The sequence below is a fragment of the Meleagris gallopavo genome, chromosome 7 (genome assembly GCF_905368555.1).
Source record: "Meleagris gallopavo chromosome 7, MGAL_WU_HG_1.1, whole genome shotgun sequence".
Taxonomy (NCBI): domain Eukaryota; kingdom Metazoa; phylum Chordata; class Aves; order Galliformes; family Phasianidae; genus Meleagris; species Meleagris gallopavo.
The window spans coordinates 7,468,331-7,752,265 of NC_139410.1; the positions used below are offsets into that span (position 1 = coordinate 7,468,331).

Sequence of the window (283,935 nt, forward strand, 5' to 3'; positions counted from 1 at the left end):
TCACGATGTGATTTCAAGTCTTACCCAAGCATCTGTGCAGAACAGTGAGGTCCTATTTGCCTTGCAAAGACCCTCTGCCCTCCTCAGCTGGTCCCATGCACCCATCCAAAATGGTGCCAGCAGCTGTTTCCCATGGAAATAATGGTTATGCTTCCATCTGCCAGCTGACTGCTCAGGAACCTCCTCCTTCTTCTGTCCTATGTTGGAGCTGTAGCTAGGCCATCTACCGGCATGATCTCATTGCCACTGGTGAGCATTAGTGACCTGTGAAATACGAGGACATATTTGCAGGAGGGCACATACCTCAACCAGCTGCTTTGGAGGCTGCATTCTTGGCTGTGCCCTTGTGTGCTGCCAGCTCCTTCCATTAGCAGGGAAAGTGAAACATAAAATGAATGTACCTCTGGGGAGGAAGAGGTGGTGATTTGAGGGGGGAAACTGAGAGTGTTGAGACGAACCACATGTGAAAAGGAAAAGATAAGGAATTGGTTTGCAGTAATTGTTTTGTATAGGTACAGATGTTGAAACTGCAAGTCAGCTTCTAGGGTAGAGAAACTGCAATAGATTCTTTTGATTTTTAGACATATATTAATCTGTGAGGGTAATGGAAGTTGGCTTGGAAGATATATGGCATCTTTCTAGACTTACTGTCAAAAAGATTATTGAAATTACAGGTTCCCATTCACTGTTTTCCTTTACAATTTGATTTAAATCTATCAATTTTGTTCTCATCTCTCATTCGTTTGCTTTTTAAATTATTTTTCCCCAAATATATCAACGGTTCCCATGCTCAAATTCTGTGATTCTTATTGCTAGTGAGGAGGAGAGGCCTGAGCTATATGAATGCAATTATAATAGTGTGGAGTTGATTGTATATTCATGCTGACCTTAACTTGCTGTGTTCAGCAGCTGGGTGGTGGGATGGAGCCTTTCTTAACTATAGGTCAGGAGCTCAGGGTCTGTAAGTGCACCATTCTCATGTGGCATAAGAAGATTCAACAGGGCATCAAGGTGTACAAGCCCAGCCCTCGCTGCCAAAATCAGGTCATCTACTGTGCATTTATGTGCATATATTTCAAAGACACCTCTGATTTATTTCTTGTTGTATCTGGAAGAAAGCTGAGATCCAGCACTCATTTGTTGTACTATGTCCTTTGAAGATGGGTTTCCCAAGTCTTTCTCTTCTCCATTTTTTTTCTCCCTGCTCATGACTTTAACCCTTGGGCAGCTTCTGGCTCATTTGGCTGATGGAGAGCTGGGCGGTCTCTGATGCTTTTAATTGATCTGAGCTTTGGTCAAGCTGGTGGCTGTGAGGAGGGGGAGTCTCTGGGACAGTCCTCCTGCAGAGCAGATGAGGAAAAGTGCAGTGCAGTTAAATGAGCTATAATCCCTCTTGTGTACCACATTTAGAGGGAGTAAGGACTATGTCTCCATCCAAACACTTCCTAGATAGGCAAGTATGGCCTTCTTACAGCCATCACATTTCTCCCATGAGACTAAGAAGTGAAACCTCCATTTGCTGCTGTCTGTGTTAATTAGAAATCTTCCAAGCCTGAGCCCTCTTCAATAATTAAAGGAGGAAAAAGGAAAAAAAAAAAAAAAAGAAAAAAAAAAAAGACAAAAAACCTATTTTTATTGCTGGAGTGAGTTCCGTGCCAATATAAATCACATCAGAGATGAAGCTGCACAATTGGATGAATCTGGATGAAATAAATTTCCACAAGCTTGTTTTTCTGTCACTCTTTCTTTCCCTGATGTGATTTTTGCCACCACATTTCTGCCACTCCTCAGAGCTCCCATGAGGTGCTGGGCTCCCAGCACAAGGCTGCTTGAGGCACGCTTTGTCCCAGCACAGTTTAATATCTGAACGCTTGATGGTGCAATCTCATAACATTCTTTATACTGTATTGTTTCGTTTTTCTCTTCTGTTTTCTAGGAGTGGGATTACCTGATGGTAGTTGTGCCTCCTGCTGTAAAATGGGCTGTAAAATGAGTTGTTATGTAAAGAGGGGAACACAATTATTCACCTGCCTTTTTTTTCTCTTTAATAATGAGCATTTTGCACTATGAAACATTTTGCAGCGATGAGACACACCCATCACAGAAGAAGCACATCCCAGCATATCTTCATGTTTCCTGGAAACACAGGGGATGCATTAAAGCTGAGCACAGTGTTCAGTGGGGAAGAGATCACCTGTGACCCTCTAGCAGCCTCTCAGAGGACTGTGTCCTCATTGTGCACACCAGCATCTCTCTGGGATGTTGCTCTCCATCACTGCAGGGCCTTGTTGGTAGGAAGTAGCATGGGGAACACTTGCTGTGTAGGGTCAGGTCGGTCTAGGCCAGAATGCTCTACTGCAGGGTAACAGTCTGTTAAGGATTTGGTGTTGCAGGTAGGGTCTGGAGCCTTGTGCACCATAGTTGCTGTGAGTTTGTTCACCACAAATTTACCTACTCAGCAGTTTTTCAACATCCGTACTTTCCTGCACTCCAGACTGGAATTGCTCTGCTGGATGTGCAGTTAGAGTGACCCATCACTCCTATTCACTGCTCCCTACCAGCATTAATGCTGGTACCTTAATGGTGTCTCTCTCTTTGGCCTTTTCATACTTCTTGCAAAAATTGTCCCTGTACTGCCTGCCTGCTCAAGCAGAACAAGAGAGCTCCTTTCTTTTGGTCAGCTAAAAAATTATGCGCTTTCCTAGTTGAAAGAGTTTCCATTTTGCTTCATTTGCAGTATTTTCTTCCACTGTATCAAAGGTGTAACTTCTCCTTGTATCTGATCCAGCCACACACCTCTGCTGCTTCACACTGCTCTGCCCTTTCCTGTTGCAGGGGTTACCCCCATTACAGCAGGACCAAAGCAGCTCACTTCTTTCAGAAGTTCATAGGACTGTCTACCCATGGTCAGCAATGGGAGGTTTTTGCTGGAGGCCTATGCAAAGACCTGAACTTGGGGATGGCCTGTGGCTAACCCTACCTGCTCAGATGGGTACTGTTCTTGCTTTTCACCTGAAATCAGAGCTGCTTTATTTATGGTGTGATGACTAGCTCCCAGGCAGCCAGGCTTCAATGCATACTAATGAACAAAACAAATGTTTTCCCCTCAAAGTATCATGTGTTTTCCCAGACTTCCCTGCATTTCAACCAGCGAGATAACATCAAAGTGGTAAAATTTAATGAACCTGCTGCATTAGAGCACAACATGATTTATTGGCTGCTACACAGAGGAAACTCTGCTGCTGAGATTTTTCAGTATATTCTTCTGATTTTACTAGGTTAAAAATTATTGCAGCCCATTTGACAGGCAGCCATCCTTGGTGCTGCTCTGTAGCAGACAGACTGAAGGACAGCTGTGACTGCTGATCAGCAGCATGTGAATGCTCCTGTTTGAAGACAGTAGGCAATGAGCAGTGCCCTATCTTCTCTGAGATGGGCATATTTTTGAAACAGCCTGATTTCAAGAATAAACTGAGGACTTGCTTATTAAGTACAACAACAGAAAAATCCCACATGATGCAGCCCATCTACAGAACACATGAGAGTGGGAAGGGAGGGTTTAATTATGCAGCTGTTTCCATGACAACCTCTTCTATCAAATGGCCAAGCATAAGGGCTCTCTGCTCCTCTCCTCCTTGGTCTTGTTCACCTCTGGAACAACTACTCCAGGATAAGAGCCCAGCTGTACCTCAGTGCGTTTTATACAGTTCTGCAATAACAGGAGAAAAAAAACCCAAACCTAATGACTGTCCTTACACAGAGAGGGGTTGGAGGAGACTGGTTTTACTTCCATTGCAATTGCTTTCTCCTGCCTTGATGACAAATTCATCCAGGTGTTGTTGGTCAAGCCAAGGAGAGGCACTTTTCTCTGCATGAGTCTGTTGGAGTCTTGGGCAAGGTCGAAGGGATTCTCATTTGCTTCTTATTTTTGCTTCATGGGACGAGCATGAGTTTGGGTTATGGGAATACATTATAAATATGCACTCCTTCCTGCTCTCAGGAAAAACAGGAGCACTGCTCACTGAGTGGCAGGCAGCCTTCAACAATTGCTTGCTTAATCCGAAGAGACTGTGAGTCCTAAGATGACATTTCAGAGTAATAGGGGAGGAGGAGGAAGACATCAAGGTGTTGTCCAAATGGAGGAATTGTTCTGTTTTCTCTGAGACCATGTGAATGGCAAAACATTAATATTTGCTTTTCCATTTCCCTTTGGGCTCCATTGTTTGTGAGCTCAGCCCAGAGACAACTTTCCAGCTCACCTCTGTTTACACTGAGTGTCGGCGTTGCCGGCCTTGTACTGAGCCTTTCCCTTCCTTATATTGGCTGAGTGGGAAGGAAAGCTGTGCTAATTCTTCCTAACATGAGAAGACTCATTGTCCCTCTTGACTGCTGTTCAACAACAGCTGGTTTTGTTGTATTGTGGAGCTGTGTATTTTCTTTTTAATGGCTCAACACTACTTAAAAGCCAGGTCTGTCTCTAGCATGTCTGCCAAATCAAATGGTTGGCTTGCTGTGAAACTCAGCCTAAGACTTTAATTGGGAAGTGGTCCAACAATAGAGCAGGTCAAAAATCCGACTTGGCTCAGATTCCTGTTTCTCAGGTCAAGATTTCTGACAGTAAAAACACCATTTCAGTAGTGACAGCGTCAACTGTTAGTGTGTGCCCTCTTCAGAGAGCGCTGTATATTTTGCTTGCATTGAAATGAGCTAATCTCAATTTGAAACAGATATTTTGCTTTTAAAGAAGCCTTGCAAGACTTTTTTGGATGCATTAAGAGTGCCAGCAAGAGGTTTTTATCCATCCTCTTTCCTTTAAACTCCTCCAGCTTTGGTCTTTGTAGGTATTGCTCAAGGAGTTGATGGGAGCTTCTAGAGCAAGGCATATAGTGCTGTAACTTAACTTGCAAGTGAGATGATTTTTGCCTCCTAAATCACGGCAACCTGGTGGCTTTTACAGGCTTCTTAAGAATGGCTTTAATTCTATCTGAATCCAGTATAAATCCCAGTGTTGCTAATTTGTATGAGCACAGGCATGGCAAGAGATGCCAAAATGCAGCTGAAGACCTGTCTCTCGCTGAGCACCATTATGTGTCACTGCTGCCCCATGCCCCAGAAAGCAAGGATTTCCCCTCCATTGGAGGCATGAGAAGAAGAAGGCAGTGGTGCCGAGTGTCTTGCTTGGATTTGGGGTGGAATCCAAGCTCTAACTGCCTGCTTCCTGGTGGGGCACTGTGATGGCCAGGTAGGCTGCTTCTCACCCAGCACCACAGCTCACAGAATCACAGAATGGCCAGGGTTGGAAGGGACCTCAAGGATCATGAACCTCCACAGCCTGCCAAACAACTCGCTGCTTAGTAAAGAGCATGTCAGCGAGTGGATTAACCTCTGCATCAGCACAAGGTGTATTTGAGAGAGGCCTGGTTCTTAGTGCCTTGAAGCTTGGAGCTTGCTTGCATTTGGGAAATGCCATGCAGTTGTGCATACAGGGCTGTATGATTCTGAAGCTCACAGTGTACTGAGAGCAGTCTGGTGGAGAAGGACTTGGGGACCTTGATGGGTGAAAAGGTTGGCGTGAGCCAACAGCATGTGCTTGCAGCTCAGAAAACCAGCCATACTCTGGGTTGCCACAATGCAGTGTGACCAGCAGATCAGGGAGGTGGTTGTCCCTTCCTGCTCCATTCTTGTGAGACCCTCAGAAAGGACATGGAGCTGTTGGAGCAGGTTTAGGGGAGGCCACAGGGATGTCAGAGGGCTGGAGCACCTCTCCTATGGAAATAGGCTGAGGGAGCTGGGCTTCTTTAGCCTGCACAGGAGGAGGCTCCAAGGATGCCTCATAGTAGCCCTGCAATACCTAAAAACAACTGCCTCTCTTTCTGAAGCAACTAAAAGAGCTGGTGCTACTTGCTTCATTAGTGCTGTGTGCTTGGGATGGCTCGAGGGCCTAAAAGAGCTCCCATTCCAGCAGCAAGTAGCTCAGAGCTTCACATCCTGGGGGAAAACAGCCTTGGAGTTTGGGGCACATGTTTCTTCCCTGCGGAGCTGGTCATGCTGTGTGCTAGAGGAAGGCTGGCAAGACCTGAAGATCTCTGAGGAGTCAGGTGGTGAGGATGTTGTGTGTGAGGTGGATACCAAGGCACATCTTCATCTCTGCTGCCCTCCTGGAGCAGGAGGGGAGGTGAGTGGCAAGCTGGCAAGTAAACACTCTGGGCTGCAGTGAAAGGTTGCTGAAGTGAAAGAGAATCAAAGACAGCAGCTAATTGGGAGGCAAGAAAGTATAGAAACCTAAGGCTTAGAAAAGAAAGCAAATAAGGCTTTAATGCTTTGGCTTTGTAATGAGCATAATTATACTTAAGCTCGTTGCCTAATTTTGAAGCAGTCTGTGAGTGCTGAAAGCCCGGAGTTTACACCAGCAAGCAGCACTGACAAGCTGCAGAAATTGGCCTTCTGACTCCATGAGGATATTGAAGACGTTCTGGTAAATATTTACATTTTTTTAATCTCCATTGCTAATCAGAGCTGAGATTATTTAACTTGCAAGCGTTTATTAAAATAAACTTTGCACTGATTGCTGCTTCTGCTATTTTTCCCCCTTCTGTCCAAATGCTAGCAAAGAAGGGCTTTTTCTGAAGCACTGCAGTTGCTACTATACAGCACAGCATAGTTTGGAAGGCCCTTGGGGACAGACATTATTCCAAAATGAGCTGTCATTCTAATCTTGATGCTGCAATTAGTTAACAACAGGAATGTTGGAATAGTGATTCTGTGGGTTTTTTTTTCCTTCTTTGAATACCGCTCTTGGTGACTATGTTCACTATATTTATGTCAGCCCAGCTGGATCCTAGCTTGCATCTACTGTTCCTTCCATCTTTGGTCCTGGAGGAACTCAGAGCACACAGTGGTGGTTGGGTGGCTCCTGGGAGGAACGGTGCTTCCCATGGAGATGCTGCACATCCTGGTACTGCTGGCTAACAGGGAAAGCAGTTTGATGTCTGTGGCATTTTTCCCCATTAATGCTGGAAGGGTGGGAATGCTGGTGGAAAAGGATGGAGGGGAGAGCATCCGCTGTGTGGATGGGAAAAGAAAAAGCCACCAGAGCTGTGCAAATGCTTTCTGAAGGCTTGGGTTTCTGAGTGGAGCCAAGGGACTTTTGCAGCAGTTGTCTCTGCTGCCATGGCTCATTTCACCCTTTGCGCAGACAGATCTGTAAGAAGATAAAGCAAAGGTTGCATGCCTGAAGCTGGGCAGACCAAGGGCAAATAGTTGCAGAGCCTGGTGGTGAGATGGGAATAAATGAACTTTTTGAGAATCAGAGTAGGACTCTACACCAGTGTTGCCTGTGTTCCAGGGTGAGGGAGCTGTGGGCTCTTTGGTGCCTCGAGATATCTGTCTTTACTTTTTAATATCAGCCTTGCAAAGTTTGTAGCTTGTCTGGGTATATTCTTTCAGCCCTGTTGCATTCAGCCTCTGAGTAGAGTTGAGAAGCCCTCCATTCATCCTGAAGGAAAGGAGAGCATTGCACTTAGCTGTTTAACATGACTTTTCACAAACAAGTAAGGGTAACACCACCGAATGAACTGGTCTTTAATTGCTGCCACTGAACCCTCTGAATCTCTGAGCTAATGAGCAGGAGAGAGGAAACATCATCGGCATTACCCTCAATTAGGAATACCTAGGAAAGAAGCTATGTTTTGGTCTCTGATGTGTAAAAATCAAATTGCTGTTGTCATCTGTCCCCACTAGCATCTAGGCTGTCTTGCAGCGAATGCCTGCCCATCTTTTTAAGTCTGTCAGCTGGTTTTGACCTTGATATGAAACATCCTGGGTCTGGGTTTGTCACCAGGCAGGGTGAGAAATAAGTGTAGCAGAGGAGGTAGGAGATGTGAAGTGCAGCAGGAAGGAAGGCAGTGTGAAAAACAGAGGATAACTCTACTGTTGTGGGATAAGTAGATGGAGGCCTGTCTCCAAGGGAGAAATGTTGTTGCAAGATCTGTGGGCTCTGCTGCATTAATGATTCTGATAAGCAGTAAGGAATGTGGAATGAGTTAGATATAACTGATAGGGCAAACGGGGAATACCTGAGAATCATTCTGCCATCATCTTCCATGCAATACTTGGGCTGTGAGGTAATAATTTACAGCTCCTTTCAGCAGCAGCTTGCACAGGGACCCCAAGTCCCCACCAGTGATGTGGCCCTGTGCAACTTGAGGGTTAAAGGGCACTGGTGGTTCCAGGAAAAAAAAAAAAAATCAGGAGAATCAGAAATAAAGCAGATAAATTCTTCCATGATTTTTGGGTAGTGCTGTGTGGAGCCAGGAGCTTGATTTGATGATCCTCATGGGTCCCTTTCAACTCGAGATATTCTATGGTTCTATGATTCTATGCCAATGGAGAGGAACTTCCAGATGTAATTAAAAGCATTGTTACCTTTGTTATTCATAAGAATGTCTGCCATTGATGGGAGGCTGGGGCTGGTATCAGTGAAATGAAATAGAACCATGACAGTTAAATCAGCATGTCTGGCATCCAGGTGGTTTCTGTTTAGTGTAAGTTCTTAGCCTCGTTTGGCTTTCTGCTGTATTTAGCACTCCAAAAACTCTGCCCTGAACATCATCAGGATGTTGTTTCCTGCCGGTTTTTTGTCTGGCCATGTTATACCTCACCATACTTCTGTATCTTGCCATTCTACACTGGCCTTTGCCATGCAGCTCTCAGATCAGGCAGGTTCATTAATCCTGCTATCTCAGTGACAAACAGAGCTATTGCCAAGATGTGATATGTTTTGGCCTGATGATTTCAAGGTGTGAAAAGTCTGATGCAGCAAGGCAGAGGCTGCTGCAGCATCCCATTTCAAACCTCAGCAGTGTTGTGTGGCTTCCAGCCCCACCTCCCAGTACCAGTGCTGATATGGCCATGATTCTCCTGATGATCTCTGCAAGAATTGGGTTTGGAGACTTATCTAACACATAGTAGAACATCAGGGCAGCCTGGCCTGTGAGAGGCATCTGTGCCCAGAGCAGGGATTGGGACCAGGTGAGCTTTAGGCCCCGTTCCAACTCAAGTCATGCTGTGGTTCTGTGAAGATCTCGGGGACACCAACGTGGTGAGGATCAGAAACACATTGTTGTGGGAGCTGTATGAACACAGGTGAGAGTTATTAAAAAAGCAGCAGCAGCTGATTTGCACACTGTATCTAGTTACACACACCTGCACCAGCACACAAAGGGACAAGGCTGTTCATCCACAAGTATAAAGCAGGCACATTTCAGACTATGGACTAGCAATCACCCCCAACACACTGCCAGCCAAGTTATGTCCCTCATCACAGCTGCAAACACAGCATGGCCTGTATCCAGTGTCTTCTCTGCTTTCCTGTCTAACAACTCAATGCTCCTGCAGTATTGCCAACAGTCTATAGGGTGTGGAAGTCTGTTTTAAGGAGATATGAGCAGAACTTTGTTGTAGTTGTGGTCAAAACTGCTGGCTGGAGCGTTGTTCCAATTGCTGTGTTTTTGGCATTCCCATGTGCTTGCCTGAAACCTTCACCCTGTGCTTGGGTTGACTTAAGGTGAATGTTGGCTTGGGCCTGATGTGGTCATAGCATGACTCCTTCCTACTCTCAACTCCTTTATTTGGGAGTGCCCCTTTCCCTCATGCTTTCTGGTGGGCTTGTACCCAGACATTGCTGTCTCTGCACAGATCCTAAAGTGCACAGCATGTGGCTACGAGCATGCTTCTTATGTGTTGGAAGGGAACATCAAAGGCCATCTGATCCAATGCCCCTGTGATGAACAGGGGTACCCACAGCTCCATCAGGTGCTCAGACCCTATCCAGCCTGACACTGGATGTCTCCAGGGCATCCATCACCTCTCTGGGCAGTCAGTGCCACTGCTTCATTACCCTTATCATATAAAACCTTTTTCTTATATCCAGTCTAAATGTCCCTTCTTTTAATTTGAAAACACTTCTCCTTGACTTCTTGCAACAGACCCTGCTAAGGGTCTGTTGTTTGGTAGAGTGCACTTCTGCTCTCCATCTCGGGCCAACCTTGAGTAACATGGGTGGTTGGCAAACCTTGGTGCAATGGGATGAGCATGTGGGAGCTGTTTCTTTTGTCTGGGGCTTGTTTAATCAGGCAGGTCATTCAGTGAAAGTTGTGCCTTTTAATCTTCTGATCTCTGTCCCTGCCTTGAGCAGCTTTGCCATCTGTTCAGATGTTGTGTAAGGTGACCACACGTTTTTCTCCAAAGGCCCATGTTTCTCCAGAGCTCCTGTTCTCCCTATCCAGACCTACTGAGCAGCTCAGGGGAAGAAATTGTCTGGCCCTTGTGGCACTTGAATTACTTACCAGTTGCAAAATTATTTGGACTTGGCCTTCTGAGATAAGCCTACATGAAATGTAACTTTTTTTATCATGATTTCCCTGAAAAATTTGGTGCTCAGTTGGTTTTATCCTTCATTGTGGGTCACCTGGCATCTAGTTTTGCTCTTTGTTTAAGATGTAACTCCTCAAGCTTTCTTGAGATGCTTTCTGTTTGGTGCAGCTTGTTTGGAAGTATTACTGACTTGAGAGGAAGAAAGCTAAAGGTGCATTTCCATACAAACTCAAGCTGCATTGGTCCCAGATACATAAACAGAAAAATCCTTATCTACAGGATGTGCTGCTCTGAATAAGGCTAACTGCAGAAGCTCTCTTGGATTTGGGTTGTGACAACAGTGTGTGACTCTGATATTGCTTCTGCCATCAGCAGATCTCAAAGCACGTAGCAAATAAGTGTATTTTCCACTGATTGATGCATGAGAGAGTGCACACTATAAATCAGTGGAGAAGGGGGGCTTGATCCTGTCCCTGCTGTGTCTCCAGACTCGTGCTCCTTGTAAGACACAGCGTGGTGAGGATTTATGCCTTCCAGCTTTGCACCTCTGTATGTATGGTCATGTTTGTGCATGCTCGGCTGCCTGCTTGAGCTCCCAGAAGGGAGGACTCTGTATTTTGTCCCTGGAAACGTGTGGAAAGGTGCCCACCAGCAGTGCCAGTGAAGGTGATAGCTGGCCTTTTTGGTCCAAGGAATTCATCTTTTGGGGTTCAACAGCTTATTGTTGTGCTATTAATTTCAGACTCTCAGAGCTGGCAGCGATTGCTCAAGAGCAGATGATGTTTGAAATAGTGTCTATGCTGTCATTGTAACTGAATCTTCATTATTCAGAAAGCTTTGGCTGGCTGCTGGGTCTGTGCTGAACGAATCTTGCAGTACAAATATTTGCCTATGGAGAGATGCCTTATTATTAATTTAAAGCCTGACATAAATCACGAGCTCAAAAATGCAGACTTAAGCTTCCTGGACAAAAATAGATGTGGCCTCCTGCATGGGGAGCCGTTCCGTTTATGCTTCCATAATTGGATCATGCTGAAATGGATACCTTAAATTTAGTTACAAAAGGCTAACCAGAAAAAAATGCCAACAATTTATCACAGCCACGGTGCTATATTTAAAGCTGTCAGCGTTTCCAGGATATAAAGTGATTATAAATCCAAGCGATTTGTAGCCAGCTGTAAGAATCTGCCTTCATGCTGACATTTAACACTGAAGTTCTCCACACCAGAACCCCCTGATTCAGGAATATAATTAAGCCTTCACCTCTTATAATTTTAGGATAGCTTACTGCCAATACAGGCTTAAATGTAGGCATATACTTTAATGTACTGTTGAATCCATGTCCAAAAGCTTAATTATTTTTCTCAGTAATGAAGACCTTGCTGTGGATTTGAAATGAGAAGTACCAGAATACTGCTGGAACCAAGAGCCGATGCCATCTCTCCATCCCTACTTAATAAACACAGAAATGGAGCATTTGTGTCTCCTAAAAGGTCCTATTATTTGTTATTAAGTAATAGCTTCACTTTTGCTTGCTGTGACCTCAGGTGAATGAGATCTTTTAGCTGCTCAGGAGCTGTATAATTGAAAGACATTTGCTTGAATTATGTTTCGGATAATCCTGAAGGAGCCTGGCATTTGGAAAACTGGCCAAGAATGAGGCAGCTAGTAATACTTCTTCCTACGGCTCCGCTTTCCATTGTGTTTTCATTTCCTACCTTCGTTCCTTTTCCCTTAAGTGACATCAAGCTTGTGGAATGTACTCATTTATTAGCAGAGTAAAGGATAAGCAAAAAAATGCAATAAAAAAGAAATTACTTCTAAACCTCCCCTGCCAAGTATGTGAATCTTTCAGGAAACTAACACATGGCCCAGCTCTGCAAATCACTGAAGAATGTGAGTTGTTCCTATTGGAGTAAACAGCACTCAGCAAGTCTGCTGGGGTATTACACTGGGGAAGTGAGGCCTCAAGCCCTGCATCAGTACAGAAAATCTTCCTGGGCTTTGAAGGTGCTCCATGTGACTCATGGCTGCTGCTTTTGGGCCACGCTTCTGTCAGCTCCTACCACATCATTTGCACTGCACAGCCCCTGGGCCAGATCAGCATTCATCTTGTGGGTTTGGACTCTGAGCTGATGGAGGTGGGCTTTCATGGCTGAGGGTCAGCTTCTGTCCCCAAGTTTTAGCAGCTTCTAGGTATCCTATAGCTGTCATGCTTGCATGTTTACACAAATGCTGCCTGATGGGCAGAGGCAACCTCCTGTGCTCCAGTTTGTGCCCAGTGCCTCTTGGCCTCCACATGAAAATAGCATCTCTGAAAATAGCATCTCAGTGCTATTGCATTGCAGGAGGTCATGCAGAAGACTGCCTTATTCCACCAGCTGCGTTTTCATACGGAGTTTGAGAGAGGCATGTGAGAAGGGTGGTTAACAAAAGAAGCCTGAGTGAGAGGAAAGGTAATCATAAATGACTCCCATCTGTGTCCTCCTGTTACCTACTGCAGATACTAGATTGATGGAGGCTCTGTGTTAGCTGTGGCTTGTTATAAAGCCTGGTACCAGCAAGCCACTGGGGACATCACCAAGTGAATACCACTGCGTGACCAATGCTTGCTGAGAGGGCTTTGAGGGACCCCCCAGGAACACTCGCATACTGCCCTTAGTGGGACACAGAGCAGCAGGCAGCCCTTGGGAGAGCTACAGAAGGCACCACGAGGTCTTCACTTGACTTCATTGGCAGCCCGTCTTTATTACTCAGAGGGAGTTCTTTTCCAAGGAATGAATTCGGAGGGAAACGTTCAGCAATCAGTATTTCCAAAGCTGGGCTGGGTAACCAAGAGAAGGGAGATACATCTGAAAATGCCTGAATTTATTTATTTGCTGATGAGAACGATTTCACAGGGAGAAAGAGGCACGGCTGTGTGCAAAGGGTGAAACTTTGGGGCAGAAGATGTGCAGGGTGCTGGAGTGGGGGAAGACAACCTATGGGTGATGCTCTGCTCCTTGGGTCATGTATGTGCTGTGTTGCATTTCTCTGCTGCTTGCTTCTGACTGTAGGCAGAAGCAGGGGACCCAAGCAGAGTTTAGTTCTGAAGAAGCTGGTAGGTGAAAGCTCATCGAGAAGCCTGATTTCAGATGGAAAAATGGGGTCTCAGCTAAACCAAGCAAAAATTGAAAGTGTCTGGGAGGTTTTCGTCTGTCTAGCAACCAGTACAAGTATTAATGTAGTGGAAAGAGAGCCAAACCAGAAAATTGCAAGTGCCCTTAAGTAAAAATGTTCTCATTCCTCAGCCCAAACTTAAAACACATCAGCAGAAAAATGAATGCTATTATTTAATGGAATCTGTAGCCTTTTCTACTACATTTTCTACTTCCCTTACAGAACCCTTTCCTTACAGGCCCAAGCAGACCACATCTCCTGTGTCATGTCTAGACTGTGACTTGTGGGCAGTAAGGTTGTCTGCTACCATTGTATTCTGAACAAGTACTCACCAAGTACTTTTACCAAAGAAGATGCTTGGTCTCTGGAGAAATATAAGGTCACAGCGATTTGCAATTGGTAGATACACCATAGGGAAGATTTCTTTGATGTCTCTCTTACAAAATAACAGAAGCAACAGATTTTTTTTCCTCTACAATCATAACTTGCTGGCTTCTTTTGATATCTCAGATTGGCAGCATGCTGCATGCAAGATGCCAACAGCAAATGCAGGAAAGGGTTGGTTTGATACTTCAGTCACATTTATGTTCCTAATGACTGTTTCTTGGACAAAGTAAATAATACTTAGGCTGACATCCTAACTACAGAGTTAATAGCTGTAAGGAATGTTCTCTCTGCTAAAACACCAAATGAGATGTATGCCCCAAACCATCTAGACAATGCGTATCAGCTTGGCAGACAACTAAAGTGAGAGACGAAATGACTTCCATGTGGCTGATGCACTCCAGAGAGTTCATGAAACCTTTTTCTAGAAGGATCTTTGCACCATAAAAACAGCTTTCAGGATGCTGTTTAAAGGGAGGTTGCTTAGTGCTACTTTGGCTTTGTCCACATGGCTCTGTGGGCTTTGAAGTTGTCCATCCTCCTCCCATGTGCTTGCTCTCATTTTGACCTTCCTCATACAAAAATAGCTCTTTTTAGTCACAGAAAATATCAAAGGTGTCAGACAATGGCTGGGTTCTTGTTCCCATTGAAATGGGTGGGAACTTTGCCATGATCCTGGAGGGGAACGTGATTAGGGCACTGTAACAGACCTCAGCCCAAGGAGCAGTAGGATCTGATAAGCTGTGGTGGCTCAAGACACTACAAGAGGATGGAGAGGGAGGGGAGCTTTCTTCTTGGGAACACACGGGCAAATCCAGTGTCCATTTAGAGGCCTGTGGGGCAGGAGCAGTAAGCCAGACCTGAGGTCATGCAGGCTGCAGCAGAGGACAGGATCTCCAAAACGAGTGTTGTTGAGCTGGCCAGAGCCAAAGCAACAGTGTTGTCCCAACCTGTAGGCCCTATATAACTCAACCTACAGTTCCTACCTCCTCCTAACCCATGGATCCTACACCCTACCAACCTACGTGCCTTTCTTCATCCAGCCTACATGTCCTGCACCCACCATGGACTCACACCAGTGTTTTCATCTTGCCTCCTAATAACGAGGCAGATACTGTGAAGGCCCTACATGTCTAAAATGTTGAGTTTTGGGGTTTGAAGAGGTTTTTGGGAGGGGGCAGTTTTCTGGGTTAAAAGATTATCTCACCTCCCAGACCTTTCCTTACCCATGACCTTGGTCACAAAACAGCCACAGAAGTTTTTCCAATAGAAAAAAAAACTCTTTAGAGCCAGTGGCTGGAATTACCGCTCCCAACCTAACTGCCAATTTCTCTGCTGGAGTTCAGGCTCCATCAGAAGAAATTTGCTCTGCTGTTTCAATTCACGGCCCTCCCTACGTGTAGAACATTTCGACATTAGAGACGATGAGACAAAAATAAGTGGAGGAAGCTAAGCACGGGAACATAATCAAAGGCATCGAGCCTTTTAAGATAGCGTCTGTCCTAATATTTACAGAATCCCTCCAAAGCCAAGAGACTTCTGCTAGACTTCACAGACTCAATGCTGTTCTGTTCTTGTTTATGGCTCTGGTGCCAAAGTAAATTGAGGGGCTGATAAACACAGCACACCCTGCCACGTTCTGTCAATGGACATCTTCCTTGGAATGAAGTGCCTAAGCAACATAAAAGTGTTTTAACTTGTTTTATGTTCTCATCTAAACTGCTATTTTCAGATTTATTCTGGAACACCAACTCAGTGGGACTTGTTTTTTTCCCCTGCCTCTCCATCACACTGATAAGCTATCATGCCAACCCGTGTGCAAAGTATCTCACCATTCTCATGTGTTTGGCTTGCAAGTGTCCTTCATATGGAAATTTGCTCATATGAATTCAGAGCAAGCTGCAGGCCTAGGAATGGCTGCACTCAGAAATGTAGAGCTATTTAAAGGGAGCTTTCGCTGTAGCCCCTTGTCTTATTCTGTGTCTGGACCCTAATTGGAGAAAGGAATTGTGGACCAGGAGAAGGAATTTGGCAGGACTCAAAAACACAGGTTCGCCCCAGGGCTGTAACATTCTGGATTGCTGCTGCCTAAGCACAGCGATTAGTGGCTCTCATCCCACCCGTTGGCTAGAATACAATAGAAGCCCTCTAATTGTTAATTAGAGCTAATTGCTCACCAGGAAGGAACTCAGGTTTTAGCTAATGATCAGAGATAGCTCAAGGCTCCTGGATGGAGGCTGGTAGCCCCGAGGCAGGGTGCCTGCAAAAGGGCTGCCTTGCTCACCTTCCTTCTCCAGCATCTGGGCCGGGTCTAACCTAAGCTGTCCTCGGTCATTACCTCCCCCTGCATCAGACCTGCACCCCACAGGGGCGGCATTTGATGAGAAAATCCACCAAATCATTTTTCCTTGCAAGAATGTCATGCTAGAGGGAGCTCGGATATGTGGTGGGAAAAGAGGACAGAGGTGTGTCTAATGGGTGTCTGGCATTGCGTTTCACAAAGCTGGAGGTGAGTTGGGATGATGGGCTGACTTGCTGTGGAAGAGAAGGCATGCAGCAGAAGCCACAGCATGAAAGAAGGCTGGGGGTAAATGCACGGGGTCAGCCGGGTTGGCTCTTGTGGGTTTGTTGCTGCAGGGCGGAATGCAAGCAATTTCTTGGCACTATTTTTCCACAGGTTATTAGCATTATAAAAGGGAGCTGCCGAGAAGGAATAGTTAAGATAACTGCTGTTGACTCTGTTCATCATCTCCGTTGAGTCTCCTCTGTCCTTTTCCAGCCTGAGGAACACTGCATTCAGCGTGGCAAAACCTCTTGTTCCTTATGCCCTCCCTTCCAGCCCCTACTGTCTCAGGGCACAGGGGGCGTCTCCTTCTGTAGCAGTATGCTCCCTGCAGGAGGTGTGCCACCTCAAATCTGAAGGAAAGGGCTTCTTGGCAAGGACAAAACTACAGGTCGCTGCCTTCTTTCCTTCCCGGACATGTGGGAAAAGATCCCAAATGGGTCTTTGTGTTTGTTCTGGCTCTAGTTTGCTTTAGGTATTTAAGGTTTCAGCAGGCTAATGAGCTGTGGTATCCAGGGAATGCAGGCATGGACCGAAAATCAATGGAGGGATGCTGAAGGAGGGGAAATAGTGTGAATGTGCCCCTCCTTTCAGTCTCTCCTCAAAGCTATACTGTGGCTCCTTGGGGAGTTTGCTGTTTGGGAGGTTTTTGTCCTTCCTGCAGCAAGAAGAATTTGAATCTCTGCCCCACTTCATCCTTCATCCCTGCATTTAAATCATGACAGCTGGGTGGTTTTCTGGGGGTGGGAAAGCACCTCTGTGCCTTCTTTCACAGCAAGGTGAAAATCTTGCTGTTCATCGAGCCAATGTAGAACCTCTCCTTTCTGGGGGAAGGAGCTTTCTGTCATTAGGACAGATTCACCTAAACTTTGAGGCTCGAGTTACGTTTGGTACAAATTTATGCAACGCTTTGGAAGAGCCTTCTTGTTCCTCCCCTCAAGGTCATACACACAAGAGCTGCCCTGGGAAATCAAACCGAAGTCAAAAAATGAAGTTGGAAAAACAGCTGTTTATGATCTTCCTCTCCCACTTTGTCAGTATCAGATCCAAACCAGATTAGGTTAAATTGTACCAAAAAGTGTCCAGATTGCATGGTTGTATGGTGGCCAAGAATGAATGAGTTTTCTTCATCCCAGGTCCCCACTGCAATTTCTTCTGCATTCCTCTGGCCGCCCATGTACATTTAGCAATGAATGCATGCCATTTCCAGGACCACCAGGAGAAAAGTGAATGTTTACCAACTGAAAATTGCCCTTCAGTCTGTTGGAAAGGCATTTTGTCCTTGTTGGGATAAATGCTGCCATAGCAGAAATGAAAGATGGCAGCTCTCATCGTACCACAAAGACCCCTGCAAAGAGAGCAGGAATGCAGCAACTACGTCCTTCCCCAAGACTCAGCCTGTGGGGTAATCACCTATAGCTTGTCTCCTCATCATCATTGTGCTCAGGTCTCAGATATTTAGATATTATAAATGCAGATAAGATCCCTTATAAGATCTTATAATAAGATTGCAGCCTTTTCTTCTTCAGACTGAACAGCTGCATACAGCAACTGTTGTTCTCCAGGATGGAGTTGACCTCTATATGCCATGTTGCTCAGAGGTGTTGTATGAAAGTATTTGGGGTGAGATGACTGAAGACAAATTGCAGCTGAGAATCACAGGCTCCCTGTGATCTCTGGGACCTGACAGTGAGCACAGAAAGTAACACAGCGCTTGGTTCAGTTGTAGGAGGGTGAGATTCAAGTCTTTGCTCCAGTGCAGACTTCTTGCTCCATGCTACAATTTCCTGTCTGTGAGGTGATGTCACACTGTGCTGGAGGAAGGAGGCTTATTCTGGAGAAGCAACCATGTGATGAGGTCCAGGTTGGAATATAGGTATCCTTCCGCTGGTAGATACTGTGCAAGGGGGTAAAAAGGGCATAAATGAGATTTGAAATTCTGAGAGATTTAAAGTAATTTTAGAAAAGTCTGTCTGGTGTGGGAGCTCTTCATCATAACAGAGCAGGGCAGCTGCCCTGCCATGCCTGGTGTTGAGCTCTGCTGCAGGTATGCACTATGCACCCTGCTTGCTGGGCCTGCATCTTAACCTGGCTCCTGCACATGGGATGGCCATCTCATAATGTTCTTTTTTAATAGAGGAGTGTAAGGTAAATAAATAAATAAGATCTGTGCTCAGTAGTCCTTGGACATTACTTACTTCTACTGACATATGCCAGCTGTTGAGGTTGTTCCAAGTTACAGCTGCCTCATGATGTCTTTCCCTGTATGTTGTAAAATAAGCTGGGTTTTTTGGGTCCAGTGTCCTTCTGAAAGACTGGGAGAGGATGGGTGATATGCTGGAGCTTTGCAGTAGCTGCAGAAGCAAGACAAGAAGAGGGCAGTCTCAGTAACAGCATGCAGCTTGATGGAAACACTGCATGAACACTGCAAGGATAAAGCATTCCTCACCATAAAAAGGATGACTGCAGATTTGCCAGCAGATCAAATTGCTGCTGAGTTTTCGAAGTGGTGGCAAGTCAGGCTCCTCAGGCCACGCAACCAGTGTGGTGAGTGAAAACACACAACCCTTAGAAAGGAATGCTTTGGGTAAAAATCCGTGGTAAATCGATGGTACACAGATGGTAAATGAGATAACAGATTTGATCAACAGCCAGTAGTTTTATGGGTAGCGGATAGTGACGTGAGCACTGATGTCAGGTTAGTTCTCCATTGAAGCATGCTACTAATCAGCAGAGATGATTGAATCTATGCTTTAAAATATGTAATTGCCCCCAGATGACCTTAAGTTGCTGCTTGGCAATGGCTGGTGCAGCAGATGCAATAGCAGGAGGGAGGCTGCTTATTGCGAAGGGGATGTTTTGAGTTTGACAGCTCTGTCTCCTGAGACCATTCTACAAAACCTTGGGATTAATGAAAATACTGCTCAAACAAGATGCAGTGATCAGGAGTGTAAAATAAGGAGCTGAATTGGTTTTTTTAGAGCTGAGCAAAGATAAATGGTTTGAAAGCCATTGGTCCATACCTGATAAGGTGACCTGAAGGCACCTCGTGATATTTGCCAGGTCTCGAAGGGACATCCCATTCCTTCCTGTCCATGGAGGGTCATAGCTCCTTTCTGGAGCTGGGCAACCTCACTAGCAGACCTAGATTTGTGGTCCAACCTGTCCAGAGCTGTTGGACTTGCTGGCTGAGGTCCAATTTATATATATATATATATTACATTTATATAACCAATAACTATTTACATGTGTTTTAATGAGCATATTCAGAAAGCCCACGAGCCCTTACTCTAATTACAAAATGGTTCAGGTCTAAACCACCCTTGACCATTAACCATTTTCTTGTTCTGGATTCAAAGTAGGTCAGACTTGACTTTTCAAGCAGTCTAAAACAAATAAATAGCATAATAGTAAAACAAATCATGCCACTGATCTGTACGCAAACTGGCGAGCCTCAGGCCTTACAAATGATTTACTAGAAATTTCAATGAAGTCTGCATGGATGAATTATGGATGGCAAAAACTGGGAATGCAATTTAGCCTTGAAAAGGAGAAACAGGATAGAGTGTAACAGTTTTCCTACCATATTTATTCTTTTCAGAAGTTTTATGACACTGGGACATAACTCCTGATATACTTTTAAAGCGGTGTTTTTCTTCCAACATAAAATTGCACTGTAGAAACACTTGTGATAGCCTATTTTCATCACAGCTGCCACAGTAGCCACGTCAGCTTTTTCAGCAGCACATGCAAAGTTAAGCACCTCAGGTGGGAGATACAGGCACGGTGGACACGGGCTTTTCACATCAGTGGTTCAGTCCTACTTAACTTTTTTCACATTCTGATATGTCCAAAAAGGACCATCTGCCTCTGTTCAGTCAGCAGAGCCATCTGCAGAGAAACCAAATGTTTTAGTGCACATTTTTAATTCCTTTAAGTATCTCCTGCTAAATAATGAATGCATCTTGCAGGCACGGCACCTCTTTTTCCTGCTCAGCTGTCGCTTTTGTGAGGCATGAAGACGGGGCCATCAAGCCAAAGCAAGCATTTGGGCATGTAGAATCACAGAATTATAGAATGGTTTGGGTTGGAAGGTACCTTAAAGCCCATCCAAGTCCCAACCTCTGCTATGTATAGTGTTGCCCCCACCAGCTCAGCCTGCACAGGGCCCCATCCAGCCTTGCCCTGAGCACCTCCAGGGATGGGGCTCCACAGCTCTGGGCAGCAGTGCCAGCACCTCACTGTCCTCTGAGTGAAGAATTTCCTCTTTCAATTGTGCTAACAGCCTTAGGTTGAGGCTTTCATTGATTAGCATTGCCTGCTGCTGGGCTGGTCCTTGGTGCTTGATAGATTCCTTCATCTGCCATTTCTAGGTGTCATCATCAGTAGATTCTGTAGATTTGTGAGCACCTAAGTTCAACCCTTGCAGCACTTAACCAGGCTTGGAGACAGGGGAGCACAAGCAAAATGTATCCTTCCCCAGACTTGCAGCTTGGGTAAAAAGGGATTCTCTCCAGCAAAAGCCCTAGAAAGAGGACAGTCCTACTCAATTCCAGGTTGAACGGAGCAGATCTCCACACACAGCCATGGAGGAGCCCTGGCAGTAGCAGTGGCTGTTGCCTGGAGGAGGCAGCAGCCATGGAGAAGTCCTGCAGGTCCCAGGCAGGAGCTACTACCTGTGCCAAGTCTGGGTTGCCAGTGATGACAACTGGTGATCGATCTCACTGTCCTTACCCTCTTTTCACCATGTTTTCTACTCTTGTCCTTCAGAGGAGGGATGATAAGAGAGCAGCATGGCAGATCCAAGATGCCCATAGGTATGAAACCGCTGCAGCCAGCATGGTTTTCTGCCCAGACCTTCCATCTCCATTACAGTGATGGGATACTGTGCTGTGGGGCAGTCGGGCTCTTCCTTACTGCTGCCACTCTGTGCCTCCCCCAACTCCCAGCTCCAACCACTACAATGCTGCCTTCACTGCCCAAGAGTAAGGCACAGCCCTGTGTGTTAAAAACTACGATCAAAGCCGTTCAGTGTTCTGTGCTTTCCTGTTTGTCCCAGCAAGAGAGCTGCTCTGACCAGATAGGAATGGGGAACGTGCTCTCAGGGAGGTGAGAGCCCTTTGAACTGAGGACTGTGTGGCATAAAAAGCGCGTCGTTGTTTCTGCAGCCCTCCTTCCTCCAAACCCAGGAAGAAATAACTCTGACAGAAGCAGTGCTGCTGGTTGCACAGAAGCATTTGGAGCATGGCTGCCTTATGCTTATGGTTTTTCAGGCTGTGTTTCTGTGCCATTTGAAGCCCTGGAGGAGGGACAGCAGCTCCATGTGCTTACAGCCAGCCTGTCTGTCCTTCTGTTCCCTGCGTTACCCTCTAGGTTCCTGAGGGTGCTGTGGACAAAAACACTCCTTTCTGCTGAGAATAGTTCTGGATCCAAGTTATTCTGCTTCCAAGCTTTTCATTACTGGTTTGTATTTGGCCAGCCAGCACCAAATCCAGCCCCGCGGCATCTCTGCTGACCCCGGGGGTGAGTTTGTCCCGAGATGTTTCTATCACAAAGCCATCAAAACCAATTTCCTCTGATCTGACTGACTTGAAATCCCAGTGGAGGCAATTCATCTACTGCTGGATGTGCGATATTACAGCAAATAAACATCAGAGACAGGAATGCCTTGCTGGAGATGAGAAATCTGGTCCTGTGATGAGAGGTTATGAACCTTTCTTATCTGTTGAGTTTTGTAATGAGAAACCTGGCGCAGCAGCAGCAGCTCATGCTGAGCAGCCTGTTCCCAAGGCTCTTGGGCAGCACGGGGATGTCCAATGGGCAGCAGCTGGGATGGGGACATTGGCCCCATGCATGTGAGGCCACTTGGTGCAGCATGATGGGACTCATGTCTTCCAGGATCAAAGCTGTGTCACCGGGGCTGGCTGCTGGCACCACAGTACATGCCCTCAGCCTTGTTCCCTTCATCTTAGAGTCATAGACTCATAAAGGTTGGAAAAAACCTCTCAGATCCCCAAGTCCAACACCAACCCACCCCACCATGCCCACTGCCCACATCCCTCAGTGCCACATCCCCACAGTTATGGAACACCCTCAGGGACGGTGACCCCTGCACTCCCTGAGTAGCTGTGCCACTGCAGCACTGCTCTTCTGGAGAAAAAAAATTGTTCCTAATAGCCAACCTGAAATCTTCTGCTCATACTCTCCTTAACTTGTCAGAGCACCATGGCCCCTCTGAGGTGTCCATGACCAGCACACAGGGTATGGAGCTCATCTCCACGCCATAAGAGACCCCAGACAAGAAGGATATAAGTAGTTCTGTGATTGTCTTCTACATCTTCTTTCTGCTGATGGTAGCTACTGCTCTGCTATGTGTCTGCTGAGGAGGCTAACCCACGCAGATGAACTAATTTGGTAAGAATAAAAAGAAAACTGGTGGCAGAAGCAGGATGGGACCAGGTCCCCTGACACTGCACCACTTTGCTGGCAGCTGGATGTACAGCAGCAAGGAGGAAATGTGGGGGCTTAAGTGATTTAACTTCAAGAGCACAGCAGCAAGAGTGAAATCCACTTATACAGGCTAATTGATAGCGAATGATTCCTTAATTAGAAATTAAGACCTGTCCCCTAACTTAAGAGGAGGAACAGGACCAACCAATGAGCTGAGGGGTATATTTGTGACTGTGGGTTTTCCTTCGGAGATGCTCTCATCCATTAACTTTTCATGACATAAATTTGTTTGCCTTAATATATCCAGTTAGAAGCATTTTCAGATGCATTATTTAAGGCCTGAAAATAAATACTGGATGCTCAGGCTGTGCTTTGTGAAAGCTCAGCGCGCCTTGCCTTCTCACTCAATTATTGATTGTGTTTTCCACTGCATTTGAGACGCTCTGGCGTGCACAGGGGAACATCCTGCCTTGTTTACTTGCTCATTCTATCTCTCAAAGTCTCAAAAAACTCATTCAGCGATGGATTTGGGGGCTTTTATCCACACTCTATATTTCACCTGTGTCACAGCAGAGAATTTATTTCAGATGCTGCAGCCCCATCAGCAAGCTGCCAGCCTCAGGAATTTCTCACCACAGGTACTGATTGGGCAACAGAATGAGATCCACTTGTTATTAGGAAGGGAGATGATGCATTTCCACCGCCGGTGGCAAAGGTGAGCGTTGCACACTTGCTGGCTGGATGATCACAGGAAAGGTACCTCCAGTCCTGCAGCATCCGAGGTTGACTACAAGGCCAGACAGATGCTTTTCTCACATTAGGGACTTTTGTGTCTCTCTCTCTGTGGGCTTTCTGATGTTTAATAAGGCATGAGCTTCTCTTGCATTTTTTTTCCTCGCTGGGGCGTTTGTGGGATCCGTCTTCTCAAGACAGATGTCGTTTGATATAAATTGTTGCCGGGTTAGACTTATCTTTGGAATTGCCACACTTATGTTGGATTTGATTGGCATTAGCCTGGAGGCTCCTCAGGGAGGACAGCAGCCTGCCAGCCAGCTTGGTCCTCACTTTCTGTAGGAATTAGGCTGTGGGTTTAGAGAAATAGTGAAATAGTGAATAGTGGCAAGCCATGAGAGCCAAGTCAGTGAGATTTGTGGAGGGGAATGCATTTGCACAAACATCCCACCTGGAAGGCTGCAAACAGATTGGCAGGTGTATGTGGAGAATTTGGCTCCTGGCTCCTGGAAGATGCCATGCCCAAGAAGTCCTCACCCTCGGCTTGCTGTTAGGAGGTCTGCCTCAAATTTGCTGCTTGGCTGCAAAGCTGAGACTCAACACAAATGGCACGGCTATAGGAAAGGGTTCTGCTCCCCATTAAATGCTTCTGCCCATCAAAAGCTGCTTTGACAGATGCTTTTTGAGCAATGGGATGCTGCAGGACCTCCTCAGACAGGTCTGAGTAAGGGACGAGTGTTGTCAGAAGCAAAAATAGTGCAGAACTTGTTTCATTTAGTGGCATCGGGGAATTTCACATCCCAGCTCCTTCCAGCGTGGCAAATTGGAGCCACAGAGCTGGAAAATGCAGCGGGCTTGCAGCCCTAATTAATACTGCAAACAATTTGGGAACAAGACACCATCAGACAGGCTCCAGATAAGTCCTTAACCTGGCCTCCAGCACATTTTTTTTGCAAAATCCTGGGCTAAAGCCAGTGGGAAATTCACCGCTGACTTCAAATGGAGCAGCATTGCACCCAAAGGCCTCCTCCTCCAGCCTGCTGCTCCTGTGCCATGCCAGGAGGGCACACAGGGAACGCAGGAAGGGTCCTGCCATAGGGGGACCACATGCTGTCTTCAGGATGCTCTTTGGGATGCAACCAACACGTCCCATCTGCATCATAGCTGTCTGCTTTAGTAACCCCCAGGGTCAGCCTGGGATGCCTGAGACCCTGGCATTGCTTCACCTTAGGAAAGAAGTGCAAATTGTGGACTCATAAAACAGGGAAGAAAGAAAAATGTAAACCCGAGTGCTTCCTGTTCTCTTTTTCATGCTTACAAGAAAGCAATTCAGGCTTGGCACTTGCATTTATTAAACAAAAAATTCTTGTGACTTCATTTCTTTCCAGAGCAGTCAACCAAACTGCTTGATATGCTGTGACCTTGAAACATAATGAAGCATTGAAAAGCAAATCCGGTGGTACAGAAAGGAAGCATGTTTTACTACGCAAGAGGAGGTGCTGAGGTCCAAGTGAGAAACAACTGAACAGTTATCTCTGATGGCTTAAATCTCGTCCAGGCAGGGCTTGCACAAGACAACCTTTGTTAGGAGTGCTGTATGATGAGCAAAGTGTGGAGAGCTCAGCCAAGGAGCACCTGGCATTTGGCGTGCATCTGACATTTAGCATTGTTTTGCAATGGTCTAATTCATCATGTTACCCTTTGCCCTTGTTAGTGTGTGATAACCCCGAGGACATGGCCTTGCCTGGTGGCAGTGACCAGTGCCAAGCACCATCTGATCTGGCTAGCACTGCAGTGTTCTTGGGGTATGGGAAGAGAGGATGTCCTGCATAGGCAAGAGAGGGAGAGGTTTGCACGTGTTTGCACCTCCCTGGGGAGGGACCCTGCATCCCTACCTTGGAGATGGTAGGAGAAAACATCTCTTGATGGCTTTGCATTAATTGCTAATTAACTGTTAATTACAGCACAGAGTATCTGCGCAGCTCTGACATCTAGGAGATGCTATACAATGCAAAATCAGATCTCCAGCATCTCCTTTTGGGTAAGCAGCCATGTACCCCAAAATACGGACAAAATGACAAATTGTGTTGCCATGCTAGATGTACAAGATGGGGATAGTGTGACACAGCTGTGGTAAAGTGATCGTGAAGGTTTGAGCAAAACTGCCCAGGACATAGTGCTAACTGTCGTGGGCTGGATGCTGCCTGGTAGAGAGGACCCAGGGCTGCAGGTAGGAACAGGAGGGTGAGAAGTTGGGGGATGCCAGAGGGATGCGCAGCTTTGGCATCCAGCGTTAGCTTTGGGAAGAGAATGCAGCCATAAATTATCCTCACGTGTCCCTGACAGCTGCTGTGACACTGCTAAGTGGGCAGGTGCTTGGACAGGCCTTGCTCTCATTACCGTGTGATTTATGGGCCTAATGTCTCCTGAATTTCTATGCTAATTCCTCACTCCTGTTTGGAAGCACATTTGAAGGCCTGGGACTGCCATTTTGTTTGCATCTCTTGACACCTAAGCCCTCTGATAGGCAGACAGTAGAGAGCCAAAGGGGTTCACAGTTTTATCCTCTGCTTTTATCCAGCACAAGGAGACTTGCACCTGGTTTCCCTGGGATGAATTTGCAGAAAATGATGTTTCCTTCAGGTTTGTATCAGGTGCCTTCGTCCCTTGGGTTCAAATCTGAATTCCTATAGGAGAGACACGTGAACACAACAGCCAGCCTTCAGGCCAGAGCTTATCCAGAGGCAGCTGGGGCTCAGGGGCTGGAAAGGATGACATGAGCCGGTGAAGCTAGCTGGCTGTCACGCTGCTTGCACTGAGGTGGAAATAACTGTGGGCAGAAGATCTGGCAGATCATCACATTTATTGGTGCTGATGATGGGAAACAGCTGTTCCTAGCACAAATCAGTGCAATCACCGTTTCAATTAACCATATTGATTAATACAGCAGCTCAGCAAACATCCTAGATGAGGCTGCCTGCCACCAAAGATGTGAAATTACCGTGCACCACTCTGGCTCAATGAGGCTGAAACAGGCACCTGTTTTATCGTGCTATTACGTGAGAGGTGGAAAAGGTCTAGCAGGGATTGCAAATGAGTAGATGACAACATGTTGCTCCCCATGTCTCTGACCCAGAGAAAATGCAATTGTTAGTGTGGGGAATTAGGTAGAAAGGAGAAAGGATGGCTTTGAGCCTCCAAGGGCATCCTGAAGTCCTGTTTAGCTGTAAAGCAGGAATTTCCCATTAGCTGGGCACTTCTTCTCTAAAGATGATAAAGCAGATGCACCTCAGTGGTTAGCTGTAGATAGAGCTGTCACTGAACCCTGGCTTTTTTTGCAGCTTCCGTCATTCTGTTGCCAGGAGAATATCCATCATGAACAAAAGCTCTTTTGTTTTGTGCAGTTGGAGTCAGGGAGGAGGAGAAAGTCTGCACAGGAAACGGGTGCATTATTTTGGAGCTTGCCACCTCGCCATTGGGTTTGGCCTTACCAATGGGTTTGGCCAGTTGGGGCTGGGGCAATGAACAGGAATTACAAGGGATTGCCTGGCTCAGAGTGGAAGGATGAGGAAATCTGACAAGGAAAAGTGTGCTGCTTGCTGGAAATGGGTGATTAACACCAAAGGGTTTGCACAGCAGAGGCTGGGAAGCGCCTGCGGCACAAGGCTGGGCCTCCCTTATCTCCCACCTCTTTGCTTTCTGTTGTTCATTCATCCCAGCAGCCAAAGGATTTAAAGGCACATGGGAAGCCCTGTCATTTGCTTTGCATACTTCCTCACACAGCTTAAAAAAATAAGCTCTGTTGTTAGTAGGAAGCGATCACTACTTGGTTGGGTGTTCACCTTCACTCCACAAACAAGGGGCTGGGAAGGAGAGCAGGAAGCCACAAAAATGCATGCCTATGAGCCCCCCATGCTTCCCTCCCAGATTTACTAAGACAGGGGCACACATTGGTGGGTAATTGGTTTTGAAATGAGATCAAGCCTGCAGGAAAGTCATACATACAAAATAAATTTCATCTGAATCATTCATTGAGTTTATACTAGGTGTAAATCAGAGTCCCCTGACTGAACAGCATTCGGACACCTATAAGCACACACTGTTGGGGATTTCTGGAGCTCACCTCACTCCCTTCACCAGATGCAAAAGTCAAGGAGCTCTGCTCACCTGGCAGCTAGCAACAGCCTGCCTCCCATGGCCATAGGAGAAGATCCATTTTGCTACAGCATGATCCAAGAGGGACATCTGAATCTGCCAGCTGCCAAGGCTTCCTACTGCTTACCTACACCATCACTCATCAGTGTGTCTTTAATTTGCAGCAAGGGAGTGATTGGCCTGGAAGAGCCCACCCCAGGGAAGCTGCTGGGCTTGCAGCACTAACAGAGCACTATAAGGCACAGCTTAGAAGCAAAGCACTCCCTTGCACAGGTCCAGAAAGCAATTGATAGCATTGCACAGGCAGTGTGATTTGCTGGACAACTATCAACATTCACAAATAATGGAAAACATGCTCTCTCCAACACGCTCCAATGCAGAGCAATAGGATGCTGCAGATGGGGTGGTAGCAGGAGCCAAGATTGCATGGTGAGCTTGGAGCTTGAACTGGTGAGCACTCAGCATGCCCTCCCCTCTGCAAGGTATTGGTGGCATTGGGTCAGCAAGCCACCACTTCCCTCTAGAAGCTTCCTTCTGCCAGGGATTTCCAGCCCAGCTGCTGCTGGCACTGAGGCGTTCAGCCCCTATCTGCAATTTCAAAGGCAGCAACTGAGCAAAGGTGAGCCCTTCTCTTCCCAAAAGAGGCAGATGTGCTCTCGTGTCTGAGTCATGGGGATGCTATCCTGGATCAGCCCTTCTGTGCACTGCTTAGCCAAAATAAATCAGACAACCTCCCAGTTTGCCAGGTTTTGTGTACATGCTCAAGGAGAAAAATCATGGACAAATGGACAGAGAAAGTCTTATCTGAACTTTAAGCATGGAATTCCTCCTAGATTATTTCCAGCCCCATATAAAAGCCTGAGCTCATTAGGGCATCTTGTTCTGGTCTAACTGCTCATCACTACCGCTCCCTGTTGGAGGAAGTGTGAGTGGCACATTTCTAAAGGTGCGACAGCTCCACCACCAGGCAGGGAGCTCCAGTGTGCCAAGGCTGGACCCCAGCTGGATGAATGCCCAGGCTGGATGAGACCCTGGGCAACCTGACCTAGTGGATGGCAACCCTGCCCAAGGCAGGGGCTGGAACCGGCAGGGCTTTAAGGTCCCTTCCAACCCAAGCCATTCGATGATTCTGTGATTCTATGGTTCCACGAGTCCATGGTTCTATGATTCTAATGCCTGGGGACACAGTGTTGGTAGATGAGAGAAGAGCAACTGATGGCATCTACCTGGACTTTGTTCCACACTGTTCTACACAACATCCTTGTCTATAAATTGGAGAGATCTGGATTTGGTGGAAGGACCACTTGGTGACAAAGAATTGGCTGGATAGTTGCATTCCGAGGATTGTGGTCAACAGCTTGGTGTCCAGGTGGACACCAGTGATAAATGGAGCTTCTCAGGGTTTGGTATTGGGACAGGCTTGAGGAGTGAGCCCATGTGAACCTCATGACATTCAACAAGGCTAAGTTCAAGGTCCTGCACCTGGCATGGGGCAATCCAAAATAGACGCAGGCTGGGCAATGATGAGATTGAGAGCATCCCTGTGGAGAACGACTTGGGGGTTCTGGTGTGTTCACAGGGCCAATGGTATCCTGGGCTACATCAGCAGAGGGGTAGCAGCAGGGAGAGGGAGGGGATTGTCCCCCTCTACTCTGCCCTTATGAAGCCCCATCTGCAGTATCCATCTGCTGTATCCAAGCTTGGGGCCCCCAGTGCAGCAGGGATGTGAAGCTGTTGGAGTGGGTCCAGAGGAGGGTCACTAAATGATCAGAATATGCAATGTGGAAATTCCTAAGGTAAGAGGCAGTCCTTGTGCAAGGGGTGCTCATTGAGCAAAATGAGCATTTACACACCCATTTTGCACCACGACCACCCATTGCATTGAGAGGTGCCCACAACCCATTTTGCTCATTTCTCCTATGAGGAAAGACTGAGGGAGCTGGACTTGAGAAGAGAAGGCTCCAAGGAGACCTCTTTGTGGCTTTTCAGTACTTGGAGAGGGCCTGCAGAAAAGCTGGAGGGGACTCTTTGTCAGTGGGTGTAGGAGTAGAACAAGGGGTGATGGTTTTAAACTATAAGAGGGTGGGTTTAGAGCAAACATAAGGCTCAGCTGGACTTTCACCACCAGCAGTAAGTCCAATGTGCATCCTCAGAGAGAGGATGGGCAGCATCTAATCTGCATGAATCGCCCATTTTCATGTAAGCAGACAGTTCCAAGTGTGTTGAAGACTGACAAACACTTTGCTGCCTGGAGATGGGGTTTACCACAGAGAGATCACGGGGCTGCTGAGTGATGCACGTCCGCCTCCCCCATCCCAGAATCCAGCTCTTCTGAATGAGCACTTTTGCTCCCAGAGGCATCTTTTATCTCTGTCCTGAGATGATCCAGAGGTCTTCACAGCCACTTCTCAGGGTTCACAAATAATTCAGCTATTCAGGAAATCAGTAAAATGAGTGCAAATGAATGGAAGGCTCGGAAGGGAGACAGAATGGGTAAATTCAGCCTTTTAGGGACTGAAGAGGACAGTGTAATCTACCCCTGACACAGACTGACTCGCTTAAGGAGCGGCTGAAAAGCAGGGTGATAAATGGTGTGAAACACAGCAACTGTGAGACCCTGCAGCAGCAGGTGCCCTCTGAAAGGTTCCCACCAGCAAAAGAGATCAAACTGCTCCGCTGCAACCAGAGAACCAGGCAGTCCAGCTCTGGGAAGCTGTGCATTGATAAACCCCGGCCTCCCAAAGCCAGGTGAGAGAAATGAGCTCCTGTGGTCACTTTGAAGTGGTTTTGCAGCTTGCTGGGTTCACTGCCGAAACGCGTCCTGGAAGCGCGGGCGCAGGAGGAGCCAAGTCCAGGAAGAGGAAATTTACTCATTGCAACAAGCAGGGCCCTGGTCCTGCCCAGGAATGAAACAAGGGTGAGCAGAAGGAGGGCCTCACACCCTGTTCTGACCTCCTCTGCTCCAAGGCTTTGCTCCCTACTTCTGCAGTGTTTCAACCAAGCTGCCCACAGTGGTTTCAGCAGCCACCACTGCTTTGCTGCAAATTTCATCCCCACACTGCATCCACCCAACACTGCATCCACCCAACACCATGCTGCACCCTTCCCAAACCCATTGCTCTTCCCTCCCAACACCACCGTTCCCCAACACAGCCCTCTCTGTAGCCAGACAAGGCCCAGTGCTGGCAGTGAGCACTCGGTTAGCCCGCCCTATTCAGGCTTTGGCTCCCTGCCTCGAGGCTGGAGCCATGTCAGCTCAGAATCCTGAGCTGTACTTAACTCCAGAAAGCCTCAGTGGAAATGCTCCATTAAGAAGAGAAAAAAAGCAGGCGGTGACACAACTTGTTGCTTTATTAAAAATGAAGGTTGCATTTTCCTCCCATCCCTTGCCTGGTGCAGAAATCCAGACTGCAGCACCGTGACTCCAGGTGCAGTGCCACCATCCTCCTTTGAATCCTTGTATTCACTGCCCTGGTTATCACCCCACTGGATGAGGGCTCTGTCAAAAAGTCCTTGCACGCATGCTTGCTTTGCACAAGGACTGCCCCTTGCACGAAGGATCCCCTCACCCTCTATGCATGCCCACTTTGCACGAGACTGCATCATGCAGGTGCCCTACCCCTTGCACAAGGAGCTCCTGTACCTCCAGTGCACACCCAGTTTGCACAAGGTTCTCCCTAGCACAAGGGTTTCCCACAACCCATTTGCACACCTGTTTTGCAAGAGGAGTGGCACTGCACAAGGATGATTCCTTGCACAAAGGACTCCCACAACCCACTTGTACACCTGTTTTGCACAAGGAGCACCTCTTGCAAGAGGGCAGCCCCTTGTACAGGTGTTCCCACAAGCCATTTGCACATCCATTTTGCACCACGACCACCCATTGCACGAGAGGTGCCCACAACCCATTTTGCTCAATGAACACCCCTTGCACAAGGACTGCCCCTTACATTAAGGGTTCCGCAACCCATTTGCACACTCATTTTATACGAGAACCACCCTTTGTACGAGGGGTTCCCACTGTCCATTTGCACACTCATTTTGCACCATTAGCACCCTTGCACAAAGGCTGCTGCTTGCACGAAGGCTTCCCATTACCCATTTGCATACCTGTTTTGCATGATGAGTACCCCTTACACAAGGATTGTTCCTTGCACAAGGGGTTCCCACAACCCATTTGCACACTCATTTCACACGAGGGCTACCCCTTGCACGAGGGGTTTCCACAACCCGTTTGCACACTCATTTTGCATGATGAACACCCTTGCACGAGGGCTCCCCCTTGCACGGGGGGTTCCCAGTACCCATTTGCACACCTGTTTTGCACGATGAGCACCCATTACACGAGGATTTCTCGCACGAGGGGTTCCCACAGCCCATTAGCACACTCATTTTGCACGATGAACACCCTTGCACGAGGGCTGCCCCTTGCACGACGGGTTCCCACAGCCCACCTGCACACCCGTTTTACACGAGGGCCGCCCCTTGCACGAGGGTCCCCAACACCTCCGCGCAACCATCGCGCACAAGGATCCCACAGCACACACTCATCGTGCAAACCCCCCTCAGCCCCCCCCTCTCCGGGCCCCGCTCCTGCAGCCCCTCCCCCTGACGTCAGGGTTGCGCGGGGCGGGCGGTGAGCGCTGTCCGGTGCCGGGCGGGGAAACGCGAACCGAGAGCGGCGGTGGCGACAGTGGAGGTTCGGTTCCGCCGCCCGCAGGTGAGCGCCGTGCGGAGAGCGGCTCCGCGGGTCCGGAGTTTGCGGGTGAGCGACCCCCGTGAGTCCGGCGGCGGTGCGCGGAGTGCCGTGTGAGTGTGCGCGTTGTGTACGCGGGTGTGCTTGCGCTCTGTGTGTGCAAATGCACGTGAGATGCGTCTATCCGGCGTGCATGGGTGCAGGGTGCGGGTGATGCGCAGCGCGGAGTGCGGGTCCCGTGCAGATCTGTGCTGGAGAAAGTTTTGCTGCCGCTCGGTGCGCTGGGCGATGCCCACCTGCGCGCTGCTTCCCCTCCTGCAGTCCTACTGCTCTGCTGCTCTCCGGATTCGTTCCAGCAGCGCTGAGCTCTGCGAATGCCACCTTCAGAGGTGGCTTTGATGGTACCATGTGTGGGATTGTAGTAATACCCGAGGCCCTGTGCCGGGCTGCTGGCTTCATTCAGAGTGCTGTAGAATATCCCGAGTTGGAAAGGACGTCTTGCAGAGATGCAAGGACCGCCCTGCTGCTCAGTGCCACGCTGTGAGGTTTCTTCAGCTGTGAACTGCAGCCTGAGCTCACTCTGTGGCCATGAGTTGTGCTTGAAGTTTCTGTAGCCACGAGCACATCCCAGCAGCGCCTTTCCTTCCAGCACACAGACTCGGCCTTCTGACCACGAGCCAGCAGTGTGCCCAGGTGGCCAAGAAGGCCAGTGCCATCCCGGCACTGGTGCAGCCAGCAGGAGGTGACCTCCCCTTGTACACAGCTCTGGGGAGACTGCACCTCAGTGCTGTGCTCAGTGTTGGGCCCCTCACTGCAAGAAGGACGCTGAGACCTGGAGTGTGTCCAGAGAAGGGCAACAAAGCTGTGATGGCAGAAGTCTGATGGGGAGCAGCTCAGGGAACTGATATTGTTCAGTGTGGAGGAGAGGAGGCTCAGGGGGTACTTTATTGCTCTCTACGACTGCCTGCAAAGAGGTTGTGGTGAGGTGGGATTGGCATCTTCTGCTGGATAACAGCAGTAGGACAAGAAGTAATGGCCTGAAGTGGCACCAGGGGAGGTTCAGATTGGATATTAGGAACAATTCTCAGAAAAAGTGGTCAGGCACTGGCACAGCTGCTCAGGGAGGTGGGAGTGTCACCGTCCCTAGAGGTATTCACGAAATGTGTACGTGTGGCACTGAGGGATGTGGGCAGTGGGCATGGTGGGGTGGGTTGGACTGAGTGACCTTTTCCAACTGGAGTGGTTGTGTGATCCATACCCATGGTGATAGGGAAGTGAAGGAGCACTGCTCCCTCCTCTGTCCTCTTCCCGTTTGTGTATGTGCTTCAGGGTTGCCTCTTGGCTTCGTCTGGCACAGGACTCGCTGGTGTTGGGAGGTTTTTGTTTTGGGTGTGTGGATCGGCTAGCTGTTGGTGAGTGCAACGCTGATAGAAGGTGAACTGGGAGCCCCAGGGCTCAGTGTTCCTGTGCTGTGCTGCCAGAACGGTGCAGCAGCTCCACCTGCCCCGTGGGGGTGATGCTTTGCATCCTTCAGCAGAAAGCACCATGCGGGGTGTGCTTGCTGCTGCAGAATCCCGTGCTGATGCTCCCTTGCAATGATGGATGTGGGAGCAACTTTGTAGCCTGGAAGCTGTACACATTATGACAAAGATTTGGAAAGAGGCTGAGTCATTGTTTTCACCTCCCATGTGTTAACCTCATTGCCCAGACACAACTGGGAAGATCAGAGGGATGGTGACACAGCGCTGTCAGACAGCAGGGGGAGAGGTCCAGCCCAGACCTGTACAGCCACAGCATTCTGCAGGACCTCTGCCTAGAGCCCAGCCAGATGTGTGGTACCTGGGTGGGTGCATGGTCGCTGTGCACAAGTTGTTGAGGGGACACAGCTTGAATTGGCACTGTGTGCGTGTGGCCCTATTTGAACGAGGTCGGCTGTTTCCTTAGGAACAGAAAAGCCTTTTTGGAGCTGAACAATGGCACGTCCCCTGGTGCGGTCAGCGAGCAAGTAAGGCAGGGGATATTTCACAGACCAGTTCCTGCTGCTGTGAGCTTGCCAGTGGGCTCTGAGCACCGAGCTGCTGGCCGCCAGCACCGCACGGCTCTGTGGGTTGGGTCTCCTGGGCGTGGGGTTACAGGAGCTGAACAAAGAGAAACTTTTTCTTTTCGTAATGGATCTGCCTGCCAGCAAATGGCAGCTAACTTCAGGGAGGAAAAACAAAACAAGGCTCTGCCCAGTCAGAAAAAGCGTCCTCACATCTGTGGCATTTCCTTTCTTTCTTTCCCACTCGCCAGTCCCTCGTGTCCTGGCCACAGCATTGAAAACCTGGGATCAGATTAGCAGTACTGGGGTGGGGCTGCTTTCAGCCTCAATAAGGAGCATTTTCCAACTGGAAAACCCAGCCCTAAAGCCCTCTGTGCTGGTTTTACCCCTTGCAAGAGCTGGTATCTTTTGGGGTGCGTGTGGCTGTACCTGTGGTGTAAATGAAGCCCTTGAAGTCTATAGGAACAGTTCTTAATGCACCTGGTCTGCAAGCAGCCGGTGCTTTGTGGTTCCTCAGGTTTCAAGGTTAGGAAAAAGAGGAGATGTTTGGGTGCATCTCCTTATCTATGGAGACTGTAAGGCTCCCTGTCCTGTGAACTTTGTTTGCTCAGATGGAGAAAAGTGGCTTTGAGAAAGGGGATGAATTCTCAGCCTCCAGGATGGGTGGGAAGAAGCTTTTTGGCCGGCAGACAGCCCAACCCTGCCCACTACAGGGTCCTGGCCCCGGTGCTTCCTGAGGTCTTCCCTTTAAGCCCTTCACTGGGCTTAAATGCACCTGTGGCCTGTCCACAGCATTCTCAGTGCTGGCCAGAGCTTTGCCACGTGGCCATTTTCCTGGCGGTCCCCTGCTGAGCAGCCCCCTCACAACCGTCATATGTGAGTATGCTTTTCTGATAGCTTAGACTGGAATGGACCTCAAAGCCCACCCAGCCCAACCCCTGCTGTTCCCAAGGGGCACCTCCCATAGCCCAGGTGCCCAAAGCTGCATGCAGCCTAGCTAGCACTACCTTGGGTAGGGTGGATTTTTCCCATCCCAGTGTCCCAAGTTGCAGCTCCTTCTCGGTGCTTTGCAGAGCTGAGAAAAACACAGCAGCCACAAAGCCTTTCTTTTGGCCATTGTGTGCGTTGCTTGGTTATCTCCAGGCAGGGGTTGCAGACAAAGTATTTACTGTCCTTGGGAGATGATTATTACCTCCGTCAGCAAAGCATCTCTGTGCAGGACAGCATGTTTGTTTGCACTGGCCTTGACCAGCTTATCGCCTTGTGAGTTGCAGGCAGCGCTGCTCATTCCTGGAGCTTTTTGCCCTGGAATGAGGGGAGGGTGCCCTGAGATTAGACATGGGTGATGGGTCTCTTTCCACATCTGCTGTGTCCTTTACTTTTCCATCCCCCAAATGGCTTGCTGGGCAGACCTTATGTAGCCTATGTATTCTCATGGCCTCTAGATGCAGTGTTGTTCCTTTCTATGTCCTGTTCAGCTTGGTGGTGAAAAACAAATGAAGGGTTTGGATTTTTTTTTTTTTTTTTTTTTTTTTTTTTTTTGAGTCTGAAAGCACTGGTGAGAAACAGCCGTATGCGATCAGTATGAGTTTCCAAGTCATTGTTCTCCTGTTTTGTGCTGCTGCTGAGGTGTGGCCCTGTGCTCCCTGGAGAGTGACCGAGCTGCTCAGAAGGAGCCTTTCCAAAACATACAACGTCGAGCCCTGTTCCTGAAAGTTAATCATGGCAGAAAACGCTTTAATTAACTCAATTAGCCAGACAGTCCATCTGGACTCTTGCAGTGCTTGGTTAAATCCCATGAAATGAGGTCACAGCTCTGGCTGGGGGACAGGGATGGATGCCTGAGAGCCCCTCAGGGATGTGCTGCGGTCTCCAATCCCTGGTGGTGCTGGTGGCATGGGCAGGGGGTTGTTGCTGGCAGCAGTGCTTTCCTAATGCTGCCATACTTGCAGAAAGAGGGAAGTTTTTCCAGGGAGCACATAGAGATGTGGGTGCGTTGTCATTGCAACTAGCGCAGTGCCACAGCCTAGCGGTGGATCTCGGGACTGGACTGATTGTCGTCTCTCCTCTGCCCCTAATTACTCAGCTCCTTTTGCAAGCCTGAGACTGAAATCCCTTCGACTTGAGGAGTTTGGAGGTCATTGAGAGCAATAGCCTCTGCTGCAGCTGGTGGGTGAGCAGCGCTTCTGCACTTGTTTCAGCAACTTGCCCACCAAATAGCTGGGGGACAGAGGAATTTGGGGGTGCAAACTCACCAAGCACAGAGGGATGGATGGATGGATGCTGTGTAGCTGCTCGGAAGCGCGACCAGCCAGAGCAGCTGGTGCTTCCCTAGCTCCTGCTTGGGCTATTAATAGGAGCTGTTAAAATGTGCACTGAGGCCAGGGTGTGGGACATGACCAGGCATGGAAACAGTGAGCAGGAACCTTTCTCCCAGCATGCTGCTGGAACAGAGGAATGCAGGGATCTGGGGACTCCAAGCGTTTAACCCCCTCTGTGTGATTTCCCTGCAGCAGGGGGTGACCTCTCTGTCGCAGCTTTACCCCGTGTTTTGACCTCTGTTTTAAATGTAAATGTGCTGGGGAGAGGAGTTAATCTCCTGTTACAGGAAAGCTGCTTGCCTTGCTGCTGCTGGCTGCCTGGCCATGGTGGGAAGCCCAGCGTGGTGAAGCAGAGATGCATCCTATGGGCAATGTGGGCTGTGGAGGTGGCATTTCCCTGCAGAGCTGCATGTCTTGAAGGCTTTTGCTACCAGCAGATAGCACTGTGCCCAGGGAGAAACTGAGGCACAGAGCACCAGCATCACCTGAGGTCATTGTGATCCCAGCATCAAACCATGGTCAGTGTATTTGTGGAGTCTGTATGTCCAAAAATGGGCTCCAGAATAAAGTGAGGAAAGTATTTGGGGGTGAGGAGGGAAATTGCGCCCAGTTTGCCCTGCAGTCAGGCAGGAGGAGATAAAAGGAATGAAAATATTTGCAGTTTGGCCTAATTTTTCATGGGTTGTGAATGGGAAGCAGTGATGCCAGCGCCTCATCAGATGGTCTGCTCACTTGTAGGGGGCAGGGAGATGTTTTGCTTCAGAAACAGGCAGGTGGTTCCTGCTTTAATGCTGCTTCAGGCAATCTAGCTCATGAAAGCAGAGCAGGAGGTAATTCCCTGCATGGAGGCAGAGATGGGCTGCGGCTGCCAGGTGCAAATGCTGCACGCTGAGGAGGGGCTGCTGTTCCTTTGTTTTTACACACTGTTGGACCCCATGAGGTTCAGCCTGGCCAGACCCTTCTCTCCCCTCAGTTTTGTCTCAACCATGGCTATGCACTGACCCATTGTCCAGCTCGCCAATGAAGCTGCCAAGCCCAGGATGGTGGGACCTGAGCAGAACTGCACAGTCTTGTGTCAGGGCAACCTCCGCTCCATTTCTGCCTTCTTTCAGGCTCAGCAGCAAAGGAAACCCGTGCTCTCTGGCAGAAGCCCAGGCCATTCTCTTTACAGGGCTCCTGGAGGCTGAAGCTATTCTTAGCAGTGCTGTAGATAAAGCTGGGCCTGGCCCCGCCATGGATGGGGCAGCACACAGGCCTACTCACCCACCTTGTGTCAGAAGCAGTGTGAGAGGAGCTGCTGGGCCCCAGCACAGCACTATTTGCCTGTCAGTTTCATGAAAAAGAAACCATATTTTTATCCCCTTCCCCTCTCCAAAGTGCAGGTAGTTTTAGAGAGATTTGAGATGAGCCCCAGCTCATCTGGCTAAGCAAGTGTTTGCTCCTAAATGAACCATGCAGCAAAAGAAATAGCTGATTTTGGAGGGCTGTATTTTACGTTGCAACACTACACTGGGTCTCTTGTTGCGTAGTGAAACTGCGGTCTGTAGAACTTGGAAATGGTTCTTTTCATCACCCCGGTGTATTTGTTTTACACTCCAGTATTAAAACCTTGTTAATTATCCTGTTGAAAACAGCTAACAGCAGTAAACACAAAATTAGAAAGAAGAAAGTCCCCCAAAAGCCGACTTCATTGTGAATGCATGCAGTGTGCTTTGGTCAATATTTGTCATACAGGATCTGTAAATGTTATTTACTGGGATCGTGCATGGGAAACCCCTCTGAATTCTGTGTAAAAGCAGAACTGGGGAGGTTGTAAATGCTGGGGGAAGTTGCCTTTCTTTTGTTTTTCTGGACCGTGTAAGAAGTTTCCATTTGTTTTCTGCTAATTGAGACCTTGTGTCATCCGTCTAAATATAAAACTATCCCAGTGCATCAGCTGTGCCTTGGCTTCCATTTCTCTTACAAGAAGGAAAAAGAAAAGATAAAGTCTGTCTGCATTTATGTGATATGTAGGCTCTGTTCTCCCGTCAGAAGCTTATCTGATTCCGCTTGTCCATGCAGAGGCTTGCAGGTGTCTGGGTGCTCTGATATGTGCCTGCACTGCTTGTCCCTGCGGAGCAGAATTTGTGCTTTGAGATCCTCTTCTGAAAGAAGAGAGGACAAGAAGCTGGTGTGCTACTGAATGATGCTCAGAAAAGGAGGGGTTGTGCTGGCAAGGATGACTGTGGGTGGTATGTTGGTCAGTTCTAGCCAAAACCTGGTTGCTAGAATCAGGCTGCTTTTAGAGCCCAACCCACGCCTTAGATAGGGAGTTACAATTGAAATATGAATATAATGATGGGTATTAAAGCAGCTGTGAAGCGGAATGAGCACTGCGTTGCTCGGATGGAAGTTGCTTTCCATAAAAATCAATAAATGAAATAAGTTCTTTCTTGCAAAAGGCCACTGCTCTGGTTCCTGTCCCTAAGTACAGTTGTGGTTTTTTCACCCATTTGTTTTTTTAACTGTCACTTTCTCAAATCAGGCATTTCTCCAGAGACAATGGACAAGATTTAGGTTTTTCTCTGTCCCACTGGATGGCTGTCATGAACAGCTTTGCCTTTTTTTTTCCTCTGTCATGGGTGCTTTTGTGTTGGCCTAAGACAACCCTATACCACGGCTGATGCTGTTAACTCTGCTTCACCCCTAATTCAAGCTGCAGTAATCTGAAATTCAGCAGTGTAGTCTGTTACCATAGAAATCTCAGCGGGGATAAATTTAGCACTCTGCTTTCAGGCTCGAGCAGGGAAAGCTGAGCAGCTTGCCCATGTTGCTCACAGGCTTGCATTTTGGGCAGCTTTCACTCGAACTGATGGGGAAGCAGCAGATGAGAGGTGAGGTCTGTCTCCTTCAGCCTTGCCTGGAACTGGCTTTATCGAGAAAGCAAAGAGGGAATTACTTCTTCTTGTGCCCTCTGCTCTCCATGGAGATTTGTCTGTTTTTCAAGGAAGGCTCCTGTGAAGAAGACCAGGAGACGACAGGGATCAGTCACTGTGATTTAATCTGCAATGGGAAGGTGTTTGGGTGCTGCAAGATAACAGTCTGGGAGAAAAAGTGCGGTGCAGAAAGTGGCAGAAACTGATTCCACTGAACCAGGGCAGCTCTGCTTTAAGTGAGGGAAAATCTTTTATTACTTTCAGTGTCTTTCAGGTGTTCTTTTAATTTTGCCTGTTGACCAATGCTGTAAAAACCGTGCCCAAGAGTGAGCCCTGCTTTGTCTGGGATTGGGGCCGATTTTGGGCAGATTTGGCCAAATTTTTGGAAGTGGCTATTTCTGTGCCCAAACGTCCTGCTAAGTAAAGGCTGCTTTCCCTGAAACGAAGGGGCTGGCAGCCTCCCAGCACAGAGAAGCAGTGTGTCTTTGACATTGTGTGCCGGGGAAGTCGCACAGAATCGGCTTGCGGTATCATTTCATACCACATTAATTTTGAGTGCTTTGAGAGCAGCCAGGCAAGAGCCTGGTGCCTTTTAACTAAAATAAAATTCGACAGTTCAAAGTATGTCGCTTTCTTTGCAGATAAACCCTTCCAAAAATGCTCTGGTCTTACAGTAATGAAATTGGTTTCTTATCAGCTATCTGACCCGCGATGATGAGATCAAATGGCTTTTACCTGATGCGGCTGAAGGAACGACCTCTGATGCACAGGGTTGGGTTGTATTATTTTGTTTTTTTTTTTTCCCCCCCTCTTGGCACTATTGATATTATGAAAGCAATTTGACCTGCTGATTGGATTGTGTCTGGCATCCCTGATCCCCCAGTTGTGTTCCCCGTAGTTAATTTGCAGGTTGCCTAAAGCCTGCATGCAGTTTTGCAAGGTTTTAATTTAAGGGATAACTGTAATTAAGTGATTTCAAGAAGGCACGGTATTTGCTCTTATGTTGCATAAACAGTGGGCTGTTTTGGTTTATCTTCCACCTCCTCCTGGCTGACAGACATCGTGTCTGCACCTGGGAAGCTACTTCTGTTCAAATCCTGTGTGTGGGATGAGCTGTGTTCTAAAAGGTGAGGACTTGGCTGCTGAAAACCATCTGAAGTTGGCCATGTAGCACGCTCTGAGTTGAACCAGAAGTGCTTTCCCATACAGGTATGCGACTCACAGTGTTTGCAGATGAGATCAAATTGGAAGCACAGAGGGCCAAGAGTGAAAGCAGGACTGGGAGGGGAGTTAGGCAGCTTCTGCTCTTCAGGAAGAAGAAGGGTGAGAAGAGAGCCTTCGTGGTGTGAACTTACTGCACAGTCCCTGAGAGGAGTCTGACCAAGCTGTGAGTTGGAACTGGATGAGGCCCCTTCCAACCCAAGCCTATGATTCTAAGTTAGCAGAGCATTGATTGCTTATGGCTTTTTGCAGCAAGTCCTAACCCATGCCCTGTGTTGGAGCAGATATCTGCCCTCACATCTCCCTCCTTCATCTCAGACTGCACACTTCTGCCGCTGAGGAATGGTGTAATGAGCTGCAGGTTTGCTCCATAGGCATTGTGCTGCTCTGAGTGAGCCTTTTAGCATGGATTCACAGACCAGGGTTGAGTCAAGCACAGGGGCATCCCCTTTAGGAAGTAACCAGCAGTCTGGTTTGAGCAGAGCATATTTCTTTCTTGCTTCTTAGGGACGTGGTTTAGTGGGCACAGTGACAATGGGTTGGCAGTAAGATCTCGGTGGTCTTTTCCAACCTTAGTGATTCTGTGGCTCTGATTTCACATGAGAGACTGTCAGCTCCAACAAACAGTTAAGCTGCTGAAAGCCAGGCACTGGAGGGGATCTGCTTTGGAAATGTTTATTGGGGCAGTGTGCTTAAAAATGCTGTCTTGAGGAATTTTGTTGCAGCGTGCTGATTGTGTTTGTTTCTGCCTAATTCAGGCTCGTGATAGGTTTTGGTTCTTGTCAGCATTTTCAGCATAGCTGAAAGCATCGTGTAATCCACCAACAGATCAGTACCTGGGCTAATCAGCAAGGTGTGTAAGAACATTAAATCAAGGTTAAGCTCTCGCATGAGCTCATCACCTGGATGAGTTCTCCTGTCTGGTAATCCAGAGAGGTTTTATTTGTTAGATAGAGAATCTGGCTGTAGACTGTGGCTGCAGAGAACACCCAGGCAGTGAGCTGGAAACAAACCCCTCTTTTTTCTTGAAGGAGGCTCCCAGCTGACTCTCCAAAATAGGTCAGCAGCGAGCTCAGCTGACTCGGGCTGCAACAGCATCCTGGCTACCTTCTCACAAAGCCGTTGAAGTGGGTGACCCAAGGGTGGCTGCCACGTCCCATCCTGACTGCAGCATCTGTGGGCTTGAGCAAAGCCTTCTCTTTTCCAGTGTTCTCCTGTTCAGCAGCTTGGGTGAGTCTAGAGGGCCAGGCAGGGCCTCTGCCATTCTACACACAAAGAGATGGCCAGTGTCAGGGAATGTGTCCTGGTTGAGTATGTGCTGGCTGGGGGGCAAGACGGAGTGAAAGTGGAGAGCTAGCTCAACTCTGGAGCTTCTTATTTTCCTCCCTCTGTATAAGGTTCGCTGCCAGCATCGCCAGCCTGAGTGACTTTCCTGTGCCTGCCCTCCTATACCATGCTAGCAAGACTGGTTTCCCAACATCACAGCAAGGAAAGCAAGCACGTGGTTGCACTAGCAGCTCATCACAGCTGGGGACAGATACGTCTTTCCATCAAAAAGAAAATTAGTGGAGGGTGATGGAAATGGGACTCTGAAGTGTTGATGCTGTGCAAGCTCTGTCATCGTTTCAGCTTGAGGTTTTCAGGGACTCGGTCACCTAGCGTTTGATGGCTCTTGAAGACCAAATTTACATCTAAATCTAAATTATCTGGGTAAGGAGATGCAGCTGGGACTGTGGCCCTGGGCATAGCAGTGGCAGTGAGTTCCTCCTGGTTTCCCATGGAAAGCTTTTCACAGTGCTTCAGATTCAGTTCATAGTATCCAATCTAAATCTCACCTGGTGCAACTTGAAGCCTTTTCCTATTCAATCATTAAGCTTGGAAAATACCCTCAAGGTCACTAACTCCAACCATCCCCTTCTTCCAAAGCAGAGGATAAAGGCTGATCTACAGAAGAGATAGACACTCCTAAGGAGGAGATAGAAGTCTGTGTCCATGGCTGGATTGTGGCACTGAAGATGCAGTGTTGTGGGTTTCTTTTCTCTCTTGTCACAGATTCCCTGTCTGAACTAGTGCTCTGAACTGGCTCATTCCCTTTTTTTGCAAGATCAATATATCCATGGTTTTGGCTCTGAGCATACCTTCAGAGGGACTGCAAGGGTTAGGAGGAAGAGCTAGGGTTATTACTGACCCCTGCAAAAGTTGCTTCCATCGCCACATTTAAAAGCAAGAAAATACTTTGTTGTGCACCAAACCACTCTGCTTCTGAGCTGATAGCAAGTTAATGAGGCTAATGCAGAGGGCAGGGAAAGTTGCCCGGATGCTTACAAAGGCAGTGCCTGCTGTGCTCCTGAAGTGCTGGCACTTCGCCCTCCTCAGCCCCAGCAAACATCCTCTGGGCACACACAGGCGTCAGGAGCCTGGGTGGGAAGGTGCTTGTGCTGAAGTTGCTGATATGTGCCTCGCAGCAGTGATTCCCAGATCAGCCTCTTCTTGTTAGCGTGCTGCTTGGCTCATCTCAGTGCATTTACAGACACCTGGTCTGATCTGTGCCCCACAAGAGCTGGCTTGCTGCGCTCCTGTTCCCTTCAGGGGTTTGAAACTCGGGTTTGTGCTTCTCTGCTTTGCTCCTGGGAGCCCTGCAGTGGGTGTGATTCTGAGATTTCATGCTTTTGCTGGTCCCAGCCGGAAGAAACTCCCTGCCTGGTGCAGGAGGCACCATCTGCAGCTGTGCAAGAACCTTAGGGCTTTAACACCTGAGCTAGGGAGTGCTTCTCTCTTAGAGGAGAATTGTGTGGACAGCAGAAAGAAGAGGGTTAATGGAAACTGAACTGTCTGCTCTGAAAGCAGGCCTGGTGAGCATCAAACAAAGCTGGTGAGAGCCTATCAGCACCTTCATACCTTTTCAGGTGTTCTGAACCTTCCTCACCATAGAATCATAGCATCATTTGAGTTGGAAGAGACCTTTATAGATCATCTTGTCCAACTCCACAAACCATCCCAGAATTTCTTTGCACAGAGGGTGATCCCATGTTGGGGTGGGCTGCCCAGGGAGGTGGTGGAGTCCTCATCGCTGGAGGTGTTCAAGAGGTGTGTGGACATGGCACATGGGTTAGTAGTGGGCCTTGATGCTGTTGGATGATGGGTAGTCTTAAGGGTCTTCTCCTGCCTGAAGGACTGTATGATGCGACCATACTGCTTTACACATGTTGCATCTCTTCATCCAAGAGTAGAACAAGACTCTGGCAGAAAAGCAAGGTTTCCAAGGTCTCCCTTTTGTCAGGATTTAGAGCTGCCAATTATTTTGGATCCCTTCCTGTAGGTAACCTGCCACTTGTCCCTATCTGCTCTCCTCCACCTTTGTCTGGCAGCTCTGATATAGGACATTCCCATTGTGTTGTGTAACCTGGACTTGGTGGCATGCTGTGTTCTTCAGGTGGGTGACAGTTCCCAGGCAGCTTGGCAGCAGCTGCTCTTACCCCAAAGATACCATATCTGTATTTAGTCACTTGCCTATCCATCTCCAGCATTGACTTTCAATGAGACTCGTGCTCCAAAGTCATTGCTATAAAAGGAAGCTTTCCCATCCTCCCTTCATTGCTCACAAAGGGTAGCTCACCCAGTGGGGAAGCTGTAATGGATACCCTGGCTGGAGGTGCCAGCAGACGCCAGGAACACGTGCTCAGCAATTATTACATTTTTTTCCCCTGCAGTGCTGCCGTGCCCCCAAGTGCTGCTAGCTGAGTTGCTCACATGTGCCAAGTTCCCAGCCTTGCATTGCCCAGCACTCTGGAGCCAGCAAAGAGCACCGTGCTTGTAGAGAGCCCTAAATGGGAGCAGCTTACAGCTCACTGCATGCCAGCATACTCAGGGGAGGATGAAGATGGGAGTGTGGAGCATCCTCCTGACATTCCTCTGGCTCCCCACTGCCCATCCCACCAACAGCAGTGTCCTTAAGTCCTTCAGGGACCTAAAATTTGATGAATTTGCGTAAACCTCATGGTCTCCCTGGGGTTTTGCTCACCTCCTGCTTTGCTCTTTCTTCATTTTTCCTCTCTTGAGATTCACCAGGCTGTGTGACCCAAAATGCTTGGTCCAGGCTTCTAGAGAGAAAGCGGTAGTGGGCAGCTCTTCCCTGCCTGACCTACGCTTGCTGAGAGAGTGGAAAAAGCAGGCACAAATCTGGATGGTCAGGGTGTTTTCTGCTATGTGTGTTTTGAGCAAATAAAGGACAGTGCCAGCTGCCCAAGGCTATGTCATATCCTGTAGTCATAGAATGGCTTGGATTGGAAGGGATCTCAAAGATCATCCAGTTCCAACCTCCTGCTTTGGGCAGGGTTGCCAACCACCAGATTAGACATTAGATCAGGTTGTACAGGGCCCTATCCAACCTGGTCTCGAACACCAGGAGGTGTTAGGATGAGGCAAGAAAATCCTGAGGAAGGACTTGAAGATGAAGAATCTATAGGGTGAAAACCAAGTTCTTAAATGAGATAGTGACATGGCTTAGTCTGTTTGCTAATATGGCACACTGCAATAACAAAATCTGGTTGATGTTGTAACTCAAACCACTTCTAATTTTTAAGGAGAGCCAAGAGATCTTAACTTTGGAGAAGTAAAAGGTAGATGAAAAATAATTAGCAGCAAGTGACTGGAGTTGCTCTTGGAGTTGTTTTTGGCTTTGGCATGGGAAGTTGAAGGAGTATGATGACTGATTGATGAGATAGTCTTTCTACACCTTCCACCTTACAGTCTGTGGCAAGATGCAGCCCTGATGTGCCTGATAGCTTGGGGTTGATAAGGAGAGGTGATCCCAGCCTGGAAGCTGCATCTTGTTAAAGGGTACATGCAGCTAGAGCAGGGAGATTTCCTCTGAACTCATCCTGCAGGCTTAGGGTTTGATGGGCTTTTTAAATAGTACCCAAGGAGAAGGTCATGCTGGGAGGTGTGGGATAGGGAGGGAAGAGCTTCCTCCTCCCTACCACCCTTTGCTGACATGAGTACTGCACCTATCACTCTTCTTTTGGATCCAGAAGGACCTGGCTCCATCTCCACCCCAGTACTTGGTACTAGCTGGCCCAGTGGGCCCTCCCAGGTCTTATCAGCAAAAACTCTTGGCAGCCACGGGATTTCCATCACCGGCTGTTGTATGAGCACAGGCTCACTGCTGCCATGCTTTTCTCTTCCACCTTGTTGGAAAGGAGCTGGTGCTGGTGGGATTTGCAGCCCTGGAGCTTTGGAAAGGATGGGACAGAGCAAGCCAAGGGTGTTTTCATGCAGCTGGTTTGGGAAGTGCAGGAGGGGCCTCTCAGAGCTCTTGTGCCACGCAGGAGAGTTGGCAAAGACAGAGATGACCTTTTCTTGCAGCATGTGGTGGAGGCAAGCACACAGATGCTGGTGGGTGATATCTTGTCCCAGTCTGTGTGCTGCTCACACTGCTTGGATTTTCCCCACGCACTGCAGTGAGCATTGGCCATGGTCAGCAGTGCTGATGGTGCTCTGTGGAGTTGTGCTTTTTGCCCCATGCCTGGGGCTGCTCCTAGGAAACCACCCCAGTGCTGGGAGCAAAGCCTTCCCCCTGCCCCCGGGGTTTTTTGATTCTACGTGTTTTCATGCTTTAGTTGTGTTCCTTTGCTCACAGACATGGAGCTTACCCTGCCAGTGGGTATTTCTCCTGAAATTGCTTTTCTCTACTAATCCAGTTTAGTGTGGCTGAGATGCCTGTGCTACATCTTTGATTTGTAATTCAGTGGTGATTAAATTCTCTAGATAAGATACGGGCCTTGTTGTTGATCCAGCATGAGAATTGGGCTCAAATAAAGGTGCACTGCCAGGGAGGCACAGCTGGTGGTGGTAATGGCCATTGTAAGCAGCCAGAGGTGGGTACATGCTTTGTCCCATGCTATGGCAATGGGACTGGCTCTGCCAATAGCTGGGAGCAGTGAGGAGGATGGGGCTTGCTGCTGTCCCCATAGGGCTGGGCTGGGCATGGTGACGGCTCTGCGGGGCTGAGCAGAGAGGAATGGAGTGCTGAGTGGTGGCAGCAGGCCAGGCTGCGTCTTGGTTTCCGGCCTGAGCCACCCCAGAGAGTTTGCTGAAGTTCCTTGTAACCCTTTCTGTGCCGTTTCATGTTCTGAGACAGAAGCTTGTTGGTTGCAGTGGGATGTGGTGGGTTGCCAGCAAGGCTGCTGTCCCTCCACCACATGACATAGTGCTGCTGGCCTCATTCCTAACCCCAGCTAACACAAAGCTGAATCCACTCTGTAAGTCACCGCTGCAGACGGTGGTGTGATTCCCTTATGGGTGAGTCACAGGATGTGAGTCCAGTGGCTCATGATGTCCCCTGGGGTGCAGAAATCCAGCAGATGGGGCAGGCAGGACAGCTCTCACCCTGTACAGTGCCAGCACAGGGAGAAAGTGAGCTCTTTTTGGTGCTACTGGCTGGGGGTTGGGATGAAACAGCCCCATGGTGCTCCTGTCCATAGCAATGCAATGCTGGGTGCTTCTGTGCCCTAGAAAGGTGGTGAGAAGGAATATGGTCCTGTCAGCAGCTGTCCTTGTCGATGCTTCCCTAAAGCTTTGCTGAGCCTTAACCTTTGTTCAGGGCTCTTCTCCTCATCCCCACGTCACCCCCAACATGGATGTGCAGGGGGGAGAGCTGTTTGCCCCCCTTATCCTTTCCTCCATTCAATAAGGATGCTGTTTATCACTGTGGGTAAACAGATGGAGGTAGGGTTTTTCCTATTCTGTATTTAAAGTGTTTTCTGATGAATTTACAGACCATTGTCTCAGCACTTTCTAAACAATTCTTGCCCTTGCAACCCATGTTTCTCCCCACCCAGCACTTGCCCGTCCGCTTTTATTCTCCCATAATCCAGGTTTGAAGCAGCAGGCTTGTTCTTTCTGAGCTTTTTGCCCTGGCTCTGCATTCAGAACCATTTAAGGTTCGCCCCTTGGAGCCACTAGCCCCAGAACACCGATACCTTTGCAGTTCCTCACATTCCCCCCCCCCACCGAAAACTGCAGTGGAGTGAATGCACACCCGTCCTCCCACATGTGTGATAGTGCTGCTACATCCAGAACAGGCTGAGATAGAAACAACAGAGGAAATAGCTTTCCCTAATCAGTCATTTTTAATGTACATTCTTGCTGTCTTTGGGGAATTTGGGATGTATGTAGGGTTTATTTTTCCAGCTGTTTCTCCACACGGTCACATCTGCCACAGATCTTTAACATAAAGCTTGCAATGTAGTGATGGAAGTACTGGAATGGGGAGCATCCCTGCTTGTGCCAGGCACAGCGAGGCTTATGGATACGTTGGTGCACAGCTCTAACTACTGATAGCAAAAATATTTGACACTGGACTTCCAGGCAGGTATTTGAAAATACATTCATGGCTTGAACTTTGATTCATAGGAAAGTTATTTGTCTGGTTTCTTTCTTGCTCAGAAAAAAACTGTGCAATGCTCACAAAGTGGGGGTGACCTTTGAGTTGTCGGAGTGTTTGTTTTGTCTGTGTTTTGGTTGTGTGCAATAATTGCTAATATTGGGAAACATTTACCACTTCAGCTGTTGCTGTGACAACAGTGCTGAACGCCCACATTGTGCCCAATTAGAGCTGCAGAGGGCTTTAATCGAGCAAAACTCCTGCAGGATCTTACCATGTTTCTGCACAGTTATGTCATGGCAGGCAGTGAGTCTTTGCACAAAATGTGCAATCCCAAGCAGTGGGTGATGGTGTTTAGCAGTATTGCTTGCTGTGTTGGTGCTGTGCAAAGATGTGAGCTGGACTGGCAGCACTTTTCTGAAACGTGCCAGCTGAATGGAGCATCTTTCCTCCCTTCCTTGCTTCCCACTGCACGTCTGCTTAGTGCCCTTTCTTACTGCTGTTCTCCAAGTTCCCTGTCTTACCCAGCTCCTCTGATAAGCCCAGTTCTCAGCACCTGTAGTGTCCTCTCCCTGCTGAGTTCCAGCAGAACCCAAAACAACGCACGTCTCAAAGGGAAAAGTGTTTGTGCAAAACTTCTCCCTTTCTTTTCTGTCTGCAGCCTCCTGCATCCTTACGGTGACTGCATTCCTGGCATACCAGACTTTAGATGGCTTGAGAAGCATCTCGAGCAGGCTGGAGTATCTCCTGCTTTGACTCTCCCTCCCTGGATGCAAATTTCCTCTTTCTACATTCCAGAAAAGGGTATTGATTCCTTCAGGGCCTGCTCCTCCTTGTCTCCAGACCTGCAGATTTAATAACAGCCAGCTGCAGCCCAGGCAGTTGGCGGCCAAACACTGTGCTTGTCTTCACATTCCCATTATCTCCATGTTCCCAGCAGAGCTCTGCCTTCTAAGGAATTTAGGTTTGGGGTTATTTTCCACTTGATCTGGTTTTGAAGCAGGGGAGAAGACTGCATGAAGCAAGGAGGAAGGGAGAGCAGCGATAGGAGAGGATTTAAAGTCATTTGGGTTGCTGAATTCAAGCAGGGAATTTGGATTGATATGGCTTTTGATTGCGCAGGGCTTTATTTGTGAGCCTCTCTTTGGTTCAAACCTGAAAAAGCAAAGTGGGGCTGAGGGTCTGTGCTGCAGCTTCAGCTAGCAGAGAGGCTGCAGACTTGCTTGCCTATGTGCTCCTGACCCTCCTGGCCACCCTCCAAGCTCCAGCACAGCTCAGTGACACCAGAGGAGCTACTACCAGCGCTTGCATCAGCCACTGTGCTGGTGGTCAGAGAGAAAGGGTAAGAGAGCAAGCATGGAAGAGGATAGCAATGCGAAGCCATGTAGCGGAGGAGAACATGCACCTGTGCTATGGCGGAGGAAGAGGTTTGCATCTGCAGGTGATGTCCCACCAGGCTGCATCTCTGGATGGTCCTTTTGGTGAGGTCTGGGAAAATGGCTGAAAGTGTGCATAGATTGAGTGTTGCCTTTGAGATCAGTTGTGCTGCTGGTGCCTTGAGAGAAGCTGGTGAAAGCAGAGAGAGCTGTTTGTATGAGGTGGAGATGTGCAGCAGAGTCATGCAAGGCCAGACTATCCTTGCTGACCAGACTTAGATTATTAGGAGTACCAAGGTAATCTATCATGATGCTTTAAGGAGAATATGGCAGTGTGACTCCTGCACATGGTCTTGGGCAGCCTGCTCCAGGTGTCCCCCCTTGAGCGGAAGGGTTGAGCCAATTGTCCTCCACAAGTCCCTTCCAACCATAATTATTCCATGGCTCTCTGACAGGAGGAAGTTTCCCTGAATCAGCATTGCAGGGCCAGCACACAGGTGCAGATGGCTTTTTATCTGGAGTGCTTCTTTGATAAGCAAATGGGAAAGGAAGGATGCAGCTGCCCTAAGTCAGCCTGAGGCTGAAGCAGTGACACGTGCTGAGCTCGCATCTTGCAGAGTACGCCGTGTGGGCGTCGTGCTGAGAGTAGGAGGCATTGCTAACATGCTGGCTTTTGTTTTTACCTGCAGGCGGGCTGCCCAGGGTGCTGTGGTATCTCCGGGGTGTGTGGAGGAGCCATGCCCACCTAGCACTGTCCAGGCTCTCGGCGAGCTCAAGATGGCAGCACAGAGGATCCGGGCAGCCAACTCCAGCGGCCTGCTGCGCTGCAAGTCGGAGGGGACACTCATCGACCTCAGTGAGGGCTTCTCAGAAAGCAGCCTGTGCGACGTCAAAGGTGGGGGGCCAGTGGGAGCCATAGCCACCAGGGGACAGGGCAGGTTAGCCAGGTGCCACCGTGTCACGTGCAGGAGAAGAGATGGATTTGCCAGGCTGGTGACAAGGCAGTTATAGGGTTGGTTCTCCATCCCCCAGAATAGATTCGAATGGAAGAGAATTCCCATTCCCTTGGTACAAATGGATCCCAAGGCGGAAGGAGAAGCTAGCATGTGTTGATGGTCTTTAAAAATAAACATGCAACAAAGCAATTGTTTTTGCACAAGGAGCAAGGAGAGTCCCGAACATCAAATGCTCTTGCTGTACATTAGATTGCTTTTAATGCAAAAATAGGGATTACTCACATCCTTGTGAGTAAAATTACTCATGCTCACATTCATGCAAGGGAAGGGACTGTCCTGCTCTGCTCACTCTGCACTGGTGCAGCCTCACCTTGAGCACTGGCTGCAGTTCTGGGGCACCGCAGCATGAGAAGGACTCAGAAGTATTAGAGAGCATCCGGAGGGCATTAGCTTCTCTCCAGCAAATGGCTTGGGCTGCAGAGCTGCATTAACGGCCGTTTCCTGCCCGGGTGGCAAAATAGGTTCAGTACAGAGTTTATATATAGTTTTTCACTGAGTAAATGTGCTCGCAACTTTCCCTACCTGCTGGCAGAGGCTGTGCAGAGGAAGTAGGTTAATGATGAATCACTTAGTGTGTACGAGCTCTTATTTTCCTAATACTTGAGCCCTGTGGTCCTTTTATATAAAACTTTTCTTTGCTCTTACTTGCTGTGTTTTTCAGTAGTGGTATCACAAGTTATGCCATGGCTGCACCACATCTTTTTTGTTAGCTTTCCCTGTTTTCTGTAGGGCTGACAGGCATCCTGACATCCTGTGTTTTTGTTCTTTCCTCTCCCCCTCCTCCCTCCCCCCCCCAAGGCATTGTTTTCTTAGGTCTGTCTCGCAAGATAACAAACATTTGAATGCTGATATAACATTATCTGCAGCTTATTTCTCTTGATCCTTAACAGAAGTAGGTCCTAAATGTGAAAGCAAAACCGTGATAGAGTGAACATGTGTAGTCTTAATTGAACTGTTTTGCTTGCAATTACGATCAGATAGTACTGGCTAAACAACTTGCAGCCAGCCCTGCTGCTCAACATTGCTGAAAGAGAGATGGGAGATGGTGTTTGGTCCATGGGAGGTCAGTATGGTGTTTGTGGTGGTTCAAGTAACCTGACTTTGTAAAAGGAGCTTAGTTTTGTTGAGGAAATACGGAGTGCCCTTAGTGAGTACTCTTAGCTGTCTCTTACTCTGAAACATAAGTGGAAAAAAAGCAGTGCTGAAGAGCTGATGGCCAAAGATATTGAGATACCACTGATCAAACGTTTATGATAATGGCATTGAAAAATCATTTGGGCCGTATAACTTCTTCCCGTGCAGCACACCTTTAGAGCCCTCCCAGAATTAACCTCTGTTGTTTTAAATGAAACATGAAAATTTAGGGGAGTGCCTGCTATTTACCCTTAAGAACTTAGATCCAGTAGTGCCAGCTAAAAGAGAAAGCTGATAAGATGGGGCTCTGGCTTCCTTGGAATCCCCTGCAACACAGCTTTGTGTGCATCATTCATCAGTGAGTTCAGAGGCTGTCTCTTAGAGAAGCAGTTGAGTGAAGTCCTAAATCAAGGGGAAGGCTTCTTGCTAAGACACTTTGCTGCATTGTTTACCCTCTTTCTCTCCACATGCCTTTCTACCATGGGATGATAACAAATTGCTGTGTCTCCTGTTTCAACTCCTGCTGTCCTTTCTTCCTAGTTGTTTTGATGCCCATCTCTTTCGAGAAGGCATTTTCTCTTCAACATAAATGTATCAGATGTAGTAAAGTGAATAGTTTTGTTTAAAAACGGTAGCAAAAAGAAATTACCTTTGGGTTGGAGATGCTTTGAAACTACTTTGGCTTCACTGCTTGACGTAGCGTGGATTGCTTGCCTGAAATAAATGATTTTAAGTAATTTGTGACTCTGTGGATTGCTTACAGTGTTTTTCTATTTCATTTCACAGTGCCTTCTCCTAGTGCCTTGCTGGTTGACAATCCCATGTCCTTTGGAAATGCAAAGGAAGTAATAGCAATCAAAGATTACTGTCCAACTAATTTCACCACTTTGAAGTTCTCTAAGGGGGACCATCTTTATGTCTTAGACACATCAGGAGGTGAGTGGTGGTATGCTCACAATACCACAGAAATGGGTTACATCCCTTCCTCCTACGTCCAGCCTGTAAACTACCGCAACTCTTCCTTAACGGACAGCGGGATGATAGACAATCTACTGGAGAGCCCTGACGAGGGTGTCAGGGAGCTAGATCTGCTTGGAGAATGGACTGATGTGAAAAGAAACTCTGTGAAAGCCCACAATAACAACCCTTTCTTGAACGGTGTCCAGACAAACCCATTTCTCAATGGGAATTTGCAGACGTTGACCAGCTCAGACAGAGAGCCCAACTCCAGAGCATCTGTTGACTTGCTGCTCTTTGACACGGGGCCTCCTGCTTCAGCGGTTCCTAGCTCAGCTGCTAATAGCAGCATAGGTAACATTTTTGATGAATTTCCATCCACAAACAGGCTGGACCTGGAAGAGTCTGTGAAAAGGGACAATCCCTTCTTCAGGAGCAAACGCTCTTACAGCTTGTCTGAGCTGTCTGTTCTGCAAGCAAAGTCGGACACTCCGGCACAGTCGGGTTTTTTCAACGGTTTAAAGTCTCCCACTCCTGAGCAATTCCAGAGCAGGGAAGATTTTAGGACCGCATGGTTGAACCATAGGAAGCTGGCCCGGTCTTGCCATGACTTGGATTTGCTTGGTCAAAATCCTGGCTGGGGTCAGACACAACCAGTGGAGACCAACATTGTCTGCAAACTGGATAGCTCTGGTGGAGCTGTTCAGCTTCCAGACACCAACATCAGCATCCATGTGCCAGAAGGTCACGTGTGCCCTGGGGAAACGCAGCAGATCTCCATGAAAGCTATGCTAGATCCACCACTGGAGCTCAACAATGATAAGTGCAGCACCATCAGCCCCGTCCTGCAGATCAAACTCAGCAACATGGAGGTGAAAACATTCATCATTTTGGAGATGAAGGTATCTGCAGAGGTTAAAAATGACATCATGAGCAAGAGTTTGGTAAGACTGCAGTGCCTACGGAGCGACATGAAAGAGGGGCCGTACACACCAATGCAGCTGAGCTATTCATATGGGGACACGATACAGGTGCAGCTGGAGAACCTAGAGCCTTGCATGTACATCGCTGCTGTAGCTCAAGGGCAGAACATCCTCTACCCTTACACTGTTTGGGATTATATCAGCAAGAAGATCACAGTTGGTGTTTATGGCCCAAAACATATTCACCCTTCCTTTAAAACAGTTGTGGCCGTGTTTGGGCATGAATGTGCACCCAAGACTCTCCTAGTGAACGAGGTCACGAGGCAGTCTCACAGCCCAGCTCCAGTTGCCCTTCAGCTCTGGGGTAAGCACCAGTTTACTCTGTCCCAGCCTCAGGACCTCAAGCTCTGCATGTTCTCCAACATGACCAACTATGAGGTGAAAGCTAGTGAGCAAGCCAAAATTGTGCGAGGCTTCCAGATGAAGCTGGGCAAGGTCAGTCGCCTTATCTTCCCCATTGCATCCCATGATCCCAACGAGCTGTCAGATTTCACGCTGAGGATACAGGTCAAGGATGACAAGGATGCCATTTTGACCCAGTTCTGTGTCCAGACGCCACAGCCGCCTCCTAAAAGTGCCATCAAACCGACAGGACAGAGGCGGTTCCTCAAGAAGAACGAGGTTGGAAAGATCATCCTTTCACCTCTGGCTGCCACTGCCAAGTATCCGGTTTTTCAGGACCGGCCGGTTTTGAGCTTGAAGTATGGCAAACTGCTGAAAACAGTGGTGCGGCAAAGCAAGAATCACTATTTGCTGGAGTACAAGAAAGGAGATGTCATAGCCCTCCTCAGTGAGGAGAAGATCAGATTGAAGGGACAACTGTGGACAAAGGAGTGGTATATTGGCTACTACCAGGGCAAAATAGGCCTTGTGCACACCAAAAATGTGCTGGTGGTTGGAAAGGTCAAGCCCAGCTACTTCTCTGGGCCTGGTCTCACCACCAGCCTGTTGCTCGAGCAAATCCTCAGACCCTGCAAATTCCTAACCTACATCTATGCCTCCGTGAGGACTCTTCTCATGGAGAACCTCAGCAGTTGGAGGTCCTTCGCAGATGCATTGGGGTATTTGAACTTACCGCTCACATTTTTCTGCCGATCGGAGTTGGACAGCGAGCCAGAGCGAGTGGCCTCTGTGCTGGAGAAGCTGAAGGAAGACTGCAACAACACAGAGAACAAGGACAGGAAATCTTTTCAGAAGGAGCTGATGATGGTGAGTCCAAGGTCTGATGAGGGCATCTTCCTTCTCTGTGGTACAGAGTGTTTGGGGTGAATGGGAGCTAAGCTTTCCTAACTCAGTCACTGAAAAATGAAGTGCAGTTTGCAGACTGAATGGGAATTCAGGCCTGCAGTGATGTATGTTGACAGGCTAATGGAATTGTGGCTGTAAGTGAGGAATGAAATGGGTTAAAAATTGTACGTGTTGTGTGAGTGAAGCAGGTGTGCTTGGAAGATGGCTAAGCTGAAGGCCTTCAAAGCAAGGTGATTTCAGTCCAGTGCTTTCCTAGCACTCAGCTGGACCTTGCTGCTGAAGGCTGTTTCAGCCTTCTGTGATAAATAGAGGATGTGCATGCATATCAAGGAGTTACCCAGGAGCTGCTGGTCTCCTCAGTCCAAGATCAAAGTGATGTCAGTGATGGAGGTCTTGGTTTTTGTGGCAGAAAACTGGAAAAAGGCAAAAAACATAAATGCTTTTCCTGTATGGTGTGTGATAGGCAAGCCACCTCTCAAGTAATGGAATCATAGAGTGGCTTGGGCTGGAAGGGACCTCAAGGATCAAGTTCCAACCCCCCCCACTGCAGGCAGGGACTTGCTTTTATATTGCCCCAGGTTTGTCAAAGGTGCAGGAGAGAGGTTTTATGGCTGCTGTGAAGTGCTACATCTTTACATTTATGAAACAACCCCAAATTGCTCTGTAACAATGTCTGTTTATGTCTAGTCCTTCTTTCCTTGAGTGACAGCTAAACCAAGGGCATCTCTGAATTAGGATGCTTTGTGTTCAGCTGTGGGTTGTCTTTGTAAATTGTCTGAAGTGCCTGGCTTGCCTCTGTCCTGAAGGGCTTCTGCAGGCATTTGGGGAAATGTTGTCTGCAGGTTTTTCTAGGATGTTCTTTGGAAGTCTCTAATGAGAAACAGTCTTCACGATAACAGCTTCTAGCATTTCATAGGAAGTGGGCCAAAGAAAATGCAGGACTTTGTGTTGAGAAGAGATTTGAGTTGCAGCAGTTCATGTGTCTTGAAATGCCAATTTAATTAAGAATAGCACAAGCTTTGCTTAGCAATGATGCAGGCAGGCAGTGGGGCAGGAACATGCAGCACACAGAAGGAAATTAGAAGTAGGCACATGGGTAAAGAGGACTGCAGCTAAATTAAGCACTCCATGTCTCAACCTCTCTTAATAAAAATGGGGAAATGTCAGGATTGAGCATTGGATGTAAGGCATTAAAGAGTATGGAGCCTTTCATTACTCATGGAAATTTTTTCAGGGGAGTTCATGGAAGATGTCTTGTGGATGTACTTCCTCTGCCTAACAGCATAGTACAATTAATAACTCTTTATAACAGGCCCTGTCTGAGTGTTGGTGTTATTGTGGAAAATGGGAAGATAGTTTCCAGAAGTCTGACTCATGCCTGCACTTAGGGTGAGCACCAGAGCTGCTCGCACAGGGCAAGGATGTCCAAATGCCATGCTGCAGTCCCCAGGGGAGCATCCAAGCTGAAGGCCAATGAGCTGCAGTTACTGGAGGATGCTGCTGCTTCCCTCTGCTCTTCCTCCCACCTCAGTCTTGCCTTCTCCAGATGCAACTGGGCTTCTGCCTGCTGATCTGAGGGAGCATTGTGATGAAGAGGTGTGATGGTGGGTTCCAGCAGTGTCTTCCAGCAGTCTCTAGCTTGGTGCAGGTGCTGGTTGGAATGAGCAACCGTTTGGGCAGCCCTAAATCACCTTGACTTTGAACCATGTAGGCTGGCACTGAGGTGAGAGGCCAAGGAGCTGCTGGGCTGCAAAATGTTTAGTTGGGTGGAGATGAGAGGAGAGCAGGGGTAACCTTGCTGCCTGGGTTTTTGATTTGTGGTCAGTGGGACAATGTTTTAGCTTTGTGTTTCTATAGAAGGCAAGCTGAAGGCCATGTCATCAACTCAGCTTCTCTTGAGGGGATCTTCTGGGCTTGTATGGGCTTGTTTTTTGAGCTTCTGGGAGGAAGCTGCTGCAGCTGCACTGGGCTCTGGGGTAAGACCTGACTTTCTGGCCGACATCTCCAAGCTACGCTTGGGACATTAGTTTGCATCTCCAGGCTATGGACCACTTGGGCTCATGATGCCTGGGGCGCAGCCATGTCTTGTGCCATGTTTTGCAACAGCTCATCCAGCCTCAGCAACCCCTCCTCTGCTCTGGGGCTTGGGCGGAGGTGCTAGCCAGGGCTGTGTCTGACCCTGTGGTTCCTCAGAAAGAGGCTTTACACCTTTAATCATTCTGTGAGTAATGGGGTGAACTGTGTTCTCCTCTTGCTGAATGCTTCCTAGGGCTTTGTCCTGTTTGCTTTACTGGCTTGCTTTTCTTTTATCTATTCTCTTTGTCTCCAGGGGACAAAGACAGCCTGTAGGTCATGGAGAGGCTGTGCCAAGCTAACTGTGGGGATGAAGAAAAGATGAGGCTCTCTGGGGGCTCACAGACCTACTAACTCAAGAGGAGGGCTATAAGCTGCTGGAAAACATACTGCTCCCAAAGGGATGCATCTCATACAGAGTCCCAGAGCAGGTTTTATTTTTCATGCTTGAATGGAGACTAATCCTGAATATTGGCTCTGTTTCCTATTCTTTGCCAGATCTTGCTGCATCTGAGCTTGTTGGTGAAGGATGAGTCCTTCTCCTGGTGGAAAACTGCTGCTTCTAAACCTCTTGTTGCTGTCAAATGGCCCTTAGCTTACAAAGAAATAAGAGTGAGATTGAGTTAAAAAAAAAAAAACAACACAACAACTGTGTTTGGGGAATGACAGTTGAAAAGTAATATATTTTGTTGCGTGTAAGGCTAATTTTATTTGCAACAAGTGGTCTTGCTTTCTGCTGGTGAGATCTGTGTATTTCATGTTAAAGTTGACTGTCCCATCCCAGAGGAACTGTGGAGAGGGAAATGGTAAGACTGCTTATCTCACATCAGTGTTGAGTACACAGGATTGCCATGGCAGAGCTATACACCAGTAGCCAAGCATGGAAAAGCCCTCTCATTGGTGACTAGTTAATAAATAATCTGTGATTACTTACTCTTTTCACCTAGCAAAAGCAGCAGTGTGTGAAGGTAACTGAGGGGAGCACTGCTCAGAAGTTAGTCATCACATCAGAGAGAGAAACTGAGCTCTCCCCTCCCTCTCTGCCCGTCAACTCAGGCAGCAAGCAGGTTGTCTCCTCAAAGCCTGTAGGCACTGCAGCCTGGATTTGCAATGATACACGAGCAGCCTAACACAGACCTCTTGCAGCTGGGCTCTCTGTGGCTGCTGCTGAGGGGAAGAAATGCGTTTACTCACTTCTCCATGGCAGGGCTTCAAGGTGACATGCTTCTCCCACACACGCAGGCAGCATCGCTGTGGTCCATGGCTGCAGCCCAGCATGCAGGTGCTAACTCCATCACATTTCCAAGCCTTTGGAGTCCCAGCAAACACTGGGTGTTTGGGTGGTTTTGAAAATGTGAAATCACATACCACAGTATAATCCAATGCGCTCAGGTTGCCACAGAGAGCCGTGCCAGGTTTCATTTGAGAAACTTGACCTAACTTGCCATACAATGGCTGCACTGCCTGGTCCTCTGGAGCCTGCCATGAAAGACATCACTTCTTTCACTCTGCGTTTTTGATATTTTGGTAGAACCTTGCTCTTATCAGCCTTTCCAATAAATGCTTCTTCTAGGAAGCAGCACCGGTCTGCTGAGAATATGACTACACTTGTTAGCAGAGTGCTGCAGATCCTATAAGCTTTTTCTTCTCCGGATAACTGGAGATGTAATTCTGCTTGCTGTATTTATTGTGACTGCAGATGTATGAATGCTGCCTCTTTTCTACCAAGGAGTGAAGAGACAATGCTGTGTCCTCATCCCTGCTGCTGGAGAGCCTGAGCAATGTGTTCCTGCTTGGATCTCGTGCTGCCGTGCCCGGGGCACACGAGCCCAACGTGCTCTTCTTCCTTCCCCCTAGCTCCTGCATCCTGAATTGGGCTGCTGGCAGTACTGCTCTGAATTTGGGTCCTTGGTGAAAACCAGATCCCTCAAACAGAGGGCAGTGCTCCCACCGAGGCTCTGCCAAGCAGGCTGCTCAGAGCAGGGTGATGGTAGAGCAGTGGCACAGGGCTGGCTGTGAACTTCCCTGCAAGCTCCTCGCTCTGCAGACAACATAAGATGAGCTGTTTTTATTTGCTGGGGCTGAAAAGAAATCGTTGATGCCTTCCTGTTCCTCGGTGCAGGTATTTCAGAGTGCTGTACCTGATGCATTCCCGTGCTTGGTTAATGGAACTCTGAATGTTGCTCCTGCTGTAACCACATCTTTGCCTCCCCAGCAGCTACCTTCGGCCCTTTCAGGCAGTGATTAATGCCTGATAACGCTTGGACCCTCCAGGGTGCTTTCTAATTTAAATGCTGTTTAAAAAATCATTAACTAATTTAAAAACTCCATTTCCATCACCACTTCCTTCTGGATCTCACGCTTGGCAGGCACGAGTGAACTTGGTGACGCTTCCCACCTCTGGGGCAAAGGAGAAAGGCTTCACTCCCTGGTTTGAACAAATCTAGGGAGGGGACGACACATCCACAGCTCACATGGCTGCTTATCCCATCTTGGCTTTATTATTGAACTGGGGGAAGGAGGCAAAAAGGGGTGCACAGGAATCACACACAGCTTTTCAACTCTGTTGTTTGCTCCTTCCCTGTCTGTGTGCTGCGCTCCCCCAAGGGCTCCCTGCTGCCTGTTTGCTTTGGTGCTTTTTGCTGTGATTAGAGGACTGGAAATGGGCTTCTGCATTTCAGAGCCGGGATGCAAATTCAGACTCCCCTGGATGCGTTTTAAAGTGGAGGCTCTTCTGCTTTGAACTGGAATTTGAATATCAAACCATCTCCTTTGCTGTGCCACTGCTCTGCTGGTGGAGCGGGCTTGGGGCCTCTCCGAGGTTAATAAATGCACCCGAGGAGGATGGAGGGAAGCTGTAGCATAATCCCAGAAGCGCCTGCTGGAGGATTACATCTGCTGAGAGCCCTGCTAATCCCAGCTGGGCAGCAAGGGCTTGCAGGGAGCCCAGTGCCTGCTATAATGTATGCTTTGGCTGCTTATTCCATCACCTCCTCGCTACCCCATGTTTCCCTCAGCTCACCTGGGGCTCCCTTTGCAGATTGAACCTTCCCTGGAGGCAAAGTGAAGACACCTGCTTATTAGTAGATTTCAGAGTGGACGTGCTGAGCCGAGGGGAGCAGAATTATCTCTTTCAAGGCTGTGGCTTCAAGTGATTGTTCCAGTCATAGCACGGGACTCTCTGCTAAATAATGCCTCCCTTTTCATCCCCTGCTGTTACTCCTGTGTTCATTGGGAAGCAGGGTGTGTTTCTCCCAAGTGCTCTTATCCCTGGGAAATAGATCAGCTAATATGTGACCAGGAAAGGACAAAGTGCCTCTGCACCGTCCGCCTGATTCAGAACAGTTCACACTTGCTGACTGCTGTCTCAGGGAGAAGACCTTGGGCTGTAATCCTAAATCTGTGCTTCTTAGGACCACCTGAAGCCTTCGCTTCAAGAGCAAAGGGCCCTGAGCCTGTTGACTGCATGGTGAGATGACATTGCTGAGAGCTGGATGTCAAGTGCTCTGCACAGTTATGAATACAGCACAGATGCAGGATCTGAACGCTTCTCAATGCCCAAGAAAAATATAATGCTTTTTTAAAAATGTATTTTGCTTGCTTAACAAGAGGGTTTATTATTTCTACTTCTAATGCAGGAAACCAGTGTAAGCACTTTGTAGAAGCAAATACTGGTCCGAAGCAGTAATTAGATTCAAGCCCAGCTTTGCTTTGTGTAAGCTGGGAACAGATAAGGGAATCAACATATATTTGCTTTGCAAATTGCTGGAGTGGTTTCAGATGTTACTGTCTTCCCCAGCTGTTTGTTACTGTCCCCTTGATAAACAGTCTCCAAGAGGATTTAACCCCTCTTCTTCTTCAGAGCTGCGTGTGTGCAGAGCCCTGGGTCAGGACAGGACGTGATGACCCACAGCCCTGCTGCAGGGATGGCAGCAGAAGGACAGGGAGGAACTTGGAGGGCAATGGTTCCATCCTCCTGCTTGCCAGCTGAGCATCCTTATGCCTGAAAACCATTCCTGACAGTCTTGCTCAAGCGTGTGTGCTCTCAATATGTTGGGAATTAGTAGGAGGGAGCAGGTGGTTCTGGCCCTTTTTGGACCACTGAGGGCTTTTCTCCAGGTGCCTGATTGCTCCCCATGCTGCTGTGGTGTTGGTGTTGTTTCCAATGGGAATGCTGAAGCCAGCACAGCATGCTCCTTGGAAATTCACAGCAGCATGGATGGGGGTTGTCCTCTTTATCACCAAGCTGTGGTTTGCATTTGCTCAAGTGAGCTCCCCTGCTGAGATGCTGAGCGGTGCCCTTGGTGCTCAGCTGTCCTGGAGCTGCAGTCCTCATTCTGCTGTCCTTGCAGCTCTGACAGTAAGCAAACAAGAGGGTGCTCAACAAAAAAAGAAAGGCAGCAGCTAGCAAATCTGTCTCCTTGTTGGTAGTGCGTGATGAACCTGCTGAGCTGCTGCTGCTGCAGTCCACGTTAGGGCGGGCAGCATGGAGGGAGATGGATGATTAAGTGATGATTAAACCTTTCTGGGTGGTAAACTGCCCTTCAGGGCATCTTGGGATTGTTTGCATTGTTTCAGTGTTGCTTCAAAAAACCCATAAAAATAAAAGGGTTCTTGTTCCATAACACGGAACTTGTTTCCATAAACACTGGAGGTCTGCAGAGGGGTTTGTCCAGGGACAGGGCTTGTTCCTGAGGTTCTCATTATGCTTTCTACTTGGCTGTGGCACATGGTGAGGGATGCCTCGTCCTTCCTGCTTCGCTGTGGAGGGATGCTGATTCTGTTGATCCTCTGATAATCACCATTTAAATGGTTCCTTTCCATGGGTTTTCCCTGTTGCGACTTGCTTTGTGTTTTGAACAGAGTTTTACCTGCTCTGTCCTTTATTCCTGGCTGAATTATTGCTAGGTAGAAAACACACTGCTATCAGCCTCCCTTACAAGCATTTTCTCTTCTCCATCTCCTTGTTCTGAGGCTGCTCTCCAGGTCTTGTCCCCAAATGTCCTCCTGGTCTGTGCCCACCAGGTGCTCGGTGCAGGTCATGGATGCTCATGCTGGTTGTGCCACTGGACAGTGCTCCTCTGGGCTGGGGGTACAAGCAGCACAGAGTACACTGGGTTTATTGTCTTGATTAAAGGCCTTAAGATGCTTTATTATGTGGCTCATGAACATCTTGAGCCTACAATATACGGCTGTGGTGGGCAACCCCAGCTGCATGCCTGGTTGAACAGGGGTAGGGCACTCGGTTTACTCAGTGGGATGACTCTTCTGTCCTGCCTGCTGGCCTGATTTCACCAGCTGTTGCCAGAAAGGAGGCAGGAGGATTTTGTGGTGGTGTTTTAGGGACATCCCCACCTGATTCGGGCCCACCCTGACTCCATCTTCTTGGTTTTTCCTAATGATCCTGCAGGCCTTGCTGAAGATGGACTGCCAAGGGCTGGTGGTCAGGCTTATCCAGGACTTTGTGCTGCTCACCACGGCTGTGGAGGTGGCCCAGCGCTGGAGGGAGCTCGCTGAGAAGCTTGTCAAGGTCTCCAAGCAGCAGATGGATGCCTACGAGGCCCCGCACCGTGACAAAAGCGGGGTGGTGGACAGTGAGGTGAGGGCAGACCAGCCTTCATCCTTTGGGATTTTCCCAAGCTTTTTTTTGCTTGTGCAAACCTGTGCTCTTAGGGAATGAGGAGTTGGGTGTGATGGGGGGGAAATTTTCACCCACAGCGCGTTTGTTCTGGGATCAAAATGCATTGAGGATGTTAGTAACTTGTTGGATGCTGAATGCTGGGCACGGGGTGAGCTTCATATTCAGCTCTTCTCTTCCACCCTCTGTCCCACAGGCCATGTGGAAGCCCGCATATGACTTCCTCCTCACTTGGAGCAGCCAAATGGGCGACAGCTACCGGGACGTGATTCAGGAGCTGCACACAGGGCTGGACAAGATGAAGAACCCCATCACCAAGCGTTGGAAGCATCTCACCGGCACCCTCATCCTCGTCAACTCCTTGGACATGCTCCGGGCAGCTGCATTCAGCCCACAAGACCATGAGGATTTTGCCATCTAGTGCAGCTCCTTGCAGTGATGTTTTCATCCACATCTCACTTATTGGTGGTATCCGTATTTTTCTGTGTTTTTCCCTTTTTTTTTTTTTTAAACAGTCAATTATAAAAAGAAGAAGCGGAGATTGCTCTCCCCGGGTTTAAAGAGGCCAAAGTTTGCAAGTTCTCAGCAGGACTGGAAATCAGCAGGAGATGACCCTCCTCTTGGTGAGAAGGCATCCAGAAGGGATGGCTTTTCATATGGAATTGATACCACTTCAACTATTTCTTACTCAGACACTTAAAAGGAGCCAGAGGGGCAGGGAGGGATCGCAAAAGAGAACACGTTTTTTTTTTAGGCATTTACAAATAAAAAATCTGATTTTTGTAACGAGCAGTAAAGGTTGTAACCACTTTGGGGGGAAGCTGTTGCTGTTTTGTATGTCATAGAGACTGCTTTTAAATTATCATTTTTGAGATGAACGCGAGCAATGTAAATACGTATTTAAGACGAAGCACAGCAATGTCCCAATGGTTTTGATAAATTCCCACAGTGTAGACTGACTGTAGAGCACCGTGTGAATTTGGGGTATCTTCAGCCCTGCACACAACTTAAATCAGAAGGCAGCTTTTTTGCCCCCCATCTTACAGAAAATATCACCTGTTCAGTTGTTTTGTTTTTTTTTCTATTTTAAATGTATCTGCAAATGTGCATTTTGTCATCTGTGGGTAGGGAGGTGCTCATGCATGTTTGCAGATGCACGGGTACCATTTCTAACCATGGGAAAGGATGCTGCCCCTGGCTCTTGGAGCTGGGTGCTGCCCACCATGTCTGGAAGAAGCTGGAAGTTAGGGGCTCAGTACAGCCCTGCTCCTTGCTGCCCGTGGTGGTGAGAGTGGATCACTCTGCCATTGCAGCAAAGTGCTTGGGTGTGTTCCTCCTACTTTGAAATCCATTCCAGAGCTCAGCAGAGATGCTTGGGGCGTGTCTGGTGTCCTCATATTCATTGCCATTGATTCCTGAGGGCTTTGAATGGGGCTGTTTGAGGCTCCCAAACTCCAGCTGAACTTGTAAATATCTTTTGCAATGACACTGGTGCCACTGAGCTGAATATTTGTGGTACCAAGTGCCCCGTTCTTTCCCCTCATGTTTTATAGCTGCCTTTTTTGGATTACCTCCCCTCTTCCTTCTGCTCCTCAGCTTTGAAATATTTTACACGGGAGGGGAATATTTTTGCACAGAAACGTTATTTTAGATGCAAAGTCTCTTTATAGCGAGGAAGATGGATTGTTAAGGTTGATTTTGTTTTGTGGCCAACAGGCTGGGATCTCAGCAGCCAGGAGCAGGAGGTGGTGACACTTGGGCTTGATTTCTTCTCCTAGGAGGCTGCAGGTGATAGGAGCTCCCTGGAAGAGCCAAGAGTGGGGCACTGCCCATGGGTTTGCAGGTGCAGGCAGTGAGCGGGCATCTGATGGTGCTGACAGCCTCGGGAGGGAATGTCTTCCCACAGCTTCATTGCTTTACATCCTCTATTCAAAATGACAACCCCAGAAGCAGTCTCTCCTTACAGGACCCCACCAGAAATAATTAGCACCTTAATTTCTCCTCAGGGGCTTTAAGGAGTTACCTATGCAATGCGGCGTAGCCCAGAAATAAATGTGTCTGCCAGCACCTGAGCCCATGATGCATTTGCTTTCTCTTTACAAGAGCAGGGCACTGTAAGAGCACATTTTCCTCACACCAAGCAAAAACAAATCTCCAGTGCAATAAGGAGCAGCTCCTGCAAGAGAGATCCAGCCTGTGCCAGCATGGCTTTGGGCTGTTCAGAGCAGGCAAGGGCAGCCCCAGCCCTCGTAGGAAGTTTTGCTCTCTGGGGACATCCCTAAAGAATTTCAGCTTTTTTTTTGCCCTCCCCTTGGTTTTTCTAACTACCTCAGGTACTCTATACCCAGCTTAACATTTCAGCAGCAGCATGAAGCTTGCTGTGCTCAGCTCCCTGACTGCTGTGAGCTGCGGTGAAACGCTCAGCACATTTCAGGGGGACCACTGTGTTGCTTTGTCCCTCCCTCGGTCAGAAATCCCAGCTCTCCTCACCTGCTGGGGCTGGGCTACGTCCTTCAGATGCCTTCTGCCCGCTGTACTGAGAGCCCGTCTGGAACTGCGTCTGGGCTTTGCATTATTACCGCAGTTGGTGCAGTATCTGGTTATTGTACTTACATTTAATGTTCCTTTTTAAAAAAAAATAATAATTTTTTTGGAGAAAAATATTACTATTAAAGCTGTTGCTATTGCAGTGCTACCGAGTGGATTTCGTATGCTGGTGGATGGGGTTAAGGCAGTGGGCATCAGGAGGCTTTTGTCAATCCCACAGGCTGATGCCCAGGCCATGTGGCCTTGGGCTCGCAGCACAGACCATCAGTTGTGGTGCTCTCAGTATGAACTGAATTCAGATTTCGGACCATGAAAGTGAGTTATTCAGACATCTGGCTCTGGCTGTGGCTTCAGCTTGCCAAGGGTGAAAAAAAAGACGCGTTCATTTGATTTAATCCCTGGCAAAACATATCCATGTGGTGCAGCACAGGGTGGCACGGCTGGATTGCTGGGCCAGGGCCACTAGGGAGCCTGGTTATGAATGATCATTCTTAAGTAGCCTGGACTTATCTAATAGGAGCAATTCTCTATTAGTTGCTTCTCTAATGTCTGATTCTCTCTAATATTTTATTTTCAAGTAAATGATTGGTCTTTTTTTTCTGTGTCCAATCAAGGGAATGACCTCCTTCAGCACAGTCCCCTTGGCAATGCATTTGCAGCATTTCAAGCCATCAGAATAGGATGATATCTCACATCAGCTCAGCTCAGCTCACCATTAAATGGCTGAAAGAGATATGTCACAGAATGGGGAGGGAGAGAGGTCACCCCTGGGTTATCAGTGTCTGGACAGAAATCTGCAGTATCAGTGATCCTCGCTTTGTCCTCCCCAGCTCTCAGTGTCTGGACACCCAGTGCAGTCTGCAATGAAAATGAGAGACTGTGATGAAAGAGCCAGGAGGTCTCTGGACATCTGTTTTTATCCCTGGAAATCCCTGCTGAAAATCAATTGTTCTGCTTCCTTCTTAGCTCTCAGCTGAATGCTGGTGGTGGATTATCGGCTGTCAGGACACCCAAATCTTGCAATATGAGGTCACAAGTGGTTAAAGAAATTGATTAAGGGATGACTCCTAGGTGTTTGCCTTGCTGGCTTGTTTCTTTTGGCACCAGAAAACCATAATTCCTGGTGGGTTTGCCCTCCTCTGAGAGACAGACCCCCCTCACCAAGTGGAGGTTGTGTAGAGCCGTACCATGACAGGAGAACCAGCAAACAACTATGAGGACCTCATTGCTGTGCACCACCTGGAATTCTGCCCTTGGTGCTCAGCTTTGGGAGCATCCCAGGCACAGCCAGCACGTGAATCTTCTGGGTGTGGGTCTTCTGGTCCTTTGGGTCTTTGGGGATGCGCTTAGTGAGCGTAGTGGTGGCGAGTTGGTGATTGGACTACATGACCTTGGAGGTCTTTTCCAACCTCAATGAATCTATGACTCTTATAATCTCTTCACCTTAATAACCCAAGTCAGCTTCATCAGGCCTGAGCCCGCATAGAACATGAGCAAGCTGGCTGCAAGAGGAGGTCGTTGTCCATGGACACAGCTCCCAGCACACATCTGTGGCATCACCACTCACACCTTTTGGCACAAAAGCCCTTTATTTGGTAATGCTCTTTTCACAATGTCTTTCTTGGGCTGGGATCACAGACTTCCAGCAATAAATGGTACTTTTAGACTCTTTTATTATGTTTTCCCAAAGGCCACGTGCAAGGGAGTCAGGCCCAAAGAGAGCCAATCTCCATGGACTGACTGACAGTTCTGCACTAGATGGTAGATGGCTGATTTTGGGTAGGGATACCCTGCCATCCGTGGTGAGAAGGAAGGAGCCTCTGGCTGGAGGGATGAACAAGTTATTTTTTCACAATAAGGGCAGTGAGGTGCTGGCATAGGTTACTCATAGGGGTGGTGGAAGCCCCATCCCTGGAGACATGCAAGGTTAGGCTGGATGGGGCTCTGAACACCTGATCCAGATGTAGTTGTCCCTGCATTGTATAGGGACACCTGCAATGATTGTACAGTTTACGAAGCCTGCATTAGGAGCACAGCTGGTTTTGATTTCCCCTTCTTTCTCCCTGCCATGACCAAATGCTTCCCACTCCCAGCATCCTTCCTGATAAGATGAAATCATCTCAGACCAACCGTTCGCAGCTGAAGCTCACAGGGCAGCCCCATCATATCGTCAGCAGCCTCCAGGGGATAATTAAACTTGGGTTTCTTCCCTGCTTTAAACACCCCCTGCTGAACCTTAATTAAACCTCACAGCCATCACTTCACAAGGTCTTGTCTGGTTGAAGTGAGTTGCTGGGATGTGGTTGGGTCCCTACTGGGAGGGCTGCTGGGTGACAGACATGGCGTGCTTTGATCTACCGCAAAAAGCAGACTGTGCCCATGACAGCCTAGACTGGAGGTATTCTGGGGAAGGATCTGCCAGTTCTGTTTGTTCGGTCCGGCTTGTGAAGAAGGTTATGCAGGAAGTGAGTCAGCCAATATCTGCTGAGAGATTTGAGATTTGATGATGCCCGTGCTGATGGCTTGCTTTTATCATCCTAAGCAACCAGATCTGGCACACGAAACCGTTCTTCTGTCCTTAATGGAAGTGGAATTGATGCTGGGAGCGCCTCCTGCCGCCTATCAAAGCCAAATCCCATGCCAGCAACTCTTACTACCTGGTGGGTGTGAGCTGCGCCTGGCCTCTGACACCCCCCTGTGGGCAGAGGGAGTGGGGTCTGCGAAAGAGGGGCGTCCTTCTGGAAATACTGGTGTCGTGGCTAGCTCTGGCAGCAGGGAAAAGCCTGGGGATGGGATTTCATCTCGTAAAGCTGGGGTGGGATGGCATCCTCCCACTGCAAGCTGCTGTGACCCTCAGAGCCCTGCCATGCGCAAGGCAAAGAGGCTCTCACCCACGTTTTCAGCAGGTCCCTTCCACCTCAAACGATTCTGTGATCCTACACTGCACCCAGTTAAAGGGCAGCAAGCTCATCCTGGTGCAGCTCTTCTCTGGAGGAGCAACGGGAGAGCCGCAGCATCCCTGCCTCCCTGCCCCGCCCCGGAGTCTCCCGTACCGGCAGCGATGCGGTGGCGCCCTCTGCTGGACACAGCCGGAACAGCCCGCGGTGCGGCACCGCCGCTGGGTCCCCAGTAGCACCGCCTGCCATCTCCCTCTCTCCCTTCTTCATAGCGGCCTGCCAGGCTGCCAACCGAAAAAAACCCAGCTCCCTAGAGCTGAGTGGGATTTTTAGCTTGATTTGTTTGTTTTTGCGTTTGAGGCTTTGATCCTTTTTCTCTCCTTATTTCTCCATTGGCCAAAGGTGGTGCCCAGCAGTACATCCAGGTGGGTCTGGAGATCTCCAAGGAGACGACCTCACAGCCTTGCCCATCCATTTCTTGCTGTTGTAGTTCATATTTTGTGCTGGTGGGCAGTGCCAGGTGTCTCTGGACCTCACGTCACTGAGTAGCACTGCACAGAAGTGCTGCTGTCACCCAGGGCTGCAGGGACAGCCAGAGCTGTCACTTCATGGACATAGGGAGCTGTGGAAGCTGTGAGTGGGAAGCAAGCCAGCTCTCGTGCCCTGTTGGAACTCCCTTCCTATGTCCCAAGGAAAAGATTCCTTGGATTCACTGAGTGATGAAATGATAATACTGAGAAGCAGCTTTTGAGCACTCCATTTTTGCTGCCCAGAGGGATAACAGAATTGCAGGGGTTGAAAGGGACCTCTAGAGATGATTCAGTCCAACACCAATCAAGTTGGCTTGGCTATAGACTATCCATCTTTTTGCCCAGTTCCAAATGCATCAACCACAGAGCACTTTTATGCTCATGGCACATTTATATAATGAAGTGTTCATAAAGCAACTGTACTCCCCCAGCTGATGAGAGGCTAAAGTGATAAAGGATAATAAAAAAGGCTTCTTCAAGTATGTTAACAGCAAAAGGAAAGCTAGAGAGAATGTGGGCCCCTTACTAAGTGAGGGGGGGGGTTCTGGTAACGGGGGATGCTGAGAAGGCAGAGATACTGAATGCCTTCTTTACTTCCGTCTTCAGTGAAAAGGCTCTCCTGCAGGAATCCCACACCCTGGAGGTTAGGGAGAGGGTCTGGGGAATGGGAGACTTCCCTTTAGTCAGGAAAGAGGACGTGCGTGAGCGCCTAGGCAGTACTAAGGTCCACAAGTCCATGGGACCTGATGGGGTGCATCCACGTGTGCTGAGGGAGCTGGCGGAGGTCATTGCCAAACCGCTCTCCATCATTTTTGAGAGGTCTTGGATAACAGGGGAGGTCCCTGAAGACTGGAGGATAGCCAGTGTCACTCCGGTCTTCAAAAAGGGCAAGAAGGAAGATCCAGGTAATTATAGGCCTGTCAGCCTCACCTCTGTCCCTGGAAAGGTGATGGAACAGCTTGTGCTGGATACCATCTCCAGACAACTGGGAGAAAAGGAAGTTATCAGGAGTAGTCAGCATGGGTTCACCAAGGGGAGGTCGTGCTCGACCAACTTGGTGGCCTTCTATGATGCTGTCACATGCTGGGTGGATGGGGGAAGAGCGGTAGATGTAATCTACCTTGATTTCAGCAAGACATTTGATACTGTCTCCCACGACATCCTTATAACAAAGCTGAGGAAGTGTGGGATAGACGAGTGGACAGTGAGGTGGGTTGAGAACTGGCTGACTGGCAGAGCGCAGAGGGTCGTCGTTGGTGGTGCAGAGTCTGGCTGGAGACCTGTAACCAGTGGTGTCCCCCAGGGGTCTGTGCTGGGTCCGGTCTTGTTCAACATCTTCATCAATGACCTTGATGAGGGGATAGTGGCCACCCTCAGCAAGTTTGCTGATGATAGGAAGTTGGGAGGATTGGCTGACACGCCTGAAGGCTGTGCTGCCATTCAGCGAGACCTGGACAGGCTGGAGAGCTGGGCAGTAAGAAACCGGATGAGGTTCAACAAAAGCAAGTGTAGGGTCTTACACCTAGGGAGGAATAATTGCATGCACCAATACAGGCTGAGGGATGAGCTGCTGGAGAGGAGCTCTGCAGAGAGGGACCTGGGCGTCCTGGTGGACGACAGGTTGGCCATGAGCCAGCAGTGTGCCGTCGTGGCCAAAAAGGCCAATGGCATTCTGGGGTGCATTAAGAAGAGCGTGTCCAGCAGGTTGAGGGAGGTGATCCTCCCCCTCTACTCTGCCCTGGTAAGGCCTCATCTGGAGTACTGTGTCCAGTTCTGGGCTCCCCAGTACAAAAAAGACAGGGATCTCTTGGAAAGAGTCCAGCGGAGGGCCACAAAGATGGTGAAGGACCTGGAGCATCTCCCCTATGAAGAAAGGCTAAGTGAACTGGGTCTGTTTAGCCTTGAGAAAAGACGACTGAGAGGGGACCTGATCCAGGTTTATAAATATCTGAGGTGTGGCGGCCATAGTGGTGAGGCCAGTCTCTTTTCAGTGGTACGTGGAGACAGGACGAGGGGAAACGGACATAAGCTGCAGCACAGGAAGTTTCGCACGAATGTGCGTAAGAACTTCTTCACGGTGAGGTGACGGAGCACTGGAACAGGCTGCCCAGGGAGGTTGTGGAGTCTCCTTCTCTGGAGATATTCAAGTCTCGCCTGGACGCCTATCTGTGGGACCTGGTGTAGGGAACCTGCTTTGGCAGGGGGGTTGGTCTCGATGATCTCTAGAGGTCCCTTCCAACCCCTACAGTTCTGTGATTCTGTGTGATTCTGTGAGAGAGGGCAGCCAAACCCAGCATCCTTTGGACCCAAGAAGGCAGGCTGTCCCCAAACTGGGAGGCTATCCCCAGCATGACTCCAGCGCCTTTCACTGAATACACTGTTGCACTGAATCATTCCTTCCTCCAGCTCTCTCCATGTGTGATGAGTGTCCCCACCTCCCTCAAGTCAGAAAACACAAGAGCCATTACTGTACTGGGGATTTATTTGAAGGACTGGGGTGGGGTTTTTACCTTAACGTCATTTACAGAGAATAAATCAGATAGTTTTTAAAAACTGCTTCCAAAGATCACACTGCCCAACTGGTGAGCTCCAGAAACGGAACTCTGCCCGATGGGGAACTTGGTGAGACACCAGTGGCTTTACAACCACTTCCATGCTGAAGTCTGGATCGAGCTCAGGGTATTGTAAACACACACAAAGACTACATAAAATGTGCAGCTAGCTTGGCTTATGTGACATACAATGTCAGATTATAACATTTACCTCTTCTATAACAATAGCTGTGCAAAGATTTCAAAGTGCTTGATGAACCTGACAATCTTACACGATAGAGCAAATGGTCCTCACAGAGCCCTCAGAGCAAAGTCATATGAAATCCCATATTTCTCCATTACATAAAGAGGTTAAAAAAAAATGTGACCACGAGTCCTCTGTACATCAAGAAGTGGAAGCCAGGCACCTTGGACTTCACACTGATATCTTCCCAAGTGACTGAAGCACTACTGTACAAATTATTTTAACAACTAATTCTTAATTAAAGACAAAAAATATCAATGAAACAACACTTGGTGTTAGTCTAAAGGAATTAAATTATTTCTTGATTGAAAGCTAGTAATTATTTTAGTGAAATTTAAGATGTTTTCTGATCCTTGAGGTCTGGAACAGAGATCTTGCCTCCCATCAGTGTTTTCATCTGCTAGTGGGTCTTTGATTTCCCTGACTTGCTTTTTCTCCCCTTCTTAAAGCAGCACCTGCGGCAGCAGAACATGCAGCACTTCACAGAAATGAAGAGGATGAGGAGCACCACAGCCAGGAGGAAGGCAAAGACGTCCAGGGAGTGATACTGGATCCAGTTCAGGTCATGGGCAGCAGGGCGCAGATGTGGGGCCCCTTTGTGTCTCATGACAAACTCTACCCAGTGCACAGCCAGGTCCAGAGGGTGGATGGGCCTGTCAAGGTGAAGTTCTGAGAGACGCTGGATGTTCTCTTTGTACCTGCCAAGACAAGGCATTGGGTGTGTTCAGTGACTTGCATTGCTGAGACTCACTCCCCAGAGAAAAAAGGATCATAGAATCATTAAGGCTGGAGAAGGCCACAAATATCACTAACCCATGCCCACCATGCCTGCTGAGCATTTCCCTCAGTGCCACATTTCCAGTTCTTTAACACCCACAGGGATGGTGACCCCATCACCTCTGTGGGCAGCTGTGCCACTGCATCACCACTCCTCCTGAGAAGCAATGTTTCCTAATACCACGGAATCATAGAATTGCTTAGGTTGGAAAAGATCTTAAAGATCATCAAGTCCAACCACAACCTAACCATACTACCCTAAATCTAAGAACTCAAAAACTTCCTTTGGAAGGATGCAATGTCAGTTATCTGAGAGCCCGCTAGGGGCTCCTCCACATTTTTCCTGCCACCTCCACCATGAGAGAAGTAAAATAGTAAAGTTATGAGCCCTGAAAAGTGCTGTTTTCAATGCTAAACAATGGAGAAAAGGTAACAGAAAAAGAAGTAGAAAAGCTTAGTTTCAGCTGTCAGCAAAATCTCCTGATATCTTTTGTCAGTTTTATTTCTTCCATTACACTTGTACTCCGTCTACTCTGACACCTGCATCCTCTCAGATCAGGCTGTTCTCATCACCTAATGATTGCAATCTCAGACTGCGAGAAGGATGGTGCTGGTACAGGGGTGGGACAAGATTAATCCAGGGCAAGCGATGCCTTCTCAGCAATGGAGTTGATGTAAGAAGGGATATAAGAACAGATTAGTATTGTGTTAAACTGGAAGTCAGAGTGCTGGTCTTATGCAACAGTAGAAAGAAAAAGAGTGTATATTAATTACTGACTTTTTATCATTAATAACTGCTTTCAGGGCATCGGATATGTCTTTCGAAGTCATTTCTAGTATATTCAGTGTCAATCCTGCTCCCCGTGACTCCACTCGTTTCGCATTGTCCATCTGGTCTCCAAATAAAGGCATTATCACCATTGGCACTGCATTGCATATGCCCTCATAAACACCGTGTGAGCCTCCATGGGTAATAAAGGCACGAGTCTTAGGGTGAGCTGTGGAAGAAAGAGAGATCTGTTATGTCATGGTAACTCACACCTGGGAAAAATATATTAAAAAAACATGCCACTAATAGGCATACATCAAGAACTTTGGACTGTCATAAGCATTGTTACTTATGGGCAAACTTAATATAGCAGAGAATGGGACATTATGAAACTATGGATTGTAGAGCTCCATCTTGGTTGGGTAATCTCTGAAAAGCCCCTATGATCCTCCACAGCTTCTCAGGTGTCAGGATAAAATCACAACCCAGTGAAACCAAATTTAAAAAGCAAAGTCGTTGCTTTCTCTTTTACTACATCTTCCATTTGCAAGTCTCCCACAGCAGAGCCATATTGTCACACCAAGTATAGCAGAAATGCTAAGTCACAGCTTAAAGCAGTGATTGAACACCTGGTGGAAGGCAAGGCCAACCCAGGTGCGCTCAGGTGCGAAAAATGTACCTGAGTGACTGGAAAGGATAGAGCCAGGATCCACCCCTTCCCAGACTTCATTTAAAGGCTGGAAGTGGAAGAAAGGGGATCTTGTTGGAGATCCCTGCCTACTGGAGGTCTCCCAAAGGTGAGCAGTTTTTCTTCCTTTTGTTTCTGTATCCATGGCTGTTGCATTTGAGTTTGCTCTCATTTGCTGCAGCCTAGGATTGTCCCACTCTGCTATTATTGCTGTTCTTCCCATTGCATTACACCAAAAAATGCACTCCTGGCAATAGCACACACAATATGACCCCTTTAAAAGTGTGAGAAGCTGTCTGGAAGTGCTTGCTTGAGAAACTTAAACTCCCTCTTCAGTCCAGCAGACAACAACAGGACAGAAAAGCATAGTTGAGTGTTGAGACTGGATAATCAGAGACAAAACCTCCCATACTTTACAATACCATAATTGAGAGTTGCAACATCTTTCCAAACAGTAAGGTGATCTCGAAATTGTAGTTAGAGAAGTTTCTAAAGGGCAAACTCTCTTTCAGATAGCAAGGGTTGTAATGAAGACCTGTGACCTGCAGTGATACATACATTCAGCAGAGATGATGGTAATGGGGCCTTGAAACTATGTAATGGAATTGAAAGTAATAAGATAGCATAATCCCCAGGCATCTCAGACCTACCTAGGAGGTCATTCTGTGGCAGCCACTTGACAAGCTTCACATTCTTTGGCAGGTTGGGGGGCACCTCTCCTGTGTATCGCCACAAAACCTTTGGAGGGAAATAAACACAGTGTCAGTTCTCAACAACCACGCTTTTGCTGCTCCTCTGCTGGTTCAGAAAGCACAGCTAACAGCATCTCTGATGCGCAAAACCTCTTTTGCCAACAGCAGTGCAGAACAACAGGGATGATGTTCTCTCTGACACTTGGGGAGCAGGAGAAAGAAGGGAGGGCTGAGCAATCTGGAAGCCAAAGATAATGTACTATATCTGAATACAGCGTTGAATTGCTGTGCTGGAAGGAGGATAGGGATACTGTACCGTTTGAGGGACTGATCCCAAGGCATCTGCAATTTCCATGGCTTTCTTCATGGGGATCTCGGAGACCATGGAGCCCAGTGAGAAGACAACAATACCATGTTCTCCAGAAGCATTTACAATGGCTTCGAATTCCTGCCAACACAAAGCACATCCTCAGTCAAAATCCCTATTATGTCACAGGCGGTAACTTCTGTCACGTTTCCACTGAGGTTTGGAGGAAAAAAAAGGGTGGAGGTGGTTGAATGAAGGTATGCAGGGGTGTGAATGTTTGCAGAAATGGAGTCCGAACCAAGCTTTGGGATGGATATGGGGGGGGGGGAAAAGACTTTAAAACACTTATGCAGCTCAGAGATACCAGTTCCTGTGCAATAAGAAAGATAATGTACCCATTAAGTAGGTCAGTTAATCACCATGATTTTCCTGCCAACCAATCCTTAAGTGAATACTCTTTGTTTTGTTCTTATGCTTATGGAATTTCAGATGAGCTTGATTTAGAGTCGATGTTCTTCTTCTCAGACCATGCAGCTGCAAGAGAGACTTAAGATTTTGAAGTGCTCTCTAAGAAGATAGCTTTGACTTCTAGTATCTGAAATGTTTTGTCCATCTTTACTATGGTAATACTCATCAGCTGCCAACTTCCTCTGTTTTGCTTCTTTGATTTTTGATAAAAGAAAAACTAGAAGATCTGCCACTGGAATGAAAGCACAAAAGGATTCTTATCTAAAAACAAACAGCCAAAGGCTGAAGTGAAAACTCAGTGCCATAAAAAAATACTTGGTAAAGCCAAGGAAGGAGAGACAAAGTTGGGGGGAGTTGCTATGAACATCAGAATGGAATAAAATGAATGAAGTCTGGCATGGAAATGTAATCTTAAGGGCCTGAGTGGATAACAGAGACTGACTCCCTTGGTTTTTGCTCTGTTGTGTATTTTGGTGGCTGACCAGAATGCCGTAACCCACAGCCCTTTACTTCAGACTGAATCAAAATGGAAGGACCTTTCTGAAGGCTTGCTGATAGGTGGCATCTGAACAGCAGACTTGAATCTCTCCTGCAGGCAAACAAGGTGAAATGTGATTCGGATTTGGCCCCGTCACAAAAGATGTCTCTGAAGACAAATTCTTCACTAGGTCATTGCAGATAGCTAATGGACAACTCGGAGCTCCGTTGTGTATGTACTCATGGACATCTGGGAACTGCAAAGTCCTCCTCAGGTTTTGGGTGTTTTGGGCATGCATTTCTATGGCCATAGGCTGACTTCCCTTCCTTACTTCCTATTGCAGTAGAACAGATGCAGCTGTTTCAGGGCATATTTATCCCTTTTGTTTTCCATGGGATCAATCACTTGGTTTTTTTAATCTTCTTCAAATATTCTTCAAATATTCTTGTCCAAAGTTGCCAAAGTCCAACTTTATGTCACAACCTTTACAAATCTTCTGGCAGTCCTGCTTTGAGAAACGGGCCATGCAGTGGACATTTGCTCAAAAATAAGAAAAGCTATGATAGGTTTTATGGATTTGGATAACCCACATTTATGAAATTCAGCATTGTCCAAACAAAATACACTTCCAGACCAGGTCTGGGACAAAGAATTTTATTTAAAATAAGCAGACCTCTTGCTGCTACACCAGAGAAGCAGAGTTTTAATTCATGTCTGCTACAGTCTCCAAAATTCCTGCAGAACTGCTTATCTGCTCCAGGGAAGGGAATGAGCATTACTTGGTCTGCAGAAGTCTTGTAGACAGATATTAAAAAATGAAATAACTTGAAAGAGGCATCTGGAAGGTACTTAGAAATAAAACGGAAAGCACAGCTTTTCACGCACACTTGTCTGGTAATCTTGGAGGACTTCCAGAAAGCAATTTCCTCCTCATCGCACAAGGGATGAAGAAGTGCAAAGTGCTTTTCTTAGCTACTTCCACATTCATTTTGTCTGTTATTCTTTCCTATTGATAGGAGCACCATCTAATGGTACAAGCAAGCAGTGCAGGCATATGAAAGTGGGTGGGGGAAGATAACTAAAAGATGCATGGTAAATGATTAATCACTGGTTAAATAAAAGGCTGGATAATCAGCACTAGAGTTCAGCCAAATCTGTGTGTGGATGGTGCTATTGTACCCACTATCTGTTCCTTTCAGTGAAAGAGTAGCAAAGCATTTTTTCACAAAAAGTTGCCTAGCTCATACTAAATAGGAATAAAATATCTATCAGATATACAAAATTATGTTTTTATGACCACAGAAATCTATCAGAACAAGTAGGAAAAACTGAGTATGACCCACCTGAGAGAGCTGCTTGTGAGCACAGTTTATTCCTCCAACTACAATTATGTTGGGCATCAATGGTCTTGGATAATCTAACACAAAGTCATACCTCGTGAGCCAAATGGAAGCCTTGCGTAAGAGAGCTAACACAGTCACATCTCGCTGAAGGAACTCAGAAGCCAGTTTTTCATATGGTTGGAAAAAAAAATTGCAGAGAAAAAGATTGGAGGTGTCAAAGATGATGTTCTTCACACGCTGGAGGAAGTTCATGTGATCTGTATTGTCTGTAAATGTCCTAGGGATGTAAGAAGGGGGATTGGGACACTGGGTGGCCTCAAAATCTAATCCACATGGCATTCCCCTCATGAAATACACAGAAGGGATGGAAAGATGCTCGGCCAGTATCGCTCCACAAGGAAACACGGGATCCGTAAAGAGAGCATCGAAGTTACTCTCCTCAAGATATCTGATGAGTTCTTTGTTGTACAGTAACTCTTCACAGGATATGAAACTTAACTCAAAGAGTCTTTTTACTTTTTCTTGCAGTCTATGAAATCTTTCCAGAAACGATCCTTTTTCAAGTGCATCCTTAAAAAATGTGTGGAAATTGCCATCCATCTCTTCCTCTGTGAAAGGGACTGGGTAGCTTTTCAGGAGAAAATTCTCTGATGGCTTTATGTTTAAATTGACTTCAGGTGCAACGACGACTATTTCATGTCCTTTCTGCTTCAGAATTTCTAACATTTCCAGCACACTGAACCAAGGGCTCCCATCTACAAACACCACCAGCAGTTTCCCACCTGCAGCCAAACTGAGCACGGACAACAGCAGAAGCAGCGACACTGAGACTTGTGGATGAGAAGGAAGGACCAGGGCCATTCCTGTAGAAATGTGGGGAGAGCTGCACAGGAAGAGAACTCCGGGCACCTCTGAAGCAATAGCAACAGCCCTGTGCTCTTTAAGCTATCTGCTCTACGCCATAGATTTTGATCGTTCAATAACGTAACTGCTGTGTGGTAAATGTTTAATCATTGGTTTGATAAAAGGCTGGATAGCCAGCACTAGAGTTCAGCCAAGTCCGTATATGGATGGTGCCATTGCATCTACAGGCTACGCCCCATCTGTTCCTTTTAGAGGAAGAGTGGTGTGTGACCCTGGAAGGAGGCAGGAGTGGCTGTGTGTGGTTCTGTGCTTCTAATAGCCTCCCTCAGGATGAAGCTTTTGTATCTACAAGAGATCTTTCATGCTCACATCACCACTGCACCTACCAGTGGCTGCTCGCTTTCCTCTGGGCATGGCCTCTCCCTCTGAACATTCATCTCTAGAGGGCATATGGACCAGCACCTGATGTGAAAGAACTGTTCAAGATGCTGTCTGGAATGAAGAGGCTGATGAAGACTGAAGCACAATCCCAGGTTTGTTTGCAGGACGCATCACCCACACAGTGCGGTACTTCCAGTGCCTCAGAACAGTCTCAAAGCAGAGAGAGACGGGTTAGCTTTGTCCTCTTTTGCCCACATCTGCTTGCAAGTCCCATCATACACCCACAAATGGTAGAATCACAGAATGGTTGCGTTGGAAGGGACTGTAAATCTCACCCAGTTCCAAACTCCCTGCCACAGGCAGGGTAGCCATTCAATGGATCATTTTTCCCAGAGATCTATAAATAAACGGCCTTCAACAACTCCAGGGATGGGGCAACCACATGTTCTCTGGGCAGCACATTGCAGTGCCTGGCCACAGTCTGAGTAGAGAAGTCAGGTAATTGAGCACCTTGTCCTACGTTCCACAGTATCTGGCAGTGCTTTTGGATAGTGGGTATAAAGCTGCACCTCAGACCTTCAGTAGAAGAGCAAAGAATTTCTCTTCAACTGAGAACTGCCCTGGAAGAAATTCAAGGTGAAAAACATAGAAAAAGAAAAATGCTTTCGCAGCAATCATGCAATTCACCAGGATCCACCATGCCACCATACCTTCTTCAGGCTCACAACATTGACAGCATCTCAGATATCACATGGTCATTACCAAGGAATGTTTGACTGTGGTCTGCCTGTTATTTAAACACAGGTGCTGCTTCCTAGATTAAGTGTACTTGACAAATAATAGCCCTGTAGAATTCTGGCTTGGGAAATACCCTCATGTTTAGCAGACAATCTCACTGACAAAGAGAACAGTGGTAAGGCAGCAATGGTGCCCCAGGACAGAAGCCTTGTCTGTGTTTCTCAATAAATAATAGACACTTCACCCGATAGTTGCCAAGTTGAATGATTACATCTGACTGTGAGGCTTTTGACAGTCTCTCAGATTCTCAACTACCTTTCTATCACTTTCTATGAGATCCTTATGAGAGTAACAAAGTTACTCTACTGCATACAATTCCTATATGAAGAAGACCTAATGAAAAGTAGTCTATTAAAAATCCAGTGTTCACAGATAAATTTACCTCAGATATGATTGCTTTCTAAAGAAGTTGAAGCTTTCAAGATGGACACTACCCTACACTTGCCACAGTCAATTGCCTGTACTTAGCCAACTGGAGAATGATGTCTTAAAAAGGAAAAGAAAGCCAGTCAAAAACAACTTGCTAACACTCATTTGAGCATATTTTGCAAATGGAAAGATGGAGCTGCCTACACAGAAAAAACAGAAGCGAAGAAGAAGAAGAATTAAAAACAGAGCATGACCCACCTGAGGTAACTGCTTGTGAGCACAGTTTGCTCCTCCAACTACAATCATGTTGGGCATCAATGGTCTTGGATAATCTAACACAAAGTCATACCTCAGAAGCCATATGGAAGCCTTACGAAAGAGATCTAACATGGTCACATCTCGCTGAAGGAACTCAGAAGCCAGTTTTTCATATGGTTTCAAAATAAAGTCACAAAGAAGAAGATTGGAGGTGTCAAAGATAACATTCTTCACACGCTGGAGGAAGTTCATGTGATCTGTATTGTCTGTAAATGCCCTGGGGATATAAGAAGGGGGACTGGGACATTGAGTGGCCTCAAAATCTAATCCACATGGTATTAACCTCATGAAATACACAGAAGGGATGGAAAGATGCTCGGCCAGTATCACTCCACATGATATTACAGGGTCCGTAAATAGAGCATCAAAGTTACTCTCCTCGAGATATCTGATAAGTTCCTTGTTGTACAGTAAATGTTCACACTCTTTGGCAGTTGACTCAGTTAATTTTTTCATATTTTCACGTTCTCTAAAAAATCTTTCCAGAAATGATCCTTCTTCAAATATATCCTTTAAAAATGTCTGCAAACTATCAACCATCCCTTCCTCTGTGAAAGGGACTGGGTAGGTTTTCAGGAGAAAATTCTCTGATGGCTTTATGTTTAAATTGGCTTCAGGTGCAACGACGACTATTTCATGTCCTTTCTGCTTCAGAATTTCTAACATTTCCAGCGCGCTGAACCAGGGACTCCCATCCACAAACGCCACCAGCAGTTTCCCACCTGCAGCCAAACTGAGCACGGACAGCAGCAGAAGCAGCGACACTGAGACTTGTGGATGAGAAGGAAATACCAGGGCCATTCCTGCAGAAATGTGGGGAGAGCTGCACAGGAAGAGAACTCCGAGCACCTCTGAAGCAATAGCCTTCAGCAGCCCTGTGCTCTTTAAGCTATCTGCTCTATGCCATAGATTGTGATCCTTCAATAACGTAACTGCTGTGTGGTAAATGTTTAATCATTGGTTTGATAAAAGGCTGGATAGCCAGCACTAGAGTTCAGCCAAGTCCATATATGGATGGTGCTATTGCACCCACAGGCTATGCCCCATCTGTTCCTTTTAGAGGAAGAGAGGTGTGTGACCCTGGAAGGAGGCAGGAGTGGCTGTGTGTGGCTCTGTGCCTCAGAACAGTCTCAAAGCAGAGAGAGAGGGGTTAGCTTTGTACTCTTTTGCCCACATCTGCTTGGATCATCATACACCATCATACACCCACAAAATGGTAGAATTACTGAATAGTTGTGTTGGAAGGGACTGTAAATCTCACCCAGTACCCAGGCAGGGGATCCACTCACTGGATCACGTTTACCAGAGCTCTATAAAAAATGGTCTTCAGTAACTCCATGGTTGAGGCATCCTCAGGTTCCCTGGGCAACATGTTGCTGAAATGGCCAGTATCCTAGTAAAGAATTCAGGTAATAGAGCACTTTGTCCTACTTTCGACAGAACTTGGCAATTCCTCCCTATAGCGGGTGCAAAGTCCCGCCACAGACCTTCAGTAGAAGAGCAAGGAATTTCTATTCAGATGGTAGCGGCTCGGCAAGAAATCCAGGGAGGAAAACACTTTGACAACTCTTGTATAATTCACTAGGATCAATCATGCCACCAAACCTTCTTCAGCCTCACAACACTTATGGGATCTCATATATAACATGCACATCACCAAGGAAAGATTCTCTGATGTCTGCCTGTAAATACAGACGCTGCTTCTTAGCTTGAGTGTTCATCACCTCTGACACTCCTGTTCGTCCTGTCTTGGGAAATAACCTTGTGTATTGCAGACAATTTCACTGACAAAGAAAGCAGTGGTAAGGCAGGAAATGTGCCCCAGGACAGAAGCCTGATGGAAATATCTCAATAAATAACAGACACTACTCCCAACAGTGTTAATTTGCCAAGTTAAATGATTGTATCTGATTGTTTCACAGCCCCTCAGATTTTCTACCAACCTTCCTTCACTCACTGTGAGGTACTTATGAGACCAGCAAAGTTACTCGACTCCATACAAAAGGTAGTTCAATAACACATAATGAAAAGTAGTCTGCTACAAATCCAATGTTCACTTCCTGGATAAATTTCCTTCACATAGATTTCCTTCCTAATGAAGGTTGAAGCTTTCAAATGGAGCACCACTCCAGTGGCATACATAGATGGGAAACTTCCCTACACTCACCACACACACTTGCCTATCCTCAACCAACTGGGAGAATGATGTCTTAAAAACGAAAGAAAAGTAAGTAAGAAACAACTTGCTGACACTCATTTGAGCATACTTTGTAAATGAAAGATGGAGCTGCCTACACAGGAAAAAACAGAAGCATAGAACTGTATAAGACAAGTATTAAAAACAGAGCACAACCCACCTGAGGTAGCTGCTTATGAGCACAGTTTACTCCTCCAACTACAATCATGCTGGGCATCAATGGTGCTGGATATTCTAGCACAAAGTCAAACCTCAGAAGCCATACGGAAGCCTTGCCTAAGAGATCTAGTGTGATCACATCTCGCTGAAGGAACTCAGAAGCCAGTTTTTCATATGGTTTCAAAATAAAGTAACAAAGAAAAAGATTGGAGGTGTCAAAGATAACATTCTTCACACGCTGGAGGAAGTTCATGTGATCTGTATTGTCTGTAAATAGCCTGGGGACATATGAAGGGGGACTGGGACACTGGGTGGCCTCAATATCGAAGCCACATGGTATTAACCTCATGAAATACACAGAAGGGATGGAAAGATGCTCGGCCAGTATTGCTCCACAAGGGAATGCAGGATCTGTCAAGAGAGCATCAAAGTTACTCTCCTCAAGATATCTGATGAGTTCTTTGTTGTACAGTAACTGTTTACAGGATATGAAGCCTGTCTCAAAAACTTTTTTCACATTTTCACGTTCTCTAAAAAATTTTTCCAGAAATTACCCTTCTTCAAATATATCCTTTAGAAATGACTGCAAACTGTCAACCATCCCTTCCTCTGTGAAAGATATTCGGTAGGTTTTCAGAAGAAAATTCTCTGATGGCTGATGTTTAAACTGCCTTCAGATGCAACGATGACTATTTCATGTCCTTTCTGCTTCAGAATTTCAAACATTTCCAGCATGCTGAACCAGGGACTCTCATCCACAAACGCCACCAGCAGCTTCCCACCTGCAGCCAAGCTGAACACGGACAGCAGCAGAAACAGCAACACTGAGACTTGTGGATGAGAAGGAAGTACCAGGGCCATTCCTGCAGAAATGTTGGAGTGCGGCACAGGAAGAGAACTCCGGGCACCTCTGAAGCAATAGCAACAGCCCTGTGCTCTTTAAGCTATCTGCTCTATGCCATAGATTGTGATCGTTCAATAACGTAACTGCTGTGTGGTAAATGTTTAATCATTGGTTTGATAAAAGGCTGGATAACAAGCACTAGAGTTCAACCAAGTCCATGGGTAGATGGTCCTATTGAACCCACCAGCTACGCCCCATCTGTTCCTTTTAGAGGAAGAGAGGTGTGTGACCCTGGAAGGAGGCAGGAGTGGCTGTGTGTGGCTCTGTGCTTCTAATAGCCTCTCTCAGGATGAAACTTTTGCGTCCACAGGAGATCTGTCATGCCCACATCACCACTGCACCTACCAGTGGCTGCTCGCTTTCCTCTGGGCATGGCCTCTCCCTCTGAACATTCACCTCTAGAAGACCTACGGACCAACACTGGATGTGAAAGAGATGTTCAAGAAGCTGTCTGGAATGAGGAGGCTGATGATGACTGAAGCACCATTCCAGGTTCATCTTCAGGACACATCATCATCCACCAGTGCAGCACAGCAGAGAGAGAGGATTTACCTTTCCCTCCTCTCCCCTCATCTGATTGAAGGTGTTACTGTAGTCTATCAGTAATATGAAATTATTGAATGGTTGTGTTGGAAGGGATTTTAAAGCCCACCCAGTTCCAACCCCTTGGCACAGGCAGGGTTTCCACTCTCCAGATCGGATTTTCCAGAGCCCTATTCAAACTGGCCTTCAAGAACTGCAGGGACTGTGTATCTTCTAGAACATGTTACCCTGGGCAGCATGTTCTAGAGCATGCCCCCTTTCTGATATCACATGGTCATTGCCTAGGAAAATGGTGGAAGCAAACAGTGCAACCATAGGAAACTAAGGGGGAAAATAAAAAGGTAACTAACCTTTGATAACAGTTTTTCCCGAGTGCAGGTTATGCCTCCGATGAAGACCATGTTAGGCATTACTGGCCTGGGATACTCAAACACAAAGTCGTACTTCATTAGCCAAATAGATGCACGGCTTAAAAGTTCAAGCAATGTTGCCTCCTCTTGAAGGAATTCTTTGATCAAATGATCATATGGTGAATAAAGAAATCTACAGGTTAAGGTACTGCTCAGGCTAACTAGGAGATTGCCGAGGCGCTGGAAGAACCCCATGCGATCCGTGTAGTGCGTGAAGAACCTGGGAATGTAGGAGGGAGGATTTGGGCAGAGGGTAGCATGGAAGTCCAGGCTGCACGGCAGTCCCCGTACGAGGTACACAGAAGGTACGGAGAGATGTTCAGCCACTATCTGTCCACAGGGAAAAAAAGGATCCATAAAGACACCATCAAACATGCTTTCTTCAAGATATTTCATCAGCTCTTTGTTGGAAAGAAGCCTTTTGCATGAATCAAAAAACATTGTTGTAATATTTGCTATTTTTGAGAATTTTTCCAAGAAAGGTTGAGGTATGAAACTCTTATAGCCAAGCTTTTTAAATTCTGCTTCCACAAACTCCCTGGTGTAAGACACGGGGTATGTTTTCATGGTATAATGCATCGACACACCTATTCGCAAATTTATCTCTGGAGCAACGACCACGATTTCGTGTCCTCTATGTCTGAGCCGCTCCACAACCAGGCGCATGCTGAGCCAGTGACTGCCATCAATAGGGATAACCAAAAGCTTCCCACCTTCAGAAAAGGTCCTCAGGAGTAGGAAAATCACAGCCCAGGAGGCAAGAAAATGAACTCCTGGATGCAAAGAGGCCATTTCCCTTCTGTAGAATGTCCGCAAGACTTTATGTGGATGCAGAGATCCCGAAAGCAAGAAAGAATGACTTGTACTTTGCTCTTCCATCTTTGCTAAGGTAAATGTTTAATTCCTAATGGTCCGTAAGCATAAATTAGGGTAATTTTTAACTTTAAGTAAAGGTTGAATTTATGATTTGCACACACAGCGAAGGCTTCAGACAAATGAGATACAGTTAGTTGAGCGTTGGCGTTAACATTAGAGCATTCAAGTGCTTGAGGGATAGCAACAGACAATGTGCTTAAGTGAAACACTGAACAAAGCCATGAATGGGAGGCAGTGCCTGACCCAGCAGCCACTGTCAGTGCCCAGTGATTAACATCCTGTGAATGCTGAACTCCCTGCTTCACGTCTGTTCAGCTTGTTGGTACAACGCTTGTCACAGAAATCTGACCTTTCCATAATTTTGTACCACTATAAACAAGAAGTAAAGATTGACAGAGATTTGATAGGCAGCAGGTTGATAAGGCTTATCTTCAGATTTGTTTCTATATGGTAGCAGTTATCAAAGTGAAAGCCTTTGGTCTACAGTAGAAAATGTGATGCAAATATAGCAATAACTTCTGCTGTTGCAACATCACAGTGGTGTGAAACAGTGAATAAATGACTGACATCTGCTCTTTTTACAAAGTTTACTATTTACAAAGTTCACTAGGGAGATTTGAATAAGTTATGGAGGAAGAGTAGATAGCTAAAAACCCAAAGTCTTCTTTTTCAAATCATCCTCTCATGTGCCATCTTACGCTGCTTCTTACAGAAATTCAGAGTCAAAGCAGCTCTCTTTATTGTGTGTGATTGCATACACTACCGAGTGTTGGGGTATTCATCCACAAAATCATTCTCTGTGGCACACCGTGAGCGTTGGGCTTTATACACAGAGTTAGTTTCCATCCTTTTTTCCACAACAGTGGTGTCACCAAAGTTTGGGCAACATATTAACCAAAGCTTTTTAATATAAGCCATGACAAAGCAGAATAAGCTGTCCTTGTTCACGAGGGATCATAGGAGTTCATAAGAGAGCAGCTGAGGGCAAACTTCTTTTTGAAAGAAATGATGCACCAGAAAAGGCAGTCCTTGATCAAGAGGGCATGTTAGTAGTAAATTTGTAAATTAGTAAATTTGAGGTTTGGGCCAAAATTTTTTGAGATTTCTTGAAAATAGCTAATTTCAAACAAAGTTAAGAAGACCTAGCTGTGGTATGAGACAGTGGGAATTTTCCACTTCTGTCCTCTGATTGCTGGAAGAAAGGGAGGACAAAGCTTTTGAGCTGCTTCTGCAGGTGCTGTGCTTAGACTTTTGAGGAGAAAAACTAAACAAAATGAAACAACAACATAAAATCACCATATTGGAAGTCCTGTTCTCTGTCACACTCTGCAGTAGCCTGCAACTGCTTTAGATGGATCAACAATGATGATGCAGTCAAACTTTTCTTGATAGCAATCATGGTATAAGGTCAAGTAATGGCTGCAAATGGCAGTTGGAGAGATTCAGCGGGGGAGTTGGACTAGATGGCCTATAAGGATCCCTTCCAACTCAAGCAATTCTATAGTTCTACTAAGATTTGGAAAACGTGTCAGTGCTTTTTACCCCTGAGGTTTAGACGGTCTGCCTGTATAACACCATGGCTGACTTGACCTAATGTTGAGGAGTTCCAGCCTGAGGACTTCCTTAAACATCCAGATCAGGTTGATTTGAGTGGGATTGAAGCGCTTTAATACTCCTGAGAAACTGGGCTGAAGCTGTGGCAACAAACAGAGTGGATGTCCAGGAAATACTAAGTGGATAAGTGAGTGAATGACTAAGTGTCTATTTAACAGCAGATAGGAAGAACATGCAAAAGCACATTAAACTTTCAAGATAAACCTAGAAGAGAGGCTATCTACAGTTTGTGCTTCAAAGAGGGGCCTGATCAAGCTGATCTCATCAAGCAGATTTCACAGAAAGGTTAAAGGTGGATGCCAAAAGTTTGCAGATTTACCAAAGCTCTCCAGGTGGAATGTTAAGTGTAAAGTGATTTTCATACTTCACTCTCTAGACAGAAAGAAGAACTCTGATACCGAGGGAACTGGTAAATTTGAGGTATGGTCAATTCTATGTAGTCTTTCAGCCCTGCTGACATTTCTGCCAAACATGTATCTATCTGCATAACACTAATAACATAATGCAATAAAGCAACATTAAAGAGATTAAACAAACAAACAAACAAACAAACAAACAGATAAAACCTTAAGGCTAACAGCACGTGCATAAGAGTTTAAAGGTTGTGCCACTGGATTTTAAGCAACACACAAACACCTTGCAACAGATTCAAGCTTACATGAGTCCAGAGATTGAAGTCCCCTGGCAGAACAGTAAGTTCAGCCTCTTCCAAAGGTGAAGGAAAAAAAGAGATATCTACCTGGAGAAAATAAAGCTGAAGTACAGAGTTGAGTGTCAAGGCTGTACACTGGGAAGAGCACAGTAAGTACCTCCATTTGGAGGAATCAGTGAATACCTATTCCTAATTCTACAAATTCCAGTAGTTACCATGTCTCTCTCATTAACCATTCTTTTAAAATTCATTTATAGGTTCTGTGTACAAAGAACCCCCAACATCCTTAGTGGTGTTGCTACTGGTGAGGTTTTTGGTGTGTGGTACGAAACACTACTCTCCTTTGTTTATTTAAGCTTGCTGCTTCCTCATTAGAGTGTTTGTTATAGGTCAAGTAGTGGAAGAAACAGTGCATATCAGTTCCCCTTTCACCTTCTCTACTCTTTCCAGGATTTGGAGACCGCTGTCACAGATTCTCTGTCATAGCTCTCTGTAAAAGTTTAACCACAGTTGATTCCATCTCTGCTTTTCTAGACTGACTGCCTACTGTGAACCCTCTTCAAAATGCTTCATTTTTACTATGTGTATCTTCCTTAAAAGAAAAAAAAATCAAAGAGGCAGAGATGTAGAGAAAATATGCAATGACAAAATGGATCAGAGGATGAACAAAGATCTCCTCAAACAAAACTCTCACGCAGAAGATGCTTAGAAACAGCAAACATCGCATCAACAGTCCTGAGTGAAGAAGCCACGAGAAACCTGCTCTAGTTTCAAAGCTGTCTTTTAGCAGAGAGTACACGACTAATAAAGGGTTACTCAGAGCCAATTACATCTAAAAGACTTTCTTCATTTCTTACTGAGATATCCAGATGTCTTCATTGAAACAATACTGACACCTCTCAATAAAGAAAAAGCAGCCTGAAATGCTTGGAGGCGGGGGTGGTTTTGGGTAGGACTGTGCTTCAGACACACATCAAGCATCAGAAGAATACTAGCAGCCCTTACACAGACACAACTGAAGGAGAAGTTTGATGACGTTTCCCTGAGAGACATGCGACAGCCTGAAGAGTTGGACTTAAGAATAACAGTATCCTTTACGGCTAGTGCACATGGCATGCTCTTTTGTTATACAACAAACTAGGCCTGTAGGCATGAGAGGTAGGGGAAATAGATTAAAAAAAAACCAACACTACTGGAGAGCATCCACAGGAGGGCAATGAAGATGGGGAAGGGTCTGCAAAGCGAGAAACATATGGAGCAGCTGAGGTCCCTTGGTTTGTACAGCCCAGAGAAGAGGAGGCTGAGGGGAGGCTCCTTGTGGTGGGCCGCAGCTTCTCACGGAGAGTGGAGGTGCAGAGCTGAGCTCTGCTCTCTGCTGACAGTGAAAGTCAGGGGATGGTCAGGGGGGGTGAGGAGAAGGCTGTGCCCCAGAGGGCGGTGGGCATGGAGCAGCTCCCGCACAGTACTTGCTGCAAATAAAACACAGATGGAACTGAAAGATGCTCAGCTACTATCTGCCCACAAGGTAGCAGTGGATCTGTAAAGACAGCATCAAACTTACTCTCCTGAAGATATCTGATTAACTCTTTGTTGTACAGTAATTGTTTACAAGTAGACAGGAACACAGAAGAACTATTTTTCAATAGGACTCCAGAGAGGGTCCTTTTGCAAATGCATCCTGACCAGTCCTCTGGAACATGTCATCCACCTCTTCCTGTGTGAAAGGGACTGGGTATATTTTCATAATAAAACTGTTTGTTGGATTTATATATAAACTGACTTCAGTGCTGCGATGATTATTTCATGTCTCTCACACTGAGCCAATGACTCCCATCTACAGGCACGATCAGCAGCTTCCCACCTGCAGCCAAGCTGAGCACGGACAGCAGCAGAAGCAGCGACACTGAGACTTGTGGATGAGAAGGAAGTACCAGGGCCATTCCTGCAGAAATGTGGGGAGAGTTGCACAGAAAGAGAACTCCCGGCACCTCTGAAGCAATAGCAACAGCCCTGTGCTCTTTCAGCTATCTGCTCTATGCCATAGATTGTGATCTTTCAATAACGTAACTGCTGTGTGGTAAATGTTTAATCATTGGTTTGATAAAAGGCTGGATAGCCAGCACTAGAGTTCAGCCAAGTCCGTGGGTAGGTGGTGCACCTACCAGTGGCTGCTCGCTTTCCTCTGGGCATGGCCTCTCCCTCTGAACATTCATCTCTAGAGGGCATATGGACCAGCACCTGATGTGAAAGAACTGTTCAAGATGCTGTCTGGAATGAAGAGGCTGATGAAGACTGAAGCACAATCCCAGGTTTGTTTGCAGAACGCATCACCCACACAGTGCGGTACTTCCAGTGCCTCAGAACAGTCTCAAAGCAGAGAGAGACGGGTTAGCTTTGTCCTCTTTTGCCCACATCTGCTTGGAGGCCCCATCATACACCCACAGAATGGCAGAATTACAGAGTGGTTGTGTTGGAAGGGACTGTAAATCTCACCCAGTTCCAAACTCCCTAACATAGGCAGGGTAGCCTCTCAATGCTCATTGCAATGCCTGGCCACAATCTGAGTAGAGAAGTCAGGTAACAGAGCACTTCGTCCTACTTTCGACAGAACTTGGCAATTCCTCCCTCTAGTGGGTACAAAGTCCCACCACAGACCTTCAGTAGAAGAGCAAAGAATTTCTCTTCAACTGAGAGCAGCCCCGGAAGAAATTCTAGGTGAAAAACTCAGAAAAACACTTTGGCAGTTCTTTTGCCATTCACCAGGATCCACCAACCCACTAAACGTTCTTCAGCCTCACAACACTTATGGGATCTCATATATAACATGCACATCACCAAGGAAAGATTCTCTGATGTCTGCCTGTAAATACAGACGCTGCTTGAGTGTTCATCACCTCTGACACTCCTGTTCGTCCTGTCTTGGGAAATAACCTTGTGTATTGCAGACAATTTCACTGACAAAGAAAGCAGTGGTAAGGCAGGAAATGTGCCCCAGGACAGAAGCCTGATGGAAATATCTCAATAAATAACAGACACTACTCCCAACAGTGTTAATTTGCCAAGTTAAATGATTGTATCTGATTGTTTCACAGCCCCTCAGATTTTCTACCAACCTTCCTTCACTCACTGTGAGGTACTTATGAGACCAGCAAAGTTACTCGACTCCATACAAAAGGTAGTTCAATAACACATAATGAAAAGTAGTCTGCTACAAATCCAATGTTCACTTCCTGGATAAATTTCCTTCACATAGATTTCCTTCCTAATGAAGGTTGAAGCTTTCAAATGGAGCACCACTCCAGTGGCATACATAGATGGGAAACTTCCCTACACTCACCACACACACTTGCCTATCCTCAACCAACTGGGAGAATGATGTCTTAAAAACGAAAGAAAAGTAAGTAAGAAACAACTTGCTGACACTCATTTGAGCATACTTTGTAAATGAAAGATGGAGCTGCCTACACAGGAAAAAACAGAAGCATAGAACTGTATAAGACAAGTATTAAAAACAGAGCACAACCCACCTGAGGTAGCTGCTTATGAGCACAGTTTACTCCTCCAACTACAATCATGTTCGGCATCATTGGTCTTGGATATTCTAGCACAAAGTCAAACCTCAGAAGCCATACGGAAGCCTTGCCTAAGAGATCTAGTATGGTCACATCTCGCTGAAGGAACTCAGAAGCCAGTTTTTCATATGGTTTCAAAATAAAATCACAAAGAAAAAGATTGGAGATATCAAAGATGACATTCTTCACACGCTGGAGGAAGTTCATGTGATCTGTATAATCTGTAAATGCCCTGGGGACATATGAAGGGGGACTGGGACACTGGGTGGCCTCAATATCGAAGCCACATGGTATTAACCTCATGAAATACACAGAAGGGATGGAAAGATGCTCGGCCAGTATCGCTCCACAGGGCAGTGCAGGATCTGTTAAGAGAGCATCAAAGTTACTCTCCTGAAGATATCTCATAAGTTCTTTGTTGTACAGTAAATGTTCACAGTCTATGATGGTTGATTCAGAGACTTTTTTTATATTTTCACGTACTTTAAAAAATCTTTCCAGAAATGATCCTTCTTTAAATATATCCCTTAAAAATGTGTCGAAACTGCTATCTGTCCCATCTTGTGGGAAGTCAACTTGGTAGGATTTCAGAAGAAAACTGTCTGATGGCTTTATGTTTAAACTGCCTTCAGATGCAACAACGACTATTTCATGTCCTTTCTGCTTCAGAACTTCAAACATTTCCAGCGCGCTGAACCAGGGACTCCCATCCACAAACACCACCAGCAGCTTCCCACCTGCAGCCAAGCTGAGCACAGACAGCAGCAGAAGCAGCGACACTGAGACTTGTGGATGAGAAGGAAATACCAGGGCCATTCCTGCAGAAATGTGGGGAGAGCTGCACAGGAAGAGAACTCCGGGCAGCTCTGAAAGAAAAGCATCAGCTCTGCACTTTTAAGCAACCTGAGCAGCTCAATAACTTGTGAACCTTGGATATATCCAATGTGTGGTAAATGTATAATCCTGGATTGGGTAAGAGGTCAGATAACAAGCACTAGAAATCAGAAAAGTACGTAGGTGGGTGCAAAAGAGGCGAATACAATGGATAAGCTGCAGAATATTCTACAGTATGAACAGTACAGTCTAACACAAAAGAAAGGAGGGAGTGTGTTGTATGGAACTGTGCTTCCGATAGCATGGGCTTCTTTCTAATGCCAGTTGAAGCTTTCAGTGCAGAGTACCACTCCATTGGCATACACAGAGGGGAAGTCACCTCTTCTCAGCCAAGTGGGAGAATGCCTTTTTGTACAGAAAAGGGAAACAAGACAGAGGCAGAAATGTTGGAGTGCGGCACAGGAGGAGAACTCCGGGCACCTCTGAAGCAATAGCAACAGCCCTGTGCTCTTTCAGCTATCTGCTCTATGCCATAGATTGTGATCCTTCAATAACGTAACTGCTGTATGGTAAATGTTTAATCATTGGTTTGATAAAAGGCTGGATAGCCAGCACTAGAGTTCAACCAAGTCCATGGGTGGATGGTCCTATTGAACCCACCAGCTACGCCCCATCTGTTCCTTTTAGAGGAAGAGAGGTGTGTGACCCTGGAAGGAGGCAGGAGTGGCTGTGTGTGGCTCTGTGCTTCTAATAGCCTCTCTCAGGATGAAACTTTTGCGTCCACAGGAGATCTGTCATGCCCACATCACCACTGCACCTACCAGTGGCTGCTCGCTTTCCTCTGGGCATGGCCTCTCCCTCTGAACATTCACCTCTAGGAGACCTACGGACCAACACTGGATGTGAAAGAGATGTTCAAGAAGCTGTCTGGAATGAGGAGGCTGATGATGACTTAAGCACCATTCCAGGTTCATCTTCAGGACACATCATCATCCACACAATGAGGTACTTCCAGTGCAGCACAGCAGAGAGAGAGGATTTACCTTTCCCTCCTCTCCCCTCATCTGATTGAAGGTGTTACTGTAGTCTATCAGTAATATGAAATTATTGAATGGTTGTGTTGGAAGGGATTTTAAAGCCCACCCAGTTCCAACCCCTTGGCACAGGCAGGGTTTCCACTCTCCAGATCGGATTTTCCAGAGCCCTATTCAAACTGGCCTTCAAGAACTGCAGGGACTGTGTATCTTCTAGAACATGTTACTCTGGGCAGCATGTTCTAGAGCATGCCCCCTTTCTGATATCCCATGGTCATTGCCTAGGAAAATGGTGGAAGCAAACAATGCAACCATAGGAAACTAAGGGGGAAAATAAAAAGGTAACTAACCTTTGATAACAGTTTTTCCCGAGTGCAGGTTATGCCTCCAATGAAGAACATTCCAGGCATTACAGGCCTGGAACACTCTAGCATATTTCAAAATTTAAAATACTTCTGAAAATGCAGAAGGGTCTGCAAAGCGTGAAATGTGGAGCAGCTGAAGTCCCTTGGTTTGTACAGCCCAGAGAAGAGGAGGCTGAGGGGAGGCTCCTTGTGGTGGGCCACAGCTTCTCATGGGGAGTGGAGGTGCAGAGCTGAGCTCTGCTCTCTGCTGACAGTGAAAGTCAGGGGATGGTCAGGGGGGGTGAGGAGAAGGCTGTGCCCCAGAGGGCGGTGGGCATGGAGCAGCTCCCAGGGCACGTCCCCGAGCTGCTGGAGCTCAGGGAGCGTTGGGACACCAACCTCAGCCATAGGGTTTGGGTTTGGGTGTTACTGTGTGAGGCTGGGAGTTGGACTCAATGACAGTTGTGATTCTTTTCTAACTCGGGATATTTTATGATTCTGTGATTCCCTGGCTTTTGTAACAGGCTTTTCCCTTCTAGAGGAATGCTGGGAAAGGAGTACTAGTGCAACTGGAATTCAAGGCTGAGACAACAGTAGCCACCTCATACACACTTTAAAATAGCTTTCTGTATAAGGGCAATTCACCCAAAGTAGAAACACACTATAAGAAGCAGCATTCATGAAATCAGCGAGAGGAGGAAGAGATTTGCAAAGCAAGAATTGTCACAAGTTCTTGCTGCTGCATAAAGTCAAGAGCAGAATCTGGCATAGGGTATTGGTCCTTCAACCATGAGACAGTAACAGAAGGATCATAAGCATAGGTTCAACCTCTAAGTAAAGACAAATCTGAAAGACCAAACTAGGAGTTTCACAAATAACCATAACAGTGCTCACATAGACAAAAAAAAATCATCTTGTACTGTTTTCACCACCTTTTATACTACCTACATCTATCAAAGAAGTTGAATTCTTCAGATTCAAAAGCAGAAGGTATTTTGCGTGTGCTTCTGAGCAACAAGAATAGATTCAGACCCTCTGCATATTTACATAGAGGTCAGCTGAGATATACCTCAGCTAAACACAATTTTTATATTGTGATATGCAAGTATTTTCACCAAAACAAGCACTGGCACCTCCTGTTAAATGAAAAACAGCTTGAACCTGTTTACACATTTAGAGAAACCTTTTTAACTAAATGATAAAAAATTCTATAGTGAAAATAATAGTTTAGGAGAAGAAAAAAAAGCAACCTAGAGCATCACTCATGTGAGATAGCTTTTCATGAGTGTAGGTTATTCTTTCAATTATGATCATGTTTGGCATCAGTGGTTTTGGATAGTGGAACAGTCTAATTGTAAAAGCCAAATAGATACCTTGTGTAAGAGATCTAATACAGTCACATATTTTAGAAGAGTTACCCAGAGCCAATTAAATTTGAAATACTTTATCTTTTTAATGAGATATGCAGTTATCATCATTGAGTCAATGTTAGCTCTTCATAAACAAAAAGCAGCTTGAAATCCTTTTGCCATCAACAGCTAAAAGAGACCTTCCAAAAAAATGTGTGTCACAACATCTCAGTGTACATCAAAGCCCACAAGAATGACAGTAAAAAAAAAACAGATGACCCACCTGAGTTAGCTTCTTGTGAGCACAATTTACTCCGCTAACCATAATCATGTTGGGCATCAGTGGTCTTGGATAGTGTAAAACAAAGTCTAATTTAATGAGCCAAATGGAAGCCTTGCTTAAGAGACCTGGCACAGTCACATCATGCTGAAGAAACTCAGAAGCCAGCTTTGCATATGGCTGAAACACGACATCACATAGAAAAAAATTTGATATTTCAAAGACGACATTCTTCACACGCTGGAGGAAGTTCATATGGTCTGTGTTTTCCGTAAATAGCCTGGGGACGTAAGAAGGGGGATTTGGACATTGAGTGGCTTCAAATTCCAAGCCACACGGCATTTGCTGCAAGTAAAACACAGATGGAACTGAAAGATGCTCAGCTACTATCTGCCCACAAGGTAGCAGTGGATCTGTAAAGACAGCATCAAACTTACTCTCCTGAAGATATCTGATAAGCTCTTTGTTGTATAGTAATTGTTCACAAATAGACAGGAACATAGCAGAACTATTTTTCAACCCTTGATATGCTATAATAAATCTTTCCAGGAAGGATCCTTCTGCAAATGCATCCTGACCAGTCCTCCAGAACATGCCATCCACCTCTTCCTGTGTGAAAGGGACTGGGTACATTTTCATAATAAAATTATTCGATGGCTTTATATATAAACTGACTTCAGGTGCAACGATGACTATTTCATGTCCTTTCTGCCTGAGCTTGTCCAACACTTCCTGCATGCTGAGCCAATGACTCCCATCTAGTGGCACCACCAGCAGCTTCCCACCTGCAGCCAAGCTGAGCACAGACAGCAGCAGAAGCAGCGACACTGAGACTTGTGGATGAGAAGGAAGTACCAGGGCCATTCCTGCAGAAATGTGGGGAGAGTTGCACAGGAAGAAAACTCCGGGCAGCACTGAAGCAATAGCAACAGCCCTGTGCTCTTAAAGCTATCTGTGCTATATCGTAACTTTTGATCCTTCAACAAGGTATTTGCTGCATAGTAAATGTATAACCTATGATTTCATAAAAGTCTTGATAACGAGTACTAAGTTCAGGCGTTCCACAGGAGACTGGTTAGTCTGATGAATACATCAGTGAAACATCATTTATTTCAATTGGAGGAACAGTGAAATGTGATCTTATAATGAGGAAGGGGTGGTTCTGTGTACAACTGTGCTCCAGGTTCATCAAGCATCAGGGGGGTACACTCCTTGCACAGACACAACTATTCCCTCAGGCCTCTTAAGACTTCTTCTAATATGATTTTTCGTGAGACCTGCTCATTAGGTAACGTCCATCCATGTCTTCCCTTCAGAACACTACTGCACCCATCTCCTTCCTTTCCTCTCTCTGATGTTTATTGGGAGATCTGTTCTTGCACCTTCAGGCCCAACTATTTCACATTTCTTCTGACTGCACTCATCTGCAAGCACACAGAGACACTGACGCCTACCTAGCAGAAGCACCAGCTGCTCTCATGAACAGTGCTCTCATACAAACATCTTAAGCTGTTCTCATCACCTTTTACATTTCCAACCTCTAGCAAAGAAGTTGAATTTCTCAGATGGTAACAGAAGGTATTATGGGCTTGGTTCTGAGCAACAAGGATAGATTCAGGCCTACAAATCTACATAGATGTCAGCTGAGATTTATCTGTTCTAAACGCAGTCTGAGCTACTCAGTTATTTGTGAACTGTGGATATATCCAAAGGTAAATGTATAATCCTGGATTAGGTAAGAGGTCAGATAACAAGCACTAGAAATCAGAAAAGTACGTAGGTGAGTGCAAAAGAGGCGGATACAATAGATAAGATGCAGAATATTCTACAGGATGAACAGTAGAGCGTAACACAGAAGAAAGGAGGGAGTGTGTTGTATGGAACTTCTGATATGTTCCATACTTGTTGTATGTGCTTCTGATAGCAGTGATCTTTGTCCTGGTTTCCACAGTACCTGGCAATGCTTAGTGGATAGTGGATGCAAAGCCCCTCCTCAGACCTTCACTAGAAGAGCAAAGATTTTCTCTTCAACTCAGAGCAGCCCTGGAAGAAATTCTAGATGAAGAACCTAGAAAAAGAAAAGTGCTTTGGCAGCTCTCATGCAATTAACCAGGATTCACCATGCCGCCATACCTCCTTCAGGCCCACAACATCGACTGCATCTCAGATATCGTGGTCATCACCAAGGAATATTTGTCTGAGGTCTGCCTATAAATACAGATGCTGCTTCTTAGTTTGCATGTCCATGACCTGAGATATTCCGGTTCATTCTGGCTTTGGAAATACCCTTGTGTATAGCAGACAACATCACTAAGAGAGAAAGAATTGCTAAGGCAGCAATGGTACGCACAGGCAGAAGCCTGATGTGCATTCCTCTATAAACAACAGACACTAGTCCCAACAGGTGCCAAGTTGATGATTATCTCTGACTGTGAGACTGTGGCAGACCTTCAGACTTTCCACTACCCTTCCATCACTCATTACAAGATCCATAGGCGAGCAAGAAAGTACCAAATTACTTAACACCACACAAAAAGTATTTCAATAACACATAACAAAAAAGTAGTCTGTAACAAATCCAGTGTTAATGTCACAGTTAAATTGACCTAAGATAGCTTTTCTTTCTAATGCCACTTGAAGGTTTCAGTGCAGGGCACCACTCCATTGGCATACACAGAGGGGAAGTCATCTTTTCTCAGCCAAGTGGGAGAATGCCTTCTTGTACAGCAATAACAAACAAGTCAGAAGCCCTTACTGCCTCTCAATTCACCATACTTCGTAAATGAAAAGATGAAGTCATCTATGCAGAAAAAGCAGAAAGTGAGGAAGAAATGACAGGAATACCATTGTTTTCACTAATACTTGCACAGCTCACTCCTATTGAGAACTAAATATATATCTGATATATAATACTACATTTTTAGGAGCATAGAAGTCTATCAGAATAAGAATTAAAAACAGAGCACAACCCACCTGAGGTAACTGCTTGTGAGCACAGTTTACTCCTCCAACCACAATCATGTTGGGCATCAATGGTCTTGGATAATCTAACACAAAGTCATACCTCAGAAGCCATATGGAAGCCTTACGAAAGAGATCTAACATGGTCACATCTCGCTGAAGGAACTCAGAAGCCAGTTTTTCATATGGTTTAAAAATAAAGTCACAAAGAAAAAGATTGGAGGTGTCAAAGATAACATTCTTCACACGCTGGAGGAAGTTCATGTGATCTGTATTGTCTGTAAAGAGCCTGGGGATATAAGAAGGGGGACTGGGACACTGAGTGGCCTCAAAATCTAATCCACATGGTATTAACATCATGAAATACACAGAAGGGATGGAAAGATGCTCGGCCAGTATTGCTCCACAAGGGAACACAGGGTCTGTAAAGAGAGCATCAAAGTTACTCTCCTGAAGATATCTCATAAGTTCTTTGTTGTACAGCAACTGTTCACAGGATATGAAACCTAAATCAAAACCTTTTTTCACATTTTCACGTAGTCTAAAAAATCTTTCCAGAAATGATCTTTCTTCAAATATATTCCTTAAAAATTTGTGGAAATTGTCATCCATCTCTTCCTGTGGGAAGGGGACTGGGTAGCTTTTCACGGTAACATTCCCTGATGGCTTTATGTTTAAATTGGCTTCAGGTGCAATGACGACTATTTCATGTCCTTTCTGCTTCAGAATTTCTAACATTTCCAGCACACTGAACCAGGGACTCCCATCCACAAACGCCACCAGCAGCTTCCCACCTGCAGCCAAGCTGAGCACAGACAGCAGCAGAAGCAGCGACACTGAGACTTGTGGATGAGAAGGAAGTACCAGGGCCATTCCTGCAGAAATGTGGGGAGAGTTGCACAGGAAGAAAACTCCGGGCAGCACTGAAGCAATAGCAACAGCCCTGTGCTCTTAAAGCTATCTGTGCTATATCGTAACTTTTGATCCTTCAACAAGGTATTTGCTGCATAGTAAATGTATAACCTATGATTTCATAAAAGTCTTGATAACGAGTACTAAGTTCAGGCGTTCCACAGGAGACTGGTTAGTCTGATGAATACATCAGTGAAACATCATTTATTTCAATTGGAGGAACAGTGAAATGTGATCTTATAATGAGGAAGGGGTGGTTCTGTGTACAACTGTGCTCCAGGTTCATCAAGCATCAGGGGGGTACACTCCTTGCACAGACACAACTATTCCCTCAGGCCTCTTAAGACTTCTTCTAATATGATTTTTCGTGAGACCTGCTCATTAGGTAACGTCCATCCATGTCTTCCCTTCAGAACACTACTGCACCCATCTCCTTCCTTTCCTCTCTCTGATGTTTATTGGGAGATCTGTTCTTGCACCTTCAGGCCCAACTATTTCACATTTCTTCTGACTGCACTCATCTGCAAGCACACAGAGACACTGACGCCTACCTAGCAGAAGCACCAGCTGCTCTCATGAACAGTGCTCTCATACAAACATCTTAAGCTGTTCTCATCACCTTTTACATTTCCAACCTCTAGCAAAGAAGTTGAATTTCTCAGATGGTAACAGAAGGTATTATGGGCTTGAATCTGAGCAACAAGGATAGATTCAGGCCTACAAATCTACATAGATGTCAGCTGAGATTTATCTGTTCTAAACACAATTTCTAAACTGTAATATGCAAGTGTCTTCATCTAACCAAGTACTGGCATCTCTTGGTAAGTGAAAAGCAGCTTGAACCTGTTTACACAGTTAAACCTTTCTAACTAAATGATACAAAGTTCTGTAGTGAAAATACTAGTTTAAGTGAAGAAAGAAACAAGGGCATCACCCACCTGAGATAACTTCTTATGAGTGCAGGTTATTCCTCCAATTATGATCATGTTCGGCATCAATGGTTTTGGATAATGGAAAACAAAGTCAAATCGTACAAGCCAAATAGATGCCTTGCGTAAGAGATCTAATACAGTCACATCTTGCTGAAGGAACTCGGAAGCCAGTTTTGTGTACGGTTGAAAGAGAAGATGACAAAGAAGAGAATGTGGGATGTCAAAAAAAATATTCTTTACACGCTGGAGAAAGTTCATGTGGTCTGAATTGCCACTGAAAATCCTAGGGATGTAAGAAGGGGGGTTGGGACATTGAGTGGCATCAATATCTAAGCCACATGGTATATGCTGTAAAAGAAACACAGAAGGGATTGAAAGATGCTCAGCCAGTATCTGCCCACAAGGTAAAAATGGGTCTGTAAAGAGAGCATCAAACTCAGACTCCTCAAGATATCTGATGAGCTCTTTGTTGTACAGTAAATGCTCACAAGTAGACAGGTATATGGCAGACATTCTTTGAACACGTTGATGAATTGTAGCAAGCCTTTCCAGAAAGGATCCTTCTGCAAATGCCTCCTTAGAAAATTCCCGGAAACTGCCATCCATCTCTTCCTGTGTGAAAGGGACTGAGTACATTTTCATAATAAAATTGTTTGTAGGCTTTATGTGTACACTGACTTCAGGTGCTACGACGACTATTTCATGTCCTTTCTGCCTAAGTCCGTCTAATACTTCCCGCATGCTGAGCCAATGACTCCCATCTACAGGCACCACCAGCAGCTTCCCACCTGCAGCCAAGCTGAGCACGGACAGCAGCAGAAGCAGCGACACTGAGACTTGTGGATGAGAAGGAAATACCAGGGCCATTCCTGCAAAATGTGGGGAGAGCTGCACAGAAAGAGAACTCCGGGCAGCTCTGAAAGAAAAGCATCAGCTCTGCACTTTTAAGCAACCTGAGCAGCTCAATAACTTGTGAACCTTGGATATATCCAATGTGTGGTAAATGTATAATCCTGGATTGGGTAAGAGGTCAGATAACAAGCACTAGAAATCAGAAAAGTACGTAGGTGGGTACAAAAGAGGCGATACAATGGATAAGATGCAGAATATTCTACAGGATGAACAGTACAGTCTAACACAAAAGAAAGGAGGGAGTGTGTTGTATGGAACTGTGCTTCCGATAGCATGGGCTTCTTTCTAATGCCAGTTGAAGCTTTCAGTGCAGAGTACCACTCCATTGGCATACACAGAGGGGAAGTCACCTCTTCTCAGCCAAGTGGGAGAATGCCGTCTTGTACAGAAAAGGGAAACAAGACAGAGGCCACTTATTGCCTCTCAATTCACCATACTTTGTAAATGAAAAGATGAAGTCATCTATGCAGAAGAAGCAGAAAGTAAGGAAGAAATGACAGAAATACCATTGTTTTTTCACTAATACTTGCACAGCTTACTCCTATTGAGAACTAAATATACATCTGATATATAATACTACATTTTTAGGAGCACAGAAGTCTATCAGAACAAGAATTAAAAACAGAGCACAACCCACCTGAGGTAACTGCTTGTGAGCACAGTTTACTCCTCCAACCACAATTATGTTGGGCATCAATGGTCGTGGATAATCTAACACAAAGTCATACCTCAGAAGCCATATGGAAGCCTTACGAAAGAGATCTAGCATGGTCACATCTCGCTGAAGGAACTGAGAAGCCAGTTTTTCATATGGTTTCAAAAGAAAGTCACAAAGAAAAAGATTGGAGGTGTCAAAGATAACATTCTTCACACGCTGGAGGAAGTTCATGTGATCTGTATTGTCTGTTAATAGCCTGGGGACATACGAAGGGGGACTGGGACACTGAGTGGCCTCAATATCTAAGCCACATGGTATTCCTCTCAGTAAGTACACAGAAGGGAGGGAAAGGTGCTCAGCCACTATCGCTCCACAGGGCAGTGCAGGATCCGTAAAGAGAGCATCAAAGTTACTCTCCTCGAGATATCTCATAAGTTCTTTGTTGTTCAGTAACTGTTCACAAGCTCTGCAGCCTAAATCAAAGAGTGTTTTCAATCTTTCTCGTACTGCATGAAATCTTTCCAGGAATGATCCTTCTCTAAATGCATCCTTAAAAAATGCTTGGAAATATCCATCCATCTCTTCCTGTGTGAAAGGGACTGCATAGCTTTTCATAATAAAATTCTCTGATGGTTTTATTTGTAAATTGATTTCAGGAGCAACGATGACTATTTCATGTCCTTTCTGCCTAAGTCCATCTAACACTTCCCGCATGCTGAGCCAATGACTCCCATCTACAGGCACCACCAGCAGCTTCCCACCTGCAGCCAAGCTGAGCACAGACAGCAGCAGAAGCAGCGACACTGAGACTTGTGGATGAGAAGGAAGTACCAGGGCCATTCCTGCAGAAATGTTGGAGTGCGGCACAGGAAGAGAACTCCGGGCACCTCCGAAGCAATAGCAACAGCCCTGTGCTCTTTAAGCTATCTGCTCTATGCCATAGATTGTGATCGTTCAATAACGTAACTGCTGTGTGGTAAATGTTTAATCATTGGTTTGATAAAAGGCTGGATAACAAGCACTAGAGTTCAACCAAGTCCATGGGTGGATGGTCCTATTGAACCCACCAGCTACGCCCCATCTGTTCCTTTTAGAGGAAGAGAGGTGTGTGACCCTGGAAGGAGGCAGGAGTGGCTGTGTGTGGCTCTGTGCTTCTAATAGCCTCTCTCAGGATGAAACTTTTGCGTCCACAGGAGATCTGTCATGCCCACATCACCACTGCACCTACCAGTGGCTGCTCGCTTTCCTCTGGGCATGGCCTCTCCCTCTGTACATTCACCTCTAGAAGGCCTATGGGCCAGCACTTGTGAAAGAGCTGTTCAAGATTCTGTTTAAAATGACAGCAGTTTGATTGCAGGACACATCATCCTGTACACAATGAGGTACATCCAGTGGCTCAGAACAGCTGGCCACTCACTGAGTAAAGAACTCAGGTAATAGAGCACCTTGTCCTACTTTCCACAGAACCTGGTAGTCCCTTTCAATAGTGGGTACAAAGTTCCACTACAGACCTTCACTAGAAGAGCAAAGAATTTTTCTTCTACTGAGAGCAGCCCTGGAAGAAATTCTAGGTGAAAAACACTGTGGCAGCTCTCATGCAATTCACCAGGATCCACCATGTCATCATATCTTCTTCAGGCTCTCAACATTGATGGAATCTCAGATATCACAAAGTCATCTCCAAGGAAAGATTGTCTGAGGTCTGCCTGTAAACACAGACTCTTTTTCATAGCTTGAGTGTCCAACATCTGTGACATTTCTGTTCATTTTGGCTTTGGAAATACTTTCTTATATAGCAGGCAATTTCACAGACAAAGAAAAAAGTGATAACTCAGAAAGGGTGCCTCTGGACAGAAGCCTGATGTGCATTTCTTTATAAATAACACACTACTCCCAGCAGGTGTCAATTTGAAAGATTTTATCTGACTGTGAGGCTGTGACAGTCTCTCAGACTTTCCAGCACCCTTCCATAGCTCACTATGAGATCCTTATGAGAGCAAGTAAGTCCCAGTTACTCAGCACCATAGATAATGTATTTCAATAATACAGAGCGAAAAAGTCATGTGTAAGAAATCCAGTGCTCATTTCACAGTTAAATTGGATGATAGAAACATAGAATAATATAATCACCAATGTTGGAAAAGACCTTCAAGATCATACAGCCAACCGCCTGCCTCTCACCAACAGTTCTCACTAAACCATGCCCCTCTATACAACATGTAAATGTTTCTTGAACATTTCCAGTGTCAGTGACTCCACCACCTCACTGAGCAGCCCATTCCAGCACCTGACCACTCTTTCACTGATGATTAACCTAAGGTGCCTTTTTTTTTTTCTAATGCCAGATGAAGCTTTCAATGCAGGCACCACTCCATTGGCGTACACACAAGGTACACATTCCTATACTTCTCATATACTCTTACCTATCCTCAGCCAAGTGGGACAATGTCTTCTTTTATAGGGAAAAAAACAAATCAGAAGCCACTTATTGCCTCTCAATTCACCATACTTTGTAAATGAAAAGATAAAGTTGTCTATACAGAAAAAAACAGAAAGAGAGGAAGAAATGACAGAAATACCATTGTTTTCACTAATACTTGCACAGCTCACTCCTATTGAGAACTAAATATATATCTGATATATAATACTACATTTTTAGGAGCACAGAAGTCTATCAGAACGAGAATTAAAAACAGAGCACAACCCACCTGAGGTAACTGCTTGTGAGCACAGTTTACTCCTCCAACCACAATTATGTTGGGCATCAATGGTCGTGGATAATCTAGCACAAAGTCATACCTCAGAAGCCATATGGAAGCCTTACGAAAGAGATCTAGCATGGTCACATCTCGCTGAAGGAACTCAGAAGCCAGTTTTTCATATGGTTTAAAAATAAAGTCACAAAGAAAAAGATTGGAGGTGTCAAAGATGATGTTCTTCACACGCTGGAGGAAGTTCATGTGATCTGTATTGTCTGTAAATAGCCTGGGAATATAAGAAGGGGGATTGGGACACTGAGTGGCCTCAATATCTAAGCCACATGGTATTCCTCTCAGTAAATACACAGAAGGGAGGGAAAGATGCTCAGCCACTATCGCTCCACAGGGCAGTACAGGGTCTGTAAAGAGAGCATCAAAGTTACTCTCCTCGAGATATCTCATAAGTTCTTTGTTGTTCAGTAACTGTTCACAGGCGATGAAGCCTAAATCATAGAGTCTTTTCACTCTTTCTCGTACTCTATGAAATCGTTCCAGGAATGATCCTTCTTCAAATGCCTCCTTTACAAATGCCTGGAAATCTCTGTTTATCTCTTCCTCTGGTATGGGGACTTGGTACAGCTTCATTGTAAAATTGTCTGATGGCTTTACATGTAAATCGATTTCAGGAGCAACGACAACTATTTCATATCCTTTCTGCCTGAGTCCAACTAACACTTCCTGCATGCTGAGCCAATGACTCCCACCTACGGGCACCACCAGCAGCTTCCCACCTGCAGCCAAACTGAGAATGGACAGCAGCAGAAGCAGCGACACTGAGACTTGTGGATGAGAAGGAAGGACCAGGGCCATTCCTGCAGAAATGTAGGAAGAGCTGTTCTATTGAACACGAGCATCTCTGGGCTTTTAAGCTAACTGTGCTGTGTTTTTCATGATGATCTTTAGACTTATTTGCTTTGTGGTGAATGTATAATCACTGATATGGACAAATTGAAGGTGTTAAAGTTCAGCCAATCTCTCTAGCAGTCATCTGATCCATAGCTAAACTGGATAATGCCCATCCATTTGTACTGAATTAATAGGGGGACTAAAGGGAATAACATTTTTTTTCAGCAAGTAATGCACTAATAATGCTGTGTAACAAATCATTAACTGAAAAAAACTATGTACATGCGTAAGAAAATAAGGAAACCATGCTGTGGAAGTATAAGACTAAACTGAAAGAGCAACCAGAATGTTAACTGCCAATTGACAGGAGTTACAAGAGAGTAAAGCCACTCAGATCCCTTGGTACCCAGTTAAAGCCTGGGCAGAAGTAACCAATAACGCTTTCAGAACAAGAACTGTTTTTAAGTGGCAGGTTATGGTGTTCTTATTTCAGAGGAAAGACTAAAACTAAAATACCCTGTCTGAGCAGTTAGCAAGCATTTTTGTTAGACATGTGCTAACCTGCAGGATTAAATTTTTCTTTTAGATATAACTGTGATACCTAGCTACATCTAGAAGATAACAAATAAAGGGCTGGAATGCCATTAAAGAATCAGTAATAAAACTATGCTGGACCCTGAACTTTTTAGCCCTTGCAAGACAAGGGTGAAAGTGAGCTCTGGTTTTAGAGGAGAGTCGAAATTTAAAGTGGAACTGCGTGCAGACAAACTGGTCTCGTCACTTTCCCAGAGGGCCTGTCCGGGTTTGTCCCTGAAGCAGCCTTTAAACAGGTCAGATGAACAGAACAGAGAAAAAAAAAGTACTACCCCAATAGAAGTGGCTATGGAGAGGGTTTATTGCAATTTGAAAGACATTTCTGTGAGTAAGCAGGACCTGAGCAATAGCTGGTCGACTGAAGTAAACAGTACTTACAATGGGCAGCATCAGATGAAGTAATGGGAGGAGTTAAGCACAGCCTGAGGGCAGATAAGGCTGGATCTGGGGAAGGTGTGCAAGCTTGTAAAATGCAAATCTATTTTACTATAAAGCATCCTTAATTCATATTCACAAAGGCATATGGATTTACAGGAAGAATAGAAGAGGTGACAGGCAGGAGGAATACATACACTATGTATGACACAGAGAAGTGAAAAACATTCAAGGGAAGAACAGAGAAATGCCTGTTTCTTTGTAAGGGGTATTTGTAAAGGACAAAAGTTTTATCTCTTTCAAGAAACAATGTGATTTACTGCTGACACTGCTGGATGACACTAACTAGAGATTCATCAGCTGCTGAGGAGTGCTATCTCCTCCTATCTATCCTTTCCTACTTAATGTCTACCTTCACAACATGAGACTGTTGTACTTATCACAATCAAGCAAGAAGCTGAGATACATGCAGCCACAAGCTAATGTAGTACATCATGAAGTTAATGTAGTACATCATGAACACCAGAAAGTCAACATGCATCACACACATGCAAGAAGTAATCAGCATTAAAGATCCCACAATATTTACAGGAAAGCATTTTCTATCTGAACTGGATGTCTTATAAATATAAGACAGCTGAGTATGCAGCTGCCTAGTTTTTGTGATGGAAACTGTTGCTTGACTGTAACTTTCCCCATAATAAAGGATTAGCCTTTCAACTCAAACCAAACACTGCTGTTAAAAAAAAGAGCAAATAATGCTATTGCACTTTACCCAGTGAGTTACTTTTCTGACTAGATAAGCAGCTAGTACTCTTGAAGAAATACACTATTGTGTCAGGGGGCAAAGAATTTTTGAAAGAACTGTTAAATCCACCTACACTTTTATGCATTAATTCCTGGACCAGGTGAAGTTTGTGTACATGACCAGCTGGAATTAAATATAGCATAGCATGTGATTTCCTTAGAGAACAAAATCCCTATGTTGGGCAAGTCCAAAAAAAGAAGATGGAATCATGTCTTCTTCTGCTGGTCAACGACACCACTGTTTTTCACATGCCTTGACTATACAGAAACAGTTACTCTAAATTACACCTTTAGGTTAAGTAATGTCTATATCAAATGCCATTAGGTCACACACAGACCGTGCAAGCGTATGACTACCAGAACTTTTCCCAGTCACTCACTAACCTGAGGTAATAGCTTCTTCCTTCTACAGTTTATGCCTCCAATGAAAACCATACTGGGCATCACAGGCATGGGATAGTCAAAGGCAAAGTCAGTTCTCTTCAGCCAAATAGATCCGTGACTTAGAAGCTGTGTCAATGTCATAGGCTTTTGGAGAAAGTCTGAGGCCAGCCTTTCAAATGGTGAAAAGATGATACTGCAGGTAAAATACTCTGAAATGCTTATCAGTAAGTTCTTCATTCTCTGAGGAAATGTCATATGATCTGTACTGAATGAAAACAATCGTGGGACATAGGATGGTGGGCTTGGGCTCTGAGCAGCATAAATGTCTATAGAACATGGAATACCTCGCAAGAAGAAAACGGTAGGAATAGACAAATGCAGAGCAACTATTTGTCCACAGGGTGTCAGAGGATCTGTAAAGACTGCATCAAATTTGCTTTCTTCCATAAATTTCATCAGTTCTTTTCTGTACAGTAAGGAACTGCAGGCAGTTTGAAACATAGCAGAAGTCTTTCTAAAATTTTCCCAAGTATCCAAAAATCTGGTAAGAAAAGGCCGTTCACTGAAACTGCTCATACCAAAAGTATGCAAAAGCTCTTCCATCTCTTCCTGCTTGTATGGTACAGGATACGTCTTCATCGTGAAATTCCCTGAAGAATCTATGAGGATATTGCTGTCTGGTGCTACAACAACTATTTCGTGCCCTTTCCTGCTCAGCTCAGCCAGCACTTCCTTCATACTGAGCCAGTGACTGCCGTCCATCGGGATCACCAGCAGCTTCCCAGCAGCAGCAGTACTCAAGGAGCACAAGAAGAGGAGAAGCATTGCCATCAGCATGTTGCAAGGTGGAAAGAAATCCAAGCAAGTGTGAGCTGGGGTGGTTTGAAAGCTTTTGAGGCTTCAATCCACCTACACAAATATGCCACTTCGCAATGATACTTTTGCCCTTTTGACTTACTGTTTCATATGTTTAGCAGTTTGCACGCAACTGGATTCATGTCAGGAGATTAATGATTAAAAAATGTTGAAATGGGTTTTGGACTTCAAAAGTAGGCTTGTACAAGCATGAGAAAGGTGTGTCTGCTGTCATAAACATGGCTCTCCCATACTGTGACTACAATTCAATGCCTCACCCTTCTCCTTTCCATACTAGTACCACAGACTGATGGCCTTCTTAGCATCAGCAGCCCATCAATGCAGACCCCACTTTGTCTTACCCAAACTGCAGCAGCCCCCACCTCTCCTATTCACCTTTCTTGCCTCTGGGAGATAGAGGACTGCTAGCTGCTGAGTGAGTTGGCTATGTTCAGCGTTGGCTGACTGATGTAACTATGCAAGCAACTACCGTTCTGAGATAAGCTGAGTCATTGGGCAAATGTTCATTGAAAGCACTAAGTGCAGGAATTTATCCTTGAACTCAGTCACTGTTTCACACGGGCAAGCATTAATAACTTTGCGTATGTGAACACAAGTCACGCAAGGAGCTGGGATTAACTCTTGCCTGTCTCCTGCACTTCACCTGGAAAAGTCTGGATTTGCTAGAACTACACATCCTAAAGCTGATTATTTTCCTCTCGTGTCCATCCGCTTGAAATAATCTCTAAAAAGACAAATCTCTGGAATCTCTTGCTGTTCTCATACAGCAACATTTATTCAATGCAGAATTACTGTAGCTCTGATGTAGAAAGGAGATAGAGACCCATTACTTGACTAGTGATCAGATCAGATGGTGATATCTGGGCACCTATCTAATCTGTTTGCTCCTTTCCCAGAGATGGTTTAAAGATAAGGTGCTGTGGGTGGCTGTTAAGTGAGCTAATGAACATGCAATAGCATCTGTCACTTAGACATGGTGAGTATTTATTGGTAATGCCAAGGTAAATGCAGGTTTCTGACTGCACTCATTTGTCAGAGAGCATTTCTCAGGTGCTCAGTCAGTGCTGGGTCACCTTCAGCTGATCATTTAAATGTGGGTCTGCAAATTGCAACCTTCATATTGGCAAATAAGTTATAAATAATCATGCCTAGGTTTTACTCATTCATGTAACTGAATTGAACTTGTATACTACCTAAAATCAGCTCATAGTTTATATCAGCATGACCCAAGGATGTTGGCTATTTCCAACACACTATGAAATAGGATGGCGCCATCCTAACCATCTCACAGCAACACAGTGCAAGGGAAAACAGAAAGATTGTGCACAGAAAATCTGTCACAGAGTGAAAAATTCTCTCACAAACATGTGTGATACTTTCACTCCCATTTAAGGCTTCCCATCACACACAAAATAGCTGCCTCAAATTCATGCACCTCCCACAGGATTTTCCCATTCTTGCTGTTCATTCAATAACTGAAGAGAAGGTGGGCTGTAACACGACTGGTATCTTGGCATCCAAATGGAGACGTTTGATAAAATGATGGTGGATGTACATCACATCACTCCAGACCTTAAACCAATGTCCAAGAACCCAATACAAACATCCTTACACAGCAGGCTGTCTGACATGTTAACAAGTGGGATGAGCACCCACATGCAGACTGCCATGTGGTTTGTGCAGCTGATGGAGCTCCTTGGGATAGAAGAAACTGGACTTGGACATTTACTGACAACATACTCCATTGTACCTGGGAACCAGTGACAGAAATGCATCCACAGAATGGTCGTCCAGAAACACTGTTTGGATTACGTGATATGGTGCTACTCGGTTTGTAAAGAGCACATCAGAATTCCTCTTAGCCATATAGAGTTGGACAGCTTTATCTCACTGAATTCTGTCGGAGTTGTTACAGTGTAATAACTTGGTATTTTTTAATAAGTATTTTTTTTCTAATAAAACACAGGCAAATTGTGCAGTGGGGTATAATAGAGATAAATATGAAAAATCAGTGTGGAAGTACCTCTATTGTTATTTAAAAAAAAAACAAACGAACTAGTTGGTAAAATTGCGAAAAACTGCGAAGTTTTTTTTCCCATTGAATCAAAATTGCATTTTTGAAGATAAGTACCCAACTGAAAATCTTTCCCCATTTAAACATAAAACTTCCATCTAACCTCTTATCCTATCAAGTATAAAACTATTGGAAAACAGAACCACTGACCCTCAGATAACATAAGCCAATGTGGTTCTAGCTCATGAGTCCAAGGTCTGTGTGAGTTCATTTCAGGGCTGACACAGATCATGAACTCTGTGGAGTCAGATCTTTTTCCTGGATCTAAACTGCTGAGTCATTGTTGGTAATAACCTGCTGCAGTAAAACTTTATATATATGTAGGTGACCAGGAAGGTGTTGTCTACAATGAAAAATCCTGTAGCAGCATTTGTTACTTCAGGCATCCAAGGTTCTACAACACTGGTGGGGCCCTCTTTCCTCTGCATTTTTTGCCTACTTATTTCCAAGCCTTGTGAGAAAGCTTTAACCTCAATGAGAACCTACCTTCAAAAAGAACAGATAGCTCTATCACCTGTACAATCCACATTCCATAGTGTGGAAGATAGTAGACAAAGATAGTAGATTAACGTGAATTTTCAAAGGATACACAGACAGACCTGTTACTCATAACCATAGCAAAGGCTGATGAACACTAGAAGATGAAATCAAGGTAGGCTCTGACACATGAAGACAGACAGCCACATGCTTCTTTTGTGGGGCTTTCACAGACATCTGCTTGAGTCTTTAATATCAGATCAGTGATCTTTCCTACTCATAATTTACATGTCCTTTTGAAAGACTGTACAAGCAATGGCTATTCTTTTTCCTTTTATTCAGACATATCTAACCAGATAGAGAGAACTAGGTGGTTTGCTTCATTCTGTGGCCCTAAAGACTCTTGTGGTAAGAAGATTGTCTCAGTCGCCTCCAACACAAGCACTTATCTAACATATCTAAACATACTTATCTAAACAAAAGAGAAGATATTAGGGCTTTGTTCTACACAATTCTGATTCAGGTGCACTTAGAAGATGTAATTTTTGAATACTTTTTTCTTGCTTTTTTTTTTCCCAAACTTGATTCAGAGATCTGACTCTCACCCAAAAACCTCTATGGGAATTTATAGAAGACATCCATGCCTAGAATCTAATTAAATAACTTTCAAAGAACAAGAGGACATATTTTTGAAAGGCTTTCTTTTGGGTTTAGGTTTGGCTGCAGCTTATATATTTGCTACTTTTTCCAAATTTTAACTGTCATGTGCATTTGATTTCTTTTTCAGTTTATATTAACATCTTGACATGAAGAAAAAGAGGTAATTCAATCTACCTGGCTGAATGAACAGAAAAACAATTGACAAATGGCTGAAATGTTAGTCCTATAACCTTCAAGAATGAAAAAGGAGAATGGGTATATAGATGTACATGCACAGAAACGTGAATGCCAATCTTCAACAACACTGAGGCCAAGGCTCCCTTCAACAACAGACTTGAGTCCCCTTTATCCTGCAAACTTCTCATGACAGTCACTACAGTCAGATAGCAACATCTAGAGCCCATAGCTCCCACAGCCACCAAAGCATCTGGATTGAATGCTCCTGGCATGACAGCAAGTGCCTGATGTGTCCAGATGGACAGTCCTGAACACCGTGGAGCAGATAAAGACCAGACAGTGTCTACGTATGTTCCTCAGGCTAATCTTTCAGAGCTATGTAGCAGTATGGTTGCGGTGCTTGCTCTTCTGGAGGTGGATGTAGCATTAGAAACTTAGATAAAATAGAAGCTACCAAGTTCTTTAGGGGAGAAATGTCTACCACTTGCCAAAATCCAGATGAGCTTCAATTCAAAAAAACAGTTCATCATTTGCATAATGTTTACATGTAACTTAAATTTTCTTATTTGATAAGACTTTAGGATTGCCAGGATATGATTTAATCAGAATGCTGAGTACTAGCAAATAATATTTATGAATCTTGCAGGATTTTTGATTAGCTTTCTATTTTTAAATATGAAGGTGTGAAGATTCAATGTAAGATACTTACATATTTCTGTTCTTGGTTTTCAATAAAAATAAAATAAAGTTCTATACCTGAGACAGCTTGTTCTTCTGAGCACAGTTTATCCCTCCAATAAAAACCATGTTTGGCATTGTTGGTCTTGGAAATTCAAATGCAAAATCATATCTCATGAGCCAGACAGATCCATGGCTTAGAAGGTCTGTAGCTGTCACTTTCTTTTGCAAAATCTCATATGCAAGTTCTTCAAACTGAGTGAATAAAGGCTGACAGTAAACAAGCTCCAGTATATTGACCAGCATGTTTTTCACACGTTGAGCAAATGTCATGCTATCTGAATTATTTAGGAAGAGCCTGGGAACATAAGAAGGAGGGCTTGGACACTGGGTAGCTTTTGAATCCATACCGCAAGGAAATCCTCGCAAGAAGTAGACAGAAGGAACTGAAAGATAATCAGCAAGTATTGGTCCACACATCAGAATTGGATCTGTGAAAACAACGTCAAATTTGCTCTTTCTCAAATACTGCATCATTTCTTCGTTGTGCAAGAGGCTCTGGCACGTGGTGAAAAAAAACCTGAAAATTTCCATAATGTTTTGATACATTGTAATAATTATTTTCAATGTAGATTGCTCAGTAAAATGTTCATTAACAAATGACTTGAGCACAACATGTAAATGCTCATCTGTATAAGGTATTGGATATACTTTCACTGTATAATTTTGATGCTCCTTTGTCTTCATAAACAAACTTGATGATGGTACAACCACAACAACATCATGTCCATTTTGCTGGAGTTTTCCTACTACTGGTCGCATACTGAGCCAATGACTTCCATCCTGAGGTATCACCAGGATCTTCCCACATTCCGCAAAGATTAAAGATGATAGAAGAAGAAAAAATATCCCAGTACGTTGGTAAAAACACAGAAATTGAAGAGCCATTTCACTGAAAGTAAGCTGTAGAGCTCTGTTCTGGAGACACCCAACACAGTCCTTTATATGAAGGTCTGTGTAAGCTTTAACTTATCCACAGGAAATTAATTATTGACTACAGAAAGAAATATTTAACTTACCAAAATTTTGAGGTAATTGTTCAACAATTGATGACAATTGTTTATATAAAAATTTATATAACAGTTTATATAACAAGGGAAAGGAGTACAGTGTTTTTGAAAAAAGCTGTCCCCCTTTGTGCTTTTAATTTATTTAATGATTAACCTTAGAAATAGGTCAGCATGCTCTTTCGTTGTGTAACTAACAAGACCTGGGACAGCAGTCTTTTCTATAAAATGAAAAGATGTGGATTTGATGGGTGAACCATTCAGCGGATAAGGTACTGGCTGGACAGTTACATTCAAAGAGTTGCATTCAATGGTTTGATGTCCAGGTGGAGACCAGTGACAAGTGCTGCCCTCAAGCATCTGTATTGGGACTGACATGCTGGAGGGAAAGGCTTGCCATGCAGAGGAACCTGGACAAGCTTGAGAGGTGGGCCCATGATAATGTCATGAAGTTCAGCAAGACCAGGTGCAAAGTCCTGCAACTGGCATGGGACAATCCAAACGTGAGTACAGGCTAGAGAGGGTTGGGCTTGTTCAACATAGAGAAAAAAGAGATCCAGCAAGGCTTCACTGCTTAAAGGGGGGCACAGAAAAGCTAGGGAGGGACTTCTTATCAGAGGGTGTAGTGTATGGGACGAGGACAATGGTTTTAAACTGTAAGAAAGTTGACTTAGATTAGATACAAGGAACAAATTCTTTACTATGAGAGTGGTGAGGTCCTGGCACAGGCTGCCCAGAGAAGCTGTGGAATACCCTATCCCTGGCAGTGCTCAAGGCCAGGCTGGATGGGGCTTTGGGCAGTCTGGTCTGTGGGAGGTGTCCTTTCCCCTAGCAGGGGTTCAAAGTGGATGGGCTTTAAGGTCCCTTCCAACTCAAACTATTTTGTAATTCTGCATCATCTCTTAATAACACTGGAGGCATCTACCACTATGAAAGCCTTTGTGCTTTCTAAAGGAAACCTTTAAAAGATGCTCATGAGAGAGAGTGGAAATACCAATTCCATTTCTTTTATGGGTTGGCCTAACTGAAAAGTGCCTAATCAGTATGTAGAAGGCTGATGTTTAATTCACAGCTCCTCCAAGTAGTCAAAACTATGTGTCTTTTGAAAATATCATGAGCACCAGAAAGTAGCACGCAATTCCAAATCTGAGGAGGAGAAGGAAAGAGAAGAAAAAAGCCATGCTACCAGACAGAAAAAATACCACAGCAACAACTAAATGATGGGTTCAGGGCAAGTGAACAGAAAGGAGGCTAGCGAATACCTTCATGGACACAACAAAGGAGTCTTGGATATCTTTTACTAGTCCCACTGATAACACACAGAGAAAACTTCAACAAGCAAACGAAGCCTCTGAGCTCCCTGCCACACACAGGCAGTAATGTAAGCAACTACATTATAAAGAACCAATTCCGACAGAGGGACGAATATGGGGTGTTGAGAGGTGGGAGTAAGTTTTCTGAAGCACACACTGAATGTGGGAATTCATAGATTTGCAGGGGTGATTCAGTCCCTCCACTAAGCACTAGTGAGGTCTCACCTGGAATACTGCATTCAGATGTGGAGTCCTCAGTTCATGAGAGACATAGAACCTGTTGGAGAGCATCCATAGAAGGGCCACAAAAATAATTCCAGGGATGGAACATCTCCCAGCAAGGACAGGCTGAAAGAGCTGGAGCAGTTCAGCACAGGGAAGAAAAGGCTCAGCAGAGACCTGAGAGAGGCCTTTCAGTATCTAAGGGGGTGCTATAAGAAGGAAGGGGACACACTCTTTTGCAGGGTCTATGGTATTAGAACAAGGAGAAATGGTTTCAAGTTGACAGAGGGGAGATTTAGGTTGGATATTAGGAAATAGTTGTTTACAGTGAAGGGTGGTGAGGCTCTGGAACAAGCTACCAAGAGATTTGGTAGAAGCACCACCCCTGGAAACTTTCAAGGTCAAGCTGGGGCTCTGAGCAAGCTGGATCTAACTGTGGATATCCCACATGCATCTCAGACCACAGGAAAAAATATGTCAAGGCTCAGTTACAAATTAAATCATTAGGAAAAAAAAAAAGAACAAAACCAAGAGCACTAAATATCCACTAGCCATGAAATTACATTGCTTTGGAAAATGTGCAATTTAGGAAAAAGAACATACCTTAGGCAGTGGTTTCTTCTCAGCACAGTTCATACCTCCAACGAAGACCATATTGGGCATCACCGGTCTGGGATACTCAAACACAAAGTCAAACCTCATTATTGAAATAGAAGCAGAGTTCAGGAGGTCCATCGGAGTTACATCTCTTTGAAGAACTTCAGAGGAAAGCTGTATTGCAGCTTTATAGTAACCATAACAGTAAAAGCGCTCCAGGAGGGAAATCAGTGTATTTTCCACTCTCTGGAAGAACGTCATGTGGTCTGAATTGAATGAAAATGTTCTGGGGACATATGACAGAGGGCTTGGGCACTGTGCTGCTTCAAAGTGTAGATTGCAAGGTAGTCCTCTCATGAAGAAAACAAATGGAAGTGAAAGGTAATTGGCAACTGTTGCTCCACACATAAAAAGAGGGTCTGTGAGGACTGCATCAAAGCCGCTTTGATTCAAGTACTGTAATGTTTCCATACTGCTGAACAGTTCTCTGCACTGAAGGTAGAAGGATTCAAAAAGGTATGTTGAAATGTTGTAGGCTGCAAAAGCATACAGTGGGAAAGGCAAGCCCTTTAGGTGAGTAGCAAGATAGAGCTGAAAGGCATTATCCAGATCTTCTAACTTGGTAGATACTGGGTATGTTTTCACAGTGTATGTGTGTTTCTGCGCCTCTCCCGTATGCCAGCTTACTTCTGGTTTAAGCACCACCACTTCATGTCCCCTCTCGGCAAGCTTCTGAACTACTTCCTTCATGCTTAGCCAGTGGCTTCCAATCATGGGCACCACCAGGAGTTTCCCTCCTTCGGAGAGGCCAGGAATGAGGAGGATAAAAGTCCAGGCAGCAAGTGGATAGCAAAGCCGCAATGTCATTTTCCTGTGGACAGAGTACTGATGGTGCAAAGCCGTCTCCTTCTCCTTCTCCTTCTCCTTCTCCTTCTCCTTCTCCTTCTCCTTCTCCTTCTCCTTCTCCTTCTCCTTCTCCTTCTCCTTCTCCTTCTCCTTCTCCTTCTCCTTCTCCTCCTCCTCCTCCTCCTCCTTTTCCTCCTCGTCCTTCTCCTTCTCCTTCTCCTTCTCCAGGCTGTAACTTGAATATGCTTTTGTAGGAAGGGGATGGATGTATCTGCTGAGTTGTACTGATCTGTGATTATCTTCTAGTTAATGATTTACTGACTTAATCACTGCACATGTACCAGGGAATACTGCTGCTGCTTTTTTTTTCAATACTTGTAAAGGAAAATACACTGAGCATTACAGAGTCACTGGAGTTGTTCATTGCTTAACATAGAATGAGCTCCTTGACATCCTGATTTCTACAGAATTCTCTCTTGAACTCTGATGTGTCTTCTCCCACCTCTTAGTCAGGACAAAGAAAGGCAAGTCTCGTGAAAACAATTCCTATAAGAGTACCAGTGCAATAGAACGCAGGAATTTTGGCCACATAAAATCTGCTACAGTGGAAAATTCTCTCACAAACATGTGTGATACTTTTACTCCCATTTAAGGCTTCCTCTCTCATCACACACAAAATAGCAGCCTCAAATTCATGCACCTCTCACAGGATTTTCCCATTCTTGCTGTTCATTCAATAACTGAAGAGAAGGTGGGCTGTAACACGACTGGTATCTTGGCATCCAAATGGAGACGTTTGATAAAATGATGGTGGATGCACATCACATCACTCCAGACCTTAAACCAATGTCCAAGAACCCAATACAAACATCCTTACACAGCAGGCTGTCTGACATATTAACAAGTGGGATGAGCACCCACATGCAGACTGCCATGTGGTTTGTGCAGCTGATGGAGCTCCTTGGGATAGAAGAAACTGGACTTGGACATTTACTGACAACATACTCCATTGTACCTGGGAACCAGTGACAGAAATGCATCCACAGCATGGATGTCAATAAACACTGCTAGGATTAATAAGCATTTTCTTTCATAACCATACTATGGCAAATTTGTCAGTGAAGTATATTTTCCAGTAAAGATAAATATGAAAAATCATTGTTGAACGACCTGTGTTGTTTTTTATATAACCAAAACCACTACTTGATACAATTGGGATTTTATTTCCCACTGAATTAAACCTGCATTTTTTGAAAGAAATAGCCGCCTGAAAATCTTTTCCTCTCATAAAATATACATACAACTTCCTTCTAACCTTTCATCCTATCAGGTATAAAGCTACATTGCAAAACAGAAGTTCAAAACTGAACCGCAGATAACATAACCCTGTCAACAATATGTTTCTAACTCATAAAGTGCTTGGTTCAAAGTCAGAATACAATTCAGGACTGACACTTTCTGAATACTGCTGGCTCATGTCAAGTTTCTTGTCCACCTCACTGAGTTTATATTAGGCAACCTACAAGCAGGATTAAGCCTGTGCCTATCACTGTAAGCATAAAAGCCTGCACTAGCTAAAGGTCAAAGTGACAATGCCTAGCCACGCACCAACAGCCTTCTCTTGTACCTACATGTAGTAATTAAAGAATAAGTAAGACAACCACCGTGTTCCACGTCTGTAGACCCCAAGAAAATCCCATTGAAAACTACTGAAGAAGTCAATTTGAAGAGCCTACCAGAAGTCAATTAATCCTTCACAGGTGTGGTTTCATTATCATTATCATTTATCATCAGAAGTCTGGGCACAGTGCTGAGGTTATTGATTAATCACATAAACGATTTCCAAATCTCATATTGGACCTCAAACTGGAATACACAGTGAATTCTCCAGTTCTTAGTTCAGTTCAGTAAGCAATAGGTCAGGTCGGTAGCATTCACCACAGCCCTCTCTCTGAGGAAAGCAAGCATGGAAGGAGGTGTACATTTTTATCATGTTCCTCATGTCTCTGCCTTTGGTTCCCAGTGTCACAGTCTCACACCTTCCACACAATGCAGCCCACAGACAGCTGATGGCTCTTGTCTTCCCCTCTTCCACACCACTTTTGGTAGGTACGACGGCACTGAATTACAGCAAATGCTCCTCTTATCCAGCACTGCCACAAGACATTGGGTAATGCCACAAGTAAGCAATAACAATCCATATACAGAATAGCCTCTCAGGCTCCTGCAAGACTGACTCCAAGATCTCCTGAACCTAACTCTGCATCTTTGTATTATACATCCCTTTAGGAGTTTATCTACACAGTCTTCTCCTGTAATTTATCAGCATCTATATCTATCATGACAGTCCAGAGAGAAACCAGAGAGAAAAAAAATCAGCTTTTTGTAGTTGTTCTGATATCAATAAGCCATTACTTGATTTTTCCCAGTATCTTCTTTCCTATTTTAGAAGTAGCACTGAACCGTTATTTTTTGGGAATCTTCTCCTATGTCATTAACAGTCTTTTTGTTAAGAATGTAGTTCTTGATTATGCATTTTACCACATGTGTCTTCTGCAACTATAACTTTTGCTGTTCTATAATACCTTTTTTTAGATGAGGGATTAGACAATATTTGGAATGAAGATATACCAAGAAATTATTCAGCAGCTTTCTTCTCTTTCCCTTTCCTAGTCATCCCAACGTTTTGTTCTCTTACCTTCTGCAGAACAGAATCCTGGATTTCATACAACTATCTATTCTCGCGTTATGTAATTTCTGAACTTCAACTCAGATTATCCCACTGCATATGGACTGATATTTTTCCTGAACATGACTTACTTTGCGTGTTTACACACTACTGCATTACTGCCTTGCTGCTGGGCGCCACTCCAAGCAAAACAGGACAAATTCTACAATTTTCTTTAGATATACTGGATGAATACACAAGGTTTTTAAACATGCAGAAAACACTATTTTCACTCAGTGACAAACATTGTTATGAAGATGGAAGACATTGGGAATAAAATACAGGGGGAATAGTTATAATCCTTTTAAAAGAAGTGAGCTACAAACTGTTGGCACCATGAGACCATCAGAAAAGTAAGTAAGTAAGTAAAACCATATAAAAGACTTCAGTCATGCAATCAGTGACAGCGTGTCATGGTGAGTTTTGAATCTGAAATAATTAATTACCACTCTCTTCAGTCAAACACAAGAAAACATTCGCAACCAGCCTACTTTGTATTTGCCTCAGTGAAGTTCAGCAGAATTAGAGTAAGATAATCAAAGAATATAAATGAAGAAAGAAAAGAAATTCAACTCATAGAAACTGTGGTGCAATTATGTATTGATACCATGTGACCACACTTCAGAAGTGAGGAGGAAATGTCACAGGAAAGAAGTGTATGTCCTCCACCATGACTAGTAAGAAACGTCCAAAGCTATAACCTGAATTAACAAGATAGACTGTACTTAGAGCTCCTGCAGAACTTTCCTGATAAAAGTAAATGTCAAGAAACACATACAAAAAATGATCAGCCACTTGGGAACCTTCCAGTATGAAAATAAAACAACATGAATAGTTTAAAGACTAATTTTTGAACCAATGAAATGCATGTCATCATTCCAATCAAAGAAATATATGCTACACTCCATGAAGATGAAACCAAAATTGCATCTGACAGGAGACCAATATGTGTTCATTGAGGACAGCATATAGAAGATGAAAACAAACACTGTTGGATTTCTCTGAAAATACTAATTCAAATAACAGTCACTTGCCTCCATTTCAGACATGGGAAAAAAATGTGCCAAGAATCAGATCTATTAAAATATTTAGGAAAGAAAAATAATATCAAGTTTGCTAACTGTCCATAAGCCACGAAATTACATTGCTTTGGAAAATGTGTAATTTGAGAAAATGAACATACCTTAGGCAATGGTTTCTTCTCAGCACAGTTTATACCTCCAATGAAGACCATATTGGGCATCACCGGTCTGGGATACTCAAACACAAAGTCAAACCTCATTAGTGAAACAGAAGCAGAGTTCAGGAGGTCAATCAGGGATACATCTCTTTGAAGAACTTCAGAGGAAAGCTGTATTGCAGCTTTGTAGTACCCATTACAATAAAAGAGCTCCAGGAGAGAAATCAGTGTATTTTCTACTCTCTGGAAGAACGTCATGTGGTCTGAATTGAATGAAAATGTTCTGGGGACATATGACAGAGGGCTTGGGCACTGTGCTGCTTCAAAGTGTAGATTGCAAGGTAATCCTCTCATGAAGAATGCAAATGGAAGTGAAAGGTAATTGGCAAGTGTAGCTCCACACATAAAAATAGGATCTGTGAGGACTGCATCAAAGCCGCTTTGATTCAAGTACTGCAGTGTTTCCGTGTTGCTGAACAGTTCTCTGCATTGAAGAAAGAAGGTGCCAAAAACATGCGTTGCGATGTTGTACAGTGCAAGAACATTCTCTGGGAAAGGCAAGCCCTTTAGGTGAGTAGCAAGATAGAGCTGAAAGGCATTATCCAGATCTTCTAACTTGGTAGATACTGGGTATGTTTTCACAGTGTATGCGTGTTTTTTTGTCTCTCCTGTATGCCAGCTTACTTCTGGTTTAAGCACCACCACTTCATGTCCCCTCTCAGCAAGCTTCTGAACTACTTCCTTCATGCTTAGCCAGTGGCTTCCAACCATGGGCACCACCAGGAGTTTCCCTCCTTCAGAGAGGCCAGGAATGAGGAGGATAAAAGTCCAGGTGGCAAGTGGATAGCAAAGCCACAATGTCATTTCCTGTGGACAGAGTACTGACTGCAAAACGGTCTCTTTCTCCTTCTCCTTCTCCTTCTCCTTCTCCTTCTCCTTCTCCTTCTCCTTCTCCTTCTCCTTCTCCTTCTCCTTCTCCTTCTCCTTCTCCTTCTCCTTCTCCTTCTCCTTCTCCTTCTCCTTCTCCTTCTCCTTCTCCAGACTGTAGCTATAATACACTTTTGTAGGAAGTGGACGGATTTATCTGCTGAGTTGTGTTGATTTGTGATTATCTCCTAGTTAAAGATTTACTGACTTAATCACTGTAAACCAACCAGTGAATAATGCTGTTGTTTGTTTTTTTTTTTGCTTTTTTTTCCCTAATTTTAATTACTAGCAATGCCAAATGCAATAAGGTTTATCTATGCCAAGTCAGTGGAGTTATTAAATACTTAACAGAGAAGGGGCTCCTCAACATCCTAATTAGATTTCTATAGACTTCTTTCTTGAACAGTCATGTGTCTTCAGTCTGCTCTTGGTCAGGACAAAGGAAGGCAAATCTTGTGAGAACAACTTCTAGACATTTCATAGGAGTACAATTGCAGTGGAATGCAGGAATTTTGGCCAAATAGAATCTGTCACAGAATAGAAAATTCTCTCACAAACATGTGTGATACTTTTACTCCCATTTAAGGCTTCCTCTCTCATCACACACAAAATAGCAGCCTCAAATTCATGCACCTCTCACAGGATTTTCCCATTCTTGCTGTTCATTCAATAACTGAAGAGAAGGTGGGCTGTAACACGACTGGTATCTTGGCATCCAAATGGAGACGTTTGATAAAATGATGGTGGATGCACATCACATCACTCCAGACCTTAAACCAATGTCCAAGAACCCAATACAAACATCCTTACACAGCAGGCTGTCTGACATATTAACAAGTGGGATGAGCACCCACATGCAGACTGCCATGTGGTTTGTGCAGCTGATGGAGCTCCTTGGGATAGAAGAAACTGGACTTGGACATTTACTGACAACATACTCCATTGTACCTGGGAACCAGTGACAGAAATGCATCCACAGCATGGATGTCAATAAACACTGCTAGGATTAATAAGCATTTTCTTTCATAACCATACTATGGCAAATTTTAGTGAAGTATATTTTCCAGTAAAGATAAATATGAAAAATCATTGTTGAACGACCTGTGTTGTTTTTTAAATAACTAAAACCACTACTTGCTACAATTCAGATCCTTTCTTTTCTACTGAGGGACACCTGCATTTTTTTAAAAATTAGCCGACTGAAAATCTTTCCCCATCTCTACATAAAACTTCCCCTTAACCTTTCATCCTCTCAGTTATAAAGCTATATTGCGAAATCAAACTTCACAACTGATCCCCAGATATCACAAGGCTGTTAACAACATGATTCTACGTCATATAACGATGAGTTCAAGGTCTCAGTGAGTTCAGTTGAGAATTGAGAACAGTTTGTGGAGCTGGAAACTTGTCAGTTGTAAATTTCTGAGTAATTAAATGACTACTAGTCACAATGAAAATTTATATGAGTACTTGATAATCTCCATGTGCACAAATGGCACCCACCGACTTTCATCAATGACGGATGAACATTTATGGAGGCCAAACTGTGGAAGTTAGGTCAGTGAGGCTGTGGGTGCTGCATTTCAGCAGTGGCAACAGCAACTTGAAAGGCGAGCCAATCAACCTCTTGATGGCCATGCACAGCTGCCACACCACAAAATGAGTAGTGTCTCAATCAGTCATGCATGTGAATCTGCCAGGGGTGGTGACTCTGCTGTGGAACAGTGTTTTGTAGCTGAGAATTTACTCTGACAAACAGTGCTATTGTGCTCTTTATATATGTTGTACTTTTCAATGAAATAAGTAGGAGGCATTACTTTCCAAGAAACCTATGTATATAGGTAGGTGACCAGACAGGTGCTATCTACAAACAAACATGTATCTCTCCTGCCTTGGGGCTTTGTTCCTCCAGCCATTCAAGGCTCTACATGACCAGTGTGGTTTTCCTCCCTCTGCACTTTTGACTTATTTTCACTTTACTTATTTTCAAGCCTTGCCAGGGAAATGGGAGATCCATGTCACTATCCAAGTCAACAAGGGGCTGTTTACAGAATCACAGTAGCACTCAGGGCAAAACCTGAGAGGGAGAACAGGGAAGCAAGGAAGCTGTTGGTGGCAGCACCATTGTTTAGATGTTTGCATTACCTGCCAAAACACATCTCCAGCCACAAAGAGGCTGACTGCAGATGCTGTAAATTTATGAGTGTTGGAATTCTGAAGAAACCTACTTACTGACCTTGAGGCTGACTGCAGGATATTGTAATATCATAGAAACACAGAATATCCTGTGTTGAAATGGAACACAATGATCATCTTGTTCCAACCTCCTGCTATGTGCAGGGTCGCCAACCACCAGACCAGGCTGCCCAGAACCACATCCAGCCTAGTCTTGAATGCCTCCAGGGATGGGGCATCCACAAACTCCTTGGGTAACCTGTTCCAGTGCGTCATCATCCTCTGTGTGAAAAGCTTCCTTGTAATATCTATCCTAAACCTCCCCGTCTCAGTTTAAAACCATTCCCCCTATCATTATCCACCCTCGTAAACAGCCGTTTCCCCTTCTGTTTATACCCTCCCTTCAAGTACTGGAAGGCCACAGTGAAGTCCCCCCGAAGAATAGCCTTCTCTTCTCCACGCTAAACAATCCCAGTTCCCTCAAACTTTCCTCATAGGAAAGGTACTCAGCCCTCTGACCATCTTAGTGCCCCCCTCTGGACCCTCTCCAAGAGCTCCACATCCTTTCTGTGCTGGGGGCCCTAGGCCTGGACACAGTACTGCAGATGGGGCCTCACAAGAGCCGAGTAGAGGGGGACAATCACCTCCGTCTCTCTGCTGGCCACCCCTTTTTTAATGCAGCCCAGAACACAGTTGGCTGTCCGAGCTGCAAGCGCACACTGCTGGCTCATGTCCAGCTTCTCGTCCATCTCACTGAGTTTATGTTGGGCCACCTACAAGCAGGATTAAGCCTGTGACTATCACTTCGACACTCTCCTGTAAGCATAGACGCCTGCACTAGCTAAAGGTCAGAGAAAATGCAATGTAATTAAAAATAATTTTTTAATAAATGAAATGCATTTCATATATCTGATTAAAAAAAATAAATTGTTGCAGTCCATGAAGATGTAACTAATACTGCATCTGACAGAAAAACAATATGTATTCACTGAGGACACCATACAGCAGATGAAGTCGAACTTTTCTTGAATTTCTCTGAAAATATTAATTCAAATAACAGCTACTTGCCTCCACTTCAGCCCATGGAAAAAAAATATGCCAAGAATCAGATCTATTAAAATATTTTGGAAAGAAAAATAATATCAAGTTCGCTAACCGTCCATAAGCCATGAAATTACACTGCTTTGAAAATGTGTAATTTGAGAAAATGAACATACCTTAGCCAATGGTTTCTTCTGAGCACAGTTCATACCTCCAATGAACACCATATTGGGCATCACTGGTCTGGGATACTCAAACGCAAAGTCATATCTTAATAGCCAAATAGAAGCAGAGTTCAGGAGGTCCAGTAGAGTTATGTCTCTTTGTAGAACTTCAGAGGAAAACTTTATTGCATCTTGATACATGGCGTTGCACTGAAAGCTCTCCAGGAGTGAAATCAATGTATTTTGCACTCTCTGGAAAAATGTCATGTGGTCTGAGTTCATCGAAGTTCCTCTCGGGACATATGACAGAGGGCTTGGGCACTGTGCTGCTTCATAATGCAGATTACAAGGAAATCCTCTCATGAAGAAAACAAAAGGAAGTGAAAGGTAATTAGCAACTGTTGCTCCACACATAAAAAAGGGATCTGTGAGGACTGCATCAAAACCACTTTGATTCAAGTACTGCAGTGTTTCCATACTGCTGAACAGTGCTCTGCACTCATGATAGAAGGTTTTGAAAAGGTGTACGGTGTTCTTGTAGGGTACTATAAGATTCTCTGGGAAAGGCAAACTCTTCAGGAAAGTACCAAGGAACAGTTTAAAAGCATTATCCAGATCTTCTAACTTGGTGGACACTGGGTATGTTTTCACAGTGTATGCATGTTTTTCTCTCTCTCCCATCTGCCAGCTTACTTCTGGTTTAAGCACCACCACTTCATGTCCCCTCTCGGCGAGCTTCTGAACTACTTCCTTCATGCTTAGCCAGTGGCTTCCAACCATGGGCACCACCAGGAGTTTCCCTCCTTCAGAGAGGCCAGGAATGAGGAGGATAAAAGTCCAGGCAGCAAGTGGATAGCAAAGCCGTAACATCATTTTCCTGTGGACAGTACTGACTGCGAAACCGTCTCCTTCCTCTTCTTCTCTTTCTCCAGGCTGTAGCTATAATACACTTTTGTAGGAAGTGGATGGATTTATCTGCTGAGTTGTGTTGAATTGTGATTATCTTCTAGTTAATGATTTACTGACTTAATCACTGCACACTTACCAGTGAATAATGCTGTTTTTAAATTACTTTTAAAGCCAAGCATGGTGACCTTTACCTATGCTGAGTCATTAAAATTCTTCAGTACTTAACAGAGAATGAGCTTCTCGACATCCTAGTTAGATTTCTACAGATTTCTCTTGAACACTGATGTGTCTTCTTCCACCTCTTTACTCACGACACAAGTTACGACAAAGGAAGACAAGTCTCGTGAAAACAACTCCTATACATTTTATAACAGTACCAATGCAGTGGAATGCAGGAAGTTTGGGCACATAAAATCTGTTACAAAGGAAAATTCTCTTACAAACATGTGCGATACTTTCACTCCCACTTAAGGCTTCCTGCACTTTCTTTCATAACCATACTATGGCAAATCTGTCAGTTAAGTATATCTTACAGTAAAGATAAATATGAAAAACTAGTGTTGAACGACCTGTGTTGTTTTTTAAATAACCAAAACCATTATTTGGTACAACTGAGATTTATCTTCTTCATTGAAGGATACCTGCATTTTTGAAAGAAGTAGCCAACTGAAAATCTTTTCCCCTCGTAAAATATATATAGAACTTCCTTCTAACCTTTCATCTTTTTAGGTATAAAGCTATGTTGCAAAAAGTCTACTATGGAGCCTCAGATAACACACGCCTGCTAAGAACATGATTCCAGGTCATAAAATGGTGAGTTCAAGGTCTCAGTGAGTACATTTCCAGTCTGAATGGTTCTTGAATACTGTGGGGACAGATATTTTGCAGTTGTAAATTTCTGAGTGATTAAATGACTACTAGTCACAATGAAAATTTATATGAGTACTTGATAATCTCCATGTGCACAAATGGCACCCACCGACTTTCATCAATGACGGATGAACATTTATGGAGGCCAAACTGTGGAAGTTAGGTCAGTGAGGCTGTGGGTGCTGCATTTCAGCAGTGGCAACAGCAACTTGAAAGGCGAGCCAATCAACCTCTTGATGGCCATGCACAGCTGCCACACCACAAAATGAGTAGTGTCTCAATCAGTCATGCATGTGAATCTGCCAGGGGTGGTGACTCTGCTGTGGAACAGTGTTTTGTAGCTGAGAATTTACTCTGACAAACAGTGCTATTGTGCTCTTTATATATGTTGTACTTTTCAATGAAATAAGTAGGAGGCATTACTTTCCAAGAAACCTACGTATATAGGTAGGTGACCAGACAGGTGCTATCTACAAACAAACATGTATCTCTCCTGCCTTGGGGCTTTGTTCCTCCAGCCATTCAAGGCTCTACATGACCAGTGTGGTTTTCCTCCCTCTGCACTTTTGACTTATTTTCACTTTACTTATTTTCAAGCCTTGCCAGGGAAATGGGAGATCCATGTCACTATCCAAGTCAACAAGGGGCTGTTTACAGAATCACAGTAGCACTCAGGGCAAAACCTGAGAGGGAGAACAGGGAAGCAAGGAAGCTGTTGGTGGCAGCACCATTGTTTAGATGTTTGCATTACCTGCCAAAACACATCTCCAGCCACAAAGAGGCTGACTGCAGACGCTGTAAATTTATGAATGTTGTATCCTAAAGAGACCTACTTACTGACCTTAAGGCTGACACAATATATGCAGCTTCCTAGCTCACTGAGTTAATGTCGGGCCACCTACGAGCAGGATTAAGCCTGTGACTATCACTACGATACACTCCTGTAAGTACAAAAGCCTGCACTAGCTAAAGGTCAAAGTGACAATGCCTAGCCAAGCACCAACAACCTTCTCTTGTATCCACAGGGCAACGCATCTATTGACTCTCCTGCACAAGGAGAAAGCAACAAGGAGAATGACACTTGCAAACCAGAACAATACAGCACTGATGAGTAACTCTTGGAGGTCATCTCCCAGAGAGCATGGATGGGAATGTAGCACAGTTAGCAACTGTGGCTCCACTCAGAAGCATCAAAAGAGGGCATCAAAGCCACAGTAAATGAGATATTCTGTCATTTCCTTGTTAACCACCAAGATGATCAGGGGACTGGAGCACCTCCCCTATGAAGACGGGCTGAGGGAACTGGGCTTGCTTAGCCTGGAGAAAAGAAGGCTGCAGGTTGACCTAATTGTAGCCTTTCAATACCTAAATGGAGCCTACAGAGGGGAGGGGAATCAACTCTGTGAAAGGGTTGATAACTGCAGGATAAGGGGAAATGGTTTTAAGTTGAGAGAGGGGAAATTTAGGTTGGATGTGAGGGGGAAGTTCTTTACAGTGAGAGTGGTGAAGTACTGGAACAGCTGCCTAGAGAGGCTGCGGATGCACCATTCCTGGAGGTTTTCAAGGCCAGGTTGGATGGGGCACCGGGCAGCCTGGTCTGGTATTAAATGGGGAGGTTGGTGGCCCTGCATGTGGCACGGGGGTTGGAGATTCATGATCCTTGAGGTCCCTTCCAACCCTGGCCATTCTGTGATTCTGTGATTAACAAACAGATTTCTAAGGATGAAAACATCACCATGGCAGTACGAATGGAGCCAATAGAACATGAAACTGGAAACACTGTGACCATGGAGCCTTACAGAAGCCCACCTGTCCTGTGTAAAGGACTGGACATGTCTCCAGTGTGTCCACTACATGCTTGAAGCTGGTTTGCAGATCATCAGCAGGCAGTTACTATCTGTTCTGCCTGAGCTTCCCCATTACTGGACTCATGCAAAACCTGTGGTTTTCACATTGGATAGTGCAAAAAGTTTCCCACCATCCTGGAAGATCATCTCTAAAAGCACCCATGTAGCAGTTAAAGAATAAGTAAGACAACCACCGTGTTCCACGTCTGTAGACCCCAAGAAAATCCCATTGAAAACTACTGAAGAAGTCAATTTGAAGAGCCTACCAGAAGTCAATTAATCCTTCACAGGTGTGGTTTCATTATCATTATCATTTATCATCAGAAGTCTGGGCACAGTGCTGAGGTTATTGATTAATCACATAAACGATTTCCAAATCTCATATTGGACCTCAAACTGGAATACACAGTGAATTCTCCAGTTCTTAGTTCAGTTCAGTAAGCAATAGGTCAGGTCGGTAGCATTCACCACAGCCCTCTCTCTGAGGAAAGCAAGCATGGAAGGAGGTGTACATTTTTATCATGTTCCTCATGTCTCTGCCTTTGGTTCCCAGTGTCACAGTCTCACACCTTCCACACAATGCAGCCCACAGACAGCTGATGGCTCTTGTCTTCCCCTCTTCCACACCACTTTTGGTAGGTACGACGGCACTGAATTACAGCAAATGCTCCTCTTATCCAGCACTGCCACAAGACATTGGGTAATGCCACAAGTAAGCAATAACAATCCATATACAGAATAGCCTCTCAGGCTCCTGCAAGACTGACTCCAAGATCTCCTGAACCTAACTCTGCATCTTTGTATTATACATCCCTTTAGGAGTTTATCTACACAGTCTTCTCCTGTAATTTATCAGCATCTATATCTATCATGACAGTCCAGAGAGAAACCAGAGAGAAAAAAAATCAGCTTTTTGTAGTTGTTCTGATATCAATAAGCCATTACTTGATTTTTCCCAGTATCTTCTTTCCTATTTTAGAAGTAGCACTGAACCGTTATTTTTTGGGAATCTTCTCCTATGTCATTAACAGTCTTTTTGTTAAGAATGTAGATCTTGATCATGCATTTTACTGTACCTCACTCCTCCCACTGTCATTTTTTTATTTTGCCAATTAGATTTTCAGTCATGCAATTAGTGATTACATGTAATGGTGGCTCTTCAAACTAAAATAATTATCACTCTCTCAAATCAAAAACAAGAAAATGTTTGCAATCAGCTTATTTTGTAATTGACACAGTGAAGTTCAATGCAATGACCATATGCCCATCAATGAAGAAAAATGAAGAAAAAAAAAATCAATTCATAGATACAGTAACACAAACACATTCTGATATCATGTGTACACACTTCAGAAGTGAGAAGGAAATATCTGAGGAAAGAAATATGTACCCTCCTCCACGACTAGAAGAAATGTCTGATGCTATAAATTGTTTAACAAGACAGACTGTCTTTAACACTCCTGCAGAACAATTCTAATAAAAGTCAGTATCAAGAAACACATAGAAAAAATGCTTAGCCAGTTAGGAAACATCATGTTATGAAAATAGAAACAATGCAAATTAATTAAAAAATAATTTTTGAATTAATGAAATGCATTTCAAATTTCTGATGGAATGTATATATGCTACACTCCATGAAGATGAAATTACTGCTGCATCTGACCGAAGAACAATATGTATTCACTGACAACATACAGAAGATGAAGTCAAACATTGGATTTCTCTGAAAATATTAATTCAAATAAAAGTCACCTGCCACCATTTTAGACCATGGAAAAAAAAGCCAAGTCTCAGAAATATTAAAAAAAAATTAGAAAAATAATATCAAATCCACTAAGTGTCCATTAGCTATGAAATTACATTGCTTTGGAAAATGTGCAATCTGAGAAAAAGAACATACCTTAGGCAGCGGTTTCTTCTCAGCACAGTTTATACCTCCAATGAAGACCATATTGGGCATCGCTGGTCTGGGATACTCAAACACAAAGTCATATCTCATAAGCCAAATAGAAGCAGAGTTCAGGAGGTCAATCAGGGATACATCTCTTTGAAGAACTTCAGAGGAAAGCTGTATTGCAGCTTGATAGTACCCATTACAATAAAAGAGCTCCAAGAATGAAATCAGTGTATTTTCTACTCTCTGGAAAAATGTCATGTGGTCTGAATTGAATGAAAATAGTCTAGGGACATATGACAGAGGGCTTGGGCACTGTGTAGCTTTGTAGTGTAGATTGCAAGGAAATCCTCTCATGAAGAACACAAATGGAAGTGAAAGGTAATTGGCAACTGTTGCTCCACACATCAAAATAGGGTCTGTGAGGACTGCATCAAAGCCGCTTTGATTCAAGTACTGCAGTGTTTCTGTGCTGCTGAATAGTTCTCTGCACTGAAGAAAGAACGTGCCAAAAACATCTACTGAGATGTTGTACAGAGCTAGAATATCCATTGGGAAAGGCATACTCTTCAGGTGAGTAGCAAGATAGAGCTGAAAGGCATTATCCAGATCTTCTAACTTGGTGGACACTGGGTATGTTTTCACAGTGTATGCATGTTTTTCCCTCTCTCCCATCTGCCAGCTTACTTCTGGTTTAAGCACCACCACTTCATGTCCCCTCTCGGCAAGCTTCTGAACTACTTCCTTCATGCTTAGCCAGTGGCTTCCAACCATGGGCACCACCAGGAGTTTCCCTCCTTCAGAGAGGCCAGGAATGAGGAGGATAAAAGTCCAGGCGGCAAGTGGATAGCAAAGCCGCAATGTCATTTCCTGTGGACAGAGTACTGACGGTGAAAATATCGCCTTCTCCTTCTCCTCCTCCTCCTCCTCCTCCTTTCTCTTCCTTCTCCTCCTCTTTCTCCTTCTCCTTCTCTTTCTCCAGGCTGTAGCTTGAATATGCTTTTGAAGGAAGGGGATGAATTTATATGCTGTGTTGTGTTGATCTGTGATTATCTTCTAGTTAATGATTTACTGCCCTCATCCTTGCTAACCTACGGGTGAATAAAGTTTTTGTTTTTTTTTTTTTAAGAACTTGTGAAGCCAAATATAGTGATCCTTACCTGTGCTGAGTCATTAGAATTCTTCAATACTTAACAGGAAAAAAGCTCCTTGACATCCTAATTAGATTTCTACAGACTTCTTTCTTGAACAGTCATGTGTCTTCGCTCTGCTCTTGGTCAGGACAAAGGAAGGCAAATCTCATGAAAACAACTCCTTGTTTTCCTATAAGAGTACTAGTGCAATGGAATGCAGGAATTTTGGCCACATAAAATCTGCTACAGTGGAAAATTCTCTCACAAATGTGTGTGATACTTTTACTCCCATTTAAGGCTTCCTCTCCCATCACACACAAAACAGCAGCCTGAAATTCATGGACCTTTCACAGGGTTTTCCCATTCTTGCATTTTATTCCCCAAGTGAAGAGAAGTGGGCTGTAACACGACTGGAATCTTGGTATCCAAATGGAGATCTTTGATAAAATGATGGTGGATGCACATCACATCACTCCAGACCTTAAACCAATGTCCAAGAACACAACACAAACATCTTTAGACAGCATGCTGTCTGACATGTTGACAAGTGGGATGAGCACCCACATGCAGACTGCCATGTGGTTTGTGCAGCTGATGGAGCTCCTTGGGATAGAAGAAACTGGACTTGGACATTTACTGACAACATACTCCAGGGTACCTGGGAACCAGTGACAGAAATGCATCCTCAGCATGATGTCCAGAAACACTGCTAGGATTACATGTCATGATGCCCCTCTGTTTGTAAAGAGTTGTATATAATAGCCAACTGCTAGCACTCTTATTCTTCAGGCTAAACAACAAGAAAAAAAATTTGCTCCAGGTCCTGAGTGGGTGGATATTAGGGCAAGAGATATAAGGAGCAGCTGAGCCCTCTTTGTAGAACTCAGAGAAGGGGAAATGAGGGGAAACCACATGGTAGCCTGCAGCTCCCCATGATGGCCCACAAGTCCCCGAGGCAGTGGACATGGCCCTGAGCTGCTGGGCTCAGGGAATGTTGGAACACTGCTTTCAGCCATAGGAGTTGGGTTTTGAAAGGTTTCTGTGGAGCCAGAAGTTGGACTCAATGATCCTTAAGGGTTCCTTCCCATTTGGGACATTCTAGAATTCTAATACATTTGATACCATAGGCTTCTACGTTGAGTCAGAAGGAATCATTCTGCAATTGAATCTGGTGTTTTTTGCTGCTAAAGTGTCACGCATAAGGATTACAGCAGGTTGGTAGATGCCAAAACAAACCTGGTTATCCAGCACTGACACTGGACACCAGGTAATGCTGTAAGAAAGCAATAACAATCCATATACATAATGGCCGCCCAGGCTCCAGTTAGAGTGACCCAGGGAGCTAGATCCAGGAAACTAAACCTTGTGACTTTGTATTACATATCCTTTTAAGTGTTTTGCTACACAAATTTCTCCTGTAACTAGGTCGTCCTAGCCTTCCATTCTCTTCTCTATGGGCAGCAGGTTACCGGGTTTCAGAGAACTATCTGTTCTTATCACATGATTCTATGTCTGAACAGTAGTGATCGACACAGAGCTTACATCTGTGTATAGATACACACCACTTATTTGCGTGTTTACACTCTAATGCATGTTGCTTTGCTGCAGGGTGCTATTTCAAGCAAAATAGGACAAATGCTAACATTTTCCATAGAAAATATAACCAGAGCGAGGGGAGGAGGAATACAGAAAGTTTTTAAAGGTGCAGAAAACATGATTTCCACACAGTGACAAAAGTCATTATGATGATAGCAGGCACCGGGTATAAAATACACGGAGAATAGTTACACTACTTTGGAAAACAGCAATCTACAACTGTTGGCAGATCTGAGACCTTCATAGTATCACATGGTGTACCATTATGGGAAAGACCTCCAAGATCACCTAGTCTGACCATTAGCTTCAGGATATAAAGACATGTAAAAGGATATAAAAGACTTCTGTCATGCAATCCTCATGTTCTTCAAGAACATGCCATTGTACATCCAAAATCTAAATCAGTAAATTATCACTCTCTTCAGTCAAACACAAGGAAATGTCTGCATTCAGCTTATTCTGTATTTGCCTTGCTGAAACTGAATAAACCCATGAAAGAGTATAACTGCAGAAAGAAAATAAATTTAACTCAAAGAAACTGGTACAAATATGTAATAATACCATATGAGCACACTTCAGAAATGAGAAGGAAATATCAGAGGAAAGAAATCCGTGTCCTCCTCCATGACTAGTAAGAAATATCTGATGCTACTAATTGTTTTAACTAGATAGGCTGTCTATAAAACTGCAGAACAATTCTGATAAAAGTCAATGTCAAAAAACACGTACAAAAAATTATTTGCCAGTTACAAAACATTCTTTTATGAAAATAGAGACAATGTAAATTAATTAAAATAATTTTTTAATTAATGAAATGCATTTTATCATTCAGATGAAATAAATACTTGTTACACTACATGAAGATGAAACTACTGCTGCATCTGACAGAATAATATGTATTCACTGACAACAGCATACAGAAGATGAAGTCAAACATTGGATTTCTCTAAAAATATTAATTCAAATAACAGCCATCTGCCACCATTTCAGACCATGGGAAAAAATGTCAAGAATCAGATCTATTGAAGCACTTCAGAAAGAAAAAGATTACCAAGAGCACTAAACATCCTCTAGCCATGAAATTACATTGCCTTGGAAAATGTGTAATTTGAGAAAATGAACATACCTTAGGCAGTGGTTTCTTCTCAGCACAGTTCATACCTCCAACGAAGACCATATTGGGCATCACCGGTCTGGGATACTCAAACACAAAGTCAAACCTCATTATTGAAATAGAAGCAGAGTTCAGGAGGTCCAGCAGGGTTACTTCTCTTTGAAGAATTTCAGAGGAAAACTTTATTGCATCTTGATAGATGGCATTACAGTAAAAGAGCTCCAGGAGAGAAATCAGTGTATTTTCTACTCTCTGGAAGAACGTCATGTGGTCTGAATTGAATGAAAGTGTTCTGGGGACATATGACAGAGGGCTCGTGCACTGTGCTGCTTCAAAGTGTAGATTGCAAGGTAATCCTCTCATGAAGAAAACAAATGGAAGTGAAAGGTAATTGGCAACTGTTGCTCCACACATAAAAAAGGGATCTGTGAGGACTGCATCGAAGCTGCTTTCATTCAAGTACTGCAGTGTTTCCATACTGCTGAACATTTCCTTGCACTGACTATAAAAGGATTCGAAAAGGCGTGTGAAGTCATTGAAAATTGCTATAACATTTTTTGGGAAAGGCATACTCTTCAGGTGAGTTTCAAGATACACTTTAAAGGTATTATCCAGATCTTCTAACTTGGTGGACACTGGGTATGTTTTCACAGTATATGCATGTCCGTGTTTGTCTCCCGTATTCCAGCTTACTTCTGGTTTAAGCACCACCACTTCATGTCCCCTCTCAGCAAGCTTGTGAGCTACTTCCTTCATGCTTAGCCAGTGGCTTCCAATCATGGGCACCACCAGGAGTTTCCCTCCTTCAGAGAGGCCAGGAATGAGGAGGATAAAAGTCCAGGCAGCAAGTGGATAGCAAAGCCGCAACGTCATTTTCCTGTGGACAGAGTACAGACTGAAACCGTCTCCTACTGCAGGCTCTAACTTGAATATGCTTTTATAGGATGTGAATGGATGTATTTGCTGAGCTGTGCTGCTTTCTGTTTATATTCTAGTTAATGTTTTACTCCTCAGATCTGTGCTCAGTTATGGGTGAGTGTTGTTGCTTTTTTTTTTTTTTTTGGTTACTTGTAATGCCAAACATAGTGATCCTTCACTGTGTTGACTCATTGGAGTTCTTCAGCGCTCAGTGAAGAACTAGCTCCTTGACATCCCAATTAGTTTTCTTAAAATATTTCTCTTGATCATTAATGTGTCCTAGTCAGGGTAAAGGAAGGCAAGTTTGGTAAAAAGAATTCACACAGTACAATGACAAATGAAAAGAGCCTCAACACATTAGATTATGGTTGGATACACAGATGTTCAGAAAATTTCTCTGAAAACAGAAAATGAGGATGTTATGTTACTGGCTAAAGTGAGATCAACAAAGTCTTTTGGGCTACCAGGAAGGGATTATCCCTGCAGCCTACAATATAGCACTAGGATGAGACATTTAGAGAGAGTAGTCTGGCATCTCGAAGCAGAGATCTGTTTATTTGAAGTCCAGCATCTTACTTTCAAGGAGCAATGCAGTTTTTTTCACAGTCTAGGAAATAGCCATGAAACTTCTGTTATGCAGCTAAAAACTCTTCACCAATATAGATATAAAGTAGAATCAGATATAACATGGTATACTTAATATGTTTACAGGTCTCACAAAAGAGACTCACATGTGGGCCCAGCTATCAGACCTGATTTTTAGCTAAAGACCAGAGAGCAGCTTGTGTTCTACCAGGGAAATGCCCTGCCCTCTTTTAGGCTTCCACTATTGACTCTCAGCTTGCAGCATGATGATTGGAAATTCCAAACTTGGAACACTGCTAATAGGGAAGGCAAAGGGTGCAGAGTCAAACTGAGGACAAGGGAAGTTAATCAGTACTTTAGGGGAGCTTCCATGCGTCTGCTAGTTTGCCAGAGTCTCACTTATTTTGCTTGATTATTCTGGCAAGGGTTTGTTTATGAGTTAATCTTTTCTTGGCTCAAGGCAACGTGGGATAACAGCTGGGTACCTCTGAAACTGATTTAACCACATAAGGAGATAGTTAGGAACTTCAGGCTTCAGTGGGAAGGGACACAGTTGGGGCACGATGAAGGAGGAATTGTCTTCTATCTGAAGATGCACTCTTTTGAGTGATAGGACAAGGGGGAATTGCTTTAAACTAAAAGAGGATAAATTTAGGCTAGATGTTAGGCTAGATGTTTACTCAGGGGCAGTAATGCACTGGTACAGGCTGCTGTGGTGCCCCATCCCTGGAGGCACTCAAGGGCAGCCTGAGCCGGTGGAGTGTAGCCCCGCCCAGAGCAGAGGGGTTGGAACTGGATGAACTTTAAGGTCCCTTCCAACCTCAGCCCTTCTATTATTCTCTACGGAGGAGCTTGTGGCTGTGCTGGTAAGGCACAGCAGGACGTAGAGCCATAGGCACAGAGCTGCCACAGCCCGTGTTAGCCAGCACAGCGGACTCCATGCCCCGGCAGGCCCGGTAGGGCCGGCCCCTCAGCGCGCTGTGCGTCGCGCCAAAACAAAAATGGCGGCAGCAGCGACAGAGAGGTGGCGGCTTTGGGCCGTCTGCTTGCTCTGAGCGGTGCGGATTCGGCCTCTTCCCGGCCGGAACCGAGGCAAGGCTGAGCGGAGAGTGGAGCGCTGCCGTGGCTGCCTGGCGGGGTGGAGCCGGAGCCGGAGCCGGAGCCGGAGCCGGGTGTTGGGCGGGGGTGCAGCCCGCGAGGGGAAGAGGCGGCTGAGGAGAGGTGGGAGGCTGGCGGCGGAGGTGAGGTGATGGGGGGGGGGTCTGGTTCCTTCGAAGGGAGCTTACAAGCAGGAGGGAGAGCGACTTCACATGGCCTATTAAGGGCAGAACAAGGGGGAATGGCTTTAAACTGAAAGAGGGGAGGTCTGGATTGCATGTTAGGAGGAAATTATTGACTCGTTGGGTGGTGAGGCGCTGGCACGGTCTGCCCAGTGAAGCTGTGGTGCCCTGAGGCATTGAAGGATGGGGGCTGGGCAACCATTTTTGCTGGCAAGCAGCCCCAAGCCCCACCTAGTTGGAACTAGATGGGCTGTAAGGTCCCTTCCAGCCGAAGCCGTGCTGTGATTTTACGTTTCTAATCCGTATTTTATGACTTTTAAGGGAAGGAAGGTGCTAGCAGTATGTTGTGGTTCAAGCCAGCAGATGGCTCAGCACCGCGCAGCCTTGCTCTCACTTCCCTCCTTCCCGGTGGGATGGGGGGGGGGAAGGGGAAACAAAGTAGATCTCATAGGCTGAGATAAAATTATTTTCCGAGAGAGAAAAGGAGAAAGATAATAGATAAAAGTAGTGCACAAGCAATTGCTCACCACCCCCTGAGAAATGTGCAGCTAACCCCTGAGCAGTGGAAGAGAGAGAGAGGAGCTCCCTCCTCCTTCAGAACGCCTTTTGCTTGATGCCATATGGTATGGAATATTGCTTTGGTCAGTTTAAGTCAGCTGTCCTAATTCTGTTCCCTCCCAGCTCCTTGGGCCCTTTGCTGCAAATGGCCTCGGCTCTCTACAGCACTGCTTAACAGCTGCTATAAACATCAGTGTATTACTAGCATTGTTTTTCTAGAACCAAAACACAGCATAGTACTAGGCACTTTGAAGAAAACAATTCCTTCCCAGCTGAAACTAAGACACAGTAATGCTTTGAGGGTCCTGAAGCAAGGAGTGAAGGAGGGTTTGGCACTGCCACACTTACCTGCTCCTCTGGAGTGGTGAGGGGTGCTCAAGTCAGCAGTGAGGTGATTGTTGCTTCCCAAGTGTGTGTGCTTTTATGGTGAGCAAACCTAGTAGGATCGAAGTATATGTTCACATGAGAACAATATGAATCATAATCTTTGTCTGGTTAAATGGTAAATATGACACACCCACTGTAAAATAGATGAAGGCTGAGAGCTTTTGAAGGGTGCTTAGCTTATCAATCATGTTCTTGAAGCAGGGGAGGTGAGGTCAAGGTTTTAGAGCTGCATTCAGAGTAGAAAAAGGTATTGCAAAGAAGGTATGTATTCGTTACTCCACCTGCATTTTTGAAGGAGTTTTTAAATGGATATGCATTGTTATAAGTGATAAAGAAGTGTTATAAAACAAACAAGAGCGAATGTTTCCATGCTGCTTCATAGTCAGCTTCTCAGAGCATAGCCTTTTGCATAAAAAGTAGGCAAAGAGACTAAAATTACTTAATGTAATGATGTTGTGGATGCCCCATCCTTGGAGGCATTCAAGGCCAGGCTGGATGTAGCTCTGGGCAGCCTGGTCTGGTGGTTGGTGACACTGCACATAGCAGGGGGGGGGTTGAAACTGGTTGGTCGTTGTGGTCCTTTTCAACGCAGACCATTCTATGATTTTATAAAAAGAGATTTGTCAGATACCTGAAGAACTAGCAGCTGGTTGAGTGGGGAGCTCTGGACTACTTTTGGCATTTAAAAAGATATTCAGTAAGGTTTGCCAATGAAGGCTCCCTAGGAAAGTAAGCTGGCACAGGAGAAGAAGAAAGTTTTTGCTTGATTGAATTAATTAATTAAAAGATGGGAAATTGAAGATGAACCCTCACAGAAGGGAGTAAGATGTAGTTTCTTTCTCTTTTTTCTAGGGCTCTTTTGTGGTTCAGCATGTAATCTGTTGGTTAAAAAAAAAAAAAAGTGAATTCTGAAGCGGGTATTTTTTCTTGTGATATCTGTTGATACGTAGCAATAAAAATGAGCACTGTTAGTGAAGATTTAAAGTCTTCAAGCTACTCAGAAGCTGAATGATGGAATAGCTGATAATGCTGATTGTAGGTAAATTCACATGTAAACTATGTGTATAGTCACTGAGTTTGAAGTGAATGTACAGCAGAGAGACCCTGGCATGATTTAAAAGCAACAACAACAAAACTAAACATTTCTTAGAAAGATGAACTGCTTGAACGAGAACCAAACAATGCTTGTTTAGCTATAGCAACCCATGGTTTTGCACACCTGTAGAACTTTATAAGGTTGTAAGAATGGATCATAGAATCCTAGAATGGCCTGGGTTGAAAAAAAAACTAGATGAGCATTGTGGTCCAACTCCTTGCTATGTGTAGGGTCACCAGCCACCAGACCAGGCTTCCCAGCGCCACATCCAGCCTGGCCTTAAATGCCTCCAGGGATGGGTCATCCACAGTAGAGGCTTTTGAATTAATGTGATAAAAAACCATAAAATTGCAAGTGGTGTTAAGGTAGATAGGGAATGGTTATTCTGTGCTTCAGTATAATTCATGGGTTATTCATTTCTAAGACAAACACTTGCAGCACAGTAAGTGAAAAACTAAGGAGTGGCAAGTACAAAACAAAAGGGATTGAAGTGAGGGATCTTGTTACACATGGAAAGGTCATAGAGCTACCAAAAAGACTAAAAAAAAACCCCTCAAAAATATAAGTGTTTTTTTGACACTGTTTCTGGCTTGCTCAACATCTGGAAGCACAGAAATTATTTTGCTAAAACACTGCTGTATTTTTGCCTATGTATTGCAGTGTTTCCATCTGAACTAGCTAGAGACAGATTTTATATGTATGTGGATTTATTGAGAGAGAGACAGTGCAGGCATATTCACTAATTTTGGGGACCTTACATAAATTTCCTTCAAAAAATACCTTGAAAACTAGTAAATCTAGTAAATAATAGGTGTTTAGAATGACCTGTTTGTTTTGGCATATACATTTGTGCTGATGCAAGATTGAAATGTGACAAAGTTGATTCTAGTTAAAAGCATGCTGAGATGAATGCTTTTAATTCGCCCTTTTTTGTTACACTAACGTGTGTTTCTGTATGGATCTGATGTTCATTTTTAGAATAACAGAATAAGATTTTTTTTAAAAGGTGTAAGCTAATTCTACAGTTGGGCCAGAAGATCTGTGAGGGTTTGAGGAGGGTGGATTCAATTGCATTTTTCATAGTAAACTGATTATTCTGTGTTTTTTAAAGGACTGTTTTGTTTTCACGATGTTTGGGGACTTATTTGAAGAGGATTTTTCCTTTATTTCAAACAATCATTATGGAAAAGGAAAGAAATCAAGGCCCAAAGATTCTGAGCCTCCAGCTCCCAGAGATTTTACCAATCTTAGTGGTATCAAAAACCAAGGTGGGACCTGCTACCTCAATTCCCTTCTGCAGACTCTGCTTTTCACACCAGAATTCAGAGGTACTGTGTTCAGAACCTCCTTAAAATAATCTCCATTGATATTTTGTAGTGACTTGCATTTCTGATTGTTTATTAAAGAAACACTGCAAACATAAACAGTTTATTTCAGTTGAATTGAAGTGAGTTATTACAGAATAGCCAGCTTTTAGTCTCTAAAATTAGTATTGTCACTTCTACACGAAATAGAACTGTTGTACACATTGTATCTTAAACACCTACTGCTTGTGAAAATAAGTGAGGCTATTGCTCTACATAACATATAGTTCATAGAAGAAAACAGTATTTTGCTATCTAAACATCTCCATGTTTATGTGTGCTTTTTAGCCTGAACCATGTGTAATGATGAATGATGTTGAGATGTTGCACGATGTTTTGACAAATCTTCAAAGAAAAAGCATTACCTTTTTTCCTTAATGTGTCATTTTTCTTTACAATTACAGAGGCACTGTTCTCTCTAGGACCTGAAGAACTTGGGACTCTGGATGATGTTGGCAAACCAGATGCAAAAGTATTTAAAATCTTCTTCTATTTTGTCACTGTTCAGTGTTGTTCCGTATAGTTTGAAACAGTATTTTCATGAGGGTGAATGAAAGCTTAACTGTGATACCGAAAGGCTGGTTGGTTGAAATCCTTTTTTGCACACAGATGCAAGTTTTCAGTATCATAGAATCACATAATGGCCTGGGTTGAAAAGGACCACAACAATCATCCAGTTCCAACCCCTTGCTGTGTGCAGAGACACATCCAGCCTGGCCTTGAATGCTTCCAGGGATGGGGCATCCACAACCTCTTTGGGCAACCTGTTCCAGTGTGTCACAACCTTCTGTGTGGAAAAACTTTCTCCTAATATCTAACCTAAACCTCCCCTCTCTCAGTGTAAAACCATTCCCCCTCGTCCTATCACTATCCATCCTCGTAAACAGCCATTTCCCTTCCTGTTTATATGCTCCCTTAAGTACTATAAGCTTTTCCTTCAAAAGTAAGCTGTTGAGCCTGTTTCCACTGAGTTTGGTAGCAGAGGTTCTTCACAGAAGCAGAAATGATCCCGAAGTTTGTACAGTGCCTTTTTGTTTTTCTCTGCTGTAATTAAAACTACAATGCTATGACTGATTTGCCAACAGTTAAAAAAAAAATAGAAATAAAAACAAAATGTATGGAGACTGGGTGACTGCACTGAGATTCTGCAGGTTTAACAGCCCACCTATACAAAAAACATTATGGGACTGCAATTTAATATTCATTTTAGAAGTGCTTACTAAAATTGACTACTTCAGCAGGTCTGCTAAACTACTTCAGTTTCATTCTTTAGCCCTTGGATTAACATATCACAGTTAATTGCTTGGAAATATTAATTGCTTTCTAAATTGAAGATAAAAATAGGCAGCTGATATTGATTGACATTGACCCTTCTCCTTCCACCTCATCATCTGTCCTTTTACTGAACAAGGAGCAGCTTGTCTGTAACTGCATTCTTAGATTTCAGGGTTATGAAAAGTAGGACAGTTGTCCTTTTGTGCTCTGGTGGTGGTTTTATTTAAATCCATACAGTCTTGCTTTATCACAAAGCTCATGTTCCATGACTGTATTGAATATGGAGGGGTTGTATATGTTTGGGAACTGATGTTCTGATGAGAGTCAAGTTATGAAAGCAATCGTTAATGGTGGTTTATTATAGTTCTGTTTAGTTTGACTGAATTCCGTAAGTTTATTTCAACTGTTGATTTAAAGATATATTTTGGTTCTTTTATTCCTAGGTTCGGATAATTCCATTACAACTTCAACGGTTATTTGCCCAGCTCCTGCTCTTAGATCAGCAGGCTGCATCTACAACAGACCTTACTGAGAGCTTTGGTTGGAACAGCAATGAGGTACACGTCAGCACCTGTGGCACCACTGATACTGAAGTCTGACATTTAAAAACTAGCTTAAAATATTTCATGCTATGGAGATAGCAATTAATTGGTCCAGATTTTCTTCTGTGCTGTTGTATCTCCACATGCACTATGTGTTAGTTGTTTCCAGTCAGCAGCAGAAACTTGTTCCTTTAAACACATTTTGAGTAGCTGTACCATTGTTTTTGCAGGAATGGTTTTTCAACAGTAATTAGGCTACTTGTCCTTAGTTATTTAAGTTTCCGTTTTCTGTGTAATGCACCCTAGAGCTTAGTGGAGATCTACACAGGTGAAACTGTGTCTCATGTTTTTTATGCACTTTTAACTACTACAGAAAGCATGACTGAATTAAGAATAACTACTACTAATACATTTTTCTCAAAGTAGTAAATATATGGGTAACCATTGAGGCAGGTTTTTGGCATGTGTAGTTTAAGTTGTTTTTAAGCAATAAGCAAAGCAAATGACACTAGTTTATTTCTTTGAGTTTGTTTTTTGTTGTGCAGGAAATGAGGCAGCATGATGTGCAGGAGCTGAATCGGATTCTGTTCAGTGCTTTGGAGAGTTCCCTTGTGGGAACTTCGGGTCATGACCTTATTAATCGATTGTACCACGGGACTGTTGTCAACCAGATTGTTTGTAAAGAATGCAAGAACATCAGTGAGAGACAGGTAATGCTGGAGGATTTTCCATGTTAAGCTTCTGTTCCCCTTGCTCTGTCCAAAAAAAAATAATAGATGACATCTTTCCGCAGCATCACTGGTGGTCATAGTGAATCTAGATATTGGTTAGGGCACCGCAGGCTTGCAGATGTGTGGAAATTGTGCGTGACTGACAGTTGCTAAATCTTAGCTGGAATTTTCTAAGCCACATATATCAAGATGTGACTCATGAGCTTAAAAAAAAACAAAAACAAAAACAAAAAAACAACAAAACAAACAATCAGCAAGCATTATTACATCTGAGTTGGTAAGTTCTGCCTGCAGATGTAGTTATCAGACAGCTGAACAGTGGGGTAACAATAGTAAAACATCTTTACACTGCTTTACTGTTCTTGGTAACTTTACAGTACTTACTATCTCTGTTGTTGTTGTTGTACTTCTGCATAGGAAGATTTTTTAGACCTAACAGTGGCAGTAAAAGGTGTAACTGGTTTGGAGGAGGCCCTGTGGAACATGTATGTGGAAGAGGAATACTTTGAAAATGAGAACTTGTATCGATGTGGAGCCTGTGATAAGCTTGTTGAGGCATCAAAGGTAATGCATCAGGTCATTGTCAGCGTTTGATTTGCTAATGTTTAGAGACTTACATTGCTGTGTCTACCCTCTAGCCCCAAAATAAAAAAATGTTACAAGAGCATGCCAAAATTGGACTTGCATTTTAAATCTCAGCAGCTTATGTGATCCATTTCCAGACTCCAATGTTGTTGCAGTCTTTAAGTAATAGTGAGTGGGATGGTATGTAATTATGAGAGTACTGCTGCATTCACATGCTTCTACTGCACCTGACTGTGGGCATTTCAGAGCATAGACTGAAAGATAAGCTAGAGCCTAAAGAAAAGAAGGAAATAAACTATCTAGAAATTCTTACCTGAAGAGCACCCATGGAAGAGAAACATAATAAGAAACTCCTGCTTTGGGCAGGGAAATGAGATCACTTGATTTAGGTATTGCATTGTTTCTCTGATGTTGAACGGCTTGCAGTGATGCATTAACTGACTGAAAAAATCTGCTGCAGTGTACTAGAGCCTTTAAGTGGGTAACATGGAAGTAACTACTCAGGTTTTCCAGTGTTTATGGCAATGGACGTGTATGTTTTTACAGCCTACACCTGTGTCTTTCCCATCAGTTTATTTCTGGTATAAGCACCACCATGTCGTGTCTTCTCTCAGCGAGCTAAGCCACATACTAAGCCGGTGGCTTCCAGCTGTGGGCTCCACTGGGGGTCTTGTTTTTCCTCTTGCTAAAAGACTGTAAAGGCAAAGCAGACATAAACAGCTGATAGTGCACTTTGCCTTTGATTTGTTGTCCCTTCTTCACAACAACAAAGCTCTTCGTCCTGCTCTGGTGACTATCCTGCATCAGGATGAGCAAACCTTGCATCATGTTTAATGTGGAAAGGAAAAGGTGCAGAGGCAAGTTCAGGTCAGTCACAGTTAATCAGTACCTTACAGGACTTAGGAATTTTTGCCAGTGCCTCACATGGCTTGGTTATAAGTGTTCGAGTTCAACTTCCCTGAGTTCAAAGGGGAGTGCAAGATAACAGTTGGCTACCTCTGAAATTTGATCATCCACTCAGGACAAGGGGAACTTGGAACTTGAACGTGAAGTTGCTTAGCTGTGGATTGGCAGCATGACTGGGGCCACAGGTGCAGCATATGCAGTGTGCATGATCATGGTTGCCTGCAGAGAGTGAGGTACCTGCTGAGTCACTCTGACAGAGAATGTCTGTTCACATCTAGACACCGTGACCCATACCTAGCAACACCACTCCTCCATTTCTTCAGCATTCTCTGCGTCTTTGGATGTTATTTCCTACCCTCTTTTGTCTTGACCTCCTTAAAAAAAAAAAAAAAAATCAGACGTTGAAGAACCCCGTGTTCAAGAACTGAATCTGTGGTTATGTTCAGAGTGATGCAAGGTAGTTGGTTGGGTTTTGCACCAGTATTTCTGATGTGCTTACGTACCTTGTTTGATCTCAGTGAATTAGGTGTTAGGTGGATGGTTGGACTTGATGATCTTATGGATCCAATATAAATGATTCTGTGATTCTGCCTTTCTAAAATGGACTACGTTTGGCTTTCCTGCCTAAAGTTTCCCACTGCTATAAATAAAATGAAGAGAGATTTAACTCTTGCTTGATTGTTCTGTGGGTATCTGTAGTCTTCCAGGATCCATCAGACACAGCCTCATGCTTGTTTATCATAGGCCACTGATCTTAGTCGAGGCTGTTTTCTTCAATCAGTCTGGCATATCTTAAGCAACGTGCCACTGTGATATCTTCTGGTGATGTATTTTAGACCATTTCTATTGAATTCAGAAGCAGTCCAATAGTCATAGCAGATGAAAATTACTGTCTTGATTTTCAGCAGTGTGCTCCTTCACTTTCATAGCAGGGTTAAGTATGGGACTAGTGATCATTGAGGGTGTAGACTGCAATGTAAGGGAAGGATCTTGATTGCTTTAGTTATGTAGTAACAAAAATACCGGTCTTGTCTGCCTCCTTGTAAAGAAAATAGAATAATAGAATTGACCATAGCAAGGTTATTCTGTATAACAATATGCTTGTAACTTTTTTTTTTTTCATGTTACAGTCAGCTAAACTACATAAGTTGCCTCCCTTTCTCACCATCTCTCTCCTGAGATTTAACTTTGACTTTGAGAAGTGTGAACGATACAAGGAAACTAGTTGCTATACCTTCCCTTTCCAGATAAATCTGAGGCCTTTTTGTGAGCAGGTTTGTACTGTTATATTTGTTAAAGTTTCTATACACTCAGCAGAGAACTGATATTTTAAGGTCAAGGTGTCTTTAATTTTGCATTTAGTCAAAGCCAGATATTAAGCAGACTTTGTGGGCTTTTCCTGTGTCTCTAGTTCAGTGCTTTTACAAAAATGTTTCCAAATGTTTCACTTTCTAACAGAGTAAGAGAAATACCTTGTTGCTATACAAGGTGGAAGAGGTTAATAACGACCTAAAACTTAATCTGATATTTGCTTAATACAAAAGTAGATTTAATTTTCTTTCAACTTTGTTCGGTAACTTATGTGTGTGTGTGTGTGTGTGTGTGTGTGTGTGTGTGTGTGTGTTGCCATATATAAAATCAGCTACAAATGTTTTTATCAGTTACTTCATTTTTTTCCTAATTTCTCTTTGAATAACTGTACATCTATTCTGGTCATAAACTGAGCTGTTCCATTGCCTGATGCCAGCTTTTGTTCCTTGAAGTATTTGAAGAATATGCTTAACTCTCCTTGAAGAGGGTTTTGGGTTTTTTTTTTTTAGTTGAAGTGTTGCAATGCCAGCTCAGGGTTTGTATTTGGGGATGCCTTTTTTCAGTTGATTTGTTAAGTGTTTGTTTTTCTCTAGTCTTTTTAACAAAATAAGTTGGTTATAAACATCAGGTTGCATCAATATTTGCATCAATATTATTTGCATCAATATTTCATTATTTTAATATTAAAATATTTCATTTTCCACTGTTATTCAGAATCACTTTTGTCCACACTTGTGTTCTACAACACTGAAAAGCCCCTTCAGTCTTGGCACATGCAAAGGCATACAGAGATATCTGGAGCTATGCTGATGGTGTAGAAGTGTCCTTGTGTGAAAGACTTGCTGATATATATTATTATTGTTATTATTTTTCTTTTTGAAGACTGAAATGGATGATTCAGAGTACATGTATGAGCTCTTCTCTGTTATTATACATAAAGGTGGCTGCTATGGAGGACACTATCATGTTTATATCAGAGATGTGGATGAATTAGGAAACTGGCAATTACAAGTAAGTGCTAAATATTGTGTTTTTTTTTTCTCTTGCTTGTCTCTTATATTTCAGAAAAGCATTAAGAGCTAGAGAATGAAATGGGCATCCAAGCTAATTAATACTTTAGTGAGGCATTTGATCGAGAAGGTTAGTTTTTGCCCTCGTGCAATTGTCTCTACAGTTGGAAGCTATTAGGATTTTGTAGCAAATTTTAGCTTTCTGTTCTGCTGTCTCTCACAGTACCTGGCTGCTGTATTCCTGCTGCCTGTTGTGAGGCAGGTGGGCAGAATCAGACAGTGGGTGCGTATGCACTGCAGTGAGCTGCGTGCAAGCTGCTTCAACTCTTGTGGTAGTGTGTGACTGAATCTTTGCCATGTGTTTGACACGTGATGAACTGGATATCTCTGTGTGGCATCCAGATATCTGTGTAAAGAGACTGCAGAACAGTCCTTCCTAAAACATTATGCACAACTTGCTCTGAAATATACTTTTGGAGTATTGGCTTTACAGTTCTAAACTGCATATGCAAATCTCAGTGCTGGCTGGAAAACTGCCAGCAGTGTTTGAAGTCAGTGCTTGTGAATGTACTATTTTTCTTACACAGGAAGATGAGGATAGGCTGATTGAAGATAAACCTTCAAGAGAGAATGAAAATGCCAAAGAAACAGAAAATCCATTGGCAGTATTGAAAGGGATTTTATCAGAGGTATGGTATGTAAAGAGTTCGTTGCTTCAATTTTGATGTTAGGGAACCCAGCAGAAGGGGCTGAAATGTGCCAGAGTTAACAGTACAGAACTCTTCCAAGCTTATTGTGAAGCATGTAAAACTCATAATTTAGGCCAATTTTAGGATGAATCATTGCAACTCATACAAAAAAGATGGTTTTTTTTTTTTTAGTATTTCGTAAGTTGCTTCTTAAGGTGTTGCAGAATGTGATGCTACTCTGACTTATTAACAAGTATCCATGACTTAATCACTCAAATTGCTTTCTTTGTGTTGTTTCCTTGACATTTGTAACCTTCATTATCTTAGTTTTTAATTTCTTTGTAGGAAGAATGTAAACAAATTCCTGTGGATCAATTAGGGCAGAAATTCTTGGAGAAAATAAAGATGTCCTGGAACAAGAAATACCGAAAACAGTACGGAGCATTACGAAAGGTAACATGTATGTCTGTTACCTTCTTTCTTATTGTGAGGGTAACTTTATATTTCTAATGAAGAATCAGTAGGATGACAATTGAAAACACTGGCACTTGGACTAGCAAGTTAATGCATGTATAAGAGATTTGTTTGTGAGGCAGATTAATAGTCTGGGAAATACAAACAGGATGCTCAAAAGCTTATCAGCCTGAAAGCTTTTTTCCATTTATATTGTTTATTGTTGGCCTAAAAAAGAGTCAGCTTTGAGTACTAAATATTGTCTCGCTTGTGTCTGTGGGTAAACCTGCAACAGCAGTACTGCCACTTGGACATAGAAACAGTGGTAAGAATTAAAGAAGAAATGCAGCACTGCTTCAAAGTCAGACTTGAAATGGATTTTGGAAGAAGAGGCACCTTTTGGTTGATTAAGATACATCCATAAAGTTTAGCACTTCAAATACAGTGTTGTGTTTGTCTAATTAGTTACTACTTCATTTTTTTGCACTTTAAGGAAAATGCGTACGCATTTATGTTACAGATGTGCGGAAAAATCATGTTGCTCTTTTTTAATAAGACTAACAATAGAGGTTGCAAGTAAATTTAGAATATTTGTGAGATCTAATGTGAGTCTTCCACAGAGAGCCCTTTTTCTGACCTCTGTAGAGAACGTATAGGAACAAGTTCTGAGCTCCCCAATATTAACAATCTCCATGTTTGAGTGCTGTTGTGAGCATTACAACTAGCTGACTTAGAGCTTCTGTCTGGCTGTGTTTTTCTCTTTATTTTTTTTACCTTTTTTTTCCTGAGGGAGTTGTGCATGCGTGGTTCTCTAATTTTTTTTCTTAGTATGATTGGTTTTTTGCTTTTGTTTTTATTGCTTTTTTGTTTTGTTTTGTTTTCTTTGCATGTATTTGAAAACAGAAAATACCTATTGAGAAATCAGTTGGTGTGAGTGGGTTGCGTGTATGAATTTGAGGACAAATTGGGTCACATTGCTGATGCAATCAGCTGATGCAATGTTATATTTAACACTGAGTATCTTCCTCTACTAAAATGTTGTTATTGCACCTTGTCCTTGCTTTTATTTTTAGTATTTGCAGAATCATCCCCAGATATTTCAGTTCAGTCCTGATGAAAATAAAGTTGGTTTAAAGGAAAAATACAAGCTCCAATTTAAGTCTGATTTTCAAGGACAAGATTTCTGGAGCCCTCCTCAGGAGAATGGTATCCAATGGAATTCAGAAAAAGAACCTCTAAGGCTAGGAGAGAGTTCTGCTGGTTGCCATTGGTTTGATCTGAATGATTCAAAAGTCCAGCCCATCAAAGAGGAGGATATTGAGAAACAATTTCAGGGTAAAGAGAGTGCCTACATGCTGTTCTATCGCAAGTCTCAGTTGAAAAGACCTCCTGAAGGTACACAGAATTCCTCTTTGTGTTCTGGGGGGCTTCCTTCATTGATATTGAGATTTTTCAGGAGGGTGAAGGCAGGTGGGCATTTCTGTCCTTTGCTTGGGTATCGAGGATATAGATGTCTTCTAGTGCTAATTGAAAAAAAGAGTTAACTCAAGATACAAGAAAGTAATCTCCGAGGAGATTGTGAACAGTTAATTGGCTATAGCTGACACTGACCTTTTTTTTTTTTTAATGTACTTCACAAATAGTAGCAGAGGTGTAAGGTCTTGCACCTGGGTTGTGGCAACCCCACTCCAGTACAAGCTGGAGGATGTAAGAGTGGAACACAGTCCTGCCAAAAAGGACCTGGGGTCCTGGTGGGTGGCAGCTGGGCATGAGCCAGCAGTGTGCTGTAGATGTTCGTTGCAGAGGAGTTGGCCTCTGGGACCTGGAGGGATCCCCTCCAACTCAAAAGATTTTGTGATTCTGTGATTCTAATTTGTCTTACTGAAAGAAATAGAAGTTGCTGCTAACGGTGTTCATTTATCAGTTTCCCTTAGGGAAAGACAGATGTAATCATGGGAGACGTAAAAGCTCTTGTTCTGATTATTGTAATTTAATTTTCTCTATTATGGAAGGGTCACTGTTATTGCATCAGACTTTCAATGATTACTGTTGTAACATCTCATCTCACTTTCCTTGTTACCAAAACACATTTTTGAGCCAAAGCCAAACTCGATTATATTATGTGTTGCAGCTCGAGGAAATCCAAGGTACCAAATTCCTGAACATCTTCTGAATGAAATGAATGCTGCTAACATGGAGCTGCAAAAAAAGAGGTATATTAATGTAACTGTACAAATCTTTTCAACAGCATTCTTCATCTACATATCTCAGAAGTGACTTAAAATGAAAAAAACTCATAGAACAGATGTAGAGTTAGATACTAAAATGATTCAATATCATAGATGTTAAGGACTACAAATTTTGTCTCTTATTACTTGTCCCCCTTCTTTCTAATGGAACTGGATACAATTACAAAGGAGGAAGGCATAGATGTCTGACAGTTTCCACAAAATTCCTCTTGTTTTGCATTTGTGTCTTGAGAATGTTTATCTGTAACAGCTTGGAAAACAAAAGCTTACAATCCTCACATCCCTAAAGATAAAATTTATCATCTTCTTCAGGAAGGTCAAAGCAAGGTGTAGGAATGAGCCCTTTAACAATATGTTCTGTGCATGTGGAGGATTGTACACTAAATAAATTATCAAAATTTTTGAGCAGCTTTTTGCATATTCCTTGATGGGGGGGAGAATGTGACATTGAGCTCAGTCATGAGAGTATCAACTGCACAACAACTGCCCAGAAGCATCTCTGAAATAGTTCAGCCATTTATCAGTGGTAAACACATCACTTTTTTCTGTTGTTACTCTTTCAAGAGCGGAGTGTGACTCGGCAAACAATAGCATTGATTTACGTCTCCATTTGAGCACATGTTATAAATTTCACAATGGGGCCTTGCATCCTTCACTTAGTTGGAGAGAGAGCGTTCTAGATCTGACTGTTGACAGAAGAAAAACTCTAGGAGACCTTCGACAATCAATTTTCCAGGTATTTGCTCTATTAAATAAACATTTATTTTTCCTTGGGTTACAACAGCATTCATGTATTTATGCCACTATTTTTATTTCAATCAGAAATTTTCGTCAGTATGTGTGGTAGGCTGAGAACTATTTGAATTTTCACAAGAGGAAATACTAGTTTGAGGTCAGCCCTTCAAGTATTTAAAAGTCACTGACTGATTGGTGAAGCTTTAATTAAGTAGACTTCAAATAATTAGCTTACAAGGTTTATAATTGGGCAAGAATTGTTAATTTGCAGAACTCTGGAATGTGAAGAATAAGTTCAGTTTGTGGGCATTTTCACGGATTTGTCAGGTCTTCATAATGAATATTCAGAGTATTTTAAGAGAAAATAAAAGGAAACAATGATAAATTTAACTCAGCTATTGAATGTAATGTCTGCAATTGTACTCTACTGTGTTAAAGGAATGTGACATTTCATGGAAGGTTTTCTGTCAACATCTAAAACAAAGCTAACTTGCTCTCTGGAAACACTGTTTGCTTAGAGGTTGCAACCTTTGGTTGGTATCCAGTTGAAACCATGTTAGTCTACCTGGTGACTGGTCTGAAAGCACAGGTCCTAAATAATATCGTGTGCTTTCTGTGCCACTAGTCTTGTTGAAGGACATAACAATAAGCTATGAATTGTGAAAGTGAGCTTGTTAGCCTCTGACAGCTTCTGGCAAAGTTATAATTCTGAGTGGTTTGAGTAATTGCTTACTCTCTTTTCTGTTCTTACCAATTAGATGATGAAATCTTGGGAAGGAGACATGGTTCTCAGTAGTGCTAAACCTTTACCAGCAGGGCTGCACCTTTACCAGATACTTGATGGTAAGACTACCACATATAAGAATAAAACGTGATTGGTGTGGACACTGTGGATTTAAAATGTCAAATGTTTGGGAGAAGCACATTTTTGAGTACTCAGATTCTAACTGATGTGCAAGTCCTCTTCCATTGTTATCCACTTAGTAGCGAAACTAAACATCTTCAGTCTTTCTATATGTAATATTTGTTGTGAAGTGCAATATAAATATTATGCGAATTAAGTATATTTGCTGACAAAAAGATAATGATTTATATCTTTACCTTAATTTGCTTATAAATACCTGCTTTCATTATGTCTACCTAGTAGGTAAAAAAGATGATAGGAAGGAGAGAGAGGGACATTAAGAAAAAGTTTGTGCTTAAGGTGAAGTAGGAATTCTGTAAAGGAAAGTATTTGCCTGAAGAATACATTAATTAATATTAATTAAAAATAACATTTAAAAATAATCTGCTGTGTCTCCAGCTTTACGTTGCTATGCAACTTTAAGTGTTAGTCTTCCAAAGTCTATCCAGTTATTGGTTATTTATGGCTTGTTTCAGAAAAGTTGGGGTACTACCAGAACATAATCCAACTTTGAAAGGTACTGACACCATACAGAGACACCATTAACATTCTTTCAAATCTTAGTACAGTTCTTTAAATAACAGTAAGCTTAAAATGTTTTGAGAAGTACACATGGAATATGTAGTATGTAATTAAATGTATAGATTCACTGTGAAATTTCATCTAGATAATCCTCACCAAGCAGCTCTGTCAAATGTTCACGTGAGCCTCATTTCGCAAGGGAAATTGAATTGAAACCTCTGTGCTGTGGCCATCTTCACTATGAGTGCTATGAGGATGTGTATGTAATGTTGCTCTTGCTACATGAGTAAACCCCAACTTACCCCTTGTAAATTCTGATCACACAGTAACTTTTATAATGATAGACTTTAGACAGTAAAATATGCCAGCATTTATCTGCTTACAACTGATCCTGCATGTCTGTTTTGGGGCTGAATAGCTTGACAATTTCCTCTTTTTAGGAGATGAGCTGACACTGGACTGCTTTGGGCTGGTTGATGGAGCAGACGTTTTTGTGTGGAATGGGAAGGAGGTAAAAGAGAACCAAATATCATTTCCCCTTGGTCAATTCTAAAGAAATAAGCTGCAAATTCCCAGACGTGTTTTTAGAAGCCTCAGTCTGTTTTGCACATGTGCTGCTGACATGCTAACATTTGGGGACACCACTTAGCCTCATCTAGAAAATGACACCTTCACAGTTTGTCACTGTTCCCTTCTGTGTATATACAGTGTGGCTCTTGTTAGAGTTATGCAATGCAGATGATGATACAGTCAGATTCATAGGTGCCTGAATGCACTGCAATTTTATGCTGGGTATGTTCTGAGAGGACCTGGTGCCTCTTGGAAGGAGATGGGTGATAGCAATATGGTAACAGAAACTTCTGCCCTGTGGTGAATCGTGTTTGGTCTCCCTGAAGTACTACACTCATTTTCGATGTTTAATCATCCCTTTAATTTTTAGACCCTTACTTAAATTTCAAATACTTGCCTAAGTGATTGTGTTGACACAGTACAAGTTTGCCCTCTGTATCTATTGTGGAGAAAATATTGCTTCAAAAAGATTTGTGTTGTAAAAGTATGCACTTATTTACTGATTTATCAAAACAAAGAAAAACCAACAAATTCCCTCCAAGTGACAGAGTCATTCTGCTCTTGCTTGATCTTTAGGTAAGGTCTTCAATACTCCAACAAACACAGAGTCTTTATGGCAAGGAGTTATAATCTTGACCTGGGTTGAAAATCAGGAAGGCCAGATTTCAAAATGTAACTCATCTGACCAGCCTCAGTCACATTATTATTCTTTCTTTTAATGTCCCGCAGAGCTAAATTTCACTGCTCTTAATTTGATGGAGGCTGTGTTGTCTGTTTTCAGTTAGCTATCAATGTTTTTACTGCACATACAGACTTGAACACACCTTAGCATCACGCTTTCCCTTCGGTGGTACCTTTGAGTTACTGTAGTTCTGTTCAGAAGGCGTTTGGTCAAAACTGGTTTATTCCTAATGCTGTGAGAGGGTCCACCCTGTTTCAGCAATTTTACTGTTGTCTCTTATCACTCTATAATCTTTTCTGTTTACAACGGAGTGTATTATTGATCACTGTGTAAACACTGCATTCCTTTCTTCAGGTTGGTGGCGTGAAGGTGATGGCAGGCCCTGATCATGAACCTGTTCTCTTAAACATTCTTCGTTTAGTGGAACATAATGAAGGAGGGAAGGGTCAGCATTTCACAGAATCGCAGCACATTTTTCCATGCAGCACAAAACTCAGTGATCTGTGCAAAGCATTAGCACCAGCAGGAGGAATAATCTTAAAGAATGACTCAGGATATAAAGAAGCCAAGAACTGGGAGGTTTTTCTTGAAGAACATATGAAGGAAACCATCAAAACCATTGGTCTGACAGATGGATGTTCAGTATTAATCTTAGACAGCCATGATCAAAGGTAACCATCTTGATTGTAAGTATGGTTAAACAAAAAGGTAATTATGGCAAAATCTGTTTAGTTAAAATACTAGGTGTGTGTGTGTACATATATGTGTAAATATGCCTATTTTGTGAATCAAACAGGCATTTTGAGACATTCTAGATTCAAGTTAATATAATCTTACATTTTTGAGGTCAGACACTTCTCAATCATTAGGTATTTTTTAATGTGCAGATGCAGTCACATCCTTTGATTTACATTTGTAAAGGGAAAGGCTAACGAGAACGAATTGTGCCCAGTGTGCTGGCACATGAAACTTGATGGAATGAAGGAACTGAGCTGTATCAGAAGAGTATGCAGCTCTGCTGAATCTCCTAGTTGAATCTAAAGTTGCCAAGAGCAATTTCTGGTCTCGTTTCCCTTCTGAGTTTATAATCCTAAGGTTTCTGTTTTGAGAGATGTGTATATATACTTGTTAGATAAATTATGACTTTCTACTTGAAACAGTTCTGAAACATTGAACTAAATCAGTGACAGGAAAAAAAAAAAAACCTGTTTCTCTGTAGTAGCAGATCCACAGACAAAGTCTCAAATTTTAGTTATGACTTAGCCTGCTTTATTAGTATCTTTCCAGAAGGTTTAAGTCTAGTCTCACAAAGTGACTTGGACTCTGAATTACCATCAGAAGCTCAGTTTCCATTGAAAGACAGTTACCAAAACAGTTTTTCCAGGTTAATTTAAGTGAGCCTAATGGTGACTGGATTGTACCTGAAGCTGCCACTCTTAGTGACCTAAGCACTGTTGATTTAGTTTAGTTTGATATTTATCAATCTAGCCCAGATAAGATACAGTTTTACTGTCTTTGACTACCTTTGCACTGGTCACTTTTACAGCTTGGTGAATATTTCAAGTGGTAATTTGTCTGCTTTTACATACGACATCAGCTGGCTCCAGGTGAAAAACTTCTGTGGAACGGATGATGAAGAGAAACATGTTAAAATTACTGCCACAATTGAAACAGTAAGAAGTTTGATCGTCTAGGATGTAACACTGGATGTTGCCTTGATAAGTTTTTGCCAGAGAAGGTGGGCCAGTTAATGAGGATTGGATTTAGCATTTGAGCTGATGTTTCTCTGTGAGACAGTAGCCTGAAGCTTGCACCAACACAGCACTGGTAACTGAAAACAGCACAGTTACTGTGTTAATCTTTTTGGACCATCCTGTAAGTGCACGTTTGAAACCATGCTAGTAAACATATCCTGAGAGGAGAAAAATATTATTTCCTGCATATAATATATATTTATAATATATATTTCCTGCATTGAAAGATGCAGGATAAGGAGAAAAAATCTGTTTTTCCCAAGAGATAGTTTCCTTGGTACCTTTTCTGCTTTTAGATTATTGCCTGTTACAGAATGAAGTCCTGCTTAGTACCAAGTGTAAAATAAATATTTTCAAAATGTTAGTTTCATAAATGGGAAAATTTAAAGACTGTTTTCTTTTCCTTGGAATTCTGTTCATGAGACGTTTTTCCTTGAGTATGTTACATATAATAGATGTACAGGTATCATATTTTTATGTATTAATAAGAAATATATTTTTAGCTGTGTATAATATTAGCAGGAGTAAGAATGTAACTCTGAAGTCTGCCTTTTGTGAACTGGCATTTGAATAGTAGATGTGTAACTGGCTTTTTTGTTCAGAAGTGTTAATGTTGCTTTCTTTTAGGTGATGTCAGATATCAAGATGAAAGCAATACACGAGCTACAGCTAGAGGAGGAGCTAGGTGAGTGTTCAACGGATTTACTTAAAAATCTGGTCATGCTGAAATTTCACAGACTCACAGTATGGTTGGGGTTGGCAGGAGCCCAAGCCCTACTCCAGCAGGATGCCCAGCACCGTGTTCAGGTGGCTCTGGAGACCTCTAGGGAGGAGATCCCACTGCCCCTCTGGGCAACCTGTGTTAGTGCTCAGCTTCCTGCACAGCATACAAGTGCTGCCTGATGGGCATAAGGAAACTCCTGTGCTCCAGTCTGTGCCTAGTGCCTCTGGTCCTGGCACTGGGCGCCTCTGACAGGAGCCTGGCTCTGTACTTTTTACACTCTTCCTTCAGGTATTTATAGATGTTGATAAAATCCCCTTCAAGCCTTATCATTAACTGTATTCTTCCTTATTCTGTCAGACAGCTTAAGACAGCAAATCCAGTGCTGTGAAGTGATTACTAGACTTTTTGGAAAGAGGGTGTGAAAGATTTAGAATCTTGTAATTCTATGTAAAATCTTTTTCCAAGCTTTAAAAACAAACAAAAAAAAAAAACAACAGCGCAAGTCTTGATGAAAATACATTTTAATTTTCCAGAAGCTATTTGAATCAGAGTAGTCATGTAATCTTATTGAAGTTTTACATTGAAAATGGATTTTTCTTCATTCATTTTCTTTGACATAAAAATTGTCTTTCTTTTAAAGCTTTTGTTGATGCCTTTTTCTTTGGAAAAAACTTGGCCAGTTTCACAGTGTTTTACTCATTGTGGCTAAAAGGTGGCTTCAAAGAGAAAGTAGTCTTCCACAGAAGGGATAAATACTGAAGCTGTTCATGAAATTTAACTCCTATTGATGTAATATCTCCATCCAGAGGCCTCTGAGTGAAACTCATTGTTGTCTTAAATATGTTACCTGTCTGAGCCTCTAAGCCAAATTTACTATGATTTGAATTACTTACACACCTACCTCTCTTCCCCACCCCTTTCCATTGCAGCAAGTGAAAGCTGTCTTAGACCTGTTAGCAGAAATGGGAAACTTCTCTCTCCAGGTAAATTTATATACTTATTTTGGTGTCGTTCCATAAGTTAAACTGGGAGACATGAAGCTTCCCTCTGTTAATTTCCAAACTTAACCATAGCAGTTGTTTTCTCTTTTCCAGTTTTACTGTTTACTAACAGTACCAATAAACAACTAGGTGTTAAATATTCAACTTGCTTTTATTACTTTCATGCCCAGTGAGCAATATCTATCAGCATACCTGCTGTTGTTTATTGACCACTGGCTGTATTCTTCAAGGCTTTGGGGATTAATAAACTTCTGTTCTCTGTGCTTGTTTTATAAACTGCCAAGTTTATTAATGATCTGGTGTGAATGATAGCTAATACATTAGAGAACAGATACGTTACAGAGCAGCTTTATGGATGTTCAGAAAACAGAGTCCTTGTTCCACATTTTTCTGTTTCTTGAAACAAAATGGACTAACTACATTTGTTAGAGTAGTGATAGATGAGGTTGGGTTACTGGATTTCAGTGCAGCTGGAGCAGTGGACTTGAGTATTGTAGTGGTGGAGCAAGCACTGTTATGCTCCTATTCATTGTGAGAAAATAGCTTGTGTCTGTGCTGTGTCAAACAGAGTAATGCTTGGAATTCTGCTTTCACAAGAGTGGAGGAACGTATTTGTGCCACAATGTAGTTTTTGATTTAGATGAGCATATAGCATCTCTGTCGCTATATAACTGATTTCCTGAGGGCCTGTGTTCAGCAGATTAGAAGCTCCAGCATTGCTTTTCTCATTGTTGGGGGAGCAATAAGAAATTGAGTGGATCAACTTTATGTTTGCAGGTAAATATTTTCTGTATTTCTATTTTTCTGATATATTTTGTTAGCTAAGTACTACCAGGAGACCAAGGTTTGGGCATAGATTTGGGCCAGATAACCTGCAAGTGTCCATTTCAATCTAAGTTCTTCTCATCGTATATCAAGAGGTGGCTGGGAAGGTACCTTTATACAGGTATACTCTAGTCATAGAAGGCTTATGGATTTAGTGTAAGCAGAAGAATGAGTTGTCTAAATGTCACTGAACATTTTTATCTTTGTCTAAAGAGCAGAGTGAATGGGTATTTTCACTAAGCAGCAATTTATGATGATTTCCTTATTTTCCTCTTCCTGAAGTGCCTGAGGATTATACTGTCAAGGAGGCAGAACTGAAAATGGGAAGCTTGCTAGGGTTGTGTCGTGGAAAAGCTCCAACTTCCACTCAGGTATAACAGAACAGTGACTGAAAAGAGACTGGACTTTGCTTTTGTGCTTTGTTTACATTTCCCAGTATTTCATGTGGTCCTCTTTTCGTCTTTAGAATGGTTGTAGTAATCACCATGGGGGGGAAAAAGTGCTTGCTGAATTTATGTACTGGCAAGAAAGTTTGCACCACTTAGCTCAGTTGCAAAAGGCCAAGAGCATAAATGTCAACAGTTAATATGGCTCGTTTGACTAACAGTAGATCACTTATCATGAGTCTGTTTGCAGTTGTCCATGATCTGATGCTATATACTTCTCTAAAGAGCATAGAGTAAAAAAAGAGAGATGCTAAGTTTTATGTCTGCATATTTACAGTATGGAGGAGGAAAAAATACCCATGTGTATTTCTGAAGATCTAAAGATCAAAGTGTCAAAGTACAGCCAGCAGGCTACTCTTTTGTTTGCAGCATGCTAAGCATGTGCACATCTGGTTTATGAAGCTCACCTGATCGCATGTGCTCCTCTAGATTGCTTACATTGTTTGGTGTAGCCAAAAGTAGCTTCAGTGCTGTTTAACTGATGGCTGGCGTGTAATAGCTGGTATTGGGTACAGTAACTGCATGCAGTAGGGAGAGCTGTTTCACAGTATGTCTGTATTTCAGTATGTATTCTGAACAGTTTATACTTGCATTTTTAGCTCTTTTTATATTTTATTATTGAACGTGACCACTTTACAAGCCCTGAGATGGAAATTGTTGTGGAAGAGACTGCCTCTGTGAAAGAAGTAAGTCCTGATTCTCTTAAAAGCTTTTTTCATGATTGTGTCAGGTCTGCTGCTTATAGGGAACTTTGCTTCATACCCACGTGTCACTTCAACTAAGGCACTAAGTCAAAGGCAGTGTTTCAGCTCTAGAAGACCAATGGGGAAGATTGCTTTTAACTTTCACCAAGTAATACTTCACAGTTAAAACAGAAAAATCCAAGAAGATGCCAATGAGCAGTAGAACTTTGTATCTTCCATCAGGCAAAGACAGTATTAGCATGATTTGTAAAGGATGATAGGATGTATACAGGCTGGAAATTAGATAATCATCTTAAAAGGTTTAATATGTAGCTCAAATACTCTGTGTCTATGTAAGTGTAGGAGTTGAACAAGAATTAATTACTCTGGATATTTTTTACGTTAGAAAATTCTAGTGCTGATTTGCTGAAAACTTTATTTTCTGTGCACTACAACAAGTCCCAACACTTTTTTTTTTTTTAGTGTCTAAATTTAATGCTGGAAAAATCTGGATTATCAGGTTAGTTGTATTATATTGTTATTTAACGACTTATTTTAAGCCATTTCCATAATTGTAAGACAGTTCTTGCTATGTTAAAAAATAATAAGTTTGTTATGGTCACTCATTTGTCACTGTAATGTGAGGAAGGGGGAGGAAAAAATTACAAACTTGCAGGTTTTTCTCTGATAAAAACTGACAGTGGAGTTTCCAGCTTTATATGTAATTGAGATATGGCAAAGCCCACATTTTGTGGGCTGCTCATTTGGGTGCACATGCAGGTGGAGGTGTTTGGCTGTTTCCTATTGCAGTCATTGCGTGAGATTAACTTCTTAAGGAAAAAGACATTCTTAGGTCACTTGGCAAAAATAAGTTAATAAAATGAGATCACAGTTTGAGCATTGCTTTGGAATCTGATGGTAGGAATTCTTGTCACTGACCTTTTGCATGAGGTTTAAAGAAGAGAGGCAGACAGCACCAGCATCACACTGGGATTTCCTAGTTGTACATCCTTCTGTTGATGCTGATGGGATCTTGGAGTGGCAATTTCTCCCATCTTCAATACTAAGCACTCATTGAGTGCTGAACATCTTATGGTGGAGTGATGGCTGCAAATTGAACCATACACCATAAAGCATAAGTGTACTCCTGAAACATGTTACTGTCAGAATACACTGAGCAGTCCAAGAGAAAATGAAGCATTTTGCTCTTGTGTACATGTACACATGAGTGGAGGAGATAATGATGTCTTGAAAATATAAACTTAACCTTTATTTCCCTGTGGTGTAGTTAACTGCCAAGAAACAATGGTCCTGTTTTCATTGCTTTCTTTTAAATTGCCATTTTTGAAAAATTAAATTTGGCTGTGTGTAGAGATTTGCAATCTGGCTGCTCTCAAAGAAATGTCAGACTTCACTTCAAGTGACCCCAAGGTAAGCCTTTTCTCCACGGAAGTGATTTGTGAGCTTTTGTTTGGTTAGGAAAGTCAGATATGTACCCTGCAAAGAATAAAGAGTATTTTCACGAGTTAAAGAAAGGAAATGTAGGTAGGTAAGGAGTTACCTTTATATCTTAAGTCTGAACACCAAAGGGTATTTTTAGGGTTTGGGGAGGGATGTGAAGGTGGCACTTGATTCGGTTAATCAGAGTGGTGTTTTAAAACACACAAAGAAGCCAAACAGCCTGAACAGTCACTGCTGAGAGTCTGTGGGTTTCCTGTGCGCTTTTTTTTTTTTTTCCCCCCTTGAAATACTGTTACTGACTCATTAGTTTTCCATGGGGTTATTTTTGTTGTTTGTAGGTGACAGCTGGCATTTGAGAAGGATGGACTGGTGCTTTGAAGCAGGAGAAGCTTTAAGTCAAGAAGTAGGAGGATCTTAGTTTTGACTTGAATCGTATATACCTTATTTATTCCACTTTTTCTGTAGAGATTTTTTCTGATGAGGAAGTCTGAGTGGTGTTTTGGTGTGTGCTGTGTTACTCAACCCAGTGTTTTGTTTTCACATGATTATATAAAGCCATTTTAACCATAGATTTAAATGGGAAACATATGCACTGCCTCCTGTTTTCAGAGACTGTTAGTAAGCTACATTTACCTAAGGTGTGGGATTAGCATGCATTGAGGATGCTTGTATCTACAAACAAAAAATGAGGTGTTAATTGGTAAGATGTGAAGGAGCTCAAAAGGATAGCAGGCTGCTATAGATGTATAATGTGTCCTGTTGCAAAGTTGACTCCATGTAGTGAATGCAGAAAAGTAAAACACCTTGAATATTTTGCATGCATGGCACAAAAATTAAATAAGTCATGCTTTAGGAAACAAAGCATGAGAACATGCAAGCTGCCAAGTACACTGTGCTTTCTCTTCCTGCAGAATGCTACTTTGAAGGAACTTAATGTTTGCAGAGGAGATACTTTGGTTGTAACTGAAGGAAAGCTTCCACCGAAGGTAAAAGCAGGGTGATTGTGTTCTTTAGTCAGCTGACAGCTGACAATCTGGAAACTTGAGCATGAAAGTAATTTCTTCTTTTGATTATTTCAGAATTTTTCAGCTGTAATATTTTTAGTCAAAGATAATGAATAATGGTAAATATATATAACTGTTTTTTATTTAAATTAACACTTATAATGTTCCTAGTCTGTCTATACTCTCTCAATTCCTGTAGTAAAAGTTTTGCTCATTTCACTTTTTTGCTTAGGAGTGTGTCAGCGTTGACAGATCCAGAGGAAATCTGTATTTCTGGCATGCAAGGTTCTTGTGAAGGCACAAATCTTACACTACTATTTCCTCACAAAATGTTATTATTATTATTATTTTTTTTTATTAAGTAACTTTTATGTCAGATTTTGTGCTGAGGGTTGTGTTTTGAGATTGGAGGACCCTCCAGTCAGAAGTAGTCAGGTAAGGTTTCTGTGTTAGCAAACCTTGGGTGATACAGGCTGTTGGAAGGAAGTTGGAACAGAAGCCTAAAAGGCTGCAGGGAGCTCTGGGCAGGCAGCAGAGATCCCTGCACTGCTGTTGAATGAATCCAGCTTCCTCTGACAAAGTTGTATCTATGTCCAGATCACCAGACAAGTGTCATTCAGTTGATCTGTAACAGTAGATGCCACGATGGCAGAGCAGGGTGGTGACAGTATGTGATATGAGGCTAGACTTTTTTGTCACCAAATATTATGTTTATAAAGGATGCCCGTGCCTTTACAAAAGCTCAGAGTTGGGCTGATGGTTGGACTAGGTGATCTGGGTCGTCTTTTCCAACCTTCATGACCCTGTGATTGAGGTTTTTTTTCTTTCTCCCTGTAAAGAGTGTAATTTGCATTGGAACACATAGGCTATCTGGCACTTTGTGTTCACTTCTCAGGGTTTCTTGAAAATACCTATTTGGTGGTTGAAGTCTTCGAGTCAAACAAAACATGAAGAGAAGGCACGAGACCAGGTGAATGGGATGACCTGCAAGATGGATGCTTTGCAAGTGTCTCCTGCAGGAGGTGAGTGAGCTTGATTAGCCTTTTAAAAAGGAATTGTATTGCCTGTGATAGCACTGAGGGCTTTGAGTCAAAACCTTAATTTTATTCTAAAGCTTTAAAATGCTTCTGAGGCCCGTGAGCAACTGTACGAGTTTCAGCAGGTTTGTGGTGAAAGAAACCATGTGGGAGACAGACACCATTTTTTTTATTAAGCTAGGACTGTTCGTGTTTCATGGCTGTATTTGGTCAAGGACAATTTTCTGTTTACCAGTCCAGGCTGTTTACCTGCCAGCAAAACAAATTCCTTCCCCATACTTCAGTCAGTGGCAGTATTGTAAGGCAGCAACTCAAGGAGAATGCAGGTGATTGGCTTCAAATGTCACACTCTTAATGTCACATCTAACTCATCAGGATATATTGCTTTTGGAGAAGCTGTAGGATGAGTGATAAGTAAATCCTACCTTGAATAACAGACATTATATTCAGTATTCTGTTTTTTTGATCCTTAGAAGAAAAAAAAAAAAAAAAAAACAACAACAAAAACCAACAGCTCAAGGAAGAAAATCAAGTAAGGGGTAGAGAAGGAAGACAAAAGACAATTGGCGAAACCTGCAAATTGGAAAAGGAAAAACAATTTTCCATTCTGCAGAAAAAATAAAACTCTTCCTTTACTACTGAGCTGTGTTGCAGAGCAATAAATTTGGTTGTTTTGGTTTTTGGATTTTTTTTTCTCTCCTTTTCTCATTAATTTTTTTCAGAGTTTGACTTCTTCCCATGTTTGTTTTGATAGCGTAGGTAATGTTTCAACATACTCTGCGTTTCAGAGTCAGGGCCACTAATTAATAATAACTATGAATTTGAGTAACTGGTCTTCATTTCACAGTGTAGAATTCATCTAAAATTTTTCCTGTTTGACAGCTAGCAGTGTATTTTATCAACTGTACATTAGGTTTTCTTAAACTACCTTCAAATATCTAAGAGTCTCTAAGTGAAATCTCACCTACAGTTGAATTATTTCTTAGGAAAACGTGTGAAGTCATATTCATTTTTCGATTGTCTCTTTCTTTCTCCCTCTTCTCCTCCTGCCCCCATCTGAAGATTCACCAGAATACATCCAAGCAGACATGGATCTGTGCTATGCTGGCATTACAGAAATAGCAGGCGAATCTTCTTTGGAAGATCTGAAGATGCAGGTTAGATGTTCTCCTGTGTTGGAAATGTACAGCGACACTGTGATTCATTGAACTATATTAATACATATTTTTTATTTCCTTTTCCCTTGTCTCCAGTATGTTCTGATATGGCATTTGCTTATATGCCATGTTCAGTGGTAAGTACCAAGAGGCAGCTTGAGCATGTAGCTCAGATAATTCCTTAGTATGTTCCCTGCAGTTGCCATTCTACCTGTCATGTGTCCTGAGCTGCAAAAGCCTTCTTGCACTTCATCTGGAATTTTGGCTTGCAGCAGTATTTTTATTTCACAATGTAAAAATTATTCATGACAAGCACGCATATACAAGCACTTCCTACAAAGCCCTTTCCATTTCCACATTGTTCTTGTATCAGTTCTTTGCGTGTTTTTTGTATGTTGAACCTAATGAATAAAGAGTTGCTTTTGATGCACAGAAAGTCATGTTTGTCACTCAGGAAGGTATAGCTTAGTTTCTTCAGCCAGAAACTAAGGTGCCTTTTAATGCTTTTTTTTTTTTTTTTTAAACCAGAAAATTATGAATGTAATACACTTAAAGGAACAATAACAAAAACCTACAAAAAACAAACTAACAAAACCCAGCAAAAGAAAATAAAACAACTGCTTAATAGAGAATAATTAAAAAGAAAACCTATCATAAAGCTCATCTGTTATTTAGCTGGTGGGTTACTCTACTTAACAGTGTGGGAAAGGATTCTTCTGATTCTGATACCAGTACTTTCCATATTGGGTACAACTTCATTTTCACAGTCTCATCCAAACTGCTGATAAGAAAAACTGCCTGTTTGCATCTCATGAACAAGATTTGTCTTGGCGTGGAAACAATATTGTGTGCTCAGTATGATTTGAAAGGAGCTTTTCCAGCACTTGGCTGGAGGTTGTGCTAGAGATTCTTCCAGCCTCATTCCCTCCCAATGATACAAACTTTGGTTAAAAAAAGAAATTGAATACTTAAGAAACTTATGGTAAATTTAGAAATGTTGGGAGGGAGTGAAGTCCGACTCACTGTGAGGTTGAAAAGCAGATGTTGGTCATACTCACTACCTGTGAGTCACTAACTGGAATAAATCTAAATGCCTTGCCCTGTTTCTAATTGCTTCAGTCTAGCAATGAGAAGCAGTCCTTTTTCTTTTATTGTTTTCCAAGCAGACTGGCCTCTAAAATTATTGAAGAACTATTTGGTTTTTCAGGCTCTGACCTTACCACAGTGCCCAGAGCACGTTATCCCACTGCCCACGTTTCTCAGAGCCTGGACAGTGGAAAACAGGCGCCCAGGCAGGCTGCTACGACACAACAAGCAGCAACTCAGGTAGGTTCTGTACTAAAACGCTCAAGTAGCATTGCAACAGGCTGACTGTCGGTTGGATTGCGTGATGGATTGGTGCAGAAATGAATCAGCTCAGTCCACTAAAACCCTTTTCTGATTATTTCAGTTTTTTGACAAGCACTTTTGTCAACTCAAATGCTGTAGAATGGGGAGGCAGGAGCATAAGTAGCTCATATCATGTTTATTATGCTAAACTTTTAAGTGTTTTAAAATGTAATTTTGGCATTTTTTTAAGCTTTTTGTTGCTATAGTGTCTTGCTTTAGTTTTTCAGTTCAGCACAGGTCTACTTGACTAGAACTATGATTTTTCTATTTGTGAATTTAGAGCACGCAACGGAAGATTTGTATCATCTTTTTATTTTCAGTGAATATAAGCTGGGTGCCAGAGTGGAAATCTGCATAGAACCTTTGCAGAAAGAAGAGAACTTGAGGTAAGTTCTTGAAGATACTTATTTCTTACTCCTATATAGTTGAGATGAGACTTTAATCTAGCAGCTTGTTACTTAAATATCACTATAACAGATGTCTCTATGCATGAATACTTTGGAGCCTATTTTTATTTTCCTCTGATAGAGCTGTTGTTTAAAAACAAACGAGGGTCAGTTGGGGTGAAAACTAGGAATTCTGGATTCCAAGTGCAAGGTTCACAAGGGTTGTTTATTTTTCTCTTTCTGATGACAGCCCGCATGAATTGCTGCTTCGAGTACAGATGGGCATACCGGGGAAAAGGGACTACTATAACCCCATGGATTTGGTGTGGAATATCTCCAAAGAATGCACTACCTGGGCACTGAGGCAAAGAGTGGCTTCTCACTATTGTCTCCCTGTAGATAAAATTGAAATAGCCAAATACTTCCCTGAAAAATTTGAGTGGCTGCCAATATCTAGCTGGGTAAGATCCGGAATGACAGAATGCAACAGCTGTGTTGAGAAATGTACACTTTGGTTTGTGCTGCAGTTCTTCAACATACATGTTTGAATGCACAGCCTTAAATCCCTTCAACATGATCTGTGAGGTAAATCTGGTGGAGGTGGTTTGCTTCTTCAAGAACTAGTTTAGGTCTTCATGAGATCACAGATAAAAATGTTGTGATTGTTGATTACCCCACGAGACAGCAGACTTTCACCTGATTCAGAGGGCAGTCTGGTTGGCACAAGACAAGCCACTCTTTTTATAATGGCTTTTACTGTGTTACTGTATTTCCTTGTGTAGGCAGAAAAACGTGTATAACTTGCCCAAATATTTCAGTCTTTTGCAGTTATACAGTGGAAATGACAGACATCTGCAGAAGTAACAGTGAGAGCGTTGCTTCTCTTTGCTGTGCAGGAGATCCCATGGCTGAGGGTCACTGCTGATTACAGTGTCATTTACTGAGCTTTATGGAGGTGAACTGCAAGAGGAGGTGTGGGAAAGGAAAGATGAGGATGTTTTTTCTCAGGGGGGCTACAGAAAGCAAAATGGATAGTTGATTTGCATGACAATAAGACTTTGAAGAATAGTCAGTGGGGACCCTCCACCCTTAGAAACTGCCAACAAAAATCAGTGTAAGCAGGTTTCTGAAATCTGCCATATGTTACTGTTCTGCTTTGATTTTATTCAGACCCAGCAAATTTCGAAGAGAAAACGGAAGAAAAAACAGGAGAGTTTACAGTCAGCTCCTTATCACCTAAAAGATGGAGATATCATTGGGGTGAAGGTAAATTAACTTGGCTTTAATTTTTGTACAAGTGTTAGGTTTGGAAATCTTTGCCTCTGCAGTAAACAAATCTCTTCCTGGTTTTCCTGGATCCTGCTACATCTGTGTGAAAAGGTTGGGGTGTGAATCTGACAGAATGCTCTATGGAGAGGGGAAATGCATTGCTACTGATACATTTTGATTTTTCTTTGTTGTTTTTTTTTTTTTCTTCCTCCTGTTCTTACGCAGTCAGTTGAAAGCTTCATGCTTCTCCCCTTATATCCTGCTACTGGCACTAGAGGGCATTGCTTCACAGGTTCTCCTGCAGTGCTCTGAGTGCAAGAATCATAAAATCCTAGAATGGCCTGGGTTGAAAAGGACCACAATGCTCATCCAGTTCCAACCCCCTGCTATGTGCAGGGTCACCAATCACCAGACCAGGCTGCCCAGAGCCACATCCAGCCTGGCCTTGAATGTCTCCAGGGATGGGGCATCCACAGCCTCCTTGGGCAACCTGTTCCAGTGCCTCACCACCCTCTGTGTGAAAAACTTCCTCCTAATATCTAACCTAAATCTCCCCTGTCTCAGTTTAAAACCATTCCCCCTTGTCCTATCACTATCACCCTCATAAGCAGCCGTTCCCCCTCCTATTCTGCTTTGTATTTGAGCATTATCCACAAGAAACTGAATTTTTCTTGCCCTTATTTTATCAGCTGGGTTTTTCTTCCAACTCAGAATAAAATTCGAGAGCAGCAGCCATTGAACAAAATACATTCTAAATTTAAATCCATTACATTTTTCAAAATCATTATTGCTGATCTATTTACAGATTTTAAAAAAGAATAAAGCTGTAGGATATTGAGCTTGGAATTGGCAATAAAACTTATTTAGGAAATATCCAAAAGAAAATACTTCTCTGGATTTTAAAGCAGTTTACTAGAAGTGTGGTGTTCTATGCTGATGCATTAGGTTACTGAGAAAAATCTAACTCACTGTTAAATACAAAACCAGAGAAGGAGCTGAAAAATTTTGGTTGTCTTGCCTTTTTAAGTTGTCTGCATTTAACTAGAAATCATTGTAAAATTAGAAGAAATAGACTGAAAATTAGTTTCTTAAACAGAATGTCATGTGGGAAGTAGTTTTGGCAGATGGAAATAAGCTAATTCACTGAATCCCTTTTGACAACAGAATCTTCTCCTTGATGACAGTAAGGATTTCAGCACAGTGAGAGATGATGTTGGAAAACAGAAGCAAAGGCAGCTTGCATTAGAGAAAAAGAAAAGGTATTGCCTGTTTACATTTATTCTTCTTTCAAAATACAAAAACTGGAGAACTTCTGGGGCACTGCTAGCAGACTGCTGCTGTAGTGCACAGTTCTGGCAGTGCCAAGAGAAGTGCTGATATAACTCAGACTTGTGCCTTTAAGTGCCACATGCCTGCTTTGAGCATTTTTTTGGTTTGCAACACGCTGGGAAATTTGACACTGCCTCAGGAGATGAAAAATTGCTGCACTGCTGTGGTGTCCCTTTTTGGGAGCTCACTGTTGTTCTTATACTGTAGTAGAAACCAGATTCCAGTCCAGGTGGCTCATGCTGCTCTTGTTGCTAAGGTTCAATATTAGTTTCAGGCATTTTCTTTCTTTCTTTTTTTTTTTTTTTTTAATAGTCAGCAAGCTGAACGCTCCCAGGACCATGTTCTATCTGAGGAAAAACTGAATATTAAGCATCGTAAACCAGAAGTGGCTCTTTCCATCAACGTGGGAGTTTTCAGATAGCACTAGGAGATGATTTGCTGAGCAGAACATAGCACAATGTGCTACATGTGAGTGCCTCAACTGGACCAGCAAGAGGGATGCTTGTGCTCAGAGAACCATCAGGAATCACCAAGACAAACTGGATATAGGATTTGGGTTAACTCTGATCTGCTTCTAATCTCTCTGAGGAAGAGCTTCAGCATCCCTTAATTGATGTGGTACTTATTCTCAGGTTAGATAAATGCACTTTATCCATGAGAAAACTGATTAATATATTGTATTACCTTTCGATGACTGTTTTGTAACCACCTTAAATGCTTCTTTTGTCAGATGCTGATGCACCATCACCACAAAGTTAGCTGCGTTTTAGAGTGCAGTCTTAGATGTCTCTTTCTAGAAGTTACTTTTTCTTCCCTGATCATTGAGATTACTAACGATACCAGAATTTACTTTTGTCTCTTTATATATAAACATAAATCTGTAGTAATTCTTCTTGGTGTCACACAGTTGATTTACAGCCTCTGTCACAGAATGGGACAAATGCAGCCAACTGGCAGCTGAACTCAGTATCAAAGGTTCTTAAATATTTAAGTGAAACATTTACTAAGTGCTCATAAGAATGGATCTCATAACTGATGGGAGATCTTACTCTCTTACCCCTGAGGCTGGAAATCAGGGTTTGTTAAGAGCAGATGTTTCAGCATCTTTAGATAAACTTTTTTAATGCTCACAGTACTTATGCTGTGTTTCCCCACTGCATGTGTGTATTCATTACCCAATTTCTCATCAGGTTCAGAATATTTTTTGAGTACAACTAGTGCTGACAAATTAACCAGAATTCTTAATGGAATTAATTGGTTGTAATCAAATTCTAAGCATATTTTCAGTGATAAGGTGAAGATGGAATAGTGGAAGGTTACAGAAGCGTTTCCATGCAGTAGTGAAGAGCTCATGGTGTGTAGTGTGCTTGCGTTGCACTGCTGGAAACCTGTGCAAATTGACTGTTGTAAGAATGAAGTCTGCTGTGAGACACTATGAAGCCTTGTTGAACTGCGCAAATGTCTGGAAACCTGTTTTGAATTGAGCAAAGCAATATTCAAAAGTAACTACTAAACACAGCTTGAAGTATCCTTAATTAAAACTGTGATAATGAGTGAACAAATGCAGTTAATCTGGGGACACTACTGTGCTTGATCTATTATCTGTGTGGAGAAGATTTTGAAGAAGTTGCCAAAACAGCAGGCTGTTAAAAATTTTGGCTAATGTGAGAAGGTCTTCTGATTTACTTTTTGTAGATGAACAGGATTCTGGTATTGAGGACAATTTAAAGACAAAAACTGATGTTCTTAGTTATGAACAAAAGCAAGCAAAAAGAGTCAAAACCACGTGTATTAGTCTTCATTTTTCTTAGATATCTTTGAAATTCAGCAGATGCTTCTGGGCTTTCTTAGGCTGTTTCCACCCAGGAGCTATTTTAATTTTAACTTTTTCCCCCTTAATTTCTGGTTGTAGGTATGCTGTACTCAAATCTTGAAATCCTAGTTTTGATAGATTTTCTTTTTTTTTTTTTTTTTTTCTGATTGAGATGAGAGCAGCCATTTTATTTCCTTTCCAGCTCTGTTTGCTTGCCCTAACTTATTTGCAGAGCCTTCTTCCGTATCAACAAGTGTTCTTCTGAGCCAGGTTTACAAGAAATTATGACATATGCTGATTACAAAGATAGAGGAGAAAGCATTTTGTTTGCAGGCTGTTCTGTTGCATTGCACTAACTTTGCTGTCACTTTAACTCCTCCAGTTCCATGCTGGACAGCTCTTTTGAGCTTAACCTTCTGACTGCTTTGTAATAACTCTGATCTCCTCTTGAAGATGTGAGCTTTGGAGAAATTCAGATAGGGATTACAAAGTATGGACGTGGGAATTCTGTTATGTGCCTTTGTTGAAGTGTAATGTAGCAGCTACTGCACTGAAAACAATCTTGAATTATTTCTAATGTTGGCTCAAAATGCATATTTTTTTCTTAAAACTGTTGTGGATTGCTCCACAATGGAAGAGTTAATTGAAAAGAGGGTGGGGAAAGGGAACACCTTTTAAAAATGGAGTTTTGTGATTCCACGCTTTGTGATGGTTAAATTCCAAAGCCTGGAAAAACTTTCATCTTTTATTTTTCAACTGTTCTTTGCAAAATAAAGAGTGACTTACAGATGTCTATTTGACTTGTCTCTTTTTGTTTCACAGATACAAACACCAAGAAGGAAGAAAGGTCACACAGGGACTTATTTAGAAAGCCAGCAATTGAACTGTTCTTGTTTTTACTGACCAATATGTGGTCAGCAGTGAATGGGTAGAACAGCTCTGTGTGCTGGCAAATGCAAAAGATGCAGATCTTGTCGGGGATCTTTATCATTAGTTTTGCAGCCAGGCAGTAGGCTCCCATTGCCTTTCCTTTATTGAATGCAGTTTGCAAGTACCGCTGCTTCAGCTCCTGTTTGACAAGCATTAAAATAAATAAATAAATAAGGATACGGTGGCCACATCTAGTTATTGTTCAGATATGATTCATGATCAAATGTCAGTGAAGTGAGCCAGAGGGCCCCTACTTCCGTTCTGGTGCTTTCACCTGAGGAGGTTCAGATGCTGAGGAACGCTCTCCCCTCAGATGCTGAGGTTACTGCCCTACTTGTCATAAATATTCAATTATTTTTTTTTTTCCCTAGAAGATGCTTGTACTAGACTTATTTGATGTTTATAAAGTGCTGGAAGCAGATTTTACTGCAGAAATAGATCCAGTATTTCCCAGAAGTCTCTTACGCAGTTGTCCTTTACCTGTGTTTGCTTTATATAAACTTAAGATGGTTTAAAAAAAATCAGTGAAGTGCCCATTTTACTTACAGATAAAACATCTTCTGGTTTGTAAGCATATATCCTGTTCCCATATTTGCTGCTTAGATCAGCTCGAACTGTCATAGAAGGATCTTGAGAGGAAAAAATACAAGAATTTAGCAGCTCAGCATTTGTGATGTGAGGCAATAGCAAATAATGGCAAACAATTCTGCAGGGTGGTCTTTTAAACTGGTGTTGATTCACCTTTTTGTGGGTGGGAAGTTCACCTTGAGGCATCAGACTCTCAGCAGTAGCTTTATGAAGAAAATCCAATTCTGAAACACCTGTGTGGATACGCCTGGTCTGATGGCTCAAAAGAATTGTCCCTTTTGTTCATGCCAATTTGATAATAAGCTTAACTTTGTATAGTTAGAGGTCACAACTGGTGATGGACCTTTCCTCTGCTCTTGGGCAGTGTCTGTCATTCAGCTGAGCACAGGCCATAGCAGTATTCAGGTGTGGCTGTTCATTTCCACCACTGGAATGAAGCTGTCCTCTTTTTAAAAGAGATGGAAGTAGTTTTGGGTGTCCAGTTCTGGTTGCCATACAAGTACTCTGCAATAATAATAACTTGGGTTTCTCTGTGTAAGATGTTCTTGGAAGTCTGAGTATTAACTGAGGTTACTTTCTATACGAATAAGTGTGTGTATGGAAGTCTTGCAAAGAGTGAAGCCACTGAGTAGCTCCAGGATCATATTTATGTTGCCAGGAGCAATAGCAACCAAGCTAGTAGGAAGGTGCAAACACAGTCACAAACCAAGGAAGCAGATCGGTGAGAAGGTAATGCTGGAGGCACGAGAGCAGTTGAACAGACAACACACCCTGAGACCTTACCCACAAAGAGAGGCTGTACTCAGCTGACTGTGCTTATGTCCAGTGAAGGAGGGAAAAGTGAGACACTGCACAAGGCCATAGCCCACACCTCTCCCCCTCTACTTTTGTTATGGCCGTTGAAGTCAACACAGAAGGAAATGATTTCCTGTAATTTGACCAGGAGTTCTTCATGACTTGTAAGCTCTTAACCAGTGTAGCTACTAGGGCAGCAAGCTAGAAAAGATTTGGAGAACAGTGTGAGACTGGATCCTAAGAGATGCTTATCTCTCAGAAGGTGAGCTCCCATCGAAGTCTTGTTCAGCATCTGTACCATACAGGTAAATGTTGCTTACAAAGCACAATGTGCAGTCTGAGCATCATGCTGCAACACTGCTTTGTTCTATGCTGTTAAACATGTGAACTGGCATACCCAGAATTGAGGATTACCTGTCTTTTGATCATGCTAGACATTCTTCTTATGTCTGCACTCACTCAACGTCATCTGCCCAGCCTGCTGAGAATGCATTTAATTTACTGCTCAGTATGGGTTCTGAATGGGCAGCTGGAGCCACGTGTACTCACATCCTGCACACCTGCATAACCCAAAGAAAACCCCAGGAGAAAGAGGACGTTCCTAAGCACATGGTGTGAGGATTTCTCTCCTTTTGAGCACAGTACTGCTCTTAGCCATGACAGAAATCTTACCTGTGAAAGGTAGCTTTGGGCTCCTGCTTCTGTCTGGTAACACAAATGCATGCAGCCACTGATCTCAGACTATAAATGGGTACAAATGAGCCAATGAGGAAAATAAGGCCAAGCTCTTGTTTTACCATCCCTTAGTAGAGCTAATCCAGGATCTTCATGGCATTCTCAATGCAAAAGGAAGGGCTGCAGTCACTACAAGACATGGGAAAAGAGAGATCCTTTCTTTACTTTGATTTTTCCTCTGTTCTCGCATTTTCACTGAGCCAGTGAACCAAGTCTGAGGTGTGGAAGGTTGCACATACATTCACATACGTCATCAGTGGTTTTCTGCTCCCTCCAGTTATCAGATATGGAATGTCACAAAGCAAGTTCAGGAGCACAGCCTGGACTTCACACAGTGTTTCCACCAGTGTTTCCAATGCAGCTTACAGCACATTCGTAGACTGAGGCAGAGGATTACAGCAGATAGGGAGCTGATGAAAGGTGTAAATATTACATTTTTTCTTGAACCAGAGGGGTACTGTGTGGCATCTGGATATAAATTACATAGGGAAGTTGAACCGTGCAGAAGAAGGGGTGTGTGTGTGTATCCAGAGAATGAAGGAACACTGTTGAGAATCAGCTCTCATGAAAGTTACTGCTTTCAATTCTAATTATGGCAGGGCAGCTAGAATAGAACCAAATGATAATTGCAACCATGAGAGACCATTGCTTCAACAGACTGAGAAGGAACTATTTCTGCTGATAAAACATGCCTAAATGTTTAATATATGGCTATTAATTGCAAAATTCATTTTATTTGATTTAGCAGAATAAAGCAAAGCGTTGTCATTAACACTCAATGGAGCAAACTAGTTGCAACTTGCAGGCTTCTTATTGTGGTTTGGGTCTCATCCAATAAACCAAACACAACTGGACAAACCAAACCTCCGCTAGAGTTCTGAATAGAGCCTTCGTTAAATATCCTAGGCAAGTAAAGATAAGAAAAAACAAAATATCTTAAAAAGTTCTGCATGCACTCTGTACTAAAATGATGGAAAATAGCAGGAGGTATTTAGCTCTGTTTTCTAGTTACACAAAACATATTTAAGGTATGTTGCTTTCATACCTGGAAAAATAACTCACAAAGACAATTTGCCTCCTTGCTTTCCACAGGCAGCACTCCTAAGTCACAGCATTTTTGTGTCACCTCAAGCAGACAGTGAGGTAGCTTTGGGGCACTCTTGCTAGCTGGATCACTGCTGGATGGCAGATGCAGGGCAGCAGAGCCTCTAGAGATGAAAGCCACATGTCCCATAGCAAGTAAAAAGTTGATTATTTCCCTTCTTTTTACAATCTCCTTTTAAATACTGGAAGGCTGTAGTGAGGTCTCCTTGCAGATCAACAAGATGTCCACACTGAGGGCCACGGCTTGAGAGTGGTTTTGTGTGTCACCAATTCCTGCTGGCATTCAGAAGCAAATTGTCATCACAGTGATTCGAACTCCACATTTGATATTTACCTGATAGGTTGGGAGTAATTTGAAGAGCTGATAGGAATCTGAAATGTGTGAGATTGCTGGTCCAAATTCTACACTGAGTAGTAGCTCAAAAGGCAAAACGTGACTTTAAGGGGTGGTAGTAATTTAAAAAGCAAACAAACTCACAGCTGCCTAAAAGAGAAGGAATTAAAGAGTTTGAGAGAATGTTCAGAGGAAGGCTGTTTCCCAAGCAAATGCTATTGTCTCCACGTCTGTTTTTCAGTGGACGTGGTTTGGTTGCTGTTCCTGATGTCAGGGTAAGGGGTACTGTGTGCAGGTTTGTTTCTGCTTCAAGGACTGATTTTAGGGTAAACTTCCCAACTCCTGTACTATGGAGATCTTTGGAGAAACCCCCACTTGTTTTAGAATTCTGCACAACTGCAAACTGATTTCTAGTTGCCTTTTAAAAAAGACTTAAAACTAAGAGACCTGCTAATATATATGACATATATATATATATATGTCACCAACAAAACCTATATATATATAGAGAGAGAGAGAGAGTCACCAACAAAATCTACGAGGATTTCTGATTCCCAAATACCATGTCTGTATCTGTTTAACTTCAGCAATATTTAGTTGTTAGGAAATGGGAACACCAGCTCCCCATACATTATTGCAGGCCATCAGTCTGGTGTGCCTTGTCTAATCCCTGCAGCAAAAACAGTAGGATCTTCTCCACCTCTCTAAAAGGAAAAACCAGAATTATGCAGCAAAGACATTTTTAATGCTCCCTCTTATCTTCAAGAGACTGCACAAAGATTTGGACAGGAGAACTCCTGTTCTTAAGGTGCTGCAGGAATAGTACTCCAGTGTGATGCAGCTTGTATGCACTTCTGTGTTACCGATGCCCCAATACCTGTATTCTCAGGTCTGCACTATACATGGCTTTGAAGAGACAGATGGGGTCTGTTGTCAACATGCATGTATATTCCACAGCAGAACTTGTATCTTGTTGCTTTCCAGCATATTTCATCAAGTTCTGCTGTATTAAGCCAAAGTAAAGGGTGAAAACGTTAGGGTAATGTGCTACAGGAGCAGGCAAACTTTGGAAGAAAAGACAGTCAGTATGGATGCCTATCTCAGCTTGCAGTACTTGCAACTATTCAAAACAGCAGGTTTCTCTAGCACTCTTTTGCTATTAGAATATTTTCTTAGCACATGTTAGAGGTCTGTAAATCCTTCCTTAGAATCATAGAATCACAAGGTTGGAAACGACCTATAAGATCATCTAGTCCAACTGTCTTCTCATCACCACTGCTACTAAACCACATCTCGCAGCTCCTCATCCAGATGCCTCTTGAACACTTCCAGGGACGGTGACTCCACCACCTCCCTGGGCAGCCATTCCAGTGCCTGACCACTCTCTGAGAGAAAAAGTTTTTCTTCGTGTCTAACCTAAACCTCCTCTGATACAACTTGCGGCCATTTCCCCGGGTCCTGTCCATTGCCTGGGAGAAGAGGGCAAATCCCTCTTCACCCCAACCTCCCTTCAGGAAGTTGTAGAGTGCAATGAGGTCTCCTCTGAGCCTCCTTTTCTCTACACTAAACAATCCCAGCTCCTTCAGCTGCTCCTCGTAAGACTTGTGCTCCAGACCCCTCACCACTTTCGTTGCCCTTCTCTGGACATGCTCCAGGGCCTCAACATCTTTCCTGTAGTGAGGGGCCCAAAACTGTGCACAATACTCGAGGTGCGGCCTCACCAGTGCTGAGTAGAGGGGGATGACCACCTCCCTGCTCCTGCCGGCCACACTGTTTCTAATGCAGGCCAGGATGCCGTTGACCCTCTTGGCCACCTTGGGCACACTGTCGGCTCATGTTCAGCCGAGCATAAACCAACACCCCCAGGTCTCTTTCTTCTTCACAATCATCCAGCCAATCATCCCCAAGCCTATAACGCTGCATGGGCTTATTGCGGCCAAAGTGCAGAACCCGACACTTGGCCTCGTTGAACCTCATCCTATTCATCTCAGCCCAGCAATCCAGCTTATCTAGATCCCTCTGTAGGGCCTCCCTACCCTCAGGCAGATCCACACCACCTCCCAACTTGGTGTCATCTGCAAACTTACTGAGGGTGCACTCAATCCCCTCATCTAGGTCATGAATAAATATATTAAACAAGATGGGTCCCAGTACCGACTCCTGGGGGACACCACTCATAATAGGTCGCCAGCTGGACTTAACTCCATTAACCACTACCCGTTGGGCACGGCCCTCTAGCCAGTTCCTCATCCAAAGAAGTGTATATCTGTCCAGACCACAGGCAGCCAGTTTTCCCAGCAGAAGCCTGTGAGAGACCGTGTCAAAGGCTTTGCTGAAGTCTAAGTAGATCAGGGCATAAAATGCCCAGCGGATAACTGGTCTGGCTATTAAAGGCAGTTGTAAAGAAGGCATTGAGGACCTCAGCCTTCTCCTTGTCTTCAGTGGCCACATTCCCTGCTGCATCAAGTATAGGATGAGAAATATCCTTGGTTCTTCTTTTGCTGTTGATATATTTATAAAAGGATTTTTTATTGTCTTTTACTGCAGTGGCCAATCTGAGTTCAAGTTGGGCTTTTGCCTTCCTAACTTCCTCCCTGCATACCTTAGCTACACCTTTATAATCCCAAGTAGCCTGCCCCTTCTTCCAGAGGACATAGACTCTCTTTTTCTCCCTGAGTCTCAACAATAGTTCCTGGCTCATCCACACCGGTCGTCTTCCCCTACGGCTTGCCTTACAGCACTCAGGGACAGCCTGTTCTTGCGCCTTTAAGATTTCTGTCTTGAGGAGCGTCCAGGCTTCCTGGACCCCTTTACTCTTGAGAAGCAACTCCCAAGGGACCCGTGCTACCAGTGCCCTGAACAGATCAAAGTCTGCTCTCTGGAAGTTCAAGAAAGTAGTTTTACTGGTCACTCTTTTGACATCTCCAAGAATAGAGAATTCTACAATTCCATGGTCACTCTGCCCAAGATGGTCCCCAACCTTCACTTCTCCCACCAGTCCTTCTCTGTTCGTGAAAACCAGGTCTAGAAGGGCACCATCCCTGGTAGGCTCTCCTACCAGTTGCATAGGGAAGCTATCTTCCACGCAGTCTAGAAACTTCCTGGACTGCTTCTATCAGGAAAGTTGAAGTCTCTCATGAGAAGAAGCGCTGGCGATCGCGCGACTTCCACAAGCTGCTCACAGAATGCCTCATCCAACTCTTCACCCTGATTAGTCAATCTATAACAGACCCCCACCAAGATGTCGCCCTTAATTCCTTAAGCCATTTGACAGGCTGAATTGTCCCTTTTTGATACTATGTGGCCAGGTGAATTTCTTACTGACATCTTTGGGAGTACTGCCTGGGATTCTTAATGCAGCAGTATAAAGATGTGTAAGCAATCCTATTGCTTCCACAGTTCACTAGCCATCGCTGTGTCTGTCCCTGTGTTTGCCATGCATGACCACGTCTCAACTTGGTCAGCTTCTAATAATAATTCTAGTCCAAGGTCCTCAAAAGGACTACGTCTCCAGACTAAATCTCAAGCTATCTGTTTTACAGTGTTAGGATACTTTTTAAAGTACCACAGGGACTCATGGAGTCTTTGTGAGTTGCTAGCTTTTGATTCCTCAGTTAATTGAGCTGTGCTTTCTTGGGGTACTACCTCTTCAGCAAATCAAGCATGCCAAAGGTCAAGTTGAACAAAACCCTCAAGATTCATTCTCAGGCATTACAGACGCTTCATGGAGTTGGTGGCAGAAGTCCAGATAAACCATACGATTCCAAAATAAACAACCCTCTTCCCTACAGCAGCTTCTTCCCAGTCTTCTTGTTTCCTCTGAGACTTATTCTGAGGCCCTTGGATGTAGAAGCTGTGACCACCTTTTCTTATTCCCAGGATTACAGCCTGTCTGGGAACCTCATCAATTTCTGAGTGTGTCAGGCTGAGGGAACAGACAAATTGCTTCCATGCAACTTCCTCCTCCTGAACTACCTGTTCTCAGGAGCCTGAGTGCAATTAGTCTGTCAGTGTGGAAGCTGTCCACCTGTGTTCCTCTGCAGAACAACCTCTTTCCCCTGCATGAACTAATACCAGATACAGCTGTTCTATAATGTGCCTCTTCTTGCTCCTAAATCTGATTCATCTTTCTTACTCAGCATGTACTTTGCTTTATTTGGCATTTGGAGCTGGCATGGGAGATCTTGTAACAACTCCATTTACGACCAAGGTAAGAAGCACAAATGCTGCTTTAGTAGATCAGGTGGACTGCAGACTTGGGCTAAGAAATGGGTAGGAAATCACAACGCACAGCAACTGTGTGCAGTTCTATCAAAGTTTCGATTTCAGCATTCTTTGTTATGACTGGCCAAGCAGAAAAGCAGTATTTTCTTTCTTAGGATTCCAAACATTCCAAACAATTGGTAGCAGCTGAACACTGGAGAATAGCCAACTTTTTGCTTTTTGATGAGGACTGTAATGTGTCTAGGACAAAGAAGAGTATGTAGTATGCTATCTGGTGGGAAGACAGTGATGTCTCTCACCTGCAGGTGTGGGAGATCCTGTGTCTTTCCTTTATATCCTTGTACTGGCTTTGATAAGAGTGTGATGTGGGATCAGAGGATTCTGAAGCTGGCTTCTCTCCAATTCATCACTTTTATGTTCTACTTTATTTATTTAAAGAACAATTAAAAAAAATCACCAAATGACATTATTAACTGAGCACTAGTACTTCATCGTTTGTTTGATAGTTATTAATATAATTACGGGGTTTGACAGGTTGTATGGGATGAGATACTTCTAGGGCTCATTTCAGAGACTCTCTCCCAGATTGTCCAGCTATTCTGAAACACCTGGGAGAGAACACACACAGATCTTGGATTTTATCTGCTTAGCAAGCTACTACACCTTTCCAGTTCCTGCACTGTGCTTCTACTTTGTAATAGTACCTGCAGAGAAAGATGAGTTTTCACTGGTGTGTGAAGCAACATATTTTCCCTTTTTCCTTGGGTCACTAACACTTAAAACCATCAGACTGTTCTTAAGTAGCTCGAATAACTTTCTCCTGGACCCTGCACTTTGTTCCTGAATAAACATATTCTCCCTTGCTACCTTAACCACCAAACAGCGCATCCTTCAAAACTGTCTCTCTCCAATTCAGAGATAGGGATAACTCCCTCTGTGGGGCTGCTTCTCAATGAGTTCTTCTCCCAGTCTGTATATATATCTGTAGAGCCCCAACCCAAGTGCAACACCTTGCACTTGGCCTTGTTGAACCTCATTATGCCCACTTTTCAAGTCGAGGTCCCTCTGGATGGCATCTCTCCCTTCTGTCAGATCAATTGCACCACTCAGCTTGGTGTCATCTGCAAACTTGTTGAGGGTGCACTGAATCCCATCATTTACATCACTGATAAAGATGTTGAAGAGCACTGGTCCCAAGACAGACCACTGAGGGACACCATTTGTCACTGGCCTCCACCTGAACATAGAGCCATTGACCACAATCCTCTGGCTGTGACCTTCCAACCAACTTCTTGTCCATTGAATAGTCCCAAATTCCTTCAAATCCATATTAAATCCATATTGCTCCAACTTAGAGACAAGAATGTGGTATGGGACTATGTCAAAGACCTTGCACAAGTCCAGGTTGTGGACAATCTGATCGGTTGCATTTCCTTGGTTCACTGATGCCTTCACTCCATCTTGGAAGCACACCAGGTTGCTGAGGCACAAACTGCTCTTGGTGAGGCTACACTGGATCAACACCTCATCTCTCATGTGCCCTAACATCTCTTGCAAGAGGATCCACTCCATGATCTTCACAGGCACAGAGGGAAGCTGCAGTTCCCCAGGTCTTCCTTTCTTGAAAATGGAAGCGATGTTTCCATTTTTCCAGTCACCAGGGACTGATGGCCATGATTTTTCAGATATAATATCAGATTGGCAACCACATCAGCCAGTTCCTTCAGGACCCTGGGATGCATGTAATCCTGCCTCATGGACTCGTACACATTCAGCCTTGTGAGGCGGTCTCACACTTGCTCTGCTCTCACAGAGAGAGGAATTTGCCCCTCTGACCCCAGCCTAGAAGTTGAGTGATGTGAGAGGTGTGGGGAACCCCAGCCTTCTCCATGCCAGTTCTCCCTTCTCATGTATCAGTTTAAAACCACGCTGTATCTCAACAGATCGCTCTGAGATCTAAGCGCCTAAGATGGCGGCGATGCCGGTTGCTAGGGCCTAAGGTTGCCTAGCAACCGCGTGCTGCGGCTCCGAGCATGCGCAGTGAGGCGCGCTGCGCCGCGGGGCAGGTTGGGAATGCTTACAGCCGGCGGCGGCGGCGGCGGCGGTAGCGCCGGCCCTGCCGTCGCTATGAACGAGTCTGTGGTACGACGGACGCAGGAGTGCTTGGGACAAGTGATCCGCAAGCCGCCCTTGACGGATCGGCTGCTGAGTAAGCCGCCCTTCCGCTACCTGCACGACGTGATCACCGAGGTGGGCCGGGGACCGGCCTGCGGGCCCGCTCTGCTGTTGCTAGGCAACAGGGCCTCCTCCCCTCCCCCCTCGATCGGCTGCCCCTTGAGTGGCGAGGCGGCGCCCCATCGCTGAGGGCGCCCCCTGGCGTCTGGGGGTGTAACCCCTCGAGGGTGGGGGGACTTGGAGTGTCATGGGATGACAGCGGCGTTCTGCTTTAGTATTGTTGTTATTAATAATAATGCACGGTCTGTTGCCACCAAACGCTGTTCTGCAGAAGCCTCCAAGCGCCCTTAACTCGGTCCTTTCCTTCTCTTCTCAAGGTGATCAGAGTGACAGGATTCATGAAAGGGCTTTACACGGATTTTGAATTGAAATCAGATAATGTAAAGGTGGGTAAGAAGCTTCCTTATTTTTTCAGCCTGAATAAAAATGGTCTCTGAAACGTGCTGCAGGGCACGTGTGGTCTTTTCTGTGTTCAGCTTCCATTGCTTTATTTGGGCGTTGTGTAGAAATAGTAGGAGGTTTTGCCTGTTGGTTTTTCAATGCATAGAATCAGGATCGTTTGATTTGGAAGGGACCCTTAGAGGCCATGATGTCCACTTCCCCTCAGTGAACAGGGACACCTATAGCTCCATCAGGTGCTCAGAGCCCATCCAGCCTGACCTTGGGTGTCTGTGAGGATAGGGCATCCACCCCCTCCCTGGGCAACCTGTGCCAGTGCTTCACTACTCTTACAGTAAAAAACTTTTTTTCTTGGATCCAACCTAAATCTCTCCTGTTGTAGTTTGAAACTGTTTCCCCTTGTCCTATCACAACAAATCCTGCTAAAGACTTTGTCCCCTTCTTCCTTATAGCCCCTCTTTGAAAGGCTGCTACCAGACCTCCCTGGAACCTTCTTCAGGCTTATCCAGTCTATTTATGGATGCCTTTAGATTGCATCTATGTATGTAGCTAAGGCTGTGGACACAAGCTATCATGATTAAACAACTATTTCTGTACATGTCTCAAAACATTAAGGTCTGATTTATGAGTAGATCTAGATTTTCAAGATTCTGTTGTATTACAGGTCATGTAGCAAAACTGCCTTGAAGCAATTAGGATTAAATCACAAACACTAGAAATCTACACACAGCTTCTTACAGAGTATGGTGGTCTTTCAGTAGAATGTATTTTTTTATATTTATTTCTTTGAAAAATTACCACCCAAGCATAGGTTTATTTAGAGGTGTATCAGAATGTTTTGGGTTGGAAGGGACCCCAAAGCCCAACCCCTGCTATGGGCAGGGACCTCCCACAGACCACGTTGTCCAAAGCCCCATCCAGCCTGGCTTTGAGCACTGACAGGGATAGAGCATCCATAGCTAATCCTAACATATAAGCAAGATTTTCCCTCTTTTAGTTTAAAGCCATTCCCCCTTGTCCTGTCATTATCAGACTGTGTGTGAAGTTGGTCTCCCTGCTCCCCTCAAATATCAGAACACTGCTTGAATATCTCCCTGGAGCCTTCTCCAAGCTGAACAAGCCCATATATATATATGTATATGTGTATGCTTTATACACATGTACAGAAAATATTATTGCTTAATAATGCATTCTTCTGTTACGTGCGTTCTATAATAGTCTTACTACCATTATTACTGCTGTTATGAATGGCTGATTAATGAAAGATGAGTTCAATGCTATTAGTGAAAATGCTTTTCTTAAGTGCAAGGATGACTTTAGGTTGTGTTTGCTTACCTTCTAATGCTGCCTCTTTGCTAAGCAATGCATGCTGTCTTCTCCCAGTACCAACTAGGCTTAAAACTTGTCATTTACTCATGGCAAATAATGCATGTTGTGTATTGCTAGTTAAACAGCTACACCCATTGGTGATTGTTGAACATAGCAACTAAAACTATTGGTTTGCCATCTACACAGCTAGTTAAATGGATGGTTTATGCAATTCCCAGGGCTGATTATTGGTCTTGCTCTTATTTCTGTTACTGTTCTAAGTATTGCTGTGAAAACTAAAATCTAAATGAATTATACAACGGATTGATTGATTTTGTTTATCCTTTCTGTGTTGAAGCATGTCAGTAGGTTCTGTGAAAAGTAGCTTAGCACATGGTCTCTCTCATTTGGAGAACACTGTCCATTTTATTTGTGGATACAGAAAGCAGATTTCCTGGGCTGGAATTAACTATGAACTGCATCAAACTGGCAGAGCATGCATCTGCACCTCAGTGAGTTGTGCTGTGTGCATACAAAGCAATTCATATCGCAGAGGCGGAAAGGGATCTAAGTGCATAAGCGAATGTAAGTAGGACATTCTTCTTGAATTGTTGGGACTGTTCTGAAACAAATAAGCTTCTTGCTGCCAAGTACATTGGAAGGTATTGTTATCTTCATGTTTATCAGGAAGGTTTGTCTCCTTGGGTCTAATATAACATTGTTCTCTTAGAAATGAAAAAACTGAATATCAGGCTGTTAGTCTTTCCCATCAGCTTTATATTTTGCAGATATGAATCAGGTTGGATGGGACCCTGGGCAGCCTGGTTTAGTACTAGATCTGGAGTTTGGTGGCCCTGCCTTTGGCAGGGGGTTGAAGCTTCATGATCCTTGAGGTCCCTTCCAACCCAAGCCATTCTATGATTCTATGAGTCTATGATTATATGCTTAATAGAATGTAATTTTTGCTGTGTGTTTTGTAAAGCTCTCAGCACTGTTTCAGATGTTTGTTTCTATTCCAACAGAACTTTATTTACCGACTCAGATAGGAGCTGTAGATTATGAAAATTTCTTATTTGGACAGAAAACACTGAGAACATAAGCGCTGAAATTGACAAAGATTCATCTAGGAGGGACTTCTGAATCACTTCTATTTGAAAATATTTGTGTTAGGATACTGTCCTGCTTCCTTCTCTGAGTTAATAGATTGCATATGTCCTTGAGAGGATGAACAACTGTTTTAATAGAAGGAGGTCGCAGCATTTCCTTCCTTTTTTTCTTTTTGGTTTGTTTTTAGTTTTTGAATGCAAGGAGCACTGGTGAGGGCAGAGTGGTCCTGATGTTAATGGAGACAATCTGGAAATCCTAGCTATGTGGCAGTTGTTTTAATCTGTTTGGAAGAGCTGAAGAAGGGAAGTACCGTGACTCCAGAGCCTGCCTTCCCACGCATTTGTTCTTGTTTATGGAGCAGCTCTGGGACTTGAGACATCACTGTAAAGCTTCATTGCCACACAAATATATAATGCTACAGATGGCCTTTAGAAGGAGTACTGGCCTTGCTCAGCTGAGGAGTTACAGGCTTCTGTTGCTTTCCTTTTTGTTGGCATGTCTGTCAGATTAGATCCAGGTTCATACTGGTTCTGTGCTTCCAAGATAGCCAATCAGTGTCAAATCAGGTGTTTAAATGGTTTTGTATAATCACCCGAAGCCATCATCTTTGCTGAAGGATGCTTAGGGAAAGTTGTTTTTAAAGTATAGTTATAAAACCAAAACACATCTGGTAACCGTGGAGATAACATATGTGCCTGTATCCCTTTAACCACCATCCTTCTTATGTTTCCTTTACTCACTGTTCGGTCTGGTTTATACAGTACATATACCAATTTGTAAGCCCTTCACTTGACCCATAAGGCTGGGACTTCTGTGCTGGGAGATGTTCAGAGCAGGACAGCTCCTGGGGCTTTGTCTCAGCAAGTGCAGCTGTGCCTTTGGTCCTGACAGCCCTGGCAACGCTTGCTTGTGAGCCATGGTTCAGCTGCTCCAGTTGTGCAGTTGCAGTTATTCCTCCTGTCAGAGGTTTCCTAACCTTGAGGTGGTGTATGGAGTTATTTTAGAATCTCATGATTATTTCTGAATTGTTGTTTTTCTAGGATAAAGATGCCAAAATCAGCTTCCTTCAGAAGGCCATTGATGCTGTTGTAATGGTAACAGGAGAGCCACTGTCAGTAAAACCAGCACGTGTTGTGGCTGGACACGAACCTGAGAAAACAAATGAGTTTCTGCAAGCCATTGGGAAGTGTTGCTTAAATAAGGTATGTCATCACCATATATATTCCATCTACATTGTTACAGAGATATATATGTATGTTATATATTATCAGAGCTCATTTGTGACAGAGTTTGACGCTCATTAGCTATTTTTAATTACAGAAGATATATTGCATTGGGACACCACTGTAATAACAGATGTATAGAATGTGGTTCATAGCAGAGCTTGAGCCAGGTTCCCACACAAATGCATTCTAGATATCTGTCTAAAAACTTGTGAAGTGATGGGTGAGAAGAAACTGTGTCTTTAACAGTGAAATACTACAATATTCACAAGCTGTGTGAAGGTTTTGTCTGGGTAATCTTTGTCCATTAATCGGATCACTTACACTGCTATTATTTCCTTTTAGTTAACTGAATGAGACACTCTTCTTCGTTATTAATTGCTTGAGATTGGGAAGGAGGAGCTGAAATGGGCTGAGTTTGATGGCACATCTTTGTTGTGATGAGATGTAATAACCAAAGGCTGAAGTATATCCATTCAAGCTAAAGTTATTAGCCCTTTGTCTTTATTGTGAAACATAAGCTGGATGTGCATTGTGGAAAAGGTTTGGGTTCTAACTAGCTTGATACCTAATTGTGCTACAATAGATAAAAAGCACCATCTGTTTATATAAGCCTAATATGCATAATCAAATTATTGCAAGAATTACAAAGAGATGTTTAATTTAGAAGAGCAGAAATGTAAGCTGCATTTCAGAAGAAATAAAAGAGTCAAGGTGCCTATAGAGTTTGGAAGAAAGGAGATATTTAATAAAGTAGCTCAGTTCAGGAAATTTTTCTGTTTCTTGCAGCTGTCCAGTGATGTTGCTGTAAAAAAGATCTTAGCTGGGGAAAGAGCTGATGCTAAAGGAAAATCTCCATCCAGTAAACCTCGAGATACAGAAAGCAGGGAGTCTAAAACAGTAGACCAAAAAAGCCATAGGGATAAAGAGGTAGGAAACTCTTGTTGGCTACCAATTATTACTATTTTTTTAATTTCTCTTAGTGGGCATGTTATATGTAGAAAGTAACTATGTGATAGAGTTGACGTGTATTGAAACTGAATATCACTTTTTAACTTCTTTTAGGGAAGAGGAGATACTGACATTAAAGACAGAAGTTCGAGCAGAGACAGAAAACCCAAAGGAGATGTCAAAGAGAGCGAAGAAAGAGAAGAGGAGGGTGAAAAACAGAAGGATAATGAAGACAGGCACAAAGACTCTGAAAGGGACAACTTTAAGGAAGGAGAAAAACAAGAAAGGGAAAGAAACAAAAGCAGAACGACCAAGCAGGGAAGAGAAACAGAAAAAAGCAAGGGAAAAAGAGACATAGAACGAGAAGATAATATTGAATGGAATAAAGTACAGGAGAGGGAGAAAAAAAATGAAGGAGGAAGAGAAACGGACAGACCGAAAGGAAGAGACAAAGATAAGACCAGGGAGAGAGAACGAGAGAAGGACAGAGAAAAGGGAAAAGACGGTGAAAGGGACAGACAGAGAGACAAAGGGAAAGGTGGGGAGCATGTACAAGAACACGGAAAGGATAAAGCAGAGAAAAAGGTAACTGAAATCTTACTTCAGAGCAGTACTCATCTACTAAGCACTTTCTATAACAGCGCTTGCTTTCCCAAAGTGAATGTTTTTGGTTTTGTTTTTTTTTGGTATGGATTTAATCTGTTAAGGATGTGGCCGAGGTTGTGCATGCACCTTCCTGTCTGTGAGCAATCAGACTCATCTGACTGTGCTTCCTGAACGTCTGTTATACAGTTTATTTTTCTGAACTGTGCTTGTTTGAATTCTCCTCATCACATTAGATTCAGTTTGATAGAGTGGAGTGGCAGCAATTGTTGGAATTGTTCACTATCTTTGTAATGCATGCTGTTGCTTCAGCCATAGCTAGCTTTTGGGGAAGGTGGGGGTTAAAGAGAGTTTCTTTGAGCCATAGCTGGTTGCTTGTCTCTTGAGCTTACTTCTTCCATAGAGGGATCAGTTGAACAGTGATTCTTGCTCTGTTAGGCTTCCAGGAGAGCCAGGCAGGTTGAGGAAAGCAGGTAGATGGTTAAGAATGCTGTTGTAATGTGCCCAGTTCCACTGTATGCTCATTTCCCATTTCATATATTTCAGTTAACTAGGCTGTTACTCAGCACATGGAATCTAAAACAAATATTTCGTTTTAGTCTACAGATTCTGAGGAATCCAAACTTAGAAAACTGCAGAGGCCAACTAAAGCCAGCAAGTGCCAGCCAGATGATGAGGTTAGTGATATAGAAGATCTGGGAAGGCAAATTTTGAAAGCGTTCCATTTTAAAATGGTTTGGAAATCTGCATTAAGGAAATTAAGATTGAAAGTTAAGTAGATGCCAAGTTTTAGGACTCTAAAATAGGTTGTCTGGTTTTTGCTTGTTTTTACATTTCTTATAGCTTGGACAAAAAAAGCCAACTCAGTTTGTTTCAGTTTCCAGACTTTTAGTTCTATTTCTTGATATGTTGACTACTTCAGAAACATGTTTATTTGTTCAAAGGTTTCTCCTTTTTCCTCTCCAGTCTTTCCTGGAATGCTGCTATTTGTTAGTTTGATCAGGCAGCTCAGCATGACACAGCTGCTCATTTGCTCCCCCAGCAGTGGGCTGGAGGAGAGAACTGAGAAAGTTATAAGTGCAAAAACGTGGGGATTGAGATAAGGAGTGTTCAATAAGACAAAAAAAAGAAAAGGAAAAAAAAAACAACACACAAAGAAAAGAAAAACAAACAAGCAGTGTAAAACTCATTTGTTCACCACTAGCTGACTGATGCCCAGCAATGGAGTCCTGGCCATTTCAGGATGATGCCGTATGTATGGGATATCCCTTTGGCCAGCTTAGGTGAGCTGTCCTGGTTTTGTCCCCTCCCATCTCTTTGTGCACCCCAGTTCCTTGTTGCCAGCCAGCTCAAGAAGCTGAAAAGTTTCTGGCTGAGTATAAGCACTCCTTAGCAACAACTGTAGCGTTGGTGCGGTATCAACATTGTTCTTACCCTAAATCCAAGCCACGGCACTGTGCCAGCTGCTAGGATTTAGGACAGGTGTTTTAATAGCAGTTGCTGTGTTGAATGGAAAATAAGTCCAGTCTTTCATTGCAGCCTGTGTTTTGCAGCTGGATGATGGTAGGGTGGAATAGGAACTTGCTGACTGCTTCTGAACAGTAGCTGTTGTTTGAGATAGCTTTGTGTCTGCATCTGCTGCTTCTTGATGACCTGAGGCAATTTAGGGAATTAAGGACCCATATGGCTAAATGTTTAAAAGTGAGCCTTCAATAAATTAGCCTGAAGTAGTTCATGCTAGAAAGAAATAGGCAGCATCCCAAGTCCAGCAGGAGTCTCTGTTGGAAGTCTGTGGGCCACTGACATCATCGTGTCTTCTACATGAGATGACAAATTTATAGCTGTTCTTTGACTGAAATCCAACCAAAGTTTTTAAATTATTGGCACTTGGAGGGAGAGCTTATAAAATAGTTTTTAGCCTGAAGCAAACGTTCATGGCCAAGTTAAACTTCCTGCAAATTGGGTCTCTAATGGAAATTCTGAGCCTCATCCCAAACTATCGTAGTGCTCTTGGGCACCACTATAATATGCTAGGGCAGTAAAGTTTCATTTCCCGTCTTAAGTGCTTTTGGGAGTGATTCCAAGGCATGTTGGTTTACCACCTTAAATCTAGATAACATGCTTTTCCTTTACTTGCTTGCGTAACAGTAGACACTGCTTTGCTTTTAGGTGTTGAAAACATACACTTTAGAGCAGTGTGTGACAAATGGTCACTTTACTAAGACTGTGGAAGAGAGGAATGAAATGAAAATGCTCCCAATGAATCTTTTAAAGCTGGAGAGCTGGGATAGCTGTGTAAAGTGATTTAGAGAAAATTGCATCATGAGATAGTTGAGAAGTGCACCTTAATGGACTGGGGTTGATCTTACTTTCCTCCCAGTAGTTTCACAGCAGGATAATGCCTTTATTTCCAGGGATTTACTCTGATTTAAATTGCTGTAATGCCATTTCAGTCATGTGAAACAAATGTATTAAAAACAAAGGAAACCATTTTTGTATTTATGCCTACAAGGAGTATTTGATTGTATTATTTGGTAGTGTGTGCTGCATTAGTATATCTTAAGCATCCATTTTTCAGCTTTTTAAAAATATGCAGCAAGTGAAACAAGTTAAAGCAACCCCCTTTCAAGCTATGTCTGATACGCCACTGCCTAATGTGTTGCCTGCTTTCTTCTGCCCTAAGGACTGACCTCTTCTTCTTTCCTCGTTTGTTCTTGTTGGGTTCAGTTACACAGTACTGGCTTACTGTAGAGTCACAGAATGACTTAGGTTGGAAGGGACCTTAAAGATCATCCTGTTCCAATCCCTTGCCACGGCCAGGGTTGTTACCCACCAGCTCAGGCTGCCCAGGGTCCCATCCAAACTGGTCTTGAATGCCTCCAGAGATAGGGCACCCACAGCTTTCTGGGCAACTTGTGCCAGTGCCACACCACCTTCTGAATAAAAATTTTCTTCCCAACGTTTAACCTAAATTTCCTCTCTTTTAGTTTACAACCATCCCCTCTTATCTTATCACTATTAGACCATGTAAAAAGTTGGTCCCCCTCCTATTTATAAGCTCCCTTTAACTACTGGAAGGCATTGAAGTCTCCCCAGAGCCTTCTCTTTCCCAGGCTGAACAAACTCAACTTCCTCAACCTTTCTTCATAGGAGAGGTGCTCCAGCTCTCTGATCACCGTCAGTGCCCTGCTCTGGGCCCACTCCAACAGCTCCACGTCTTTCTCATGTTGGGGCCCCCAGACTTAGATGCAGTACTCCAGGTGGAGCCTCCCAAGGGCAGTGTAGATGGGGACAATCCCCTCCCTGCCCTGCTGCCACCCTTCTGTTGATGCAGCTCAGCATACTGTTGGCCTCTAGTTCTTCTCTCTGCCATCATGCTCCTAGTCACAGCTTCTCTTTCTTCCCAAGCATAATCTTCCCTGCCTTTACGTTGCAATGTGCTTCTTGTTTTCCACTCGATTTTTGTCTTGTTTCCACCACATTTCACATAGGTCCGTTCATCAGACATGCTGCCTGCTTTGCAGCATAAGGACATGGGGGAAGTGGGAAAGTGGGGACTTTTATTCAGTTTGAGATGCCCATGGAATTTCAGACTAAGCGGATTCTGTGCTGCATTCAAATTCCTTTGTTTTTTTTTAGTATTGTCCATGTACAGCAAAGTTACCATATAAAGTTCAGTCATTGGTATTACTCCTTTGAGATCAGGAACCTAGATAATTATTCATCAAAATTTTCATTTTTCTTGCTGCTAATTTTCTGAGGCCAGCCTTAAAATACTATTTCAATTTTCACGGCTTGATTTTTTTTCATGTATTTTTTTTTGAAATGAAGAAAGTGTATGTTACCAGGCATGTAATAGTCATCATGTGGGTATCTGTAATTTTCTGGAACTAAAAAAAAGCAAATATAAGTAGGAATTAAGAAGAAACATTTGGCCAACACATGGCAATCAGGAGACTCCTTTCTGTTTGAAGGCTGTTGCATACCACGTTGTTTCTGATTGGAGCAAGCCAGATTGTGTTCTGTTCACTCAGTCCAGCTCAGGTAGAAATTTTCTTTGGAGCAGTCACTTAGAAGCCCAATCTGTCATGCTACAAAATAATAATAATAATAATAATAAAACAACTTTGTTTTTTGACAAGAGGTGATTCGAGCTGTAGATCTTCTGAGCGTATGGTGCTCCTTATATGAAAGTGTCTGCAGAGCAGGTATGTCATTTACCCCTATGGCAAAACACATTGGAAAAGTCTCTTCCATTTTACAGATGGCTGCTGAAACTTTTGGCTGAAGCTTTTTGTAATATCCTGTAACTTCTGGCCACTTCTGTAACAACCTTTATTTTTGCTGTACAAACCATATTGCTCTGGAATGGGACACTGGAATCAGCCTCTAAAGTCCTATCTAATGAACTTCTGTTGGAACTCATCTGTAATGAAACAACTACTGAATGAAAAATGACATAACTGCCCTTGAAGCAGCAGAAAGAATCGTTCCATGGAAATCTCCTAAACATGGCATAGATAATTTTGTTCCAGTGCTGTGAGCTGGAATGCTTTTTGCTGTCAGTTATTCATAATTGACTCACATAATAGAAGTCCAACGTTCACATTTATGTTGTAAGAAATAGCTATTTTTTTTCTAATAACTCTGTGTTTGAGGGGTTTTAATTAGCAGAAACTAACAGCAATAGACCATCATCTTCTGAGCATCTCTCAGGAAAAGGTAATTGATCAGTATAATCCTAGTGTCGTTGCCACACCGTCAAATGGATCTTTCCACGTTGCTGTTACACAGTAATAAATTATGCCTATTAATAACAGTGGCTATTTAGGAATAGATACAAGAAATACAGGCAATTTAAGGAAAAGAGCAATGAAAGTCTTCGAGCCTTCGAACTGAGCTGTATTTATGTAATAGTATACATGTTATACAAAAACAGAAAGTGTGTTTCATAGAATGGCCTGGACTGAAAAGGGCCACAATGATCACCTAGTTTCAACCCCCTGGTATGTGCAGGGTCACTAACCACCAGACCAGGCTGCCCAGAGCCACATCCTGCCTGACCTTGAATGCCTCCAGGGATGGGGCATCCACAACCTCCTTGGGTTTATACATGTATGTATTGTTTTATTGTTATATCTAAATATATGTTACTGACAGTACACGTGTAAATAAAGCTCCTGCACCATGGGCCTAATTAGAAGCAAAGTCATCCACAATGGACAGAGGATTGAATTAGATTCCTGTTCACAATTGTAATTATTGTTGGTGAACTCTCAGTGGACCTGATGAGTTACAGGAAGGAATTCACAGTGGTTTATATGGTGAGTTGTTCACCTCCCTTGCTTGGGTGGGAGTGGCTTTTTTCCCCATGACTGTTGATGCATGGAGTGGCCATGGCAGGAGGAGATGTATGTAATTAAGTGGGCACGGTGGTGATGTGTTGACAGTTGGACTAGATGATCTTAGAGGTCTTTTCCAAGATGATCTTAGAGGTCTTTTCCAAGATGATCTTAGAGGTCTTTTTCAAGCTCTATGATTCTTTGCTCAGAATTAGTTAGGAGGGAAGAAACTTTCAACTTCTGCTGGGTGCATACAGCCATAAAGCAAACAGCGTGGCTGTAACAGAGGAGAAAAATCTGACCTCCTGTGTGTGCTGCCTTCTGCTAATATTCAGTACCAGACATTAGTGGGACTGTCAGTAAGTTCTGTTCACACAATCAGAGCACATGGAGCTTAAGGGCCTTGTATAAAAGTTTTTGACAGAATCTGTTTATGAGATCCTTTTGTGAATATGGAGGTTGATTACTGCATGGAAGGAAAGGGGAATTAACAATTTGGCAGGATTTCTTTTCAGACCATGTTCTTCTTGACCAGCTGAAACATTACAAATCATTATTTTCTGATGTCTTAGAGTGAAAATTAGCCTATTTAAAGATTAACAATAAAACAGCCAATTGGATGGTTTATAGCAGACTGCTGTATCCTCTCCAAGTAGAAATGTAATTACTCAAAGCTGGGAAGCGTGTACATCCATCTAGGATCCCACTTAAATAATTTTCTTTCTGTATGGTATGAAATGAAGTGTAAGATTACTTTTTAATGACTTCATTTACTGCTTTTCAAAGTTTTGGAACTTTGGAATTTGTAAGAAGAAGGAGGACCTATTTTATCTCCCTTTGGAAAGACTCAAGTCATAAATATTGTGGGCTTTATGTATTTGTATGCTACCATAGTGATTAAATGTTAGTGTTTTACTTTGCACCTGTTGCCAGTGTGCACATCTGGCACTACAAAAGTTTAAGCAGCCTTTGCAGTCACTACCTGACATAAATAAATGACTGAATCTGCTCCTCTGGAAGCCCCAGCACCTACTCTCAACTCCTTTTCCACCTGTGCTAATAATTACATCACCCAAATTGCTGCTAAATGGTGAGTGTACCAGATGCAGTCTGCAGGTCTGTAGAACCAGACTGTGAAGCTGTGGGGAGCTCAACTTTTGCCCCTGGCACAGCATTATCACTGTGAAAGGCAGTAGTAATTGAGATGAACCACTTCAATATTAACTGTGCTTTTTGGCCTTCTGTCTGATTTCTTTGAAATGTGTCAGTATCTTGTGGAATGAGTCTGTGGAATATGATGTTAACATAAAAATGGAGGAAAATGTAATTCTCATTTATGTTGTGAATATGGGCATTATTTATGGAGTTAGCAGATAATTCTTGCTTGCAAACTTTGTGAGTTGTTAATTTACACCAATTGCAAAATAAGCAGATAAAGAGAAAATCCTGTGAGGTGCTGATTGTCTTCATGGCCCTCCTCCAGACCTGCTCCAACAGCTCCTCATCCTCCTTGTGCTGGGGTCCCAAGTTTGAATGCAGTCCTTCTGATGGGCCTCACAAGGGCAGAGATGGCTGGCTTGTTACTGAGACAGTAATGTGAGGGGTGAGAAGCTGTGAGCACCTGGTGGGCCAGATTCCCTTGCTGGCTGCATCCTTTAGTCTGTATGTAACCAGAAGCCTTCTCTGCCAGTGCTGAGATTGTTCTGCCTGCATGAGTGGCAGTCATGCCTGCCCTCAGACCTTCTGATGCCCAAGACTGGGGCATAAGGGGATGCAGTGCCTCTGTTCTGCCCCCATCTGTACCCAGATGCTGTACTGGGCCAGCAGGAGCTTCACACCTTGCCCTTTCTCTGGAGACATTTGGCATATTAACACAGGGCCTTTGCAGGAAGTATTGCCAGTCAGCTGTTCTTAACTTCAGGCAGTGAAGTATCCAGAGAAAACAAAATAATCATGCTTCTGTGTGCTTTCCTGCCTTCATTTCCTGGCCTCTTTGAATTGCTTGTGGGCTTAGGACAGAGTCCTCATAAATGTCCTGATTTTTCCTTCCATTTTAACTTTTCACTTATGGATTGCTATCATCATCCTTTCTGTTCCAGCTGTACCTTCAGATCACCCACTGCTTCTTTGATGGCCCTTTTGATAGGACCAATGTCTCAGTTTGTCCATGTTTTAGTTAAGGACTGTGTGTGTCTGATGCCACAATTTTTTAGTGTCTACTTCTGTTTTGGAAGGAAATTCAGAACACTTCCCAGAAGATTGAAGAGAAACTGTGTGTGCAGTGTGGGTGAAGCATGGAGGGGACTCTAAGAATCTTAACCCTTCAGATAGCCCACTAGTAGCAAAGCATTCTATTCCTAGACCAGTTATGGCATCACACATGCATTGCAAGTTTTGCAAGAACTCTGCCTGGGTGTGTTTGGATCACCTTTGGAAGTTGCCTTTACAATAGTGAAATATGATCATATTTCAAGTTCATTAAAAAAAAAAAAAGATAGCTACCACATATCGAGCAAAAACATCTGCAAACTCTTCTGAGGAAAATAGATTCTACATATTTTTCTTGTGTGTGCATCAGTTTTGTAAGTATTTTTTAATGTATAATGTAGACAAAAAAAATCAACACATGTAATTCAAATTTAACTTTGAATATATGAATTTTTTTATGTGAAGACATACAGATTTGTACTTTTTTTTTCCTCTTTTTTTTTAAGAGTGAAAGTCCTGCAGGAATATCGAGGCAGCCTTCAACAAAAGGATCAAGGCAACGCGCCAAACCCAGAGGAGAAGGTAACCAGGAGGATGATATTTTTTCTATTAAATATGCTGGAGGGTTGTTATCCTGGAACAGAATAAAATCCTAAATATCCTTGCTTATTATTTTGAGTGCTTGTTTTTTACCCAGTTTGCATTTATGAATCCAGTGGGCTGTTCTTTTGCATAGTACATGGAGAATAGTACTTAATTCAGTTTGGTCTCATTCTTCATGCAGAATTGCAGATGTAAATTCAACCTTCTCATGATAATTACAGTTTTCTCTCTGAATGGACTTCGTGATTGGTCTAAAACTATTTCTTCGTCTATTAGTTTCACAGAAACTGTTTCTTTGCTCCATAATCTGGCAAAATTAGACACAAATGACTTCAAAAATTTTGAGAGACTTAGTTTTTGTCTCATTTCTTTTATTGAGGGTAGGTAGAATAGTATATCTCAAATGATTAAATGTTGCACATTACTGTACAAAAAGGAACATTGTGAAGGTACTTAAATACTTTGAACAGATCAATATTCAGCACAATGTTTTAGTTTAAATAAGATTCAAGATATGGTATTTAAGATAGTTTTAGTAAGATTAAAGACTTTTATGATACAAGATATGCTTTCCTGTAGGTATTAATTATACAACTGTGAACCCAGAGATATTTAACTTCATCACTTATTAATATTTGGGAAGTGTGTACTTCCTACATTTATCTTTTCAATTTTTTTAATCCTTTCTCAAGGATTTGAAGGCTTTGGGTATTGGATTTCTTTAGAAATTCTGGGATTATAAATGCAAAGATTACATTTGTCATAAAAAAGGGGAAAAAAGGCCATGCTCTGTGAGGCTGACTGATTAATGCTCAGTGCAACAAGGAATTTCCCTGGGTATTTAATTGGTAAGCAATACATCAAACAGTACACATTTGTGTTGAACTTTCTGGGTTTTTTTTAGTCAAAAAGATGGTTGGTTAAATTTGAGACTAGCAAAACCTTTTAAAATGATTTACATAACCTGAGACACTTGCCGTAGTCCAGGTGTAACCTGGACAGCAGATGAAAATGAATTGTTTACCAAAACCCCTGGCTTGTAGCCCCTTTGATTAGAGGGTTTTGAAACAACTCTGTGTGCTTGTAGGTCTTTGGCTTCCAACAATGTCATTACAGCTGTGATCAACTGTGTGTGGTCAACAGTCAGTCGATGCCTACCTGTGTGACCTGCTGTAGGGAGCCTGCTTTAGCAGAGGGGGGGACTTGATGGTCCCTTCCAACCCCTGCAGTTCTGTGATTCTGTATTGCACCTGCACTTATGTCAGGCTAGGACCTTGTGGCTTGAGTCTGAGCAGGGAAGGTTCTCTAGATATCATCAGCACTGAATCTGTATCCCAGATCATCTTCCTCAGTAGCCTAGCCAGATATAATGAGCCAAACTTTGTGGCATTCCTGCTGGGAGCACTGAGGAAGGAAGGCCAGTTATTTATTTGTTACCCATGAATTATCAGCGGGAAATGAGAAGCTGTAAGAGGCCCATCTTGTGCCCACCTAAGAGTTTCCCCTGCTGAAATTGTGGCCATCACCTCTGTCTGGTGTACAGTGCTGCAGCCTCTGCTCCCAGGTAACAGTGATAGGACAAGAAGTAATGGCTTTAAGTTGCTCCAGGGGAGGTTCAGGGTGGATATTAAGAAAAATTCTCTCAGAAAGAATTATAATGCTTTGGAACAGGCTGCCTGGGGAACTGGAGTCACCATCTCTGGAGGTGTTCCAGAACAGTGGAGATGTGGCACTGAGGGATGTGGGCAGTGGGCATGGTGGGTTGGACTGGGCTTGGACTTGGGGATCTTAGAGATCTTTTCCAACGGGATTGATTTTATGATTGTATGATATAAACAACCCCTTTATTTTGGAGCTTAAGTCACGTTAGTACTTATTGTAAATTTTACATCACATCTCATTTACTTATAGGCTGTGAAGTTTTATTAATTTTGTCGCTGAAAAATATAATCTGGATTCCATTTAAATGGAGCCTTATTTTATTTCGTAGTGATCAACAGCCGATCCTACCACTGTATTTAGAAATTTTATTTTCAAAAAAATGGAGTTGAATATTTGCTTTATAGCCTGGACAGGTCCTAAACTACAGAGACCAGACATGGCATGTTTTATAGGATAATCCAATCTTTAAAATCAGCATCCATTATTTTGATAAATATGTTTTACCTTTTATCGAGTGTTTTGGCTTCAAATTCAGTATTTTAAAATACTCTTTTCATGATGCAGCAGACCAGGTAAACTCAAGTTTACCTATGTTATACCCTTTTTTTTTTTCCTAATGTGAGAGAGTTACAGTAAGTCAGTAAGGCTCCTATGTGCCCCAAGATGGAATCCTGAGGGTAGTGAAACCTTCTGAGGGTGTACTGAAGCCTGCAGTATGTTGTTGTCTGTAGCAACTGATGATGATGTTCAGACCTTTCTGTATTTTCTAACATTAAATGGAGACAAATAAAGGTGCAGCAGTAGAACAGAAAGGAGATTGTGTCATGGCTGGTGAATGCAAATTCAGCTATTACGGAAACAAAACTAAAGTGGTAAATGAAGGAGTAATTAAGCAATTACAGGTATGTTTTCTCTCCTGGTAATGAAACCAAGTTATAACAGCATTTGCTCACTTCTGTATATTAAAAACAAATTAATAGTGGTATTGAAGCAAAGGGGTTTTACTTTTCTATATTTATTATTACTCATACCGTTATTACTTTCATAGTTGCAACATGCCTTGCAGCAAAAACAGTTTCATGTAGTAGAGGATTTTTTCTAATTTAGAAGTTGATCTGTAAATTGAATGTATTTTTTTTAACTTACAGTTGCTTTGAAAATAATTAACCCTTCTTTTGTGGAGGTGATGCACTGTGTGTGCATGTGTTCACACAAATGTGTGTGTGTTGGAAGAGAACTGCCCACAAACTTGCACCTGAATATTAAAACCTGTTTCTATAATAAGGGTTAATGTTGCAGAAGAGAATGAGGTGAAAACCAGCATAATTTATTGCAAACCCAGTTTCTGAACGGAGTGGAAGAGCTCTTGGTTTGCAGTCCATGACACATATACTGGTTTCTCAGGGATATTGTGTTGTGCATGCAGGAGGGAAGCAATCTGGACTTCTTGTTTAGACAGTAAAAAGAACTAATTTGGGGAATAACATATTGGCAGGCTGTGAAATGGTTGAGTGCAACTCTTTTTGAGTGCAACCATCCAGCCAGTTCCTTACCCACTGACTGCTCCATTCAGCAAATCCAGGTCTTGCTGAGTTGAAGACAAGGATTTTGTGTGGGGTAGCATCAAATGCTTTGCACAAGTCCACATAGAGTTGACCTCTACAGTAAGAGCCAGGAAAGGAAAGCAATGCTTGCCATGTCAGTCTGATCTAATTGTCTGGATAATTGGAAACTGTCAAAAAATAATGTATGAATTTCCCTGGGAAATGCCATGAGTCATCTGTCGAGCCCAATCTCTATCTCTGATAGGCAGTACCCGTACTGTTGGTAGCTGTTTTTCTCTGGTGGAGTATCTTGAGCAATGGATGACCTAGTAATCATTTTAGTATATAGGATTATGTCATTAAATTCTATAGGATTATGTCATTAAATTCTATAAATGAAACCTTTCCTTTATGATGGAGTGAAGCACTTCACTTTCTACTGTTGGTATGGTTTTTCGGCAAAGCTTCAGACCTTGTGGGTACCTTGTAGCACAGCTGTATAGATTGGTGATGAACTTTTTAAATGCCTTTTTTAAAATTTTATTAAGTAGCTCTTCATTCTGGCCTTTGTCAGCAATGGTAAATGAGAGAGCTACTGTGTCAAAATCTTCAAAGCTAACAGAACTCAACTACAATTCCATAAGTGGGCATGGTGGTGATGGCTTGGTGGTTGGTTTTTATGGCGTTGGAGGTTTTTTCCAACCTTAACAATTCTACGATTCTAACATTGATGCTGCAGTGGACTGTGTAACTTTATGGATACTCCCGATGGCACAGGTGGATGGGGAGATCCCCTGCTATTGGTCCTGAAAGCTGCAGCTTTATGCTGCATGCAGTAATTTCATCTCTTGTTTTGCAAGCGTTGGACTCTTCAACCTGTAGTGTTAGTTGGGTTTATATCTGCTAAATCTTTTCCTGAGCATTCCAAACTGTTGATTTGTTGTGATAGTGGAAATTTGGTAGCCAGAAGATAGGAAACCCGTTCTGTTCTTTACATTTATATTACTGTCACTCAATTTGCAGAATTCAAATTTTCAATTCAGTTCTTGTCCAGTATTTTCAGGACCTTTCTTTCTGTGTCTGCATATCTCTTCCATATCTTTCTGTGTCTTCCTATTTCTGCTCCTGCTGTATTTTGAGGAATGTAAAAACTGAACACATTGCAAGTGAGGTTAAGGCTGTGTATGTGTGTACTTTTTACATGGCAAAACCAACACGATGTATAATCTGACAAACTGTAAAAGTAGGATTGTGGGGGTTTTTTGTTTGGTTTGTTGGTTTGGTGTTAATGCTCAGTTTTGCTTTCAGGAATTATATACAAATGGTGCTGAATTGTTCCTCCTTTGTCTCTCTTTGCCCTCAGTGTCACAGAATTTAGGAATCAGGAGTGTACTGCAAAACCTCAGCTTTCTTCTTCCAGTGTTCAAGTTGTGGTGTTCATGTACTGAAAATAAGCTTTTCTTACTTGGAACTTTTTAATGGCTTTAGTATGAAATGCTTTTACAGGAAAACCCTTCCCTTTTGGAACAAACCAAAGTGCATTCCAAGTAGCACATAAACAATATTGTGTAGTTTAGTACTTACTTAGGCTTTAGTTGTTAAATATTATTTTACTAGCTATGAGGCTTATAAATAATATCTCTAACTAACTTCTGAATTGAAGAAATTGCCTTAGTTTGCAGTAACATAAGGAGTTCAATCAGTGATCTTTTAAAAAGTGTTTGTGAACTTTAAATGTTATTTATTTGCACTCAAGGTGGTTTATGAATCTAAGGTAGCTCTTAAAGATATATTAAGTGTAACAGGTATTTAGCATGTTTTTTTTTTTTTAATTTAAAATTGTAATTGTATCATTTAATCATCATTTAACTTCTGTTATAGGAACAGTAGAAATGAAGAGTGTGGCAGATGGGATTTCAGAGGACAGTGCTGCTAAACTGCAGGAGAAAGCTGAACCAGGACTTGTAGTAAAACAGAAAGGTAGGTGAAATAAGAGCTTATCTGCCTTGGAAAGGCTAACTTGAGTGCCCTGCGGTCAGCCTTGAATCCATGCAGTTGCTTAAAGGTAAGGAAGGATAAAGGTAAGAAATTCTTGCATAAAGGTAAGGAAAGGGAGAAGAGTACAAGTTTTCAGTAGCCAATGCTTGCACTGTCCCAGGGAAAATGCTCCTCAATCCCTTGATGACTTGCTCTGTGTAACTGCATGTTGCCTTTTTGTGCAGGTGTTTGCAAGTGTCACTTGGTGTTTGTGTTTGGAGGAATTTTGAGGCAAATTCCATCTCTGCCTTCTTATTTCTCCATTAAAAAAAAAAAAAATGTATATGGCTCCCTAAACATGCACTGTTAATGAGATATTTGTATCCAGATACAGCATACGTGGCATAAGAGGAGTAAAATGTAGGAAGAAGAACTGAGAGTGAAGCAAAAAACTGTGGTTTTATTCTCTCCAGATCCAGACACATGAACAAGTTAGGGGAGTTGATGCCACTGTCTTAGTTTCAACTGGGACAGTTTCCTTCAAAATTGCCTGGTATGATGCTGTATTTTGGTTCTAGGAGAAAAACAGTGTTGATAACACACTGATGTTTATAGTTAAGCATGTTGTACAGAGCCAAGGCCATTTGCAGCAAAGGGCCTGAGGAGCTGGGAGGGAACAGAAATAGGACAGCTGACTTAAACTGGCCAAAAGGATATTCCAGGCCACATGACATTGTGCAGAACGAGTTTGAAGAGGATGGGAATTCATCTGCTTCTCTTTCCCTGCTTGTGGGCTACCTGGGATATCAATCGAGGGTGGTGAGCAATTGCTTGTGCATCACTTGTGATATACATTCACATATATATACAATAACTATTATCCTTTGCCTTTTCTCTATCTTAATAAATAGTTTTATCTCAACCCATGAGTTGTACTTTGGGGGAATGAGACTTTGTGGTGCTGGGCTACTTGCCAGGTTAAACCACAACAGTCAATCCAGTGACCAACATGGGGCCTGAAGGGCTGAAATAACAGCAGATCTGACCAGGCCCTGTTAACACAGGGTGTTCGGATAGTTTAGTAATTGCTGGTCATGATGTTGATTTATCCCTATTTATGGAGCCCTTTCAGCGTCTTCTCATGGAACTATATTCCTTCTTTCCCTAGAGATCAAGAGCTAGTTACAGTAATTTAAACAATTATTTCAGCATATCACTCATAATCTGCCCCAAGGTGGGATAGTTGAGTGTCACCAATGGCAATATCATACCAATTGGGACTCCTCATATCATAGAATGGTTACAGTGGTTGCCATGTGTGTGGGATATCAAAGGCTGTTTCCCACTCTACCCATGGCCTTTAGGGCCTCATAGCTGTATAAGTCTAAGGAAATGTAGACAGTCAACCAATATATTTGTGTGACCTTACACAACTGAGAGAAATTCCACCCTAATGCCTTTAGCACTCAAGTGTGGGTTGCTGGAAAGAGTCACTTGTGTTTGTCCCTGCTCTCCTGGCATTGGCAGTAGTTCTCAGCAAGAGAACTTTTGTGACTTTTCTGAAAAACCAATGTGTATACTATTTCCAGATGAATTTGCCAGTGACTTTGTAGTGACAGAAGACCAGCATTGAATATACCAGGGATAGCTAAAAGCTTCTGTTAGAAATAAAACAGTGCTTTTTAATAAATAAAGCACTTCTGCAATTTAGTGAGGTTTTTTTTTCTCTTATGCTATATACTAAAGATTTAAAAAAAAAAACAAACCTGTAGCAAAATGTAATTTGGTTGTGTTTGCATGCTTTGAGTAAACTTTATTCAGGTAGTTTTTAGTTAAAAGAATACCAAAATCGGTCTATGAAAGTGCTTTCCAAAGGAGAGAGAAACCCAATGACATAAAGTGGTCCTAAACTATTACTTTTTTTTTTTAAACTTGAGAATAAGCAGATCCTATGGGGAACTTCTTGCAATATGTTACAGGTAGTTATTGCAACTACCACTTCAATAAAACCTACAGTTTCCATTTTCTTAATGCCTCCACGCAACATTTTTTCCCTCCCATTACTTGTATTTGTGGGTTCTGCTCATATTAAAAGTTAAAGCGATCCACAAAACCTTTCCTATAACAGCAGGTAATTGGGGCAGTGATGAACGGTGAGGGTGGAATTCTCCTTTCTATCTTGTAAGCAACATGTGTGATAGATGTCAAGATGCTGTGGGAGCAAGAAATCAGCTGAGACCTTGGATATATAAAGCTTATAGAGTTGTACTTAGTTTGTCATACAATGCATTTCATTAGCACATTAAAGTATAGTGCTGATAAGGCTTGAAATACTGTTGTAAAGAATTAGATTTGCATTGCCAACTTAACAGGTATGACCCTATTACACTTTTTTTCATTGAGTAGAGGAAGAAGCAGAGAACCTTGATCCTGAAAAGCCTGAAGTATCTGAAAATGGAGAAGTACCCAATGATCTTCCGCCTCAGGCTATCCAAAGGTTTGTTCCTGTTCTTTATTCTGTCTGGAGGTAATACAGTTGTAGTGAAAATGCTGAGTCGAGGCCTGAAGCAGTGATTGAGCACCTGATGGAAGGCAGGGCCAACCCAGAGGAGCTCAGATGAATGCAGTGTACCTGAGTGACTGGAAGGGGTGAAGCCAGGATCCACCCCTTCCCAGATCTCATTTAAGGGTTAGCAGTGGAGGTGAGGGCATCTCTTGCTGGAGATCCTTGTGTTTTTGAGGCCTTTCAAAGCAGCTCTTTTCCTTCATTTTTGCATGTGGCTGCTGTGCTTGGGCTTGTTCTCATTTGCTGCAGCCAAAGGCTTTGCCACCCTGCTGTTATCACAGTACTTTCCAACCCATTACAGCATTACAACTGTCAATTGGAAAATAGCAAGGGAACATGGAGCAGTTTGTGCTTGTGGCACTCAGTAATGAATATTATCCGATGTATGGTTCATTTTGTTTGTTTTCCTTCTATGAAGAAAACTTTCTGTCTTGGATGTACATTCTTAATCCAAAGAGTGCTTTGATGTAATCTTACTAAATTAAAAGTGATCTGTGAGGAGTCTCTTGAGTCTATTGCATCACAAGCACTTCAGAAGTATGGTGTTATGGCTGAGATGAACTCGCCTTTCAAATCCCAGTTTACTTTTTCTTTGCCCAGAAAAAGGCTCCTGTAAATGTATCACTTATGGAAATATATTTTTTTCTTTTGCTGTATCCAGATTATTTTTTAGTGAGACAAACTAAGAGGTGGTTTTACCCAAAATGATATTATGCTTGCTGAAGGTCGCACTTGCTAGGTTTTCCCAGACTCCTAGTAGGACAGAAGGTATTGCAATACAGGACTGTACATTGGGGATGTTTCATTGGTTTTATGCATTGGCAAAGTTACTTGATTCATCTGGATATGCACGTCTGCTCCTTTGGGGGATACGTGAGCTTCCTTTTACAATATAGGTGAGAAGTCTTTTTTCTTTTTAACAGCAAAAGGAAAACTAGAGAGAATGTGGGCCCCTTACTAAGTGAGGGGGGGGGTTCTCGTAACGGGGGATGCTGAGAAGGCAGAGATACTGAATGCCTTCTTTACTTCCGTCTTCAGTGAAAAGGCTCTCCCGCAGGAATCCCACACCCTGGAGGTTAGTGAGAGGGTCTGGGGAATGGGAGACTTCCCTTTAGTCAGGAAAGAGGATGTGTGTGAGCGCCTAGGCAGTACTAAGGTCCACAAGTCCATGGGACCTGATGGGGTGCATCCACGTGTGCTGAGGGAGCTGGCGGAGGTCATTGCCGAACCGCTCTCCATCATTTTTGAGAGGTCTTGGACAACAGGGGAGGTCCCTGAAGACTGGAGGATAGCCAGTGTCACTCCGGTCTTCAAAAAGGGCAAGAAGGAAGATCCAGGTAATTATAGGCCTGTCAGCCTCACCTCTGTCCCTGGAAAGGTGATGGAACAGCTTGTGCTGGATACCATCTCCAGACAACTGGGAGAAAAGGAGGTTATCAGGAGTAGTCAGCATGGGTTCACCAAGGGGAGGTCGTGCTCGACCAACTTGGTGGCCTTCTATGATGCTGTCACATGATGGGTGGATGGGGGAAGAGCGGTAGATGTAATCTACCTTGATTTCAGCAAGACATTTGATACTGTCTCCCACAACATCCTTGTAACAAAGCTGAGAAAGTGTGGGATAGATGAGTGGACAGTGAGGTGGGTTGAGAACTGGCTGACTGGCAGAGCGCAGAGGGTCATCGTCGGTGGTGCAGAGTCTGGCTGGAGACCTGTGACCAGTGGTGTCCCCCAGGGGTCTGTGCTGGGTCCGGTCTTGTTCAACATCTTCATCAATGACCTTGATGAGGGGATAGTGGCCACCTTCAGCAAGTTTGCTGATGATACGAAGTTGGGAGGATTGGCTGACACGCCTGAAGGCTGTGCTGCCATTCAGCGAGACCTGGACAGGCTGGAGAGCTGGGCAGTAAGAAACCGGATGAGGTTCAACACAAGCAAGTGTAGGGTCTTACACCTAGGGAGGAATAATTGCATGCACCAATACAGGCTGAGGGATAAGCTGCTGGAGAGGAGCTCTGCAGAGAGGGACCTGGGCATCCTGGTGGACGACAGGTTGGCCGTGAGCCAGCAGTGTGCCGTCGTGGCCAAAAAGGCCAATGGCATTCTGGGGTGCATTAAGAAGAGCGTGTCCAGCAGGTTGAGGGAGGTGATCCTCCCCCTCTACTCTGCCCTGGTAAGGCCTCATCTGGAGTACTGTGTCCAGTTCTGGGCTCCCCAGTACAAAAAAGACAGGGATCTCTTGGAAAGAGTCCAGCGGAGGGCCACAAAGATGGTGAAGGGCCTGGAGCATCTCCCCTATGAAGAAAGGCTAAGTGAACTGGGTCTGTTTAGCCTTGAGAAAAGACGACTGAGAGGGGACCTGATCCAGGTTTATAAATATCTGAGGTGTGGCGGCCATAGTGGTGAGGCCAGTCTCTTTTCAGTGGTACGTGGAGACAGGACGAGGGGAAACGGACATAAGCTGCAGCATAGGAAGTTTCGCACGAATGTGCGTAAGAACTTCTTCACGGTGAGGGTGACGGAGCACTGGAACAGGCTGCCCAGGGAGGTTGTGGAGTCTCCTTCTCTGGAGATATTCAAGTCTCGCCTGGACGCCTACCTGTGCGACCTGGTGTAGGGAACCTGCTTTGGCAGGGGGGTTGGTCTCGATGATCTCTAGAGGTCCCTTCCAACCCCTACAATTCTGTGATTCTGTGATTTTCTTGCAGACGTATTCCCCGTCCCAGCAGTGCAAGGCCAGCACCACCCCGAGTAGTAAAACGCCAAGAGAGCATGGAGGCCTTGCTTCCAGAAAGGTGAGGAGTGTGGGAGTTGCAGAAAAGATGTTGTTAGTTCTTATGCCACAGTATTTTAAGATTTTATGTGCACCCTGTGCCAGTGAATAGCATCAGGAGGGATCACCCTACTGTTCATTGATTCAGGCAGGAAAACTTGAGCCTTTCTGCAAATCCAGGTGTTAATTAGAAGTTACAGTTAGTGGCCACATCAGGAAGTTCAAAGGTAGATGCAACTTAATTTTTTTTGCCACTGGGAACTTTGAAACAGATAAGCCTAGGACATTAATCTTAACTACCAGAAGAAGAGATCTGTAAGGCATGCAGTGTATCTCGTGCTCAAAAAAGGCTGAAGCAGCCCTTTGAATTTATGGCCAAAATGTCTTGCAGGTGATATCAAGTAAGTGCCAAGCACTAAAGCAGTGTATTCAGAAGTAATGGCAATGAAGGAATTTGGTGTGCTGCTTTGTTTTATGGAATGGATCTGATGGAATGGATCTGAATGGGATTGGACCTAAAAACCTAATAGGTTTTCATGTTTGTTTTATCTCTTTCAGGAACAGTAGTGGTAAAGCAGTCTCAAATGTGAACATAGACCGGCAGGCTTCTGATGATGATGATGACCAGTTTGTGGTGGAGGCAGCCTTGCCAGTGCCTGAAATGCCAGAGCTGGAAATGGTCTGTTAATGTTACAAATTATAGAACCCTTTCCTACCCTTTGTAACTTGCTTGTTTAAGTAGCTTCTAGCTGGACGTGTTGTTGAATAGTTTTATATCATAGCAATGCCAAATTTTTGCAACTAAAGCTCTCTCCCTGCACGTATAGGAGCCAGAAGTGGATCTGGAGGAGGATGAAAAGCATGGTATGTTTGCTTTTGTATATATTTGTATGCATATACATATAGAATAAAACCACACATTTAAACCAAGTGCTAAGCACTTAAAATGAGGAATACAGCAGCAAAATATCTCGTTAGGGCGCAGAACCTTGCAACTTTGCAAGAGAAAGGCAAATATTTCTCAAATGAAGTCTTACATAGTTGAGCAGTGGGATTTACAGCTGATGTCAAATACCTTCTGTATGTCTGTCTGAGATAGGTGAAGGGATTGGCTAGTCAAGGCAAGTTGTAGAAAACCTTCTAGACAAATGGATGGTCTGGTTCTTAACAATGTTTATGCTTAGTTGTGACCTCAGATATCTGATTCAGGGCTTTCAGTCCATTCTGGCCACATTGCATATTATTTAGGTGGGCTTAGTTCTCTGTATCAAAAAATTACTAACAAATTACTATCTCTGTATACACATGTGCATGTGTATGGAGATAAGACACTGGAAAAATAAATTTAAAATATCTTGTATCTCAGTAACCGAAATATAATGGAACACTGTTCATGTTGGTTTTGATGTTATTGTCTTGAATGTTTAGAATAATATTTTTGTAACAACAGTGCTGAGAAATATCCTCATTTTCTCCAGGAGGACTTGTAAAAAGAATCCTAGAAACAAAAAAGGATTATGAAGCATCACAAAAATCATCAAAGACGACAGAGAAGGTAAGATGGAAATGGCCTAAAGGAATTCTGACTATTAAATATTGTAATTATGACCTTTTTTTTTCCTTTGTTTTTCTTTCCATTTTTTGATCAAACTCCTCCTTTCTACGTTATACTTACGTTCTACTGTTTACCTGCATTAGTCCTTCAGTCCTCTACGTTCTCTGTGTTGTACTTTCTTTCTTGATTTGTGCTTTTAGTTCTGTATAGCATTTAGCAGTCGTCTTTAGCCTGTTTGTTTCCAGAACAGTCTGATTTCAGCCTTGCCCTAGATGCAATAGGACACACCCTAATTTATGTGGCTGCATAATTAATGTTTCAATCCTAATTGTCCTCTGGTTCTATCAACCATCAGTCATTATGTTTACCTATAAAAAGTAGTGATCTCTGCAGTTAACCATGTACAGTAAGTATTTCCATATCACCAGATGTTACCTTAGTAAAATCTAGCATACTTGAGCTTTCTAGACTGAATTGAGAAAGTGATTTTATTTCATTTCCCCATCCAGAAATTGGGATAGGGAAATGGGAGGGAAGGAGGTCTAGAGAGATTCTAGGAGCAATCACAGACCAAAAGCAAAATATACTCATGTATTCCTTCCATAACTGGACAGCTATTGCTCTTTTAGCCTTACACAGCTCATGTTGCAAGAAGGCACAAAAGGCAGAACATTTTGCATCATTGGCCCTTTGGGAACATTTTAGATAAGGAATGCAGTTCAGAGCGCTTTTACAAAAATACAAACAGGTACATAGCATTTTGGAGAGGCAAGTGCTTTTCATGAGCTTTTAAATCTTCAGTTCTACTTGCATATCTCTTCAGTATTATTTATCAGTATTTATTATCAGTATTTATTCAGTATTAGTGATAGATGTGGTGTGGCATGCTGCACTTCTATTAGGTGCTGCAACCCAGATCTTAAGAACTAAGCTTTTAACAAAACTCTTTCAAATACCTCTCTGAAACTGGGACAAACTTTTGAAGCCTAGACCACTTTTTGGCCTCCTGTTACTTTAATGAATATAGTTCTTGGCAATGAGTGACGACATTATGATAGGTTATGAGTAAAGTGCACAGCTGGACAAAACAAGTCCCTAAGGGACTAAAACTTATGGTAGACAGTAGACTTTTTTTTTAAAAAAAGATTTTATCTAGAACTTGTATGCTTTCATAATTATTTCTGGCAATCTGCAGCAAAAATGACACAACTTGTTAGGATTGTGATTTTTGGGAGGGTGAAATCAACAAATCTCTTAAATAGGGACACTCCCAAATGCTTTAGTGGTACTGAGTTATGCTGTCATGCAGACCAGCCTTTTTGTTCCTTCCCCAACACATGGAGGAATGAGGAAGGTAGATCAAACCCATGGGGAAGCATCTTCCTATCTCAGGCTTGGGGTTGCCTGAGATCTGGGCCTGCTTGGCAGTCCAAAATTCCTTTCATGTATTGCGTGGGCTGAGATTAAAGAAGAAAAATAATTCTTAAAATGGGAAAGCTTTCATTTTCTGCTCATAATCCATTTTGAGTAGATACAGTTTTATCCAACTTGCTGAATTGAATTACAAATGATTTATTATAAAGCTGCACCTTGTATTGCCCATGCAGTGATCATTTAAATGCTCCTGGCTATTTCTAATGAGTGTCTGACGTTGAATAAGTTCTGTCTTTATAGAGCTGTTTGGAGAAAGGGAGGGTTTAGAGATAATATTGCTCTGTTTATGCAGTAGCTCTAAAGCTTATTACTGGAGTATGTGTTGAGCTGGCATTTGTGAGAACAAGGGATACAGCTGTTCCTAGTTTAATAACTAGGTGGTGCTGTTCAATCATCAATCTCCAGACTAAGTTTTGGAATGGCAGTAGCAGTTGAATTAGACTTTTTTTTTTCTGCCAGTACATAATTATATTGCAGGCTATATTGTGCTGTATTGTGTCCTGTCAAGTGAGCATTTGGCACAGAAAGGAACAATGGGGAGCATTTAGAAAACCTCATGGGTTTCATGTTCTGGAAGTTTCCTCTGGGACTTGTACTAAATTTTCCTTTTTTTTCCTTTTTCTCCCCTGAATACATGTAGCTCACTAAATAAAACAATTCCCTTTTAACCCCTTAGATTTTTTTTTTTAATGCACATCGGCCTCTTTGTCTTTGTACAGTCATCATTTAGTCCCACTGCCTATTTTCACAGTCTCTAAAACACTCATTCTGTCCTTGTTTGCCTTTTGTTGCTTCTTTTGAAGCACTGATCTTTGTTAGCAGCACTGATAATAGACAACTAATTCTGGAAAAACAAACCTGCTGACTTCCATCACGTGAAAATTTGCATGCAGCAGTAAGCTCCTGAATATCATCTGTTCTCATATCCAAGCAGCTGGCTGCTGCTGCATTTAATATTCTTGCTGCTAATGCTTTACAAATTAAATCACAGAATGGCCTGGGTTGAAAAGGACCACAATGCTCATCTAGTTTCAACCCCCTTGCTGTGTGCGGGGTCACCAACCAGCAGACCAGGCTGCCCAGAGCCACATCCAGCCTGGCCTTGAATGCCTCCAGGGATGGGGCATCCACAGCCTCCTTGGGCAACCTGTTCCAGTGCCTCACCACCCTCCTTGTGAAAAACTTCCTCCTAATATCTAACCTAAATCTCCCCTGTCTCAGTTTAAAACCATTCCCCCTTGTCCTATCACTATCCACCCTTGTAAGCTGAAGTTGTTGTGATCCAGAAAGGAGAAGCACAGTTTTCCTGACAGCAAAGGAAAAATCAATGGAAAAGATTATTAAAATTGCTCAGAGACTGGGACTTGACAGATGTAGCCCAGAAAACACGAGTTTGAGAGACTGCTGAATTCTTCTGACAGAAGACAGTGATAGGCATACCTCACATGAGACCCCAGACCAGCAGTTTGGGAAAGAACAGTTACTGGTCTGTGGGATCTCTTTGGGAAGATGCAGCAAAAGTAATTAAAAAGCAAGAAGAGTTTCAGGCGGTTTATTCCTGCCAAGTGCTCTCTGCTTGCAAGTGTAACCAAGTTCTGTTCTGTCCATGGGACTGTGAGAATGGGTCTGTGAGTGCTGGCCAACATGTTGTGTTAAATAGCTGTGGGTTTTGTGCCAGGTCTGGCTGTGCAGTCTGCTGGGAGCAGCATCAGTCTGAGACCTGACTGTTTCTCCCCAGCCTCTCAGCTCTTTCATTTAATTGGTTTTCCATCAAATTCTCCAGAAGAAATATCTTCTACATCAGCATGCAACAGTATTCCAAAATGTGTTTTGCACATTTTTGTTTTGTGGAGTAAAATGTGATTATTGTATTTTGGGTAAGATAATTACAAGTCCAGTGAAAACTTGAAAGAATAATTCTTTGGGAAATTATACCTGAGGTTGATCTGTGTGTCTGTCAGTAAGAATGCTTGTCTGCCCTGGTTTTATTAAACTGTTCAATGCATATAAAATAAATGAAATATTCTCTCAGCTATATTCACTACTCTTTAAAGCCATGTCTTTCTGCCAGAAGATGAAGAGGGAAGTGGAGTTATCTATAATCCAAGCACTGGATCTTTTGGCTGATGCTTTACAACATCTAATGCAGCAATTAACTGATCGGTGGCTCTACCCGAATTACTGTGGATTAATCAATTAGAAATTAGCAGAAGCTGATGAAGTAATACTTAATGGAAACGTAGCATTCGTGGGTTCTTGGGGATGTTCCATACCTTTACTTGTAACTGCTGATTGCAGAAGAGTATTTGTTTGTGTTAAAAACATTTGCCTGAAACCTTCATTGTGCTTTTTAAGAAGTTTTAATAAAGGAAAAACCAAGAAAATCAAGAAAGACAGGGACTTTCATCATGTAGGTTTTGCATGTGCAGAAACTTAAAATAATATACACAATTTTCAGGTCAAACAAAAAGGTCAGTCTGGAAATACACAAGGTTTCTGCTGCCTTGATTAGCTGTGTTCAGCCTAACAAATTCCTAAAAAGACTTCCTAAATGTATTTGTTTAGAGTCTAATCCTCTTATGTTAAACAGAGAAAGAAACAGATGGTACATTTTGTATTCCACTTCATTTATTTGATGTGTGGAAAGTGTAGGCAGGTTATTAAATAGTTGAAGCAAGTGGGATCACAGAATTCCCATCTTTCCCAAATATAGGCTTTGGAGAAGAAACAGATTTGAGGTTTGTGCTAGTAACAAGTGATATTAAAATAGCTTAGCACCTGGATAATATTAACTTCAATCACAAGTGCTGTAAATCAAGTAGGTACTTCTAAGCTCAGAGCAAATACAATCAATGCTGATTCTATTTGTTCAGAGTTCTTCAGGTCATTGATTTTGTGCATTAAACAACCAGCTGCACAGCCCTGTGTCCACATCCAGTCAGTGCAAGCAGTAATGTGATGTGTTAACCATTTGTATTCATATCTCCCATCATGTCAGTGTTTCAAAGAGGCTCAGCATCCTACCAGTTCACAGAATCACAGAATGGCCCAGGTTGGAAGGAACCTCAAGTATTACTAAGCTCCAACCCCCCTGCCACAGGCAGGGCCACTAACCTCCACATTTCATACCAGCGCAGGCTGCCCAGGGCCCCATCCAACCTGGCCTTGAACACCTCCAGGGATGGACGGGGCACCCACAGCCTCTCTGGGCAGCTGTTCCAGCACCTCACCACTCTCACAGTAAAAAACTTCCCTGTGACATCCAACCTAAATCTTCCCTCCCTCAACTTCAAACCATTTCCCCTTGTCCTGCTGTTATCTACCCTTTCAAAGAGTTGATTCACCTCCTGATTATAGGCTCCCTTTAGGTACTGAAAGGCTGCAATTAGGTCACATGTTGTAAGAAGTGCTGACAGTGAGATTTAATAGGAATTACCTGCACAAGGGCTTTTGTCTTTGTCTAACAGCTCTGGCTATGGTGATGTGATGTTAGCACAATGGTTATAGAGAAGATGTGCAGGGGGAAATGTTTGATGCAAGCATGCAGTTCCTCACAGAACTGGACTGTGCAGTTTGCTGGTGGTCAGGTGTTGTTGGAGCTTGAACTGAGTAGTTAATGCTTGAGTTTCCCTGCTTATTACCAGGAGGAAAAAAAATAATAATAATAATAAAAAAAAGTGGTCCTCGATTAATTGTCTTACAAACAGTGAAGGTAGAATGGAACTTTTATCACTCGTGATGTTCTTGGTATAATGGCTGCTGTGCTCTGTGGCCTTTGCATACTACACAAAATGTTCACTCCTGTGGATATAGTATAAATAAAAAAAGAGACAGCAGATGGATATGTTAAACAGAAACTGTATGTAGAAGTGCAGTGAGACAGCTGTGCTTTCCATCCCTAGGAAAGGATGCTGTGCTAGCAGCTGTTGTAGGAGAGCTACAGATGATGTTCATACATTTCAAGAAGGTTATCAGTGGATCTGACCAAGACATTCTGCTGGGGCATAGACTGGTGTGAAAGCAGTTGGCTAACTGGAGGACCATGTGTGACAATTCATTTGGAATGGAAAAGGGGATGCTGTTTCAACAGAAAAAACCATGGGCCACAGAGTGAGCAGAGAGGGAAAGCAGGGCAGGACTGGCACCCAGTATGCATTTCAGATGAGTTGATACTGGAGTTGTCTCTTGGTGTGTGTGTGTGGTCAGACACATAGGATTCTGCTCAGCATGGTGAATAGCAAACTGGCTTCTCTGCAGCAAGGCAAGCCAGCTCAGGGAGCTGAGGTGGGACGTTTACATATGTCTGAAAATTCCATCCTATTTTTTGTGTCTTCCAGGTCTGAAACAGGTCAGACTCTGGTAAATCTAATGGTACAGAACATGGTGTTTCTGCTGCCTTGGCCTGCTGCTGAACTCGATGCCTGGCATAAGCAGAAAAAGCATCCTGTTCATTTGAAATGATTTAACATTTACTGTTTTCCCCTCTGTTACTGTGGAGGACTTTTTTGCAGTGATCCCTAGTGGATAGTTACCATATACTTAAAATGCAGGCTCTGTAAAAACCAGGAAAAGAAAACACCCTTTATGATCAAAAAATATTTTGTACAGTAAAAAAGCCCACGCTGTTATTTTTGCATTGAGTGTATCAAAATTACTTGTCCAAAATGAAGTTTCTGTCCTGTCCTAACTGTAGAAAAAGGTAGAAGGGAAATGGTATAGCTCAATAAAACTATGATTACTCGGGTCTGTTTCCATAATGGGACATAATACAATGGTTAAAAGGGGCTGTAGAAACTATTAACTGCTTGATGGATGCTTGTTGTAATTTGTTTCATATTTAAAAACTGTTAATTTAAAAAATGGAAACAAAGGAGAAGCTATATAAAAGTAATCAAATGCTGTTCCTGGAAGTGAATTTTTCAAGCAGGGTGGGTGGGGGGAAGCCATGCCACCTCTTTAACTCCATGCATGCCAGGCATTTCCCATACCCTCAGCAGCATGGATGCTGGAAGTAAATGTCTTGTGAACGATCCACTTTATGGAGCTGTGCACACTGTAACATTTGTGCTAATTGCTTTAACGAGGGTAAATTCAACACAGGTAAAATTCTGGCGGTTTCTGGAACCCCGTTGATAATTTCCCCTTCATTGATTAAGGAGAAAATTTCTGCTTTTTAATTTCTTAGGTCCCTGCATTCGAGTCCATGCTGTGTTCCGTTCAGATTGAGGTAATGGGAAAGGCAGACTGTTTCCCAGGAATCCAAAATAAACATTTATCTTGGTGCCTTACGAAAAACATGAAGGAAAGGAAGTGTATTGGGCCTACAGAAGTGATACAGTCTTTTTACACGGGGATAATTTATTGATTCTTGGGCTTTTGTGAAAGGAGAGTTCATTGAGGTGTATGACCTAATTAAATAGGCTGGAACAATTCTGATTCTGGCATTTTTCTTAAAGCTGAATATATCCTGTTTCGTGTTTGTGCAGAATGAGCAAAGGTGGCATTCAGGACTCCAACCACCCACGTTGCTTGTTGTAATAAACCATCTGCCATAATTCTTAGTAATTTCAGGGTGACCTGTGCAGATTTTAACCCATAACAGTAACTACTAAACAGAACAGACAGCATGGGGTTTGGTTTTTTTCCTCCCTTAACTGCCTTTAATCAGTGATATCTGGTGAAGCTTGAGTACTTCAGCTTTCTGTAAGCTGCACACCAAGTGTAGTGTGAAAAGAAAGAAAGGATTGATCACTGTCTGTCCCTCCTCAAGCTAATGGTGGTGTGCCAGGTGAGTTACTGTGCCCTCAGGTGTTGGGGAGATTTTCGGGAGCTTGGAGTTTCAGTGTTCCTCCTTGAAAGGAGGACATACCAAAATACTTTTGTGTGTTCCTACGTCACTTATATGGTGTGGTTTTGTGTCTCAGAGTTGCGGAGTTTTCTAATCACCCTGTTGATGTGCATTCTAAAGACTGAGTAGTATTTAATAGACTTTTAGTGCTTGTGTATTTCAACACTTGAAACTACTTAGGAACAGGTGAAGGGAAGTGGGAAGGTTTGTTGCATGTAGGGTGGAAAACAGGGCAGCAGAACTTCTTCCTGGGAAGCTCTTGAATATCATACAGCCCTGCCCTGCTGCTGTACCGAAGATGGTTTTTTTTGTTTTTTTTTTTTGATGGGCTTGGGTTGTTCCAGCTCTAGTTTTCTTTATAGATAACCTCCTGGTTTGATGTGGAAAATAGGGTCCCATAGACTAAGCCTTCTCTGTGGCTTTGGGGAAGCACGTGTAGCAAGAACTTGTCTGGAAAAAACAAGCTACAGTAGAGAGTGTGCAGTGTGTGAGGTTGCAGATCCATTCATATACTGTTACAAGTTAGTGAGGAAACAAAATATTTCCAGGAAAGAAAGTCTTACCAGTGTCCAATGTACACCATGCCCAAGGAAACGTGCCCTGTGATCTGTGCCTTCAGGGACAAGGCATAAAGGGAAAGGAGTCTGACAAAGCCAGTTGGGATGCTGTTGGCATTGTGCTTAGAGATTTGCTAAGGAAGAGACTGAAAGTATCCTCTCAGCCCTGGGTGGCTGTGCTCTGAAGGTGGGTGCTTACCAGCTCTCAGCATTAAATGAGTCAAAAATCAGTGCTTTCATCTGTGTGCTGTAAGGGACAGCAAGCACACGGATGGCTGTGGGAAGTGACAGAACAACGAGTTTTGTGTAATACAGCATAATGAAACACCTGCTTCTGTGAGAGAGGCACAGGTCGAGTGAGAAGGAATTAAGATGAGTGTTATTTTTAACAGCTTAGCCAGCACTCATGAATTGACTTAGGAAGCAAAGGCCACGAGTTCACCAGCAGTTGTCACTTCAGGCCAGTTCCTTATTAAACAACTTCAACATTATAAAATCACAGTAAACTCAGAAGCCCTGCAGTTTCCATGTGCTGTGTGTGTGGTAAAACGCAAGCATTAGATGCAAGTAAATCTCAGTCTTCAAATCTTTAGAAGTATTTTTCTAGAATAATATATATCTGAGTTCATCAGTAAGCAGAGGGCTGCTGAAATGTGTTTGGCAGTGGTCCCTGCTGCCTCCAAACACAGCTGAACAAACAGCCTGCAGCTCACACAGGAAGGCAGGCCAGTTGTGTAGGAGGGCAGTAAGGGACAGCATGGTAGGCATGGCGTCCTAGCAGGCACAAGCACAGAGTCATCTCTGTGCTCATAGAGCTGCTAGGAACTGTGCTTAGAAGATGGTTGATCCCATGGTTGGGATGAAAGAAAGACCTTTCTAGTTTTCTGGCACACATTAGATGACTGAAATGACTTTAAGTAAACTTAATGTACAGCTTCATGTGTCTTAAAGAAGAACTCAGGTTGGGGATTAGACATTCGGGGCTCTTGGAAAGAAAGAAAAATCTGGTTGTTTTACCTGGGGGAGAAGAACAGCGGGCTTCTCTTTAATGGCAGTTATTGTTTCCAGGAAGGCCTTTGTGGAATAAGGTCATTAGGAAGTGTTAGTAATGTGGTCATTTGGCTCTGTTTATGGCATCGTTTTGTTCTTGGTGATTTTGCTGTTGTAGCATGCACTTTCCCTGTGTTAAACTTGCAGTAAGCTGGGATGCTTCAGGAGGCTGAGCACAGGGTCTGCAGGCTGCACATGAGGGAAGTGTGCACAGGACCAGATTAGTTTTGAGTACTGCAGCTGACTGAGGGCACACCTGCAGCCTGCGTGGTTTTACAAATACTGTTAATTTCAAGGTATGGAATAACTGCCATTTATTTTAGCTGTGCGGTGTGAAATGCTATGACTAGGGCCAACATTAGGAGCAGAGACTCTAGATACAGCCAGAAGTGAGAGTGAAGCATCTCAAAGGGAGTGATTTGGAGAACTGCACTGGAAGGTGACTGTGGAGCATCCAGTGCAGCTCCCAGGCAGCAGCAGAATCCTGTGTTGAGCAGCTTCGATGGATGCTTTTGGTGCAAAATATCGTGAAAAGGGATGCTTCTGCTTCTCCAGCTTTTCAGGGACCATAATCATCACCCTCTCAGTTCAGAGACTACAATCATTACCCTCTGGAGTTGAACATGTCCTTTTTTCAGTGTGGTGGGTTGGGACTTGCAGCAGTATTGAGTAAACACCAATCCACAATGTCCTTGTGCCAGGTACTGGAGTGATGCAGGGGCAGTCCAGCTGTGCCCCATAGAGTACACAGCTGGAGCATGCAAGGAGAGGATGGGTAGATGGATGTGTGATTTATGGGGTGGACATAAAATCACAGAATCATGGGATCACAGAATGGCCTGTGTTGAAAAGGACCACAATGCTCATCTGGTTCCAACCCACTGCTATGTGCAGGGTCACCAACCACCAGACCAGGCTGCCCAGAACCACATCCAGCGTGGCCTTGAATGTATCCAGCGATGGGGCATCCACAACCTCCTTGGGCAACCTGTTCCAGTGCCTCACCACCCTCCTTGTGAAAAACTTCTTCCTAATATCTAACCTAAACCTCCTCTGTCTCAGTTGGCAGCCAGTGCCAGTAGCAGGTTGATAACAAAAGTGGTGTCATTATTAATTAATTAATGGTGCCACATTAAGCTGTTTACCTTTCAATGTATAGAAAAACACTGAAGTAAAACAAGGCAGAACGAGGAGGTCTCCCTCCAATACTCCCTTCACACCCACTGCTCTGGGAAAGATCTTGATGAGAACATCAGGATGACGAGGTCATTAATGGGATCAAATACTATGTTTAATTTTGAGTGCTCCTGATCTGAAAAGCAATTGAATATTGACAACGTTATTGTAGTTTTGTAGCTGTTCTCCTTAGCAGTGGTGGCTTGGATATGATACTCATTCTGCTCATCTGATTCTAAACTGTTGCTTCATTCTTCTCCCTTTCATTTCAAACTGTGAACACTGTGTAAAAGATTTCTCCTCATAGCTAGCAGTGTCTAAAGTATTCTTCATTTGACACCTTGTGTACAACAAACGTTTTTCCTCGTCTTGATGCTTTTCTCCTTATCCATCCTTTCTGTCAGGAGAAGCCTTTTCTATCAGAAGCAGCGAGGAAGAAAGAGAGAGACTTGGTAGCCAAAGAAATGGAGAAGTTTCGGGACTCTATTCAGACTCTGTGCCGCAGTGCCTTTACCCTTGGCAGGATCATGGACTACGTTCAAGAAGACATGGATGCCATGAAGAATGAGTTGCAGATGTGGCGGCATGAGAACAGACAGCATGCAGAAGCTCTGCAGAAAGAGCAGAGGTGAGCGTGGTCAGGGAAAGTCTGCTTTATCTCTTGTGACAGATCTGTTTCTAGCAGAGAGGAGAGTTTCATTCACTATAAAATGCAAATTTAGCATCAGTCTCTGCTGTGGTTTGGAGAATTTTCTTTGCAGTCAGAATTGTTTTTTGAAATGTTAAAATCCTTCCAGCTAATGTCATGTGATGTTCATGGCAGCAGCTGTGCACATGTTGAGATGAGATGAGAAGTCTTAACGTTCTGCTTTATTTTTTCTTATCACAAATACATGTGGAGCAATGGGGAGGAACAGGTTAGTAGGCCTGGTAGGTTCTGAGTTCCTAAATCACAAACTGCTCTCTTTGTGCCACTGAAATTTGTGTGTTCTGCAATGGTGTCAGTAACAGCTGTTGTCTGTGCATGGTTTGAAACCAACATCCGAAAGCCAGGAGAATGAAGGTAATACGCCCAAGGAGATCAAGCCAAGAAAGGGATGCTTCAGCCTTACTTGCCTCGCTCGTATGTCTTTTTATTCTCCTTGCAAATAGAACTACCATCCCAATTCCATGTAATCTGATCTTAAAAATGATCTCAGATACTGAAGATTGATTTTTATCTTCATGGATTCCAATGTAGGTAACTTTGCTGCTCCATGAATTTAATTCCTGCAGAAGCAAGTATGCCACTGAGTGGTATTTTTAGCTGAGTTTTATCTGGGTAGGTAGCAGTGTGTTAATTGTTGGAAGTTTTACAGCTGCTGGCTTAGTGGGGCTGGGGTAGGAATTAGGATTTGGGTTCACATATAAAGCTTAATGATGTTAATTCCTTGCACTTACATAGCACCTTCTTAAACTGTGGTTTGGCTTAGAATGCACTACCTCTGCAAAGAGAAAGGAAATGGCATTGGGCTTTATTTTACAGCTGGAGAAACTGAGGCACTGATCTGCTTGCCTTTCCCCAGGCACAGGGGAACCAGCATCACTCCAGCAGAGCCACTCAGCTCCCTTCCACTGCTGCAACATATTACAGCACTTAGCAGGGATTGCTGTGAGATCCTCATCAGATCAGTGTAGTGCTATGGCTTGTCACATCCTTCAGGGAAGAATCACACAGTATCTGACATGAAGAAGGCAATGCTTCCCATATGTAGTAGACTTTGGATGCATCTTCGTGGGTTGTTTTTTTTTTTTTTTGCTTCTATGAAAGACAATTGAAGGATCCCATTATGGAAATGCTAGAATTTCTAGTGATATTTTTTGTGATTTATGCCAATGGTGTAGAAAGGAGGAGAAAACTAAATAATTACGAGGTGCAAACTTTAGCTGATGAGTCCTCACAGTGACTGGGTAATTCAGAATGACAGCAGGCTAGTTCTGTCCATCAACTTCCTGGCTGCTAAGCATTACGGAAAGGGGCACGCTGGTTTTAGAGCCAAACAGTCTCATTCCCTTCAGATATATCAGTGTGCTAGTGGTGTTATTAGTATCTGATTCCTGTTTATTAAATTTCCTGTTACTGTGGAATTGCCTACCCTTGCCAGCAGCTATTGAGGGGCCAGTTTTCTTGTACCTTACCTCTTAGATGTCTACTTGCTGCAGCTTGGTGCTGCTGGCAGGCAGTGCTGTGCTGCTGGCTCATTGTAGGAAATAGCTGGTAGCAGGCCATCAGCCCCCACAGCAATGTATTTGTTCCTCTGCAATGTGCCTCTCTCCCCTTTAAACGCCTGTTGCGAGGTCTGGAGGGACGGCTGTTGCCATGTGCATCATTGTAAGATACAGGAGCCCCAGTAAACAGTGGGTGTTGTTCTTATGCTCTGTCCCACACAATCAAGTCCCACTTTGTCCCTGAGCCAGGCACTTGCAGCTCTTGGCTGGTAAGTGAAAGAAGTGCTTGACACACTCACGGTGGAGCAGAATATGCAAATGAGCATAGCACAGAGATTTTAACAGAAAAGCTAGATTAGACAAGAGATTACTGTTTGCTGTTGAATTGTGGGGGATTTTTTCCTGAACAGTGTTCTTCTCTGTGGTGTTAGCTTTGTCTTTGTGTTTCTCATCCTTAACTTTCTTTCAGGACGGGTGAGCACAACTTAAATTCTATGTAGTCTTTTAAGTATTGAATGTACGTTCTTGGAGGCTTAAGTAACCTGAAGCAGCATAATGTTTCCAATGACACAACACTTTGTGTCTCTTTCAGCATCACGGACAGTGCTGTAGAACCACTAAAAGCTGAACTGGTTGAGCTGGACCAGCTGATTGAAGATCAGCAAGACAAGATTCGTGCTGTTAAAGCTAGTATTTTAAAGAATGAGGACAAAATCCGGAGGATGGTACTTAGCATAAACTTGTCTTCAAGAAGGTGAAGAAGGGAGGAAAAAAAAAAAAGCCTTGGGACTGATAGACTGATATTCCTACCAAATAAAAATTCCTACCAAATAGTGGAGAAAAGTAAAGATATGCCTTGTTGGGATGTAAAGTGGCTAGGGACTGGGAGCCTAAGAGTTATATAAAATACCATTGATCTTTAGATGTTGATATTACTGTGGATAAAATTATGTCCATTTGAATGCTCAAGGTGCAGAGCTATTAAAATAACTTGTTTGTTTAAATGTGAACTGCTGTTACTCACTTGCCAGGTCTTCAATGTCCTCATTCCCTCCATGGCCTGTTGAGCACTGTTTCTGAGCCAGTTCTCTATGCATCTCCTTCCTCCCTTCGTGTCTTCTTTTCAACATGCTGTCGTGAGCAGGTCAGGTGATTCCTGAATCTTGGAAAGTAAGCTACAAAAGAATGCCACAAGAGGTGAAGCCTTGTGTCACTTGCAGTTCCTTGCATCGTTACGGAGATGATGTCATGTTTTCAGAGCTATCAGGAATCTTATTAGGAAGGACTGAAAATGCATCACCGTGTAAGGGAGCAGAAGTACTTTATCTGCACAGGTGTTAATGCCATTTTTATTGTGTATGTTCATTTGGAAAGGATTAATTTAAGTACCTGTTTCCTCCCAAATGCATGTTCCTGCAACTTTTTGTACGTGAATAATAATTCCTCTTTTTTTTTTTTTATTTAACTCTAGGTGTCTGTACTGTTTTCCTAATGACCTCTTGTTTGTAGTTTTTACTTATTCCTAAATCTGCAAAGTGTGTTAGCATAGACACAACTATATGACACTGCCCTGAGCACAGAATGCTTTAGTCCCCTGCAAGGCTGTTCCCTTAAGATTTTTACAGTGTGTGAGTACATCCACTCCCATGTTATTTGGATTATGTATGAAATGGCAGTGTCCTCTTTTTCCTTCTTTTTCTGTTTTTTTTTTTTCTTTCTTATTTTTTCTGATATCCGGGCCTCAAAAAATCTCCTAAAAGGATAACCACCAAATAATGTGAGTATTTAATGCGCAAATATGAACGTTTTAAAGGATTTTACATGTTTGTTTAAATAAGTTAGTGGGGATGATTTTATTTTCCTTCCTGGGTAGTCACCTGTGGTTACACCTAGAGGTAGTCTGCCCCAGAACTTGGACTGTGAAAAGAATTCAGTGCTTTGTGAATGAAAAGTGATTCATTTTCTAAGCTCAAAGTAATCAACAGCACATTGCATCTAGGAGTTGCATGCTAGCTTTGGTTGCTGTAAGGGCTGGATGCTTTGCTGCATGAGGTTTTGGTTAGATTGGAGAGCAAGCACGGAACTGTAAGATAGTATGTGAAGTGTTTGATCCCTTCTGAACAGTACATAAAACTGTGCTCTGTGCTTTTGAATTCTCATCTCAATTTTTTATTTGGTGAAGCAGTATCTCTACAGGAAAGAAGGAGACAGACTCTTTAGCGGGGTCTGTGGTGATATAACAAGGGGAAATTGTTTCAAAGAGAGGAGATTGAGGTTAGATATAACTGGAAAGATTGCCCAGTGTTGTGGTTGATGCCCTGTCCCTGGAGACTTTCAAGGCGAGGCTGGATCAAGCCCTGGGCACCCTGATCTAGCTGTGGTGTCCCTGTGCATTGCAAGGGAGCTGGACTGGATGGCCTTCAGAGGTCCCTTTCAACTCTAAGGATTCTGTGATCCGATTCTGTGTAGAGGCCAGAAAAGCAAGGCTTCTGCTGGGAGCTCTTTGTTGCCACATCCTGCAACTGTGCATTGATTCTCGCCCAAGTTTGGAGCCTGTCCACTGTCTTCCAGGTCTGATCACAGCCAAAGGTGTTTATGATGCCCACCACAAACCCCAGAGCTCAGGACTGGTGATGCAGTTTGAGTGTTTCTCCATGCAGGATAACGTTGCCTTAGCAGTGCTGGGAATGCAGTGATGTGACCAGGCTGTGTCCAGCCCCACGCAGTCTTGGCATGGAGAATTTCATGACCACTGATGACTTCCAGTTCTGAGGTTTGTGCTTTGGGCTTTGTAGCTCAAATAAACATCTGTGCCTCATGAAGGGGAAGGGAGACTCTGTGAGAATAGATATGGATGAGTGTGTCTGCCCAGCTGCTCGTGACTCTTGCACATGCTACAGTGCCTATGCCTTGAGCTTGCCTTTCAGCTGGGAGTGGTTCATTAGCAAAGGAGACTTTGCTAGTGCAGTGGTTTGGGATTTAAAACCCTTACATTGTCAGGCCCCTTTAGAGCTAATGGAGCCTGACGGGTCTGGGAAGCAGGACTTGTACTTCATGACATGCCTGACATTCCTCTCTCTTGTGTGGGTCAGGAGGTGGCTGCAAACGCTTCTAGTTTAGGATTGGGGAGTGTTTCTCAGCCAGAAAGGTTCAGCTGTTGGCTGGACCCTACTGGAAGGCTGCAGTGAGGTCTTCTCCAGGCTGAACAACAAGCCCAGCTCCCTCAGCCTGTCTCCACAGCAGAGATGCTCTAGCCCTCTCATCATCCTCATGGCCCTCCTCTGGACCCACTCTGTGTTCATAGTGCACTGCAGGTGGGGTTACTGGTGTCAGAACTTACATGTGATTTGTCTCACTCATGAATTAGGAATCCTTCAGTTTGCACTTTAGCTACAAGAACAGATCTCTTCCATCCACTGAAGGCCCTCTGGTTTCTCACCCAGCATGAAGGTAGATGCTCTGGGTAGCAGACTTTGCACGCTCCTTTTCCCCCAAAATGTCAGTCCTCACTGGCACTCTCCAAGTGCAGTTTCTCTAACACAACCTGCTTGATCAGTGGCAGAATTCAGTCTAGTTTTGGCTCTGTTGGCATACTGTCCTGCTTTGAAGTACTCAGATGTGTAATTAAGTTTTGCAAATGAGTGGCTCTTGCCAGATCTGGCACTCAAATGCTTGTGTTTCAGGCTTTGTGGTAAATGCTTGGTGGTTTGACTATTACCAAACGTGAGCTTCAGGCTGGCTGCTGACTCAGGAAGACAGTGCTACCACTGTTCACATCTCATTATCCTCACCACCCTGGGAAAAAGGAACACCAGCAGTACTGTTGTTCAGCTTAGAAATCTGGAATTCCTGCTCACGTGTGTAATGCAGGACATCCCATCTCCAGTGGAGCTGTGGAGCACACATCCCTGAGTCAGATTTGGGTTTTTCTCCATTGACCTGCTTGCCTGATCTTGCTATAGCTACCTCTGGTTTGGCCTCAGCAGTGCTGTGTTGCCGTGCTGCAGGAGATCTGAAGACCAGATGGAAACTCCTTTTGGCACAGAGTGTTTGCTAAGCCAGAAGGACTGAGAGAGGGACAAGTTGTTGCTTCCTCCATAGCAAGCTCTTCAGCTGTCTCCTTGCTGCAATTTGCTGTATAGGATTTCTTCCTCCATGAAGGCAGAATAGTTGTGAAGCCTCAAAGATGCTCTCTTGCCTCTTGGGTTACTTCCCTTGAGCACATCTTGGAACATAAGAGGGAAAAATGCCAATTACTTTTAAATGCATTAGAATTGCAAAGCTCTAGTATCCTGTGTCTGTAGAGCAAAGCCTGGCATTTGTGAAGCCAGCCAACCCATACATGATTTAGGGGATGCAGCCTATTGAAAGCTAATTGAAAAGTAGCTCCTAAGCAGCTTCACTTCAAAAATTAAAAAGAATCAGTGCTTTTATTTCTCTTCAGCAAGTGTGAAGATGAGTGCATCTAGTATTTCTAGTGGATTGGGTTGCTGCTGGACATGGAGAGATCCCCAGCACTCAGAAAGCCCCCACGGTGCCCAGAGAGCTGCCCACCTGGCCAAGGCATTCCTCCTCTAACACGTTTCCTGCCCTGCTTGGTGAGAAAATACGAAGGAATAACATTTCCGTTTTCCAGCGAGAAATTTAATTAGAAGGAATTAAAAGGTGTAGTTTATAGTTTAATTTAATGCGATGAAAAAAAAGATTGGTTTCCTTCCCTTACTGCCCAAATCCCAACCTGAGACGATGGCAGCCAGGCCTCGAATTGCATCCGACGGCCACAGAAGTGAAATGCTTACCAAGAAGAAAAGGGAGAGAACTTCCACTTCAGATTTATTACTTGTGAAGCAGAGGTTACATGGGTTAGTGTTAATTTATGTTGCACTGTGTCCCACAGACTTGACTTTGTTGTGTGCCCTGGAATGGGCTGAAAACTGATTTTGTTGGCTGCTTTTACAGGTCACATGCGTGCTTAGGTTCTATTTTGGGCCACTGAGGCTCTTGGTTTTGTATATACAGTGAAATGTGTGTTCAGACATGGGGAGTGTGTGCTTGTCCCTGCGAGGCAGGGTTCTCCCTCCCAGGTCGTTTCCCCTTTTTGGCATTTGTTTGGATTGTGGCAGCAGTTGAGGAGCATCAGGAAGAAAATGAATGTGTGGGGCCTGTTGGTACTGTAGAGTTCTCCCCCTGGTTGAAGGCAGTTCAGCAGCAAATTCTGGTGCTGGGCCCTGTAGGGGAGCCCCTCTGCATGGTGGCCCTCCCTCAAGTGCTTCTGTCATGACTTTTCCAAAGCCACCACTTGCTATTGAGGTTGAGAACCCAGATGTGGCTTCTTCCTTAAGGATCTCTCAGCCTCACAGTAAGCTGATGCAGGGCAGCTTTCCTCACACTCACAGTTCCAGTGTCTGTCCAAAAGAAACCTTTGGGGAATCTTTACACATCTTGGGCCTTTAGCAGAACCATTGAGTAGCAGTAGTAGTTGAGCTGATTTTTTCTCTTAGAGGTGAGAGGTGGGGAAACCAGGACCTGTGCACTCACCTTCCTGAGCATCTGCTAGAAGAGCCGCTTCCAGACAACCAGATACAAACGGGAAGGACTTTTATGAATTTAATGGAAAAGGCATATTTTAACAGAGCTCTTTCTGTTTCAGAAGGCTGACTTGGTCTAAAAGGAAATGGATGGGAAATGGTAAAGGCAGGCAGCGTGAAGGAGCTGCACAGTATCTCTCAATTCCTGGGCTGGCAGCCTAGCCACAGGGACGATTTTCTGGCTAACAGCTTTACATTGGATTAGAGGTGCTTAATTTCTTCTGTACTTTCAGGTTTCTCTATTTTTGGAACAGTGTCTGCTGGTGCTGAAGACCGAGAGTCGGCTGTGCTTGGGAGGAGCTGGGGATGCACAGCGCAGTGCAGGGCTGTCTGCGAAGGAGAAGCTGTTTGGATAAGAAACAGTTGCTTTGAGCAGGAGGTTCAGAGCTGCTCTGGCTTTATGCTAGAGAGAAAGGAAGTCTACCTGTCCAATTTAAATAATCTCGGTGGTATTTGCAGTGCACGTTACAAAGCTGGAAGCTGGAATCAATCTGAGGTAGGTCCTGGGTCAGCATCAGTGCGTGGAGCACAGGGACAGGTAAGAGCCAGAAGCGACTCTGACAGCTTGTAAATGAGCAGCCATGTTGGGAGTTCTCCTCACACTCTCCTGTAGCCAGACAAGCACCCTTTAACCATTTGCACTGTTCTTTATTTCTTTATTTATTTTTCTGCAGAGACAGTAGTGGCAAGAGAGCCTGAGATGCTTCTCTCTGCAGCACTCAAGTTGGTCCACTGACCATCACAGTAATGCTTCACTTTAATGTAGCTCCTGTAAGCAGAGATGGGAAAGAAATGAAAGAGCTGCTCTGATAAGTAATGTCTGAGGATTAAGTGGTTTCACATGTATATTGACCTGAAAATAACTGTTACAATTGAGCATTTTAACTTTATGCCAACACTGTCAGAAATAGCTGAAGACCTTGTCATCTCACTGGTGCTTGATCTGGAAAGTCCCAAAACATACTGAGAAATAATGGCTCTGCCTTTAGGAAAACTGTAAAGCTATGGGCAAGAGTGAGGTTGGGAAGCTCTCCATAGGCATATCTAACTCCAGCCTCTACTGGTGCAAGCTGAGACCTCACTTCTTCTGGCATTGTTTTTATAGCCACTTTGGTTCATGGCCACCCATGAACCTATGCTGACCAGCTTACTGCTTAGTACAACGAGCACATCTGCACTACTCACGGTGTTCAAGGCCAGGTTGGATGGGGCTCTGGGCAGCCTGGTGTAGTATTAGATAGGGAGGTTGGTGGCCCTGCATGCGGCAGGGGGGTTGGAGCTTGATGATCATTGAGGTCTCTTCTAACCCAAGCCATTCTATGATTCTTCAGGTTTCTTATGACTCATACCTGACTCTTTGTGCACTGAGGTTTGGGAGAAGGACAGAGAGGGCAGGAAAGAAAAAATGTTGCTCCCTTTTTATATGCTAGTAAAGATCTAGAATTCTTTGGCAGCTGATGTGGAGGTTGTCTTTCTTTCAAGATGACTTGCGTTGTATTTCACTGTACAACCCAGTTGTGTTTGGTCTTTGCTCTGCAATTCTTGCAGGAGGGATTTTCTTCCTGTCGTCTGCAAGTTTTACTCTCTTGTGCTCACTTCTTGCAGGCCATTCTCTTCCATGAATGTTACTCTCAGAGAAGGGAGGATAAGAGGGCTGCAAGGAGGGATAGCTATTGTTTAGCTTGGCCAAAGATGCAAAGTCCTTTCCAGGGTGTGCAGCTTGATGTAGCAGGAAGGTTTATTTTTTCTGGTCATGCTAAGAGTTTTATTCATGCTTCTTGTTGCTCCTGGCAAGGCAGGAACTGAACAAAAGTACCTCTCTGTCTCAGCATGCTGGGCCTTCACTAGTCCAAACAAAAGGATCCTGACAGGCAAAGGGACAGCTGTAAGAGAGGCTGCACCAAGAGACTGACATTTAAAGTGCCTGATCCCGAGCAACCTGGATGCAGTGAAGTGGCTGAGCAGAAAAGAGCCAGTTGGGATTTTCGGACAGCAACAGGTTTTCAGCATCACGACTGTGGCCATGCTCAAATGGCATGGGAGAAGGCAGAGGAGAGCAGGGGATGCCCTCTGGGTGGCCCCAGTATCCTGTGGGGTCCTGGTAGCTGCAGGGGCAGCTCGGCTGAGGAGCAGCTTGAGCCTGAGGCCAGCCCCGCAGCCAGGAGGAATTCACGGCCCCACACAGTGGCTGTGGTTTGCATGTAGGCCTGTGCTGATCAGGGAGGAAGGAGCGGTGTTCTCCTCCAGTTTTAGTGCTCCCTGGGTCTCAGCTTTTCATTCCTGTCCACAGAAGTGTCAAGAAAGGGCTGGTTTTATGTTTAACTCTGTTAGACCGAGGGCTGTAAACTCAAAACCCATGTTAATAGGATACTTGTCTTTAGGAGCCAAACGGAGGGTGAGAGACCAGGGTCTCTTGCAGCTAAATACTGTTCTATTGTGCTGTGTTTTATATCTGCTGGTAGGAGTGATCAGAAGCTGTGTGGGAACGCGTGTTAAATGTGTTATTATGTTAAAATGTCACTTTCTCAAGTATCATGTGCTGTATTTGCATGGGGCTTGCGGGCTCGCAGTATGCAACTGCGGAGAGCAACTGGAGCGCAACAGGACCACCCGAAGGCATCCAGCTGCTTCCAGTGGGGGCCACGGTAGGGAGACAGCAGCCCAAAAGGAAAGGAGCATGAACCTCCTCTGCAGGCCTCGGCCTCCATGTCTGCTGCCATCCAAGCCCTGCAACAGGGTGGCTTTGTGGCCACGCAGGGCCGGGTCCCAGCCACCTGCTGGCTCTTGTGCAGAAACAGCCAGGGGAGTGGGAGGCTTCATCACACTGTTAAAAGGCCACACTGACTTTGGCAAGCGTTGGGTTATTAAGTGCAGATTTCAGTGTCCCGTTAAGGATGAAATTTGCTGAGAGGTGGGTTGTGGGAGGCGGCTGCTGGCGTTCACTTCCAGCTCGCTCTCATAGCCTGCTCAGAAAATTGGTTCTTAGGTGTTTTGTGCAAGTGCAAAGTGCCCTTTCTCATGTCCAATATTTAAATTGCATTCCTGCTGTCTCTGCCTCCCCTGCTTTGGACACCCATAACTCTGTATACTTGCAGTATTTGCTCTGGCTGTCTTCTGGAGCTTGGCTCTCTTTTTGACACCCTTTCTCACTGTTGAAGCTGCAGACATGACTGGGAAAGCCACAAGGGCAAGCAGGCATTTTTGTTGGACAAGAAGCTCAACTTCTGATTCAACAGCTCAGTGACAGTACTGTTTCTTGCGCTGAAGTTTCCAGGTGGTAAAGACCACTATGAGACTGTCATACTGCTGCAGCTCTTTAAGAAATGTCCTCTTCTGAGCTGCCTTCTCCAAAGCTTTGGGAGATGGAAACAGACACCCCAAGTGTGTTCCCAGGCTCAAAAGCAGGCATTAATCAACACTGACACATACATTTGTATGTAATTGGCTCTCATTCCTGTGTAGGCCATTGCCTTAGAAGTCTTGAGGCTTTTTTGCTGTAATAGGAAAGAAGGTGTTGGACATGACACTGGGTTTTGTCTGGCCAGGCAGAAAAACATTTCTGCTAACATCCAAAAAGCAGGCAAGCAAAATCTCAGGATTTGAAAGGGAGTCTTACCACTGGACTCAAAGGAGGAAATCCTGAAGTGGATCTAGGCCGAAGGCTGTTCAATGACCCCAGCTTTGCTCAACAGAAAAGGCATCAAAATAGCAGAGCTGCTTGAAAAGGAGATGGTGGAACAGCTGCTGTTGAGTCACAGGACTCAAGGCATCATCTAGCAGACTGGCTAAGCTGCCTACTAATTGTTGAGTGCAGCTTTTGCAGTTGGCCGCAAGGCAGAGTGCCCCAGAGAGCCTAGCAGTTGAAGGAGAGATTGTCAGGCAGGTTGGCCTGAGGCTCAGGAGCCATACAGGTAGACCCAGCCTCAGCCTCTCCATTTTTCAGATACAATGGTCGTAACAGATCTCCTTTTCTCCCATGCCCCTTTTTCCTGTCTTCTTGCAGCTGCAGGCTGGACATCTGCGCTTCCAAGCCAGGAATCAAAATGAGAGAGTCTTGTGCCACCAGAAATTCATCTGTGGGGGCGATGAGCAGGACAGCTCTCTTGGAAAGTCTTCACAGGACAGAAGGAGCAATAATTTGGAGGCAGCTTTGGGATTGGGACTGTTCTCTTTGCCATGTCTGAGGCCCCAGAGGCAGCTTGGAACCAGAGTGCTCTGGTAATAGAAATGAGGACAGATTCAAATAAGACAAGTGATATGTTACCTTTAACGCTGGGGAAAACAAAAATGGCTCAGCAAAGCTGAGACAACATTTCTGGAGCAAAGCAAGGTTTTTTTAAACAATTTCCTGATTACTTTGACTGCTTGATCTTACAGCCCGAGTATTGCCCTGGTGTTATTTTTTTGCATTTCATTTCCTAAGACGTCCTGAAGAGCAGGGAGTGAAAACTAAAATAAAACTTGGCATGTATTTTACAAGCTGTGCTGGCTTCTCCCACAGTCCCCATCAACCCTTTGAACCACAGCTGCTCAGATAGCTGAGGTCACTGGAAAGGCTCCTACTGACTTCTTATGGGCTGGATATGCAGTGGTGTAGTTGCAAGCTTGCCCAAAAGACCATTTTGATAGAAAAGCTCCCACAGGCTGCAGTAGATGTCAGGCAAGGCCTGGAAATGATGGTCAGTTGTCTTCTAAGAGTGTGTGCAGCAGCTCCCAAGCATTGCTTTGTCCTTCAAGCTCAACAAGAAGAAATGTGGTTAGAATTTTTTTTATTTTTTATTTTTTTTTGAATGGGGAAAGTTGCTTGCCTCAGGCCAAGCAGAAAAAAATGTGGAATGGATTTGGATCAAACTTTTTTTTTTTTTTTTTTTTTTTAACTTTTGGAATTTTATTTAAAGAAATAATAGTGCCTTGGGCAAGAGCTGAAGCATGGAAAAATTTATCCCAAAAGGTGGATGCTTTGTGAAATTATAAGCGTGTGAAAACAGGTGGTTAAACTGAAATGGTTTTACAGATTTAAGTACAGAAGGTGCTACCAAAAACCTGTTATAAATCCTGAATTGAACTCTTCTTGAAAGGCCGAGGTAGAAGAACAGGCCATCAGCAAGTAACCTGAACCACTACCAAACCCACAGGCGACTCAAGAACCAGTAAAAACGCCAAGCAAAATGAGAAGAGGCTTTCTGAAAGGTCAGCAAGGGAGCCAAGTCCAGGCCCAGGCTTCAGTATATAAACTCAGTCTCAAAAACTACACCCTAGTGACCGACGTCTGGCTGGGACAAATTTTACATACAGCACCTGATCCAAAGTCAGTGGCAAGTGCTTTTGAACTCCTCAGTGTTGGATCGGGGCTTTAAACCTGCAGCCAGGAAGAAAAACATAAAGCACTGTGTTGCAGCACACTGAAGGGTAGACAAAGAGCAAGAGCCAAAATCACAGTGCCCTTTGCCATGAAAAGTGGTGGACGTATTGCTGAGGGTGGAAACACTGAGAGGAGCCCTGTCTGTTCTGTTCTTGGTCTGCACAGAAATTGACTGAATGGTTTCCAGTGAGCACAACGTGCGACTGTCACTGTCCTCTTTACTATGAACCAAGTTCCTACTGGAGCCCAGCACCTCAGAAGCACGTCTAGTGGGCAGATTCTGCTAAAATAAATAAGAAAATTCAATTAGTGAAATGTTATATGAGTGAAAGTTCCTTTCTCTTCAGATGAACATGCCTGTGTGTATGTGTGTGTGTATGTTCCAAAGCATGCTTGGCTGCATAGTCTATACTGGGAGACTGTCTATTGCTCTATCCGTTCTTCACATGTCCTAGCAGAAATGAAGGCCATCCCCAATATGCCTGACTCACCTGAGCTCAGCTTGTCTCAATGAGGTCCTCCCAGAGGGCACAGCAGGCAGGAGCAGTGGGGCTCCAGCCCCACACTTTACTCCCAGCTCCGTTATTAATGTGTGTTGGTGCAGTGCTTTCAGGCTCGCCAGGTCGCCAGGAATGAGCTGATTGCTGTCGTGTTACTAAAATGTAAGTGTGATTATGAAGTGTTATGATATATGGTCTGCAGAGTTTTACAGCTGTGTCTTAAAAGGCTCATAACATGTGGAAAAAAAAGAGTGGGAAGGGGAGGGCTTAAACTAGAAGACAGAAATACAGCCAAATTAAGGAGTACAATGCCATTGCTAATTAAAACCCCTTGGAGAGAAGGGTGGAAGGAAATGACCTAACTCCCAGGGCTGACACAGGATGGTTATTGCCCAGGGACAAAGTGAAGGAAAGGCAAGCCAGAGGCTGGAGGTGAGACTTGGGTGATAGGAGATAAGGTCTTAAGCTCTTTTTCCACTGCCACAGAGGAAGATAGAACCAACCTGGGAGACTTCACCAGTTGTCCAAACCCTTTGGTGTGTGGAAAGCAATAATGAGGACTTCAACCAAGGCAGAAAGTTGCAACCTCAGTGCCGACTGTGTGCACCTCACTTTGGTACAGAATAGTGTGCTGGCATCTTCCTGGAATGATGGTGAGCTCCATGAGAGCTTTGCAAGGGCTTTCACCAGATCTTGTGTACAGGCAGGGTTACCAAGTGTCTGGGCTGTAAATTACAGATTGTTTTGCTGTGTAGCAGTGGAAAAAGAGTTTGGAAAGACAAATCATGAAAAAATTAATAAATGAACATGATGCTCGTTGAAGCCAAACCTGGGCAGTTGTTTTTATCAGTACGAAAGAAGTTTAAGTTTGCCTTTTTCCTGAAGTAAGTTGTTTTGTTTTTCTATGCACTCGCGAGATAAAAATAATCTGAATTTGTCCTATTGTCTTATCCTTTCTTCAGATATCCTCAACAGAAGTGCAGGACCCTATGACTGTGCTTTGAGCCCTACAACTTTGTCTTCTGTCCCTTCAAAGCAGGATGAGTCTTGAGGTCTCCTCACCAGCCTCTCCAAGCAGGACCTTATTCTGCCACCTAGTATCAACTCAGAGCAGCACCTCTCATCCTAAGACAGCAGTGGCACATCAGCTGTTGGGCAAGTCCTGTCCAACCTGACTGTCCAACCAGTCAGCCTTTCTCTTTGTGTGTCCAAGCCTGGTGAAATGGTGAGGTGAGGATGGTGAGGCCCTGGCACAGGCTGCTTGGAGAAGCTGTGTCTGCCCCATCTCTGGCAGTGCTCAAGGCTGGGCTGGATGGGACTTTGGGCAGCCTGGCCTGTAGGAGGTGTCCCTGCCCATCGCAGGGGTTAGGGCTGGGTGGGCTTTAAGGTCCCTTCCAACCCAAACCCAGTCTATGAAAAAAAAATAAAAAGATTTCCCAGAAAGCATGAGCATGACATACCAGTGTGAAATCTGCTGCGAGGGGATGGGATGGGATGCACTGTTTCAGCCTTTGGCCTCACTTCCAGAGGGACTCCAGAGAGCTCCATGCTATTTATTCTTGCCTTGGCTCTGATCTTGGCTTTTTCCTTCAAAGCAATCCAACTGGAAAGTGTTTAGGAACTGCTAGTCTTCCTGTTCTCCATTTTATCTATTCAACAGAGTCTCTTCCACTCTCTTTGGATTTTAGTAGTTAATTAGGTGAGTCAGTACTTCCTGGTCATAGCCATGACTTCAGCACCTGATGTGGTAAGGTTCAGAGCCTTTCAAGATGACTTCAGTCCACCATCCAGATTTTCTTAGAGCTAAGTATGCATAGATGAGCCTTTTTTTTTTACATGAAGCCTTAGAGCTGTTTGGATTACACAGCTCCATACAGGTTGGTCCAAAATCCAGATAAATTTAGATCAGACATCAAGTCCTGCCAAAGACTTGCAGATCAAAGCAAGAAGAGTGCTGGCATGGGAACACAATAACATTCGCTACATTGGCTTCCTCTCCAGTTCAGCAATGGATCTCTTTCAGTTTGAGGCAGGCCACCTCCTTTCCATTGCTTGGTTTAAATGGCTAGGACATCACAGCACCATCTTTGTACTCTGTTTGCAGCAATGGAGCTAGGTTTTGCAGTGATGCAAACAGAAATCAATAATAACAGTAGAGAAGAATTAACAGGGGCTAATAATGACTTTGTCAGTTCGAGATTTCCTTTCTTATATGACTGTCTTTCCCTCCCCGTGTTACTCGTCTACAGCACTTTCTGAATGTTTCTTAAGTGTATTTGGCAGATTGAAATGCCATTCCACATTTTGTGGCATTGACAGACTCCTTTTACTGAAGTTAAAAAATGGTCCTTACAGACTAATTTGTGGTACTGCTAATGCACTATCTCAAGTGAACAGTGAAAATAACGTGTCACCACAAGGCGTAAGTAACCAGGACAGGTTTTTAAAGCAGGCAAAGCTGATCTGCCATACCTGCCCATGGGAAAGCTAATTTTTCTGTATTTTACTGAATTTTTCCTACATCTAAAATGACACAAACTCTTTCCCCTGTGCTCTGGAAGGATGTAATTTTCAGGGTGGATGAAATCTGACAGCAGTGGGAGCAGAAGTACACAGCACTGATCAAAATCTCCTTTCAACAATCCACACTGCATTTACTTCTCTTTGTCTAATGATGGAAAGGAAAAGGAAGAGGACATTTCTGGTACAGGATCTGTCAGCACAGCATGTTTGGCCTCAACCGGTGCCAGGGAAGATTCAGGTGGGACATTAGGAAAAATTTAATCTCTGAAAGAGCAGTCAGGTGCTGGAATGGGCTGCCCAGGGAGGTGGTGGAGTCACCATCCCTGCTCAAGAAATGTTTAGATGTTGTACTCCAGGACATGGTTTAGTAGGAAATATTGGTGGTAGGTGGATGGTTGGACTGAGTGATCTTGGAGGTCTTTTCCAACCTTGGTGATTCTGTGTAAGTTGTGTTCAATTTCAAGCCAGAACCCAGTCAGCCTAAGATAATTAGGACAAAAGATTGTGGAATGTAATGAACTCAAATGATACTGTCTTCCCGTAAGCTGAAAGACTATCACTTATTAAGGCAACTCTTAACATCAGAAACTTTCAACCTCATAAACTTTTCTTCGAGGACCATGGACAAACCTGGAGCATGTTTCCAGCCATATAGCTGGTCACTCTTCTGCAGCCCAGAGTCTGGAAAGGACAACTGCCTCTTCTCTCATTTAATTTGAGCCTAATTACATGTTGCATGTCACTGTCATGAATCCTAGTGCATCTCCTTAGCTGTAGAACCAGCCTCCAGGTCCTCGGGGAAAGAACAGGCTTTCCCTTGGCCAAGGAACGAAACCTTGCGAACTGCTAACTCCTGAAGATCAGGATGAAGTTAGAAAGTGAAATGATACTTACAAGTCCCAGAAATGAGGAGTTTAAGGGTGAGAAAGGCTGCGTGCTGGAGTTTCCAGCTGTCTCTGTCACTTCCGAGGGGAAAGAAAGAAACACACAAGCCTGACCAAAGCCTTTCCTGGAGGATCTGTTCCCTGGGAATTCTCACTTTGATGGCTGTGAAATCCATAAAGTTTTCCTTCTTGTATGTGGGAAACTAAAGTTAAGATCCAGTGGGACTGTCCTTGGTTAAAGAAATGATGGTAAATATAACTTGCAAATGCAACACCAATGTGGGCACATAAATCAACACCTGAAGTGCCCATTTATGTAGGCTGCCTCCTTCCTGGGGGGCTGTGGAGGAGTCATCCTGCAAGCAAAACCCCATCAAGCAGGAGGAGGCAAAGTCCCATCAAGTTGTGACTTCACAAATCCATCAGCAATTTCATTTCAGAAGAGATACAAGGATTTAATACAGCTGTCAGCAGCATTCTTCAGGTCACACTGCTGCATGAAAGAGAGTGTTAGAACCTGGGACTTAAACTAAACAGATTTCCTATAGGAAACACACAAAATTACATTGCTTCTAAAGTTACTTTTATAGACATTTTCCCTGAGAAGTATTTCTCCCTGGAAAAATAAATTCACAGGATGTAATTAAAACAGCTATATGTGTACACTGGAGTGGCCCCCTTTAAGTGCTTCACCAAATGCACCACTAAATAAAGGAATGAAAGCCAGCTTTGTTTAAATCTATTAATAACAATATGTATTAATTATAAAATGAGACATTGTTCTCTTAGTTTATGGTTATGAGAATAGCCTTTAATATGGCTGAGAGTGGAGTACTCAGCTTTGCAGTTGTCTGCACTGTTATAAAGGCTTTGAAAATCTGCCACAATCTGCTTCTTTTCCGTGTCACACCCTGACCTGATAAAGGCAATAGGTATCAGATTCCATGCCCTTTAGATTCTGGTAGTAACTGGGTGCTGGTGATTGTGTTTTCATCTGCTTTTCTTGCCCTTTTCTCTGGTTTTAGCTCTTTTTTTTTTCTTTTTTTTTTTCCTTTTTTTGAAAAAGTATTAAACTCTAACACATTGCATTCTGTTACAGTTTGACTTGGAGCTTTGGGGAATGACTGCTGAAGAGGTTTATAGTGATTTATGTCCACACTGAGTAGGGAGCGCTGATGCTGCCCAGTCCACCTAGATAATTAAGGATAATAATTAGCTTGCCCCCATGCCCCAGTCCTGCAATGCATGGCAAATGTATTCACCTGGTTGTACAAGGCACCTGTAGGCTGCCTGGAAAAGACTCCTCAGGGTGCAAGGATGTGGGGTGGCCTTTTTCCCACTTGGATTCTTCCTTTTGGAGAACTGTGATGAAACATCAGGAAGAGCAGGCAGCCTCCTTTATCAGCACAGATAGCCCAGCTGAAATATCCAGGACAGCTACTCTGCCTCCCTTGCCATTGCTCCCACCAGCAGGACTGTGTAATGTGATGCTGCTGACCTGAGGAAGAGATGCTGATGGTAGTCAAATCAGGGGGAGGTAGCTGGATGGCTTAGAGATGCTTTTCATGTTCTGGCATCTTGTGGGGTTACCTGTCATCTCCCACAGCCCTTGCTGATGCAGGATCATTGCTCTGTCATTTTGGGGAGTAATTTGGCGGGCCTCATCTGCTGGAGGGAATTAGTGCAGTGCAAAGGAACATCCCAGCTGCTACTCTGCTCTTCTGTGTAAATCATCTCTTGCTTTACCTGGTTGGGTACCTTTTGTTTTTTCTTATAGTGTCAATTTGAGTTGGAAAGGGCCTTTAAAGGCCATCTGGTTCAACTACCATGCAACAAACAGGGACATCTACAGCTGCATCAGGTGCTCAGAGCCCCGTCCAGCCTGGCCTTGAATGTCGCCAGGGATGGGGCATTCTTCCATTACTTAGTTTCAACCTTCATCCTTTCCTACTAGCAATACAAGCTAGAAGTCAGAGAGTAGAGTGGCACCTGTAAAATGTTTTGTATATGCTATATTGCTGTCCTGATCCCCTGCAAAGCATTTCCATGTCCTTCAGGCAGGAATGGCTGTGTTCTGTGTCTTTCTCAGCCGGAGCAGAGAGATGTTTCTAATGCATCACCAGTCCTGGACTCCTTTGCAAAGGGCTGGGTAAGAACTTGGGGTCATATGTTAGAAGAAATGTTGCATCACTATTAAGCCTAGAGAAGGAGACACTGTAAGAAGGATTATCAGAACAGCCAATGTACTTTCTTTACTGGAAGCACAGTTTTGATAGCTGAGGCATTTTAAATAGCCTCTCCAGACCTACTTCCAATTGGGAAAACAAACAAAAAAAAAGAGACAAAGGAGCACAGCAAAAATGAACACAGATTGATCTGAAGTACCTTGCAATAGAAACCTCTTCCCCAGGAAGGATGGGAGCAGGGAAAGGAGCTGAGAGTCAATTTTCATTTTCTAATTAGCCCTAAGCTGCCTCTCCCTGCCATGACCAGCCAAAGCTGGGCCAGAGAGTGCTGCCCGTGAGCCACTTTGCAGCTGTGCAGCATCACTGCATTGGAATGGGGAAAACAACTGGGGAAATGTTTTATGTTCACACTCTACCTCCGAGGTGGGCCCGTGTCCAGAGTGTACCGTAAAACACGCAGGAATGTCGCTGGTCAGAAACACGCTCGTAATTCTTATGCCCCTCTTTCCAAAAGACACCTTTCTTCATTTAATTGTTTTAAAACCACAGCATGTTCGCATTACCCTCTGCGGAAATTACATCTAAAAATGACTTTGTAGTTTCTTTTTTTAGTGTTGCAAGTGGAGCAGGGGGTTGTTCTTGCTTTGTTTAGTTTCCCTAAATCCCTCTCACCGTAACAGCCAGAGGCTTCTTTTTCTCTTTTATTCTCCTAGGGCTCTATTCAATAAATATACATCCGGCTCCTTCCCAGGCATCGTCTGGCTTAATGAAATTGTGCTAGGCACTTCCAAGACAAGGATGTTTATTTTTCTCCGCTGATTTGGTTTAGGCTGGCCTTGGCCCCGCGTGCCCGCAGAGCTGCTCCATAAAGAGACCCTTGTGATTGCGTGGGGATGCTGTGTCAGCCGGTGAGCGCCTGCACTCACTCAACACGGAGATTCTTTTACTTCGGAGCCGGAGTTGGGCAGGCGGCTGTATTTTCTATATACAACACACAGGGAAAAAAAAGCATGCCGAGAGCACGGTGTTAAGGTGCGAAAGTCAAGCACTCGCAAGGCAGATATAGCTAGAACTATCTGGAGAGCAGGCTTAATTCATCTGTTTATGTGAGCACATTATGAAACTCTCCTATTTTTTGCGCAGTCCCATGCTTGTTTTTAAGTTACCGCATTTTCAAGCTTTTGCCAAAACTTTCTACCTTCACAATGCGTTTCTCTACAGAGATCCAACACCTTAGCCTGTTCCTGGATGCTGTGGTGAGGTTAGAGGTGTAGACTCTGCCACAGTGGACATGGGGAGCCATTTACCACTTATAGAGTCATTCAGGTTGCAAAAGACCCTTAAGATCACCAAGTCCAGCCATCACCTAACACTACCCAGCCCACCAATAAGCCATGCTCCTAAGCATCATGCCCATACATCTCTTAAATGACTCCAGGGATGGAGACTCCACCACTCCCTGGGCAGCCTTTTCCAATGCCTGACTACTTTTTCCATGAAGAATTTCTTCCTGATATCCAATCTGAGCCCCTCCTTGATGATGTTTCCTCACATCCTACATGTTATCAGCGTCCCACAAGTTTGTTCTCCAGTGCTGGTAGCGAGCCTCATTTTAGACAGTGTCTGCATTCTAAGTCACTGGCTGCTGAACCTTCAGCCCTAGGTCAGGCCTACTGGTTGGCAACCCTGCACATAGCAGGGGGCTTGGAACTAGATGATCTTTGAGGTCCTTTTCTATGATTCTATGAGGCCATTCTATGATTCTATGATTTTACGACTGCCTGAAATGTCTCAGTGTTACTCGGTGATGGCATGAGCTGCTCAGAGAAAAGGATGTTTTGCCGTTTTCCTGCTGTAGCTTCTCCTCAGCTCAGCCCAGGCTGTGTTACAGGCTCCATCCCACTAGCACACTTCAGTTCCAACTGTCAGGACAACTTTATAGAGAAGGTCTATATCACAAAGCCATCCCTCTTCTTTGGATATCCATCTCTTGGGCAGAGGTAGGCCTCCCTCCACAGTAGGTTGGAGACTGTCGGAGGGATAGGCCATAGGAGCCACCACACATCAATAGGGAAGGCCAGAAAACACCTCATGCTTATATCCTCTCCTGAAGCCTCATGTTCAGAGGGCTGAGTTTGGCTGTGCTGATGTCACTGAACACCCTGCAGCATCCATAAAATATCCGTGCTTGGACATTTCCTGAGCCACCAACACCAGTGCCATAAGTCTCCTCGGTAAAGCTGTCAGCTGTCTCCAGACAAGACACTGCAGGCTACAAGTCAGAGTTTCAGCCAACAAATATTAAGTATGATCTCTCTTTGTGTCAGGAGACAGTCACTGCTTTGAGACATTGTGCATCTTTCCATGCAGTAAATAATAAAAGCTTGGCCAATTGCCATTTGGATGAACTGATGCAGAAAAGCCAGATGCATTCAAATGCCAGTAGTTCAGGGTGACTCCTATTCTCTTTGGCTCTGCTGGCGGTCACTCACAGAATAAACCATGTTCTTTGCCTGAGAAACCTTCAATCAAAGCCACGAGGGAGTTTAGAAATCTCCATTTTCATATTCAGAGGGAGAGGGTTGCTCAGGGAGCATCAGCGACCTGCCCAAGGTCATATAATGAGGGGCAGGAGTGGGAAACCTGCATTGTATTAGTGGCATATCCTGCTTTCCTCCTACTTACACAGTCCTCAACTTCTTCAACTACAGCCTTGCTTTGAAAAAAGCTGGTCTTTCTGCTTTGAGGTAGACTCGCTTCCTAGTTTGCTCATGATGAAATGTTTGATTGCTATCAATAAATGTGAGGCTCTCCTCCTTTTAGATCTGCAAAACTACCAAATATTTCAATTAGGGCAGCTTCTCTATTCAGTTGAGGATGGAAGCAGTATAGCAAATTTTAGTCTACCAAAAGAGCGGGTGAAACCAATGGACTAACAGTAACTTTGAATAAACTTTTGACATTTTTGCTTAGGAGCTTACCTACATTTTCAATGCTTTCAGCAAAGTGACGACAAATATTCCCATTCCCAGCAGAATTGCATCATGGTCTCTTTTTTCCTCTGTATGGGGATTAAGTCTGGTCACATTTGAGCCAAAGCAAAGGGAAGGTTCAGCTCCCAGTGACTTGGGGAAGGCTGCAGAGAAGTGTTTTGCACATGTGCTGGGCGTTAGAAATGAAATTTTCTGTTCCCCCATCTCTTAGAGTGGCTGTCTTTCTTCCTGCTCTCACTTTTCTTTCAGGTACTTCTTCCACACAATCATGAAAGAAGTTTTCCGAAGGACAAAGAAGAGAAGAAGAAAAAAAAAAAAAAGAAAAAAAAAAAAGATTTCTAGTTTTATTTTCATATCAAAGTCAGAGTACTTTTGTCTTCAAAGTCCCTAGTGAGAGTATGGGAAGTTTGACTGAGTTGTTCCTGTGTGACTCACTTCTCAGCAGCTCTTTGCTGTCAATGGAAACAGATTTTATGTTATTTTCTAATCTGCGTGCAAAGAGGTGTTTTGTTTGTTGACTGAGGTAAATGAGGTGCCTGTTTCTCCTTTGGTATTCCCACATCTACCATCAGAGGAAGGCTCTAGATGGCAATTTCTCCCAGCAAATGGTGATGTTGGTGTTTCCATCTCCCATCTCCTGCTCAGATGTGGCCTGCAGTTGCTGCTGGTGATGGCCTGATCAGAGTAATGATACCCACCAGCATGCGTGCCCCATACACCTGATGGAAGGTCAAAACGCATAAAAATACAGTTTATGCATTGGTCTTCTCCACGAAGACAGTCATATTAATGTATGTTAAGACAGATTCATAGCACTATTAGCTCTCTGCACTTCTGTAAATTCATTCCAGGAGCTTAGCAGGCACGAACTAACCCACCTGATGACTTCTTTGTGATTACAGCTCCAATCCTAATGACAATCCTGGATGCTATAATTAAGTTCTCCTCCCATTTCTCATTGTTGGTTTCTGTTGCAGCCACTTATTAATATACATCTTCATGTCCACTACAGAAACTACATAAATACCACAGAAAACTGTCGAGCTCTGCAAAAAGAGGGAAAGAGGGGATTTCCCCCCTCCATTCCCCACAGATGCATTTATCACCAGGGCAACTTGACTTCAGCATTCACTAAAAACTGAAGTTGTTGGCTTAGATCCAGGAAGAGAGAAGTTTTATAGACTGAGCTAAGTGTGAATTACGGTAACAGCAATGACTTCCTTTCTTTTCTTTCTTTCTTTCTTTCTTTTCTTTCTTCTTTCTTTCTTTCCTTTTCTTTCCTTTCCTTTCCTTCCTTCCTTTCCTTCCTTCCCTTTCCTTTCCCTTCCCTTCCCTTTCCTTTCCTTTCCTTTCCTTTCCTTTCCTTTCCTTTCCTTTCCTTTCCTTTCCTTTCCTTTCCTTTCCTTTCCTTTCCTTTCCTTTCCTTTCCTTTCCTTTCCTTTCCCTTTCCTTCTTTCCTTTCTTCTCTTCTCCTTTCTTTCCTTCCTTTCCTTTCCTTCTTCTCTTCTCTTCTCTTCTCTTCTCTTCTCGTCTCGTCTCGTCTCGTCTCGTCTCGTCTCGTCTCGTCTCGTCTCGTCTCGTCTCGTCTCTTCTCTTCTCTTCTCTTCTCTTCTCTTCTCTTCTCTTCTCTTCTCTTCTCTTCTCTTCTCTTCTCTTCTCTTCTCTTCTCTTCTCTTCTTTTATTCCATTTTATTCTCCTCTCCTCTTCTCTTTCCTTTTCATGTTGGTGTGGCTGAGCTACCTGCCCATGGCTGAGGATTCCTCAGAAGGTGCTTTCTTTGCATGTAGACATTTTTTAGTTTTTCACTGCTTCAGTGTCAGGAGCTGGAGAAAAGGTCTTGTCTACTGATCCAGGCATGTGTATGCTGTGCTGGATTGGTATTTTTAGATCCTGGAAGCTCTCCTTGAGAAAGTAACAGGTCCCAGTTGCTGGGTGGATCTGGTTTCAAATGGCGTGGGATCAGTGCAGTGATGCAAAAGGCTGCCCACAGAGAATGAACTGCCAGACTGCCAGCCATGGAGCAAAGACGGGGCAAGGGAGCTTGTGCCCTGGCTGCCAGTAGGCCTGGCCATGACAGGTTTCAAGAACTTATATGTCCCAAGAGAGTGAGCTAACAAAGCCTGACTCCAAAGGAGCTACTCAGTCCAGTGTGTTCTGAACAATCAGCAGCTGCCTTTTGGAGCCTTTAAAAATAAGCCATGCACCTCAGGAGCACAGCTGGAAAGCAGACACTCTAGCATGCTAATAGTGAATGTTGTGATAGGAAGTCCTACACTCTGCTTCTCCACTGGGATCTTCCCTTTCAAGCTGCTGACCATGCTGCAGGCTCCCAGCTATGTACTGGGAATAGAAGATAACTGTATATGATTGAGCTCTGGAGCTGGGCTTATCGAGCCTCCTGGTGGGACAGGCTGGAAGAGCAGCCAGGGTGCCCACAGCCTATCCCTTCAGCTTTTAACAGATACATCTGATGAGAGTAGTCAGCTATTCTGGATTTAAAATTATTTCTCCAACCTTGGAAAAGGCATTTCTTAGGTCTAGTACAAATGCTAACATATTTGCAAAATGTACATTTTTCCACTGCACTCATTTAGTGATACAGATTTACATCAGCTTGTATATCTGCATAGCAGCTTCTCGAGACACCTACAGGTTCCCTGTACTGGCCATCCCCAAGGCTGGACAGCAATTACAGTCACCCTCTTTCTACCACCTGCCAATGAGAACCAGTTAGGTCTTCTTGGGATGGGTTGGTTTTCATGTAAATACATAAAACCATATATAAATATGTGGATATAAGAGAAGAGAATGGTTAAACAGGAAGCATTTTCTGCAAGAACTGAGAGAACCTAGAATCATGAGCAGTCCAGACACTTCCTTTCCAGCTTTGTCTGTTCTATTTACCAGCCACTTCGTGCTTCTGAGAGGCTCTGCAAGTAGCCCATGGGGACAATGTACTGCAAGTAAATACTGTTGTGCCCTCTGCTTCCTTTTCTTTCCTGTCTACACTGTACCCATGACAGAAGAGGAAGGAGCTCCAAATGACACAGCCAAAAAACAAATCTTCTCCAAAGTAAAGTTGTGGTGACAAGGAGTGGCCTCTCCTTATGTGCCTTGAAAGCTGGCATCGTGTTCTTGCTAGGAAGACACTGAAGTACAAAGGTTTCTGTCCCTTGCAGTAACTATCCCCTTGTGCACACAGTGTTACAGCTTTTGGACTAAGGCAATGCACATATAAGCCTATGGACTGATGTGCATTTTTCCTCTGAATGGGACCCCACTGCTGGCCAGAAGTCCAGCACAATGCTTTGTAGCTGGGGAGCTCGTTAAATCTAGCCCCATCAAATCTGTGGCGACAGCAGACATATGATAGCTAGCACGTTGCTCTGGTTTGTCTTGTGCTATTATCAGGCATAGCTATAGGGAACTGAGATGTACATCTAATGTGGATTTTGAGCTCCATCTAGCCCTAGTGTCTGGTTTCCAGATCTCATCCCTTTGACTCAAGGAGGTCCCAGCAGGCATTGAGTCACATTTCCAGACCAGCAGCCAGTTAATTCGAGGGGATGTTCCTTGGCCTCACATCTATCTTGTCTAATGGCATAAGGACTGCAGCAGGGGAAGGTGGCAGTACTGGCCAGCATCACTGGCTTCTGAAAATCCCATCTATTCCTTTCCCTTTTGGATCTTTTACTAGGCAAGGCAAACTGGTTTGATTTGCAGATTGCACATCTCTCCCCTGCATTGCTCCTCCCCAAATAGTTACAGGAAACTTTATTTGCAGCCAGTCTGCTATTTGTGAACTGCTGCCCTGTCACGGAGAAGCAGGAGTGGAACTCTAGGAAAGCCAGATGGATTACCACCATTCCCTCTGGCACTGGGAATTCAGATGTGCAGGCAGAAACGAGGATGTGTTTCAAGAACTCAGAGAGTGGCTGTGGTCCACAAGGAGTTGCTCCAACAACTGCCCTCGGAGGAAGCTGGGCTTGATGAGGGCCACTTCCCTTGCAAACCTTTTGCACCTCTGCATGTCTTGCCATATCAACTGCACTTCCAAAGTGCTGTGCCTGTATGGGTACCCTACAAGCTCTCTGCTCCCTTCTAAGGGTGCACTTTTGAGCTGTGTACTTGAAAATACCTGGGGGAGGGGGGGGGGGCGAAGGGGGTTACACACAATAGCAGATTTTTGGTCAGAGCCTGTTCCTGCAGATTTCTTGGTCACGTCTTCATGGCTTTCCTTTTTGCTGACAGCCAGCTCCATCCATCCTTAGCACAGCTCCTCTCTTCCCAACAGCAGGAGAGACAGGGAGCTATGCTGCAGGGAAAAACAGGAAAATATGATTGCAAGGAACTTTCTCTACAGTTTGAGTGATGGGTAGACCTTGTTTAACCCAAGAAAGGTCCTGCAGCCCACCAGAGCAGCTTCTACCTACTGAGCTGCGGGCAGTGGCTAAGGGCTGAACAGTGATGGCAAGCCCGTTTCTAGCACATCGCTTCTGGAAGTAGGAGTGCCCAGATCCGTGCACCAACAAATGAGCTCTGTGCTTTTGGAAAGAAACTTGAGAAGCTACCAGGGCTTGAATCCATGGTACTGTGGGGAATGGACCAAAGGACATTTTGGCAGAGGGTTTCTTTTCTGATGACCTGGCAGAGTATAAACCTCACTCAGCCCAGAGCTTCGTCTTGCTGAGCTCCACACAGCCAATCATAGAATTGTTTGAGTTGGAAGGGACCTTTACATATTATCTGGCTCAAATCCCCTGCGATGAACAGGGACAGCTACAGCACATTCAGGTGCTCAGAGCCCTGTCCAGCCTGATCTTGGGTGTCTACAAAGACAGAGCATCCACCACCTCTCTGGGCAACCTGTGCCAGTGCCTTACTACCCTTATTGTAAAAAATTTCTTCCTTATATCCAATCTAAATCTCCCCTCTTTTAGTTTGAAGCCATCTTCTTTTTTCCGCTCACAACAGACCCAGCTAAAGAGTCTGTCTCCTTTTCTGTAGCTCCCCTTTAGATACTGAAATACCTCTCAGGTCTCCTCACAGCTTCTCTTCTCCATGCTGAACAGCCCCAGCTCTCTCAGCCTGTGCTCTTACGAAAAGTGTTTCATCCCTTGAAGCATTTCTGTGGCCCTTCCCTGGACATGCTCTAGCAGATCCACATCTCTCCTGTACTGAGGACTCCCCATCTGGATGCAGTCCTCCAGGTGAGGTCTCACAGCACAGAGGGGCAGATCCCCTCCCTCCACACTGCTTTTGTTGCAGCCCAGGGTGTGGTTGGGTTTGGGCTGTGAGGGCACAGTGTTGGCTCACATCCAGCTGCCATCCACCAGCACCCCCGGATCCATTTTGGCAGGGCTGCACTCCATCCTTACACCCCCAGCTCGCACTGATGCCACGACCCAGGTGCAATACGCAGTGCAGCTCCATGAGGAGCTCCGGATTGCCGGCCGGGCCGAGCCGAGCAATTCTGAAGGAGGAATCGCTCGCTGAGAGCCGCCTCCTCCGGCCGGGGAAAACCACCTTAACGCGGAGGCAGGAAGCGGCGGCGGGCACCAATCAGGCCGGGCTGGGGAAGGGAGGGCCGTGGCGGCGGCGGAGAGGAGGCCGCGATGTGAGCCGGCTGCCTGCGGGCGGATGGCCGAGGGCAGTCCTGCCGGCGGCGGGGCCGCCCCGGGGGAAGCGGCGGGCGCCCTCAGCGCCCCGGGCGGGCCCGCAGGTAACGTGAGGCGGGGAGAGCCGCGGGGCGGCCGCGAGGAAGCTCGGAAGCTGCGAGGGCCGGGGATCCGAGCAGCCGCCCGCCACAGCGCTCAGCCCAGCGCCCCTCTCTCCAGCGCAGGTCGGAATCTGAAGGAGTGGCTGCGGGAGCAGTTCTGCGACCACCCCCTGGAGCACTGCGAGGACACCCGGCTACACGATGCAGCCTACGTGGGGGATCTGCCCACGTTGAAGAGCTTGCTGGAGGAGGAGAGCTTCCAGAGGTGAGGAGGCTACTGAGTGAAAGACGCTGAGACCTGGAGCGTGCACAGAGAAGGGCAACAGAGCTGTGATGGTCTGGAGCACAAGTCTGATGGGGAGAGGCTGAGGGAACTGGGGTTGTTCAGTGTGGAGGAGAGGAGGCTCAGAGGGGACCTTATTGCTCTGTAACCGCCTCAAAGAGGTTGTGGTGAGGTGGGGTTGGCATCTTCTCCCAGATAGCAGTGGTAGGAGGAAAGCTAATGGCTTCAAGTTGCTCCAGAGGAGGTTCAGTTTGGATATTAGGAACAGTTTCTTCACAGCTGCCCACGAAGGTGGGAAGGTTGCTCTCCATGGAGGTGTTTCAGACCTGTGGGGATGTGGCACTGAGACACGTAGTTAGTGGGCATGTTGGGTTGGACTTGGTGATCTTAGAGGTGTTTTCCAGCATGAATGATTCTACAATTCTATGGTCCTCCGGGTCCTGCACTTTGGCCGCAACAACCCCAGGCAATGCTACAAGCTTGGGGCGGAGTGGCTGGAAGACTGCGTAGAGGAAATGGACCCGGGGGTATTGATTGATGCTCGGCTGAACATGAGCCAGCAGTGTGCCCAGGTGGCCAAGAAGGCCAATGGCATCCTGGCTTGCATCAGGAACGGTGTTGCCAACAAGAACAGGAAAGTGATTATCCCCCTGTACTCAGCACTGTTGAGGCCACACTTCGAGTACTCTGTCCAGTTTTGGGCCCCTTGCTGCAAGAAAGACATTGAGGCCCTGGAGCAGGTTCAAAGAAAGGCAACAAAGCTGGTGAGAGGTCTGTAGCACAGGCCTTATGAGGAGCGGCTGAAGGAACTGGGATTGTTCAGTGTGGAGAAGAGGAGGCTCAGGGGAGACCTTATTGCTCTCTATAACTACCTGGAGGGAGGTTGTAGTGAGCTGGGGTCAGCCTCTTCTCTCGTGTAACTGGTGATAGAACTAGAGGGAATGGCTTCAAGCTGCACCAGGGGAGATTTAGGCTGGACTTTTCTGAAAAAGTGGTCAAGCACTGGAATGGGCTGCCCAGGAAGGTGGTGGAGTCACCGACCCTGGAGGTGTTCAAGGAATGGTTGGATTTTGTGTTGAAGGACATGGTTTAGTGAGTATTATTGGTGATGGGTGGATGGTTGGACTGGATGATCTTGAAGGTATTTTCCGACCCTTGTGATTATGTGATTCTGTGATTCTCTCCCTCCTCCCCATACCTTGCTCTTTTTGAACACCTTTTCCACTGATAGAAGTGCTGTGCTCTGTTTCTACAGGAGTTGTGTCTGGTGGGAGGCTGCTCTGCTCACACTTGAAATCAACCCTGTGTTAGTCTCATTGGAGGGAAATCTCAAGCCAGATTGTGAACTTGCATTGTCCATGCACAAACTCTTTTTGGATCATGATAGAAACACAATACCTTGAAAATAAGAGTCTATGTATAATGAGAAAAACATACAAAAGGGGTTATAATCAGTTGTAAACCTGAAACACCTTATGTTACAAAATCTACCCAGTGCTGAGTCTCTGACCATGGGGATAGTTAATTAATTTTCCTGCAATATGGAGAAAAATGCTTAGAGTGCACAATGTTTACTAGCCTTAAAAACTGTCATTTCAGCAAAAATTGAGAATGAGCCAAGCCCTTTTTCTGTACCTAGACAGCTCTGCTGGGCCTCTTTGGTCCCTTGGTCTGAGATTTTGCCTTCTTTTTTACCATGCTGCAGGACCAGGCAGCCCTTCAAGACAGTGAACTGACTCAAGTTTCTGCAGGAAACAGCAAAGTTTGGCAGGAGCTGCAGCACCATCACACAGGTGGTGGAGTGAACAGAAAAGTGTTGTCTTTGAATGCAGTCACTGAATCATTAAGAGTGGAAAAGACCTCTAGGTTGATGATCAAGTTCATCTGTTGACCCATCACCACCATGACCACTAATGTGGTACTGGGTATAGGGTGGAGATGCCCAAACCTGCTAAGGAGCACTCTACAGGGTTTATTTTACTCCTCTTCCTAAAACATGTTTGAAGAAAAAAAAAAGGTGGTGGCATTGCTCTCTTAGCAAGTTGCCTTAAGTGCGGTGTATGAAAAGTGTTTTGGCCTGTTCTTGTTACAGAGGCCAGGACAGAGTGAGCTAGAAGAGCAAATCCACCACTGCTCTGGCTAAAGGGCACTTTGGCCAGCATGCATTGGCCTTAAAGAAATCACTCTCTCTTGGCGATGATTTATATTGCTTCTAAAAGTGTACTTGCGGGGATTTATAGGGAGTTGGGGACTGAGGTCTGGATATTTGAGATTTATGGGTTCTAACCAGATCTGGATTACTGTATTGAGTGTGACAAGTAGTACAAGTGATTTCAGTGCCTCCTGCCAGACAAGTCTTATATAAATTGAATAAAGCTCTTCTAACAATAGGCTAACAAGGATGCCAATGATCTATTTCTGTTGTTCTGTTTAGAATGGCATCTCTCTCCAAAGCAGCTCCTTCCTTGCTGGCAGGGCTGTGTTTGCACTGTTTTGAGTTCCCCTGGATTTGCATTTATGTCATTCCATGGTGCAGGCTGAGTATGTGGACATGCCAGCAGTGTATAGAGATGTATGCCTGAGTTTCCATGCATTTCTCCTCGTGTAGTCCTTTTCAGTTTTCCTGCTGCTTTGACAACCTTCTGCCACTTTTGAAGCAGCTTTAATTAAGCAGTTTCGGTCCCTAGCTCGGTCACTTCTAATGGGGTCATCTCCCCATGGAAAGGGAGTAGAGGGAGGGGTCTCTTTGGTCATTTGGCTGAGTTTTGAGGAAGGTTTGTCCCTCATTGTGCATACATGCAGTTCCTGACACAGCAGAGCTGCAGAAGAGCCCATAGTCCAGGCATGCCAAATCTGCTACAGCCTGCTGCAGTGGAGACAGGCTATCGGCAGGAGCTTTTCAGAGCTGCTGTAAAGCCCCCAAAATGTGGAGGAAAACTTGAAGAGTGCTGTTTGTGCTCTCCTCTGGGGCTGGGGCATGTGGGGTGGCAGAAGGTGACTGGAGACCTCTTGACCCCATGTTTCTCACTAGCCGGATCAATGAGAAGTCGGTATGGTGCTGCGGCTGGCTGCCCTGCACTCCTCTGCGCATTGCTGCCACTGCTGGCCACGGCCCCTGTGTTGACTTCCTCCTCCAGAAAGGGGCTGAGATCGACCTGGTGGATGTGAAGGGGCAAACCGCCCTCTACGTGGCTGTGGTCAACGGGCACCTCGAGTGTGCCAAGATCCTGCTGGAAGCTGGAGCTGACCCCAATGGCAGCCGGCACCATCGCAGCACACCCGTCTACCATGCAGCACGTGTGGGCCGGGCAGACATCCTCCAGGAGCTGATCAGGTGAGAAATATGTCCTGGAGTTGATCCCGATGGGGTGGAGAATGGCTTTGCCTTGCTTTTCTTCTTCCCTTGGATCTTTCCATTATGTGGCGGGGGGGTATCCGTTCCCTCCTCACCTGCCTGCTTGGCAAAGCTGGGCAAGAGGAGTGCTGTCGGGAGAAGTTCCTAAAAGGGTGTTAGGTGTCTTTCCCTTTGTTCGGGCGTGGTGACAGATCCTGTTTCAGTGTCCACCGTCCACTATTCAGTCTTGCAGACCATCTTCCCCTCAGCTTCTGTCTTGACTGCTTGATTCCTGCTACTGCCCAGTGGCCAGCTCCACACCCCTATTGCTCATGGGATGGATCAGCCACCCAACCAGAAAGCATCTTTGCTTGGTTCTGCTGCTCTGAACACTTTCTGTCCTTGGGAACAAAGGCAGCACAGTCTGTTCTTTGCTGCCAGGCACATGCCCATCAGTAGGACACTCTCCATGCACCACGCCAGCAGGGAGTGGGCTCAGGGTCCAACAGAAGGCTGTGTAAGCTTGAGTTTCCTTCGTTTGGCATGCCGTGATACTTCCTATCTTCTAAATTGGAAGCTGTTTGTACAAGGGACCATGCTGAGCAACTATATGAGCCTTTGATGCCAAATAATAGTGGATTATAGGGGGAAAATACAGGTTGTAGAAAGGGGTAGTAAAAGAACAGAAAGTTTATTTGGATTCACAGAGAAACACTCTCCAAGGAGTCCTTTCAATGGCTGTAACTGCTAGAAAATAACAGCAGAAAGGAATTTTGCTTGCGGGCAAATTAATTTTCACACAGTGCAGCTTTAAGGAAGCTGAGAAGTAGAAAGAAGGAGGGAAACTGTTCCCACTCTTGCAGACTGAGAGAAAGATGTCACATTGCCACACGCTTGCTGGTATGGGGTTCAGCATACATATTGCATTCCCCAGAGTCACCCCTGATGTCCACTAAGGCAGGGTGAAATGTAGCAAATGGTATTTCAGCACATGGAGAGCTGATGCATTGATTTATACGTCTGCTCCTCGGGATACCTTGCCAGCAATATTAAAAGCAAGATTTTGGAAAACTTTCAGGATTAAAAATTAACTGGAGTTTGTCCAATGCCTTTTTATTAGATGATGTCTCTCCCAGGGCGGCTAAGCTAATACTAAATTGTCAGATTGCCCAAAATTTCAACTATCTTGGAGTACGGATTTCAGAGATCTCTTCAGAGTTGCTTGCTTTAAAATGCAGTCTTATGTTACAAAGCTCACTCAGAGATTTTCAGAAATGTTGCTCTAAAGGATTTGGCAGAAGAAATGCGATGAGGAAGATGCTTTTACTGAGATATGAGAAAATATTTCAGAATATTCAGCTTGAGAGAGCCTCAGTGTTCTGAAATGAAAGCCAAACCAGTCAAGCTTGCTGCAGGTGTCCAAACATCACCTGGTTCAATTTTTGTAATCATAAGGCAGCGCAGTCAGGATTCCTGAATCCTGTCACAATTGCTGTACCAGCTAAGCAAGCAATAACTGAAATTGTATCCACTAATAGTAAATACACACGTAGCTATGGAATGGAGATCCATTTTATAAGACAACTGGCAGAAATATTTGCAGTTGTATTTCCAAGGTATAGATTACTGTCCTAACAGCTTGTTATGAGATTGTGCTATGATGGGATCGACCATCATACTGTATTTGCAGCACAATTCAGGGATGACCTCAGGATGAGAAGGTCTTTCTGCTGCACTAAAAGCAGCAAAAAAGCAATCTGGCAAATCCCACCAGTGCCTCAGACAGGTACCTGACTCTGCAACAGCAGAATTCCATGTTTTGGGGAAGTGGGGGACTGAGAATGAGAATGTTGACAGCAATAATGAAAAGGGATTAAGACTGAAATGAGAGTCAGACTGCTTAGTGGTCAGAACCTTGGCCGCAGAAGGCAGTGACCCCATAGCCATCCTGTGAATGTCCCATAGTAGCACAAATGATCCCATACAAATGCTTGTGTAGTCTGATTTTAAGTGATTTCTGTATCTATAGGGAACGTGTGTGATTACCTGTGCAAAACAGACACGTTTTCTTATTTTGCCCTCGATACTTCAAAAAAGCATAAAGTGATGCAAACTCAGCAAAGTGCTGTGGAATTCTCCAGAAAGTGAGAATGTCCCATTAAAGTGCAGTGAACTGGGAAGCAAAGCTTGGTGCTGTGGCTATGATGTTGCTCAGCAGTGTCATTACTGCCTAGCTCTGATTTTTTTCTTGCTTTTCTCCACCCTATATATCTCCTGAGCTCTTAGCCAAGATCCTCATGCTCGTGAGATCTTGTACATTGGGGTAAAATCACCTTGCATGCCCTTTGCAGGGCAGGCAGGAAACCTCAGACAGGTTTCTCCGGCCCTTGTTCTCCACGTGCTTAATTTAAATGAGACATAGAATCATCCAGCGTCCCAAGTTGGAAGGGACCCATAGGGGTCTTCACATCCAACTTGATTATTCCTATCCTCTGAACTTCAGTGCTTGGCTAAGTATTTAATGGGTAGGGACCAGTCTCTACTGGGATCAGCAAGAGACATGCTTGCAGTGAGGAAGAATTTGTACCCACGTGGTTTCCTTATTTGTTTTTTATTAACTGCAGAAAGGAGTATTGTGTGCTATCTAGGAAGACAGAAAATCTAGTTCTCTGAATGCTTGATTTGCAATTTTGAGAGGGGGACTGGTGACTGAAGGAATGTCTTATTCCTGTGTGGGAAAGAAACAGGGCTTTGCTTCATCTATAATACTGCAATTAAAACTGGTTACACCTCAGGGGATTGTATTGTCTTCTTCCTTGTTCCAGCCCAAGCTGCACGTGAAGCAGATGGGGAGCTGTGGTGTCCCACTGCTTGGGTGTTACCCAGCCTGGGGGAAATCAATGCTTGTTTCTACAGTCTCTTATTTGTGCTGCATTACCATTTTTTGAATTCCATGCTTTTCTAGAGCATAACACTTGACCCTTTTGCTCCCATTTTTTTGGCTGTTTCCTTCATTTCCTCCAAAAAAAAAAAAAAAAAAAGCCAAAAATAAAAGGAATCAAAGCCAATACACCCTGTTTTCTGTTCTTTCAAACTTACAGCCACCTGTAATCCTGGAAAAAAATTATGCCACTGATGTTACTTTCTATATCATGATGATGCTGATATCCTTTGAGTTGGGCTGTAGCCTGCTTGCCTGCCTTTACACCACAGGAAGCTGGCACCTACTTTGCTTTGGCCGAAGGGCTTATGGAGCAGTTGAGAGACATGACCCCATGTAGCAAATATGTGAAGTATTGACTTTCCTTTGCGGTAGCGTGAGGCCTGAGCCATTTGCAGAAGACTTGAGAGGTTTTCTGTTGCAGCTTCTGGACGTCCCTGCTTCAGTACCCAGAGTGCTGGCCAGTGTACTGTAATCTCTTATGCAATGTCTCACATTATATATAACCTGTAAATTGAGCCATGCAGGATGGATGAGGAGAGTAGAAAGTCTGACAACAGTTATTTTATATTTTTCTAGTTTCTTACATGCTTAGAGTTGGCGGGTACATCCCATCAACTGAGGTAAACACTAGAGAAAAGGTCTTTCTTTGACTCGGATGGGATTTTTGATGGGATTTCAACCATCCAAGTTTCTTTGGGAGCGGGATTTATCATATGTGTTTCACTGCTGAGCACTGATTTCTGTTTCCATTTCCCTGCTGTTTGTGACAGGCAGATCAATTGCTTGTATTGCTTTTTGGCCTGTTTTATACTGGTGGGGAAGTTACTTCACTGCATCTCTTCAACTGAGTCATTTGGAAACATCCTCTGCTTCCCAGCCAGTCCATTAGCATCCAACATTACATGCTGCTGGCTCAGGGCTAAGCTGTTCCTTGTGCCAAAGCTGTGCTTGGCATATTCTTCAGGAGGGTGAGGGAAGGTATCCCTCAACCTCCTCTGTCTTGAGCCTGGGCTATTTCTGGCAGCAGGACAGCTTTGCTTCTTGAAGATCAGACCATGCTGGATATGACATCCTTGCTGCTGTACTAAGCCTGTCCCTGGAAGAGAGACACATTACAAAAAGGTCCCCTGAATTAACTTTGAAGGTAAATGGGTGAAATTGCATTAAGTCCACTTGCAGACACCCTTCTTCTTTTAAACCAGCGTGGCCTTAATTTGATCTTTTTTTTCTGTACTTTGGCGGTAAGCATGGGTGGAAGATGGGTGGTGGGTTCAGTTGAACCAAGGACAGGCAGCCTACATGGTGCTGGTCCTCTCGGTGTCCTCTGCCTTCATCATGGCCATTTTGTGCCCCTGGGCTGCTAGTCATGCTGATGTTGCCCTTGTTTCCAAATGGTTACTGCTCTCCCTTCTAGATATGGCGCAGATGTGGATGTGAATCACCACCTCGCTTCTCGGGTCTCCAGCCCCTCCTTGCGACCCCTCACCACACTTGTGGTCTGTCCACTATACATCAGTGCTGCCTACCACAACCTGCAGTGCTTCCGGCTGCTGCTCCAGGCTGGAGCCAATCCAGATTTTAATTGCCGTGGGCCGATCAACATCCAAGGCTTCTCTCGGGGCTCACCAGTGTGTGTGATGGACGCTGTCCTGCGGCATGGCTGTGATGCGGCGTTCATCCACCTCTTGATTGACTTTGGAGCCAACCTGAACCTGGTGAAGGTGGAGGCCTTGGAATTTGACTCCACGGGGAGGGTCAAAGTCAACCCTGAGGCTCTGCAGGTCTTCAAAGAAGCACGAGGTAAGTGGCTTTGACTTACTGCGGTGACTGGTTTTATCTAGCTCTGGAATCAGGAGAATTTCTTGGCACTGGCATCTCAATGGCCCCCTTGTTCCCAGCTAGACTCCCTGTTTTTCTCTTGTCGCATTTTGCACTTTTCACCTTCTGTTTTCCCTCTTGTATCCTTGAGCTCCCAGTGATCCCTGTCTCCTCAGTCTCTGTAATTTTACTTTTTAAAATCTTTCTCCCAGCTCTTTTCTGTTGCCTGGGGTTGTCCTCAGCTGCCTAAAGGAAGGTTAGGATGGTACCACAGCAGGGATTTGGGTCTGCAAACCACAGGAAGGTGTATCCTGTTGGACCCAGTTCTCCAGAGCTGTACAGATGTGTCCTCACTATTCTTGAGTGACCCTGTGCTCAAGGGTAGTCGTGTCTGGGCAGGCTTCTTGGGAAATAAAGATGCAGTGGTGGCAGTAAATGGGGAAAAAAGGAACTAAAATGATGGAAAATGGTGGAAGAAAGTGGGGAAGCCAATGAGTTACAGAAGCAAGCCTTAGCCTCCAGTCCAAACTTGCCTTAATTTATCTGATATTTCTTTCTTTTATAACAAAAGTGGCATCACTTCAGTGTGCACCCTACTTTCAACAAGGGCAGCACCTCATAAAACTATCAGGATCACCTGGTAAAGGCCAGGGCTTTGTACCAGAGTCCAAAGTGGGGTTTCCCTCTTGAACTCCAGACCAGAGAAATTGAAAAGAGTTTTGGGATGTGGGATCCAATTCCCAGGCTCCACCCCAAAGTTATTCAGCTTTGCACATGCCTTTTTCAAACCTGCCTGGGCTTTTGCTGAAAGGAGACACAAATACAGAGCAGGTGGTTTCCATTAAGCCTGTTTTTAGGAGGCACATGGGACTCCTCGGGTAGAACATGCTGGATAATGGAGGGATACCCAGGAGAGCCTGAGTATCCTGAATCAACATGAACACCACCATCCTCTCATCCCTGTGGTGGAAGAGCTCACCATGAACTCAGTGGAAGCCATCAAAGGAAATCTGTGATAAGACTTGAGCTGAACATCAGTGCTGTTGATTCCCAGGGGACGATTTAGTGCAAAAAGAAAGTCCACGTCTTTTTTAAAATTATTGGATTAGTATAAAGTCTCTCACAGCCTCGCTTGGTGTGGATTGGGCAGTGATCTTTTGAACCCTCTCTGGCAGGAACTCGCTCTGTAGTCACAACCCCTTGCAGTTGCCCTTTTTACCCTTCCAAACTGCCTGTGTGGCAGCTGTGATTGCTCCAAATCCTTGGCCAAAAGGTTTGGCCTCCTCGTAGGGAGGATTTGTGCATACTCAGCTCTCCTGCACTGCCTTCGTGTTGCTGTGCAGGTCATAGCCTCAGCATTTGGAAGGGGTAAATGGCTCCTCCGCTGCCAACCGTAGCTCTGCACAATTTACATGCTGTTATCTTCCTCCATCTGTCCCTCAGCAGTTCCTCTCTGCTTTCTTTATTGCAGGCCGCGCCCGGAGCCTGTTGTCTCTCTGCCGCATAGCTGTACGAAGAATACTTGGCAAATCTCGTCTGGATCTGATCCATATCCTTCCAGTCCCAGACCCCATTAAACAATTTTTACTTCATGAACACAGTTAAAGGGCAACTGGCTGCTTTCTGGGACAGTTTGATTTGCTAAACGAGTGAGTTGACAAAGCCAGGTGCCAATTCTTTGCCCCCAGAGAAATACTAGTTTGCTTATGGAATGCACAGAATTCCCTGCCTCTGTGGGTTTCCCCTCCAGATTTAGGGTGCAATGATTTTGTGTGTCTGCACTTAAGCTGCCAGTTATCTCACTGGTGATCTGTTTGCAACTGGTCAGGCAGTGAGGTCACAAGTGTGCGTGGCTGTTACATGAGCAAACATAGTATATCCCATAGCTGTTAGCATATGTCTGTTTGTTACGACTCTACCTCTGTTATTGCTCCACGTTACACACACCTTGGGTCTCAGAGGCACTTTTGTGTGGCAAATGTTCCTGTATTTAAGCCTTTCATTTTCCTACAGTGTACAAGGAAGTCTCTCCTTGCCTTGGTAAGGGATTACAGCAGCACTGCTCTCTTTCTGCTGTCAGTACCTGGCCTCTCTCTTCCCTGTGGAGTTTGTGGTTGCTGCTGTAAAAGTGGGTATATTTTCTTCTGTCCTCTTCTGGTGTGAAATGCATCAAGTTTCCTGTCCAGTGCTGTGCATTACTTGGAGAATTGTATCCGTGTCTCTACGTGCTGCAAGGTAGCTGCTGACTTGGCTTTCTTCCTCCAGAGGCCCCGTTGCATAGATGAGAGAGTAGCAGAATGTGTAATCCTATCCCATCTGAGTCGTTTCTACAGACCACCAGATCTGCTGTGACACGTTAGCTTGCCTTCCAGCACTGTGATGGATGAGGCAAAGGTTGGCCAGTCCTCCTCCCAGCTGCCCAGGACGCTGCTGTAGCACAAATGAGAAGATATGGAGAGAAGAGGAAATGGTATTTTCACCCATGGAAACTGAATAGTACGGAGTTCATTGCAGGGATGATGTGATCCCTGTGGTTCAGTCACTGCTGCAGTGGTGGTGGGTGAAGGACTGTGATACTCAGACGAAGCCAGAGTGTGAACCTGAAAGATTTCTAGGGTATTTTCTGGAAAAGCAATGACCAAACTCATCCGTTCACTGTAAAATTGGTTTGAATGTTTGAGAATGACCAAGAATGACCACGAGTGGAGGGGCTGCTAAATTAAATTGTTGTCTTGCAGTGTTGGATAGTGGTTGATGCAATGGCTGTGAATATATCTGTGTGATTATGAAAAAAAAGATAACAAAAATGATCTGTAAACTGCCTTCTTGCTATATTCCAGTGATTGTGACCTTACTGAAGGACCAGTAAAGTAGCTGACAATGCAGAGCACATAGAAATTCCTACTTACCTTTTATTCCTTACCTCACAGAAGCATGACCAGACAGATCCACCTGACAGGCATTTTTGTTTGATCCTGCTTCTCTCAGCACTGTGGAGAAGGGAGAAGAAAGGATTTTTTTACCTTTTATCAAAGAATCAGGAGGTAGCATGATTCTGAGTGAAGCAGTCCTTTATAGAGCCTATGCCAGCAGTCTTTTACCCTGAATGAGTGCTCTGCTCTTAGATACTCCTTGAATTGCTGCACACTTCACATCAGTTGCTGAAGGAGGGGTAAGTTGCATGTCTTTTAGTAGGAGATACCTGCTTACAAATACCTGAAGAAAGAGCAGAAGGGTGAATAGGGTGTAGCACTAGTTTATGAAATGCTTTTTTCCAGATGCATCAGTGACTGCAACGTCACAGCTCAGTTCTTGGTCTTCCCACAGAGATATTTTTTATGGTAGAGTTTGATAAGCAACAGCGAACTTCTTTGTATGTTTTTATTATCTGCCGAAGCATCTTTCTGAGATGCTTTTGCAGAAGGAGGAAGGGCAGGAAGAAATGGAGACTCTTGATTGTTTCCTTTTATTTCTGTTCCATGCCTGGGCCTGGAAGAGCAGTCTTGTACATTGCTCTGCTCACTTATTTTAGGATAAGGAAGCAAGATTTGCATTACTGAGCATTACACTGTTCAGAAAAGGCTGAAATGCGATGGTCGCACTCACTCACTGTTCAGACACTTTCAAAAATCCTCATCAGATGAGATATAATGGCAAGGCTGTGTAGCTATGGGCATGCTTTCAAGGTGAGAAGGCAGCAGTATTGCATTGTTTCCTTTTCAGCCTTGCAGATGGTTTAGGTTTTCACCGTACGGGAGGCCAGGGCAGCCCATGAGCATTTTGCCTGAGAGTTGTGTGCCTGCTTTATGGAAGTGTTAACATGCCTAAAAGATGCAGGCAGGTTGTAAAGCCGCTTGTCACCTTGCTGGTAGAACCATAATGTTTTGCAGGAGCACGGACCAAACATATTCTCTAGCCCTAGTGTATAGAGGCAGAAAATGAGGGAGGATGTCTAGAGAAAATGCCATGGCAACACCTTCTTTGGGTCGACTTTTTCACTCCGATTTTTACTTCTTCACATAGTTTTGCAAACCACTCACACATTAGTGCCTTTTGGGAGAAAGTAGCTGAATAGAGGTGGAAGGCACATGCTCCTCTGAGGAGGGATAACAAACAACTCAGTGCACAATGTAACTAGAGTGTACAGTTAAAGCTAAGCCTCTGCAGATATATCTGTTACAAGTTTCATTATAGCTGCCTTCTGTATTCAATCTGTTGACTGTTGTGCCCTTGATTGACATTGTCCTACATCCTGGGATAATCTGGCTGTGGATAATCACCCAGTGAAGCCTTTCCCAGGCCAACAATTGTAGCTATCCTTCTGTGCTCCCTGCCATGGGAGTGAGAGTTGGAAAAGCACTCTTTCCATGGACTGTCAGTAAGCGATACTGATAGGATTGCTTTGTAGGTCCTGTTGGTAAGCTCAACCTATGCTGAGGGTGGGAGCTTCCACCTCAGTTAGTTACCCATTCTTTATTTATGATTTAAAGTACAATAATCATGATGCTCTAACAGTATACCGAACTTTGTACATAGGGGTAGTCCTTTTGACCTCAAGTTTAAGGACCATATGGGTCTTCAAGTCCAACCTGTGTGGAGTCCATAGTATTTCCCCAACTGCAAATACCTCAAGTCCCTGAGCTCTATGGATCAAAGGATGGTTCCCACATTCTTGTAGCAAACAAGCTTAAAGGTCAGCAAGCACTTGGGTGTCTGCACAATCAAACCTTGGAAGTGCAGGAGGCTTTTTGCTGGACTATCCTCCCATCTGCCATCTGCCATTAACTGAGGGGCTGTGCCTCCTGCCAAGGTTTCAGCCTTAAGCCTGAGTGGACTATCTTTGGAGGGACTGAAGAGAGTCCAGTGCTTGAGAACAACTCGCGTAACATTAAGCAGTAAGTGTGAAGTCTGCTGCTGGAGTAGTCCTTGTGGACATTTGTTGCTAGGCAACATAAATCCAGCTTTGCCTAGATGAAATGGTTTAATACACAGAGTATCTGCAATTTTCATTGTAATAATGAATCTCAAATTAGATTTATGATGTCCTGCAGGGCCACAGCACATATCCTCTGGCTGTCCCTGTCCCTTTAAACCCAGTAAACAATAGTCTTCCAATATGAAATCTGAGTAATAATATGCATATATTATGTCTTCACACTGTATAAGTGACATTTATTTTTGCCTTAATTCAGACTTTACCACTTCCTCCTATGTAGCAATGCATTTTTTGTAACAGTATTATTTTCCATGCAGTCTGTGAGGCGTGCTCAGATAACATGAATAACTAGTGAGACATGGGAAACTGAACAGTTCTGCAGTGTGCATCCCCTCCATTAAAGAATGCCTGTTATATTTGTGCATAATGTATGAAGTGTGCATTGTGTGGCCCTGCTGTAAGTATTGGGTGGGATGAGATTTGGAAAATGGTTAAAAAACTGAAGCAGATCTGGAATAAGCAAAGATGTGCAAGGGAGTCTTTTTCTTGTGGGTTTTCTTCTTTGTTCTATAGGGACTTTTGAGAGCATGAAATGCTGGTAGCTGGTAATACCCAACTGTCATTTGGGAGTTGTGCAAATGGCAGAATGAAATTACCAGGTTGCAGTTTGTTGCTTTTTTTTTTTTTTTTTTTTTTTTTTCCTTATTCAAATAAAGCACTTTTTACACCCAAACCCACCTTTGAGGCGCAGCGCCTCTTTAGCCCTTGTTGTTCCATTAAAGAAGGGGGTCTAGGAATCTGCCCAGGCCAAAGCAGAGGTGATAGCCAAAAGTGTTGCTTCAAGGAACACTATTCAGTGCTCCTTTCTTTTGCCCAGGGTAGAATGATTGTGCACAGCAGTAAGATTTGATCCAAGAGCAGATAGGAGATATCTGTGGTGGGTCTGTGTGTAGCTAAATAAAGATGTTCCAGTGCAAGAGCTTGGCTGTGTGCCTAATCATTTACCTCACCATGGGAAGGGGAAATGCTTCTACGTATTTCCTAATATTCCTAAACCTGAATTATTTCCTGGTTTTCCTACTCCTGAATCCAGGCCCCGTAGCTGACTCCTCAGCCTGTTTTGTAGCCACTGGAGGGGGCCAGAGAACCATGCTTCCTGCAAGTGGGTTACAGCCAGAGGCTGAGAAGTGGTTTCCTGTACCATTGTCACCCCTGGACAGTTTTCAAGAGGTATGTGGAAACCAAATCAAACTGTAGCCCAACGGGGATGTGCAGAGCAAACTGCTCTCAGGAGCATCTCCGCCACCAATCCTCATTCACAAGCTCACATCCTCAGCATTGCTGACCTGCCCTTTCCTTGGAATGCCATGGCAGCGCTGTCACCCCTGATGCTTTGAGCAGCGCACAGCTCTTGTCTTTCCACCTAGTCCTTCAAAATATGCTGAAGAAGGCTCTTCGCACCTCTAATTTCTATTTCTGCTTTATTTGGGTCCATCTCTGGAAATGTAGCTCCTCAGTTTATCCTGGCATGGAAGTACTCTGAAGGCAGTGTAATTCTTCAGAGCGTTTTGGTTCTTATAACTTGGCGTTTTCTGATGTTTTCATTGGAAAACTCCCTACAAGCTCGAGCTGCAAGCACTTCTGGTGGGTGTGCTCTTCCTTCTAGGGATTAGCAGATGTAGTGCGGTCTATCTGTCACACCTGGATAGTTTGCGTTCTTTAGGTGGTACAAGGAGAGTTTTGGGTAATTTTGGGTACTCCCTGTAGCTGTCTCCAATCAAGGATGCCAGTCTGTTCTTTAGGATTCTTGCTGTTTCCACGTGGGAAATGTTTGTCCTAGCTGATGCTAGAATTTCCTCTAAAGGCAAAAAGAGTAAGAAAATGATGAAATGGTTTGGAATTGTGGTGGTGGTGGATCAAAACAAAGCCAAACGAACCCTGATCTGAAATTCTAAAAATCACATCCAACCTCAATATTGCTGTAGTTCAGAAGTGGCTCCTTCCTGTGCCCCAACATGAAGCTCATGTTGTGGCTGTCCTAACTGGGTGCCCATAACCCTCTTAGGGAAGAGGTCAGCAACTATCTCCATGCTGCAGCTTGGAAAGAACTGGAGATTTATTGTCACTGGGGAGAGATCTGAGCTGCAAATGCCAGCCTGATAAATGTGGAATTGTTTAAAGGGCTGCTGGACTCAAGCCCTGAATTTCTGTGTGCTGTAAACCTGTCCCCTCTTGGTCGTCTCTCTGGAGGAGACAGGCTGAGGTTTCTGGTCACCTCTCATTGAATTTCTTGTATTTCTGGGGAGAAGAGCCCATCTGAGAGCCTGCCCTTGATTTTTATAATGCCATGCAACTTTTTTTAATTAATCACACTCATCTTATCTTAGGATCTAATGCAGTTACTTCTCCTGCAGCAGTGAGGAAGGGAAGAGGTTTTGCTTTGCACTATGAAATGCTCAAATATTTGCCCTGGGCTATGAAAACCAACCAAGGCTGCAGTAAATCTCACAGTCTCAAAGTATTTCCTCTAGTATGTGTTACTTCCATTCCCCCAGCTCCTGCTAGGGAAGCCCCTGCTTGTTTAACTTGCTTTGTTCGCTATTAGCTCCTTCAGGGTAATTTTCCAGTTTCTCTGCATGAGCCCTCTGTCCTATGCAAGGTGTAACCTGCAAGAAAAAGAAAACCCACACAGTGTTTGAGCCTTGTGTGGAGGAAAGGAGACTCCAGCCCTCTGAGACCATGATTGCACCACAGAGCCCATTAAACCGTCTCCAGGTACATGCACTTCTCACTTCTTCCACCACTTTCTCCCCCTGATGCATATGTACAAGCTCTGTTTTGCACTTTTTTCCCTTTTTTTCTTTTTCTTTTTTGTTTGTTTTGTTTATGCTTTAGAGACAAATGAAACCTGCTTTTGTTTACTGGAAAGTATGCTTTATTTTCTCATCACCGAGCATCTGGTGTTTGTAAAAGGCACAACAAATCTTTCCAACAGCAAATCATCCCGTCTGAGAATGCCTGGCCAGGAGCTCCATGTGTGCCATGATCATTATCCTAAAAAGGTACTAAAATGGCCAAACACAGAAAGTGCTGGCCAAGCTGGCAGCCCATCAGTGGAAAACCACAGGTAAGATGCTGGACATTCATGTTGCCTATCAAATGTATGCTTATTGAAGTCTGTGAGTTAACAGAGGACTTGATTAAGCCTTTGCCTGAAAGCTTTGTGCACGAAGGAAGTGGGGGTAGATGGCACCAGGAGTCTCCAGGGACCCACTGCCATGCATCTGCATCCGAAACAAGAATAAAAAAGTCACAGCAGGGGACAAGATGCATTCAGAAAATATCTAGATGCATTTCAGGGAATTTGGTTAAGATGAGCACCTGGCCCAGACTGATGGAATCAGCCATTATGTCTCCATACTCAGCCACCTTCTATCACTTTGAAACTGGGAAGAAAATTAAAGCCACAATGGGCAAGGTAGACCAGGACTGCCATTAGCACTGATTAATGGCTTCAAGTGTCCCCTCAGAAAGCAGCAGGATGATGTATGATCTGCACACAGCCCACTCCCTGTGGCACAGGATTTCTATAAGCTTTCCAAACATACCAGGGTGAGGTGATACTTGCAGACATGGCGTTTTCTGTGATGGCATCTTTCCACAACCATCTGAAAGCCACTAGGGGAATGTGGAAGCTGGTTTCCAGCCATAATTCGTTTGGCCAACTCTGCACTTGCCTTTAATTTTAATAATTTGGCGATATCCATTTATTTGACGTCTTGCAAAGAGGGGTCTGCATTTGCTCAGAGAAAATGAGAGTTGAAGGATGGTAAAATGCCTTCATAAATTGCAAGTTAAATTAAGAAGTCTCCTTAAAAGCACTGAGCTCTTAGCCCCGTGCAGTGTCAGTTTATGGCATTGAGAGCTGTGGTCCCGTTTGGAGGCCCAGAATGCTAAGGAGGCACAGGAAGTGGGGTCAATTGTTTTGTGGGCGTTTCTGGCCTTTCCGAGCCCATTTTCATTAGTGGTTGGGGCATAGTAAAGGAGTCATATGGTTTTTTTCATTTCTCACAGCACACAGTTTTTGCCAACAAATCTTCATTTTCAAAATTTTCAGCATTTGAACATTTCATGTCAATACAAAAGCTGTACCTGAAAATTTTCTCTTTTATTTGATCATATCAATATTATTCTGTAGTACTGTAGTGAAAATAAATTGTCTTGTTATGCAATAGTGTAAGCACTTATTATTTCTAAATCATTACTAGCATCTGCAACTGGGCTTTGATTGGGACATACTGTTGTGATTTTTTTTTTTTTTCAGAGCATCCATTTCTTATGCTTTAGTGAAATTGTGATGATTTGAGATCACAAAATCACAGTTGTTGGAAGGGACCTCAAGAGATCATCGAGTCTAACTCCCCTGTTAAAGCAGGTACCCTACAATAGCTCACACGGGTAGGTCATGAGCATCTCCATAGAGGGAGACACTCTGGGCAACCTGTTCCAGTGCTCTGTCACCCTTACTGTAAAGAAGTTCTTCCACGTGTTAGTACAGAACTTCCTGTGTTCAAGTTTTAGACCATTACTCCTTGTCCTATCGTTACACACTGTTGGGAAGAGCCTGGCCTCATCCATTTGCCTCCCGCTTTCCTTTAGATATTTATAAACATGTATCAGATCCCCTCTCAGTCTTTTTATGCCCAGAAATGTGGAGTATATTGTTCTCACCATGTGATGAAACATGGTAAAAAACAAAAAGGAAGCCAAACACGAAATAAAATCAACCCTTACAATTCTACATGACAATACAAAGTGCTATGTTTCACAAAATTTGTATTTTTATGAAAAGGCTTTTCTTTCAAATGACTTCCTTCCATACATTTCCACTGAAAGAAATATAACGTGATGTCGAATAATGGTTTTTTTTTTAATTTTATTATTATAATGACAGCTGTCTGGAGGGGCTACAGTCTTTGTGACATTGTGTAACACTTTGTGAAGACTTCCTCACATCTCAGCACCATCCTAGCACTTAGACACTCACCTCCAGATTCTTTTTGTTGAGTTGGAAAGGAATTTTCCTTTAAAGTAAATGTGTTGTAAGACCTTCTGTTGTTTAAGGGCATCTGAGTCCTTACTTCATCAAAGCGAGCATTAAAGCCTCCTATAAATACTGCCTTGGAAAGCAGAAGTTTTCAATTACCACAACTCCTCTCCTGATATCAGTTCCTATAATGATCAGCCTCCATTAGTGCAACTTTCTTTAAGTCAGAGCACCAAAGCAGATTTCTGCTTCCCCAGAGCTGGTGGCTGCTACCTGTCTGGAGGTGGGTCATCTGCATGTTCTGGCTGCTGTTTCCCTCCCTTCTTCAGCAGTTACATGGATCTCATGGCACAGCACTGTGGCATCCTGTCCCAAGTGCCCTTTGCTCAAAGCAGAACTACTGCCTATAGCCTGTCTGAAATTTGTAGGTTGAGAACTTGGCATCCTGAGATGGTCTGGTCCATCTTACCAGGAGTTGTTCTTGCAGTTTAGTCTGTAAACCTTCAGTTTATTGATAATAAGTATTTTATGCATTGTAGACTATGAATGATTCAAAGATGCCAGTGAAGCATATTGTGCCACTGCAAACAAGTCTAGGAAGTTTTACTGTTCCCATTGCTGGTGCATGAATCCTGTTTCTCTTTGCTCTGTACATGTGAAACTGTATGGAGAGGGGCCAAAAGAAAAGAGTGCAGGTACAGATGAATTCTATAATATTATAGCTAAAAGATAAGAAGCAGGACTGTTAAAGGACGCTTGAGCATTGAGATTTCCATAGCACTGAGAAAAGATTCATTGCCAATGTGAAGTGCCATGGATTTGTGTTTGCTCCCCAGCATTTAAAATGCTGTGGCTACATACTGAGTATGCACCATTCCACTTCAAACCAGCACAGATAGCCTTGGCTCAATATGCATTGACGTGGGACCTTCTTCAGGGTCCAGCATGAATATGGACAACACCACCCTGCCATTTGGAAGAAATGATCTAACTGGCGATGCATTCGTTTCCAGCGTCTGTGGAAATGGTAAATAGGCTGGTGAAGGGGATGTCAATGGGTGTCCGCTGTGAATTTGGCTTTCTGTTTTTTCTTTTCTCTTTTATGAAAAATGAGTCACATGGCTTTGAAGTACCCGGTCTTTTTAGCATGGGTCAGATGTTGAAACATAACTAAAGATGTTACACGGGCTAATTAAATCAGTGCATCTGGCTTGCATATCTGCAGATAGATTTCCATGGAAAATAGTTCATATGCCATAAATGTCATTAGAAGTTTAGATTACAAATCAAATGGATCTTCTGTTCTTCCACATACCACCTTGCTTTCAAATTGGGTTTAGGCTACTAAAGGGAGCCTTGTCTGCTTCGGTGCATGTTTGGCTCTTGAGCAGTTGGCATTTCAAGTCTAGAGCTCTGCTGCTCTCAGGAAGGTAACCTGAAGTTTCTAACCAGGTAACTATCCAGAATTTTGTCTTGAAGATAAAGGCCTAAAACTTCCCATTTGCCTTCTCTGTAGACAGTAACAAGACAAAGGAGAGGGCAACAAGCTCTCTGGTTTGATGTGACTCAGATGCATGCTGAGCTCAGCAGCACACTGGTTCCATGGGAAGGTGTGAGCCAGGAAGCCTCCGGACCTGGGATAGATTCCCCATTTTCTCAGTGACTCAGGTTTTTCCTTCACGTTACCTTTTCTACTCAGATTTCCCCACGTCCCAGCGAGGTCGCTGTGGGCAAGTGCCACGTGTGCTCCTTGTGATTCATCGCTAGCAGGAATGCGTGATGTTGGGATGCGGAAAGCCCACGGCTGGCGATTCATTTCCATGTAACTAAGTGCTGACGTTGGTTTATCCCCAGTGGGGTAGGGAGAAAGGATTTTTCATGAAACTACCCCAAATGTTGAAGTCCCCACGTGTTTCAGCTATTACTCACGCTCTCTTAAAAGCAGCCTCTAAAAGAATAGGTCAGAGCCTCCCTTTATGGGAGTCGGCATGGTCCATTGGAGGAGAAAAATCAATTTGTACCAGAAGATTGTAATTAGTTTAGGAATTCAAAAACCCAATGCAAATCTGGTTCTCAAGCAAACACCGTTTTATTGTGAATTCTGAGACAATGCTGCGCCTTTTGCTCTTGTTTCTCAACTGCCTTCCTACCTTCAAATTCAACAAAGTTCTCTGAATCAAGGGCCATACAAGTCCATGATGGTCTTGGTTCACGCTGGAAATAATCAGCGTGCTGAAAATCATCACAGGACAGAAATGTCCCCAGACAGCTGTGGCTTGGGCAATGATAAACCAGTTGATAAACCAACTGCAGAGTAGGCGGGGGATACACCCAACTTATTTGGGCCGCTGGACAGATGGGAGGCATGCAGCATCTGCTTTTTAGGTGTTTTCTGGCTTGTGGTCATTTTGTCAGCCTACATTTGAGCAGGAGCCGATCTCGGTTCTGCCAGGATCCACAAGTTAATCCTTGTTCCATGAGAGAGCCAGAGCTCGCATCCAGCCAGTTCCCTGGGGTGCAGAGAAAGAAAGTCTCTGAGAAATAAACACAGACACAAACAAACACCAGACTTGGCATGCAGCTTTGCAGGCAATAGGAATATCTTTTAGCTTCCCACCGAGGTAATTTGCCTGTGAGGAAGCTTTTCCACTCTGCCCCTTGGCTCCTGAGGAGAGCCTGCATGCCAAAATGCTTCGTGGCCCCTTGAGCTGCTCCTAGGCTGGGCCTTGTGGTTCAGTCTGGCCATCCCACCCTGCAGCTGCCTGGGTGCTCACTGCATTCCCACTGGGTGCTGGGGACCTGGGCTTTGCCTTTTCTTCTGCCCTGGTCTCCTGTGCATGGCACAGCCCTGTGCCCATGTGGGCTGCAGTACTCCTTGTCTTGTCTCATATGAACACAGCCTGTGTGGCCTCTCATTAGTTGTGCTCCAAAAAGGGAATCATAGAATTGTGGAATCATAGAACAGCCTTGGCTGAAAAGGACCACAATGATCATTTAGTTTCAACATCCAGTGCCATGTGCAGGGTCACCAACGACCAGACCAGGCTGCCCAGAGCCACATCCAGGCTGGCCTTGAATGTATCCAAGGAGTCTAAAGGGAATCCCACCACTTTGTTCTGAGAGGGGACAAACCTTGTCTAAACCACAACTAAATGCACTTCTGGAGATGTGTGTTGAACCTACTCCTCTGTAAGTCATGGAGTCAGAGAATCACAGAATCAGTTTAGATTGGAAAATATCCATGAGATCATCAAGTCCAACCACTAAGCCACATCCTCATGTACCACATCTATACATCTCTTAAACACCTCCAGGGACAGGTGCTCCACTGTCTCCCTGAGCAGCCCTTCCATTGCCTGATCACCCTATGAATAATAAATTCTTTATGATGGTATAATCTGAATCTCCCCGTGTGCATCTTGAGGCTGTATTCCACTTGTCACCTGAGAAGAGACCACTTTCTTTTTGTGCATTTTATTGCAATTCTTACTACTCATGCAGAAATTTCCTTAAATCTCCTTGAGATTGTTCTGATTTTCTCCTACATCTCACAGGAAAAGATGCTAAGATTTTCTAGTTCTGTGGTTTCCTTTTAGTTTGGTATTGATGAAGCTTGTTTCAAAAAACAATTTCAAGTGTAAATGGAAACTGGCTATGCATGGGGCCACTAAGAAAAATGAATGTAAGACAGGGAATAGAAAGTATTTAGCTGTGTAAAGTCTAGTAAATATTCACTATGGGAAACAAATGGCTGTTTTGAAGCTTAGGCTGGAGGTGCTTTAAAATATATCATTCATCAAAGTGAAAGACAGCTTATTTCTCATTGATCTCTCTTTAGGCAAAAGCAGTTTTCCTCAGGACTGTCTCTGTGCTTGTATCCTAGAAGCATGACCATGTTTCGTGCCAAGCAAGGAAAGTTACACCCTACGGTTTTTGAATTACAAATGGGAAATCCATACTGTTTTGGAATAAACAGCACTGGCCATTAGGCAGTCTATTTGGTTACTATTTGGTTACAACTGCATGAGGAACAGCTCTAGTGGAAAAAAAGAGAAGCAGCAGTAACAGTCAATCGTCACTTTTTTTTTTCCTGCTTGGAAAACTTGGAGTTTTATGGCCTACAAACCACAAATTAGAATTGCAGGCAACAGATAAAGCTTCAGTATAAATTCAACTATGTCAGTGCCTGTTGGCAATTGCAACAGGGCAGTTGTCAAAATGCCCCTTCAACAGTTATTGCCTGAACAGGGCCCTTCCAAGCAGTGAGTGACACCATATGGATCTGGACCTGTTTGCAAAGATAGAGCATCCCTGGGGGGACCCTGCTGCAGCTAAGTGCTGCTCCTCTGGCTGCTGGGCCCTTCTGGAGTGACGACCAGTGAGGAGGCTGCTGCTCTTCCTGAAGTTGGCATCGGACGTCTTTGTAAAGTGGCAGCAACCAGTAAGTCTTAAATGGTTTCTCTAGGAATTTCTCCACCCTCCATTTTCTCCAAAGGGTCCCCAAACTGACCTATTTCTTTCTTCCTACAAAAAGCAGATCATTTGTCCAGGTAGGAGGACTTGAACCAGCTGGTCTTCAGGAAATGAATCCCCCGTGCTTGTTTGTCCTTCCTCTTTGAAAGTTTTCTGTAATTTCTGCCCTGTACCTATCTGGCTGTTGTTTAAGCAGGTGCTTTGTCCTTCATCATGAGTTTCACCATGCTGCCATGAAAGGACACAATCCTCCCCAAGGGTCTTGTTCACATGGGCCAGGATATGGCTACTGGATGAACAAAATGTTTCTGATGTCCTGGAGTGGATTCCACTGCTCAAAGACATTGCCACTACAGTACTGGCGAGTTATGCTGCCAAGTCTCCCACCACTGATCTAGAAGGATACTAGAGAATGGAATTAAAGAATCTTTAAGTTTGGAAAAGACCTCTAAGATCATCTAGTCCAACCATCAACCCACTCCCACCATGCCCACTGATAGTGTCTTGCAGTACCTCATCTCCACATTTGTTCAACACCTCTAGTGTGCCTCCACCATTCACCTTGGCAGCCTGTTCAAATATCTTACTAGATTCTGGCTTTCAGAGAGGAAGCAGACCTGCCTTTTGCTCTTAAATTCTCTATCCAGGCCCATAGATGAGGACTCTACTATCTCTGATTAATTTGTGATCATTGTTCTCTAATAGCTCCTGGGGATGGAGGAAGAAGAGAGATAAATGGAGAGGAGTACTCAAGATCTAATTTTAAGGATCTTCATAGAATGGTCTGGGTTGAAAACGACCTCAAATATCATCTAGACCCCTGCTATGTGCAGGGTCACCAACCACCAGGCCAGGCTGCCCAGAGCCACATCCAGCCTGGCCTTGAATGCCTCCAGGAATGGAGCATCCACAACCTCTCTGGGCAACCTGTTCCTATGTGTCATCTTAAGATGTCCTGATACAATCTTTACCACTGAACCAAAATTCTCAACTTTTGTGTAGGTGGTCTGATGGGTAATTTTATCAAAGTTCACCCAGACAAATCAGGAAATGCCTTTTCTGCCAGGAACAGCCCCAGGTGACAGTTTCTCTTCCAGGCACCAAGAGGATGGTAGGAATTGTAGTACTACCATTAGACATGCTGAGACATCACTGTTGTGATGCTGTGGTCTCTGCCCAAGGCCACAGTTTGAGGGAAACAGGCCACAGTTTTGAGTTTTGATTCTACATTTTCCTGCTTAGACAAGTGTTTTCAGAAGTACTTCAATGACTTAGTGTGAATGTTAGGAAAATGTGTCACTTTGTCACTTCCTAAGCCATGAGGACTGTTAGCTGAGCTAGTACATTATGTTGTTGAGGATAATAAATGGAGTTCTACTGGCTTCTCTTGGAAGATAGAGCTGAGATCTCAAGGTATCCCTTAAGGGAAGAAGCAAAGAATTTATCCTTGCTAATAAGAAAGAGCTCATAACCTTTCACAACCTTTGTCTTTCGTATCTGCTGTTGTTCTTGATAACCAGAGTAGATGTGTAGGGCAGTATGGCCCATTTTTACAGCTGAGGAAGTTTTCCTTGGGTATTCACAGACAGCAGACAAAAATGCTGGGAGAGCATTAGGAGAAGCTTGGGTCCCTACATTCTGCTTTGGGATAGTCAGAGCATAGGTTTGTTGCTCACAAACACGTTTGGACTCCTTTCAGATTGAAGGCAGGACTTCAAGTGGGATCAAAGCAATTTCAGAGCATCCCAGGAGCATTCTTAGAACTGCATATTTAAAAGATGCGAAAGCAATGTGCCTTTTTTTTTCCCTTGTCCTCCGTGCCAACAGCAGAGACACAAAATGGCTCAGCGAGAATAACCCTTCAGGATATCTTTTATTTTGCATTGTATCCATCTATATTTTGTATTGTATTTAATAGAGGTATTCCTGGCAGCTACCCAGGATTTGAAAGATCACTTTATGGATAAAATTCACATGAGGCCTGTAGCGATAAGGCTATGGCTTTTGCTGGTTCATGTAGAACCTTGTGAAGAGGAGGTGAGGGCTATACGTCAGTTGCACACATCTCCCTATATTTTTTTTCAATTAACCATCACCATTAGCAATTGTATTCAAACAAACAAACAAACAAGCCCAATTAAATGCTAGTTTATTTTTTTTTCTGGCCCCTTAGCCATGAATAATTATGAAATAATCACCAAAGTCTGGTTTCACTTGGCAAATGTTTCCAGGTTTTGTTTTCTTTTTAAATACTTATGGGTTCCAGCAGTCCCCTCACCCCAGCTTATATTTTTTTGGCAGTGATTTCAGCTAGTTGCATTTACTGATGCCTGCTACAGCACAATCAGAAAGCACGTGAGCTTTTTGAATGCATTTCATCTTTACAGTGAACATTTTTCCTGCCTTTATGAATAGCCTGAGCATGCAGCTTTTCTGTGCATGTGGCCCCAGACTACACCCCACTGCAAAAGTGGCAACAGCTGCTGGCAGCACGAGTTTTCTCCCAGTTAGACATCAATGTGCAGGCAGGATCTAACCAGGCCCCCAAGTCTTTAATCGAGCTAATTGCATGTGGTTTAAGCCACGTTGAAGCTCAGTTCCAAGTTTGGTGTTAGATTTATGTACTACGAGCGGGTGTAGAGAGAGCCTTGGATGTGTGTGAAGGTCAGTGGTTTGAGTTCACGTGAGTTCAAGAAAACAGTTTTCTACTTTGGTGTACCTAGCTTCGATCTCCACTCTTTCCTCATCCCCCTTTTGTGTTTTGGTTTCACCCAAAGCAAAGCCCAAGCAGAACTCTGCCAAAGTTCACTTAGTTTCAAGCTTGAATGGGAAACAACTGAATTTCATCTGATTTTCACCCAGAGCAATAAATCACTTCAGGCTGGCCTGTTGCACAGCATGGTTTTATGGAGGGCTGGGGAACCTTTTGGTAGGGCAGGCAGGAATATAGAGTTCAAGTTCATATTGCAGCCACAAAAAGAAGAAAAAAAAAAAAGAAAAAAAAATGGATCAGTGCAGCCATTATGTGGAGGCAGGTGCATTTCTTTCACTCACAGTCTAGGTTGTGTTGGATTCCAGGTGTCCAAAATGAAGTTTTCCCCTGTTTTACTTTTGGAAAACTCGCTGGTGCCTTAACATATCATCATACTTCTTTAGTCAGGAAAGGTGGTGGGGAGGTGGGGGTCTGAGGACAAGCTGTGTTATTTCATTGCTGACATTTTTATTACAATGTGTTGTGTAATGCTGTGGGAAAAATCACCAAGGCAGATTCCTTGGGAAGGTTTTATAAGGGCCCCTATCAGCTACCTTCTCTAATGGCATCCTTCATTTCCTCCTGCCCTGAAGATCTCCCCTGACCCCAGGGAAGCCTGCTGGGAATAACACTTACCATTTTGCTGGTTTCTTACTTTTCCATTTGGCAAGTGTCTTATTTTCCCATTTCTCCTTTTCTTAGACGATATGAGAGTTTTTTCAAAACATGTTGTTTTCTAATTTTGCATAAGAGCACATATAGGCAGGAAAAAAAAAAAAGGATGCATATACATTGCATATATCCTGTCTGCAGTGTTAATATTTGTTGTATATCTTCCTTTTTGTTGGTGGAGTTTCTGCATATCATGGCATACTTGACAGCAAAAAACGGTTTAGGGAAGGGAAGGGAAGGGAAAAAGGGAAGGGAAAAAGGGAAGGGAAGGTGGTGAGTTCTGCTGGCCAGTGTGAGAAAGGTGTATTGTGTGTATTGCACAATCTCCATGACTGTCTCCTCATCTAAATTCTAAATCTACTGTTTTCTGTATGTCTGCCAAGGATTTTAGCTAGGCAACTAGGCAGGGAGAAGGAAGGGCTCTGATACCCATGAGTGACCTAACCCACATAGATGGAAATCAGACTCAAGGCAATTCTTTCCTTTAGCTGATGCAACATGATGTATGGCTTGGAGCTAGGTTCCTCCAAAGCACAGCTATTTGTATGCATTCACTTTTTCATTTCACTTTTTCACATTTTTAGGAATTCTGATAGCATCTGATAGGTTGAGATTCTGAAAGGCATTTCCTGTGAGGCACCAGCATCTTCATGGCAGCTGGAGCACTGGCTATAATGATCTGTCCTATTCTCCTTATCTTCAGTAGCCTTCCATATCTCCAATCTGCCTGTGTCTCTGCATACTGAGAAATGATTGTGGTTGTCATCATACGTGCCTTACTCTCATCCTCCCCAGCTGTGGATTCCCTTACTGAGATCAGACTTGGTAGACCATATCCAGGGATTTGGTTGTAATGATTTGAAGTGAATATTGCATTTGGCTTCAGAAATCTCTTTCTTTCCTTCCGTCTTCCTTTGTGTAGGTCCTTTCTCTCTCAGAGCCTGTTTTCTGGCCAACTGCAGCCTGATGTTTACTCAGCTGGGGTGAATAACTTTCCTTTCTGTGTCTCTGCTGTGCTGCGTGTTGTCACTACATGGGCCAATGGAGATGGCCTCCCTGCTCCATCCATATCAGCTTCTGACCTGAGTTATCTGCTGGCAGACCAGCAGCACTGAAGTCAGTGTGAATGCAGGCATCCATAGAAACGTTCTCACACAGCAGAGGGACTGAGCTGTCATTGCCTTGAGAGTGCCTGGTGAGGTTTGGTCAGCTTTCCAAGCTGAAAATATGGAGGTTGAAGACCAAGTGCTGAAGACAGAAGAAACTTCATCCTTGCTTTGTGAGGCACAGGGATCCCATAGGTCATGATTAGATAGTCTTAAGTTGACTTATGGTTATTGCTTCTTGTCTTTTTATTTATTTGCCAAGAGTAAAAGACAGTGGGCTTTTCTGTGTCATGAAACTGATGACTGAACACAGTTGAACACCAAAGGAAGCAATGGGAAATATTTGTCATACCCGGAAAAACCTTTTCTTCTTCCACTTTTTGCTTCCCTAGTTCTAGTAGACACGTCCACTCTTAGTCTTTCCTTGATGGAACCTCAGGATTTCTCTTGATTCTTGGTGCTTAAGAAATAAATTTGGGGGTGATCTGTGAGAGGCTTGTTTAGATTGGGACAGCTCCAAATAGCCCTTCTGCTCTAATAATGATATCCCACTGCATTAAACTCCCAAATCCCAGCATTTCAGGGGAAAAAAAAGAAGTCTATTTTAGGCTTTCTGAGGTTTGGACCTCTCCCTGTGTCCTGTCAAGCACATGGCATGGGGGCCCTTCTATTTCATGGAAGAGGGATGGAAAGCATTTATGAAGAAGGAATGCACTGGGATAAATTTAAAGGTGCTTTGCAAGTCCTCAGTCAGAATTCTCGGTTCTCCAAGATTTTATTTTCCATGGGCTTGTGGCAGTGTTGAGGTGCCACAAGTCCAAAGAGAGGAAGGTTGAATTAAACAGTGATTGGTGTTGAAGCCTTGCAGCCAACACGGGAATGAATCCAATGAGTGGAAGGAAAAATATTATTAGTAATTATAAGAAGAAGATGAAGATGGCCAGAATCAGAAATGTGTTCTGGAATCCTCCAAAAATAGTACAAAAGAGATGCCAAACCTAACAAGTGAAAGCAAAGCTCTTAGGGCGAGTAATGTGCAAAGGGAAATTAAAATAGGGAGAGGAGTTTCAGAAGGACCTCATTTTGGGTGACACTGTGGCCTCAGGAGTTCAACTGTTTCTCAAATTCAGGAGTGCCAGAGGGCAGCTGTGTCTTCCAAACGTTGAAATGATGTTTGGAGTCATCCATCATGCTTGCTGTGTCAGTTTCTGCTAATAAAGCAAGCAGTAGTCAATGAATGCCATTGAGATTTGGACCTGACAGCTCCAAAGCGGAGATTAGGATGGGCATTTTCACAGTTGCTGGAGAATAGGAGATGCCTGGACTCAACTGATGTTCTGGACAGTGGCTTAAATATTGAATTTCCTTTGGGAATTAGACCAGAGAAGGCATGAGAGATCTGGTCAAACTTTGAAACTAAAGCTGCTCTGAGCAGGGCTGAGCCAGAGACCACTCACTGATAGTCCCTCTCAGTGTTAAGCTTCCATGACAGCTAATGTGTGAACAGGTCTCCCTCAGACATCAGGACCATTAGACAGCTTTGGAAATCTTAACCAGAGACAGCAAAAACATTGTTAAGCACCAACAGGAAGAGACTGCAGTCATCTGCAGGAAGAAGTTGGTGGATCCAAATGTCTCCAGCACAGGGAAGGAGCAGATAGGTGAGGTTTCCCAAAGGGAGGGGAGAGGTTCATCTACTTTACAAGGAAGGAAGACTTGGAGGGTAAGAACTGATACACATTGTTTTCTGGTTCTGGACCAGATTTTGGGGTAGAATGGACTGGATGCCAAAATGCAGTTAGGATAAGGAAGAGACTTAAACACAGTGCCTGAGTTCTGGTGTGACTGCCATCTCTGGAAAGGACTTAGCTGTGTCTGCTTTTTCAGTTCGTAACCTCACACGTGTGATAAGGAGCCAGACAGAAGAGCCAGGTGGATGCAGCAGTCCTCTATAGTAACTCCTATGATGGGAAGCTCAGCATCAGCTGCCTTTGATAGCTTGGTTAAGCAAAGTGACATGCCTGTCACTTGCAGTGAACTATCATTCTGCCCCTCCTGGTTTCAGCAGCAGCTCTCACAGCACTTTCATTAGGCAAAGAGCCTCCATGTGGCAGTGGCTATGAGTTTGTCCTAGAGGGGAAACAGGCAGCTGTGGTGCAGCATCAAGGAGGACTTTCCTTGACAAATTCTCAGAGGTCCTCCATCTGCACTTCCTTTGCTTTTTGTCTGTAAAGAGGAGAATTTGCTTCTGCTGAAATTCCTAGCCAGTGAATCTTGTAGTTCACCATCTCAAGTCTTGCTTTCCTCCTCCCAACTCTAACCTTTTTTTGACTGATTTTCTAGGAAGAGGGATCCATTTTTGCCATATGAAAGCATACAACAAAAGGTTCTAGGATTTGCTTGCGTCTCACTGAAGACGAGCACCCAGTCCCCAGGTCCCTGTGCTCCCCAGCCATCCCACTGCCTGACAGATGTCCTAGGATGCTGGCTCCCACTCCTGTATTTCAAAGGTGGCAGATTACTTGCTTCTCCTCCTTTTACTAGCCTGGGCCTTTTCAGCTCTAGAAAGATCCATGTGGACAGGAAGACATCAGAGATATCTAAGACTTCTAGGACATGAGATAAACGCAAATGCATCACTAACAACTGCTTTAAAAGAGGATAAAATAGACCCTATTGATTAACGCTTGGTGGTTGCACTGCTAAATTCTCCTGCTCCCTTCTGAAGCATTCTGACTTTCTCAGCTGTGATGTCTGTAATCCCTTGCTCTGGGAGGGAGCATGGTGCCCTGACCACACACACGCACTTCAGGCTGCCCCCCATTGAGCTGCCGGCACTGCTGAGCCCACCAAGCACTCTGAGCACCTGGGGTCACTGACACCCAGCTGTCCAAACAGACCCCACATGTGAGGGCATGCGTTGGGACCGGTAGGGGAAACCCCACCAGAACCAGACAGTTCTTTGTCTTCAGAGGCAGCGTGGTGGCTCTGTAGCTGCCCTTCTCCTTTGATCTGAGCCCTGCCTTCCTCTGCTACTCCACGTCACCCCTGCTTGTTTTCTTCTTTTTGTTTTCCCCTGATCCTTGGTGGTTCTGATCTCTGTTCAAGAGTTAATCTCCACCTCAGAAATGCTGCCTTCGGCTTTGAAAGGAATCTAAGAGCGTGTCCTTCCTCTGTAAGTAACTCAGCTTCCATCTTAGTAGTGCCCTGTTCCCCATCCAAATGCTTCACCTCTGTGCTGGGTGACTTCAGCCCATCCCAGAAGATCTAGCTGGGAGGCAGCAGGAAAACACCACTTCCTTTGCATTTTGTGTTTTCATCAATACTGTCTCACATTTTACTTTGCCCCATGGAAACATCACAAAAGTCACTCTGAGAATCCCTTTAATTCACTTGATACTTCAGTGGGTACTTCACTTTCCCATCTCAAAGGTAGCTCCCTCAAAAAATAAAATGGGAGCCAGCCATTCTTTCTTCATTAGTCAGATGTTCTGGAACAGGAAAAACACACACATTTATTCATCCCATCTAAATACATTTGTTTTTAGTTTAGATGTATTCAAAATGAGACACAGTGTGGACATCTGTCTTATTATCCAACAGTAGGTTAAAAAAAATAAACTCTGCTGGCTCCGTGGGAGGAATGCAGATAAATGACAGATGGAGGCAAGCAGTGGACTTCCAGAAGCTTTCATCCATGAACCAGCTAGTGGAGCTCAGTGAGGAGAACATCCATCCCATGCTTTTGCATCTTCCAGAGCAATGGAGGAGTTGGACAGTGCTGTATCTACAGTGTAGCCGTCACTGAGATTTGCACTGCAGACATGCTCAGGCACACTCTGTGAGAGACAGAGGTCAACTGATACAGTGAGGAAAGAGAGCTTTGTCCGTAATCCAAAAGGATCGCATCTCACGGATGTTTCTGTGTCAGATTCTGGACGGTACCAATGGGCCTTAATTCCCCCAAGTAGCCACATCTGGAATCCCCAACTCATAAACCCTCTGCCCTTGGGCTCAGGATCTCCATTTTACCTCACGACAGGGCTACATGCTCTTGTCTTTGTCTCCTGGGTGGACCTCAGGCTTTTTTACAGACTTATCTGCAGCCCTGTCCTTCACTCATCTCCTGTTGTCAGCCCCCTGGCTGTGTCGTGACCCTTGGCCTTCCCATACCTTGCAGTCAGTGTGAAACTGTGACATGAATGCTGAGATCTCCCTCCTTTGGGTATGACAAAATGGCCACGTCTGTCTGGGAGGCTGGCAACATTCCTCCCAACGGCCAAGATCATTGACTTCTGCAAAGCATCTCTAGGTACTTGCCAAAATATAATGAATGGTCAAGTCCATTTTTCTTCATTTCCTTAGTTGAATGCATGATCACAACTTGCTAACAAAAGTCCTACAGCCTTGGTCCAGATTTCTCTGAGCTCTGTGCTCCTGTAGTGCCAACAAACGGGGCTTTGGGAAGAGTGAGGCTCTGTGCATTGGATGGAGTTGGAGGGTGGAGAATACAGCTTTAGGTAGGGCTCTTAGCTGGAGTGTGGATGTTTCAGTACAACTGAGTGCTTTCTTATCCTCCTCGACTTTTCTATATTTCTCTTTTCTTTCATCTGGCATTTATGTCTGCTGCATATGTTCCCCTTTATACCATGCCAGAGCTATGACACAAGAAAAGGGCAGGGAAGGGGTGGGGGAGGGAAAAATCTCAAAATGGGATTTTATCAAAATATTATCGGAGCGCCAGCTGGTGCAGATTATCATAGCTCTCTGAGTGAGAGAGCTATTTTACCTTGTGTTATTTTTCTTTCTCTGGGCTGCACATGGCCTTTTCCCAAAGTGTGAAGGTTGCAGCCACCAGGATTAATCTGCTCTTCCCATCCCCATTCCAGCACCATTTCTGAAGACCTGCAGTATCTCAGCACATTCAAAAATTTGACTGATCCAGGCTGAGATGGAAACCAGGTATCAGTAAGTTGTCCATCCACAGAGGCTGGTTGAATCTTGCTGGAAAATGAGAGATGAAGGGTCACAAGAACGTGACAAAATGTGTTGAGCAGACGCTCGTTAGTTAGACAGCTTTGCTGGTGTGCCTGTGCCCCAAGGGTTGGCTTGCAAAGGCAGCAGTGCTGGGCTGGGTCTGACACTCAAAGCACTCGAGGTGTCTGGACACAACTGCTCTGCCCCTTTGCAGGAGATGCCTCCGTGTCCTGGCCTCCAGCCCAGTGCCAGGCCCTCACGGAGTGAGGAAAGTATTGCTCATCCATCACTGTGTGTTTTTAGGGATTTTATTCCTGACTGTAAAGTGGAACCAGCTTTTAGAAGCGGAGGATAAAGATTTGGCTGGGAACATCTGAGCTGGAGGACCAATAACTTGGGAGCTGCTCGGAAGTGTTTGATCTGTCTCAGGCCCACAAGTGCTGAGCCAGCGCCTGCCTTTAAGTGGAAGTTATTTTATGCATCCACTGGAGTCCTGTTAAGCCATTTCCTCTGGGACCTCCAGGGATAGTCTGGGCATCTATTTTCTCAACACCAATGTGTGAGTGCAAAGGGAAGGAGGATGTGCTGTGTGACAAATGTTGGGGTGGATGTGGGGCTCTGTCTCCAAGCTGCCTTCTGAGAGTGCTGCAATTGCCTCCTATCCATCTGCGGATGCCTTGATCTTGAATACCCTGTATACCTCCTCCTTGTTCCAGTCCCTCTCTGTCCTCCTTGTAGCGTTTCTAGGAAGCTTTCATCTGTTCTTTGGAGCAGAACTGTATACTTAGCTCCTTTTGGTCATTCTGGGGATCCCACCCCTATACTTAAGTATATAAAATCTTGAAAAGTGAAGGCACAAAAGCTGTTGTCGAGGAGTGCTGCCATCTCCCAGGCCGTAACCCTGGTGCCTGGAAGCTGGAGAGGCAGGGAGCAAGTTTCCATCAACAGGGGGTCCCTTGGCAATGGGAAAGGAGATGTTCCAACCTGCCAAGCGATGCCTTTTTGCTCAAACATTTGTCCGAGCTAATTATTTTGTTTGCCCTGGAAGACCCTTTGCAAAGGCTGAAGGAAAGCAAAATCACCTCTCCCAGCACCAGCAAAGTGCTAAAGCAGAACCTGCAAGGTGCAGTGCTGGGACGTATAAGTGGGAGAAGGCCTGGCAGGAGGTTTCGTTCTCCAAATCTGCCTGGAGGCTTTTCCCTTTGGAGCCCACTGAGGGCCAGCAGGGAAATGATTCCAATTCCAGGCTTTCCAGCTTCCACGCTAATTTAACCTGAACCATTTCCTACTCTCTGAGCGGGAAGCAGGGATGAGGTTAGCAGATTCAGATTGGGGGTGGACTGAAAATGATATCAGCCGTTTTATGGCCATTTCTTTTCTTGGCAGGACATGAGGGAGACCGTCTCACAGCCGCTAGGACAGAAGGTGGAAGAATGCAAATGCTCAAACATTTTTCAGTTTTTCCTGATTATCTTTCCTCCCCCAGCAGTTTTATTAGGGTTCATAAATTCTTCCTTGGAGCACTCATTCCCCCATGCATTTTAACCCTCGGCAGCCTTGGAGGTCACTGTAACCCTGTGGGGTTGGTGGCTGTCCTGCCACCCTGCCCCATCACAGCTGGCTCTAACCAAAGAGAATGGAAATCACTGCACAAGAAAGGTTCTGAGGCACATGGAGCCTTTTCACTGGCTCGAGTGTAATATAAATAACAACCCCAATCATGCAGTGAAATGGATAGGTGAAGATATGACTCAGGAATCTGATATTGCTTTCAGAAGATTTTCAGTGCATCAGTGCTACTCAGCGTGGCAGAAGAGGATGGAAAATTCCTCCGTCACCACTGCTTGGTGCCCTCCTATAATGAGTAGCTGTTGAGGTAATACAACCCTTTTGGCAAAAGCACTTGCTCCATGGAAAGCCAGAATATATGCAATAATGCAGGAGAGTGCCATAAAGCACAGCTCAGTAGGAAGCTGTTAAAGCGATAGCCTCTGCTGGCCCAGCATGCTGCTTCACCAGAAGTCCCCAGCTCCTTCTGAAGGCAGTGATGCTTAGTGAAATGTTTGGGGAGGTTCAGTTTGGATATTAGGAACAATTTCTTCTCAGAAAGAGCAGTGCTGCAGTGGCACAGCTGTCCAGGGAGGTGGTAGAATCACCACCCCTGGAGGTGTTCTGTAACTTGGAGATGTGGCACTGAGGGACGTGGGCAGTGGGCATGGTGGGGTGGACTGGGGGTCTTAGTGGTCTTTTACAACCTGAATGATTGTATGATTTTATAGCTGCTGTTTGTTATTATCTTATTCTTGTGTCTCCTTGAGAAGACAGCCCTGAAGGCTGCTGGCCTTAAACTGATAGCTTCTGCTGTGGACATCATCCCCTCCTTCCCAGTTTGAGCTTCTACCAAGCCCTGAAGCAGGCTGATTTGAGATCAATTCTTGCAACTATAGCCTAGCAATCCATTTGGCTGCATGGTTTTGTAGCCAGTGCAATGGGATACAATTAGTTTGTCATGCACTTGGTGCATAATTTGCTTGCTGTTTGCTGTAAAGGAGGAGAAAGCCAGAAAAGTACAGTGGTGAGCTATGTTGCTTTGGAACAAAATATTTACATTTTCCACATTTCCCATAAGGCATTAGCACTTTTCCAAATGTGACACAGGAGAAGCAAATGCTTAGTGGTCTGTGGATCTAACGTTTGCTTAAGTACCATGACATATGTGCTTATGTGTATACACACATGAGATATTTTAGTTCTACTATTTAAATTAAGGGTGGGATACCCTTCAGCACTGCATTTCTCAGCATATGTGTTCTTATGTTCACTTATTCTTTGTTTCAGCCAATGCCTAAATAAGGAACAAACAGCCACAAATATGCAGCCAGTGGAGACGCAGGAATTCACTGGGAGGGAGCGGACGCTGATCTTGAGCTGATAGGTTTGCAAGGGAAAGAGTCACTGCAGCTGTAGGAGAGATTTCCGTGGTGGTATCTGTCTGTAATGCACATCACAGCCCTGCTTTGCCCTCAGGGCAAAACTGAAGCTTTTAGATGGAGAGCAAGTCGTTTCAATGCCACATCAGGGATGTATGTGTATCCATATTTTTATATATATATACACACATATACGAAGCACCTGTTTGCACACTGTTGATGGTATTCTCTACATCATGGAACATTGGGCTTGCAAGGATGCCCAGATAGGCCGTGTGCACAGACATAGGGCACCACACATACATGCATACATTTATGCCCATTATTCCAGTGACTTAGAGCTTGCAAATCACCTCCTCAGTCTCATGCCAGCTAGACAATGTAAGGGTGACACAGTTAGGCCTTACATTTCCTGCCTTTAGGAAAATGCACATGAATTTGACCTTGCATTTGGTTTCCTGGTCAAAAAGTGAAAAGTCTATAGAAAAGCAGCTTGTACTCCAAGCACAACGTACTTGAGTATTTGCTGTTAAAGTACAACAATCAGCTTGGAAATTAAAGGGCAGAGATGTCCCAGATTGCTTTTCTGTGATGTCTCTATACTCACAATGATTGAAATTGCTTCTGTGATTCCTGTTTTAAAGCTGGAGCAATTTAAGCACCTGCTGTAGTGGAAATGCTAAGTCACAGCTCAAAGCAGTGATTGAGCACCTGGTGGGAAGGCAGGGACAACCCAGGGGAGCTCAGGCGCATGCAGTGCATCTGAGTGATTGGAAGAGATGGAGCCAGGATCCACCCCTTCCCAGACCTCATTTAAGGGTTGGCAGTGAAGGTGAGGGTATCTCTTGCCTATGTACCTGAGGCCTTCTAGAGGCAAGCAGTTCTTTTCCTTTGTTTCTGCATCTGTGGCTGCTGCACTTGGGCTCGTTCTCATTTGCTGCAGCTGAAGGCTTTGCCACCCTGCTATTATCATCCTATTATAGCATTACACCTGCTTGCCACTGTTTTGCCCCTTCCTCAGGTTCTATGAGGGTACAAGGAATAACAGCTTTTCAGAGTGGGTTTCGCTGTCTTTTCCCACCTTTGTCTGTGCAACATACCTAAATGTTTCCTCACCTCAGTCCTTGCAGGGACCTTGTTGGCCAGAAGAGATCTGTGATGTGGAGGTCGGGCAAATCATTAGAATTGTTATGGTTGGAAAAGGCCATTAAGATCATGAAGCCCAACTGTCAGCCCAGCCCCGCCATGCCCACTGACCATGCCCCTCAATGCCACATCCCCACTTAAGTTGCAGCCTTAAGGATTCAATGATTATATATTATATAACAATTATAGTATAATATAAATTGTATTTGGTGGAGATGCTGCTCTGGGTGTGGCTCGGTTGCAAGGGAATCCATCCCATCTCTTGTAGGATTCGTGGGGTTGGTATGTGACTTCCATGCCGCTGTGTGTACATCACTATACAAAGCACATTGCCCCATCTTCATTGCTGTGCTGCCCAACTCTAAGCTCAGGGAAAGACCAAGCTGATGAGTAAGATAAGTGTACTGAGGAAGGGAGGCAGAGATTGAGGAGTGCCATCTTTTGTGATCCATGATTTGAGGTGGGAGCTTGCAGCCAGGTCCCCTTCGTGCCCATTCTTCTGCCCTCTTTGCATCCTCTCTACCCATTTTCCACCCCACCCTTGGAGAGGGGCATGGCTGCTTCCCTCCCTTTGCAGCAAGGGCAGAGGAAGATGAGGGGCTTGGTTGCGGCATGGATGGAGCAGCCCAGGGTACAGCATCAGCCGCCCCAGTCCCTGCTCCCCCCCAGGCAGCATTTGCAAAAGATCAAAGCGTGCAGCAAAAATAGCAAAAGGAAAGAGCTCGTGGGTTGGACATCTGGAGGCCAGAAGCAGCTCCTGCTTTTGAGTAGGCAAGAGGTGAAGGAGGAACGGTAAAAATGGGTTTACAGTTTCACTTCTTTTACTGGGATTAAAAACCTCTTATAAAGTTATATGGTTTAAAAACCTCTTATAAAGTTATATGGTTTGCTGTTACTTGAGATAGCAGTGTCCTATGTGTCTGTAAGACCCTAATTTCAGAAGCAAGGATGCTAACGACACCTATAAAAATAGGGAGGTGGGTATTTTTTGGCAGGCACAATGCTGATTTATCTGTGGTGCATCATCTGACAACCTTAGTTTTATTCCAAGGGGCACAAGGATGCACCTGGGAAATGTCTGTGCTGCTCAGCTGAATAAAACAGGTGCTATTTCCTTTTGCACCTGGATGTTTTCAACTATAAGAACTCAGAAGCAAGCCCAAAACTAAGGGGATGCCTGGGTCACAGCCCAGTTTTTCAAAGCGTTTGCAAAGAAATTGGAGACAGACAGCCTAGAACTCAAAGTCCAATCTATGGACAGTGCTGCCAAGTGTGCGATTAAACATTGTACCCATTTCCACCAAGTAAATGTGCCAGTTTCATTGCAATAAATTAATGTACAAACAGTACATTGCAACGTTGGGTTCATTCTGCAAATGGAGTTGAGTGGGCAAACTATTTCACGCCATGATGTGTGTTCAAATGGGATGAAAACCTCCGGAGGCAGCGTATCAGGACATTCTCTGGTGAAAACATTTGCCGTGGAAAAATGCAATTTGCAGGAGATGATTTGCATCCAGCACGATGAACAATTTTGGCCACAGGAAAAATAAGCTGAAGTGGAGGGGGGGGGGGGGGCTGGAATGGAAAAAGACAATTTTGGTTGGTTTTCTTTTAACAAAGGAAGCCGTAAGTTAAACACTGTTTGGGACAAAATGTACCATCTTATCCCAGGCAGGTTGGAATTCTTTTTCTTTCCATCTTTTTCCTTTTTAATTTTTCCCTTAGCTGTTCGTTCTGTTGGGAAAAGTTTTGTGGATCATGGCGTGGGGAGGTCTGGGACCCTCTGTGTTCCTTTCTAAGCTTCACCATCATTATCACTTTGCCCTTGTTTGTCTTGACGTACAGTCAGCAACTGTCTGACTCTTTGGTCAAATGGTGAAACTGCTTCTTTCCTCTTCCAGTTTTGCCTTCTGGTCATTAAAGTGGGAAATTTCTCTCATTCATTTGCATTGGTTTGACCTGTGCTCCTGGTGTTCTTTCCCAGCTAGGGACATGGTTGTTGCTCCCAACCAAGTACCAGGTGTACGGCATGTGATGACACCAAGCCCTGCCAGGTTGCATGTTTCAATGCTTGTGTTGTGCCACTTTCATTAGTGCACTGATTAACCATTTCCCTGTGGTCTAATGAATTCCACTTGCTCATTGCTTACTAAGCATACCCGGAAATCACAGCACTGGGCAATGCTCTCTGGGATACTAAAGGAAGAGGAGGAGAAAAAAATGAATGTGCAAGTGCTGGATTGGGCAGGAATGGGAGAATGAAGAAATTCAAACATTTTTTTTTCTTCTTGCAGTGGTGAGGGCAGACAGGATGATAGCTGCCTCCGTGTGAAACTGGAACTACATCCAGGAATGGTATTTATATGCGTGGATGTAGCTTTCAATCAAGATGATGTAAACACTACTGCAGAATTTTTTGACCAGGCTGTTTGGGAAACGTGATGGATTAAATATGACAAACAAGATTTCTGGACGTTTATCCGCCTTTTCATTTGTGCCAGTTTCATGTTAGGCAAGGCTCTGGCTACCAGACCGATGCTAAGCCTTGAGGGCAGGCAAGGCTGGGGGAGGGAGCCACAAAGAGAGTGTTTTCCAAGCCTCATCTAATTTAAAGCATCTTTTGCTGAGTGGTGCAGCGAAGAGGATGTGGCTAACACAAATAAAAAATCATAAAGGGATCAAAGTGTGTGTGCAAATTCATTCCTTGTGGCAGGAGTTCTGCCAGTTTGCTTGCTCGCTTGCTTTCCTAAAAAAAAATTCTCTCCCCACCCCCAAGATGGAGTGAGCGATCGCATGTCAGAGTATCTTCTGGATTTCATAAGGGTTTCAGCATTGATGGATGGGCAGGATGACACCAGAGCCTGTACATTGTGCCTGAGATCTGAGCCACTTCCCCTTGGTGCCATGGTTACACATGGAACAGTTGCATGGGTGCGATCTATTTATTAGTGGTTCAAAGGCACCACAAAAGTAGGAGGATTCTGGTGTGAAGCACTGGGCCACCAGGAAGCTCTCTAGCACTTGCAGGAACCTAATGTTACCCTGAACGCCTGAACGGTTCCTGGTGGGGTGTAAGATGAGGAAAGTCCTGAAAAGGAAAACAAAAAATGAGCTAAAAAAAATTAAAAACTAAAAAACCTATGAAAATAGAACTCCTATTAGATTTTTCTGGAAGAGTCTCAGGAGAGACCTTTCTACACTCCTGAAGGGAGATTGTATCAAAGTGGGGGTCGGCCTCTTCTCCCAGGTAACAGTGATAGGATGAGAGGTAATGGCTTTACGTTGCACCAGGGGCAGTTCAGGTTGGATATTAAGAACAATTACTTCTCAGAAAGAGTGGTGCTGCAATGGCACAGCCGCCCAGGGAGGTGGTGGGTCACTGTCCCTGGAGGTGTGCCAGAACCATAGTGATTTGTCACTGAGGGATGTGGGCAGTGGGAAAGGTGAGGATGGGTCGATGGTTGGGCTTGATGATTTTTCTGGTCTTTTACAACCTTAATAATTCGGTGTTCCTCTAAAATAGAATTGGCTGAAATATTTCGAGTGTTTAGTGATTCTTAAGAAGGCATCAAGGACAAAAGTCGTTAAAATAACTGGGTGCTCGGAACTGCTAATGTATGTTAAATCTCATTACAAAGGTATGTCTGGTGCTGGAAGAAGTAGTTCAGACAAACTGGGTATTTTCAGTAAATACGGGGAAGTTTTCTGATCTCTGGTTAGAAGTTTCTACTGCAATGAATACTGCTGTTCATTTGCACAGTGCTGGTAAATTCC

At 44.0% G+C, this 283,935-nt stretch overlaps 11 protein-coding genes and 8 pseudogenes across 30 annotated transcripts; 4 read left to right on the forward strand and 15 right to left on the reverse strand.

The window, feature by feature from the left end:
* Positions 1–32,399: 32,399 nt before the first annotated feature.
* Positions 32,400–63,606, forward strand: SH3BP4 (SH3 domain binding protein 4). 3 transcript variants are annotated; one of them, XM_085227949.1, is made up of 5 exons: positions 32,400–32,537; positions 50,461–50,666; positions 52,708–55,070; positions 62,593–62,781; positions 63,017–63,606. In XM_085227949.1, exons 2-5 carry the CDS (start codon positions 50,549–50,551, stop codon positions 63,239–63,241), a joined length of 2,895 nt encoding a protein of 964 aa, XP_085084075.1. In that variant the 5' UTR covers positions 32,400–32,537; positions 50,461–50,548; the 3' UTR covers positions 63,242–63,606. The 3 variants fall into 3 exon arrangements, with proteins under 3 accessions (XP_085084075.1, XP_085084076.1, XP_085084077.1); XM_085227950.1 differs by having other exon boundaries at positions 32,429–32,582; XM_085227951.1 differs by having other exon boundaries at positions 32,512–32,626.
* Positions 63,607–71,258: 7,652 nt separating this feature from the next.
* LOC100547885 (UDP-glucuronosyltransferase 1A1-like) lies at positions 71,259–112,655 on the reverse strand. Of its 4 annotated transcripts, XM_085227954.1 has the most exons (6): positions 79,783–80,658; positions 77,113–77,256; positions 74,833–74,964; positions 74,475–74,562; positions 73,146–73,365; positions 71,259–72,288 (listed from the first exon to the last, which is right to left on the reverse strand). In XM_085227954.1, the coding sequence occupies exons 1-6, from the start codon at positions 80,641–80,643 to the stop codon at positions 71,991–71,993; spliced, it is 1,743 nt and encodes a 580-aa protein (XP_085084080.1). In that variant the 5' UTR covers positions 80,644–80,658; the 3' UTR covers positions 71,259–71,990. The 4 variants fall into 4 exon arrangements, with proteins under 4 accessions (XP_085084080.1, XP_085084079.1, XP_085084078.1 ...); XM_085227953.1 differs by lacking the exons at positions 77,113–77,256; positions 79,783–80,658 and adding an exon at positions 111,771–112,655; XM_085227952.1 differs by lacking the exons at positions 77,113–77,256; positions 79,783–80,658 and adding an exon at positions 83,996–84,862.
* On the reverse strand, positions 81,128–83,983 carry LOC146543934 (UDP-glucuronosyltransferase 1-2 pseudogene; annotated as a pseudogene).
* On the reverse strand, positions 85,009–90,717 carry LOC109364174 (UDP-glucuronosyltransferase 1A5-like; annotated as a pseudogene).
* Positions 89,855–94,571, reverse strand: LOC146543935 (UDP-glucuronosyltransferase 1A1-like). The gene is made up of 2 exons (XM_085228186.1): positions 90,725–94,571; positions 89,855–89,908 (listed from the first exon to the last, which is right to left on the reverse strand). The coding sequence occupies exons 1-2, from the start codon at positions 91,583–91,585 to the stop codon at positions 89,855–89,857; spliced, it is 915 nt and encodes a 304-aa protein (XP_085084312.1). The 5' UTR covers positions 91,586–94,571.
* LOC146543936 (UDP-glucuronosyltransferase 1A1-like) lies at positions 94,052–97,533 on the reverse strand. Its single transcript, XM_085228187.1, has 2 exons — positions 94,614–97,533; positions 94,052–94,117 (listed from the first exon to the last, which is right to left on the reverse strand). The coding sequence occupies exons 1-2, from the start codon at positions 95,472–95,474 to the stop codon at positions 94,052–94,054; spliced, it is 927 nt and encodes a 308-aa protein (XP_085084313.1). The 5' UTR covers positions 95,475–97,533.
* LOC146543937 (UDP-glucuronosyltransferase 1A1 pseudogene) lies at positions 97,372–99,281 on the reverse strand (annotated as a pseudogene).
* On the reverse strand, positions 99,389–100,842 carry LOC146543938 (UDP-glucuronosyltransferase 1A1 pseudogene; annotated as a pseudogene).
* LOC146543939 (UDP-glucuronosyltransferase 1A1 pseudogene) lies at positions 100,527–101,881 on the reverse strand (annotated as a pseudogene).
* Positions 103,583–106,685, reverse strand: LOC100547576 (UDP-glucuronosyltransferase 1A1 pseudogene; annotated as a pseudogene).
* On the reverse strand, positions 106,739–107,792 carry LOC146543940 (UDP-glucuronosyltransferase 1A1 pseudogene; annotated as a pseudogene).
* Positions 112,656–113,052: 397 nt separating the features above from the next.
* Positions 113,053–119,578, reverse strand: LOC146543941 (UDP-glucuronosyltransferase 1A9 pseudogene; annotated as a pseudogene).
* LOC146543942 (UDP-glucuronosyltransferase 1A9-like) lies at positions 119,087–120,511 on the reverse strand. Its single transcript, XM_085228214.1, has 2 exons — positions 119,649–120,511; positions 119,087–119,212 (listed from the first exon to the last, which is right to left on the reverse strand). Exons 1-2 carry the CDS (start codon positions 120,507–120,509, stop codon positions 119,087–119,089), a joined length of 987 nt encoding a protein of 328 aa, XP_085084340.1. The 5' UTR covers positions 120,510–120,511.
* A 449-nt stretch (positions 120,512–120,960) lies between these two features.
* On the reverse strand, positions 120,961–124,978 carry LOC104915473 (UDP-glucuronosyltransferase 1A9-like). The gene is made up of 2 exons (XM_085227955.1): positions 123,965–124,978; positions 120,961–121,099 (listed from the first exon to the last, which is right to left on the reverse strand). The coding sequence occupies exons 1-2, from the start codon at positions 124,823–124,825 to the stop codon at positions 121,004–121,006; spliced, it is 957 nt and encodes a 318-aa protein (XP_085084081.1). The 5' UTR covers positions 124,826–124,978; the 3' UTR covers positions 120,961–121,003.
* A 3,010-nt stretch (positions 124,979–127,988) lies between these two features.
* Positions 127,989–130,344, reverse strand: LOC116217592 (UDP-glucuronosyltransferase 1A6-like). The gene is made up of 2 exons (XM_031557474.2): positions 129,479–130,344; positions 127,989–128,261 (listed from the first exon to the last, which is right to left on the reverse strand). The coding sequence occupies exons 1-2, from the start codon at positions 130,337–130,339 to the stop codon at positions 128,142–128,144; spliced, it is 981 nt and encodes a 326-aa protein (XP_031413334.2). The 5' UTR covers positions 130,340–130,344; the 3' UTR covers positions 127,989–128,141.
* Positions 130,340–137,159, reverse strand: LOC146543943 (UDP-glucuronosyltransferase 1A9-like; the record flags this gene model as incomplete). The annotated part of the gene is made up of 3 exons (XM_085228215.1): positions 137,005–137,159; positions 133,328–134,192; positions 130,340–130,471 (listed from the first exon to the last, which is right to left on the reverse strand). Coding segments are annotated over exons 2-3 (993 nt in total), but the record flags the coding sequence as incomplete, so codon positions are not given.
* USP40 (ubiquitin specific peptidase 40) lies at positions 135,560–169,738 on the forward strand. Of its 10 annotated transcripts, none has more exons than XM_085227946.1 (32): positions 135,560–135,684; positions 139,251–139,467; positions 139,908–139,975; positions 141,222–141,335; positions 141,866–142,030; positions 142,469–142,627; positions 144,673–144,816; positions 145,736–145,864; positions 146,451–146,552; positions 146,898–147,005; positions 148,079–148,400; positions 149,137–149,218; positions 149,819–149,990; positions 150,748–150,832; positions 151,856–151,926; positions 153,022–153,338; positions 154,214–154,340; positions 155,049–155,106; positions 156,075–156,128; positions 157,254–157,342; positions 158,017–158,103; positions 158,584–158,620; positions 159,900–159,964; positions 160,473–160,547; positions 161,461–161,587; positions 162,665–162,759; positions 163,967–164,085; positions 164,469–164,534; positions 164,785–164,995; positions 165,705–165,800; positions 166,968–167,062; positions 167,445–169,738. In XM_085227946.1, exons 2-32 carry the CDS (start codon positions 139,269–139,271, stop codon positions 167,551–167,553), a joined length of 3,747 nt encoding a protein of 1,248 aa, XP_085084072.1. In that variant the 5' UTR covers positions 135,560–135,684; positions 139,251–139,268; the 3' UTR covers positions 167,554–169,738. The 10 variants fall into 10 exon arrangements, 6 of the variants coding, with proteins under 6 accessions (XP_085084072.1, XP_085084070.1, XP_085084071.1 ...); XM_085227944.1 differs by lacking the exon at positions 135,560–135,684 and adding an exon at positions 135,703–136,039; XM_085227945.1 differs by lacking the exon at positions 135,560–135,684 and adding an exon at positions 135,703–135,910.
* A 9,952-nt stretch (positions 169,739–179,690) lies between these two features.
* Positions 179,691–229,249, forward strand: IFT54 (intraflagellar transport 54). Of its 5 annotated transcripts, none has more exons than XM_031554080.2 (15): positions 179,692–179,905; positions 180,208–180,276; positions 183,745–183,906; positions 184,717–184,857; positions 184,993–185,463; positions 186,081–186,158; positions 193,538–193,613; positions 198,722–198,820; positions 201,224–201,314; positions 204,092–204,178; positions 204,715–204,835; positions 204,984–205,020; positions 205,635–205,711; positions 216,181–216,404; positions 227,576–229,249. In XM_031554080.2, the coding sequence occupies exons 1-15, from the start codon at positions 179,729–179,731 to the stop codon at positions 227,754–227,756; spliced, it is 2,091 nt and encodes a 696-aa protein (XP_031409940.1). In that variant the 5' UTR covers positions 179,692–179,728; the 3' UTR covers positions 227,757–229,249. The 5 variants fall into 5 exon arrangements, with proteins under 5 accessions (XP_031409942.1, XP_031409940.1, XP_031409941.1 ...); XM_010713211.4 differs by lacking the exon at positions 227,576–229,249 and adding an exon at positions 218,577–218,988 and having other exon boundaries at positions 179,694–179,905; XM_031554083.2 differs by having other exon boundaries at positions 179,725–179,864.
* A 14,152-nt stretch (positions 229,250–243,401) lies between these two features.
* ASB1 (ankyrin repeat and SOCS box containing 1) lies at positions 243,402–258,034 on the forward strand. 2 transcript variants are annotated; one of them, XM_085227906.1, is made up of 5 exons: positions 243,402–243,743; positions 243,859–244,005; positions 247,161–247,357; positions 251,716–252,101; positions 253,591–258,034. In XM_085227906.1, the coding sequence occupies exons 1-5, from the start codon at positions 243,417–243,419 to the stop codon at positions 253,722–253,724; spliced, it is 1,191 nt and encodes a 396-aa protein (XP_085084032.1). In that variant the 5' UTR covers positions 243,402–243,416; the 3' UTR covers positions 253,725–258,034. The 2 variants fall into 2 exon arrangements, with proteins under 2 accessions (XP_085084032.1, XP_085084033.1); XM_085227907.1 differs by having other exon boundaries at positions 243,565–243,743; positions 243,864–244,005; positions 247,055–247,357.
* The last annotated feature ends 25,901 nt before the right edge of the window (positions 258,035–283,935 follow it).

Excerpts from the sequence above, each read along its gene's own strand:
- SH3BP4 (XM_085227949.1), top strand. The coding sequence starts at position 50,549 with ATGGCAGCACAGAGGATCCGGGCAGCCAACTCCAGCGGCCTGCTGCGC. Across the intron at positions 50,667-52,707 it reads CAGCCTGTGCGACGTCAAAG|TGCCTTCTCCTAGTGCCTTG; the intron begins GTGGGGGGCCAG and ends TTCATTTCACAG. Across the intron at positions 62,782-63,016 it reads GCGGGGTGGTGGACAGTGAG|GCCATGTGGAAGCCCGCATA; the intron begins GTGAGGGCAGAC and ends TCTGTCCCACAG.
- LOC100547885 (XM_085227954.1), bottom strand. The coding sequence starts at position 80,643 with ATGGCCCTGGTATTTCCTTCTCATCCACAAGTCTCAGTGTCGCTGCTT. Across the intron at positions 74,563-74,832 it reads TGGGATCAGTCCCTCAAACG|GTTTTGTGGCGATACACAGG; the intron begins GTACAGTATCCC and ends TTCCCTCCAAAG. Across the intron at positions 73,366-74,474 it reads GCCACAGAATGACCTCCTAG|CTCACCCTAAGACTCGTGCC; the intron begins GTAGGTCTGAGA and ends TTTCTTCCACAG.
- LOC146543935 (XM_085228186.1), bottom strand. The coding sequence starts at position 91,585 with ATGGCCCTGGTATTTCCTTCTCATCCACAAGTCTCAGTGTCGCTGCTT. Across the intron at positions 89,909-90,724 it reads CTCATAAGCAGCTACCTCAG|AATTTCTTCCGGGGCTGCTC; the intron begins GTGGGTTGTGCT and ends TTTTTCACCTAG.
- LOC146543936 (XM_085228187.1), bottom strand. The coding sequence starts at position 95,474 with ATGGCCCTGGTACTTCCTTCTCATCCACAAGTCTCAGTGTCGCTGCTT. Across the intron at positions 94,118-94,613 it reads CTCACAAGAAGCTAACTCAG|GAGGTGCCAGTGCTTGTTTT; the intron begins GTGGGTCATCTG and ends TTCATTTAACAG.
- LOC146543942 (XM_085228214.1), bottom strand. The coding sequence starts at position 120,509 with ATGACATTGTGGCTTTGCTATCCACTTGCCACCTGGACTTTTATCCTC. Across the intron at positions 119,213-119,648 it reads AGAAGAAACCATTGCCTAAG|GAAAGTTCTGCAGGAGCTCT; the intron begins GTATGTTCATTT and ends TACTTTTATCAG.
- LOC104915473 (XM_085227955.1), bottom strand. The coding sequence starts at position 124,825 with ATGATGTTACGGCTTTGCTATCCACTTGCTGCCTGGACTTTTATCCTC. Across the intron at positions 121,100-123,964 it reads AGAAGAAACCATTGGCTAAG|ATTCTATTTGGCCAAAATTC; the intron begins GTATGTTCATTT and ends ATTCTGTGACAG.
- LOC116217592 (XM_031557474.2), bottom strand. The coding sequence starts at position 130,339 with ATGACATTGCGGCTTTGCTATCCACTTGCCGCCTGGACTTTTATCCTC. Across the intron at positions 128,262-129,478 it reads AGAAGAAACCGCTGCCTAAG|TGCTGGATAAGAGGAGCATT; the intron begins GTATGTTCTTTT and ends GTCTTGTGGCAG.
- USP40 (XM_085227946.1), top strand. The coding sequence starts at position 139,269 with ATGTTTGGGGACTTATTTGAAGAGGATTTTTCCTTTATTTCAAACAAT. Across the intron at positions 145,865-146,450 it reads TAGGAAACTGGCAATTACAA|GAAGATGAGGATAGGCTGAT; the intron begins GTAAGTGCTAAA and ends TTTCTTACACAG. Across the intron at positions 159,965-160,472 it reads GAGAAGCTTTAAGTCAAGAA|AATGCTACTTTGAAGGAACT; the intron begins GTAGGAGGATCT and ends CTCTTCCTGCAG.
- IFT54 (XM_031554080.2), top strand. The coding sequence starts at position 179,729 with ATGCTTACAGCCGGCGGCGGCGGCGGCGGCGGTAGCGCCGGCCCTGCC. Across the intron at positions 183,907-184,716 it reads GGAAGTGTTGCTTAAATAAG|CTGTCCAGTGATGTTGCTGT; the intron begins GTATGTCATCAC and ends TGTTTCTTGCAG. Across the intron at positions 204,836-204,983 it reads AAATGCCAGAGCTGGAAATG|GAGCCAGAAGTGGATCTGGA; the intron begins GTCTGTTAATGT and ends CTGCACGTATAG.
- ASB1 (XM_085227906.1), top strand. The coding sequence starts at position 243,417 with ATGCCACGACCCAGGTGCAATACGCAGTGCAGCTCCATGAGGAGCTCC. Across the intron at positions 243,744-243,858 it reads CGCCCCGGGCGGGCCCGCAG|CGCAGGTCGGAATCTGAAGG; the intron begins GTAACGTGAGGC and ends CCCTCTCTCCAG. Across the intron at positions 247,358-251,715 it reads ATCCTCCAGGAGCTGATCAG|ATATGGCGCAGATGTGGATG; the intron begins GTGAGAAATATG and ends TCTCCCTTCTAG.